Source organism: Bufo bufo, chromosome 4, assembly GCF_905171765.1.
Source record: "Bufo bufo chromosome 4, aBufBuf1.1, whole genome shotgun sequence".
Classification (NCBI taxonomy): domain Eukaryota; kingdom Metazoa; phylum Chordata; class Amphibia; order Anura; family Bufonidae; genus Bufo; species Bufo bufo.
The window spans coordinates 28,844,710-29,105,554 of NC_053392.1; the positions used below are offsets into that span (position 1 = coordinate 28,844,710).

The 260,845-nt window shown below is 46.0% G+C and overlaps 2 protein-coding genes and 1 pseudogene across 13 annotated transcripts; all 3 read right to left on the reverse strand.

Annotated features, from left to right (window-relative positions):
* Positions 1–19,304: 19,304 nt before the first annotated feature.
* DNMT3A (DNA methyltransferase 3 alpha) lies at positions 19,305–171,966 on the reverse strand. Of its 12 annotated transcripts, XR_005778073.1 has the most exons (25): positions 171,826–171,966; positions 145,927–146,190; positions 134,652–134,759; positions 107,202–107,535; positions 105,447–105,493; positions 104,813–104,959; positions 44,600–44,812; positions 44,360–44,518; positions 44,177–44,284; positions 41,134–41,290; positions 35,283–35,429; positions 33,023–33,067; positions 32,518–32,597; positions 31,677–31,789; positions 29,297–29,480; positions 29,133–29,217; positions 28,909–29,054; positions 27,384–27,474; positions 26,622–26,770; positions 26,321–26,406; positions 25,708–25,777; positions 23,050–23,168; positions 19,916–21,513; positions 19,727–19,861; positions 19,305–19,672 (listed from the first exon to the last, which is right to left on the reverse strand). XR_005778073.1 is itself a non-coding variant. In XM_040427017.1 (23 exons), exons 2-23 carry the CDS (start codon positions 145,999–146,001, stop codon positions 21,372–21,374), a joined length of 2,805 nt encoding a protein of 934 aa, XP_040282951.1. In that variant the 5' UTR covers positions 146,002–146,190; positions 171,826–171,966; the 3' UTR covers positions 19,872–21,371. The 12 variants fall into 12 exon arrangements, 1 of the variants encoding a protein (XP_040282951.1); XR_005778075.1 differs by having other exon boundaries at positions 19,305–19,861; positions 134,652–134,756; XR_005778076.1 differs by having other exon boundaries at positions 19,305–19,861; positions 27,393–27,474.
* Positions 171,967–194,333: 22,367 nt separating this feature from the next.
* LOC121000070 lies at positions 194,334–194,452 on the reverse strand (annotated as a pseudogene).
* A 55,616-nt stretch (positions 194,453–250,068) lies between these two features.
* On the reverse strand, positions 250,069–258,485 carry LOC120998927 (extensin-2-like). The gene is made up of 2 exons (XM_040429806.1): positions 258,465–258,485; positions 250,069–252,969 (listed from the first exon to the last, which is right to left on the reverse strand). The coding sequence occupies exons 1-2, from the start codon at positions 258,483–258,485 to the stop codon at positions 250,069–250,071; spliced, it is 2,922 nt and encodes a 973-aa protein (XP_040285740.1).
* Positions 258,486–260,845: the final 2,360 nt, after the last annotated feature.

Consider the following 260,845-nt stretch of genomic DNA (forward strand, 5'->3'; position numbering starts at 1 on the left):
GGTGATAACCCTTGAGCAAAGGTTTTTATAGAGGTCTTCTTCCCTCCTGATGGCAGGCTCTATCTTTGGAGTACCTCAGGTATAATTAACCTGGAGAACTGGGTGGGAATGATCCTCCACACCAGTAGTGCAGTTTCTGCACTCCTTAATGAATCCTGAATCTCTCAGAACTGACTCTAGAAACTTCCAACTAACTTCCCTAGGCTAGGCCCTAGCCTATTTATACTAAACTGGGGGCTCCCTCTGCTGGCTGGAATAAGAATTTCCTGCAACAGGCCTAACTTGTTTAAAGGGAGATACACCTTATAATCTAGCAGTGTCGGGTAACCTACCCGTATGCTGCACATGTCCTATTATTGTCCGCAAATCACGGTCCAAGTCCCCATTCAAGTCAATGGGGCGGCAAAAAAACCGGAACGCACACCGAACACATCCGTATGTCATCCGTATTTTGTGGATCCATACTGTAGAAATGCTATGCCCAGCCCATATTGCTCATGTGTTTGGTGATTAATAAGTTACTGTTTCCGTTTCCAATCCGCAAAAAACTGATCACATACGGAAACCATACCGATATGTTTTGTGGATTAACGGAACGGAAGAGGACTTAAACCAGAGAAAAAAACACCTCAGACACAGAACAATGGATCCGTGAAAAACGGACCACAAAACAACAACAGTCATGTGCATGAGCCCTTACCCAAAGACGTCACGGGATCGGCGGTCCCAAGTGCTATACGCACATCTCCACAGCGGTCACCATCCTTCTCCTGGACGTTAGGAACCTCCAGCCCTTGGTTCCTGGTCACACGATCACATACAGGCTCCTCAGTGCAGCCGGTGCCATGGGAAACACCTTGGCCTTGAATCCAGTCTTCCTTCTCAAGCCGACAGTCACACACTCTGCTGAAGACTTTTCCTCAGATTCTCCAACCGCACAATTTGAAGCACTTTCTCCGCTCCATAGCTGCCAAAAAAACAGAAAGTCTCTGCCCAGTATGAATTCCACCTCCAGGGTCTCTCATTTCAAGAGCTCCCACTGTACAGAGCCATAGTCCGTTATAAAGGTCAGAGACACAGTGGTATCTGTCTCTGGCCCCCTCTTCAGAAAGTCCAGAACGTCGGGCATGACCCAAGACACTTGTTGGCGGGAATCTAGAATGACCCCCAGCAGGATTCCCCTAGTCACCAACTCTCAGGATCTCTCACATGTTTTGTCAGATCTCCTGATCAAACGATCCTCCATTGCACAGTCCTCCAGCTGGCAACACTCCCAGCAATACTTTGTTGCACCTGATGGGCTCCACCAAGCCGCAGCAACTTCCACATAGGATTTCATAATGACCCCAAATTTTTTTTTTCTCCACAGGTCAGTCTCTTTCACTTGGGCTTCCGGCCCTTTAAATCACTGCAAGATTTCCTTGCAACACAGCAAAAGTTTCCAGATTTTCAACAGCAGCTTTATCCAGACTTTGGGCTTCCAGCATTTAAACTTCTCCAATACAACCTTCAGCAGCACATGCTCTTTTGTCATACCATCGCCCCTAGCGACACTTTACCTTTTAACTTTATGTTGCCCCTAGCAACAACATTGTGCCCCTTTAGCATGGACACATGCCCTTAGCAACCTGCTTTTGCCCGCATCCTCCACCAATTGTAAGGGATCGCTGTCTCTCAGGGGGTCGCAATCACAAACTTGTCCTGTGACAACGGGGTTCAAGTCCGAAAGGTGCTTTATTTTGGCACTTCAGCACCATCACACATAAACATTGAAAATAAACACCTGCCCGTCTGGGCTCTACCTAATACATGTGTTCTCTCTACCTATAGAGCGCCATTCACACACGGGATTAGATCTGGTTTCCTCAGCCATATACGGTTCAGCAGCCTCCAGGCTGTGACCACACCAGCACCCTTGGGGGGGAGATGGTCCAGAAGTCCTCCCGACTCTGACCGTGCGACCCTCTTTCCGTAGGCGTCGCTGAGCTCCCCAAACTTCAGGCTTTACAAAGCCTCGTGGCCCCTCAGCCCTCCTGGCTGAAACCACACGGAGCCTCTCAGGCTCCCCGCTCTCTCAGGCTTCCTCAGCCTTTCTTTCTCCAAGTCATACACAGAGGATTGGTTTATCGCTCCGCGATTACAGCAGCAGACCTCACCTGCGATTACCTCCAGCAAAAGACAATACATGTAGTGGAAGGGTGTGGACTGGCAGATCCCACTACCAAACCTATCCCCCAGTCCACATAAAATCCAGCCCAGAACAACATCTAGACAAAACTGTCTCAGCATACTACACTTTGCTGAAACCACTGCAGTTTTCTGGGTTTCAGTTATCTCACCCAGCTGAGGTATCTGGGTGGGATATACACGCCTCCCAGCACTTATACTGTACACATCACCACACCATCAATAACCTCATTAATAGCATGCCAAGGCGCATAAGTGCGTGTGTTTCTGTGCGTTGCACTCATACTCAATACTGAATAAATCGAGATGTTCTGAATATTTTGTTTCCATTTTTTATTATTTGCATAACATTACCATGTCTATCAATCCTGTGATTTCCATAATTCCATGACTTTTCCTTCTTGGTGTTTTAAGTTCCATGTTGAGGAGTGCATAACAGGCAGCTGAAGAAGGATCAGAACTAGAGATGAGCGAAGTTCATGTCATGAAATTCGTTCACGCTTCGTTTGGTGGTAAAAGCAGAATTGCGTTATTGATTCCGTTACCACGGACCAGAACGCAATTCTATGACCGAATGCATAACAGAATGCCTTTAGTGGCATTCCGTTATTCATTCCGTCAGAATAGAAGTCTATGGCCTGCATAACGGATCCGTCCCGTTTCCGTTATGCAGGAGAGGACTCCCTTGCCTCTAAAGGCATTCCGTTATGCATTCCGTCATAGAATTGTGTTATGGTCCTTGGTAACGGAATCCATGACGCAATTCTGCTTTTACCACCAAACGAAGCGCGAACGAATTAAAAAATATGAAATTCGTTCATCTCTAATCAGAACTTTCACCCTATTCTACCAATATATATTTTGAAAATTATTATGGCTGATTTCATGCAGAAAAAAAATCACGCCATATGCCATCAGACGTTGTATTAGAGAAGATCATTGATTCTAGGGGAGAATGTGTCTGTAATACTGGGTTGTATGGAAGCCCCATATGGGTGGCATGCAGAATGCCTATGGCCTACAGTACTGAACTGTGGGGACTCCATGTGTCTATGCTCAGGCTGTGTACACAGCAATGCTATGGAGCCAGCATAGCAGGCATGCATGGAGTGCTGCATGCACAAAGATCTTCTTTTTATCTCCATAGAGTAATGGGGATTCTCTCATCCAACCAACCATTTATCACCCAAAAACATCTACAGATGGGTCGCCGTTCCTATTTGAGGAGCTTCTGTTTTGGCTGACACGGGCTAATTTGCATTACATCCCCTCCTATGACTATTCCCGCCACCCATCTTTCTCACATGATAGTCCTGGTTGTGGACTTGTGATGACCGGGAGGCTGGAGGTTTGATCACACAAGTCTCCATTGCACCACCCTTCCAGTTTCCATGGTGATTGTGCAAGTCTCGGAAGCATGAAACATGTTCAGAATTAGGCCGATGGCTGAGATTATTTGCGTGACAGACGGTTTATATCTCTCGGCTGCTTCCAGATTACTCATCTCCATGGGGAGGGGGTAGGTTAATCCTGTCTACGTATCTGGGAGTAGATGTGAGGTGTCTGCAGTCTCCAGAGAGCCTTCATCAGTCCACCGTGTAACTCCGCGTCCTGAGCAGGATGGATACTACTTACATAGTAGGTGTCGCTGGCCTCCACTTCTCACGACATCTCAGGTTGTTTCATTCTGAGTGGCCTGAATTTGAAATATGGCCAAGAATATGAAAGTAAGCAGCCTTCATGAGCCACGGGTCCCATTGTCTACCAGTGCTCTATATTGTGTACTGGACTATGCTGGAGCGTGTAGTGCGGGCCTCAGGACATGAAATACTTGTGGGCTGTGCATCTGTACTGTTGTTGGACTGAATAAAAAAATACAGGCCCTCTTACATGTGTGATAACTGCCCCCGTGTAAATCTGCCACCAGTCACCCAGCTCACCAGCAAACATTCATTTATTCAGTGATTTAATCTTTTATGCGACACCAAAAAGCAGTTTGATTGCACTTTGTAAACTGGGATGTGCAACGGCCATATGCAAAGTGAAGTTAGTCCTTTTGTATCGGGCCCTCTAAACTTAAATGTTATCGATCGACCCATGTAACAGGACCCTAAACTTTTACCTGTAAAGTGTTATTGCCTACGGCACCAGCCTGTGACAGATCTCGACACTGTATATATTACTCAGAGGTGAGTATACCACAAATGTGTGTAACCTTAGAACTTTATTCTTGTAATCCAAAAGTCATTCGGGAGACATGTGAAGAACATTGTAGGAAAAGTAGAGACTATTACCTTGTGTGGATATACTGTACCGCATGGCCTGCTGAATACTAGTGCTGCCATCTAGTGGCCAAACACTCATTGCTCTTCTAACGTATACTTAGACTATGAATAGGATCCACTGTGTATATGAGCACCAGCTAATATCCAGTCACTTCTGTGTGCAGCACAGACAGACGCTATACAGGCTGGGAGTGATTAGCAAGATTGTCATTGGTATCTGGGGCCATGCTGACTGACGATCGAGGAGGCCTCACAGATGCTCCATTGGGTTCCACTCTGGGGAATTAGGGGCCGGGACAGTACTTGGAAGTCTTGGTCATGTTCTTTCAACCGATGTCAGACATTTCTAGCCATGTGACGTCCCATTGTGTTGCTGGAAAAATTCCCATCTGCCCCAGAGAAGCCAATCAGCATGTATTGGTGAACGTGATCTGTAAGGATGGAGTCACACCCAAATCAGCTGAGTCCATAACGTGGCCCCCACCAGCTTGCGTTCTTCCAGCAATGGTTGCAGGCTGCTTGTTCTCTGATCTTTCCTGCCTGACACACCAACGTCCATCCGTTCGATGAAGCAGAAAACGTGACTCATCGGAGAAGACAACCCTTAACCGATCAGCGGAGGTCCAATTCCGATACTGCCAAAAAGATTGCAGATGCAACTTCGCTAGCAGAGGGGCAGTGACCGTCCGTCTGCTTGAACTGTTGTTTTAGGTGTAGCCCCATGGCTCCACTGCATTTCGCTTCGCACTCATGCATCTTTGTAGCCACATTCAGCTCTCACATCAGTTTCAGAAATACTGCCACACTTGGTTGGAAAGCCAATAATCAGGGATATATGTGCAGACAGCCTACCACACACCTTATATACCCACCAAGCCGGCTCAGCACACCTTATATACCCACCGAGTCGGCTCAGAACTCCTTATATGCCCACCGAGCCGGCTCACCACACCTTATATACCCACCGAGCCAGCAGACATCGGAAGTAGGAAGTGGTCAGAATAATGGGACTCGACGGTGTATGTAGCAACCATATATGATCTGGTAGTTAAGCAAATACTTCCATATACTGTGATCCCCCCAGATCTCTGCTCATACCGGCGGCATACATTATACACAATAGGAACAATGTTGGAGTAAAACGGGTTTTTCTGGTAATAATTTTTTATGAAGTGCTCGCAGCCAGCCTCCTGAAGCAGAAGATTCATATTTGTTCTCTGCCGCTCCGGTGCACCATGCTGTCTCCACCTTCCTCGCCCCGCACTGTCCGGTGGTGTATGGGCTTCAGTGGTGACGTGCTCCTTGTGGCCACATCACCGCTGAAGCCAGTCATTGGCTGGAGAGGTGCATGTGACCATACACCGCTGGATGTAAACAATGGAAGATGATGGGGCAGCATGAAGGATCGGAGCGGTGGGGTTCGGGGAGCAGATAAGTATGAATCGTCTGTTTCAGGGGCAAGGCTACGTCTACTCGCTAAAAAAAATTAAAATAATCATTACCAGAAAAAAAGGATTTAAAGTCTGCACATTTCTAATATATGAATTCCAGTTTCTCACCATTTTCAAAACCTCTGCTTGTAATCAATGAATAGTACCATGGTCACTTAGGCTGAGTTCCCACAGCATGATTAGTGTTGAGAGAACAGGGTTTAGGTAGGTAGGCGAGTGTTAGGTCCCGAGCTACTTGAAAAACCTTGGCGCGGTGCTCGGGCTCAGACATGTCCTCCACAGTAGGATATGTTGGCTAATCTCTCAATTTTAACATCAGTTTGAAGGTTTAGTAAGACCGCAGAGTGCACCTGTCTTTGCTATTGTTATACTGTTAGAACAGGGTTTAGATTGCTGTATCCGAACCCTTCATTGAAAATATAGCCTCCACCCTACCGTAAAATGTATTGGCTCCGTGGAGGTCTTTGCGAACTTTTGGCAAATATCACGAGACTTGCTGCGTCTCGCGTCTATGACGTGACACTTTGTTTATTCGCATAAATTGCATTGTCAAAATCCTAAGCTGAAGTCAGCTTCCTGCCTCATTAACAAAGCCGAGCTCAGCTTCGCATTTCGGCACTGTACATGATGGAGCCGAAATCAACCTGTGACGTATAGTTATGTCGGAGGGCAAGAAGTCTTCCCAGGAATTTCATAGCGTATCACTAGAATATACCATAACCTCATAATCGGTGGGGGTCCTGCCGCTCGCCCCTCACTTATCCAAACAATGCAAGTGACAAGGCAAATTGAACTGCAACTCATGAATAGGAGCGGTATAGAGAAATGTCCCCGACATGGCCGACGCTCTTTACTAGCAGTGAGGCCCCTTCTTTGTCCTAGTGATCAATGGAGGTGTCAGGTTAAAAGCAGATTCAGAAGTTTAACTATGGGGGATGGGGCAGAGGTTAAGCCCGAAGTGTCATAGAAACATCTCATAGCATCCTCAAGCCATGGAGAAGCGTAGGGTTGTGAGGTTTAGGCTTCGGTACGTGACGTGTGAGAACTGCTCGGACTCGTTTAGTACTTTGAAACTTTGCCGCCAATGCTGAATACCACTAATGGATGATGGGCTCTTCACGTAGCAGCGACGTGGTTCTTGGGGCATAGAGTTTGTATGTTCTCCCCATACAGTCAGGTCCATGATTATTGGGACACCGACACAATTCTAACATTTTTGGCTCTATACACCACCACAATGGATTTGAAATGAAACAAACAAGATGTGCTTTAACTGCAGACTGTCAGCCTTAATTTGAGAGTATTTACATCAAAATCAGGTGAACGGTGTAGGAATTACAACAGTTTTCATATGGGCCTCCCACTCCAAAAGTAATGGGACAGAATAATAATCATAAATCAAACTTTCACTTTTTAATACTTGGTTGCAAATCCTTTGAAATCAATTACAGCCTGAAGTCTGGAACGCATAGACATCACCAGACTCTGCCAGGCCTCTACTGCAACTGTCTTCAGTTCCTGCTTGTTCTTGGGGCATTTTCCCTTCAGTTTTGTCTTCAGCAAGTGAAATGCATGCTCAATCGGATTCAGGTCAGGTGATTGACTTGGCCATTGCAGAACATTCCACTTCTTTCCCTTAAAAAACTCTTTGGTTGCTTTTGCAGTATGCTTTGGGTCATTGTCCATCTGCACTGTGAAGCGCCGTCCAATGAGTTCTGAAGCATTTGGCTGAATATGAGCAGATAATATTGCCCGAAACACTTCAGCATTCATCCCGCTGCTTTTGTCAGCAGTGACATCATCAGTAAATACAAGAGAACCAGTTCCATTGGCAGCCACACATGCCCAAGCCATGACACTACCACCACCATGCTTCACTGATGAGGTGGTATGCTTAGGATCATGAGCAGTTCCTTTCCTTCTCCATACTCTTCTCTTCCCATCACTTTGGTACAAGTTGATCTTGGTCTCATCTGTCCATAGGATGTTGTTCCAGAACTGTGAAGGCTTTTTAGATGTCGTTTGGCAAAATCTAATCTGGCCTTCCTGTTTTTGAGGCTCACCAATGGTTTACATCTTGTGGTGAACCCTCTGTATTCACTCTGGTGAAATCTTCTCTTGATTGTTGACTTTGACACACATACACCTACCTCCTGGAGAGTGTCCTTGATCTGGCCAACTGTTGTGAAGGGTGTTTTCTTCACCAGGGAAAGAATTCTTCGGTCATCCGCCACAGTTGTTTTGCGTGGTCTTTCGGGTCTTTTGGTTTTGCTGAGCTCACCGGTGCGTTCCTTCTTTATAAGAATGTTTTTTCAGCCTAATGATGGCTTGCTTCACTGATAGTGACAGCTCTTTGGATCTCATCTTGAGAGTTGACAGCAACAGATTCCAAATGCAAATAGCAGACTGGAAATGACCTCTGGACCTTTTATCTGCTCATTGTAATTGGGATAATGAGGGAATAGCACACACCTGGCCATGGAACAGCTGAGAAGCCAATTGTCCCATTACTTTTGGTCCCTTAACAAGTGGGAGGCACATATGCAAACTGTTGTAATTCCTGCACCGTTCACCTGATTTGGATGTAAATACCCTCAAATTAAAGCTGACAGTCTGCAGTTAAAGCACATCTTGTTTGTTTCATTTCAAATCCATTGTGGTGGTGTATAGAGCCAAAAATGTTAGAATTGTGTCGATGTCCCAATATTTATGGACCTGACTGTATATACTAATTAGTGAATAGCTCTCGTCTCTAACATAGGGATCACTGAGATAGATTTGTCAGAAGTGTTCTAAGAGGCATGAATTTGGGAATCAGAGCTAATTGTGCCAAATTAGGCCAAGTTCACACTTCAGTTATTTCCATCAGTTAGGGCTCATGCACACGAACGTATCTTCTTTCCGTGTCTGTACCATTTCTTTTGTGGATCGTATGCGGAACCATTCATTTCAATGGGTCCACAAAAAAAAAAGAAGTTCCTCTGTGTGCATTCCCTTTCCCTATGTCCATTCTGCAAAAAAAAAAAAGGAATGTCCTTTTGTTGTCCGCATTACGGACAAGGATAGAACTGTTCTGTTCCGCAAAGTACGAAATGCACATGGACGTCATCCGTATTTTTTGCGGATCCTTTTTTTGAGGACCACAAAATACATATGGTCGTGTGCATGAGCCCTTATTGTGAGCCAAAACTAGGTGCAGGTCAAAAACACAGAACAGGTGCAGATCTCTCCATTACACCTTATCTCTGTGGAGGCTTCACTACTGGTTTTGGCTCACAACAACTAATGGAAATAACTGACCAAATCTCGGCCTTAGGGCTCATGCACATGAACCTATTTAATTTCCGATTTTTGCGGCCCGTATGTGGAAGCATTCACTTCAATGGGTCCGCAAAAAAAAAAAAAAATGACTCTGTATGCATACCATTTCCATATGTCCGCATGTCCATTCCACAAAAAAGATAGAACATGTCCTATTCTTGCCCATTTTGCAGACAAGGATACTCATTCTTACAATGGATCCGCAAAAAAAAAAAAAGATGCATTACGGTCATCACACGGATGTCATCCATTTTTTTTTTTTGCAGATCCATGTTTTACGGACTGCAAAATACATACGGTCCTGTGCATGAGCCCTTAGTGATAGATGCAAAGTGTAAAAAACTTGATAAATTTGGCAGGTGTCATGTACTCATGTAATACCACTTCTGAACACATGGCGTTCTGTTTAGGAAGAAATTGATTATAAGCAAGACTGGGTACACTGCCTATTGGTAGAAATATTTACTAAATAAATATTTAAATAACAAAGAACTGCAGACAATGAACACGTTTTCCGATATTTTATTCTTCTGGGCACAAAAAAATAATAATGGAGGTGAGGATACAGACTGGACCATCTGCAGCAGGCAGAGAGCCCTCATAGTTCATATACAGCTATGACACAAGCTTCAATTACATAGAGATACAACAGAATGTCGATAGAAGAGGACTCGTTTCTCTAAAACATACCCCTAAGTAATAAAAAATAAAACCTAAAAAAAAACATCCCCTTTGACTTCCTTCAGGCTCTCCTCTCTCCACCTGCGCTTCTCCTTCCATCAACCATTTGGAGTAATGTACATTATTACTGTCAATAAATAGCAAATCTCGAAACAAAACAAAGGTCTCCTTATCGGAGGACCAGAGCAGTGACACGAGGGATATGACACAGGTTACTCATCTAGTATCCACTTGAGGGGAAAAAAAAACTGTATCATGGGTTGGACCTTAAATCTATGGTAGATGATTCAAGAATGCCGAATGCCAACATGACATAAAACCAAGATATTGGCTGTTTGCAATGTTCATTGGCAAGTCTACCAACAAAGGATATGCTAAAATAGAGCTCAAGAGAACTTCAACTCTATCAACTAAAATCGACATAAAAAGACAAAACAACATTACTGGAGGACGCTATATCTATGGCAGATGACCCAAGAATGCCAACATGGAATAAACCAAGTCGTGGACACTTTGCAATGTCTCCTGACAGGTCTACCAGTAAAGCAGATGTTAACATAGATGTAGACTATGGAGACTATTAGTTCCTCTTTATCTTAAGTAAGAACCCAACCAATATCCCTGGTAGGACCTTAAAAAAATCCAAGATCTTAGCAGACTATCAACCACATCTCTACAACAGAGAAGAGCCAACCCAGGCACAATTTCACATCTATGGAATGCTTACCTGGCTTACAGCATGACCAGGATGCCTTCTCCGAACTAGTCCACAAACAATGTTGTAGCTGGTAAGAAGGAATACAACTCTACTATCTGTGGAACATCTGGAAGTTAGGCACAAGAAGTTGGTTTTCCAGGTGAGGACATGCAAGGACATCTATGAAAACCACCACAGATAGCAAGTCTAGAGTTTTCGGACATTGTAGATGGACCTGTGCCAAATCCCAGCTTTCCTGCCGAATGCTTAGGCAAATGGCGCTGAGCTTTTATCAACAGTAGACCGGAGATGTATACAGTATATATATACGGATTCTGACCGTCAGCACACAGAAACGGACGTCAACATTCTAAGTTCACGAAAGATTATGAACAACCTGCTCAGCAACACACACAAGAAGACACAAGTGTTATCTCCGGCCTCGCTACTCACTTTTCTAAAAATTACATTTTTGGTGGCGCTGTTTGCCAAGCAGATGGTGGAGTAAGCTCGAAGACACACAGAACTCACAGTCATAATGGGGGGAATGCAGGGAGGAAATGACTTCTCACGGAGGTGAAGAAAAATCAAGACCGTAGCTTCTGGGGGGCAAGGAATGTGGGGGTAACGAAGAAAATAAAGAGAGAAAGAAGCTTCTAAGATGGAACAGCTGTGGTTATGTAACAGTAAAAGTTATCAAATCCTCTACATAGTTTCATCTTCAGAATACATCATTGTCACAAAGAGTTAAAGCACCAACTAGTTCAATGTCTAGGCTAAAACACGTAAAATCTGTTGCTTGCTTTTTACCGTATTTATTTCAAGTACAAAGTTAAAATGCCTTTTTATGTTTTCTGTTTCCGTAATAATATAAGAGTAAAATAACCGTGCCGTCCTATAGCACTACAAGAACCCCCCTGCCCCACCCCCAATAATAAAATGAAACAACAAAAAACATGAAAAGGTTATAAAGGAAAACCAAAACCAAAAACAGTCATTGACCGATAGCTTTAATTTAACAATATATATTTCTCATAAAATGTTTAGCACCTTTTTAAATCACCGTCCATCTACTGCTTATTTAAGGAATCCAGGCATTTGAAATTTTTTTATATATATATTTTTTATTTTCTAGTTTTTAATTTTTTTTTTGTAATTGTATTTTGCTCAGGGCTGTGCACAAATAAATGAAAAGAATAATGAATTATGGAAAAAAAATTACATTTTCTCATCACCTGTAGAGTTGTTTGCCGACCTCAATTAAAAAGCTGTGTAAAAGGGGGAAGTCTGCCATTACCGCCCCCAGAAATGAAGTCTGCCATTACCGCCCCCGGAAATGAAGTCTGCCATTACCGTCCCCGGAAATGAAGTCTGCCATTACCGTCCCCAGAAATGAAGTCTGCCATTACCGTCCCCAGAAATGAAGTCTGCCATTACCGTCCCCAGAAATGAAGTCTGCCATTACCGTCCCCTGAAATGAAGTCTGCCATTACCGTCCCCAGAAATGAAGTCTGCCATTACCGTCCCCAGAAATGAAGTCTGCCATTACCGTCCCCAGAAATGAAGTCTGCCATTACCGTCCCCAGAAATGAAGTCTGCCATTACCGTCCCCAGAAATGAAGTCTGCCATTACCGTCCCCAGAAATGAAGTCTGCCATTACCGTCCCCAGAAATGAAGTCTGCCATTACCGTCCCCAGAAATGAAGTCTGCCATTACCGTCCCCAGAAATGAAGTCTGCCATTACCGTCCCCAGAAATGAAGTCTGCCATTACCGTCCCCAGAAATGAAGTCTGCCATTACCGTCCCCAGAAATGAAGTCTGCCATTACCGTCCCCTGAAATGAAGTCTGCCATTACCGTCCCCAGAAATGAAGTCTGCCATTACCGTCCCCAAAAATGAAGTCTGCCATTACCGTCCCCAGAAATGAAGTCTGCCATTACCGTCCCCGGAAATGAAGTCTGCCATTACCGTCCCCGGAAATGAAGTCTGCCATTACCGTCCCCGGAAATGAAGTCTGCCATTACCGTCCCCTGAAATGAAGTCTGCCATTACCGTCCCCAGAAATGAAGTCTGCCATTACCGTCCCCGGAAATGAAGTCTGCCATTACTGTCCCCACAAGATCTGTGGAGGCCTGTAAGTTCGGAGTCCAGGGGCCTGTGTGCTCTGATTTCATAGAGGGTTTTGCTGTCAAATGAAAATGAAATCCGAATGAAACCAAAACTGATGTTCGATCGGACAGCGACGTTCCAAGGGCCCCATAATGCCTACAGAGGCTTCTTTCACACCGACGTTAGCGGTTCCGGCAGAGAACCTTCTAGAGCTCTCTGGATCTGACATTACCAGATTTTACCAGAATGCTCACCAGCCGCATGGACTGTAATAGGGTCGGGCGGCGATCCGCCTGCTGCCTGGAAAATATCCTGGCATTCGGTCAGACAAAAAACACTGCACGCTGTATGAAACTAGCTTTGCAAGATGCATATCACCGATATTTTGCTCTACTGTTTTTAATCTTTTATTTTTCCAATTTCATATATATTTTTTTTTATCAAGTCACGTCCAGAGCCCCATTTGGATGTGTCAGGCTTGGTGAACACACAGAGAAGATATATTAAGCCACAAACTTCTCCTTATGGCGGGGTCTAGGGGTGGATTTCTTATATAGAGTTGAATGGGAAAAGTCAACAAGATGCCTCATCACCAACAGTGTGTCTCATACATGTGACACTGCCCACCAGGTGAGAGATGGAACTATTAGGTGAAGTGACTACTGGTGCCAGCAGTGTGACCACAGATCTACAGTCAGGCCTTGGAGCAGCTTTCCTTGCAGCTGGTCTGCACAAGCAATTCTGGAATGTCCAGGACGAAAAGACTAAGTGCCGTCATAGACCACCATAGTAGCTGACATTTGAGGTGTATAGAGGGAAACGTAAAGAACCTGCATCCAGGTCATTAAAGGAGTTGTCCGGGTTCAGAGCTGAACCCGGACATACCCCCGTTTTCACCCATCCTACATTTCATGCTCTGATGCTCTCCTTTGCCTGGCACTGAATCGCATAGGACAAAGGCTTTCTCTAGAGATCCAGTGACGTACTGGGCTCTCCATGGGTAAGCTAGGCAGAGGCTTCTGCCTAGCAGTGAGCCCAGTGACGTCACTGATACTAATGGGTGGGCTTTAGCCCTGCCCTAGCCTATAAAACCCGCCGATTAGTGCCAGTGACGTCACCGGGAACACTGCTAGGAGGAAGCCTGTCAACCTTTAGTATGATGCCACTGACGATCCCCGGCGGTTGTGTGGTTTACAGCCTCTCCGCCGAAGCATGCTATCGGATCAGCTGTTTCACTGAAGCTGACTGCACTTCTTAATACCAACGGAGGAAAGAAGTAGAGGCTCTACCACCAGTGACACCTCTGATTGTGGGCATCACCAGACACTAGATTTAGCCATGACAATCATGCATGAACTACCCGTCCTCTGAGAGCAGGGGGCTGAGGGTGGCAAGCCATTGACGGTTTAAGCTCACCATGGTGACCTCATAATAGAGAAGCATCCAGATCTCTCTGCTATGGTGCTGCGAATTCTTCCTCACCAGAGAGTCATCCTCTCCAGGATGCAAAAAGTTAAGGGGTTGTCTGAGATCAGAGCTGAACCCAGGTGGCCCCCCTGATATGAGCATCGGAGCATTTTATACTCTGATGCTCTCCCTTGCCCTGTGCTGAATCGGGCAGGGCAATGGCCTTTTTTGGAGATTCAGTGACGTTTTGGGCTCTACAAGGGGACTGCTAGGCGGCGGCTTCCCCCTAGCAGTGATGTCACTGATGGGCGGGCTTTAGCGCTGTAAAAACGGCTAGGGCAGCCCTAAAGCCTACCTGTCAGTGACGTCACCGGCAACACTGCTGGGCGGAAGCCTCTGCCTAGCGGTGTAAAAATGTAGACAAAAAAGCTCCAATGCTCATCTCAGAGGGGTGAAAATGGGGATATGTCCGGGTTCAGCTCCGAACCCCGACAACCCTTAATGTTGGATGCAGTGCATCCCCAGAAATAAGTGGAAGTCCGATAGATTTTAGCAGGAAGCTGTCACGTGTTGCTTCTTTGGCGCCATCCAGGATTTTTATTATCAAGTGCTTTATCTCGCTCTATGGTATTTTACTAGAACAACCTGGAGAATGGCCAAACCAGCGTCAGGTTTCAGAAATAATGCATTGTGGGCATTATATTCCACTGTGTATTCACCAAGACCTGCCTACAGCATCGGGTGACAACCTGCAGTGGTCACACCGGTGCCAAGCCCTGGGATCTAAAGTTTTTTGCACACAGTAAGATTTTCCATGGAACCTGTTAGGACCAAAGGGGCACCTAAACTGCCCACAGTCCCTTACAGCTGACCATCTGGTTTCTAATGATGTTTGTCTAAGTCATGCCATGGGCATATTAGCTGTAAAACAACTTTTATTCCACCGCAGGCTGTATGCCAATGAGGATCTTGAAGTCAAGGGGGCAGCGGTTTTCACGTTTGAAGTCAGGCTTCCTGTGCCCCCTTCTCGCCCCTGCGCATTTGATTGATGGGCTCTCTCATTTCCTTCATGCGTGATTCATTCGAGATCGTGTGCATGAGCCATATGAGAATGATCTCTGGTGGAAATAAAAAAGCCCATCAAACGCTAAGCGGGCCCGGCAAGCTTGACTTCAAGTGCAAAATATCTGCACTTACACAAATAAATTATTTTGCAGCAATCATGCCCATTGCACGACTTAAAGGGGGTGTCCGAGTTCAGAGCTGAAGATGGACAGATACACATTTCCCCCCCATGCAGCCCCTCTGATATGAGCATCAGAGCATTTCATGTTCCGATACACTCCCTTGCCTTGCGCTGTATCTCATAGGATAAGGGCTGATCATTTCTATTTTTTACACTGCTAGGCAGAAGCTTCCGCCTAGCATTGTTCCCGTTGACATCACCGGCACTGATGGGCGGGCTTTACATTTTACAGGCTAGGTCAGTGCTAAAGCCTGCCCATTAGTGCTGTTGATGTCACCGGGCTCACTGCTAGGCAGAAGCCTCCACTTAACAGTCCCCATGGAGAGCCGGTACGTCACCGTATCTCCATAAAAAGCCTTTGCCCTGTGCAATTCAGCACAGGGCAAAGGAGAGCATCAGAGCATGAACTGCTCCGATGCTCGTATCAGAGGTGCTGCCTGGTTGGAAACCTGGACAACCCCTTTAAGACAAACACCTTATTAGAAACCAGATGACATCAGCTGCAGGCTACGGCAGGCAGTTTAGGGGCAATTCAGGTGCCGACTAAGTGACAGCTGCAGTCCGCAAGGCAGCCCTAAGTTGCCTGCAGTACAAGGTGTTCCTTAGGACAGCAGCTGGAAAATCTTGCTGCTAAAAGCCTGTGTGCAGCCTCAGCCTTAGGCTACATGCACACGACCGTATGTGTTTTGCAGTCCGCAAACAAAAACGGATAACATCCATATGCCATCCGTTTTTTTTTGCGGATCAATTGTACCAATGCCTAAAACGGACAAGAATGGGAAATGTTACTTTTTTTTGGCGGGGCTACGGAACGGAGATACTAATGCGGACAGCAGACGGGGCGCTGTCCGCATTTTTTGCGGACCCATTGAAATGAATGGGTCCGCCTCCTATCTGCAAAAAAAACACCTGAACGGACACGGAAACAAACAACGTTCGTGTGCATTGAGTGACATCTCAACCGTTAGCCGGGGTGCAGAGAAAATGCCGGTACCCCATTCTGTCTGCCCATAGGTTTATGTAATTTAGTGGCCTGTACCCTAGATCCTATCTGCAGACTACAGACTGTGGGAAGTACCCTACTGTCAGAGCCAGAAGAAACCGAAGTGGAGTTTGGGTATCCCTCCCACATCTTGGTGTATCTGGAAGATGCCTGCACAATTTCATGAATATCCACTTTATTGAGCAGTTTGCCAACATTTGCAGCACAGGAGCACAATATGGAGGAAAATCACTTTAATAGGGGAAAACAGAACCAAAGTTTACAAATATTTTTTTTTACCAAAAGCTGAGAACTACAAAATGGCAGCACTCCAGGATAACAAAAACAAGGCAGCACTCGAATACAATGTGCATCCCGTCCAACGCAAGAGGTCAATATGCAGCCAGGCTTACAGCTGGCCTCATGGTAGATTTACAGTAAGTTGGCGAAACCCGCCAATTTCGGCGAGGCCGGCCAACTATCTAATGCGTACGAGGACTTCCCAACTCTCCCATGATGGCAGAAGATGGGGGAGATCAAGATCAGACAAGCTGGATTTCAACTCCTCATTCTTTTGTTCTCGGGGAGTCTGGCCACGGCTTCCTCCTACTGAGAACACATGCTTACTTGGGAATGATAGAGGTCAGCCGAACGAGCATTCGTCCAACTACTATCTTGTGTGCATGGCTAGCCTAAGACTTGACTGCATCGGTGCAGTCGGCTAGAAGTCTGCAGGTCCGAGATGCGGCAAACAGCCACTCGCTGCTCGTTCATCAAAAGCAAAATAACACGGTGATAAAACATAAAATAACATGAGAACAGGAAACCAGAGTGTTACGGCACAGCCCTGCCTTCATCAAGTACTTGGACACAAAAAAATTATAAAAAATAAAAATGTTCACATCATATATAAAGGAGGAGAGGACTGAGGGTTGAAATCAACCCTAATAACATGAAGAGAATGTAGGCATGAGAACGTTCCGTCTGGTTATACATGTTATAAAATAGGAGAGGGGTGGTCGTGGACCCCACCACGGTACCACCATCCCCTGCACTCTAAAATCCTAGAATGCCAGAATCACTGATGTTCATATAACATAACAGCGATCATATAGCACCCCCTCTGAGATGGGAGTGGTGGTTTTTATTTTTACGAGAACATGTACGTCTTGAAGATCTCGTTTATAAACAGGAGTATAAAAAGCAGGTATTTTTATAGTCTGATGTTGGGGGATGACTAAAAACATCTTTCTTCCGCTGGAGGTGCATGAGGCTGGTCTTGCCTGAGATGCTCCGTTGGAAGCTCAGTATGATTTAGCACTCATTGGGGGAGACCCCTATGTATGTAAAAATCTACACAGCAAGCACCAGTGTTGGCCCTAAATTGGGAATTTGCACATTGTCTAAAAAAGTAGAACATATTGGAGTGGGCCTGGGGGGTTGTTGGTTTGGAAAGAAATGTAAAGCACCCCCTATTTCCAGATAGTAACGCTGTGATCTGGAACCTTTGACACAACTTAAGCTTCTGTTGCATAGCTCTGCGAGTATGAACAGGCCAGAGGAACCAGGCCTGGATGGTTGGCATCTGCATAGCCATGGTGTCTTGGTCAGCTCACCAGAAGTGTTTATCGCCTGACTTTGAGAGGAACATGTAAGTTGGTGCCGGTTTTTACGCAAGCATGTTGGCAATAAGGCACCGTTGACACCTGTCCACACATGGGAGAAAACAAGTGGTGCTTGTCACCTATAATTGCTGGGACTAGCTATGGACTGGTCAATGCTGCTTCAGCCTTTGTCACCAATGGGCAAATTAAGTGACTTTACTGAACAGCAAGCAAAGGATCTCTAACCTTCAACTCTAGTATATGTGGTCACCCAGTCAGTACTCTGTATATACATTACTGAAATCCAATGGTGAGGTCTTATGATGAGAAACACACCAGGCCAGAAGAGACGTTTGGCCATACAGTGGTATAAGGCACTCTTTGCGAGTGTGAATGGTATGGTAAATCAGGAGATTATAATTTGTTTTACCTAACGGGGTAACTGGATGAGCGGTGCCAGGGAACAGTGCTGGTACAGATGGCTTGGAGGAAAACAAGAAATTGTCCCGGTGAAGTCTCCTCTGTTGTGTCATGAGGTCAGTAAGATATTGGTACGTTAGGCACATTTCTAATATAGAAGCACCAGATCACATAGTCAGCACCGTGATCGTATATACGTGCAGGAAGCGCCAATTTTCCCCTACGGCTCGAGGATGACAAGTACTCATTAAGGCACCGTTGGAAGTCAATGTTTTTAATCATCCCCTTTATGGAAAGCACCAAGCATTGTATACAGTAGTAATAAGTAGTACCATGAACTCTATATAATCTCTACAAGTGTGTGCACGATGAAGGTAAATTACAGCAGAGCCGAGCAGTCACCGTCCACGCTTAATCACTGTCAGTTAACGTCCTTTTGGGGATAACACTTCTACTTAACCTCTGACAGTTACTGCTCCGGCTTTATAATTAAAAGCTACTGCCCCTGCTTAATCAATGCAAGTTATTCACATAAATGTAGCTGAAAACTTACCGCCCCTGCAGAATCATTAAAAGTTACCGCCCCTGCAGAAACAAAAGTTACCCCCCCCCCCCGCAGAATCACTAAACGTTACTGCCCCTGCAGAGGCATTAAAAGTTACCCCCCCGCAGAATCACTAAACGTTACTGCCTCTGCAGAAGCATTAAAAGTTACCGCCTCTGCAGAAGCATTAAAAGTTACCGCCCCTGCAGAATGACCAACAGTTACAGCCCCCGCAGAATCACTAAAAGTAACAGCTTCTGCTTTATCATTAAAAGCTTCTGCCCCTGCTTAATCAATGCAAGTTACACACATAAGCATAGCTGAACAATTACCACCCCTGCAGAATCACTGAAAGTTACCGCCTCTGTTTATGTAATGGCAGTTACCTCCCATGCTTAAGTACTGACAGTTACCTCCTCTGCTTATTTACTGACAGTTACCTCCGCTGCTGAAGTACTGACAGTTACCTCCCCTGCTGAAGTACTGACAGTTACCTCCCCTGCTGAAGTACTGCAAGTTACCTCCCCTGCTGAAGTACTGACAGTTACCTCCTCTGCTTATTTACTGACAGTTACCTCCCCTGCTGAAGTACTGACAGTTACCTCCTCTGCTTATTTACTGACAGTTACCTCCCCTGCTTATTTACTGACAGTTACCTCCGCTGCTGAAGTACTGACAGTTACCTCCCCTGCTGAAGTACTGACAGTTACCTCCCCTGCTGAAGTACTGACAGTTACCTCCCCTGCTGAAGTACTGACAGTTTACTCCCCTGCTTATTTACTGACAGTTACCTCCCCTGCTTATTTACTGACAGTTACCTCCGCTGCTGAAGTACTGACAGTTACCTCCCCTGCTGAAGTACTGACAGTTACCTCCCCTGCTTATTTACTGCAAGTTACCTCCCCTGCTGAAGTACTGACAGTTTCCTCCCCTGCTTATTTACTGACAGTTACCTCCCCTGCTGAAGTACCGACAGTTACCTCCCCTGCTGAAGTACTGACAGTCTCTGACAGATAGTCCCCGTTTTAATCACTGGCAGTTACCGCTCCTTTATAAATATGGACAGATATTGCCACTGCTTAATTGCCTCTAATTACTACCTCGCTTAATCACTCACTGACAGACAATGATACAAGATACCAGCACTAGCAACAATTTCTGCCCTACAGAAATACTGGTCAACAGATCCAATATGGACCGCTACAGCCAATCACAGAGACAACTAATGATATACAGTAATACCACTCTATAATATATATAGTAGCATTAGGTATACAGGATATAAATCTTACATCTATATATAGTATATAGTATATTTTGGGGCCTTTAATCTGCAGGTGACAAGCTCTGCCTATATGGCTGAGGAGACGATAGTGAAGCCCTGCGGCTGTCTCTGCCTTTCATACAGCTTACAGAGGTTGTGCACACACTTGTAGAGCCCCGGTTATTAGACATACAGTATGACAGCTGTAAACAGTGATAGAGGTCAGAACTGTGTGTCTGAGCTGCTGTTTTTTTTCCCGGCCTCTTGCTTGAGGCACCTGAAATACTGTAAATAAAAAAATTCTAAAATAGTTTTTTTTTTCAGCAACATTCTCCTAGTAACACGTAACATTGGAAATGCTGATAAATCTACATATCCTCGATATTCCCAGTCATTGTGAGTGAGATTTGGACATGTTAGGTACGCTGGGCACAGTCAACCCAGAAGGCGTTAACGGAACAGCACCGGTCAGCAGACGTGGGCTTCAGTGTGTGCTAAGAGAGGCGTGGAACATACGTGTGTACTCACACGCAGCCCCTCCCTTGTGCTGCTATGTCCATGATTTCCCCATCCATGACTGGCGGATCATGGACCCTTTGCATTGTGTGTTCATATTGACTTAACCGTTTATTCGCAGCCTAGAAACCAAAGCCCAGCTTACCCCACCCCCACCGGACCCAGAGGTGGGCGGCCGCTGAACACTTAAAAGACCCATAAAACTAAAACCAGAAAACCCGACTTTTAGCACCGGGATGGAGGGGGGAGGAAATCTACAATCTCTAGAATGGACTAAAATATAAAAACCTGAAAGCTGCTGCTCAATCTGGGACGAGGTCTTAAAAGATCTGCAGACAGTTATTGTACTAAAAACTCGAGAAGGATAAAAGGATCCCCCCCCTCCCCCTACAAAAACATCACGGTAAAAACTTAAAAAAAATAAAATGAGACATAAAGGAGAGTGTAACATGAAACAAGAAGTTACGTAGAAGTGTCTGCTCGATGTCAGACGCCCCCCGCTCGCTCCTCAGCGCTTCTCTTCACCAGCTTTTCTTTCTTCTATTGTCTAAAATCTCTCTATTCCGTTGGGAAGCTGAGAGAGGAGCGGAGAGGCTCTTTTTTGGGGGAGCTGGAAGGTTGGGCATCAGCCTCAGGTCCCTTTTTGCCTCAATGACTTAAACACAGGCAAAAAATTCCTTAAGGGGTGCAAAGAGGTGACGAATGACCGGGACGCTCCATGATCTTCCCAGAAGCCTTTGTCGGGCCAAGCGGCTCATGTTCGAGACATCCGTGTAGTGGACTGGGAAGCCGAAAACCCTAGAGAAGAAGACACAAGTCAGATAGTGTCTGGAGCAGTCATAAAGCTCGAGACACAAGAATAATAACATACATAAAATGATGAAAACTAGATAAAAGATATATAAAAAAAATCTTAAATATAATAAAAAAGATACAAAATCCTAACAATAAAGACACACATATACAGTCATGAGAAAAGACAGGTACACCCTCTGAATTCTATGGTTTCATACATTTAGGTAATTCTGACCTCAGATGATCCACAGGTCTTTATTTATTTAACAAAAACTAGACCAAATGTGGAAAAATTAAGCACATCCTTAGGGTACGGCCACATGGAGTTTTTTGTTTTGTTTTTTTAAGCAGATCTCCCTGCAAGATTTTTTGTCAAAGTCAGAACGATAAAGGAAGGATCTACACTTCTCCTTCTTAGTGGACCCACTTATGGCTTTTGCCGAAAATCCTGCAGGCAGATCTGCCTCCAAATCTCCTCCAAAAAAACCTCTGTGTGCCGGGACACTTACTGCTTCCATAGAGGCTAAGAAGGTAGGTAGCAGTCAGGTGTGACCACCTCCATAAGAGCAGACATTGTGGCAGTTTGCTGGTCCGGAGCATTCTGATATCACAATGCCAAGGAGGAAAGACACCGGCAATGATTGTTTCTGCCCATCAATCCGGGAAGGGTTACAAGGTCACTTCCAAACAATCATCCATCAGTCTACAGTGAAAAAGATTATTCCCAAGTGGAAAATATTCAAGACGGTTGATAATCTTCACCTTTTTCTTTTCCAAGGCCAAGGCAATGTGAACATAACCTGATACAACACACACAGATGTAGCAAACCTGTATTTGAACGTTTGTTAGAGGGGTTATAGGACTATCCTCTGGGTAGGTCATCAGTATCTGATCGGTGGCGGTCCGACACCTGAGAGCTGACCTGGGAGCACCGCTGCTTATCCTAGGCCACTGACATCACAACTAGTGATGGGCGAAGCAACCCTAGATCCGAGGTCGCTTTGCTCAAAACTTCGGATTAATGCTGTACGGAGATCCGCCTCCCTACAGCATTAAAATGTATGGGCTCCGATGAGTCTCATCACTAATCACAACCATTGGTCACATGACCCAGGCGCAGCTCATCCCTATTCAAGTGCTCAGTGACGTCACTGGCCTAGGGTAAGCAGCAAGAAGGCTGCGGCCTCATCAAACCCCCACAAATCAGAGAAGGGGTCATCCGTTACAAATGGTCAGATAAGCCCAGGACTGTAACACTGATGGACATGGAAATGAATGCAAGCTGCGCTGCAGTACCATTTATGGCCACTAAGCGGTGTATGGAGCAGTGCAGTTTCGGAGTGATCGGTAGGGGTGCCAGGAGTCAGACCTCCATGGATTTGATACGTAAATATTACAGTCTGGGAAACCCCCAAAATAAATGCAGAAATGGAAATATCTGAAAATAAAAGAGAGTTCTCCAATAATTTAAAAATTTTCTGAAATAATCCAGTGTCATGCATCATGTAAATCACAGGGGCCCTGTGACCTGCACCCACCGTTCCATCTCAGTGCACCACAGGATGTCCTCCTTCTCATTCATGAAGACCGGGAAATGCTGGTCCTTCCCCTGCTTGATGGAGTTGGACCTAGTGGTGATGGTTCGGACTTTGCCAAACTGCAGAAGACAAGACGATGAGGTGAATACGACAAAGGAAATGGCATCCATAAACTGCCAAGAGATCCCTGCCCCTTGTGGGGGGTCCTAGGGACACCTGCCGTAATGTTTTAGGACAACCATACACACAGCAAAACTGCAGACTACTGCTGTGTGTACAGGCAGAATCCACAGAATAATCAGCAGCCATTACAACCCAACAGTGACGCGTTTCAGACCCCCCTGTACACGTGTTCTGGCGGTAATCCTAACCACTGAAGAGGAGATACCTGGACTGCAAAGTCACTCACCTTCAGGTGGGCGGCCCGCTACTCGACCCCAGCATGAACCACCCCCTAACTGCTGGAGTTTGCCCACTGAATAGGGGCCAAGACCACTGTAGCAGTGCATTCCTGGGCTATGTCCGAGTGACAGTGGACAGCAACGCCATTCCTATGTGTGGACACGGGACCCTCCTCTCTCATGGTTAGAGGGGGTCCTGCTGGTCAGACCCAATGGATCTAACAGCGATCCAGTGGATAGGGGATAACGTGTTTATACTTTAAGCAGTATACAGTGTATATGTAGGACATAGTCTGAAACGCGTCTGTGATCTCACATAGGCCGCATTGCTGGACATACTATTTGTGCATTTTGGGGAATTGCATCAACAGCAATCTCCTAATATAAAAGATCAGAATAGCTCCCCTTATGATGTCATCACGGGTCTCCGCAGCTGCCTGCTCTGTATAATGTACATGATGACATCACGGGTCTCCGCAGCTGCCTGCTCTGTATAATGTACATGATGACATCACGGGTCTCCGCAGCTGCCTGCTCTGTATAATGTACATGATGACATCACGGGTCTCCGCAGCTGCCTGATCTGTATAATGTATATGATGGGTCTCCGCAGCTGCCTGCTCTGTATAATGTATATGATGACATCACGGGTCTCCGCAGCTGCCTGCTCTGTATAATGTATATGATGACATCATGGGTCTCCGCAGCTGCCTGATCTGTATAATGTACATGATGACATCATGGATCTCTGCAGCTGCCTGATCTGTATAATGTACATGATGACATCACGGGTCTCCGCAGCTGCCTGATCTGTATAATGTACATGATGACATCATGGATCTCTGCAGCTGCCTGATCTGTATAATGTACATGATGACATCACGGGTCTCCGCAGCTGCCTGCTCTGTATAATGTACATGATGTCATCACGGGTCTCCGCAGCTGCCTGCTCTGTATAATGTACATGATGACATCACGGATCTCCGCAGCTGCCTGATCTGTATAATGTATATGATGACATCACGGATCTCCGCAGCTGCCTGATCTGTATAATGTACATGATGACATCACGGATCTCCGCAGCTGCCTGATCTGTATAATGTATATGATGACATCACGGGTCTCCGCAGCTGCCTGCTCTGTATAATGTATATGATGACATCACGGGTCTCCGCAGCTGCCTGATCTGTATAATGTACATGATGACATGGATCTCCGCAGCTGCCTGCTCTGTATAATGTATATGATGACATCATGGATCTCCGCAGCTGCCTGCTCTGTATAATGTATATGATGACATCACCGGTCTCCGCAGCTGCCTGCTCTATATAATGTATATGATGACATCACGGATCTCCGCAGCTGCCTGCTCTGTATAATGTATATGATGACATCATGGGTCTCCGCAGCTGCCTGCTCTGTATAATGTACATGATGACATCATGGATCTCCGCAGCTGCCTGCTCTGTATAATGTATATGATGACATCATGGATCTCCGCAGCTGCCTGCTCTGTATAATGTATATGATGACATCACCGGTCTCCGCAGCTGCCTGCTCTATATAATGTATATGATGACATCACGGATCTCCGCAGCTGCCTGCTCTGTATAATGTATATGATGACATCACGGGTCTCCGCAGCTGCCTGCTCTGTATAATGTACATGATGACATCATGGATCTCCGCAGCTGCCTGCTCTGTATAATGTATATGATGACATCACGGGTCTCCGCAGCTGCCTGCTCTGTATAATGTATATGATGACATCATGGGTCTCCGCAGCTGCCTGATCTGTATAATGTATATGATGACATCATGGGTCTCCGCAGCTGCCTGCTCTGTATAATGTACATGATGACATCATGGATCTCCGCAGCTGCCTGCTCTGTAAAATGTACATGATGTCATCACGGGGCTTCGCAGCTGCCTGATCTGTATAATGTATATGATGACATCACGGATCTACGCAGCTGCCTGATCTGTATAATGTATATGATGACATCACGGGTCTCCGCAGCTGCCTGCTCTGTATAATGTACATGATGACATCACGGATCTCTGCAGCTGCCTGCTCTGTATAATGTATATGATGACATCACGGGTCTCCGCAGCTGCCTGCTCTGTATAATGTACATGATGACATCACGGATCTCCGCAGCTGCCTGATCTGTATAATGTATGATGGAATTGTAGTGTCTTCAGGTTCCGACCACAGGTGGGTACAGATGTGATATTCGCGTCCCCACGTCCTCACCTTTGCTATCCTGCCGTGCTCCAGACATTCTTGTAAGTCCAGCCGGTCATTGACTGTAGAGACCAGAGGCCTAGAGACACATGGGAAACATATGGTTAATACGAGGAAGAGATGATAACTCTGCGCTCACTGGACAGAACCACGCGCCGCGGCTTCATCTATTCCTGCCGCTGCCATGTGATGCCGCTCTGTAGTGTTCTAGGGCTACGATACGCAGAAGATTTGTACCAATGTACCAATGTACCTGCCACCGAGTGTAATAGATGGCGGCTGATCAGAGGAGAGCAGGCAGAGAGAGGGACGGACACCACTGCCCCAACACCCCCACGATGTCAGCATTGTGCCGTAGTAGCCTTCGGCTGGGAAAAGGTCAAACATGTGACACGTAGTGCACAGGGTACATGGGACCTGCACACGTTTTAGATGTTTTCACCGCTCATCACTATAAACCTATGAAACGCGCCAGCCCAGGGCACAATGTCTGCCGCATAAGTCGCCATCTAGCTCCAACCTTGCTCGGCACCAGTACTTTATGGACCAATTACTTCCCCCCATACACTAGCAGGGTGCCCACTCTCAGCTGGAAATGACGCGCTGCCCCCGTTGCACCAACCTGTTCATACCCGGGAGGTTACCCCAGAAGTATCGGGCCCTGTGTGCTGCAGACACCTCCCTGGCATCGATCATCACCGGGTTAGACTGAAAAAGAAAAAACGGAGAGAGACATCATGGCTGACAGTCCGACAGGAGAGATACTGAGGTGCTGCTCGCTGTATCCCACACATTGGATCATCATACTCCAGTCACACCCAGAGCTGCGGCCACAATTCTGCATCTCAGCTGTTAGGATGCCTGGGGAATTGTGAATGCAGCTCTGGATGTGACTGGAGCGCAGCTCCCGGCCTGCGTCTTACCTCTAGGAAACGTGATATGTCCCTTTTATCACTGACACCCATGGCCACCACGTTCTCAAACAGCCAGAAGAACGGCCGCTCGTCTCCTGCCTTCGGCCGAGCTTCATGAAGCAGACGGTAAAACTCGAAAAAGAGGCGTCCTGTGCCCTCTGCGGGGAGAGCAGGAGCGTCACCAGAGACGGAGGGGCCCGATATAAAAAGAACATATGAGCAACATATGGGGCGCTGAAATCCTGTGCGGCTGTACATGAGCTCTGTCTGTTCCTGGGAAAGCTGGGTGACAATACACATGGCCTCCATGACAAGCCGCCATGTGTGGTGGCAGCCAGATTGCTCTTCACCCAGCTTTCCTAGGATATGACGCTGCTCCTGAAGTCCCTCACACAATAAGTACAAGGAATGCATTTTGTAAATAAAGCTTCACAGTTACATCATTGCTGCAACCTGTCCCAAACTCTGCTTGCTGTCAGTGAATAGGAGCATTCTTGCTGCATCCAAAGACTGAAATCCTGGACAGGAGAGATTTTTTTTTGCTGCTGGTGTGTTTAGCTCACAGAGGATTGTCTGGACTGAAACACTGTAACAAACCTGCACAAGCCCCACAGATCATATAAAAAAGAGGGGCCATGCAGTTTCATACACAGGCCACTAGGTGTCAGCGTTGTTAAGCCTCGTTATACTAGTGGAGGGACACACTGTACACCCTAGCATCACTGCCTGGGGTGTGAACACCGCCCTACATATACACACAGAACCACATACCGAACAGACCTTTCCGTGCCGGGTTCACAATGGAAAGATCGTTACACGGACTCCCTCCGATCACCAGGTCAAATGGGCCCCATTCAGCAATCTGTGGAAAGAAGAAATAGGTTAGCGGTGGGGCCTCCGACTGTGCAGGACATAGCAGAGCCGACTACTGCGCAGGACACAACAGGGCCTCCGACTGTGCAGGACACAACAGGGCCTCCGACCGTGCAGGACACAACAGGGCCTCCGACCGTGCAGGACACAACAGGGCCTCCGACCGTGCAGGACATAGCAGAGCCGACTACTGTGCAGGACATAGCAGAGCCGACTACTGTGCAGGACATAGCAGAGCCGACTACTGCGCAGGACATAACAGGGCCGACCACTGTGCAGGACATAACAGGGCCGACCACTGTGCAGGACATAACAGGGCCGACCACTGTGCAGGACATAACAGGGCCGACCACTGCGCAGGACATAACAGGGCCGACCACTGTGCAGGACATAACAGGGCCGACCACTGTGCAGGTCACACAGCAGAGCCGACTACTGCGCAGGAAATAGCAGAGATGACCACTGTGCAGGTCAAATGGGCCCCATTTATCAATCTGTGGAAAGAAGAAGGTTACTGGTGGGGTGCGCAGGACACAGCAGGGCCGACCACTGCGCAGGACACAGCAGGGCCGACCACTGCGCAGGACACAGCAGGGCCGACCACTCTGCAGGACACAGCAGGGCCGACCACTGCGCAGGACATAGCAGGGCCGACCACTGCGCAGGTCACAGCAGGGCCGACCACTGCGCAGGTCACAGCAGGGCCGACCACTCTGCAGGACCCAGCAGGGCCGACCACTCTGCAGGACATAGCAGGGCCGACCACTCTGCAGGACATAGCAGGGCCGACCACTCTGCAGGACATAGCAGGGCCGACCACTCTGCAGGACACAGCAGGGCCGACCACTGCGCAGGTCACAGCAGGGCCGACCACTCTGCAGGACCCAGCAGGGCCGACCACTCTGCAGGACATAGCAGGGCCGACCACTCTGCAGGACACAGCAGGGCCGACCACTGTGCAGGACACAGCAGGGCCGACCACTCTGCAGGACATAGCAGGGCCGACCACTCTGCAGGACATAGCAGGGCCGACCACTCTGCAGGACATAGCAGGGCCGACCACTGTGCAGGTCACAGCAGGGCCGACCACTGTGCAGGTCACAGCAGGGCCGACCACTCTGCAGGACATAGCAGGGCCGACCACTGCGCAGGTCACAGCAGGGCCGACCACTGCGCAGGACATAGCAGGGCCGACCACTGTGCAGGTCACAGCAGGGCCGACCACTCTGCAGGACATAGCAGGGCCGACCACTCTGCAGGACATAGCAGGGCCGACCACTCTGCAGGACATAGCAGGGCCGACCACTGTGCAGGTCACAGCAGGGCCGACCACTGTGCAGGTCACAGCAGGGCCGACCACTCTGCAGGACAGCAGCTTGTTGATGGTTTCCAGCATCAGACTTTTCTGACACTTAGGACTCACATGTTTGCGGGTTATGTTCCTCACGTCTCCCACATACATGATCTTGCCCGTATGTCGCACCATTCCCACAGTGATGGAGTCTTCGCACACCTCTGAGGCAATGTATCGGTCTATCTGGATCCCGAGATCCTTTAGCACCAATAGACCTGGAGAGAGGAGATCCAGTGAGAGGAGATCCAGTAGTCACCCTCAGACCCACCCCCATAACACAACGAGAAGATCACCTGTAGCAATGCCGTCAAATAAAGACAGTACTCGGATAGGCTTCCGCTTGTCGGCTGGAATAGGCGGATAAAGCTTTGGTGGCTCCTTTAAGGCAAGTGAAGAACATTTAGTCACAGCATCGCCTCATGAGGTAGAAGAAATGGAGCCACGAGAAGATACTCACAAATTCTTGGTCATGATTATTAGCGAAGAAGAGCTGTAAACGAGTGGGCCAGTCATCTCGCCTTCGAAGCAACCCGTAAATGCCCTTGTGTCCACACATGTAGCAGTTCCAGGGGTCTTCTTTAATAGCTGCCTGAGCTGCACCTGGTCCCACCAACAAGTCCACACATTCTACACAAAAACACCTGGAGAAGAGAGATCCAAGTCAAACATTGAACAAACACTACCTGCTCACCAGGGCTAGCCACTAAACACGTTCTCACCAGGGCTAGCCACTAAACCGTTCTCACCAGGGCTAGCCACTAAACACGTTCTCACCAGGGCTAGCCACTAAACACGTTCTCACCAGGGCTAGCCACTAAACCGTTCTCACCAGGGCTAGCCACTAAACACCTTCTCACCAGGGCTAGCCACTAAACACCTTCTCACCAGGGCTAGCCACTAAACACCTTCTCACCAGGGCTAGCCACTAAACACCTTCTCACCAGGGCTAGCCACTAAACACCTTCTCACCAGGGCTAGCCACTAAACACCTTCTCACCAGGGCTAGCCACTAAACACCTTCTCACCAGGGCTAGCCACTAAACACCTTCTCACCAGGGCTAGCCACTAAACACCTTCTCACCAGGGCTAGCCACTAAACACCTTCTCACCAGGGCTAGCCACTAAACATCTTCTCACCAGGGCTAGCCACTAAACACGTTCTCACCAGGGCTAGCCACTAAACACATTCTCACCAGGGCTAGCCACTAAACACGTTCTCACCAGGGCTAGCCACTAAACACGTTCTCACCAGGGCTAGCCACTAAACACGTTCTCACCAGGGCTAGCCACTAAACACATTCTCACCAGGGCTAGCCACTAAACACGTTCTCACCAGGGCTAGCCACTAAACACGTTCTCACCAGGGCTAGCCACTAAACACGTTCTCACCAGGGCTAGCCACTAAACACGTTCTCACCAGGGCTAGCCACTAAACACGTTCTCACCAGGGCTAGCCACTAAACACGTTCTCACCAGGGCTAGCCACTAAACACGTTCTCACCAGGGCTAGCCACTAAACACGTTCTCACCAGGGCTAGCCACTAAACACGTTCTCACCAGGACTAGCCACTAAACACGTTCTCACCAGGGCTAGCCACTAATCACGTTCTCACCAGGGCTAGCCACTAAACACGTTCTCACCAGGGCTAGCCACTAAACACGTTCTCACCAGGGCTAGCCACTAATCACGTTCTCACCAGGGCTAGCCACTAAACACGTTCTCACCAGGGCTAGCCACTAAACACGTTCTCACCAGGGCTAGCCACTAATCACGTTCTCACCAGGGCTAGCCACTAATCACGTTCTCACCAGGGCTAGCCACTAAACACGTTCTCACCAGGGCTAGCCACTAAACACGTTCTCACCAGGACTAGCCACTAAACACGTTCTCACCAGGGCTAGCCACTAATCACGTTCTCACCAGGGCTAGCCACTAAACACGTTCTCACCAGGGCTAGCCACTAATCACGTTCTCACCAGGGCTAGCCACTAAACACGTTCTCACCAGGGCTAGCCACTAATCACGTTCTCACCAGGGCTAGCCACTAAACACGTTCTCACCAGGGCTAGCCACTAAACACGTTCTCACCAGGGCTAGCCACTAAACACGTTCTCACCAGGGCTAGCCACTAAACACGTTCTCACCAGGACTAGCCACTAAACACGTTCTCACCAGGGCTAGCCACTAATCACGTTCTCACCAGGGCTAGCCACTAAACACGTTCTCACCAGGGCTAGCCACTAAACACGTTCTCACCAGGGCTAGCCACTAATCACGTTCTCACCAGGGCTAGCCACTAAACACGTTCTCACCAGGGCTAGCCACTAAACACGTTCTCACCAGGGCTAGCCACTAATCACGTTCTCACCAGGGCTAGCCACTAATCACGTTCTCACCAGGGCTAGCCACTAAACACGTTCTCACCAGGGCTAGCCACTAAACACGTTCTCACCAGGACTAGCCACTAAACACGTTCTCACCAGGGCTAGCCACTAATCACGTTCTCACCAGGGCTAGCCACTAAACACGTTCTCACCAGGGCTAGCCACTAATCACGTTCTCACCAGGGCTAGCCACTAAACACGTTCTCACCAGGGCTAGCCACTAATCACGTTCTCACCAGGGCTAGCCACTAAACACGTTCTCACCAGGGCTAGCCACTAAACACGTTCTCACCAGGACTAGCCACTAAACACGTTCTCACCAGGGCTAGCCACTAATCACGTTCTCACCAGGACTGGAGCCTGTCTATCCTAGAATCAGTTTCCGAGTTCACCAGAGAACATATCACACATCATCAGAAAGGAGACTGAACCCCTGGAATTACTGATCTAACCTGCAGCAATTATTGTTGCCGCACATGAGCACCTCCCGTCCTCCGCAGCAGATGGTGCAGTACGACTGGTATCCGTCATCATCATACTGGTACGCGCACTCTAAAAAGCAGTTCTGGAAAAAAAATGCAAATGATCCCTAAGCTGATGGAGTAATGACCTGGAGCTACTCGCACATAAAGCGCCCCCTCTCTTCTCATACTGGTCTCTATACTTACTGATAGTTTCCTTCACCGATCATCCTCTCCCTGTATAATGACCCTGTCCTAGGTCCTCACTGACTGTTTCCTTACTGACATAATTCATTGTCCTCTCATTCTCCTGTCCAGTACACTAAGCTCAGGTCTTACTGACGAATAAGAGCGAATCCTTTCCAACACCCTGAACTCTGTCCTTACTGACAGTTTCCCTGCTACATCAGAGCCTCTCCTCTCTAGTACATCAGGCTCTTCCTTCCCACATCTCTAATATGCCGAGCTCTGTCCTTACTGACAGTTTCCCTGCTACATCAGAGCCTCTCCTCTCTAGTACATCAGGCTCTTCCTTCACACATCTCTAATATGCCGAGCTTTGTCCTTACTGACAGTTTCCCTGCTACATCAGAGCCTCTCCTCTCTAGTACATCAGGCTCTTCCTTCCCACATCTCTAATATGCCGAGCTTTGTCCTTACTGACAGTTTCCTTCCCACATCAGAGCTTCCCCTCTATAATGCATAGCGCTCTATTCTTAATGATAGCTTCCCGCATCCTTCCCACATGATAAGCTTTGTCCTTACTGACAGTTTCCTCTGCTCATCATCAAGTATCCTCTCTATGTTTCCCAATGGTCTTTTTGGACTTTACCTTGCAGTTTTGGCACATTCCCCCAATAAATAAGGGATGCTCCAGAGTAACATTCAAACTGCCACAAGAGATGCAGATATCTGGAAATAGAAACACGGAATTATCTCTGTCCAACCACAACGCAGAAGATAATATGTCTGTCCCAGGACACGCCCCCTGCAGCCCTTATAACCGGGGGCCACACTGTAACAGAATATTTATAACTGTGACAACCACTACAGAATAGAGCCCGGGGCTGACCGATGACGTCATCGAGGGGTGATCACATGACCCTTACATCAGCTCACACCCCCTGCCTGCCCTACAGTGTGCTCCCTGCAGGCACAGCCCCTATAATCGGAGGCCGGGGGCCACATTGTAACAGAATATTTATAACTGTGACAACCACTACAGAATAGAGCCCGGGGCTGACCGATGACGTCATCGAGGGGTGATCACATGACCCTTACATCAGCTCACACCCAATGCATGAAAACGTAAACAGACGATACTTCTCCGCACTCACCCTCGATGGAGCGACTCTTCTGACGCACCTCATAGACCAGCCTCTCTGCAAAATGCAAAAACATGGAGGAAGATTTATCACAAGAGGGGATCAATTCATCTCGCCAAATCCAGACCTGGGACCCCCCTCCCCCCCCATGGCCTGATCCTATAATTCACTGCGCCCCACTGTATTGCACGGTGGCAGATTTCGCAAGACTATTGTGTTTAGATGCACCACATCACCCACAGTGTATCGCAGCAGGGGCGACACAGGCCACTAGGTGGCAGCATTAAGTCAACGCGGTGGATCATTATATATACACACTATATATACACCGTATAGATATTTTTTTACTACACTGCTCAAAAAAAAAATAAAGGGAACACTTAAACAACACAATGTAACTCCAAGTCAATCACACTTCTGTGAAATCAAACTGTCCACTTAGGAAGCAACACTGAGTGACAATCAATTTCACATGCTGTTGTGCAAATGGGATAGACAACAGGTGGAAATTATAGGCAATTAGCAAGACACCCCCAATAAAGGAGTGGTTCTGCAGGTGGTGACCACAGACCACTTCTCAGTTCCTATGCTTCCTGGCTGATGTTTTGGTCACTTTTGAATGCTGGCGGTGCTTTCACTCTAGTGGTAGCATGAGACGGAGTCTACAACCCACACAAGTGGCTCAGGTAGTGCAGCTTATCCAGGATGGCACATCAATGCCAGCTGTGGCAAGAAGGTTTGCTGTGTCTGTCAGCGTAGTGTCCAGAGCATGGAGGCGCTACCAGGAGACAGGCCAGTACATCAGGAGACGTGGAGGAGGCCGTAGGAGGGCAACAACCCAGCAGCAGGACCGCTACCTCCGCCTTTGTGCAAGGAGGAACAGGAGGAGCACTGCCAGAGCCCTGCAAAATGACCTCCAGCAGGCCACAAATGTGCATGTGTCTGCTCAAACGGTCAGAAACAGACTCCATGAGGGTGATATGAGGGCCCGACGTCCACAGGTGGGGGTTGTGCTTACAGCCCAACACCGTGCAGGACGTTTGGCATTTGCCAGAGAACACCAAGATTGGCAAATTCGCCACTGGCGCCCTGTGCTCTTCACAGATGAAAGCAGGTTCACACTGAGCACATGTGACAGACGTGACAGAGTCTGGAGACGCCGTGGAGAACGTTCTGCTGCCTGCAACATCCTCCAGCATGACCGGTTTGGCATTGGGTCAGTAATGGTGTGGGGTGGCATTTCTTTGGAGGGCCGCACAGCCCTCCATGTGCTCGCCAGAGGTAGCCTGACTGCCATTAGGTACCGAGAGGAGATCCTCAGACCCCTTGTGAGACCATATGCTGGTGCGGTTGGCCCTGGGTTCCTCCTAATGCAAGACAATGCTAGACCTCATGTGGCTGGAGTGTGTCAGCAGTTCCTGCAAGACGAAGGCATTGATGCTATGGACTGGCCCGCCCGTTCCCCAGACCTGAATCCAATTGAGCACATCTGGGACATCATGTCTCGCTCTATTCACCAACATCACGTTGCACCACAGACTGTCCAGGAGTTGGCAGATGCTTTAGTCCAGGTCTGGGAGGAGATCCCTCAGGAGACCGTCCGCCACCTCATCAGGAGCATGCACAGGCGTTGTAGGGAGGTCATACAGGCACGTGGAGGCCACACACACTACTGAGCCTCATTTTGACTTGTTTTAAGGACATTACATCAAAGTTGGATCAGCCTGTAGTGTGCTTTTCCACTTTAATTTTGAGTGTGACTCCAAATCCAGACCTCCAGGGGTTGAAAAATTGGATTTCCATTATTTTTTTTTGTGTGATTTTGTTGTCAGCACATTCAACTATGTAAAGAACAAAGTATTTCAGAAGAATATTTAATTAATTCAGATCTAGGATGTGTTATTTTTGTGTTCCCATTATTTTTTTGAGCAGTGTATATCAGACTATAGTCCATGCCCTTCCTAAACTCTACATCTCCCATATTGCACCACAGCTCAGATTAGACCACTAGAGGTCAGCAAAGCGACTGCATTACAAACACTACATCTTCAGCCACGCACTACAGCACTGGACCAGTAGAGGGCAGCAAAGTGTGTGCATTCACCACCCTGCCGGCAGACGCTCCTCTGTCGCTGAGCTCTGCTGCATTGCATTGAGGGAGATGAGCTCTATCTCTGCTTGCTGCACAGTATAAGCGGTAGATCCCTCATAATGCACCACAACATACTCTGTGCACAGATCATTACACGGGGGCGTGGCCCCTCAGACGTACCTCGAGTTCGCTCATCGATAATTTCTTTGACCTTGGGCTTCTCTGTGCTTTTTCGTGGTTTCTTAGCGGGAGGGGGAGGGGCATAGGCGGCAGCTTCTGGTTCTACCCAAATCTCTGTGTAGACCTCTTTGTATGGGTTGCGTTCCTCTGGAAATGATAAAGAGAGGGAGGTAAAGGGCGAGTCCTGAACACACCAAAAGGTGGCCCCGTTAGCCCTAGCCACAGTCATACAAGGCCCCGGGCTCTAAATGGTTAACAGATTAAAGGCTATGCACACCTTTGGGGCAATTTTTGTTATGATGGCATTTTACTCATTCTGGACTAAAAAATCTTTTTTTTTTTTCAATTGGTCTTTATTAAAAATGTTTAGCCGTTTCTGAGGTGAAAGGGTTAAAAATCAGTCTGTTCTGAGGCTGTCACTTTCTGTTTTCTTTAAATCCACTCGTATATCTCAATAAGTGTTTATGAGGTGAGGAGATCAGAGCTAGACATGAGCCGTCAGATGATGGGATTCAAAGAAATTTTTAACCCATGTATCTTAGAAATGCCTGAACGTTTTTAATACAGACCAACTGAAAAAATTATTTTAACCCAAAATAAAGCCTCATTCACATCTCCGTGTCCGTGCTCAAATCCGTGAGCAGGTGGTCAGCGGTACATCCGTGAAGGATCCGTGTTGGGTCTGTTTTTTGCTTTCCGTGTTTTACTGACACTGGACAGCTGAAAAATAATTTTCAAAGCACCTCTTCTTAACCCCTTAGTGACCAGCCTGTATTGGGCCTTACTGACCAAGCGTTTTACTTCCGTTTTTCCTCGTCGTGTTCCAAGAGCTATAACTTTTTTATTTTTCCATCTATATAGCTGTATCAGGGCTTGTTTTTTGCGGGACAAGTTGTAGTTTTTAATGGCGCCATTTTGGGGTACACATAACTTTCTGATTAACTTTTATTAACTCTTTCTGGGAGGGAGATGGGAAAAACAGCGATACTGCCACTGCGTTTTTATGTTATAAATTTTACGGCGTTCATTTTTCGGTATAAATAACATAATGTCTTTAGTTTCTGGATCAGTAAGATTACAGTGATGCCAAATACATATAGTTTCTTTTTACATTTTACTACTTTTTTGCGGCGGCACGGCGAGAGGCAGCCGGACTAAAAGTACTGCATGCAGTAGTCCGGCTGCCTCTCGCCGTGTGGTTGCCGGAACTCCGCCCAAGCCCCTATTATAGTCTATGGGGACGGAGCGGCAGTCCGGGGGCACACGTGAACTAGCGGCAGGATGGATCCGACAGGCTGTTCACCGCCCGCGGTCCCCTGCCGCTAATGTGACACTAGCTTTACACTATGTAATACACGGATAGTCAATGCAGTACAATACAGATGTATTCTGCTGCATTGAAACAGGGATCAGACCCTGTAATGTTAAAGTCCCATAGTGGGACAATTTTTTTTTTATTAAAAGTGAAATAAAAGTGTTTTTTAACAATAAAAAATAAATAAAAGGTTCAATAAAATAAAAAAAAAACCCTTTTCCATAAAAAGAGACATATAAAATTGTTAAAAATAGACAGTAATACATATTAAGTATCACCGCGTGCGTAACAACCTGCTCTATAAAAATATCACATGATCCACCCCGTCTGGTCAACACCGTAAAAAAGAAAATTAATGAAAACTGTGCTAAAAAAAGAAATTTTTTTTCACCTTTCACCACAAAAAGTGTAATATCATATGATCAAAAAGTAGTACCGTATTTTTCGCCCCATAAGAGGCATTTTATTTCCCTCAAAAGTGGGGGGGGGGGGGGGGGGGGGGGAATGCCCCTATGTCTTATGGGGCAAATACTAATGAAGCGTTTCCATTTTGGTGAAGGCTCTGTACTCACCGCTTCCTGGTCCTCCGCTATCGGCTGTGCAATGGCTGCTCTGTGACCTCACGCTGTGCACGCCGGGTCACAGCACAGCAGACAGAGGAGGAGGAAGACCGAGCGCGCTGGAGGTGAGTAGCGTCGTCGTCCAGGAGCAGGAGAGGTAAGTGGGTTTCTTATTTTATTTACTCTGTGGCACTGGGGGAATATCTGAAATGGCACTGGGGGAATATCTGAAATGGCACTGGGGGAATATCTGAGGCATGGGGGTCTGATCTGAGGTCTTACTGGGGTCCTATTAACATTGGGGGTCTGATCTGAGGTCTGATTAAGGGGCTTATTAACATTGGGGCTGTCAGATGATGTCTGATTAACATTGGGAGTCTGATTGCTGGCCTGATCTGAGATCTAATGAAAAAAAAAAAAAATTCTTATTGTTCTCCTCTAAAACCTAGGTGCGTCTTATGGGTCGATGCATCTTATCGGGCGAAAAATACGGTATGTACCCTAAAATAGTACCAATCAAACCCCGCAAAAAATAAGCCCCTCGCTAAGACAATCGCCCAAAAAATAAAAAACTATGACTCTCAGACTATGGAGACACTAAAACATGATTTTTTTTTTGTTTCAAAAATGCTTCTATTGTGTTAAATGTAAAAAAAAAAATAGACATATTAGGTATCGCCGCGTCCGTAAAAACCTGCTCTATAAAAATACCACATGACCTAACCCCTCAGGTGAACACCGTAAAAAAATAAAAATAAATAGAACCCGTGTCAAAAAAGCCATTTTTTGTCACCTTACATCACAAAAAGTGTAATACCAAGTGATCAAGTCATATGCACCCCAAAATCGTACTAATCAAACAGTCATCTCATCCCGCAAAAAAATTAGAACCTACCTAAGACAATCGCCCAAAAAATAAAAAAAACTATGGCTCAGAATATGGAGACACTAAAACATCATTTTTTTTATTTTAAATTAGCTGTTATTGTGTAAAACTTACATAAATAAAAAAAAAGTATACATATTAGGTATCGCCGCGTCCGTATCGACCGGCTCTATAAAAATATCACATGACCTAACCCCTCAGATGAACACCGTAAAAAAATTTAAATAAAAACTGTGCTAAATAAACCATTTTTTGTCACCTTACATCACAAAAAGTGTAATAGCAAGCGATCAAAAAGTCACATGCACCCCAAAATAGTGCCAATAAAACCGTCATCTCATCCCGCAAAAATCATACCCTACCCAAGGTAATCAGACTATGGAGACACTAAAACATGATTTTTTTTGTTTAAAAAATGCTGTTATTGTGTAAAACTTTATTTAATAAATTTTAAAAAGTAGACATATTAGGTATCTCCGCGACTGTAAGAACCGGCTCTATAAAAATATTACATGACCTAACCCCTCAGATGAACACCATAAAATCAATATAAAAAGTGTCAAAAAAGCCATTTTTGTCAACTTGCATCACAAAAAGTGTAATATCAAGCGATCAAAAAGTCATATGCACCCTAAAATAGTACTAATCAAACAGTCATCTCATATCGAAAAAAATTAGCCCCTATATAAGTCGCCCAAAAAAATAATTTTTTTTTCAAAAATGCTTTATTATGTAAAGCTGAAACAAAAAAAAGTCATATTTGGTATTGCGCGTCTGTAACAACCTCCTCTATAAAAATACAACCTGATCTAACCGGTCAAACGAACATTCTAAAAAACAAAAAATAAAAACGGTGCCAAAACAGCTATTTTTTGTTACCTTGCCTCACTAAAAATATTAATCTAAAAAGTGTAATATAGAGCAACTAAAAATAATACGCACCCTAAAATAGTACAAACAAAACTGACTCCTTATCCTGTAGTTTGCAAAATGGGGTCATTTTATTGGAGTTTCTACTCTAGGGGTGCATCAGGAGGTCTTCAAATGTGACATGGCAACTTAAAATTATCCCAGTGAAATCTGCCTTCCAAAAACCATATGGCGTTCCTTTCCTTCTGCGCCCTGCCGTGTGCCCGTACAGCAGTTTATGACCATATGTGGGGTGTTTCTGTAAACTACAGAATCAGGGCAATAAATATTAAGTTTTGTTTGGCCGTTAACCCTTGCTTTGCTACTGGAAAAAATGGATTAAAATGTAAAATCAACAAAGTTTTTAAAATCAGTTTTGAATACCTTGAGGGGTGTAGTTTCTAAAATGGGGTCATTTATGGGTGGTCTCTATTATGTAAGCCTCACAAAGTGACTTCAGACCTGAACTGGTCCTTAAATAGTGGGTTTTGGAAATTTTCTGAAAAATTTCATGATTTGCTTCTAAACTTCTATGGCTAGTTTCACATTAGCGGCAGGGGACTTGCATGCAGCAGTTTTAGTCCAGCTGCCTCTCTCTCGCCGTGCGCTGCCGGAACTCGGCCCCCATTATAGTCAATGGGGACGGAGCGGCAGTCCGGGGGCACACGTGAACTAGCGGCAGGACGGATCCAACAGGCTGTTCACCAGCCGGAACAGCCTGCCCGAGGCCCCTGCCGCTAGTGTGAAAATAGCCTAAGGCCTCTTTCACACGGGCGAGTTTTCCGCGCGGGTGAAATGCGCGAGATGAACGCATTGCACCCGCACTGAATCCGGACCCATTCATTTCTATGGGGCTGTGCACATGAGCTGTGATTTTCACGCATCACTTGTGCGTTGCGTGAAAATCGCAGCAAGCTCTATATTGTTCGTTTTTCACGTAAAGCAGGCCCCATGGAAGTGAATGGGGCTGCGTGAAAATTGCAAACGACCGCAAGCAAGTGCGGATGCGGTGCGATTTTCACGCACGGTTGCTAGGAGACGATCGGGATGGGGATCCGATCTTTATTATTTTCCCTTATAACATGGTTATAAGGGAAAATAATAGCATTCCTAATACAGAATGCGAAGTAAATTAGAGATGGAGGGGTTAAAAAATTAAATAAAAATTAAACTCACCTTAATCCACTTGTTCGCGCATCCCGGCTCGCCTTCTTTCTTCTTCTTTGATGACCTGGGAGGAAAAGGACCTTTGGTGACGTCACTGCACTCATCACATGGTCCATCACCATGGTGATGGATCATGTGATGAGCGCAGTGAAGTCACCAAAGGTCCTTTTCTCCCAGGTCCTTAAAGAAGAAAAAAGAAGAGAAGCCGGGCTGCGCGAACAAGTGGATGAGGTGAGTTTAATTATTTTTTAACCCCTCCATCTCTAATTTACTTAGCATTCTGTATTCAGAATGCTATTATTTTCCCTTATAACCATGTTATAAGGGAAAATAATCTAATTTACACAACAACGATCCGAAACCCGAACTTCTGTGAAGAAGTCCGGGTTTGGGTCTGAGTACCAAACATGCCAATTTTTCTCAGGCGCGTGCAAAACGCATTAAAATGCTTTGCACTCGCGCAGAAAAATTGCGCATTTTCCCACGAAGCACCCGCATCCTATCCAGCCCTCACACGCTACGCCCGCCTAAGCCTTCTAATGTCCCAAAAAAAGAAAATGTCATTTACAAAATGATCCAAACATGAAGTAAACATATGGGAAATGTAAAGTAGTAACTATTTTAGGAGGTATCACTATCTGTTTTAAAAGCAGAGAAATAAAAATTTTGAAAATTGCTAATTTTTCCATATTTTTGGCAAATTTGGTATTTTTTGTATAAATAAAAATGAACTATTTTGACTCAAATTTACCAGTGTCATGAAGTACAATATGTGACAAGAAAACAATCTCAGAATGGCTTGGATAAGTAAAAGCGTTTTAAAGTTATCACCACATAAAGTGCTTGCCCCTCATGCAAAAAATGTCCTGAAGGGGTTAATAGGAGTGCAGTGTGTTGCAGTGCAGATCATTAGGTTGGACACTAGGGGGCAGCACTTTAATCACTACTCTTTCTGATATTTTAGGCTCATTTGCTCGCCCCTCATGCAGCCATCTCCCACAGACACCCCCTTACCTTCTGGGGGCTCCAGTCCTTTGGGTCCTGATGGTTGGAAGCCCCCCAACGCCCACTCTATCATCTGCTTGTTCTGCAGGTCTATAGCTTTGGAGGTGTCGCTCTCGTCATTCTCAGGGCATGATGGGAAAACCTTCCTGGCTCGGGTGCTGGCCACCTACAGGACGGATAAACAGGGTGGGTGTGATCCCGGCGAGTCCCCCCACTACTGACAATGTACTGATTTTATACTCCAGTCACATCCAGAGCTGCAGGCACAGTTCTGCGTCAGCGCTCCTGGGGGTCAGTGATATATGTACGTCAGTGATCTGCAGCCTGTGCCTCTTCAGCTGCTGAGAAACTACAAGTCCCAGCATGACATGATAACTCGCAGATTAGTAGGGGCTGCATGATGCTGATCAAATACTCAGCCTGGCGGGAGGGTTGTCTCAATGTGATTGGTTGCCAGGAAGAGCTTACGGAGTGTCAAGAGTGATGACATACAGACACAGCTTTGTAGGCTCTGCCTCTGCGCATGACCGGCTGATGGAAAGACTGGCCAGAAGATGGCAGTGCACTGAGACGGTATCATTTTATAGAGGGGAGGTGTCATTTTTGGCAGGGGGTATGAGGAACACAGGCAGGATCCCATTTTTTGGAGGTGGGGGGTCTCATTCTTGGCACTGGCAGGGTCTAATTTTTTGGAGACAGGTGGTCTGATTCTTGGTACGGGGTGCCAGGAGTACAGGCGGGGGTCAGATTTTTGCTAGGGGGTGTGAGGGGCACAGGCAGGGGGTCTAATTCTTGGTAGGGGGTGTGAGGGGCACAGGCAGGGTGTCCGATTCTTGGTAGGGGGTGTGAGGGGCACAGGCAAGGGGTCTGATTCTTGTTAGGGGGTGTGAGGGGCACAGGCAAGGGGTCTGATTCTTGGTAGGGGGTGTGAGGGGCACAGGCAAGAGGTCTGATTCTCGGTAAGGGGTGTGAGTGGCACAGGCAGGGGGTCTGATTCTTGGTAAGGGGTGTGAGTGACACAGGCAAGGGGTCTGATTCTCGGTAAGGGGTGTGAGTGGCACAGGCAGGGGGTCTGATTCTTGGTAAGGGGTGTGAGGGGCACAGGCAAGAGGTCTGATTCTCGGTAAGGGGTGTGAGTGTCACAGGCAGGGGGTCTGATTCTTGGCGGGGGTGTGAGAAGCACAGGCAGGGGGTCTGATTCTTGGTAGGGGGTGTGAGGGGCACAGGCAAGGGGTCTGATTCTTGGTAAAGGGTGTGAGGGGCGCAGGCGGGGGGACTGATTCTTGGTAGGGGGTGTGAGGGGAACAGGCAGGGGGTCTGATTCTTGGTAGGGGGTGTGAGGGGAACAGGCAGGGGGTCTGATTCTTGGCGGGGGTGTGAATGGTACAGGCAGGGGGACTGATTCTTGGTAGGGGGTGTGAGGGGAACAGGCAGTGGGTCTGATTCTTGGTAAGGGGTGTGAGTGGCACAGGCAGTGGGTCTGATTCTTGGTAAGGGGTGTGAGTGGCACAGGCAGGGGGTCTGATTCTTGGTAGGGGGTGTGAGTCCTACAGGCAGGGGGTCTGATTCTTGGCGGGGGTGTGAGTGGTACAGGCAGGGGGTCTGATTCTTGGTAGGGGGTGTGAGTCGTACAGGCAGGGGGTCTGATTCTTGGCGGCGGGGGGGGGGGGTGTGTGTGAGGGGCACAGACGGGGGCTGATTCTTGGTGGGGGTGTGAGGGGAACAGACAGGGGGGTCTTATTCTTGGTAGGGGGTGTGAGTGGCACAGGCAGGGGGTCTGATTCTTGGTAGGTGTGAATGGCACAAACAGGGGGTCTGATTCTTGGTGGGGGTGTGAGGGGCACCGGCAGGGGGTCTTATTGTTGGCGGGGGTGTGAGTGCTACAGGCAGGGGGTCTGATTCTTGGTAGGGGGTGTGAGTCGTACAGGCAGGGGGTCTGATTCTTGGCGGGGGGGGGTGAGGGGCACAGACGGGGGGCTGATTCTTGGTGGGGGTGTGAGGGGAACAGACAGGGGGGTTGATTCTTGGTAGGGGGTGTGAGTGGTACAGGCAGGGGGTCTGATTCTTGGTAGGAGGTGTGAATGGCACAGGCGGGGGGACTGATTCTTGGTGGGGGTGTGAGGGGCACAGGAAGGGGGTCTGATTCTTGGCAGGGGTGTGAGGGGCACAGGAAGGGGGTCTGATTCTTGGCAGGGGTGTGAGGGGCACAGGCAGGGGGACTGGATTCTTGGTAGGAGGTGTGAGGGGCACAGGCAGGGGGTCTGATTCTTGGCGGGGGTGTGAATGGCACCGGCAGGGGGTCTTATTGTTGGTGGGGGTGTGAGTGCTACAGGAAGGGGGTCTAATTCTTGGTAGGGGTGTGAGGGGCACAGGCAGGGGGACTGATTCTTGGTAGGAGGTGTGAGTGGTACAGGCAGGGGGTCTGATTCTTGGTAGGAGCTGTGAGTGGTACAGGCAGGGGGTCTGATTCTTGGCGGGGGGGGGGGGGGGTGAGGGGCACAGACGGGGGGCTGATTCTTGGTGGGGGTGTGAGGGGAACAGACAGGGGGGTTGATTCTTGGTAGGGGGTGTGAGTGGTACAGGCAGGGGGTCTGATTCTTGGTAGGAGGTGTGAATGGCACAGGCGGGGGGACTGATTCTTGGTGGGGGTGTGAGGGGCACAGGCAGGGGGTCTGATTCTTGGCAGGGGTGTGAGGGGCACAGGAAGGGGGTCTGATTCTTGGCAGGGGTGTGAGGGGCACAGACAGGGGGACTGGATTCTTGGTAGGAGGTGTGAGGGGCACAGGCAGGGGGTCTGATTCTTGGCGGGGGTGTGAATGGCACCGGCAGGGGGTCTTATTGTTGGTGGGGGTGTGAGTGCTACAGGAAGGGGGTCTAATTCTTGGTAGGGGTGTGAGGGGCACAGGCAGGGGGACTGATTCTTGGTAGGAGGTGTGAGTGGTACAGGCAGGGGGTCTGAGTGGTACAGGCAGGGGGTCTGATTCTTGGTAGGAGCTGTGAGTGGTACAGGCAGGGGGTCTGATTCAGGCAGGCTGCGGTGGGGTCTGCTCACCTGTAGGACCTCATAGATGGCCTTCCTGTACATTGGCTGCTTGCTGTATGTTGCCTGGTGGAAGGTGTTTGCGAAGGAACTGAGCGACATCAGCTTCTCCACACAGACCTGACCGGAGATTATAACGTTATCATCACCCACATCATGTCACATGGTCAGAGATGGCCTCATGAAGATACTCACCACTGAAAACTTGCCATCTCCAAACCACATGACCCAACGTGTCCCCTCAGCCGCCCGGCTCCGTCCAGTCATCCACCATGACACGATGCGTCCCGGCCACCAGGAGAAGCCTCGAAGCTTTCCCCAAACCAGCTCCCCGATGCCAAAGCCGCGCCCATCCTATGCAGGATACAAGAGTGGGCTCTAATCTCTGGTGATACGTGCAGGCAGTAAGTACTACAGCTCTCATCATCCCCTCACCTCGTACTCTGCCTCGTCATCTGCTAACTTAGAGGTGTTCTTGTCTACGGCATCGGCCACCACAGGCTCAGGAGTGGTGGCCACGGTGGGGGAGGCAGGGTCAGTGGGCTGCTGGGAGGCCGGCGGCGTGCTCTCCTCTTCTTTCTGTGGATTTCCGGACACCGTCTCCTCCATGGCGTTTATCACAGCGACCAGCTGCTGCTTCTTTTCAGCCTGTGGGGAAAACCAGAAACGGGTTCAGTAAAGGACGAAGACCGAAATACCCCCCAAATATATGCAGCTTATTGTGTTAGCTGGCATCTACCAGGCATGATGCTGCTCCACAGTACATTATACAGTATATAATCCTCACTATATAATAACCATCAGATGATATATTACATTATATACAGTATATAATCCTCACTATATAATACCCATCATATATATTACATTATACAGTATATAATCCTCACTATATAATATTACATTATACTGAATATAATCCTCACTATATAATACCCATCACATACAGTACAGACCAAAAGTTTGGACACACCTTCTCATTCAAAGAGTTTTCTTTATTTTCATGACTATGAAGGCATCAAAACTATGAATTAACACATGTGGAATTATATACATAACAAACAAGTGTGAAACAACTGAAAATATGTCATATTCTAGGTTCTTCAAAGTAGCCACCTTTTGCTTTGATTACTGCTTTGCACACTCTTGGCATTCTCTTGATGAGCTTCAAGAGGTAGTCCCCTGAAATGGTCTTCACTTCACAGGTGTGCCCTGTCAGGTTTAATAAGTGGGATTTCTTGCCTTATAAATGGGGTTGGGACCATCAGTTGCGTTGAGGAGAAGTCAGGTGGATACACAGCTGATAGTCCTACTGAATAGACTGTTAGAATTTGTATTATGGCAAGAAAAAAGCAGCTAAGTAAAGAAAAACGAGTGGCCATCATTACTTTAAGAAATGAAGGTCAGCCAGTCAGCCGAAAAATTGGGAAAACTTTGAAAGTAAGGGCTATTTGACCATGAAGGAGAGTGATGGGGTGCTGCGCCAGATGACCTGGCCTCCACAGTCACCGGACCTGAACCCAATCGAGATGGTTTGGGGTGAGCTGGACCGCAGAGTGAAGGCAAAAGGGCCAACAAGTGCTAAGCATCTCTGGGAACTCCTTCAAGACTGTTGGAAGGCCATTTCAGGGGACTACCTCTTGAAGCTCATCAAGAGAATGCCAAGAGTGTGCAAAGCAGTAATCAAAGCAAAAGGTGGCTACTTTGAAGAACCTAGAATATGACATATTTTCAGTTGTTTCACACTTGTTTGTTATGTATATAATTCCACATGTGTTAATTCATAGTTTTGATGCCTTCATAGTCATGAAAATAAAGAAAACTCTTTGAATGAGAAGGTGTGTCCAAACTTTTGGTCTGTACTGTATATTACATTATACAGTATATAATCCTCACTATATAATACCCATCATATATATTATACTGTATATAATCCTCACTATATAATACCCATCATATATATTACATTATACAGAATATAATCCTCACTATATATTACATTATACTGTATATAATCCTCACTGTATAATAACAACCATCAGATGATATATTACATTGTACAGTATATAATCCTCACTATATAATACCCATCATATATATTACATTATACAGTATATAATCCTCACTATATAATACTCATCATATATATTACATTATACAGTATAGAATCCTCACTATATAATATTACAGTGTCTATAACCAGTAATCAGCCTTCCCTGCTCTGACCGTGTATTGTACACCTGCCCCCTCTGGTGGCAGCATTGAGGTAGTGCACGGAGCACGCACATGTTGCTGCAGAGCAGCACTGTCTTAGACCCCTGCAATCAGTCTATGCAGGGGCCCTGTAATCTTCGTAAGGGGCCCCTGGAGTCCTGGACACCTGGTTGCAGACATCTAGGAGCCACACTTGTATGTAGACAAGTGCACTCCTGATATGTGCCCCTCCCCTGCAGCCCCACCCTGAGTGTGGAATGCCCAGGGGCTAGCAGCAGAGCCCAGAAGATGTATACTGCACCTGAGCTGTGCCCACTGCCCTCCTGTGCTTGCCCATGCTGTCAGTGCCAGCCAGGCGCCTGCTTCTGCTGCTGCTGGAAGGAGCCCGCACTAGTCCAGAGCTCCCCTCCCCCACCCTCCAGACCTGCAGGAAACTTCCAGCCAATCACAGGCCAGGACCCTCCAGCTCATCCAGCCCCTGACATGAGGCCTGGGGGACCCCAATCATCTGACAACTCTGCCTGAGAACAGCACAGCAAGGGATGCAGCAGGGCTGTGGATGCTGAGGGTTGTAGTTCCTCCAGGTGCTTTATGATAATACTCTCCTCTGCAGGGTCTAAGAAGACAAGGAGGCAGTTTCTGAACCTCTTACAAAGACTACACTGAGGTAGAAGTCCATAAATCTGGTAATGTCAGGAGAGAGACTGGTGACCCCAGGGATGGATAGCAGTGTAATCTCCAGGATACAGCTTCTGGTTTCCTCCACCTCCTCCTAGGTTCTCACCATCACTGGACTCACCGCAGCCCACCACAACCCATGATTCACTGCTGCAACCAAACGTCTCTCAGGAAACAGGGGCCAAGCAGGAAACCCTGTACGGAAGACGACGCCGTCTATGGGGGCCACTCACGGGGTCATTTTACCTATGGGGTCAATTCTCAAGAGCACTTCAATAAAGATGTTATCTATAGGGGGCACCACCACTCCAGGACATGTCATCTAAGGGTCACCTCTCCAGAACATTTAATCTAAGGGTCACTACCACTCCAGAACATGTAATCTATAGGGGGCACTGCTCCAGGCCATGTAATCTAAGAGTAACCACTACTCCAGAACATGTAATGTAATCTAAGGGTCACCACCGCTCCAGAACATGTAATGTAACCTAAGAGTCACCAGCGCTCCAGAACATGTAATCTTAGGGTCACCACCGCTCCAGAACATGTAATCTAAGGGTCACCACCACTCCAGAACATGTAATCTAAGGGTCACCACATCTCCAGAACATGTAATCTAAGGGTCACCACATCTCCAGAACATGTAATCTAAGGGTCACCACCACTCCAGAACATGTAATCTAAGAGTCACCACTACTCCAAAATATGTAATCTAAGGGTCACCACCACTCCAGAACATGTAATCTAAGGGTCACCACCACTCCTGAACATGTAATCTAAGGGTCACCACCACTCCAGAACATGTAATCTAAGGGTCACCACCACTCCAGAACATGTAAACTAAGGGTCACCACAACTCCAGGACATGTCATCTAAGGGTCACCACAACTCCAGGACATGTCATCTAAGGGTCACCACAACTCCAGGACATGTCATCTAAGGGTCACCACCACTCCTGAACATGTATTCTAGGGGGTCACCACCACTACAGAACATGCAATCTATAGGGGGCACTGCTCCAGGACATGTAATCAAAGGGTCACCACCACTACAAAACAAATAATCTTAGAGTCACCACCACTCCAGAACATGTAATCTATAGGGGGCACTGCTCGAAGACATGTAATCTAAGGGTCACCACCACTCTAAAACATGTAATCTAAGGGTCACCACCACTCCTGAACATGTAATCTAAGGGTCACCATCACTCCAGAACATGTAATCTAAGGGTCACCACCACTCCAGAACATGTAATCTAAGGGTCACCATCACTCCAGAACATGTAATCTAAGGGTCACCACCACTCCAGAACATGTAATCTAAGGGTCACCACCACTTCAGAACATGTGATCTAAGAGTCACCACAACTCCAGAACATGTATTCTAGGGGGTCCCCACCACTACAGAACATGTAATCTAAGGGTCACCATAACTCCACTCCAGAACATGTAATCTATAGGGGGCACTGCTACAGGACATGTAATCTAAGGGTCACCACCACTCCAAAACATGTAATCTATAGATGGCACTGCTCGAAGAGACGTAATCTAAGGGTCACCACCACTCCAGGACATGTAATCTAAGGGTCACCACCACTCCAGAACATTTAATCTAAGGGTCACCACCAATCCAGAACATTTAATCTAAGTGTCACCACCACTCCAGAACATGCAATCTAAGGGTCACCACCACTTTAGAACATGTAATCTAAGGGTCATCACAACTCCAGAACATGTAATCTAAGGGTCACCACCACTCCAGGACATGTAATCTAATGGTCACCACCACTTGAGAACATGTAATCTATAGGGGGCACTGCTCCAGGACATATAATATAAGGGTCACCACCACTCCAGAACATGTAATCTAAGGGTCACCACCACTCCAGGACATGTAATCTAAGGGTCACCACCACTCCAGAACATTTAATCTAAGGGTCACCACCAATCCAGAACATTTAATCTAAGGGTCACCACCACTCCAGAACATGCAATCTAAGGGTCATCACCACTTTAGAACATGTAATCTAAGAGTCATCACAACTCCAGAACATGTAATCTAAGGGTCACCACCACTCCAGGACATGTAATCTAATGGTCACCACCACTTGAGAACATGTAATCTATAGGGGGCACTGCTCCAGGACATATAATATAAGGGTCACCACCACTCCAGAACATGTAATCTAAGAGTCAACACTACTCCAAAATATGTAATCTAAGGGTCACCACCACTCCATAACATGTAATCTAAGGGTCACCACCACTCCAGAACATGTAATCTAAGGGTCACCACCACTCCTGAACATGTAATCTATAGGGGGCACTGCTCGAAGACATGTAAACTAAGGGTCACCACCACTCTAAAACAAGTAATCTAAGGGTCACCACCACTCCTGAACATGTATGCTAGGGAGTCACCACCACTACAGAACATGTAATCTAAGGGTCACCACCACTCCAGAACATGTAATCTAAGGGTCACCATCACTCCAGAACATGTAATCTAAGGGTCACCACCACTCCAGAACATGTAATCTAAGGGTCACCATAACTCCACTCCAGAACATGTAATCTATAGGGGGCACTGCTCCAGGACATGTAATCTAAGGGTCACCACCACTCCAAAACATGTAATCTATAGATGGCACTGCTCGAAGAGACGTAATCTAAGGGTCACCACCACTCCAGGACATGTAATCTAAGGGTCACCACCACTCCAGAACATTTAATCTAAGGGTCACCACCACTCCAGTACATGTAATCTAAGGGTCACCACCACTTCAGAACATGTATTCTAGGGGGTCACCACCACTTCAAAACATGTAATCTAATAGTCACCACCACTCCAAAACATGTAATGTAAGGATCACCACCACTCCAGGACATGTAATCTAATGGTCACCACCACTCCTGAACATGTATTCTATGGGGTCACCACCACTACAGAACATGTAATTTAAGGGTCACTGTAACGGCATACAAGGGAATGCTCCAAACTCCGAACGGAACCTCATTAATAGCTGCTAGCAGACGAATAGGTAACGCACCCAAGCGGCTTACACTCCTAGCAATCAGTCTCTAACAGCATACAGTGAATCCCCCCAAAAACGAGACGAGGCTCCGTGTTGAGGGTCAAGCAGTGGTCACCCAGAGCTGTGCGTTTATTGATCTTATATAACATTGTTACACATTAGTACCACCCACAGGGTTTTGTAAAAACAACCAATAAACACGTACAATATAGTAAAACACTCCCACACAAAATCCTCCCCTCTGCCTGTGACACAATGGGTTGATGTAATTATCACAGGCAGGAGAATACACAATGTCTTCTGTCCTGGAGACAACCGAGGAGTAATTCAATTATCTCTCAGGACAAAAGGAAATCGCCAATACACACGTGGGGACAATAGGACAGACATCACTATTTAAATATACAATGTCCCAACCATTACAGTAACATAGACATTTAACATATCCCCAGATGGCTTGGATCTCAGCGCTCAAAATATCCAAACAGCGTTTAGATGCCACAAACACAGTCAAATCACCATGGGGTTTTAGTTTAGCATGGGCTGATGAGAGGGCCCATAATCCTGGGGCAAGAGGCTGGCAACCAGGCCCCTCCAAAACCCAGTGGCGAGGTTAGTTTTGCCACAGTCACCACCACTCGAGAACATGTAATCTATAGGGGGCACTGCTCCAGGACATGTAATCTAAGGGTCACCACCACTCCAGAACATGTAATCTAAGGGTCACCACCACTCCAGGACATGTAATCTAAGGGTCACCAGTCCTGAATCCTGAACATGTATTCTAAGGGGTCACCACCACTACAGAACATGTAATCTAAGGGTCACTACCACTCCAGAACAGGTAATCTAAGGGTCACCACCACTCCAGAACATGTAATCTAAGAGTCAACACCACTCCAAAATATGTAATCTAAGGGGCACCACCACTGCAAAACATGTAATCTAATGGTCACCACCACTCCTGAACATGTATTCTAGGAGGTCACCACCACTACAGAACATGTGATCTAAAGGTAACCACCACTCCATAACATGTAATCTATAGGGGGCACTGCTCCAGGACATGTAATCTAAGGGTCACCACCACTCCAGAACATGTAATCTAAAGGTCACCACCATTCCAGAACATGTAATCTAAAGGTCACCACCACTCCAGGACATGTAATCTAAGGGTCACCACCACTCCAGAACATGTAATCTAAGGTTCACACCACTCCAGAACATGTAATCTAAGGGTCACCACCACTCCAGAACATGTAATCTAAGGGTCACCACCACTCCAGAACATGTAATCTAAGGGTCACCACCACTCCAGAACATGTAATCTAAGGGTCACCACCACTCCAGAACATGTAATCTGAGGGTCACCACCACTCCAGAACATGTAATCTAAGGGTCACCACCACTCCAGAACATGTAATCTAAGGGTCACCACCACTCCAGAACATGTAATCTAAGGGTCACCACCACTCTAGAACATGTAATCTAAGGGTCACTACCACTCCAGAACATGTAATCTACACTCACCTAAAGAATTATTAGGAACACCATACTAATACGGTGTTGGACCCCCTTTTGCCTTCAGAACTGCCTTAATTCTACGTAGCATTGATTCAACAAGGTGCTGATAGCATTCTTTAGAAATGTTGGCCCATATTGATAGGATAGCATCTTGCAGTTGATGGAGATTTAAAGATGCACATCCAGGGCACGAAGCTCCCATTCCACCACATCCCAAAGATGCTCTATTGGGTTGAGATCTAATGACTGTGGGGACCATTTTAGTACAGTGAACTCATTGTCATGTTCAAGAAACCAATTTGAAATGATTCGAGCTTTGTGACATGGTGCATTATCCTGCTGGAAGTAGCCATCAGAGGATGGATACATGTTCTCATTCTGTTTACGCCAAATTTGGACTCTACCATTTGAATGTCTCAACAGAAATCGAAACTCATCAGACCAGGCAACATTTTTCCAGTCTTCAACAGTCCAATTTTGGTGAGCTCGTGCAAATTGTAGCCTCTTTTTCCTATTTGTAGTGGAGATGAGCGGTATCCGGTGGGGTCTTCTGCTGTTGTAGCCCATCCGCCTCAAGGTTGTGCGTGTTGTGGCTTCACAAATGCTTTGCTGCATACCTCGGTTGTAACGAGTGGTTATTTCAGTCAACGTTGCTCTTCTATCAGCTTGAATCAGTCGGCCCATTCTCCTCTGACCTCTAGCATCCACAAGGCATTTTTGCCCACAGGACTGCCGCATCCTGGATGTTTTTCCCTTTTCACACCATTCTTTGTAACCCCTAGAAATGGTTGTGCGTGAAAATCCCAGTAACTGAGCAGATTGTGAAATACTCAGACCGGCCCGTCTGGCACCAACAACCATGCCACGCTCAAAATTGCTTAAATCACCTTTCTTTCCCATTCTGACATTCAGTTTGGAGTTCAGGAGATTGTCTTGACCAGGACCACACCCCTAAATGCATTGAAGCAACTGCCATGTGATTGGTTGACTAGATAATTGCATTAATGAGAAATAGAACAGGTGTTCCTAATAATTCTTTAGGTGAGTGTATAGGGGGCACTGATCCAGGTCATGTAATCTAAGGGTCACCACCACTCCAGAACATGTAATCTAAGGGTCACCATCACTCCAGAACATGTAATCTAAGGGTCACCACCACTCCAGAACATGTAATCTAAGGGTCACCATCACTCCAGAACATGTAATCTAAGGGTCACCACCACTCCAGAACATGTAATCTAAGGGTCACCACCACTTCAGAACATGTGATCTAAGAGTCACCACAACTCCAGAACATGTATTCTAGGGGGTCCCCACCACTACAGAACATGTAATCTAAGGGTCACCATAACTCCACTCCAGAACATGTAATCTAAGGGTCCCCACCACTCCAGAACATGTAATCTAAGGGTCACCATAACTCCACTCCAGAACATGTAATCTAAGGGTCACCACCACTCCAGAACATGTAATCTAAGGGTCACCATCACTCCAGAACATGTAATCTAAGGGTCACCATCACTCCAGAACATGTAATCTAAGGGTCACCACCACTCCAGAACATGTAATCTAAGGGTCACCACCACTTCAGAACATGTGATCTAAGAGTCACCACAACTCCAGAACATGTATTCTAGGGGGTCCCCACCTCTCCAGAACATGTAATCTAAGGGTCACCATAACTCCACTCCAGAACATGTAATCTATAGGGGGCACTGCTCCAGGACATGTAATCTAAGGGTCACCACCACTCCAGAACATGTAATCTAAGAGTCAACACTACTCCAAAATATGTAATCTAAGGGTCACCACCACTCCATAACATGTAATGTAAGGGTCACCACCACTCCAGAACATGTAATCTAAGGGTCACCACCACTCCAGAACATGTAATCTAAGGGTCACCACCACTCCAGAACATGTAATCTAAGGGTCACCACAACTCCAGGACATGTCATCTAAGGGTCACCACAACTCCAGGACATGTCATCTAAGGGTCACCACAACTCCAGGACATGTCATCTAAGGGTCACCACAACTCCAGGACATGTCATCTAAGGGTCACCACCACTCCTGAACATGTATTCTAGGGGGTCACCACCACTACAGAACATGTAATCTAAGGGTCACCACCACTCCAGAACATGTAATCTATAGGGGGCACTGCTCGAAGACATGTAAACTAAGGGTCACCACCACTCTAAAACATGTAATCTAAGGGTCACCATAACTCCACTCCAGAACATGTAATCTAAGGGTCACCATAACTCCACTCCAGAACATGTAATCTATAGGGGGCACTGCTCCAGGACATGTAATCTAAGGGTCACCACCACTCCAAAACATGTAATCTATAGATGGCACTGCTCGAAGAGACGTAATCTAAGGGTTACCACCACTCCAGGACATGTAATCTAAGGGTCACCACCACTTGAGAACATGTAATCTATAGGGGGCACTGCTCCAGGACATGTAATATAAGGGTCACCACCACTCCAGAACATGTAATCTAAGGGTCACCACCACTCCAGGACATGTAAACTAAGGGTCACTACTGCTCCAGAACATGTAATCTAAGGGTCACCACCACTCCAGAACATGTAATCTATAGATGGCACTGCTCGAAGAGACGTAATCTAAGGGTCACCACCACTCCAGGACATGTAATCTAAGGGTCACCACCACTCCAGAACATTTAATCTAAGGGTCACCACCACTCCAGTACATGTAATCTAAGGGTCACCACCACTTCAGAACATGTATTCTAGGGGTCACCACCACTTCAAAACATGTAATCTAATGGTCACCACCACTCCAAAACATGTAATGTAAGGATCACCACCACTCCAGGACATGTAATCTAATGGTCACCACCACTCCTGAACATGTATTCTAGGGGGTCACCACCACTACAGAACATGTAATTTAAGGGTCACTGTAACGGCATACAAGGGAATGCTCCAAACTCCGAACGGAACCTCATGAATAGCTGCTAGCAGACGAATAGGAAACGCACCCAAGCGGCTTACACTCCTAGCAATCAGTCTCTAACAGCATACAGTGAATCCCCCCAAAAACGAGACGAGGCTCCGTGTTGAGGGTCAAGCAGTGGTCACCCAGAGCTGTGCGTTTATTGATCTTATATAACATTGTTACACATTAGTACCACCCACAGGGTTTTGTAAAAACAACCAATAAACACGTACAATATAGTAAAACACTCCCACACAAAATCCTCCCCTCTGCCTGTGACACAATGGGTTGATGTAATTATCACAGGCAGGAGAATACACAATGTCTTCTGTCCTGGAGACAACCGAGGAGTAATTCAATTATCTCTCAGGACAAAAGGAAATCGCCAATACACACGTGGGGACAATAGGACAGACATCACTATTTAAATATACAATGTCCCAACCATTACAGTAACATAGACATTTAACATATCCCCAGATGGCTTGGATCTCAGCGCTCAAAATATCCAAACAGCGTTTAGATGCCACAAACACAGTCAAATCACCATGGGGTTTTAGTTTAGCATGGGCTGATGAGAGGGCCCATAATCCTGGGGCAAGAGGCTGGCAACCAGGCCCCTCCAAAACCCAGTGGCGAGGTTAGTTTTGCCACAGTCACCACCACTCGAGAACATGTAATCTATAGGGGGCACTGCTCCAGGACATGTAATCTAAGGGTCACCACCACTCCAGAACATGTAATCTAAGGGTCACCACCACTCCAGAACATGTAATCTAAGGGTCACCACCTCTCCAGAACATGTAATCTAAGGGTCACCACCACTCCAGAACATGTAATTTAAGGGTCACCACCACTCCAGAACATGTAATCTAAAGGTCACCACCACTCCAGAACATGTAATCTAAAGGTCACCACCACTCCAGGACATGTAATCTAAGGGTCACCACCACTCCAGAACATGTAATCTAAGGGTCACCACCACTCCAGAACATGTAATCTAAGGGTCACCACCACTCCAGAACATGTAATCTAAGGGTCACCACCACTCCAGGACATGTAATCTAAGGGTCACCACCACTCCAGAACATGTAATCTAAGGGTCACCACCACTCCAGAACATGTAATCTAAGGGTCACCACCACTCCAGAACATGTAATTTAAGGGTCACCACCACTCCAGAACATGTAATCTAAGGGTCACCACCACTCCAGAACATGTAATCTAAGGGTCACCACCACTCCAGAACATGTAATCTAAGGGTCACCACCACTCTAGAACATGTAATCTAAGGGTCACTACCACTCCAGAACATGTAATCTACACTCACCTAAAGAATTATTAGGAACACCATACTAATACGGTGTTGGACCCCCTTTTGCCTTCAGAACTGCCTTAATTCTACGTGGCATTGATTCAACAAGGTGCTGATAGCATTCTTTAGAAATGTTGGCCCATATTGATAGGATAGCATCTTGCAGTTGATGGAGATTTAAAGATGCACATCCAGGGCACGAAGCTCCCATTCCACCACATCCCAAAGATGCTCTATTGGGTTGAGATCTAATGACTGTGGGGGCCATTTTAGTACAGTGAACTCATTGTCATGTTCAAGAAACCAATTTGAAATGATTCGAGCTTTGTGACATGGTGCATTATCCTGCTGGAAGTACCCATCAGAGGATGGATACATGTTCTCATTCTGTTTACGCCAAATTTGGACTCTACCATTTGAATGTCTCAACAGAAATCGAAACTCATCAGACCAGGCAACATTTTTCCAGTCTTCAACAGTCCAATTTTGGTGAGCTCGTGCAAATTGTAGCCTCTTTTTCCTATTTGTAGTGGAGATGAGCGGTATCCGGTGGGGTCTTCTGCTGTTGTAGCCCATCCGCCTCAAGGTTGTGCGTGTTGTGGCTTCACAAATGCTTTGCTGCATACCTCGGTTGTAACGAGTGGTTATTTCAGTCAACGTTGCTCTTCTATCAGCTTGAATCAGTCGGCCCATTCTCCTCTGACCTCTAGCATCCACAAGGCATTTTTGCCCACAGGACTGCCGCATCCTGGATGTTTTTCCCTTTTCACACCATTCTTTGTAACCCCTAGAAATGGTTGTGCGTGAAAATCCCAGTAACTGAGCAGATTGTGAAATACTCAGACCGGCCCGTCTGGCACCAACAACCATGCCACGCTCAAAATTGCTTAAATCACCTTTCTTTCCCATTCTGACATTCAGTTTGGAGTTCAGGAGATTGTCTTGACCAGGACCACACCCCTAAATGCATTGAAGCAACTGCCATGTGATTGGTTGACTAGATAATTGCATTAATGAGAAATAGAACAGGTGTTCCTAATAATTCTTTAGGTGAGTGTATAGGGGGCACTGATCCAGGTCATGTAATCTAAGGGTCACCACCACTCCAGAACATGTAATCTAAGAGTCACTACCGCTCCAGAACATGTAATCTAAGGGTCACCACCACTCCAGGACATGTAATCTAAGGGTCACCACCACTTCAAAACATGTAATCTAAGGGTCACCACCACTCCAGGACATGTAATCTAATGGCCACCACCACTCCAGGACATGTAATCTAAGGGTCACCACCACTCCAGAACATGTAATCTAAGGGTCACCACCACTCCAGAACATGTAATCTAAGGGTCACCATCACTCCAGAACATGTAATCTAAGGGTCACCATCACTCCAGAACATGTAATCTAAGGGTCACCACCGCTTTAGAACATGTAATCTAAGAGTCACCACCGCTCCAGAACATGTAATCTAAGGGTCACCGCCACTCCAGAACATGTAATCTAAGGGTCACCGCCACTCCAGAACATGTAATCTAAATGTCACCAGCACTCCAGAACATGTAATCTAAGAGTCACCAGCACTCCAGAACATGTAATCTAGGGGGCACCACTCGTGAACATGTAATCTAGGGGGCACCACCACTACAGAACATGTAGTCTAGTGGATACCGCTCCAGAACATGTAATCTAGGGGTCATCACTCCAATACATTTAATCTAGGGGCACCACCAATCCAGAGCATGTTATCTACTGTTCATCAATCCAAAACATGTAATCTATAGGGGGCACCACCACTACAGAACATGTAGTCTAGTGGATACCGCTCCAGAACATTGTAACTTTTTTTCTTTTGTTTTTCTCAGATTTAACTTTTATTTTTAAAGCAAAATCACATCTTACAATAGTCATGGGTCAAAGTATTTAAATCAACAGAAGTGGTCTCCAACATGTGGCTCTCCAAATGTTGAGCAACTACAACTTCCAACATAACTTGAAAGTCTACAGCTGCTAGTACATGCTGGGTGTGGTAATTCTGCAACAGCTGGAAAGCGAAAGTTTGGACAAAACAAATCCATAGGCTCTGCATTTTTTGACACAGAGACCACATATGGGGGACCCCTTTACCGGGGTGTGATACCCCTTAAATTTCACTGACTTAAACACTGATTGCCCATCATGAAGGAGCCAACAGGAATTAACCTCATCACTGCTGGAAATCAAGGATTTCCCCAAGACTTATTGGTGCCTGCCGGAAGCTGGAGGCGACGGGCGAGGAGGGTAATCTGTGTTGTGAGGCAGAAGGACGATGTCTGAAAGGTTCTTTGATGTGAAGGTGACAATGTTTTGGCGAGACATGGAAGACACTGAGCGATACTGACATGTACCGGGGGTCTGCCCTCAACAGTCATGGCATGAATGCAATTATTAGGTGTCCCTTCACTTTCCATCCCATCACTGAGGGCAATGACTGGTCAGGAGCTCCTTGTCCTCATACCTGCCCCCTCTATGATGTCCCTCTACTACAAGCCCACAGCCCTATGTGCCCACAGACACAGGGAGCGGGCAGAACGGCCCTTCTGTTGACCCATCAGCTTCCACCATCAGCACAGATATCATCTGAAGGACACAGCCAACAATACATGGACGAATTATAACCGAGAGTCCGGGACAATGCCAGGAGGCTGCTGCTAAAGCCAATGCTAAAACAGGCAGAATCAAAAACAACAGAAGTACCCAAGAAGGGAAGGGGGCACAGATATGATTCTGCACCCCACACACTGGAAACCATTTATGGGTGAAAGCTGCTGGGAATCACAAATACACTGCAATCATACTGGGGTACTGTGCAGTGTCCTTATATACAGGACAGGAGAAGTGGTACTGTGGAGTGTATATACAGAACAAGAGCAGATACTGAGGATTACACCCGGTATACAGGACAGGAGAAGTGGTACTGTGCAGTGTCCATATATACAGAATAAGAGCAGATACTGAGGATTACACCCAGTATACAGGACAGGAGAAGTGGTACTGTGCAGTGTCCATATATACAGAATAAGAGCAGATACTGAGGATTACACCCGGTATACAGGACAGGAGAAGTGGTACTGTGCAGTGTCCATATATACAGAATAAGAGCAGATACTGAGGATTACACCCGGTATACAGGACAGGAGAAGTGGTACTGTGCAGTGTCCATATATACAGAATAAGAGCAGATACTGAGGATTACACCCGGTATACAGGACAGGAGAAGTGGTACTGTGCAGTGTCCATATATACAGAATAAGAGAAGATACTGAGGATTACACCCGGTATACAGGACAGGAGAAGTGGTACTGTGCAGTGTCCATATATACAGAATAAGAGCAGATACAGAGGATTACACCCAGTATACAGGACAGGAGAAGTGGTACTGTGCAGTGTCCATATATACAGAATAAGAGCAGATACAGAGGATTACACCCAGTATACAGGACAGGAGAAGTGGTACTGTGCAGTGTCCATATATACAGAATAAGAGCAGATACAGAGGATTACACCCGGTATACAGGACAGGAGAAGTGGTACTGTGCAGTGTCCATATATACAGAATAAGAGCAGATACTGAGGATTACACTCAGTATACAGGACAGGAGAAGTGGTACTGTGCAGTCTCCATATATATACAGAATAAGAGCAGATACTGAGGATTACACCCGGTATACAGGACAGGAGAAGTGGTACTGTGCAGTGTCCATATATACAGAATAAGAGCAGATACAGAGGATTACACCCGGTATACAGGACAGGAGAAGTGGTACTGTGCAGTGTCCATATATACAGAATAAGAGCAGATACAGAGGATTACACCCAGTATACAGGAAAGGAGACGTGGTACTGTACAGTGCCCATATATACAGAATAAGAGCAGATACAGAGGATTACACCCGGTATACAGGACAGGAGAAGTGGTACTGTGCTACATACAATGTACACAGTACAGTCTATGTACTTTGTGCACATACAACCTCTGCAGGATATGCACGGTACAAACCATCTTCTATGTGGAGTATACATCCGTCTTTATGCACGGCACAATCCACTGCTTCCTATGACCACGTCGTTCCCAGACGGCGCAGTACCATTTCTCTTTCTTCAGATGAAATTACAGAGTACAAAAGGTGGCCAAAGGTTTTGAGACTGACACAAATTTTGCTTTTCACACGGCTTGCTGCTTCGGTTTTCACGGTGGCGATTTGCACAAACTCTAGATTGTTAGTAAATTGTTAGTAAAACCCCCATTTCCACCGCATTTCAGCCCTGCCACAAAATGACCTCCTCACTCATTTCAGTGATCTTCTCGTTAGCTCAGGAGAAAGTGTTAACAAGTGCGGGGCAGCTGATATCACTCTGTCTAGCTGACTGAGAGGAGCAGACTGGTCGCTTTAAACGGGGTGGTCCTTGTTTCCCTCCTTAGCTGCCTGTGAAAGATCCTCAATTATGAAGAGGCTCAGGTCAGCTCGTCATAAATTAGGCCGGCCGCCCGCAGTCTGTGTGCCTGGTGTAAAAACTAGACCCTGACTTTAGTAGCTTTCACTCTGCTTTCAGCCTGTTTCCAGGTGTAAAGGTTAGCAAATTTGTTGGGTCCGATGCCCTGACCCACCACCATATTCTTAAATAACCTCTGTTGTCTTCTTCTGTTAACCATGGTGACCTTCAATTAAACACGTGCAGTCATCATTGTTTTACATCAAAAGGGTGTCATAGGCAAAGACATTGCTGCTTGTAAGATCACACCTAAATCAACCATTTATCAGATCATCAAAAACTTCAAGGAGAGAGGTCCAATTGCTGTGAAAGAGTCTTCAGGGTTCCCAAAAAGTCTAGCAGGTGCCATAAGACAGGGCTCGACAAATCCCAGGCGCCAGGTCGCCATGGCGATTAGGAATTTGGTCCTGGCGCTTGGGTATTTGTCAGCCCGTTTTCAAAGGTGCACAGGCGATGGGTGCGGAGCGCCGGAGGGGGGGCCCGTTCTGTCCGGAGGCAGCAGGAGTAGAGATGAGCGCCTCCATTGTGGAAGCGCTCATCTCCATATTCATCTGAATCGCCGTCCTCAGGACAGCCATACAGATGAATGGTGCGGAGGAGCACGGGAGAGGCGTCTCCCTTGCCCGTTCCTCTGATAGGCTACAGGCCTAGTGCCTGTAGCCTATCAGAGGCCGGTGCAGGCGGCTCTATGACGTCATCGCGCCACCTGAGCCGTACAGTGCAGGACACAGGCCGGAAGAGGCTGCATCGCATCACTGACAGCAGCATAAGGTAAGTACATGAGTTTATTGTATTTATTACTTATAGTATACTGTGGCAAGAAGGGGGGTGGGGGCCCTATATACTGGCACATTATGGGGGGCACTATGGAGAAGAGGGGAAGCAATAAAGGGGCCCTATATACTGGCACAATAAGGGGGCACTATGGGGGTCTATATACTGGCACAATATGGGGGGGGTGAGCACTATGGGGCCCTATATACTGGCACAATATGGGGGGGCACTATGAAGAGGGGAAGCACTATGGGGCCCTATATACTGGCACAATATGGGGGGGCACTATGAAGAGGGGAAGCAATAAAGGGGCCCTATATACTGGCACAATATGGGGGGGCACTATGAGGAGGGGAAGCAATAAAGGGGCCCTATATACTGGCACAATATGGAGGGGCACTATGGAGAAGAGGGGAAGCACTATGGGGACCTATATACTGGCACAATATGGGGGGGCCACTATGAAGAGGGGAAGCAATAAAGGGGCCCTATATACTGGCACAATATGTGGGCACTATGGAGAAGAGGGGAAGCACTATGGTGGCCCTATATACTGGCACATTATGGGGGGCAATATGGGGGCCCTATATACTGGCACATTATGGGGGGCACTATGGAGAAGAGGGGAAGGAGCACTATGGGGGCATCTACTGGGGGCCCTATGTACTGGCATGCATTATTGGGGGGCTCTATGGAGAAGTGGGGGGGGGAGCACTATGGGGGCATCTACTGGGGGCTTTATGATGCGGCTCCGCCTGGCTCCTAACTTTTTTAGCTGGCTCCTAGATTCCAAGGAAATTTGTCAAGCCCTGCCATAAGAGTCTCCTAAAGAGGATTCAGCTGAGGGGATCAGGTCACCACCTGCTCAGGAGTGACGGTCTGCAAGCACAGTGAGGCAAAGGCTTTTGTAGGAGGCCTGGTTTTCTAGGTTCTGATTTTGAGGACCTATCCTCAGGGTGGCTCATCATTATCGGAATATGGTCAATCCTTGTAAGAAGGGCAGCTTCTTTACAAGAAAACATCAAGGACAAGGACTGAGATTCTGCATAAAGTACATGGATTCAACTGGGGTAAAGTTATTTTTTTTTTATGAAGAACCCTTTGATGAAGAACCCATCTGGAAAAATGATTGTCTGGAGAAGAAAAAGGGAGTGCTACCATGAGTCCTTTGTCATGCCAACAGGAAAGCCTCCTGAGACCATCCATGTGTGGGGTTCCTTTTCATCCAGGGTAGTGGGCTCACTCACAATTTACCTAAGAACACTGCCATGAATGAAGAATGGAATTAAAGCAACCTCCAAGAGAAACGTCTCCCAACCATCCAGGGACAATTTGGTGATGGACAATGCTTTTTCCAACATGATGGACACCATGTCACGGCAAAAGTGATCACTAAGTGCCTCAGTGAACTAAACATTGAAATTTTGGGTCCATGGACAGAGAACTCCCTAAATCTCCTTCCCATTGAGAACCTGTGGTCAATCCTCAAAAGGCAAAAGGACAAACAAAAGCACAGAACTTGTGATAAACCCCAAGCAAAGAATGGGTTGTTATCAGTCAGGGTTTGTCCCAGCAGCTGAAGAAAAAGAAGGGTCAACCCCAGAAATATTCAGTCTTTCCATAATCTTCAAGGATTTGTCAAGAAAACTTATAAAACCATAGATACATCTGACTAAGATCCAGAAACACTGAAGCAGTATCAGTCTCAAAACCTTTGGCCAGGATTGTAGACCTTCTCATGTTGCTCCAGATGGATGGGATTCCCAGTTTAGGTCATTTATAAACACAGCAGTTTCTCCTGTTCTCCAGGAATGGGGCGACACTTCCCATGCCCAGGACGACTTCTGGCATCCTACACACTCCAAGCACTCCACCCGGACACACTCAGGACTCTACAGCACAGTACTACGGCCTACCGTGATAAAACCCTAAATAAACACTTTCCATACCAGTAACATAAGCACCAAGGTTCATACAGTGACCCACACAATGAAACAGCGAACAATAACCCCCATTATCTCCATGTCATCTGTTTCCTGACATAAGCCACAAGCGGACAATAATTTACAATGTAACAACCCCAATGAAGAACCAGAGCCAAGTATCAGAGAAAACCACATCCTCTACTTATCCATCCAGAGCAGTATTATAGTAGTTATATTCTTCTACATAGGAGCAGTATTATAGTAGTTATATTCTTGTACATAGGAGGCAGTATTATAGTAGTTATATTCTTGTACATAGGAGCAGTATTATAGTAGTTATATTCTTGTACATAGGGGGCAGTATTATAGTAGTTATATTCTTGTACATAGGAGCAGTATTATAGCAGTTATATTCTTGTACATAGGTGCAGTATTATAGTAGTTATATTCTTGTACATAGGAGGCAGTATTATAGTAGTTATATTCTTGTACATAGGAGCAGTATTATAGTAGTTATATTCTTGTACATAGGGGGCAGTATTATAGTAGTTATATTCTTGTACATAGGAGCAGTATTATAGTAGTTATATTCTTGTACATAGGAGGCAGTATTATAGTAGTTATATTCTTGTACATAGGAGCAGTATTATAGTAGTTATATTCTTGTACATAGGAGCAGTATTATAGTAGTTATATTCTTGTACATAGGAGCAGTATTATAGTAGTTATATTCTTGTACATAGGAGCAGTATTATAGTAGTTATATTCTAGTATATAGGAGGCAGTATTATAGTAGTTATATTCTTGTACATAGGAGGCAGTATTATAGTAGTTATATTCCTGTACATAGGAGGCAGTATTATAGTAGTTATATTCCTAACCATATTTCTTTTTATTGAGGTAAGAAAACAAGGCCACATGCCTACACAAGACAACTGTTTCATAACATTAAGAGTCACAATAGTTATCCAGCATACAAGTCATGTGTAAGCAATACCAGCTATTATCATCTTCATCAAAAACATACATCAAAAGAAACTAAAAGAAGGAAGGAAAAGGGAAGGAGAAGTGAGGGGATCCTGCTCTATCATGTGAAATTCCTGTGTGATTTCCACGGGGACCATAGCTTTAGGAAACAATGGCGAGAGTTTGTTTCCCAATGTGCCAGTTCCTCAAAGCGGTAGATTTGATCTACTTTGTCCGTCCACATATCTAGATTTGGAGGGGAATCGGTTTTCCACAAAAAGGGAACTAGTAATCTAGCTGCTGTAATCAGCATTGTAGGGAGATTATTCTTAGCAGGGGTTATCGTGCTATTAGGGCACCATAGTAAGATAAGTTTAGCATCTAGTACGACTTTGGTTTTGCAAACACTATTAATCATTGATTCTACCAATTTCCAAAACGGTTGAATCTTATGGCAGAGCCACCAGATATGTGATAGTGAACCGGTTTCTATGCCACATCTCCAGCACACCTCGGGTACTTCAGGGTTAAGTTTGTGCAAGAATTCAGGAGTTTTGTACCATCTACTTAGTAGCTTAAAAGAATTCTCCTGAACTCTCACACAACGACCAAAGCCATGAGAATGAGCCAAAACAAAGGCTCTCTCTGGTTCCGTCAGGGTCATAGAAAGCTCTCGCTCCCATGAAGTCAAATACCCAAGTTCTGGTGGTAAGAAGGAAAGCATTTCTTTATACATCTGGGATAATGGCCTAAGAGGAGGCTTAGGAGCCAGGACTTTCTTCTCAAGCCAAGAGGGGGAGCTATTACTAGCAAAGGTTCCAACGCATAATTTGGTATCTCTCTTGAAATCTGCCAAGTGGAAAAAGGGAGCTGTCTTGATTTCGGGGCGATCCAATATTAAATCCCACTGCAAACTACCATCTGGGAGAAGGACATCCCGCAGGAACAAGCCAGCGAGCCTAGACCAAATCCCAGAGGGGCTTGACACAGAAGGATGAATATAGCTCTGTAACAGTTTAAGAGGCATACAGGGGTTAGGGAAGCTAAACTGCTGGGATTTGACCATTTTGGACCATTCTACTAGCATTCCCTTCCAAACTGGGGATGAGGCGTAATGATTAGCTGAAAAGGGCCTAACACCCCATAGAGTGAGCTGATCCTGGTTGGTGAGTAGTACAGATTCGAGCCGTGAGCAAAGGGAGCTAGATTTACATGTTAGGGTAGATACACATCTACATAACTGAACAGCAGTGTAATATGACTTTACATCAGGCATCCCAAAGCCTCCAAACTTCTTATCTCTTGTGAGAACAGAATATGCAATGCGTGGCGACTTGCCATTCCAGAGAAAGCGCGTGAACACTCGGCGGACCTCTGAAAAGTATGAGTTTGGCAGCCATATAGGGATGGCTTGTAGCAAATAAAGAAATTTGGGGAGAATGAAAGTTTTCAAATAGTTTTTCCTCCCTATCCATGAAACAAAAGGGAGTTTCAGATTCAGTAAGTGGGTGCGAACCTCTTGTAGGAGTGGAGCATAGTTAAGGGAGGCTAGGTCTAGAATATTGGCCGAAACATGTGTTCCTAAAAACGTAATGTCTCTGGAGGCCCAGGTAAATGGAGTGGAACGTTTTAGGCTGTTGACTACAGATTGGGGGCAAGAAATATTAAGTGCCATGGATTTCCCATAATTTATTTTGAAGTTGGATACAAATCCGAAGTCCTCAAAAGTATTCAGCAACTTGGGCAAGGCTTCCGCAGGGTTGGAGGTCATGACTAAAAGGTCATCCGCGAATGCTGCAGTAACATGGGTTTGTGGGCCAATCTGGAGGCCTCTAATAACAGGGTCTGATCTAATTTTACACAGAAGGGTTTCCATGACCAGTACAAATAGTGCCGGGGAGAGGGGGCACCCCTGTCTTGTCCCGTTGGCGATGCGAAATGGTGGGGATAATGCTCCATTGACTTTGACCATGGCAGAGGGGGCCGAGTAAAGGGTGTTGACAGCACTGATAAACTGGTCCGGGAGGCCAAACTTCGACAGGGTCCGCGACATAAAGAGCCAGCTGACCCTGTCGAAGGCTTTTTCCGCATCCGTACTCACCAGGACTAAAGGCTTAGAGGATCTCTTAGCCCAATTCACTAGATGTAGAAGCCGCACTGTATTCTCCGACCCCTGTCTGCCATGGACAAAACCTACTTGTTCTTCATGCACAATGTCAGGGAGAACATCCTGAAGCCTGGTAGCCAGAATTTTCGCCCACCACTTCACATCATTATTAAGTAAAGATATTGGCCTATAGTTACTGCAGCATGTTGGATCTTTGTTTTCCTTATGGAGAACAGTAATGTGCGCCAATAAGGAATGAGGAGCAAGAGACCCCCCTGTCAGAAGGTAGTTGCACAAGTTCCTGAAACGTGGGATTAACACATCCTGAAAGGATTTATAGTATGCAATGGAAAATCCATCAGGGCCGGGGCTTTTACCCGATGGGATAGACATAAGGACCTTGCGAACCTCGGAGTCAAAAATAGGCTTAGTCAGGAGGGAAGTTTTTGATGGGGATACAGAGGGAAGGTCTAGAGACTGCAAGAATTTATCAGTGGCCTCAGATAAATCTCCAGGGGTAGTCCCATTAGGGGAGGGCAAATTATATAAGGCCTCATAGAAGGTACAAAACGCCTTAGCGACATCTGGGGTAGACTTATGTATTTTGCCCTTGGAGTCTTTAATAGAGGAAACAAAGGAGTCAGAGAACTGCTTCTTGGCAATTGCCGACATCAGTCTGTTTCCTCTATCCCCATGTGCATAGGCCTTAAATCGGGAACGAAGTGCCAACTTTGCTGAGGTGACATTCAATAAATTTTTTAGTTTTGTTCTGGCTTCAGTTAGTTCTGCTAGGGTGCTTATAGCCCGAGATTCCTTGTGGGAAGATTCTAGACGAGATATGGTCGCCAATAAGGCGTCCAGGGCTAGTGTCCTTTGTTTTTTCACAAAGGCTCCCAAAGCTATGAGTTCCCCCCTTAGGACCACCTTATGGGATTCCCATAGAATAGAAGGAGAAGGAGGTGAATCTGGGGTGTCATTAAGTGTGAAAAATTCAGATATTGAGGCCTTAAGCTTGTCTGCATATCTAGGGTCTAGAATTAGGGTATCGTTGAGACGCCATAAGCGCTCCTTTCTCTGCGGGCTAGACAGGGAAAAATTTACAATGACAGGGGCATGGTCGGATAATGTTATATTACCTATCCGGGCTCCAGAGACATTACGTACATATGAACTAGACAGGAAAATGTAATCCAATCTGTGGAAAGATAGTTTGGCATGTGAGTAAAAGGTATAATCTCGGCCATTGGGGTTTAGGGCCCGCCAAACATCCAATACTTTAAGTTTTTTCAGGGAAATTTTCAATCTTTTCAGGAGCCTATAAGATACAGAAGGTCTGCCCGCCGAGGTGTCCACCGCTGGCTCCAGAGCCACATTGAAGTCGCCCCCCAGTACTAATAAGCCCTCTGAGAAGGAGGATAACGCAGCAAGGGTCTGAACGAGCCATGGTACTTGGCCTTTATTGGGAGCGTACACGTTGGCAAAGGTCACTGGAGATTCGCCCAATAAACCCTTTACAAAAATGTATCTGCCCTCTGGGTCTGCTGAGATAGCCGAGTGTTTAAAGGGGAGACATTTATGAATAGCTATACTAACCCCTCTACTGGCGGAGTCATGAGTACTGTGAAACCACTGGACAAATTTCTTAGGGGGAAGCTTAGGAATCTTGCCCGTTCTGAAATGGGTCTCTTGCAAAAAGGCCACAGAGACCTTATCTTTCAGAAGGAGAGATAGAGTTTGAGACCTTTTACATGGCTCGTTCAGCCCGTTCGCGTTTAGTGAGGCGACCACTATAGAAGACATTTCTGAATACATTCAGGTGAGTAAATGCATAATACAACCATGGAAGTATGAAAGAGCACACATATGATATGAGCAGGAGAAGGGAAGGAAGGTAAGGGAAGTACAAAAGAATAAAAAATGAACAAGGGAACATTAAACATGTCAAGTTGACCAGTGAGTAATTCAGACATGACACCCGTCTGAGGAGGGGTTAGTACTCTACCTATCACCAGCCAAGACAGGGTTGGACTGGCGAGGGGGCAAGTAGAGCACCTGTGGTCTGAACAAAAGAGACCAAAACAAAAAAATGTGTCCAGCATCTTAAACCGCCCGGACATCGCCCTGCAATGAGGAGCAGAATGCGTTATCCTAGAGGTATCGTCCCGTAGCAGCAATAATACGGTACAGAACCGTTAAAACATAACATTAAGCCCAACTAAGAGATAGGCCATAAAAATAAAAACTCTAAGAATGCAGAAAACCTTTAAAGTGTAGAGAGGCCAAGTCCGCCTTTAGTAACCTGTGTAACAGAGGTGAGTAACAGTCATCCCCTATTCTGGGGAGGTAAAAATATCAGCAAGGTATGCTTACAAGCATCTCTAATCAGGTGGGATCTCTATCCATCCTACCGCGTCGCAAACGATCCGGTTTGCCTGCGGACGCCGTCTGCCATGCGGTCACACGAGGTGGTGCGGGAAGGGCGCCATCTTGGTCAGCTGGTAACCATGAGGGGATCTCCATCGGAGGAACATCCAGGGACCGCCAAACAGAATCCAGGTCAGCAGGTGAACGCACGGTGAGTAGCTTACCATTCCTGGAAATCGCCAACCCAAAGGGGTATAACCAGCGGAATGGGGTCGAGGTTTTCCTCAGGATATCCAGGAGAGGCCTGAGAAGGCGCCGCTTGGCCAGGGTGGATGGTGCGATGTCCTGGAACATCTGGATCGGGGTATTTTCGTACTCCAGTACCTCCATTTCTCTTTGGCTTTTAAGGATGGCGGCAGTATCAACGTAGCTCAATAAGCCACAGATTACATCACGTGGCGGTTCTTGCGGTTTAGGCCTAGGGCGCAGCGCCCTGTGTATGCGCTCCACCACGATTCCCGCCGCTCTGTCAGGATCCAGCAGCTTAGAAAACAATTCACGTGCTACAGTCGGTAAGGCCTCCGCTGCAAACGACTCAGGTAGGCCGCGGATGCGGATATTGCGCCGGCGGCTGCGGTTTTCTTGGTCTTCCAATTTCAGGAAGGCATCGTTTAGCAAGGCCTTGTGAGACGCCAGCACCTCCGACGCTTTACTCTCATACGTCATGATGGCCTCCTGAGTGGCTTCTAACGCCACCACTCTCTGCCCCAGATGCTTCATATCGTCCTTAATATCAGACAGGTCTTGTTTTAAGGGCGAGAGGGCCGATTCAAGGACCCGGCGCAGGGTTCGCTCTGAGAGAGGTGGGTCTCTGGGCCTCTTATCCGAGACATCGGAGCCGCTGCCTGCGTCTGACAATTCCCCGGCGTCAGAGTCTTGTGCAGCAGACGTGGCCATATTGGGGCCTTTCTGCGCCGTGAACCTCGACGTTTTCCGGAGAAACTTCTCCATCTCTGGCTGTTTGGAGCGCAGTGGGGTGGACTCTGAGCTTCCTCTGTTCTTTTCTCTGCCAGGTTTCCCCATAATCAAGCAAATTATGAGCTTTTATAGGGCAAATGAGCCGGAATGCTGGAGGAGCTCAAGCTCGTGCGGCCATTCAGCAGCGTGGCTAGGCTCCGCCCCCTATAGTAGTTATATTCCTGTACATATGAGCAGTATTATAGTAGTTATATTCTTGTACATAGGAGCAGTATTATAGTAGTTATATTCCTGTACATATGAGCAGTATTATAGTAGTTATATTATTGTACATAGGAGGCAGTATTATAGTAGTTATATTCTTGTACATAGGAGCAGTATTATAGTAGTTATATTCTTGTACATAGGAGCAGTATTATAGTAGTTATATTCTTGTACATAGGAGCAGTATTATAGTAGTTATATTCTTGTACATAGGAGCAGTATTATAGTAGTTATATTCTTGTACATAGGAGGCAGTATTATAGTAGTTATATTCTTGTACATAGGAGCAGTATTATAGTAGTTATATTCTTGTACATAGGAGCAGTATTATAGTAGTTATATTCTTGTACATAGGAGCAGTATTATAGTAGTTATATTCCTGTACATAGGAGCAGTATTATAGTAGTTATATTCTTGTACATAGGAGGCAGTATTATAGTAGTTATATTCTTGTACATAGGAGGCAGTATTATAGTAGTTATATTCTTGTACATAGGAGCAGTATTATAGTAGTTATATTCTTGTACATAGGAGCAGTATTATAGTAGTTATATTCTTGTACATAGGAGCAGTATTATAGTAGTTATATTCTTGTACATAGGAGGCAGTATTATAGTAGTTATATTCTTGTACATAGGAGCAGTATTATAGTAGTTATATCCTTGTACAGAAGAGCAGTACACAGTATTATAGTAGTTATATTCTTGTACATAGGAGCAGTATTATAGTAGTTATATTCTTGTACATAGGAGGCAGTATTATAGTAGTTATATTCTTGTACATAGGAGGCAGTATTATAGTAGTTATATTCTTGTACATAGGAGGCAGCATTATAGCAGTTATATTCTTGTACATAGGAGGCAGTATTATAGTAGTTATATTCTTGTACATAGGAGCAGTATTATAGTAGTTATATTCCTGTACATAGGAGCAGTATTATAGTAGTTATATTCTTGTACATAGGAGCAGTATTATAGTAGTTATATTCCTGTACATAGGAGCAGTATTATAGTAGTTATATTCCTGTACATAGGAGCAGTATTATAGTAGTTATATTCTTGTACATAGGAGGCAGTATTATAGTAGTTATATTCTTGTACATAGGAGGCAGTATTATAGTAGTTATATTCTTGTACATAGGAGCAGTATTATAGTAGTTATATTCTTGTACATAGGAGGCAGTATTATAGTAGTTATATTCTTGTACATAGGAGGCAGTATTACAGTAGTTATATTCTTGTACATAGGAGCAGTATTATAGTAGTTATATTCTTAACCATATTTCTTTTTATTGAAAGAAAAAAGCAAAGAAAAAGGCAAAGGCCACAGGCCTAGATATGACAGCAATATGATGACAATGTATTACACGGTGCTTAACATGTAAACCTATCATATACAAAAACCTGATATAATCACGTTAGTCAAATCAGAGTCTAATAGCAAATAAGGAGAGGAAGGGATCGAACATAAAAAGAAGGAAAAAGGGGGGAAAAGGGAGAATAGGGAAATAAAGAACCTCTGCTCTTTCTACGTAAAATTCCTATATGCTTTCCATGGAGACCAAATTTTTAGGAAGCGTGGGCGTGAATTTGTTTCCCAATGCGCCAACTCCTCAAAACGGTAGATCTGATCCACCTTGTCAGTCCACATGGGAAGATTTGGAGGAGAGTCATTTTTCCAAAGAAAAGGAATAAGCAGTTTGGCTGCGGTAAGCAACAACATTGGAAGATCGTTTTTGGCAGGCTTAAAGGAAGCGTTGGGGCACCATAATAATATAAGTTTAGCATCCAAGGTGATCTTGGTATCACATAATTGATTAATTAATGTCTCAATTGACTTCCAAAACGGTTGGATTTTCTGGCAGAGCCACCAAATGTGTGATAAAGAACCAGTTTCTATACCGCATCTCCAACACACCTCCGGCACCTCTGGGTTCAATCTATGCAGGAACTCAGGAGTTTTATACCACCTGCTAAGGAGCTTAAAGGAGTCCTCCTGAATTCTCACGCATCGGTTAAAGCCATGTGAATGTGCCAGAATGAAGGCTCTTTCCGGCTCCGTGAGGCTCAGAGATAGCTCTTGTTCCCAGGAGGTCACAAATCGAAGCTCCGGGGGTAAGGAGGAGAGTAGTTCCTTATACATCAAAGATAGCGGTCTAAAAGGGGGCTTGTTTGCCAAAACCTTCCTCTCAAGCCAAGAGGGTGAGCTTCTGCCAGAAAAGGATCCAGCACATAATTTAATGTCTCTCCTAAAATTCGCCACATGAAAAAGTGGCGCAACCTTAACCTCAGGTGAGTTCAATATTAAGTCCCAATTCAAACTACCGTCCGGGAGAAGGACATCTCGCAAAGTTATGTCAGCGAGCCTAGACCAAATCCCGGAGGGGGCTAGAATGGAAGGATGAATATGACTCTGTAATAATTTAAGAGGCATACAAGGATTGGGGAAACTAAATGTTTGGGACTGAACCATTTTGGACCACTCTACTAACATACCCTTCCAAACAGGAGAAGAAGAGCAGTGATTGGCTGAAAATGGTTTAACCCCCCATAAAGTAAGACGCTCAAGGTTAGTGAGTAGTACAGTCTCAAGGTGCGAGCAAAGGGAACTAGATTGGTAGGATAGGACATTTACACATCTACAAAGTTGAACAGCTGAGTAATATAATTTCACATCTGGCAACCCAAAACCCCCAAACCTCCTATCTCTTTTGAGGACTGAGTAAGCAATGCGAGGTGATTTACCATTCCATAGGAAGTGTGTGAAAACTCTGCGACCTTCTGCAAAATATGAGTTTGGTAACCATATAGGGAGGGATTGCAACAGATAAAGGAATTTTGGAAGTATAAAGGTCTTGAGATAGTTTTTCCTCCCGACCCATGAGATAAAAGGGAGTTTCAGATTTTGTAGGTGGGCGCGGACTGATTGAAGGAGTGGAGTATAGTTAAGGGAAGCAAGGTCTTGAATATTAGCCGATATGTGCGTCCCCAGAAAAGTTATGTCTCGGGTGGCCCAAGCAAACGGAGTGCTTTGTTTGAGAGCACTAATCAAAGATGGGGAGCAGGAGATGTTAAGTGCCATAGATTTCCCATAATTGATCTTAAAGTTGGAGACGAATCCAAAGTCTTCGAATATATTCAGCAACTTAGGCAAAGCCTCTCTGGGGTTAGATGTCATGACCAAAAGGTCATCCGCAAATGCTGCAGTAACATGAGTGCCAGAACCCACTTGAAGGCCTTTAATATCCGGGTCTGCCCTGATTTTACATAAAAGAGTCTCCATCACTAGAATAAATAGTGCAGGAGACAGGGGGCATCCCTGCCTTGTCCCATTGGTGATGTGAAATGGCGGAGACAATGCACCATTAACTTTGACCATGGCAGAGGGGGCCGAATATAAAGTGTGTATAGCAGTAATAAACTGGTCAGGTAAGCCAAACCTCGACAGGGCCAGAGACATATACTGCCAGCTGACCCTGTCGAAGGCCTTTTCCGCATCAGTACTCACCAAAACCAGGGGCTTCGAGGATTTCTTGGCCCAATTTATAAGGTGGAGTAACCGCACTGTGTTCTCAGACCCCTGTCTGCCATGGACAAAGCCTACTTGTTCTCCATGAATAATGTCAGGGAGAACCTCTTGAAGCCTGGTGGCCAAGATTTTCGCCCACCACTTCACATCATTATTAAGCAAGGAGATCGGCCTATAATTACTGCAGCATGTTGGATCTTTGTTTTCCTTATGGAGGACAGTAATGTGCGCTAATAAGGAGTGTGGCGCAAGGGAGCCTCCAGTGAGGAGATAATTGCACAAATTCCTAAAACGTGGGATCAATACATCCTTAAAGGATTTATAGTAAGTGATGGAGAAACCATCTGGGCCCGGGCTTTTACCTGAGGGGATGGACATGAGCACTTTATGGATCTCAGAGTCAGTGATGGGCCTAGTCAGGTTAGATGCCTTGGTTGAGGATATGGAGGGAAGGTCCAGGGTCTGCAGAAATTTATCCGTGGCTTCTGAGAGATCACTAGGAGTAGCCCCATTAGGGGAGGGTAAATTATACAAGGCCTCATAGAAGCCACAAAAAGCTTTGGCAATGTCTGGGGTGGATTTATGTATATTTCCTTTGGGATCCTTAATAGAGGCAACAAAGGAGTCAGCGAACTGCTTCTTAGCTATGGCCGACATCAGTCTGTTTCCTCTATTCCCATGAGCGTAGGCCCTAAACCGTGAGCGTAACACCAGCTTCGCTGAAGTGACATTTAGCATATTTCTTAGATGTGTTCTGGCTTCTGTGAGATCTGCTAGAGTGCGGAGGGCTTGCGATTCTTTGTGAGAGGATTCTAGGCGAGCAATTTTTGTCAATAGGGCATCCAGAGCCTGTGTCCTCTGCTTTTTCACAAATGCCCCCAAGGCGATGAGTTCTCCCCTCAGCACTACCTTATGAGATTCCCATAAAATGGATGGGGAGGGGGGTGATTCCTGTGTATCATTGAGCGTGAAGAATTCAGAAATGGAAGCTTTTATTTTAGTAGCGTGAATGGGGTCTAGTATCAAGGTATCATTTAGACGCCATATACGTTCCTTTTTCGACTGGTCAGATAAGGAAAAATTAATGATGACGGGAGCGTGATCAGATAGTGTAATGCTACCTATTTGCGCCTTGGAGACATTACGTATATATGACTCAGATAAGAACAAGTAATCTAACCTGTGAAAGGAAGATTTGGCATGGGAATAATAAGAATAATCTCGACCATTGGGATTTAAGGAGCGCCAGATATCTAAAACCTTTAGTTTCTTCAGAGAAGTTTTTAACTTCCTCAGAAGCCTATAGGAAACAGACGGTCTGCCTGTGGAGGTGTCAATAGCAGGATCCAGGGCAACATTAAAATCACCCCCCAGAATCAGCAAGCCTTCAGTAAATGTAGACAGGAGACTTAAGGTCTGAACGAGCCATGGGACTTGGCCCCTATTAGGAGCATACAAATTGGCAAATGTCACAAGAGAATCGCCCAGAACACCCTTAACGAAGATGTACCTGCCCTCTGGATCCACAGTAGTGGCGGAGTGCTTGAAGGGAAGGCTTTTATGCAGAGCCACACTAACCCCTCTACTGGCAGTGCTATAGGTACTGTGGAACCATTGGGCAAACCTCTTAGACGGAAGGTTGGGGACTTTACCCGATTTAAAATGGGTCTCCTGTAGAAAAGCTACTGAGACTTTGTCTCTCAGAAGGAGAGAGAGGGTTTGAGACCTTTTGCATGGCTCGTTCAGCCCATGTACATTTAGTGAAGCAACTACAACCGACGTCATTTCAGCAGTAAAACACAGGGTTGCCAGCGTAGATTATCCATGGATAAGCATAGTAACATATATAAGACTAGAGCAGAAGGAGAGATGAGGAAAAAAGGGGACAAATAAATTAAAATAAGGTAATAGACCATAAACATAATGAACTGGTGAATAGCCAGCTCAGAAAACATTAGGTCAGATGAAAACTGAATGCTTCACTTATCGTCAGCTCAAGACAGGATTAAGCTAACGAGGGGGCAAGTAAAGCACCTTGCGGTCACTAACAATGGACCAACAAAAATATGTCCAGCACGGGTAGTTCGCCGGTCTTTACCCTTCATGTGGGGCCCATATCTATAACAATAGGAATATCGTCCAGCAAAAACATAGGAGTATTTCCATAACAGCGTGTTACACTAAGCAAAACTCCCGCATGAAATACTAAGGGAGAGAGTTCCCCATGTTAACTACAAAACATGAAAATTGAAGGCAGACACCTCCAGGCCTGGAGAAAGTAGGCAACGACCTCATAGGCCAACATACGTGGACGGAGAAAATAGAGTTCAGGTGGGGGCCTTATCCATCCTTCCCCTTCCTGAGCGATCTGGTTTCCCGGATGAAATCTTCTCCCAAGCAGTGACACGAGGGGGAACAGGTAGAGGGCCATCTTGGTCAGCTGGGAGCCATGAAGGGATGTCGACAGGAGGGACATCCAGCGATTTCCAGACGGAGGCAAGATCTTGAGGAGAGCGTACTGTAAGTAATTTACCATTCTTGGAAATCGCCAAACCGAAAGGGTATAACCATCGGAATGGAGTCGAAGACTTCTTCAGGATGTCCAGAAGGGGCCTCAATAGGCGCCGTTTGGCCAGTGTAGATGGAGCAAGATCCTGAAACATTTGAATCGGGGTATTCTCATATTCCAGAACTTCTGACTCACGTTGTTTCTTCAGGAGAGCTGCCGTGTCGACATAGCTTAATAAGCCACATATCACGTCCCGTGGAGGTTCTTGTGGCTTTGGCCTGGGGCGTAGTGCTCTGTGTATTCGCTCGATCACGATGCCAGCCGCCCTCTCCGGGCCCAAAAGCTTTGAGAATATTTCGCGCGCAACTGACGGCAAGGCCTCAACCGCAAATGACTCTGGTAGGCCCCGCATACGAATATTCCGCCTTCGGCTGCGGTTCTCTTGGTCTTCTAATTTTAGGAATGCTTCATTTAGTAAATCCTTGTGAGCCGCTAATACCTCTGAGGCCTTGTTTTCGTATGCCATAATGGTTTCTTGAGCAGATTCCAGTGAAACGACTCTTTGGCCTAGATGTTTCAAGTCGTCTTTTATGTCCGACAAATCTTGCTTAAGAGGCGAGAGGGCTGATTCAAGGACTCTCCTAAGGGTCCGTTCTGAGATTGGCGGATCTCTGGGTCGCCTTTCTGAGGCATCGGAGCCACTTCCCGCGTCGGAGAGGTCTCCTATATCAGAATCGTGGGTAATAGATGCCGCCATGTTAGGGCCTCTCTGTGCAGCAAGCCTCGGTGTTTTCCTAAGGAACTTTTCCATCTCTGGTTGTTTGGAGTGCAGTGGGGTGGTCTCTGAACTTCCTCTGTTCTTATCCTTGCCAGTCTTCCCCATAATAAGGCAAATTATAAGCTTAATTAGGGCAAATGAGCCGGAATGCTGGAGGAGCTCAAGCAGTATTATAGCAGTTATATTCTTGTACATAGGAGGCAGTATTATAGCAGTTATATTCTTGTACATAGGAGCAGTATTATAGTAGTTATATTCTTGTACATAGGAGGCAGTATTATAATAGTTATATTCTTGTACATAGGAGCAGTATTATAGTAGTTATATTCTTGTACATAGGAGCAGTATTATAGTAGTTATAGTCTTGTACATAGGAGCAGTATTATAGCAGTTATATTCTTGTACATAGGAGCAGTATTATAGTAGTTATATTCTTGTACATAGGAGCAGTATTATAGTAGTTATATTCTTGTACATAGGAGGCAGTATTGTAGTAGTTATATTCTTGTACATAGGGAGCAGTATTATAGTAGTTATATTCTTGTACATAGGAGCAGTATTATAGTAGTTATATTCCTGTACATAGGAGGCAGTATTATAGTAGTTATATTCTTGTACATAGGAGCAGTATTATAGTAGTTATATTCTTGTACATAGGAGGCAGTATTATATTAGGTATATTCTTGTACATAGGAGCAGTATTATAGTAGTTATATTCTTGTACATAGGAGCAGTATTATAGTAGTTATATTCTTGTACATAGGAGCAGTATTATAGTAGTTATATTCTTGTACATAGGAGCAGTATTATAGTAGTTATATTCTTGTACATAAGAGCAGTATTATAGTAGTTATATCCTTGTACATAGGAGCAGTATTATAGTAGTTATAGTCTTGTACATAGGAGCAGTATTATAGTAGTTATATTCTTGTACATAGGAGGCAGTATTATAGTAGTTATATTCTTGTACATAGGAGGCAGTATTATAGTAGTTATATTCTTGTACATAGTAGCAGTATTATAGTAGTTATATTCTTGTACATAGGAGCAGTATTATAGTAGTTATATTCTTGTACACAGGAGCAGTATTATAGTAGTTATATTCTTGTACATAGGAGCAGTATTATAGTAGTTATATTCTTGTACATAGGAGCAGTATTATAGTAGTTATATTCTTGTACATAGGAGCAGTATTATAGTAGTTATATTCTTGTACATAGGAGCAGTATTATAGTAGTTATATTCTTGTACATAGGAGGCAGTATTATAGTAGTTATATTCTTGTACATAGGAGGCAGTATTATAGTAGTTATATTCTTGTACATAGGAGGCAGTATTATAGTAGTTATATTCTTGTACATAGGGGCAGTATTATAGTAGTTATATTCTTGTACATAGGAGGCAGTATTATAGTAGTTATATTCTTGCACATAGGAGCAGTATTATAGTAGTTATATCCCTGTACATAGGAGACAGTATTATAGTAGTTATATCCCTGTACATAGGAGCAGTATTATAGTAGTTATATTCTTGTACATAGGAGCAGTATTATAGTAGTTATATTCTTGTACATAGGAGCAGTATTATAGTAGTTATATTCTTGTACATAGGAGCAGTATTATAGTAGTTATATTCTTGTACATAGGAGGCAGTATTATAGTAGTTATATTCTTGTACATAGGAGGCAGTATTATAGTAGTTATATTCTTGTACATAGCAGGCAGTATTATAGTAGTTATATTCTTGTACATAGGAGCAGTATTATAGTAGTTATATTCTTGTACATAGGAGGCAGTATTATAGTAGTTATATTCTTGTACATAGGAGGCAGTATTATAGTAGTTATATTCTTGTACATAGGAGCAGTATTATAGTAGTTATATTCTTGTACATAGGAGGCATTGGAGTCTATAAGCATTTTAGCATTTTACATCTTCTTTGGAGCCCTGCCACAAGCAGGTCAGGATTGACCATGGCAGCTGAAGTGTTCAATGTCCGCGATCAGCATTACCACCAGTTGGGTACATTAGCCGCAGTTGCCTGTTGTATTAAACAGCAGGCACTTCGTGGCTATGGCACCCGCTCTGCTTAGGGGCGGGCGCCATCTTTAAACCCCCGACCGCCAAACGGTTATTTACGTCGGGGTTAAAAATGCCGTAGTTTCCGAGATACATGGGTTCAAAAATCTGTATGTTTGCAAGCTGTCACTTCCTGTTGTCTTTGAATCCCATCATCTGACAGTTCATGTGTAACTCTTATCTCTGATCTCCTGACCACTTGAACACTCATTATAGCTCAATCCTTATCAAACTGATAAGAATAAGTGTTTAGGAGGTGAGGGGATCAGAGATAAGAGCTACACCAGCCGTCAAGAAAGTGACAGCATGCAAACGGAATGATTTTTAACCCCTGTATCTCAGAAACGGCTGAACGATTGAAAAAATTAGTTGTAGCCCGAAATAAGTAAAATTAAAATCATAATTTTTTTTTTGCCCCGAAGGCGTCCACAGTCTTTAATAAAAAGCAGAGAAGAATTTCCAGTCTGTAACAAATTCTGGAGGATCTTGAAGTAGCAGAGGAAACGGGGGCTGCCTTCTACTGGTCGCCGTCATATTGTACGTTCTAATGATAGGGCCTATCCGAAGGTGGGGGCTTAGACTTTCTGGTCTTCCCTGCAAAGCCTAAGCTCCATAACTTTTCCCAAATATTTTAAGTCCAATGCAATTAAAGAAGGAAGCAATGAAGGGCTTCAGAAAAGACGTACCTCTCGGGCCAGCTGACAGTATTCCTTTAAGGACTGCTATAGGGGCACATTGAATTTGGGTGAAAGAGGCCTAAAAGGGAGAATATGCAAAACTATGGAGAGTACGGTCACAGGCATCAGCAAATCACTAAGGAAGAATCTGAGCCACAATCCCCATAAAGCAGCCCCCGCCAACTCTGCTTCTGGAAAAGGGGGGGAGGGGTTCACAAACTTGTTCAAGGTCAATAGAGGCAGCCACTGAGATGCTAAGCCGCTCACAATCGGCCCCCTTAACCTCCGCAGCAGCCCCTTCATTCCCAAAGATGAACCCATTGTTCTGCTAAGTTCTCGGGGGCCCCCAGTGACAGAAAGTTTACTGCCCTCAGGGGTCAATGAGGTCACGTCGTTATGCAGACAATAAGGGCATAAAGCAGAGCTGGCATGTGTATTATACCCGCTGCACCGCGCGGACACAAAAAGAGAGAAGAACTCTCAGCAGAATCTAAGTTTCCACTCAATATAATAGCGAGGTGTAATGGGGGACGTCACCTCTGCGATTGACAGGACCGCCAGCCACAGTCATTACTGCTAATCATCACTTCTGGCGGCAAAATAAAAATGTATTCTACAAGATATTTCTATGGGACGAGGTCACATACATCAGGGGGTCTCACACAGCTTTTCTATTGCCCTGAATGGGAATTCTGCTTAGATATACAGAAATTCGGAAATGGAAGATACACCACAGTGTTTTTCAGGATTGCAGGAAAGGTGAGCAACACGGCTGTAAAACGGATGAAGACCTGGTAAAGGGAGTGGGAAAGGACAAGTCATAGACTGCTATTTACTTGGGACTGTAATAGGCGAGGTGGTCTTGTGACTGTAACAGTCCAGTGAGAATTGTCACCAGGACTGGACGTCTCCATGACATCACACACAGTAAAGTACAATGGACGTCTCCATGACATCACACACAGTAAAGTACAATGGACGTCTCCATGACATCACACACGGTAAAGTACAATGGACGTCTCCATGACGTCACACACGGTAAAGTACAATGGACGTCTCCATGACATCACACACGGTAAAGTACAATGGACGTCTCCATGACATCACACACGGTAAAGTACAATGGACGTCTCCATGACATCACACACGGTAAAGTACAATGGACGTCTCCATGACATCACACACGGTAAAGTACAATGGACGTCTCCATGACGTCACACACGGTAAAGTACAATGGACGTCTCCATGACATCACACACGGTAAAGTACAATGGACGTCTCCATGACGTCACACACGGTAAAGTACAATGGACGTCTCCATGACGTCACACACGGTAAAGTACAATGGACGTCTCCATGACGTCACACACGGTAAAGTACAATGGACGTCTCCATGACGTCACACACGGTAAAGTACAATGGACGTCTCCATGACATCACACACGGTAAGTACAATGGACGTCTCTATGACATCACACACGGTAAAGTACAATGGACGTCTCCATGACATCACACACGGTAAAGTACAATGGACGTCTCCATGACGTCACACACGGTAAAGTACAATGGACGTCTCCATGACGTCACACACGGTAAAGTACAATGGACGTCTCCATGACATCACACACGGTAAAGTACAATGGACGTCTCCATGACGTCACACACGGTAAAGTACAATGGACGTCTCTATGACGTCACACACTGTAAACTTCTGTAAGGATGTTGTCATGGTGAAGGAGCCAACATCACAACAGTCCGGACACAGTGAAACTCACAGCCGGTTCTGACAACAGCCGGGACATCAGCTCGCTAGACAGAGGGAGTCACACAACCGTCACTCATAGTCCCATGTGGCCTTACACTCACAACTGGACTGTTACACAGTCACATTCACACCTTCAGTTCTTACAGTCATGTTCACACCTGTAGCTTTTACAGTACCATACCCTTCTACACTGCTACACTCAAACCCAGGCTGTTACAGTCACATAGAGACTGTCGCACCCACACATCTGTACTTCTACAGTCACATTCACACCTGTAGTTGTAAACGGCAGACAGTTGACACTCACAGATGGATGGTTAGGTACATTCATACCTGTAGTTTTTACAGTACCATACCGTTCTAGACTGCTACACTCTCACACCTGGACTGAGAGAGTCACGTATAGAGTTTGCCACACCCTCACATCTGAACTTCTCCAGTCGCATTCACACCTGTAGCTTTTACTTTATCATACAGTTCTAGACTGTTACACTCTCAAATCTAGAATGTTGCCATCACACACAGTCCTAGTTTGTTACACCCGCACACCTGGACTGCTGCAGACATATTCACACCTGTTACAGCCCTAGTTTGTTACGCTTTCATATCCGGACTGCTATAGCCACTTTTACACCTGAAGCTGTTACAATCACATACTGTTAAACATTCACAATTGGACCCTTACAGTCGCATTCACACCTGTAGCTTTTACGGTATCGCACAGTTCTAGACGGCTACATTCTTACACCTGGACTGTTACAGTTGCATTCACACCTGTAGCTTTTACAGTATCACACAGTTCTAGACTGTGACATTCTTACACCTGGACTGTTACAGTCACATTCACACCTGTAGCTTTTACAGTAGTATACAGTTCTAGACTGTGACATTCTTACACCTGGACTGTTACAGTCACATTCACACCTGTAGCTTTTACAGTATCACACAGTTCTAGACTGTGACATTCTTACACCTGGACTGTTACAGTTACATTCACACATGTAGCTTTTACAGTATCACACAGTTCTAGACTGCGACATTCTTACACCTGGACTGTTACAGTCACATTCACACCTGTAGCTTTTACAGTATCACACAGTTCTAGACTGTGACATTCTTACACCTGGACTGTTACAGTCACATTCACACATGTAGCTTTTACAGTATCACACAGTTCTAGACTGCGACATTCTTACACCTGGACTGTTACAGTCGCATTCACACCTGTAGCTTTTACAGTATCACACAGTTCTAGACTGTGACATTCTTACACCTGGACTGTTAGTCACATTCAAACCTGTAGCTTTTACAGTATCACACAGTTCTAGGCTGTGACATTCTTACACCTGGACTGTTACAGTCACATTCACACCTGTAGCTTTTACAGTATCACACAGTTCTAGGCTGTGACATTCTCACACCTGGACTGTTACAGTCACATTCACACCTGTAGCTTTTACAGTATCACACAGTTCTAGACTGTGACATTCTTACATCTGGACTGTTACAGTCACATTCACACATGTAGCTTTTACAGTATCACACAGTTCTAGGCTGTGACATTCTTACACCTGGACTGTTAGTCACATTCACACCTGTAGCTTTTACAGTATCACACAGTTCTAGACTGTGACACTCTCACGTCTGGACTGTTACAGTCACATTCACACCTGTAGCTTTTACAGTATCACACAGTTCTAGACGGTGACATTCTTACACCTGGACTGTTACAGTCACATTCACACATGTAGCTTTTACAGTATCACACAGTTCTAGACTGCGACATTCTTACACCTGGACTGTTACAGTTACATTCACACCTGTAGCTTTTACAGTATCACACAGTTCTAGGCTGTGACATTCTTACACCTGGACTGTTACAGTCGCATTCACACCTGTAGCTTTTACAGTATCACACAGTTCTAGACTGTGACATTCTTACATCTGGACTGTTAGTTACATTCACACCTGTAGCTTTTACAGTATCACACAGTTCTAGACTGTGACATTCTTACACCTGGACTGTTACAGTCGCATTCACACCTGTAGCTTTTACAGTATCACACAGTTCTAGACTGTGACATTCTTACACCTGGACTGTTACAGTCACATTCACACCTGTAGCTTTTACAGTATCACACAGTTCTAGGCTGTGACATTCTCACACCTGGACTGATACAGTTGCATTCAAACCTGTAGCTTTTACAGTAGTATACAGTTCTAGACTGTGACATTCTTACACCTGGACTGATACAGTCACTTTCACACCTGTAGCTTTTACAGTAGTATACAGTTCTAGACTGTGACATTCTTACACCTGGACTGTTACAGTCGCATTCACACCTGTAGCTTTTACAGTATCACACAGTTCTAGACTGTGACATTCTTACACCTGGACTGTTAGTCGCATTCAAACCTGTAGCTTTTACAGTATCACACAGTTCTAGGCTGTGACATTCTCACACCTGGACTGATACAGTTGCATTCAAACCTGTACCTTTTACAGTAGTATACAGTTCTAGACTGTGACATTCTTACACCTGGACTGTTACAGTCACATTCACACCTGTAGCTTTTACAGTATCACACAGTTCTAGACAGACATTCTTATACCTGGACTGTTACAGTCACATTCACACCTGTAGCTTTTACAGTAGTATACAGTTCTAGGCTGTGACATTCTTACACCTGGACTGTTACAGTCACATTCACACATGTAGCTTTTACAGTATCACACAGTTCTAGACTGTGACATTCTTACACCTGGACTGTTACAGTCGCATTCACACCTGTAGCTTTTACAGTATCACACAGTTCTAGACTGTGACATTCTTACACCTGGACTGTTACAGTTCTATTCACACCTGTAGCTTTTACAGTATCACACAGTTCTAGACTGACATTCTTACACCTGGACTGTTACAGTCACATTCACACCTGTAGCTTTTACAGTATCACACAGTTCTAGACTGTGACATTCTTACACCTGGACTGTTACAGTTACATTCACACCTGTAGATTTTACAGTATCACACAGTTCTAGACTGTGACATTCTTACACCTGGACTGTTACAGTCGCATTCACACCTGTAGCTTTTACAGTAGTATACAGTTCTAGGCTGTGACATTCTTACACCTGGACTGTTACAGTCGCATTCACACCTGTAGCTTTTACAGTATCACACAGTTCTAGACTGTGACATTCTTACATCTGGACTGTTAGTTACATTCACACCTGTAGCTTTTACAGTATCACACAGTTCTAGACTGTGACATTCTTACACCTGGACTGTTACAGTCGCATTCACACCTGTAGCTTTTACAGTATCACACAGTTCTAGACTGTGACATTCTTACACCTGGACTGTTACAGTCACATTCACACCTGTAGCTTTTACAGTATCACACAGTTCTAGACTGTGACATTCTTACACCTGGACGGTTACAGTTACATTCACACCTGTAGCTTTTACAGTATCACACAGTTCTAGACTGTGACATTCTTATACCTGGACTGTTACAGTCACATTCACACCTGTAGCTTTTACAGTATCACACAGTTCTAGACTGTGACATTCTTACACCTGGACGGTTACAGTTACATTCACACCTGTAGCTTTTACAGTATCACACAGTTCTAGACAGACATTCTTATACCTGGACTGTTACAGTCACATTCACACCTGTAGCTTTTACAGTATCACACAGTTCTAGACTGTGACATTCTTATACCTGGACTGTTACAGTCACATTCACACCTGTAGCTTTTACAGTATCACACAGTTCTAGACTGTGACATTCTTACACCTGGACGGTTACAGTCACATTCACACCTGTAGCTTTTACAGTAGTATACAGTTCTAGACTGCGACATTCTTACACCTGGACTGTTACAGTCACATTCACACCTGTAGCTTTTACAGTATCACACAGTTCTAGACTGCGACACTCTCACACCTGGACTGTTACAGTCACTTTCACACCTGTAGCTTTTACAGTATCACACAGTTCTAGACTGTGACATTCTTACACCTGGACTGTTACAGTTACATTCACACCTGTAGCTTTTACAGTATCACACAGTTCTAGACTGCGACACTCTCACACCTGGACTGTTACAGTCACATTCACACCTGTATCTTTTACAGTATCACACAGTTCTAGACTGCGACACTCTCACACCTGGACTGTTACAGTCACATTCACACCTGTAGCTTTTACAGTATCACACAGTTCTAGACTGCGACACTCTCACACCTGGACTGTTACAGTCACTTTCACACCTGTAGCTGCTCTAATCAGATTTACAACTGGACTTCACGTGGTCATAGTCACACCTGGACCGTCTGGATTGTTACAGTCACATCCAAACGTACGGTGCGAATCTATCTGGCTGAATCTTGGTGAAATGCTACTTATTACATCAACAGTCAGATTTTTCAGGGTGCAGGTTTGGGTAAAGTCAGTCCCCTCTCCGTCATAATCAAGCCCACACGTCTACTCCAGCAGAGTCTGGAGAACACCCGGCGACTCCTCCGTTCCTGCACAATATTTGCTGCTGTTTACAAACAGACAATGTGACGCTGCGGAGGAGGATCCCGGCGCTATATATACGTGCGGCCATATACAGGGGATCCCGGCGCTGTCTATACATGCAGCCACATACAGGGGATCCCGGTACGCTGTAATCACACACGGCTGACAACACCGGAGCACCATCCACAACACGCGCCCATAAATAAACAAGAGAAGCCGGTAGAAAGCCTGCCAGCGCCGCGGGGCCCGATGCAGCACCACTGTCACACGGAATCCCCTCTCCTGGCACAGACCCGAGAGACGGAGCCCACAGCAGCTTATCCTGGAGGAGGGCGCAAGCTCCATCCGTCTGCCTGAATCCCAGGGAAAAGATCTTACTCAGCAATGTGTGTCCTCATTGGCTCCGGTGTCCCTGCCGCTGTCTCACACTCTCCTCACTTCCCCTCTACATCCCAGCCAAAATCCCAGGAAAAAGGTTAAGGGACATACCCATAAACCCCGGTGCTGCACGGCACTGAGGATGCAGTCAGGTGTTCTTTCCTCACGCCCCCCAACGGCCCCCCACTCCTCCCTCTACCCCCCACCCTCTTTCTGATATTGCAGTTTGATTGGAAGGAGGGGGGCTGGTTAGGTTGGGGGCCAAAGGGGGGAAAGAAATGAGAATTTTCTTTGTCTAAAACAGAACCTCACGTGTTCCTGGTGGCGTTTTGTGGTTGGCTGAGGAGGGGCAGAGGAGAGCAAGCGATAGAGGAGGGGGAGCACACACTGGAACTGAGCCAGCACCGAGCGAGAGAGGAAGGGGGAAGAGCCAGCACCGAGCAAGGGGGGGGGGGGGGGAGCCTGGAACGGAGCCAGCACCGAGCGAGCGAGAGAGGAGGGGGAAAGAGCCAGCACAGAGCGAGAGAGGAGGAGGAGGGGAGCCAGCAGCGAGCCAGAGAGGAGGGGGGGAGCCAGCACCGAGCCAGAGAGGAGGGGGGGAGCCAGCACCGAGCCAGAGAGGAGGGGGGGAGCCAGCACCGAGCCAGAGAGGAGGGGGGGAGCCAGCACCGAGCCAGAGAGGAGGGGGGGAGCCAGCACCAAGCCAGAGAGGAGGGGGGAGCCAGCACCGAGAGAGAGAGGAGGGGGGAGCCAGCACCGAGACAGAGAGGAGGGGGGCAAGCCAGCACCGGGCCAGAGAGGAGGGGGGAGCCAGCACCGAGCCAGAGAGGAGGGGGGGAGCCAGCACCGAGCCAGAGAGGAGGGGGGGAGCCAGCACCGAGCCAGAGAGGAGGGGGGGAGCCAGCACCGAGCCAGAGAGGAGGGGGGGAGCCAGCACCGAGAGAGAGAGGAGGGGGGAGCCAGCACCGAGCCAGAGAGGAGGGGGGCAAGCCAGCACCGAGCCAGAGAGGAGGGGGGCAAGCCAGCACCGAGCCAGAGAGGAGGGGGGCAAGCCAGCACCGAGCCAGAGAGGAGGGGGGCAAGCCAGCACCGAGCCAGAGAGGAGGGGGGAGCCAGCACCGAGCCAGAGAGGAGGGGGGCAAGCGAGCACCGAGCCAGAGAGGAGGGGGGAGCCAGCACCGAGCCAGAGAGGAGGGGGGGAGCCAGCACCGAGCCAGAGAGGAGGGGGGGAGCCAGCACCAAGCCAGAGAGGAGGGGGGGAGCCAGCACCGAGCCAGAGAGGAGGGGGGGGAGCCAGCACCGAGCCAGAGAGGAGGGGGGAGCCAGCACCGAGCTAGCGAGAAAGTGGGAACTGAGCAAACCCACAATCTGCCGGGAAAGACACACAGACAGACAAGCTGGGGTATCCCCTCACGTACAAAGGAGAACCCCCAACTATACAAGTACACTACTAACCTACACAGGGGTACCCTAATTACACAAGGGCACTCCTCACCTACACAGGGGCACCCCTAAATATACAGGGGTTCTCACCTACACAGGAGAACCCCCAACTATACAAGTGCACTACTAACCTACACAGGGGTACCCCAACTATACAAGTGCGCTACTAACCTACACAGGGGCACCCCAATTATACAAGGGTATTTTCATTCATTGACAGCAAGTGGAGATCTTGAAAACTGGAAGGGATGGAAACAAAGTCTATTATAAAGTTCTAAAACCTCTACTTTATACTGAGATTTAAAACAAAAAGGAGAAAACCTCCTTAAAGGGGAAGTGCACCTAAAATGCTTCTGACATGCAATGTGGGCAAGTCCTCAGCTGGGACCTTCAACCATTCCCAAATAAGAAGGAGCTCTACAGAAGGGGGGTCGGCCAAGCATCCCAGGGGTCAGCCCAAACCCTCACTGAAACCCAACCAGTTATGATCATTGCCCGCCAGCTCTTTAGGTCGACTTCCCCTTTAAACTGCACAAACAACCAACTGTCCAATCAGAATAAGGTTGACGGACGGCGAAACCATGAAGTGTCCGGGGCCAAACGGCTGATAACAGGGAAGCATGGTCTGCGTTCAGCCTGCACAGATTGTATAGGTACTGTCCCTTTAAGTTTTTCTTTTAGGGCACATTCACACTGTAGAATCACAAGGTGATAAAAATCTGACGTGCATTTTTGCTGTGGAACTTGTGGCCGAAGCTCGTCCCTTTTGATTTCTGCCGCAGAATCAGCCCCCGATCAAATGCGGCAAATCTGAGCGGGAGCCGCGGGAAGCACTGACACCTCGATTCTCGCGCACAGGTTAACACCATTGGCGCGGTTTCACATGCAAAAAACTGAAAGCAGTTTTTGATGTGGATTAAAGCGCAGAAAACGTGCCCAAATCTGCACCACAAGAGCATGCCAATGTGTACATCACTGCAGAACAGGCTGGCGCTACGTAAATGGTGGGCGAGAAGTAAGAGAAGGTCACTCAAAGCTGCAGAAGGGAGCAGCGACCTCCGATCCTGTGGAACCACAAGTCCCAAGCATATCAAGCTGAACGGGAGCGGGTCATTACAGCTGTGCGAGCACAGACCAAAGTGGGTGCAGCCGCCATTTCATCCCCCCCTCTCCTCCTCCGGGGGGAGCTGTATGTCCACACAGTCAGCGCAGGGTTAATGCCGGCACTGAGAGAGGAGGGGGGAAAAACGTGTTTCATTTGCTCTCCTTGTCTCTGCGTGTTTTCCCTCCACGTTCTCCTTCCTTCACCAATCACAGGCTGTTGCCAGGCAGAACGTGACGTGCGGGGAGGAAGCCGGCAAGGGGACACTGCGCAGCATTATCACATCATATTCGTATAGTAGTCAATATAATGGACACCATGCCATAATAATGTCCTGTATATCACCGGCACACACACTCTGCATGCTACATGATGTGCAGGAGGTGCCGTCAGTGTCCCCCGCCATCATGAGCCATTAATGTCTTATATAGCACCAGAACACACACATAACATGCAGGAGGTGCCGTCAGTGTCCCCCGCCATCACAAGCCCTTAATGTCTTATATAGCACCAGCACACACACATAACATGCAGGAGGTGCTGTCAGTGTCCCCGCCATCACAAGCTCTTAATGTCTCATATAGCACCAGAACACAGACAACATGCAGGAGGTGCTGTCAGTGTCCCCCGCCATCACAAGCTCTTAATGTCTCATATAGCACCAGAACACAGACAACATGCAGGAGGTGCTGTCAGTGTCCCCCGCCATCACAAGCTCTTAATGTCTTATAAAGCACCAGCACACACACATAACATGCAGGAGGTGTCGTCAGTGTCCCCCGCCATCACAAGCTCTTAATGTCTTATATATCACCAGCACACACACATAACATGCAGGAGGTGTCGTCAGTGTCCCCCGCCATCACAAGCTCTTAATGTCTTATATAGCACCAGAACACACACATAACATGCAGGAGGTGTCGTCAGTGTCTCCCGCCAACACAAGCTCTTAATGTCTTATATAGCACCGGCACACACACTCTGCATGCTACATGATGTGCAGGAGGTGCTGTCAGTGTCCCCCGCCATCACGAGCCCTTAATGTCTTATATAGCACCAGCACACACACAGACAACATGCAGGAGGTGCTGTCAGTGTCCCCCGCCATCACAAGCTCTTAATGTCTTATACACTGCTCAAAAAAATAAAGGGAACACTTAAACAACACAATGTAACTCCAAGTCAATCACACTTCTGTGAAATCAAACTGTCCACTTAGGAAGCAACACTGAGTGACAACCAATTTCACATGCTGTTGTGCAAATGGGATAGACAACAGGTGGAAATTATAGGCAATTAGCAAGACACCCCCAATAAAGAAGTGGTTCTGCAGGTGGTGATCACAGACCACTTCTCAGTTCTTATGCTTCCTGGCTGATGTTTTGGTCACTTTTGAATGCTGGCGGTGCTTTCACTCTAGTGGTAGCATGAGACGTAGTCTACAACCCACACAAGTGGCTCAGGTAGTGCAGCTTATCCAGGATGGCACATCAATGGGAGCTGTGGCAAGAAGGTTTGCTGTGTCTGTCAGCGTAGTGTCCAGAGCATGGAGGCGCTACCAGAAGATAGGCCAGTACATCAGGAGACGTGGAGGAGGCCGTAGGAGGGCAACAACCCAGCAGCAGGACTGCTACCTCTGCCTTTGTGCAAGGAGGAACAGGAGGAGCTCTGCCAGAGCCCTGCAAAATGACCTCCAGCAGGCAACAAATGTGCATGTGTCTGCTCAAACGGTCAGTAACAGACTCCATGAGGGTGATATGAGGGCCCGACGTCCACAGGTGGGGGTTGTGCTTACAGCCCAACACCGTGCAGGACGTTTGGCATTTGCCAGAAAACACCAAGATTGGCAAATTCGCCACTGGCGCCCTGTGCTCTTCACAGATGAAAGCAGGTTCACACTGAGCACATGTGACAGACGTAACAGAGTCTGGAGACGCCGTGGAGAACGTTCTGCTGCCAGCAAAATTCTCCAGCATGACCGGTTTGGCATTGGGTCAGTATTGGTGTGGGGTGGCATTTCTTTGGAAGGCCACACAGCCCTCCATGTGCTCGCCAGAGGTAGCCTGACTGCCATTAGGTACCGAGATGAGATCCTCAGACCCCTTGTGAGACCATATGCTGGTGCGGTTGGCCCTGGGTTCCTCCTAATGCAAGACAATGCTAGACCTCATGTGGCTGAAGTGTGTCAGCAGTTCCTGCAAGATGAAGGCATTGATGCTATGGACTGGCCCGCCCGTTCCCCAGACCTGAATCCAATTGAGCACATCTGGGACATCATGTCTCGCTCTATCCACCAACGTCACGTTGCACCACAGACTGTCCAGGAGTTGGCAGATGCTTTAGTCCAGGTCTGGGTGGAGATCCCTCAGGAGACTGTCCGCCACCTCATCAGGAGCATGCACAGGCGTTGTAGGGAGGTCATACAGGCAAGTGGAGGCCACACACACTACTGAGCCTCATTTTGACTTGTTTTAAGGACATTACATCAAAGTTGGATCAGCCTGTAGTGTGTTTTTCCACTTTAATTTTGAGTGTGACTCCAAATCCAGACCTCCATGGGTTAAAAAATTTGATTTCCATTTTTAATTTTTGTGTGATTTTGTGGTCAGCACATTTAACTATGTAAAGAACAAAGTATTTCAGAATAATATTTAATTAATTCAGATCTAGGATGTGTTATTTTTGTGTTCCCTTTATTTTTTTGAGCAGTGTATATCACCAGCACACACACATAACATGCAGGAGGTGCTGTCAGTGTCCCCCGCCAACACAAGCTCTTAATGTCTTATATAGCACCGGCACACACACATAACATGCAGGAGGTGCTGTCAGTGTGCCCGCCATCACAAGCCCTTAATGTCTTATATAGCACCAGCACACACACATAACATGCAGGAGGTGCTGTCAGTGTCCCCCGCCATCACAAGCTCTTAATGTCTTATATAGCACCAGCACACACACATAACATGCAGGAGGTGCTGTCAGTGTCCCCCGCCAACACAAGCTCTTAATGTCTAATATAGCACCAGAACACACACATAACATGCAGGAGGGTGCCGTCAGTGTCCCCCGCCATCACAAGCTCTTAATGTCTTATATAGCACCAGCACACACACATAACATGCAGGAGGTGCCGTCAGTGTCCCCCGCCATCACAAGCTCTTAATGTCTTATATATCACCAGCACACACACATAACATGCAGGAGGTGCCGTCAGTGTCCCCCGCCATCACAAGCTCTTAATGTCTTATATATCACCAGCACACACACATAACATGCAGGAGGTGCTGTCAGTGTCCCCCGCCATCACAAGCTCTTAATGTCTAATATAGCACCAGCACACACACATAACATGCAGGAGGTGCTGTCAGTGTCCCCCGCTATCACAAGCTCTTAATGTCTTATATAGCACCAGCACACACACACAACATGCAGGAGGTGCTGTCAGTGTCCCCCGCCATCACAAGCTCTTAATGTCTTATAAAGCACCAGCACACACACATAACATGCAGGAGGTGCTGTCAGTGTCCCCCGCCATCACGAGCTCTTAATGTCTTATATATCACCAGAACACACACATAACATGCAGGAGGTGCTGTCAGTGTCCCCCGCCATCACGAGCTCTTAATGTCTTATATAGCACCAGCACACACACATAACATGCAGGAGGTGCTGTCAGTGTCTCCCGCCATCACAAGCTCTTAATGTCTTATATAGCACCAGCACACACACTCTGCATGCTACATGATGTGCAGGAGATGCTGTCAGTGTCCCCCGCCATCACGAGCCCTTAATGTCTTATATAGCACCGGCACACACATAACATGCAGGAGATGCTGTCAGTGTCCCCGCCATCACGAGCCCTTAATGTCTTCTATAGCACCAGCACACACACTCTGCATGCTACATGATGTGCAGGAGATGCTGTCAGTGTCCCCCGCCATCACGAGCCCTTAATGTCTTATATAGCACCGGCACACACATAACATGCAGGAGGTGCTGTCAGTGTCCCCCGCCATCAGGAGCCCTTGATGTCTTATATAGCACCGGCACACACACATAACATGCAGCAGATGCTGTCAGTGTCCCCCGCCATCACAAGCTCTTAATGTCTTATATAGCACCAGCACACACACATAACATGCAGGAGGTGCTGTCAGTGTCCCCCGCCATCACGAGTCCTTACTGACGTCTCTAAGGTGACCCCATCTTTCCATCTTGATGCTGCGAGGGAGAGGCGGTGTACTGTACATGAGTAGGTACATGCACTGGGATGATGGTCATTGCCCAAATCACATGATAGGGACACTTGCATCATGCCAGGTTTGCACTCGGGGTGACGGATTATTATCTAATTGAACTTTTCTAAATCCATTAATAATATAGATAACCCCCATTAGTTTGAGGGAGGCCAGTGAGAGTTGTCGGCTGTCTGGGGCCTCTCACGTGAATGGCGGAGCAGCTGAGCCTCGTCCCTTTCCCATCCCGGATCCCGAGGACGCCCTGCACTGATTCCCCTGCTGCAATGTGAGATGAGCTCTTTAATTAGAGTGGGGGGTCAGCCCCCCCCAACTTACTATTAACAAGCCACAAGGGAAGGGATTCAGTTAAATGGTGGAAATACAATTAATAAGCCCCCCGAGTGCGTTCCAGGCTGGAGAACCATATTGACTCCCTCTGCCCAGAGGGCTCAGAGCACTCATCGGCGGACCAGCCCCCAGTCACTGGTTATAAATGGCTGCTCTGTGGACAGTGGGGACAGACATGGCGCCATATAGTGACCAATCTGCACAAACAACGCTGCCCTCCTCTATGACTGAACAGGGCAGACTGAGCGTTCGGGGCACTCGGAGCACCTCTGCCCCTGCTCACAGCTCTGACCTGTACATGAGGCCTCATGCTGATCTTCCATCTAGTCTCCAGTCACATCCAGAGCTGCATTTACAGTTAGGATAGCAAAAGGCAGTGTGAACGACTTATAAAGGTGGCCTTAGATTCCTCCCCACCACTCTATACACATGCACTCTTAGATCGGCTGAGCATGCATGTCTTTCCAACATAGAGAGGGGAATCAGACTCCTCTTATCTCCTGTTGAAATCCAACATGGCTGACCTTTCTTACTCTCGACATCTGCTGTTGGGGGTCAGTAAGGTGACCCCCATAAATGCTAGATAATAGCCACTTGTGCCAACTTACAGACCCCACTGACTTACAGCGTAGTCCGCCGAGCACTGCTGGACTGTGGATTTTGCTACAACGGGCAAGTCTGTGCGACACAGAGAGGCAGTCTGCTACAGAGCTGGAGGAAACCTCAGCACATGCATTCATGCAGGACACACCCAGCTTTGCAGGACTTAGTGGGAGTGACCCTTCACTGCCCTAGACCACTAGGGATCCTGACATTTTCCCCTCTCACTGTCCTTAGACAGAACACAAGGTCTACTGAACCATAGACTGCCCTAGACTACCAGGAATACTGACAGTAACCCTTCACTGCCATAAGTCACCAGAAAGCAAATGGAACAGAGGGGGATCAGGACTGGTGTGGACATAGCCCCCTTACCAGAGCAAGAGATGATACCTCTAGGTCACTTCTAGGTCCGAATCACTCTGCAATTGCTCAAATCTTTTAAAGGAGTCGTCTCATCTCACACACTGATGGACTATCACTAGGTCAGGCCACCAATATTAGATAGGTGCAGGTGCCACCTCTGGGACCCACACCTATCTCTACAATGAGAATACTGCAAGCGCGGCATGCTGTCCACTCACCTCTATAGAAAAGACTATTTTTAGCACTCCCATGGAGGTAGATGGTAGATTCAGTTTGGGGGTCCCATTCTAGAGATAGGTGCGGATCTCAGAGGTGGGACCATCCTATCGATATGCCACCAATGTGAGAGATGAACTTGTACCCCACTTCCCCCCGTACCAACCTCAAGGGCCAAGAGCGGCGAGGAGGTACAGAGAGCGGCGAGGAGATACAGAGAGCGGCGAGGAGATACAGAGAGCGGCGAGGAGCTACAGAGAGCGGTGAGGAGATACAGAGAGCGGTGAGGAGATACAGAGAGCGGCGAGGAGCTACAGAGAGCGGCGAGGAGATACAGAGAGCGGCGAGGAGCTACAGAGAGCGGCGAGGAGCTACAGAGAGCGGGGAGGAGATACAGAGAGCGGCGAGGAGATACAGAGAGCGGGGAGGAGCTACAGAGAGCGGCGAGGAGCTACAGAGAGCGGCGAGGAGCTACAGAGAGCGGTGAGGAGCTACAGAGAGCGGTGAGGAGGTACAGAGAGCGGCGAAGAGCTTACAGAGAGCGGTGAGGAGCTACAGAGAGCGGTGAGGAGCTACAGAGAGCGGTGAGGAGATACAGAGAGCGGTGAGGAGATACAGAGAGCGGTGAGGAGATACAGAGAGCGGCGAGGAGCTACAGAGGCCGGTGAGGAGCTACAGAGAGCGGTGAGGAGCTACAGAGAGCGGTGAGGAGCTACAGAGAGCGGTGAGGAGCTACAGAGAGCGGTGAGGAGCTACAGAGAGCGGTGAGGAGCTACAGAGAGCGGTGAGGAGCTACAGAGAGTGGCGAGGAGCTACAGAGAGCGGCGAGGAGCTACAGAGAGCGGCGAGGAGCTACAGAGAGCGGCGAGGAGCTACAGAGAGCGGTGAGGAGCTACAGAGAGCGGTGAGGAGATACAGAGAGCGGAGAGGAGCTACAGAGAGCGGTGAGGAGATACAGAGAGCGGCGAGGAGCTACAGAGAGCGGTGAGGAGCTACAGAGAGCGGTGAGGAGCTTACAGAGGCCGGTGAGGAGCTACAGAGAGCGGTGAGGAGGTACAGAGGCCGGTGAGGAGGTACACATAGCTCCCATTCATTTCTACAGGGTAATTAGCACATGGGTTTTCCATGGTAGACAGTCCTGGAGACCAGTGGAAGTAATGGTCCCAGCAGTCGTCCGGTCCGTGTCCCGCACATATGGTCCCCATGAAGGTGTAAACACGCTCTTACTATACAGGCAGGCGAGGGTTAAGCGTACCCTCCGCGGCTGCACAGAGCGGGGCCCCTGAGCGCAGGAAACGATTGGAGCAAAATGTTCTATAAAAAGACACCTTGATTCCGGCGGTGTCGCTGCGCAGCGCTGGTTACCATGGAGACGCCAGAGATGTGTCTGTAGTACAAGTCATTGTGCACTGGAGATTCCCGACTGGGCCCCGGCCTCTGAAGGAGACAGCTACAGAGAGCGCCCCGACAGTCACATAGAGACAGCACCCCCGACAGTCACATAGAGACATCCACAAAGAGCGCCCCAACAGTCACACAGAGACAGCGCCCCCGACAGTCACACAGAGACATCCACAAAGAGCGCCCCAACAGTCACACAGAGACAGCGCCCCCGACAGTCACACAGAGACAGCGCCCCCGACAGTCACACAGAGACAGCGCCCCTGACAGTCACACAGAGACAGCGCCCCTGACAGTCACACAGAGACAGCGCCCCTGACAGTCACACAGAGACAGCGCCCCCGACAGTCACACAGAGACAGCGCCCCCGACAGTCACACAGACAGCCACAAAGGACGACCCCCGACAGTCACACAGAGACAGCCACAAAGTACGACCCCCGACAGTCACACAGAGACAGTCAGGTCTGCAAAAGAGACAGAACTGCCTATAAAAGTGAGAACAGGCTGCAAAAACCATGGCTGCTTAAGAGACACCACACACTGACTACTAAAGAGACAGCACCAACTGCTTGAGACAACAACCTGCAAAAGAGACTGTCTCAACTGCTAAAGAGACTGCACTGATTTCTACAGAGAGAACAAACTGCAAAAGAGACAGACCCAACTGCTAAAGAGACTTCATTGATAGCTAAAAAGACAGCCTCAACTGCTAAAGAGAGAACAGAATGCACAAGAGACAGCACTGACTACATTAGAGACAGCACTGACTACATTAGAGACAGCACTGACTACATTAGAGACAGCACTGACTACATTAGAGACAGCACTGACTACATTAGAGACAGCACTGACTGCTAATGTGAGATCAGGCTGCTAAAGAAACAGCACTGTGCTAAACAGAGAACAGACTGCTACAGAGAGAACAGGCTACAAAAGAGACTGCAATGATTGCTAAAGAGAGAACAAACTATAAGACAGCACTTACTAATAAACAGATAAGACAGATCTCAAAAGTGAGAGCAGGCTGTAAAAGAGACTGCACTGTCTGATAAAGAGCACTGACTACTGTAGAGACAGCACTGACTGCTAAAGAAAGCACAGACTACTAAAGAGAGCACAGACTACTAAAGAGACAGCACTGACTGCTAAAGAGAGCACAGACTACTAAAGAGAGCACTGACTACTGTAGAGACAGCACAGACTACTAAAGAGAGCACTGACTACTAAAGAGAGCACTGACTACTAAAGAGACAGCACTGACTGCTAAAGAAAGCACAGACTACTAAAGAGACAGCACTGACTGCTAAAGAAAGCACAGACTACTAAAGAGAGCACAGACTACTAAAGAGACAGCACTGACTGCTAAAGAAAGCACAGACTACTAAAGAGACAGCACTGACTGCTAAAGAAAGCACAGACTACTAAAGAGAGCACAGACTACTAAAGAGACAGCACTGACTGCTAAAGAAAGCACAGACTACTAAAGAGAGCACAGACTACTAAAGAGACAGCACTGACTGCTAAAGAAAGCACAGACTACTAAAGAGACAGCACAGACTACTAGAGAGAGCACAGACTGCTAAAGAGAGCACAGACTGCTAAAGAGACAACACTGACTACTAAAGAGAGCACAGACTACTAAAGAGACAGCACTGACAACTAAAGAGACAGCACTGACTACTAAAGAGACAGCACTGACTACTAAAGAGACAGCACTGACTACTAAAGAGACAGCACTGACTACTAAAGAGAGCACAGACTACTAAAGAGAGCACAGACTACTAAAGAGACAACACTGACTGCTAAAGAAAGCACAGACTGCTAAAGAAAGCACAGACTGCTAAAGAGAGCACAGACTGCTAAAGAGAGCACAGACTGCTAAAGAGAGCACAGACTGCTAAAGAGAGCACAGACTACTAAAGAGAGCACAGACTGCTAGAGAGAGCACAGACTGCTAAAGAGAGCACAGACTGCTAAAGAGAGCACAGACTGCTAAAGAGAGCACAGACTGCTAAAGAGAGCACAGACTGCTAAAGAGAGCACAGACTACTAAAGAGACAGCACTGACAACTAAAGAGACAGCACTGACTACTAAAGAGACAGCACTGACTACTAAAGAGACAGCACTGACTACTAAAGAGACAGCACTGACTACTAAAGAGACAGCACTGACTACTAAAGAGAGCACAGACTACTAAAGAGAGCACAGACTACTAAAGAGAGCACAGACTACTAAAGAGACAACACTGACTGCTAAAGAAAGCACAGACTGCTAAAGAGAGCACAGACTGCTAAAGAGAGCACAGACTGCTAAAGAGAGCACAGACTGCTAAAGAGAGCACAGACTGCTAAAGAGAGCACAGACTGCTAAAGAGAGCACAGACTGCTAAAGAGAGCACAGACTGCTAAAGAGAGCACAGACTGCTAAAGAGACAACACTGACTGCTAAAGAGAGCACAGACTACTAAAGAGAGCACAGACTACTAAAGAGACAACACTGACTGCTAAAGAAAGCACAGACTGCTAAAGAGAGCAGACTGCTAAAGAGAGCACAGACTGCTAAAGAGAGCACTGACTACTAAAGAGAGCACAGACTGCTAAAGAGAGCACAGACTGCTAAAGAGAGCACAGACTGCTAAAGAGAGCACAGACTACTAAAGAGAGCACAGACTGCTAAAGAGAGCACAGACTGCTAAAGAGAGCACAGACTACTAAAGAGAGCACAGACTACTAAAGAGACAACACTGACTGCTAAAGAGACAGCACTGACTACTAAAGAGAGCACAGACTGCTAAAGAGACAACACAGACTACTAAAGAAAGCACAGACTGCTAAAGAGACAGCACTGACTGCTAAAGAGAGCACAGACTGCTAAAGAGAGCACAGACTGCTAAAGAGAGCACAGACTGCTAAAGAGAGCACAGACTGCTAAAGAGACAGCACTGACTGCTAAAGAGAGCACAGACTGCTAAAGAGACAGCACAGACTGCTAAAGAAAGCACAGACTACTAAAGAGAGCACAGACTGCTAAAGAGAGCACAGACTGCTAAAGAGAGCACAGACTACTAAAGAGACAACACTGACTGCTAAAGAGACAACACTGACTACTAAAGAGAGCACAGACTGCTAAAGAGAGCACAGACTACTAAAGAGAGCACAGACTGCTAAAGAGACAACACTGACTGCTAAAGAGACAGCACAGACTGCTAAAGAGAGCACAGACTACTAAAGAAAGCACAGACTACTAAAGAGAGCACAGACTACTAAAGAGAGCACAGACTGCTAAAGAGAGCACAGACTACTAAAGAGACAACACTGACTGCTAAAGAGACAACACTGACTACTAAAGAGACAGCACTGACTACTAAAGAGAGCACAGACTGCTAAAGAGACAACACTGACTACTAAAGAGAGCACAGACTGCTAAAGAGAGCACAGACTGCTAAAGAGAGCACAGACTGCTAAAGAGAGCACAGACTGCTAAAGAGACAACACAGACTACTAAAGAGACAGCACTGACTGCTAAAGAGACAGCACTGACTGCTAAAGAGAGCACAAACTGCTAAAGAGACAACACTGACTACTAAAGAGAGCACAGACTGCTAAAGAGACAACACTGACTGCTAAAGAAAGCACAGACTGCTAAAGAGACAACACTGACTACTAAGGAGAGCACAGACTGCTAAAGAGAGCACAGACTGCTAAAGAGACAACACTGACTGCTAAAGAGAGAACAGACTGCTAAAGAGACAACACTGACTACTAAGGAGAGCACAGACTGCTAAAGAGAGCACAGACTGCTAAAGAGACAGCACTGACTGCTAAAGAGACAGCACTGACTGCTAAAGAGACAGCACTGACTGCTAAAGAGACAGCACTGACTGCTAAAGAGACAGCACTGACTGCTAAAGAGAGCACAGACTGCTAAAGAGACAGCACTGACTGCTAAAGAGAGCACAGACTGCTAAAGAGACAGCACTGACTGCTAAAGAGAGCACAGACTGCTAAAGAGACAGCACAGACTGCTAAAGAGAGCACAGACTGCTAAAGAGAGCACAGACTACTAAAGAGAGCACAGACTACTAAAGAGAGCACAGACTGCTAAAGAGACAACACTGACTGCTAAAGAGACAACACTGACACTAAAGAGACAGCACAGACTACTAAAGAGACAACACTGACTGCTAAAGAGACAACACTGACACTAAAGAGACAGCACTGACTACTAAAGAGAGCACAGACTGCTAAAGAGAGCACAGACTGCTAAAGAGAGCACAGACTGCTAAAGAGAGCACAGACTGCTAAAGAGACAACACAGACTACTAAAGAGAGCACAGACTGCTAAAGAGACAACACTGACTACTAAGGAGAGCACAGACTGCTAAAGAGACAACACAGACTACTAAAGAGACAGCACTGACTGCTAAAGAGACAGCACTGACTGCTAAAGAGACAGCACTGACTGCTAAAGAGACAACACTGACTACTAAAGAGAGCACAGACTACTAAAGAGAGCACAGACTGCTAAAGAGAGCACAGACTGCTAAAGAGAGCACAGACTGCTAAAGAGACAACACTGACTACTAAAGAGAGCACAGACTGCTAAAGAGAGCACAGACTGCTAAAGAGAGCACAGACTGCTAAAGAGACAACACTGACTACTAAAGAGAGCACAGACTGCTAAAGAGAGCACAGACTGCTAAAGAGAGCACAGACTGCTAAAGAGAGCACAGACTACTAAAGAGAGCACAGACTGCTAAAGAGAGCACAGACTACTAAAGAGAGCACAGACTACTAAAGAGAGCACAGACTGCTAAAGAGAGCACAGACTGCTAAAGAGAGCACAGACTGCTAAAGAGACAACACAGACTGCTAAAGAGAGCACAGACTGCTAAAGAGAGCACAGACTTCTAAAGAGAGCACAGACTTCTAAAGAGAGCACAGACTGCTAAAGAGAGCACAGACTGCTAAAGAGACAACACTGACTACTAAGGAGAGCACAGACTGCTAAAGAGACAGCACTGACTGCTAAAGAGAGCACAGACTGCTAAAGAGAGCACAGACTACTAAAGAGAGCACAGACTGCTAAAGAGAGCACAGACTGCTAAAGAGAGCACAGACTGCTAAAGAGAGCACAGACTACTAAAGAGAGCACAGACTGCTAAAGAGAGCACAGACTGCTAAAGAGACAACACAGACTACTAAAGAGACAACACAGACTGCTAAAGAGACAACACAGACTACTAAAGAGACAATACAGACTACTAAAGAGACAACACAGACTACTAAAGAAAGCACAGACTACTAAAGAGAGCACAGACTGCTAAAGAGAGCACAGACTGCTAAAGAGAGCACAGACTGCTAACGAGAGCACAGACTGCTAAAGAGAGCACAGACTGCTAAAGAGAGCACAGACTACTAAAGAGAGCACAGACTGCTAAAGAGAGCACAGACTGCTAAAGAGAGCACAGACTGCTAAAGAGAGCACAGACTGCTAAAGAGAGCACAGACTGCTAAAGAGAGCACAGACTGCTAAAGAGAGCACAGACTGCTAAAGAGAGCACAGACTGCTAAAGAGAGCACAGACTACTAAAGAGAGCACAGACTGCTAAAGAGAGCACAGACTGCTAAAGAGAGCACAGACTGCTAAAGAGAGCACAGACTGCTAACGAGAGCACAGACTGCTAACGAGAGCACAGACTGCTAAAGAGAGCACAGACTGCTAAAGAGAGCACAGACTGCTAAAGAGAGCACAGACTACTAAAGAGAGCACAGACTGCTAAAGAGAGCACAGACTGCTAAAGAGAGCACAGACTGCTAAAGAGAGCACAGACTGCTAAAGAGAGCACAGACTACTAAAGAGAGCACAGACTGCTAAAGAGAGCACAGACTGCTAAAGAGAGCACAGACTGCTAAAGAGAGCACAGACTGCTAAAGAGAGCACAGACTACTAAAGAGAGCACAGACTGCTAAAGAGAGCACAGACTACTAAAGAGAGCACTGACTGCTAAAGAGAGCACAGACTGCTAAAGAGATCACAGACTGCTAAAGAGATCACAGACTGCTAAAGAGAGCACAGACTGCTAAAGAGAGCACAGACTGCTAAAGAGAGCACAGACTGCTAAAGAGAGCACAGACTGCTAGAGACAACACTGACTACTAAAGAGAGCACAGACTGCTAGAGACAACACTGACTACTAAAGAGAGCACAGACTGCTAAAGAGAGCACAGACTACTAAAGAGAGCACAGACTACTAAAGAGAGCACAGACTACTAAAGAGAGCACAGACTACTAAAGAGAGCACAGACTGCTAAAGAGAGCACAGACTGCTAAAGAGAGCACAGACTACTAAAGAGACAACACTGACTGCTAAAGAGAGCACAGACTACTAAAGAGAGCACAGACTACTAAAGAGAGCACAGACTGCTAAAGAGAGCACAGACTGCTAAAGAGAGCACAGACTGCTAAAGAGACAACACTGACTGCTAAAGAGAGCACAGACTGCTAAAGAGAGCACAGACTGCTAAAGAGAGCACAGACTGCTAAAGAGAGCACAGACTGCTAAAGAGAGCACAGACTGCTAAAGAGAGCACAGACTGCTAAAGAGAGCACAGACTGCTAGAGACAACACTGACTACTAAAGAGAGCACAGACTGCTAAAGAGACAACACTGACTGCTAAAGAGAGCACAGACTACTAAAGAGAGCACAGACTACTAAAGAGAGCACAGACTGCTAAAGAGAGCACAGACTGCTAAAGAGAGCACAGACTGCTAAAGAGAGCACAGACTGCTAGAGACAACACTGACTACTAAAGAGAGCACAGACTGCTAAAGAGAGCACAGACTGCTAAAGAGAGCACAGACTGCTAAAGAGAGCACAGACTGCTAAAGAGAGCACAGACTGCTAGAGACAACACTGACTACTAAAGAGAGCACAGACTGCTAAAGAGAGCACAGACTGCTAAAGAGACAACACTGACTACTAAAGAGAGCACAGACTGCTAAAGAGAGCACAGACTGCTAAAGAGAGCACAGACTGCTAAAGAGAGCACAGACTGCTAAAGAGACAACACTGACTACTAAAGAGAGCACAGACTGCTAAAGAGAGCACAGACTGCTAAAGAGAGCACAGACTGCTAAAGAGACAACACAGACTACTAAAGAGACAACACAGACTGCTAAAGAGACAACACAGACTACTAAAGAGACAACACTGACTACTAAAGAGAGCACAGACTACTAAAGAGAGCACAGACTGCGAAAGAGAGCACAGACTGCTAAAGAGAGCACAGACTGCTAAAGAGAGCACAGACTGCTAACGAGAGCACAGACTGCTAAAGAGAGCACAGACTGCTAAAGAGAGCACAGACTACTAAAGAGAGCACAGACTGCTAAAGAGAGCACAGACTGCTAAAGAGAGCACAGACTACTAAAGAGAGCACAGACTGCTAGAGACAGCACTGACTACTAAAGAGACAACACTGACTGCTAGAGAGAGCACAGACTACTAAAGAAAGCACAGACTACTAAAGAGAGCACTGACTGCTAAAGAGACAGCACTGACTGCTAAAGAGAGCACAGACTGCTAGAGACAACACTGACTACTAAAGAGAGTACAGACTGCTAAAGAGACAACACTGACTGCTAAAGAGAGCACAGACTACTAAAGAGAGCACTGACTGCTAAAGAGAGCACATACTACTAAAGAGACAACACTGACTGCTAAAGAGAGCACAGACTGCTAGAGACAACACTGACTGCTAAAGAGAGCACAGACTACTAAAGAGACAACACTGACTACTAAAGAGAGCACAGACTGCTAAAGAGAGCACATACTGCTAAAGAGAGCACAGACTGCTAAAGAGAGCACAGACTGCTAAAGAGAGCACAGACTGCTAAAGAGAGCACAGACTGCTAAAGAGAGCACAGACTGCTAAAGAGAGCACAGACTGCTAAAGAGAGCACAGACTGCTAGAGACAACACTGACTACTAAAGAGAGCACAGACTGCTAAAGAGACAACACTGACTGCTAAAGAGAGCACAGACTACTAAAGAGAGCACAGACTACTAAAGAGAGCACAGACTGCTAAAGAGAACACAGACTGCTAAAGAGACAACACTGACTGCTAAAGAGAGAAAATTGAATGCAAAATAAACACCAGTGACTGCTAAAGAGACAGCACAGACTGCTAAAGAGATGACAAAGAGAACAGAAAGGAGACAGTAGCAAGTGCTAAGGAGAGAACAGAGACAACACTGACTGCAAAAACGGTAATACTGACTGCAAAAGAGAGAACATCAACTGCCAAAGAGACAGCACTGACGGCTAAAGAGACACCACTAACTGCTAAAGAGACTCCACTGACTGCTAAAAAGAGAGGACCGATCCAAAAGAGCTGGAAGTGACTGCAAAAGAGAGAACATTGACTGCAAAATAGACCTAGATAATGACACTAGAAGTCTCAGTCAGCAGGGGGCGCTGTGGGGCAGTAATCATCAACACTGCAGGGAAGATGGATGCCACCCAGCTTTCCCGGAGCACTGAGGGACACACCTTCGTCCTGCCCTCCATCTACAGCAGCCACATGGACTGAAGACACAGAGGACTGGAGGGGACTCCTTGACTTCTATGGGCGTGCTCTGTGACCTCTGCATTGTGCAGGGAGGGGGAGGAGGTGAGCTGTGACACCAACTATTGTCAATGGTGAATCCTGTGTTTATCTCCCACAGTAATCCTGCCCGTGATGAAGAGGAGAGGACTGCTGAGTGATGGGGGCGAATACCGGTCCCAGCATCACGTGACCTAAACCTCCCAGGAGCCCATACGTTTCAGGCTTTACCCACTAAGCCGGACCATGAAATGGGCGTGGCTACCGCAAGCCCTGCCCCAAAGTTACGGGGGCGTTCCCTGGTGGCCCCACTCAGTTTACTTGTTGACTGTGGTGAAGCAGATACAGGGATGGTGACAGTGGTGCCTGAGCAGAGCCCCCCCCGCAGGGATGAAGGGGTGCCTGCAATGTGCCCCTACCTCTTTCTTCCATCGGGCCAGCCACTCATCTCTCTTCCTCTTGCTGACGTAATAGGGGTCCCCCGCCTGGAATGGCAGCCTTGGCATAGGCCTCTGACGCAGACCAGACTCCCAGCCCAGCCCTCCACGCAGGCGGCGGCGGTAACCCTGCGCAAAAAAAAAAAAGACCACCTCAATAAATCGGGACCACCGACTGTGCAGCCACCACCCCACCTGCCTGAGCGCCTCCCCCCCAATCCCGTTTAAATAAAATATTAAAGGAAAATTCCCGGGTGAAATCAGATGTCTGTTTGCGCTCCATCCCACACAGCGCCCCCTGCTGTCACAGTCTGATACCCACACAGGAGCAAATAGCTGTCACCATGACAACAGGATGTGTCACGCCCCCTTATGTTAGTCCCCTTTCCATACACAGGCAACAGCTGTCAGACATCAGCTAAGCTCCGCCCACAGACATGATGCATCATGGGGGTAATGAATGGACAGTCCCTTTAAATCGCCTCTGATTGGCTGACATGTAGGCCGCCTTTTTACTTTGTTACATACTGCCAGTGCCTACAGAGGCGTCTTCAATAAGCTTTATTTACAGTGACACCGAGAGCGCTGGACACTACAGAACTCATCCGGGCCTCACCTCTGATTTGGGGGAGTCCGAGTCCTCATCTTCTTTTTCTTCTTTATCTGAAAGGAAGAGAATAGAGTGCAGATCAGAAGAGGACACACTGTGACGACACCTACGCTCTCTGCTGCCTGACAACACTATACAAGCCCAATATAGAAGATGATTGATAGGTCAGAGGCCCCCGGGGACCCCACCATTCCTGTCTCAATCACTGATTGTTTTTTTGCTTTTTAGCATTGTCTCTTGGAGTCTGAGGTAGTCCGATACATCATCAGTCTCATCAGGTGCCCCGCCACCATGCTTTACACAGCAGCACTGCTCCAGCTATGATCAGTGACTCCAGCTCAGCTGCGCTGTCTATTAGACTCTGAGGTAGTCTGATATACCTCATGTCTCATCAGAGGTTCAGAGAGCCACTTTGTCCCTCCACCATGCTTTACACAGCCGCTCTGCTCCATTTTAGCATATCTATGATCGGAATCTCCAGCTTAGATACACTGCCTGTTGGAGTCTGAGGTAGGTGATATACCTCCTGCCTCATCAGAGGTTTAGACCCCCACCTCGTCCCTCCACCATGCTTTACACAGCCACTCTGCTCCATTTTAGCATATCTATGATCGGAATCTCCAGCTTAGATACACTGCCTGTTGGAGTCTGAGGTAGGTGATATACCTCCTGCTTCATCAGAGGTTTAGACCCCCACCTCGTCCCTCCACCATGCTTTACACAGCCGCTCTGCTCCATTTTAGAATATCTATGATCGGAATCTCCATCTTAGATACACTGCCTGTTGGAGTCTGAGGTAGGTGATATACCTCCTGCCTCATCAGAGGTTTAGACCCCCACCTCATCCCTCCACCATGCTTTACACAGCCGCTCTGCTCCATTTTAGCATATCTATGATCGGAATCTCCAGCTTAGATACACTGCCTGTTGGAGTCTGAGGTAGGTGATATACCTCCTGCCTCATCAGAGGTTTAGACCCCCACCTCGTCCCTCCACCATGCTTTACACAGCCGCTCTGCTCCATTTAAGCATATCTATGATCGGTATCTCCAGCTTAGATACACTGCCTGTTGGAGTCTGAGGTAGGTGATATACCTCCTGCCTCATCAGAGGTTTAGACCCCCACCTCGTCCCTCCACCATGCTTTACACAGCCGCTCTGCTCCATTTTAGCATATCTATGATCGGAATCTCCAGCTTAGATACACTGCCTGTTGGAGTCTGAGGTAGGTGATATACCTCCTGCCTTATCAGAGGTTTAGACCCCCACCTCGTCCCTCCACCATGCTTTACACAGCCGCTCTGCTCCATTTAAGCATATCTATGATCGGTATCTCCAGCTTAGATACACTGCCTGTTGGAGTCTGAGGTAGGTGATATACCTCCTGCCTCATCAGAGGTTTAGACCCCCACCTCGTCCCTCCACCACGCTACTTACCATTGACATGAATGGGTGGCTGCTTGGAGTTGTTTTTGGATCTGATTCTGACATGGAAAACGGGCCAAAATCTGATCCAAAAAACTCCATGTGACTGGGCTCCTAGACTGCTGCTTTGATCCTCTCCCCCATGCTTTACACTGCATATACAAGCAACTGGGCCTGCAGGTGACTGGCGCAAATAGGTCAAGGGGAGGAGCAATTCTAAGGGGGAGGAGCCTGGATAGCAACTCAGTCATTGTATAATGAAAAACTCTGCATTGTTACGATCTCTGCTTCTGTCAGTGACTGGAAACATTCTAGAGCTGGGGGTTTGTTACTCACTTTTCTCGTAGCTGTCTTCCCGGCTCCTCTGCGCTCTCCTCTTACTGGTTGAGTACTGCTCCATGTCCTGGGAGTCGTCACTCAGGGTGCAGCGCCCATTCTCCAGCATGGACTCCGCGTCCACCCCCTCCTCCTCCTCCTCCTCCTCCTCGTAGTTCATGGTCTTGTCTCTAGGGGTGGGCTCCGGGCTGCCTCGCTCTGGAGGGGGCGTCTCGGGCTTCAGCTGGACACGGGGAGCCTCCACCTCTCCATTAGGCACAGGGTCGCTGGTTTTCGGGGACATGTGGCACTTAGGGACTGAGGCAATGTCTTTGGATGCACTGACGCTCTCCATCTGCAGAAAGAGAGAGAGCGGGTGAGTAATGGAGGCAGGGGGTGACTAACAGGAACGCCCCCTCAAACCAGGACACCCCAGGAGCCAAGAAACTCCTTGGGGCGATCACCCAGCTTTCCTAAAGTACAGAACGGCACTATGGTCGGGTGATGGAAATTACCGCCCTGTACCGCAGCGTGTCCGGAGCAGCCGCCAGCAAAGTGTGGCTCCACTCACATCCAGAGCTGCACTCCGTATTCTGCCACTACATCATCAGATATACTGTGGTCACATCCAGAGCTGCATCAACTAGTCTACTGTTACGTCATCACATATACTGTGGTCACATCCAGAGCTGCTTCAACTAGTCTACTGTTACGTCATCACTTATATTCCAGTCATATCCAGAGCTGCACTCAGTATTCTACTGTTATGTCATCACTTATTTCCTGGTCACATCCAGAGCTGCACTCAGTATTCTACTGTTATGTCATCACTTATATCCTGGTCACATCCAGAGCTGTACTCAATATTCTGCTGTTACATCACTTAGACTTCGGTAACAGCCAAAGCATCATCAACTAGTCTACTGTTACATCATCATTTATACTCCGGTCACATCCAGAGCAGCATTAACTAGTCTGCTATTACATCATCACTTATACTCCGGTCACATCCAGAGCAGCATTAACTAGTCTACTGTTACATCATCACCTACGTTAATATCCAGAGCAGCATCAACTAGTCTATCGTCTTTTATACTCCAGTCACATCCAGAGCTCCATTAATAGTCTGCTATTACATTGTCCCTAATACTCAGGTCACATCCAAAGTTGCACTCAGTATTCTGCTTACATCATATCTTATGTTCCGGTCACATTCAGAGCTGCACTTACTAATCTGCCATTACACCATACCTTACGCTCCAGTCCCCTCCAGAGCAGCACTCAGAATTCCATTGGTAAAACATATCTTATACCCCACTCACATCCAGAGCTGCATTCATCATTGTGTTTCTAAACCGCCTATGATACTCCAGTCTCACTCAGAGCTGCACTCACTATTCTGCTCTTCAGTTTCATCCTATACTCCAGTCACATCCAGAGCTGCATCTTGGTTGGCCTCCTGCTCTCTTCTCTCAGGCTGCAGGACATCACATCTAACGGCTGCCCTCTGCAGGTGACATGCTGTGTGCACAGTGGGGGTTGTAGTGTACACGCGGCAGTAACGTAGTCTGACACTAAGGATAAATACCTCTACCAGAGAGCCGAATTATGAGCGCAGCTGTGGAGGTAACTAGAGTATTACATATATAATACCTTGTAGTGTCACCCAGCAGATGCACACATGTTAATGAATCCATGTGGAATAAGGTTGCAGCTCTAGATGTGATTGGAGTATACAATCTAATAACTTATAAGGATGTACACAGACAAGCTGCACAGATAGTATAAAGGCCACTCTAGTCAAGTCCGAAGCTGCAAAGCTTGTGTGAGCAAGACAATAATACAGGACAATGTTGACCAATCAAATCATCACCCGACACATTACTGCACATAGGAGGCAGTATTATAGTAGTTATATTCTTGTACATAGGAGGCAGTATTATAGTAGTTATATTCCTGTACATAAGAGCAGTATTATAGTAGTTATATTCTTGTACATAGGAGGCAGTATTATAGTAGTTATATTCTTGTACATAGGAGCAGTATTATAGTAGTTATATTCTTGTACATAGGAGCAGTATTATAGTAGTTATAGTCTTGTACATAGGAGCAGTATTATAGTAGTTATATTCTTGTACATAGGAGCAGTATTATAGTAGTTATATTCTTGTACATAGGAGCAGTATTATAGTAGTTATATTCTTGTACATAGGAGGCAGTATTATAGTAGTTATAGTCTTGTACATAGGAGCAGTATTATAGTAGTTATATTCTTGTACATAGGAGGCAGTATTATAGTAGTTATATTCTTATACATAGGAGCAGTATTATAGTAGTTATATTCCTGTACATAGGAGCAGTATTATAGTAGTTATATTCTTGTACATAGGAGCAGTATTATAGTAGTTATATTCTTGTACATAGGAGGCAGTATTATAGTAGTTATATTCTTGTACATAGGAGGCAGTATTATAGTAGTTATATTCTTGTACATAGCAGTATTATAGTAGTTATATTACTGTACATAGGAGCAGTATTATAGTAGTTATATTCTTGTACATAGGAGCAGTATTATAGTAGTTATATTCTTGTACATAGGAGCAGTATTATAGTAGTTATATTCTTGTACATAGGAGCAGTATTATAGTAGTTATATTCTTGTACATAGGGACAGTATTATAGTAGTTATATTACTGTACATAGGAGCAGTATTATAGTAGTTATATTCTTGTACATAGGAGCAGTATTATAGTAGTTATATTCTTGTACATAGGAGGCAGTATTATAGTAGTTATATTCTTGTACATAGGAGGCAGTATTATAGTAGTTATATTCTTGTACATAGGAGCAGTATTATAGTAGTTATATTCTTGTACATAGGAGGCAGTATTATAGTAGTTATATTCTTGTACATAGGAGCAGTATTATAGTAGTTATATTCTTGTACATAGGAGCAGTATTATCGTAGTTATATTCTTGTATATAGGAGCAGTATTATAGTAGTTATATTCTTGTACATAGGAGCAGTATTATAGTAGTTATATTCTTGTACATAGGAGCAGTATTATAGTAGTTATATTCTTGTACATAGGGCAGTATTATAGTACTTATATTCTTGTACATAGGAGCAGTATTATAGTAGTTATATTCTTGTACATAGGAGCAGTATTATAGTAGTTATATTCCTGTACATAGGAGGCAGTATTATAGTAGTTATATTCCTGTACATAGGAGGCAGTATTATAGTAGTTATATTCCTGTACATAGGAGCAGTATTATAGTAGTTATATTCTTGTACATAGGAGCAGTATTATAGTAGTTATATTCTTGTACATAGGAGCAGTATTATAGCAGTTATATTCTTGTACATAGGAGACAGTATTATAGTAGTTATATTCTTGTACATAGGAGGCAGTATTATAGTAGTTATATTCTTGTACATAGGAGGCAGTATTATAGTAGTTATATTCTTGTACATAGGAGGCAGTATTATAGTAGTTATATTCTTGTACGTAGGAGGCAGTATTATAGTAGTTATATTCTTGTACATAGGAGCAGTATTATAATAGTTATATTCTTGTACATAGGAGGCAGTATTATAGTAGTTATATTCTTGTACATAGGAGCAGTATTATAGTAGTTATATTCTTGTACATAGGAGCAGTATTATAATAGTTATATTCTTGTACATAGGAGGCAGTATTATAGTAGTTATATTCTTGTACATAGGAGCAGTATTATAGTAGTTATATTCTTGTACATAGGAGCAGTATTATAGTAGTTATATTCTTGTACATAGGAGCAGTATTATAATAGTTATATTCTTGTACATAGGAGCAGTATTATAGTAGTTATATTCTTGTACATAGGTGCAGTATTATAGTAGTTATATTCCTGTACATAGGAGGCAGTATTATAGTAGTTATATTCTTGTACATAGGAGCAGTATTATAGTAGTTATATTCTTGTACATAGGAGCAGTATTATAGTAGTTATATTCTTGCACATAGGAGCAGTATTATAGCAGTTATATTCTTGTACATAGGAGCAGTATTATAGTAGTTATATTCTTGTACATAGGAGGCAGTATTATAGAAGTTATATTCTTGTACATAGGAGGCAGTATTATAGTAGTTATATTCTTGTACATAGGAGCAGTATTATAGTAGTTATATTCTTGTACATAGGAGCAGTATTATAGTAGTTATATTCTTGTACATAGGAGCAGTATTATAGTAGTTATACTCCTGTACATAGGAGGCAGTATTATAGTAGTTATATTCTTGTACATAGGAGCAGTATTATAGTAGTTATATTCTTGTACATAGGAGCAGTATTATAGTAGTTATATTCTTGTACATAGGAGGCAGTATTATAGTAGTTATATTCTTGTACATAGGAGCAGTATTATAGTAGTTATATTCTTGTACATAGGAGCAGTATTATAGTAGTTATATTCTTGTACATAGGAGCAGTATTATAGTAGTTATATTCTTGTACATAGGAGGCAGTATTATAGTAGATACTGCTGGTGTAGTACATGTCTAGTAAATTCCCACTTAATTACAAGGTAGTTTTATATGGTACAGGTACAGGATCGTCTCCTCCCATATATTTATATAGTGTCACTTATTATCACAACACTTTACAATGATCAGGTATGATACTCCATCACCTGAGCACAGCACAGTGCCTGCGGCTGATGGGGGAGGTTAACAGATGGAAGACAATCATTAGGAATGACACCTGTAATATTAACGTGGAGGAAAGATTTATAGGGTGCGCTATTGAGGATTAGTCTGGAAGGACCTTCCAGAAAACATCTCGTCTTGTGCTGAACTCAAGCTCCCAGTTTTAACTCCATCTTAGCCTATTGGTTTTTCTGGATTCCTGTGCCACGGTGAACTTGTCCACCAAAATGTAAAGATGGAGTAAGGAGTCTCACTTATGGGAGCGGGCAGAAGACCTGACGGAGCAGATGTCCTGATGGTCAGGTCTGACCCCTCTGACAACCACTCAGGTCTACTCCAATAAGACAATCTTAAATTAAAGTTATGGAATATTTTAATATGGGGATCGGGAAGTATGAAGAGGCACCAGACTTCCCCCGACCACAGAGGGCCTATGGGGCTGGCAGACGTCTGATCTTCAGTCTGGACGGGACAATTTGGATTTTTGGCCCAGTCATAAGAGATGTTTAATTAAAGGGGTCCTCTCACTTCAGCAAATATTATTTATCATGTAGATGAAGTTAATACAAGCCACTTACTAATGTATTGTTATTGTCCATATTGCTTCCTTTTCTGGCTGGATTCATTTTGACCATTCTGACCGTTTCCATGGTTATGACCACCCTGCAATCCAGCAGCGGTGGTCGTGCTTGCACACTATGGCAAAAAACATGTTTACGTGTGCTACTAAGAGAGTGTACAAGCACGACCACCGCTGCTGGATTGCAGGGTGGTCATAACCATGGAAACGGTCAGTGTATAATGTGATGGAAAAATGAATCCAGCCAGAAAAGGAAGCAATATGGAGAATCACAATACATTAGTAAGTGCCTTGTAATAACTTCCTCTACATGATAAATGCCATCTGCTGAGGTGAGAGGACCCCTTTAAGGCTCATCTCCCTCTAAACCACTGAATTCTATGGCAGGAGTGATTTGCGGTCAGGTGTGTTACTCATCCTTCGCTCTCGGGCTATGCACATTTCTCCATGTCATTCACATACCTGATCAGTCCTCTCCCCCTCCCCTCGCTGCAGGCTACACTTTGATGTGAAATCTGGAAGGCAGGATTATTACATTAGGCCTGTCAGCACGGGGTAACGTCAGGACAAGTGTTACAGATCCCAGGGTGAAAGACACTGAACCCCCGAGGACTGGGTGGGGATGAGAGACCGGAGGGAACAATACAGCAAAGCAAGATCCCGCCATTTACAGAAGAACTGTATCCAGAGGAAAGGCGTGGACAGCTTCAGTTGTGGGGGATCCCTGGCCAAAATGACTAGAAGGACAGGATGAGGAGATCCGGTCACGGCTGTCATGGTCTGGAAGTAGTGGACTGTGACACTTTTGCCGTGCATGCTTGTTGCTGGTAGCAACGTGTTGTTAGCATGATTTTTTTCCTGACCCGGCAATGGGGGGCATAGCTTCACGGTGGCGGGGGGGAGTGGCATCACAGAGGTGGTCGTGACCGGTGAGGTCCGGCTTTCTGGGGTGAAGCCAGTGGCCACCCTAATGTCATTTGGTGTTCCATGTCTGGTCTATTTGGTGTTTGTAGTCCAGCATGACATTTCCCCATCTGTCTGTGCCTGTGGAAGTGGGGTCCATGGTTTCCCGGAGGGGTGAATCACAAGTCAGCAAGCTGTAGTTGTTCCACCCAGTCGTTGTGGCAGGTAAGTGGTGGTTGTTCCAGTGCGTGTCGTTTTTGCTAGGCTCTTACCTGCCGTTATGTGTTTTTGCTTGCTCTCTGCTCCTTCATTGTTGCTAGGCCTGTGGGAGACTCTGGTTCTTCCTTGTCTTGGAGGAACCGGTTGTCTCTTTCTCCTTACTATACCATCAGGGATCACCAGGGAGAATTAGGGTCCAAGGTTCCGGGTATGAGCCCTCCCACCATCAGGGTTGGCTCATACAGTCAGGAGGTTAGGGATTGTATTTAGGGATGTACAGGAGGTGACCTGCTCTTACCCTGGCTTCCAGGCCTAGTGGCATGGTCTAAATAGACCCACCGTGATAGATCCAACGCAAATAAGTAAGGAGGACAACAGTAAGAAGATTGATGGAGGAATCATCAACACATCACAAAAAGGTCTGAAGACCTAAACAGAAGACAGGAGGAACTTCGACTAACAGTGTCTGTCCTCCTCTCATCACCAGCATCACTTCATATATAGACTGTATCTATACAAAGTGGAATCAATGTGTACATACATGATATAACATATAAAGTTATATCCTGTATTATACTCCAGAGCTGCACTCACTATTCTGCTGGTGGAGTCACTGTGTACATACATTACTTATCCTGTACTGATCCTGAGTTACATCCTGTATTATACTCCAGAGCTGCAGTCACTATTCTGCTGGTGCAGTCACTGTGTACATACATTACATTACTTATCCTGTACTGATCCTGAGTTATATCCTGTATTATACTCCAGAGCTGCACTCACTATTCTGCTGGTGCAGTCACTGTGTACATACATTACATTACTTATCCTGTACTGATCCTGAGTTACATCCTGTATTATACTCCAGAGCTGCACTCACTATTCTGCTGGTGCAGTCACTGTGTACGTACATTACATTACTTATCCTGTACTGATCCTGAGTTACATCCTGTATTATACTCCAGAGCTGCACTCACTATTCTGCTGGTGCAGTCACTGTGTACATACATTACTTATCCTGTACTGATCCTGAGTTACATCCTGTATTATACTCCACAGCTGCACTCACTATTCTGCTGGTGCAGTCACTGTGTACATACATTACTTATCCTGTACTGATCCTGAGTTACATCCTGTATTATACTCCACAGCTGCACTCACTATTCTGCTGGTGCAGTCACTGTGTACATACATTACTTATCCTGTACTGATCCTGAGTTACATCCTGTATTATACTCCACAGCTGCACTCACTATTCTGCTGGTGCAGTCACTGTGTACATACATTACTTATCCTGTACTGATCCTGAGTTACATCCTGCATTATACTCCAGAGCTGCACTCACTATTCTGCTGGTGCAGTCACTGTGTACATACATTACTTATCCTGTACTGATCCTGAGTTACATCCTGTATTATACTCCAGAGCTGCACTCACTATTCTGCTGGGGAAGTCACTATGTACATACGGGAGGTGGGTTAGGCTTTACTTATTGAATACCCTATGGATAACATTAACATCGTGCCCCACAAATTATGCCAGCTGGGGTACACTAAAGTGTCATCATCAATAATACCTGTCACAGTGCCAGAAGGAGCGCCCTATGAACAGTGTCTGAGAGGTCGCCTTAAAAATGGTGTATTAGTCCGTGGTCAGCAGTGCTTCCTTGCAGTATTGAGGTCCTGAGTTCAAACCCGGCCAAGGGCAACATCTAGATAGAGAGTATATGTTGTGGGTTTCCTCCTGCACTCCAAAGACACACTGATGGGGAACTTAGATTGTGACCCCCACCGGGGGCAGCAAAAATACATAAATAACAGCTCCCCGTGAGTAATAGCTGCCATAGTGCTCTACTAGTAATACCTGACATAGTGCCCTACTAGTAATACCTGACATAGTGCCCTACTAGTAATACCTGACATAGTGCCCTACTAGTAATACCTGACATAGTGCTCTACTAGTAATAGCTGCCATAGTGCTCTACTAGTAATACCTGACATAGTGCCCTACTAGTAATACCTGACATACTGCCCTACTAGTAATACCTGACATAGTGCTCTACTAGTAATACCTGACATAGTGCCCTACTAGTAATACCTGACATAGTCCTCTACTAGTAATACCTGACATAGTGCCCTACTACTAATACCTGACATAGTGCTCTACTAGTAATAACTGACATAGTGCCCTACTAGTAATACCTGACATAGTGCTCTACTAGTAATAGCTGCCATAGTGCTCTACTAGTAATACCTGACATAGTGCCCTACTAGTAATACCTGACATAGTGCCCTACTAGTAATACCTGACATAGTGCTCTACTAGTAATACCTGACATAGTGCTCTACTAGTAATACCTGACATAGTGCCCTACTAGTAATACCTGACATAGTGCTCTACTAGTAATACCTGACATAGTGCCCTACTAGTAATACCTGACATAGTGCTCTACTAGTAATAACTGACATAGTGCCCTACTAGTAATACCTGACATAGTGCTCTACTAGTAATAACTGACATAGTGCCCTACTAGTAATACCTGACATAGTGCTCTACTAGTAATAGCTGCCATAGTGCTCTACTAGTAATACCTGACATAGTGCCCTACTAGTAATACCTGACATAGTGCCCTACTAGTAATACCTGACATAGTGCTCTACTAGTAATACCTGACATAGTGCCCTACTAGTAATACCTGACATAGTGCTCTACTAGTAATAGCTGCCATAGTGCTCTACTAGTAATACCTGACATAGTGCCCTACTAGTAATACCTGACATAGTGCTCTACTAGTAATACCTGACATAGTGCTCTACTAGTAATACCTGACATAGTGCCCTACTAGTAATAGTTGCCATAGTGCCCTACTAGTAATACCTGACATAGTGCCCTACTAGTAATACCTGACATAGTGCTCTACTAGTAATACCTGACATAGTGCTCTACTAGTAATAGTTGCCATAGTGCCCTACTAGTAATAGTTGCCATAGTGCCCTACTAGTAATAGTTGCCATAGTGCCCTACTAGTAATACCTGAAATTGGGGCTGAAACAATTACTCGATTGAATCGAGTAATTCGACACAAATAAATCATCAATACAAATGTTTTGCATCGAGGATTCGTTTGTGTCATGTGACCACGGAGCCGGAGTGAAGCGCTTGCTATTACTTACCGCTCCGTCGTCACCTGACGGCCGGTACCGCCCTGCACTGGATCCTAACACATCGTCAGTTCATCGTGCACAAAAGCGCGCACTATGACCTGCCGCTGTGTGACGTCAGGATCCAGTGCAGCGCGCACTGCATGGAGGAGCTGTGGAGCCGCTACAGGAAAGGTAAGTATTTTATTTCACTGGTGCTGAGGACATGGCACTGAAGGGGGACCGCCGGCAATGGATGGCATGGAGGGGCAGATGGGAGTGGGGGACATGGAGGGGCAGATGGGAGTGGGGGACATGGAGGAGCAGATGGGAGTGGGGGACATGGAGGGGCAGATGGCAGTGGGGGACATGGAGGGGCTGATGGGAGTGGGGGACATGGAGGAGCAGATGGGAGTGGGAGACATGGAAGGGCTGATCTGATGGCACTGGGGGACATGGAGGGGATGATCTGATGGCACTGGGGGACATGGAGGGGCTGATCTGATGGCACTGGGGGACATGGAGGGGCTGATCTGATGGCACTGGGGGACATGGAGGGGCTGATCTGATGGCACTGGGGGACATGGAGGGCTGATCTGATGGCACTGGGGGACATGGAGGGGCTGATCTGATGGCACTGGGGGACATGGAGGGGCTGATCTGATGGCACTGGGGGACATGGAGGGGCTGATCTGATGGCACTGGGGGACATGGAGGGGCTGATCTGATGGCACTGGGGGACATGGAGGGGCTGATCTGATGGCACTGGGGGACATGGAGGGGCTGATCTGATGGCACTGGGGGACATGGAGGGGATGATCTGATGGCACTGGGGGACATGGAGGGGCTGATCTGATGGCACTGGGGGACATGGAAGGGCTGATCTGATGGCACTGGGGGACATGGAAGGGCTGATCTGATGGCACTGGGGGACATGGAGGGCTGATCTGATGGCAGTGGGGGACATGGAGGGGCTGATCTGATGGCACTGGGGGACATGGAGGGGCTGATCTGATGGCACTGGGGGACATGGAGGGGCTGATCTGATGGCACTGGGGGACATGGAGGGGCTGATCTGATGGCACTGGGGGACATGGAGGGGCTGATCTGATGGCACTGGGGGGCATGGAGGGGCTGATCTGATGGCACTGGGGGGCATGGAGGGGCTGATCTGATGGCACTGGGGGACATGGAGGGGCTGATCTGATGGCACTGGGGGACATGGAGGGGCTGATCTGATGGCACTGGGGGACATGGAGGGGCTGATCTGATGGCACTGGGGGACATGGAGGGGCTGATCTGATGGCACTGGGGGACGTGGAGGGGCTGATCTGATGGCACTGGGGGACAGGGAGGGGCTGATCTGATGGCACTGGGGGACATGGAGGGGCTGATCTGATGGCACTGGGGGACATGGAGGGGCTGATCTGATGGCACTGGGGGACATGGAGGGGCTGATCTGATGGCACTGGGGGACATGGAGGGGCTGATCTGATGGCACTGGGGGACATGGAGGGGCTGATCTGATGGCACTGGGGGACATGGAGGGGCTGATCTGATGGCACTGGGGGACATGGAGGGGCTGATCTGATGGCACTGGGGGACATGGAGGGGCTGATCTGATGGCACTGGGGGACATGGAGGGGCTGATCTGATGGCACTGGGGGGCATGGAGGGGCTGATCTGATGGCAGTGGGGGGCATGGAGGGGCTGATCTGATGGCAGTGGGGGGCATGGAGGGGCTGATCTGATGGCACTGGGGGACATGGAGGGGCTGATCTGATGGCACTGGGGGACATGGAGGGGCTGATCTGATGGCAGTGGGGGACATGGAGGGGCTGATCTGATGGCACTGAGGGACATGGAGGGGCTGATCTGATGGCACTGGGGGACATGGAGGGGCTGATCTGATGGCACTGGGGGACATGGAAGGGCTGATCTGATGGCACTGGGGGACATGGAAGGGCTGATCTGATGGCACTGGGGGACATGGAGGGCTGATCTGATGGCAGTGGGGGACATGGAGGGGCTGATCTGATGGCACTGGGGGACATGGAGGGGCTGATCTGATGGCACTGGGGGACATGGAGGGGCTGATCTGATGGCACTGGGGGACATGGAGGGGCTGATCTGATGGCACTGGGGGGCATGGAGGGGCTGATCTGATGGCACTGGGGGGCATGGAGGGGCTGATCTGATGGCACTGGGGGACATGGAGGGGCTGATCTGATGGCACTGGGGGACATGGAGGGGCTGATCTGATGGCACTGGGGGACATGGAGGGGCTGATCTGATGGCACTGGGGGACATGGAGGGGCTGATCTGATGGCACTGGGGGACATGGAGGGGCTGATCTGATGGCACTGGGGGACATGGAGGGGCTGATCTGATGGCACTGGGGGACATGGAGGGGCTGATCTGATGGCACTGGGGGACATGGAGGGGCTGATCTGATGGCACTGGGGGACATGGAGGGGCTGATCTGATGGCACTGGGGGACATGGAGGGGCTGATCTGATGGCACTGGGGGGCATGGAGGGGCTGATCTGATGGCAGTGGGGGGCATGGAGGGGCTGATCTGATGGCACTGGGGGACATGGAGGGGCTGATCTGATGGCACTGGGGGACATGGAGGGGCTGATCTGATGGCAGTGGGGGACATGGAGGGGCTGATCTGATGGCACTGGGGGACATGGAGGGGCTGATCTGATGGCACTGGGGGGCATGGAGGGGCTGATCTGATGGCAGTGGGGGACATGGAGGGGCTGATCTGATGGCACTGGGGGACATTGAGGGGGCTGATCTGATGGCACTGAGGGACATGGAGGGGCTGATCTGATGGCAGTGGGGGATAGTGGAGCTGATGGCACTGGGGGATAGTAGAGCTGATCTGATGGCAGTGGGGGACATGGAGGGGCTGATCTGATGGCAGTGGGGACATGGAGGGGCTGATCTGATGGCAGTGGGGACATGGAGGGGCTGAAGGCACTGGGGGATAGTAGAGCTGATGGCTCTGGGGGAACTGATGCACTTGGGCTGATCGCACAGGGGGGACAAAGGGTGTTGGGGACTGATGGCAGGCGGTCTGATGAGATTTTATAAAGAAAAACAGCCTGTTAATTAATTTTTTCTTATCAGAGTACTCGATTAATCGTAAAAAATAATTGGTAGAATACTCGATTACTAAAATAATCATTTACTGCAGCCCTACCTGCCATAGTGCCCTATAAACAGTATTAACCAGAAGGTCCCATGAATCACGCCAGTCAGATACCACATGAATAGACTGCGAGCCAAAGGGTCCTATGGAGAATATAAGCAGCTGTTAAAGCAAGAGTGACCGATAGACATCAACTATAATGGCCCCATGAATAATACTTAGCAGAGTGCCCCCATAAATAACGGTAAGCAGAGTGCCCCCATAAATAACGGTAAGCAGAGTGCCCCCATAAATAACGGTAAGCAGAGTGCCCCCATAGACAATGGAAGATGGCATAACCCCATTAATAATGGTAAGCAGAGTGCCCCCATAAATAACGGTAATGTCACGACTGTGACTGATCCAGACAGGTCTGGGAGGAGAAGGTCGCAGCGACTTGCTACTCGCGATAGCTTGTGAGTTTGCTCCGTGGTTCAGGGTATGTCATCGGGGTTTTGCCTTGTGAACCTTTTTGTCCTGACTGGGAGTTTGTAGGCATCCTTCTCAGGTGAGTCCTGTCTGCCACTCCCAGCTACTATATTAGTTTCACTTTCACTTGCAGTCATTGCCAGATATAGTCCTTACTTCCAGTGCTACTCTGACCTTGGAAGGAGATCGTTTGACGGTGTTGCTGTGGAGCTCTTGTCCGGCGTGGACTGTCGTGTTTGGGATCACCTTCTCTGCTCGTGACTGTATAAGTCTATCTCTGATATAGATTGTTTGTTTGTTGCTGTCTTCCCCTATTGTTCTCCTAGACGTGAGTGATGGTGACTAGCGCTCCCATCGGCCTTTCCCCACTCTAGGCTTTAGGGTGACTGAGGGTTTAGGCATCCTGCTCGCCACACGGGTTCACACCCCGTCTAGGGTATCAGGGCAGACAGGTGCCAGCTTAGGGGTAGTCAAGGGTGGCCATTCTATTTCCCGTCCGTAGATAAGGGTCCCCCTTCCCCTCCGTCTGGTGCGACACGACTGCTGCTGGGATAGCGGTCGTGACAGGTAAGCAGAGTGCCCCCATAAATAACGGTAAGCAGAGTGCCCCCATAAATAACGGTAAGCAGAGTGCCCCCATAAATAACGGTAAGCAGAGTGCCCCCATAGACAATGGAAGATGGCATAACACCATATATAATGGTAAGTAGAGCGCCCCCATAAGCAATGCAAGTTAGAGTGACCACATAAATAATGCTAACCAGAGTACCCCCATGATGCAGCATAAATGCTCAGCAAGGAGTGAATGAGTGTATATGAATCTCATCAGCAAAATCAGCATAAAACTAGTGATGCCCACCTGCTGTCTCTGTCAGACTACATACTGGGGGACCGGTAGGTCTCACTGCTTCATCTAAAATAACACATGAATATATCCCGCATGTCACACACATAAACAACACATGCAACAAAAGATAACCATTCTCACCAGGGTTCTGGATGGCATCGCATTGGCAAATACAGGGCACGAGGTGGCAACGTCCTCTCCTGCTCAACAACTCCTCTGCCTCTTACTTTCTGTTTCTAGTAACATATAAAAAACTTTCACTACTTTACTCATTCACCACATATTGTGCTTCCCGTTCGATAAAACCGTCATCTATCGTTCCAGGTCTATCGCTGTAACTTCCTCTACTACAAACCGCAACCTGCGCCTGTGTGTCACATCTGTCACCTGTGTGTCCGCCGATATACTCAGGAACTGCACCCGACTACTATAATACTGCTCCTATGTACAAGAATATAACTACTATAATACTGCTCCTATGTACAAGAATATAACTACTATAATACTGCTCCTATGTACAGGAATATAACTACTATAATACTGCTCCTATGTACAAGAATATAACTACTATAATACTGCTCCTATGTACAAGAATATAACTACTATAATACTGCCTCCTATGTACAAGAATATAACTACTATAATACTGCTCCTATGTACAAGAATATAACTACTATAATACTGCCTCCTATGTACAAGAATATAACTACTATAATACTGCTCCTATGTACAGGAATATAACTACTATAATACTGCCTCCTATGTACAAGAATATAACTACTATAATACTGCCTCCTATGTACAAGAATATAACTACTATAATACTGCTCCTATGTACAAGAATATAACTACTATAATACTGCTCCTATGTACAAGAATATAACTACTATAATACTGCTCCTATGTACAAGAATATAACTACTATAATACTGCTCCTATGTACAAGAATATAACTACTATAATACTGCCTCCTATGTACAGGAATATAACTACTATAATACTGTCCCTATGTACAAGAATATAACTACTATAATACTGCCTCCTATGTACAAGAATATAACTACTATAATACTGCTCCTATGCACAAGAATATAACTACTATAATACTGCTCCTATGTACAAGAATATAACTACTATAATACTGCCTCCTATGTACAAGAATATAACTACTATAATACTGCTCCTATGTACAAGAATATAACTACTATAATACTGCCTCCTATGTACAAGAATATAACTACTATAATACTGCTCCTATGTACTGGAGTATAACTACTATAATACTGCTCCTATGTACAAGAATATAACTACTATAATACTGCTCCTATGTACAAGAATATAACTACTATAATACTGCCTCCTATGTACAAGAATATAACTACTATAATACTGCCTCCTATGTACAAGAATATAACTGCTATAATACTGCCTCCTATGTACAAGAATATAACTACTATAATACTGCTCCTATGTACAAGAATATAACTACTATAATACTGCTCCTATGTACAAGAATATAACTACTATAATACTGCTCCTATGTACAAGAATATAACTACTATAATACTGCTCCTGTGTAGAAGAATATAACTACTATAATACTGCTCCTATGTACAAGAATATAACTACTATAATACTGCCTCCTATGTACAAGAATATAACTACTATAATACTGCTCCTATGTACAAGAATATAACTACTATAATACTGCTCCTATGTACAAGAATATAACTACTATAATACTGCTCCTATGTACAAGAATATAACTACTATAATACTGCCTCCTATGTACAAGAATATAACTACTATAATACTGCTCTTATGTACAAGAATATAACTACTATAATACTGCCTCCTATGTACAAGAATATAACTACTATAATACTGCTCCTATGTACAAGAATATAACTACTATAATACTGCCTCCTATGTACAAGAATATAACTACTATAATACTGCTCCTATGTATAAGAATATAACTACTATAATACTGCCTCCTATGTACAAGAATATAACTACTATAATACTGCTCCTATGTACAGGAATATAACTACTATAATACTGCTCCTATGTACAAGAATATAACTACTATAATACTGCCTCCTATGTACAAGAATATAACTACTATAATACTGCCTCCTATGTACAAGAATATAACTACTATAATACTGCTCTTATGTACAAGAATATAACTACTATAATACTGCTCCTATGTACAGGAATATAACTACTATAATACTGCTCCTATGTACAAGAATATAACTACTATAATACTGCTCCTATGTACAAGAATATAACTACTATAATACTGCCTCCTATGTACAAGAATATAACTACTATAATACTGCTCCTATGTATAAGAATATAACTACTATAATACTGCTCCTATGTACAGGAATATAACTACTATAATACTGCTCCTATGTACAAGGATATAACTACTATAATACTGCCTCCTATGTACAGGAATATATCTACTATAATACTGCTCCTATGTACAGTAATATAACTACTATAATACTGCTCCTATGTACAAGAATATAACTACTATAATACTGCCTCCTATGTACAAGAATATAACTACTATAATACTGCTCCTATGTACAGGAATATAACTACTATAATACTGCTCCTATGTACAAGAATATAACTACTATAATACTGCTCCTATGTACAAGAATATAACTACTATAATACTGCTCCTATGTACAAGAATATAACTACCATAATACTGCCTCCTATGTACAAGAATATAACTACCATAATACTGCTCCTATGTACAAGAATATAACTACTATAATACTGCCTCCTATGTACAAGAATATAACTACTATAATACTGCTCCTATGTACAGGAATATAACTACTATAATACTGCTCCTATGTACAAGAATATAACTACTATAATACTGCTCCTATGTACAAGAATATAACTACTATAATACTGCTCCTATGTACAAGAATATAACTACTATAATACTGCCTCCTATGTACAAGAATATAACTACTATAATACTGCCTCCTATGTACAAGAATATAACTACTATAATACTGCTCCTATGTACAAGAATATAACTACTATAATTCTGCTCCTATGTACAAGAATATAACTACTATAATACTGCTCCTATGTACAAGAATATAACTACTATAATACTGCTCCTATGTACAGGAGTATAACTACTATAATACTGCTCCTATGTACAGGAGTATAACTACAGGTCGTAGTTTTATTCCGTCCGCCTCTCAGCATGTTTGCCATGCTGCGGCCCTACCTCTGGCCTGCCACCATTATAGTGAATAGCAATACCCTGGATCTGGCAGGCTGTTCCCCCAAGGGAAGGCTGCTGCTAGTGTGAAAGTAGCCTTAAATTACTTATCCTGTACTGATCCTGAGTTACATCCTGTATTATACTCCAGAGCTGCACTCACTATTCTGCTGGTGCAGTCACTGTGTACATACATTACATTACTTATCCTGTACTGATCCTGACTTACATGCTGTATTATACTCCAGAGCTGCACTCACTATTCTGCTGGTGCAGTCACTGTGTACATACATTACTTATCCTGTACTGATCCTGAGTATAATGCAGTTATATAACGGTCATGTTGAGGGTTGTAGTATGTTTACAGTATAATAGGTCTGTGTAATGGTCATGCTGGGAGCTGTAGTACGCACCGATCCCCGGATCACCCTCGTGCACAGTGTGAATGGCGGTCTTGCAGGCAGAGGCTGCACCAGATTGACTACAGACAGGAAGGAGGCAGACAGAATGGAGGAAATCAGATTAAGAGCGATTTCCGTTCTCACTGATATTTTTAGCAGTGTCCTCAGGTGACTGAGCTCAGGGGCCACGGGGCCGGTCCGGTGACTCCTGGTGAGACGGCTGAGATCACAGGGCTCCGCTGTCACCTCCTCTGTCAGTTTTATGACCCACATTATGGTTTTAGTTCTCTCTTTGTGGTGTTGAAGTATCAGATCTGTTCCAGCTACTGCGCCATCCATCTCTTTACCAGCCTACTGCGCCATCCATCTCTTTACCAGCTACTGCGCCATCCATCTCTTTACCAGCCTACTGCGCCATCCATCTCTTTACCAGCTACTGCGCCATCCATCTCTTTACCAGCTACTGCGCCATCCATCTCTTTACCAGCTACTGCGCCATCCATCTCTTTACCAGCCTACTGCGCCATCCATCTCTTTACCAGCTACTGCGTCATCCATCTCTTTACCAGCTACTGCGCCATCCATCTCTTTACCAGCTACTGCGCCATCCATCTCTTTACCAGCTACTGCGCCATCCATCTCTATACCAGCTACTGCGCCATCCATCTCTATACCAGCTACTGCGCCATCCATCTCTTTACCAGCTACTGCGCCATCGATCTCTTTACCAGCTACTGCGCCATCCATCTCTTTACCAGCTACTGCGCCATCCATCTCTTTACCAGCTACTGCGCCATCCATCTCTTTACCAGCCTACTGCGCCATCCATCTCTTTACCAGCTACTGCGCCATCCATCTCTTTACCAGCTACTGCGCCATCCATCTCTTTACCAGCTACTGCGCCATCCATCTCTTTACCAGCTACTGCGCCATCCATCTCTTTACCAGCTACTGCGCCATCCATCTCTTTACCAGCTACTGCGCCATCCATCTCTTTACCAGCCTACTGCGCCATCCATCTCTTTACCAGCTACTGCGCCATCCATCTCTTTACCAGCTACTGCGCCATCCATCTCTTTACCAGCTACTGCGCCATCCATCTCTTTACCAGCTACTGCGCCATCCATCTCTTTACCAGCTACTGCGCCATCCATCTCTTTACCAGCTACTGCGCCATCCATCTCTTTACCAGCTACTGCGCCATCCATCTCTTTACCAGCTACTGCGCCATCCATCTCTTTACCAGCTACTGCGCCATCCATCTCTTTACCAGCTACTGCGCCATCCATCTCTTTACCAGCTACTGCGCCATCCATCTCTTTACCAGCTACTGCGCCATCCATCTCTTTACCAGCTACTGCGCCATCCATCTCTTTACCAGCTACTGCGCCATCCATCTCTTTACCAGCTACTGCGCCATCCATCTCTTTACCAGCTACTGCGCCATCCATCTCTTTACCAGCTACTGCGCCATCCATCTCTTTACCAGCTACTGCGCCATCCATCTCTTTACCAGCTACTGCGCCATCCATCTCTATACCAGCTACTGCGCCATCCATCTCTTTACCAGCCTACTGCGCCATCCATCTCTTTACCAGCCTACTGCGCCATCCATCTCTATACCAGCTTGATACTAAGTCACGTATGGCGAAGCAGCACACGCAAGTAACACAGAAACCGGTCATGTATGCTCATGTCACATCAGGTACTACAGGTACCAATGGAGGACACGGCAATATCAAGTAACAGAACGCAAGCGATCCAAACAATACCAAGGGGCACAGGTAATGCTACATAATACAGCACAGGTATACAGGTAACACCAAGGGGCACAGGTAATGCTACATAATAAGGCACAGGTATACAGGTAACACCGAGGGGCACAGGTAATGCTACATAATAAGGCACAGGTATACAGGTAACACCAAGGGGCACAGGTAATGTTACATAATACACCACAGGTATACAGGTAACACCGAGGGGCACAGGTAATGCTACATAATACGGCACAGGTATACAGGTAACACCAAGGGGCACAGGTAATTCTACATAATACAGCACAGGTATACAGGTAACACCGAGGGGCACAGGTAATGCTACATAATAAGGCACAGGTATACAGGTAACACCGAGGGGCACAGGTAATGCTACATAATAAGGCACAGGTATACAGGTAACACCAAGGGGCACAGGTAATGCTACATAATACAGCACAGGTATACAGGTAACACCGAGGGGCACAGGTAATGCTACATAATAAGGCACAGGTATACAGGTAACACCGAGGGGCACAGGTAATGCTACATAATACAGCACAGGTATACAGGTAACACCAAGGGGCACAGGTAATGCTACATAATACAGCACAGGTATACAGGTAATACCAAGGGGCACAGGTAATGCTACATAATAAGGCACAGGTATACAGGTAACACCGAGGGGCACAGGTAATGCTACATAATAAGGCACAGGTATACAGGTAACACCAAGGGGCACAGGTAATGCTACATAATACAGCACAGGTATACAGGTAATACCAAGGGGCACAGGTAATGCTACATAATAAGGCACAGGTATACAGGTAACACCGAGGGGCACAGGTAATGCTACATAATACAGCACAGGTATACAGGTAATACCAAGGGGCACAGGTAATGTTACATAATACACCCTAGGTATACAGGTAACACCGAGGGGCACAGGTAATGCTACATAATACGGCACAGGTATACAGGTAACACCAAGGGGCACAGGTAATGCTACATAATACAGCACAGGTATACAGGTAACACCGAGGGGCACAGGTAATGCTACATAATACAGCACAGGTATACAGGTAACACCAAGGGGCACAGGTAATGCTACATAATACAGCACAGGTATACAGGTAACACCAAGGGGCACAGGTAATGTTACATAATACAGCACAGGTATACAGGTAACACCAAGGGGCACAGGTAATGCTACATAATACAGCACAGGTATACAGGTAACACCAAGGGGCACAGGTAATGTTACATAATACAGCACAGGTATACAGGTAACACCAAGGGGCACAGGTAATGCTACATAATACAGCACAGGTATACAGGTAACACCAAGGGGCACAGGTAATGCTACATAATACAGCACAGGTATACAGGTAACACCAAGGGGCACAGGTAATGCTACATTATACAGCACAGGTATACAGGTAACACCAAGGGGCACAGGTAATGCTACATAATACAGCACAGGTATACAGGTAACACCGAGGGGCACAGGTAATGCTACATAATAAGGCACAGGTATACAGGTAACACCGAGGGGCACAGGTAATGCTACATAATAAGGCACAGGTATACAGGTAACACCAAGGGGCACAGGTAATGCTACATAATACAGCACAGGTATACAGGTAACACCAAGGGGCACAGGTAATGCTACATAATAAGGCACAGGTATACAGGTAACACCGAGGGGCACAGGTAATGCTACATAATAAGGCACAGGTATACAGGTAATACCGAGGGGCACAGGTAATGTTACATAATACACCCTAGGTATACAGGTAACACCGAGGGGCACAGGTAATGCTACATAATACGGCACAGGTATACAGGTAACACCAAGGGGCACAGGTAATGCTACATAATACAGCACAGGTATACAGGTAACACCGAGGGGCACAGGTAATGCTACATAATACGGCACAGGTATACAGGTAACACCAAGGGGCACAGGTAATTCTACATAATACAGCACAGGTAATTCTACATAATACAGCACAGGTATACAGGTAACACCGAGGGGCACAGGTAATGCTACATAATACAGCACAGGTATACAGGTAACACCGAGGGGCACAGGTAATGTTACATAATACAGCACAGGTATACAGGTAACACCAAGGGGCACAGGTAATGCTACATAATACAGCACAGGTATACAGGTAACACCAAGGGGCACAGGTAATGCTACATAATACAGCACAGGTATACAGGTAAAACCAAGGGGCACAGGTAATGCTACATAATACAGCACAGGTATACAGGTAACACCAAGGGGCACAGGTAATGCTACATAATACAGCACAGGTATACAGGTAACACCAAGGGGCACAGGTAATGTTACATAATACAGCACAGGTATACAGGTAACACCAAGGGGCACAGGTAATGCTACATAATACAGCACAGGTATACAGGTAACACCAAGGGGCACAGGTAATGTTACATAATACAGCACAGGTATACAGGTAACACCAAGGGGCACAGGTAATGTTACATAATACAGCACAGGTATACAGGTAACACCAAGGGGCACAGGTAATCCCAGATAAAATAGTATCAGTATACAGGAAAGACCAGGCATGCAAGTAACAGAGACAATACGGCCTCTTTCACACGAGCGAGTTTTCCGCGCGGGCGCAATGCGTGACGTGAACGCATAGCACCCGCACTGAATACTGACCCATTCATTTAAATAGGTTTCAGTACATAAGCGGGTTTTTTTCACGCATCAGTTCTGCGTTGCGTGAGAATCGCAGCATGTTCTATATTCCGCATTTTTCACGCAGCCCTGGCCCCATAGAAGTGAATGGGGCTTCAGTGAAAAACGCATTGCATCCGCAAGCAGGTGCGAATGCGATGCGTTTTTTCACTGATGGTTGCTAGGAGATGTAGTTTGTAAACCCTCCCTTTTTTAATCATGCGCGTGAAAAACGCATGAAAACACATTGCGCCCGCGCGGAAAAACTGAACAACTGAACGCAATCGCAGACAAAACTGACTGAACTTGCCTGCAAAAACAAGTTTTACTGAACGCATCCGGACCTAATCCGCCACACTCATGTGAAAGAGGCCTAAGAGGCTAAATGGCTCCGTTGTTAAGGTAATAAATGTAATACAGTTAGCATAGCACAGGTGTGCCGGTAACAGAGGTAATACCAGGTAGTATAGCACAGGTGTGCCGGTAACAGAGGTAATACCAGGTAGTATAGCACAGGTGTGCAGGTACCAGAGGTAATACCAGGTAGTATAGCACAGGCGTGCAGGTACCAGAGGTAATACCAGGTAGTATAGCACAGGTGTGCAGGTACCAGAGGTAATACCAGGTAGTATAGCACAGGCGTGCCGGTAACAGAGGTAATACCAGGTAGTATAGCACAGGTGTGCCGATAACAGAGGTAATACCAGGTAGTATAGCACAGGTGTGCAGATAACAGAGGTAATACCAGGTAGTATAGCACAGGTGTGCAGATAACAGAGGTAATACCAGGTAGTATAGCACAGGTGTGCAGGTACCAGAGGTAATACCAGGTAGTATAGCACAGGTGTGCAGATAACAGAGGTAATACCAGGTAGTATAGCACAGGTGTGCAGATAACAGAGGTAATACCAGGTGGTATAGCACAGGTGTGCAGATAACAGAGGTAATACCAGGTAGTATAGCACAGGTGTGCAGATAACAGAGGTAATACCAGGTAGTATAGCACAGGTGTGCAGATAACAGAGGTAATATCAGGTAGTATAGCACAGGTGTGCAGGTAACAGAGGTAATACCAGGTAGTATAGCACAGGTGTGCCGGTAACAGAGGTAATACCAGGTAGTATAGCACAGGTGTGCAGGTACCAGAGGTAATACCAGGTAGTATAGCACAGGCGTGCAGGTACCAGAGGTAATACCAGGTAGTATAGCACAGGCGTGCAGGTACCAGAGGTAATACCAGGTGGTATAGCACAGGTGTGCAGATAACAGAGGTAATACCAGGTAGTATAGCACAGGTGTGCAGGTACCAGAGGTAATACCAGGTAGTATAGCACAGGTGTGCAGATAACAGAGGTAATACCAGGTAGTATAGCACAGGTGTGCAGGTACCAGAGGTAATACCAGGTAGTATAGCACAGGTGTGCAGGTACCAGAGGTAATACCAGGTAGTATAGCACAGGTGTGCAGATAACAAAAGTAATACCAGGTAGTATAGCACAGGTGTGCAGATAACAGAGGTAATACCAGGTAGTATAGCACAGGTGTGCAGGTACCAGAGGTAATACCAGGTAGTATAGCACAGGTGTGCAGATAACAGAGGTAATACCAGGTAGTATAGCACAGGTGTGCAGGTACCAGAGTTAATACCAGGTAGTATAGCACAGGCGTGCAGGTACCAGAGGTAATACCAGGTAGTCTAGCACAGGTACCAGAGGTAATACCAGGTAGTATAGCACAGGTGTGCAGGTACCAGAGGTAATACCAGGTAGTATAGCACAGGTGTGCAGGTACCAGAGGTAATACCAGGTAGTATAGCACAGGTGTGCAGGTACCAGAGGTAATACCAGGTAGTATAGCACAGGTGTGCAGGTACCAGAGTTAATACCAGGTAGTATAGCACAGGCGTGCAGGTACCAGAGGTAATACCAGGTAGTCTAGCACAGGTACCAGAGGTAATACCAGGTAGTATAGCACAGGCGTGCAGGTACCAGAGGTAATACCAGGTAGTCTAGCACAGGTACCAGAGGTAATACCAGGTAGTATAGCACAGGTGTGCAGGTACCAGAGGTAATACCAGGTAGTATAGCACAGGTGTGCAGGTACCAGAGGTAATACCAGGTAGTATAGCACAGGCGTGCCGGTAACAGAGGTAATACCAGGTAGTATAGCACAGGTGTGCCGATAACAGAGGTAATACCAGGTAGTATAGCACAGGTGTGCAGATAACAGAGGTAATACCAGGTAGTATAGCACAGGTGTGCAGATAACAGAGGTAATACCAGGTAGTATAGCACAGGTGTGCAGGTACCAGAGGTAATACCAGGTAGTATAGCACAGGTGTGCAGATAACAGAGGTAATACCAGGTAGTATAGCACAGGTGTGCAGATAACAGAGGTAATACCAGGTAGTATAGCACAGGTGTGCAGATAACAGAGGTAATACCAGGTAGTATAGCACAGGTGTGCAGATAACAGAGGTAATATCAGGTAGTATAGCACAGGTGTGCAGGTAACAGAGGTAATACCAGGTAGTATAGCACAGGTGTGCCGGTAACAGAGGTAATACCAGGTAGTATAGCACAGGTGTGCAGGTACCAGAGGTAATACCAGGTAGTATAGCACAGGTGTGCAGGTACCAGAGGTAATACCAGGTAGTATAGCACAGGCGTGCAGGTACCAGAGGTAATACCAGGTGGTATAGCACAGGTGTGCAGATAACAGAGGTAATACCAGGTAGTATAGCACAGGTGTGCAGATAACAGAGGTAATACCAGGTAGTATAGCACAGGTGTGCAGATAACAGAGGTAATATCAGGTAGTATAGCACAGGTGTGCAGGTAACAGAGGTAATACCAGGTAGTATAGCACAGGTGTGCCGGTAACAGAGGTAATACCAGGTAGTATAGCACAGGTGTGCAGATAACAGAGGTAATACCAGGTAGTATAGCACAGGTGTGCAGATAACAGAGGTAATACCAGGTAGTATAGCACAGGTGTGCAGGTACCAGAGGTAATACCAGGTAGTATAGCACAGGTGTGCAGGTACCAGAGGTAATACCAGGTAGTATAGCACAGGTGTGCAGATAACAGAGGTAATACCAGGTAGTATAGCACAGGTGTGCAGATAACAGAGGTAATACCAGGTAGTATAGCACAGGTGTGCAGGTACCAGAGGTAATACCAGGTAGTATAGCACAGGTGTGCAGATAACAGAGGTAATACCAGGTAGTATAGCACAGGTGTGCAGGTACCAGAGTTAATACCAGGTAGTATAGCACAGGCGTGCAGGTACCAGAGGTAATACCAGGTAGTCTAGCACAGGTACCAGAGGTAATACCAGGTAGTATAGCACAGGCGTGCAGGTACCAGAGGTAATACCAGGTAGTATAGCACAGGCGTGCAGGTACCAGAGGTAATACCAGGTAGTCTAGCACAGGTACCAGAGGTAATACCAGGTAGTATAGCACAGGTGTGCAGGTACCAGAGGTAATACCAGGTAGTATAGCACAGGTGTGCAGGTACCAGAGGTAATACCAGGTAGTATAGCACAGGTGTGCAGGTACCAGAGTTAATACCAGGTAGTATAGCACAGGCGTGCAGGTACCAGAGGTAATACCAGGTAGTCTAGCACAGGTACCAGAGGTAATACCAGGTAGTATAGCACAGGCGTGCAGGTACCAGAGGTAATACCAGGTAGTCTAGCACAGGTACCAGAGGTAATACCAGGTAGTATAGCACAGGTGTGCAGGTACCAGAGGTAATACCAGGTAGTATAGCACAGGTGTGCAGGTACCAGAGGTAATACCAGGTAGTATAGCACAGGTGTGCAGGTACCAGAGGTAATACCAGGTAGTATAGCACAGGTGTGCAGGTACCAGAGGTAATACCAGGTAGTATAGCACAGGTGTGCAGGTACCAGAGGTAATACCAGGTAGTATAGCACAGGCGTGCAGGTACCAGAGGTAATACCAGGTAGTATAGCACAGGTGTGCAGGTACCAGAGGTAATACCAGGTAGTATAGCACAGGCGTGCAGGTACCAGAGGTAATACCAGGTAGTATAGCACAGGCGTGCAGGTACCAGAGGTAATACCAGGTAGTATAGCACAGGTGTGCAGGTACCAGAGGTAATACCAGGTAGTATAGCACAGGCGTGCAGGTACCAGAGGTAATACCAGGTAGTAGAGCACAGGTGTGCAGGTACCAGAGGTAATACCAGGTAGTATAGCACAGGTGTGCAGGTACCAGAGGTAATACCAGGTAGTATAGCACAGGTGTGCCGGTACCAGAGGTAATACCAGGTAGTATAGCACAGGTGTGCAGGTACCAGAGGTAATACCAGGTAGTATAGCACAGGTGTGCAGGTACCAGAGGTAATACCAGGTAGTATAGCACAGGTGTGCAGGTACCAGAGGTAATACCAGGTAACCAAGCAGACGAGAAGTGGATAGAATGGCGGCTGCACTGCATAAATGATGAGAACGCGCTGGGGCAGAGTTCATAACCTCTTCCACTTGGAACATAAACTATGTCAGCGCAGCCGCTGCGCCGGGCATGACTCAGCTATAACTGACAACGTAATCAATGTAATTACTGCACAGACTGTATTATTATTACCCAGTCATGCTCAGTATATTATAGGAGCCGGACAATACCTGTGCAGCTCAGGCTCTCTGAGTATTTTATATCTAGGTGGAGCGGACAGGACTGTGGGACCGCCCCGGGGAGCGGACACGACAACCACACTGACACAGACAAAAAGAAGAGAGCGACTCAAAGACGTAAAGAAGAACCCAGGCAGGGCTCCCGTCCCCCTCCTTATATCCATTACATGGTTGTCAGGGCCCCTCCCCCAGTCTCCATCAGAACTGGCTATATGGTCCTTTAACGATAATGACATCAGGTCTTCAAGGTCAAAGATACGGGGAAGATGGAAAGTGAGGACACCTAAAGCGTCCAAGTCATCCCTGGTTTATGGATCCCCAGACTGGGCTGCAGAGATACAGACTATTGCGGCGAAAACAACTGGCCAACTCCAGCCATCACTGGACTACAACTCCAGCCATCACTGGACTACAACTCCAGCCATCACTGGACTACAACTCCAGCCATCACTGGACTACAACTCCAGCCATGTTCAGTCACAGGTTTTGATTTAGCCCAAGGACCAATACCACCAGCTGGATAAACACCCAGGCACCAGCCATCAATCCTCATAAGCCTGGCATCTGCCCAAAGCCTCCCAGAACAAGGAGCCGAGCAGAATGGCCGCCGCTTGTACAGTGGAGGATTCACACTGGGAGGATAACTGGACGCGGTACTCACCATTTCCTGTTTGCGCTTTCTGCCTGGACGCCCAACTTTCTTCACGGACCCGACAACATCCGGCCTGTCCTCCTTACTTTTCTCCTCCTTGGCATCATCTTCACCCTGCTGGTAAAAGAACATAAAAGAACGGTCAGTGGTGGGAAATTATTATCAAACCGGAGATATAATATACAGTCCATTATTAACCGGTGATATATTATACAGTCCATTATTAACCGGTGATATATAATATACAGCCCATTATTAACCGGTGATATATAATATATAGTCCATTATTAACTGGTGATATATAATATACAGTCCATTATTAACTGGTGATATATAATATACAGTCCATTATTAACCGGTGATATATAATATACAGTCCATTATTAACCAGTGATATATAATATACAGTCCATTATTAACCGGTCATATATTATACAGTCTATTACTAACCGGTCATATAATATACAGCCCATTATTAACTGGTGATATATAATATACAGCCCATTATTAACCGGTCATATAATATACAGTCCATTATTAACTGGTGATATATAATATACAGTCCATTATTAACTGGTGATATATAATATACAGTCCATTATTAACTGGTGATATATAATATACAGTCCATTATTAACCGGTGATATATAATATACAGTTCATTATTAACTGGTGATATATAATATACAGTCCATTATTAACCGGTGATATATAATATACAGTTCATTATTAACTGGTGATATATAATATACAGTCCATTATTAACCGGTGATATATAATATACAGTTCATTATTAACTGGTGATATATAATATACAGTCCATTATTAACAGGTGATATATTATACAGTCCATTATTAACCGGTGATATATAATATACAGTTCATTATTAACTGGTGATATATAATATACAGTCCATTATTAACTGGTCATATAATATACAGTCCATTATTAACAGGTGATATATTATACAGTCCATTATTAACCAGTGATATAATATACAGTCTATTACTAACCGGTCATATAATATAGAGGCCATTATTAACCGGTCACATATTACCCAGTCTCAGGACATGATATCACCTGGTCACATATTACACAGAGAGCCTGGCACGATCCTCAGTATCTCCCGGGGACGTCAGATCTAGGTCACTGCCCAGCGGGCACTAACACTAAGTCCACACACTGGGACAGGTTAATCCTCGGCAGCTGTCCTGACATACGTGATCGGGGGATGAACATGTGAGGAGATCCAGCATGTCACATATTATCAGGAACATAACTAGGTGAAGATCATGCAGTCGGTGTCTTCTGGGATTCCTGTTATGCCGTCAGTGTATGTCAGTATTCTGCAGCCTGAATAATACTGCCGCCATGCTGCAGTGGGCAGGCGCTGGTGATGCCAGGACCACCTCACCAGAACCTTCAGAAATGACTCCCGCCGGAGGTCAGGTCTATTTTTTTTTACATTTATTAAATTCCATATATTTAGAAAAAATGTGGCTAATGATGCTGCCATTCAGATCTCTGCTGATCACCAAGTGGTGGAATATGGTAGAGATCTGCCATGGGTTGGAACAGCGGGAATAGCCCTTTAAGAGAAGATACTGCAACCTTTTAACGATGGGAGATGTCTGAGCCCGTCCTTCGAAGTGCGTCAGCACAAGACCTTATATAGTATATTAGAGGGTCCCCGGGGAGCACATACAACTCATCATCTTCATCTACAGAGTCTGGCACTGGCGGCCAAGGCTTTCTACACGCATTTCCATCTCACTAAGGTCCGAACGTCCTCGTCTGTGGAGGAGAACATGCTGAGTTGCATTTCCTTCGACACTCAGCAACAGTCAATGCCATTTACTAAATCGAGAGGAACATGGCATGAAAAGAGCAACAGCGGTACGTCTGCGTGAGGAGAGCGGGAGTCCTCGTCAGCTCCCCCTTATAAGCGCTGGTCAAATGCGGAAATCCTCTGCTTCACTGCTTGTATACTTATCCGGAGTTACATTATGCCTCCACTAATGTCCAGAGCTGCATTCATAATTCTGCTGCTTGTCTCCAGTGGAGACCTCACAAGGTATCCTAGTGCACATCAGCTCCTCATTCCTTTCATACCTAGCACTACTTTACTCAGATTTACCTTTCTCAGGAGCCTCTGCCTCTCTACACTTACAACTCAGGTGGTACTCATCTCTTACAAACTTCTGGCTGAAATGCATCAGCAAGTAGGACCTCCTGCCCTCTGTGTGTCTGGGCACTTCAGCTGGATTTTACCTTCAATCAATAAAGTTTTAACCAACAGGTGGCTGGATTAATTTTCCTTCTGGCATTCCAGCATGTTGTCCAGCACTCTCCATGTCCTGGGATCATTGATGAAAGCTGGCCGGCTGCTCCTCACTCACTTCCTACACCCATCTCTCGGCCATTCCTCATTCACTTTCTGTACTCACTTATTACTTCATTTTGGTTGCCTCTGTTCTTCACTCACTTCCTCGACTCATCTCCTACGCACTTCTGGATGTTCTTCAATCACTTCCACTACTCATGTCTTACACATTTCTGGATGTTCCTCACTCACTTCCTTGACTCATCTCTAACACATTTCTGGGTGTTCCTCACTCACTTCCACTACTTATCTCCTACACACTTCCGGCTGTTCTTCACTCACTTCCTCGACTCGCACTTCTGAATGTTTTTCAATAACTTCCACTATTCATCTTCTACACACTTCTTGATGGTCTTCACTCACTTTCACTATTCATCTCCTACACACTTCTGGATGTTCTTCACTCACGTCTCTACTCATCTCCTACACACTTCTGGCTGTTCTTCACTCACGTCTCTACTCATCTCCTACACACTTCTGGCTGTTCTTCACTCACTTCTCTACTCATCTCCTACACACTTCTGGCTGTTCTTCACTCACGTCTCTACTCATCTCCTACACACTTCTGGATGCTCTTCACTCACTTCTCTACTCATCTCTTACACACTTCTGGCTGTTCTTCACTCACGTCTCTACTCATCTCCTACACACTTCTGGATGTTCTTCACTCACGTCTCTACTCATCTCCTACACACTTCTGGCTGTTCTTCACTCACTTCTCTACTCATCTCCTACACACTTCTGGCTGTTCTTCACTCACTTCTCTACTCATCTCCTACACACTTCTGGCTGTTCTTCACTCACTTCTCTACTCATCTCCTACACACTTCTGGATGTTCTTCACTCACGTCTCTACTCATCTCCTACACACTTCTGGCTGTTCTTCACTCACTTCTCTACTCATCTCCTACACACTTCTGGCTGTTCTTCACTCACTTCTCTACTCATCTCCTACACACTTCTGGCTGTTCTTCACTCACGTCTCTACTCATCTCCTACACACTTCTGGATGCTCTTCACTCACTTCTCTACTCATCTCTTACACACTTCTGGCTGTTCTTCACTCACCTCTCTACTCATCTCTTACAGACTTATGGATGTTCTTCACTTGTTTTCATACACTGGAGGTGAGCAGGTTGCTTTGCACGAGTGCACACTTCCACATATCATCCAGGCCTGGTCTCCCCCCCACTCACACACAATTCTTATCTCCAGGGAGGCCTCTATCTTCTCTCACATTCAGCTTTATACTTTTGGCTCTTCACCAACTAAATCTTTACTGCAATGCGGAGTCAAATCAGGTAACAGAGTCCCAGAGAGGCCAAAGGAAACCCCACCTCCAGAGTGCAGCTCATATAACATCTGACTCCAAGAGCAGCGCTCATGTATCAGGATAAGAAGCGCCAGCTGTAAACTAAACTGTGCGGGGATAAAAATAAAGATGACAGAAAAGTATGCTGGAGATAAGCGGCAGAGAGGAGAGCGCCAGGAGAACAGAGTGGACAGAAGCAGGAACTGGACTGCAGAAAGGATGGATGGAGAGGCAAAAGATGACCAGACACAGAAGCACACAGGGAATAATAACCGAGAGGCCTGGGCAGAAACAAAGAAAGAAGGACAGAAAAAAGAGCACAGAGAAGTCACAAGCTGAAGCACAGAGGGGAGAAAAGAGACATAGGTGCAGAGACCATATAGAGTGAGGACTAGAAAGGGGTCAGGAGCACAGAAGGAATGATAGCTGAGGGGCCTGGGACAGAGACACATAGAGGAGAGACATAGGAGGATATAGAAAGAGGACAATCAGAGACAGAAACACAGACAGAACAACTGAGAGGCCAGAGACAGAGCCCATAAGTGATAGAAGAGGGATAGGTGCAGAGAGTATACAGAGAGAGGCCAATCGACAAACAGAGACAGAAGCACAGAGAGAATAACAACTGGATAGAGACAGGCCATAAACGACAGAAGAGAGATAAGTGAAGAATACAGAGAAAGATCAGAGAAACAGAAAGAAGCACAAAAAGAACTCAAGAGGACACAAATGACACCCTACAAAAAGGGCATATATAGTGAGAAGAGCTGAAAGGTACACAGAGGGGGAAAACTAATGAGGGCGCAGAGACAAAAGTTCAGTAGAGACCAGGGAAGAGGAGCAGAAGGGACACAGCCCAGAGGGGGCAGACAAACAGCTGGGATAAAGAAATAATGGCAAGCGGGAACCACTGAGGAGCCAGAAGAAGACAAAAAGGAACAAGGACAGGACAGAGCAACTGGGAGAGGACAAAGTAGACAGTGACAGAAGCACAGAAACTGGAAGAGAACAGAACGGACAGAGACAGAAGTACACAGAAAGCGGGAGAGGACAAAATGATCAAATACCAAATTACAGAGAAACTGGGAGACAGGGATGGACTGGCCATAGACCCTACAGGGAATCTTCCCAGTGGGCCTATGCCCATAGGACCACCCGGGCCCTCCTCACTGCTGCCGACACGGTTCATAATACTGGGAACTATTGTGGTAATTATTAGAGGAAGTCCAGGCATCATAGTGACGGTAGGGCTGGCTTGGTGTTGTGGCCCTTATCTCCCCTCCTAAGACCCCTTCTCCACATCCATATTGGAGTAAGAACCTGGCAGCCGTTGATGGCCACCACAGAGGGACAGCTTGTGGGGAGGTATTTTGTGATGCACAGTGGTATTTGGTTCTGAGGGATGGTATTCTGTTCTGCACTATGGTATTTACTGACCCTGACAACTTGTATTGGCCCCATCTACTTGTGTTTTACCACCATCTGTCAATTTGGATCCACCTACAACATTGGGGCCATTTTTATTTTTTCCAGGGCCACTTTAAGTTCCGAGTCCACTCCTGCCGGGAGAGGACAGAAGGGACAAATACAGAACCACAGATAAACAAAAGAAGGGGCAGAGACAGAACCACTGAGAAACTGAGTATGGACAGAAAAGACAGAAACAGAACCCAGAGAAACTCAGAAAAGACTAAAGAGACAGGGACATACTCGGAGAGACACCATGAGAGGACAAGAGGCAGAGTCATAATTAGAAAGAAACCCAAGGGAGGACAGAAGGAACAGAGAAAAAAAAGCACCAAAATACTGGGAAAAGACGAAAGGGACAGAGACAGAACCACAGAGAAACCAAGACAGGACAGAAGAGACAGAACCGAAGCAAAACCAGGAGATGATGTAAGGGACAGAGACAGAACCAAAGCAAAACCAGGAGATGATGTAAGGGACAGAGACAGAACCGAAGCAAAACCAGGAGATGGTGTAAGGGACAGAGACAGAACCGAAGCAAAACCAGGAGATGATGTAAGGGACAGAGACTGAACCGAAGCAAAACCAGGAGAGGATGTAAGGGACAGAGACAGAACCGAAGCAAAACCAGGAGATGATGTAAGGGACAGAACCAAAACGAAAAGAATATGCCATAGGGGACAGAGAAAGAGACTCAGAGAAGAATGCACAGAGCAGACCAGGACGTAGACTGTACTGAGAGGTGCTCAGACAAGTATAATTGCAGCCATTTAGGGCACCCCTGACATTGAGGGGAGATTTGGACGCTGAGAGTCCGTATGAAGGGGGATATGTGGACTTAAGTGACCTGCTCTGTGCACAAGCCGCCTTTATTCTCCCAGCACAAAGCGCCATTGGCAGGTGACGTGTAAATATCTGGATAATGGGAAACACATGTGCCGTTTACTGGAGAGGGTTTACGGCACTGGTGAGCCCTGCGGTGAATCTGGCAGCAGTGTCAAACATCTGGCCATCTCCTCCACCCAGCACCTCCAAGACTTGTCTTTACATTTTCCTTTACTGCAACCTCTTGACTGCCAGGAGAAAGCCTATTGCCACCACTACTAAGACGGTGTAGAATATCTCCAGTGCTCAAGATGCAGCAAAGCTGAGTTTATTTGGAAAAACTCATGGTCATGTAATCATGTGTGGTGTTAACTAGACTGCAGATAAACCTAGTACACTTTTGTTAATGTTTCTATCACAACATGCAAACAATAAAGCCCCAAACTATAACTGACACATTCAGCGCTTCTACATCATCAGGTCTTTACAGCAGAGATTGGTTGGTTTGCCTGTATATTTTACTAGCAAAGATACATCACCATACATGACCAAATGCTTCAACAACCCAAGCTTATTATAACCCCCATCACATCACCGGACATCTCCATAATCTCAAACCATCACCAGACATGACTAGAAACCCATAACCATCACCAGATATCTCCTTAACCTCATAATCATCAACAGACACCTCCTTAACCTCATAATCATCACCAGACACCTCCTTAACCTCATACTATAATACCATGACCTCATAACCATCACCATACATGACCATGGCCTCACAGCCCCTCATCACCAGATATCATCATGACCTCAGAAATCAGCAACATAAACGACTATGACCTTATAGCCATTATCAGAAAACAATATAACCTCATAACCATGACCAGACATGACCATGACCTCATAGACATCACCAGACATGACCTTATAACCATCACCAGACATGACCTCATAACCATCATCAGACATGACCATGACCTCATTACCATCACCAGACATGACCATGACCTCATTACCATCACTAGACATGACTATGACCTCATTACCATCACCAGACATGACCATGACCTCATTACCATCACCAGACATGACCATGACCTCATTACCATCACCAGACATGACCATGACCTCATAAAACATCACCAGACAAGACCTCATAAAACATCACCAGACATGACCTCATAACCATCATCAGACATGACCATGAACTCATAACCATGACCAGACATGACCTCATAACTATAAACAGATATCACCATGATCTCAAATCAACAACAGAAATGACAATCTCATTATCATTAACCATTATCAGAAATCAACATAATTACCTCATAATTATCGTCAAACATGACCATAACAACTGCATCACGATTGCTATAACATCATCACATAACCATCAGCCCACATCAGTCATCAGACATGACTACATGCATCACATGGGTTTTCTCTGATGGACCTCATGGGCTCTGTTATAGAATAGATCTTCTGGCTCTCTATCTAGAGATGGGTTTATCAATGCTATTAAGCCAAGTACCCCAGCTGAAAAAATATAATAATATAACAGAAAGAACCCCCAAAACTATGATAATACACTGTGCTAACCCTACAAAAAACATATCAGGAGCACAATGTGAGTAACCTGGAAACACACCATGTATACCTCCTGGGTTAAGTCTAGGTTTTAGTTCAGTTCTGTGGTCCCCCAATGGATCAATACACCGTTAATGAGCCATTCAAATCATCTAGTTGTCTGCTGGGCCAATGCAACCCAAAGGTCCTGGTTTGGGACATTATGAACCACAGATCCTTGTCTGGGACAGTCTAATACACAAGTCCTCCCCTGGGACAGTCTAAAACCATAGATCTTCCTCTGGGATAGAATGCTCCACAGGTTCTCGTCTGGGACAATCAGAACCAAAGGTCCTCCTATGGGACTGAAAGATGCACGGGATATCCTCTGGTAAAGTCTGAACCACAGGACCTCCTCTGGGACAGCAGACAAAGATTCTAATTTGGCATAGTCTATCTAAGCCATAAGAACTCCTCTGAGAAAGTAGAAACCACAGGTTCTCCTCTGGGAAAAAATAAACCGCAAGCTCTCCTCTGGGACAGTATGAACCTAAGTATGACAGAAAGATCCACAGGTCTTCCTCTGGGTCAACATGAACCACAGATTCTCCTCTGGTACAGAACAATCCACCGGTTCTATTCTCCGTGGTTCTTATTATGATGATATGAACCACAGGTTCTCCCTGGGATAGTCTGAACCACAGGTTCCCCACTTGCACAAAATAATCCATAGGTTCTCATTAGGGATAGTATGGACCACATGTCATCCTCTGGGACAGTCTGACCACTATAAACCACAGAACAATATAAACCACAGGTTCTCCTTCAGTAAAGTCTGAACCACAGTTCCTCCTCTGGGACATGGCAATCCATATAGTTATGCCTCTCGGACAGTCTGAACCACAGATTCCTATATGGAATTATCCGAACCACAGGGTCTCCTCTGGGTAAGTCTGAACTACAGGTTCTCCTTTGGGACAGTCTGAAGCACAAGTTCTTCTCTGGGAAACTCTGAATCATAGGTCTTCATCTGGGACAGAATAGTCCACAGGTTGTTCTACAGGACAATCTGAACCACAGGTTCTCCACTGGAATTGTATGAACCACAGGTTCTCCTCTGAGTCAATCTGAACCACAGATTCTCCTCTGGGACAGAACTATCCACAGGTTCTACTCTGGGATCGAATGAGCCACAGGTTCTTTTCTTAAACATTCTGAACCACAGCTTCTCCTTTGGGAAAACCTAAACAACAGTTCATGCTCTGGGACAGAACAATCCACAGGTATGCCTCTGGGACAGTCTGAAGCAAAGGTTCCCTTTGGGATAGTCTGAAACACAGTTCCTCGACGGAGACAACAGTCCACACAGGTATGCCTCTGGAACAGTCTAAAGCAAATATTTTCACGTGGAACTGTCTAAAACACAGGTTCTCCTCTGGGTCAGTCTGAACCACAGGTTTTCTTTTAGGAAAATCTGAACCACAGGTTCTCCTCTGGAAAACTCTAAACCAAAGGTTCTCATCTGGGACAGAACCGTGCACAGGTTCTCCTCTAGGACAGTAAACCAAACTTCCTCCTCTGGGACAGTTTGAACCATAAGTTATCTTCTAGGATAGTCTGAACCACAGGTCCTCCACTGGGACAGAAAGATCCACAGGTTCTCCACTGAAGCAGTCTGATCCTCTGGTGGGTCATTCCTCCAATCTTATGGGACTCTAACCGCATGGCCATGGCGTTACAGTATGTGGTATGGCCTCTATAATTTACACCCGGCGTCATAGGTTTGATTTTCTGGCGCAGAACAGGCAGAAATGTGCAAATTGTATCTTGCTCCAGCGCGATTGTGGTTAAAGGCCTGCGTATTAAATGCTGGCCTTAGTGTAGTACCCCTGTTGTCTGTTAGAAAGTCTATTTCTGTTGTCTAATAGCGCTGAGATGATATTTACGTATATATATATAAAACACAGGATCCACCACTTGCAAAAGGTGATGTCATAGTGCACCCCCTCCCTGCGCAATGACCCCTGCACAGGTCACAGAGCACAACACTCTGCCACAGTTCTCAGTGGGACCAGAGAATAAAAAATAAAAAGGATCAGAAAATAAAATTGCCTATACGTGTATCTATCTATATGTCCTGTGATCGTTGCGTGATGCAGCTTACTTTACTACGGCTTTGATATGACTGAGCTGCACTGATTTCACTACCCATAGTGGCGGCCACGTTGTTCAGCACTCGGCTTTACCAGATAGATCTGAATGGCGGTTTTAATGAAGTGTAAGGCCAGCTTGTAGAATACATACGAGTATACACCTGGCCTCTAGTGATAAATCATACCTTGTGCAAGCACCACCCGTTCTGACTGGAATCCTTAACTTCTTTATACCCTCAAGGCTTTAAAATGAGCTTGGGAGTTTCCCTGTAAGTCAAGAGGCTGAGAATAACAAGCTGCCTACATAGCAGGTGCATAGCCCGAAGAGCGGCCAGGCGTTCAGGAGACCCACCACTTCTAGTTCATCTATTGGGACCTGCACAATCCCATTTATGTTACCTACCAAATGAGGTTTCCAGATCTCTGAGGACATAGTACGACCAGAGCTCCTGAAGCTTCTGTCACTTTCATTTCCGAGCTCCTTGCAGAAGGACCATTAAGCTACATTCACAGACACATTGTCCGTTTTTCATGGCCATTTTTCTGTCCGACGGTGTATTTTTAATGACCTTTTTGTATCCCTTTTTAACGGTCATTAAAAAACGCTATTAAAAACAGAACAATTTCCCCCCTGCTGAAGAACGCAGCTAGCTGCGAGAAAGTTGTGTGAATTGCAGGACACATTGATCATCGACACTTCGAACATAGTGCCACAAGAATAAATAATGCACCCCTTTTTGCCGCATTAGTTATAATGACCCCCAAGTTGTGCCCTCATTATAGATAATGGCCCCCTTAGGCCTCTTTCACACGAACGTATTCGTTCTGTGGCCGTATTACGGTTCCACAATACACAGGTCACCAGCCGTGTGCAGTCCGCATCACGGATGCGGAGCCATTCACTTGAATCCGGAGATGCATTGCGGAACGGAAGCACTCCTTAGTGCTTCCATGGGGCTCCGTTCCGCAAAAATATAGAACTTGTTATATCTTTTTGCGGAATGGACGGATCGCAGACCCATTCGTGTCCGCGATCCGCATGCGGCTGCCCCACGGTCAGGCCCGGCCAGCACACGGCCGTGTGAAAGAGGCCTTGTTGTCTCCCTGTAGTCATAATAGCCCCCAGTTGTGCCCCCCATACGTATATTAAGGATCCACTTGTACTCGCTCTGCACTGGAGGCACCATGACATGGACTCTTGCAGCGCCGTATTGTCACATGTGACGTCAGAGCGCTGGGCACGTGCCCCCAGTGCAGAGAATGTGTCCGATCGAGGTGAGTATTTTATTAACAGTATTAGACGGGTGAACTCGGGTCTTAATTGCCGTTGAAAATGGGCCCACTGATTTCACTGGCAGATGAAAATGGACAAAAACTTGACATGTCCTACTTTTTGCCGGCGGCTATTCATTGGTCATTCAAAAAGCCCTTACAAAAATCGCCACCACGCGGGCATTTTTCCCGCTCGTGTGAATGTAGCCAAACCCTGAAGGAGGTCACAGAGGCCGGCTTCTCCCAGGATAAAGAGAAGACACGAGGAGCAGGCATACTGAATGAAGGGGCCTCACCTTGTGTGAGCGGAGAGCGTCCGTGTCCGCGTCGGAGTTGCTGGTGTTGAGAATAGTACCATTGGACAGCATCATTGAGAAGGGTTTCCTGTAGATCCACGGTCCTGGGAGGGTGACACAGAGGAGTCCTCACGAGAAATCTGTACAAATCCACAATTAAAATCCTAAAGACGGAGATTCGCTTTGTATCCGTAGAAAAAATAAAAGCACCAGGGAGAAGCGGTGGGTCTGTGGGCGACGTTCTGCAGATCTTCCTCCTTTGTCCTAAATAACGGCAGAATAAACATAGTGTCAGAAGTTATCGTCACCTGAACCAACACAGATCGCTCACATCCTATAATACCGCTCCTGCGGATCGGGTTACAATGAATACCGCGCTCCGGGCGAAAATTACTAAAGTGTTTGGCTGAACGCCACAAAGTCATGAATGAGGACAACATGTCACCCAGGTTTACCGATTCCCAAAAAACTGTACCCAGTGTATGCCCCAGGAGTAACGGCCAAACCTTGTATACTATACAAGTAACACCTGGTGACTAGTATACAATACAGGAGTAATAACTGGGGGCTAGTATACAATACAGGAGTAATAATTGGTGACTAGTATACAATACAGGAGTAATAACTGGTGGCTAGTATACAATACAGGAGTAATAACTGGTGACTAGTATACAATACAGGAGTAATACCTGGTGACTAGTATACAATACAGGAGTAATACCTGGTGACTAGTATACAATACAGGAGTAATAACTGGTGACTAGTATACAATACAGGAGTAATAACTGGTGGCTAGTATACAATACAGGAGTAATAACTGGTGGCTAGTATACAATACAGGAGTAATACCTGGTGACTAGTATACAATACAGGAGTAATAACTGGTGGCTAGTATACAATACAGGAGTAATACCTGGTGACTAGTATACAATACAGGAGTAATAACTGGTGGCTAGTATACAATACAGGAGTAATAACTGGTGACTAGTATACAATACAGGAGTAATAACTGGTGGCTAGTATACAATACAGGAGTAATACCTGGTGACTAGTATACAATACAGGAGTAACACCTGGTGACTAGTATACAATACAGGAGTAATAATTGGTGACTAGTATACAATACAGGAGTAATAACTGGTGACTAGTATACAATACAGGAGTAATAACTGGTGACTAGTATACAATACAGGAGTAATAACTGGTGACTAGTATACAATACAGGAGTAATAACTGGTGACTAGTATACAATACTTATATAGGAAAGGGTCGGCACTGCTGGAATAGACGCGGTGCACGAGTCAGTGGGGAGACGTCCTAATACTTGCAATAAAGAAGGAAGGACCGGCACTCGCGATGATGATGAATGTTGCGTTTATTCAGTCACATATTAAGGACATATAGTGACGCGTTTCAGCACAACACGTGCTTTCTTCAGACTATACAATAAACTCCTATCACATCTCTTTTATACACAGAGAGAGGGAGGAGTAACAAAATAAAAGGGAAATGACATCATACTATGTAGCTCCACCCACCTCAGGGCTGACACAGGTGAAGTAATGAAAGATGCAATAAACCAAAAAAATCTATGTGAATACATTGATGAAACAATGGAACAGTTGATAACAATTCAGGAATCAAGTTCGCATCTTTTGGTTTATTGCATCTTTCATTACTTCACCTGTGTCAGCCCTGAGGTGGGTGGAGCTACATAGTATGATGTCATTTCCCTTTTATTTTGTTACTCCTCCCTCTCTCTGTGTATAAAAGAGATGTGATAGGAGTTTATTGTATAGTCTGAAGAAAGCACGTGTTGTGCTGAAACGCGTCACTATATGTCCTTAATATGTGACTGAATAAACGCAACATTCATCATCATCGTGAGTGCCGGTCTTTAGTATACAATACAGGAGTAACACCTGGTGACTAGTTTACAATACAGGAGTAACACCTGGTGACTAGTATACAATACATGAGTAATGTCTGGTGACTAGTATACAATACAGGAGTAATGTCTGGTGACTGGTATACAATACAGGAGTAATGTCTGGTGACTGGTATACAATACAGGAGTAATGTCTGGTGACTATAATAGATTATGATGGGACAGTCTGAGACGCGGTCACACAGGTATACAACACAGGAGTAATACCTAATGACTAGCATACAATACAGGAGTAATGTCTGGTGACTAGTATACAATACAAGGATAAAGTCTGATGACTAGTATACAATACCGGAGTAACACCTGGTGACTAGTATACAATACAGGAGTAACGTCTGGTGACTAGTATACAATACAGGAGTAACGTCTGGTGACTATAATAGATCATGATGGGACAGTCTGAGACGCGGTCACACAGGTATACAACACAGGAGTAATACCTAATGACTAGCATACAATACAGGAGTAACACCTGGTGACTAGTATACAATACAGGAGTAACATCTGGTGACTAGTATACAATACAGGAGTAACATCTGGTGACTAGTATACAATACAGGAGTAACGTCTGGTGACTAGTATACAATACAGGAGTAACATCTGGTGACTATAATAGATTATGATGGGACAGTCTGAGACGCGGTCACACAAGTATACAATACAGGAGTAACACCTGGTGACTAGTATACAATACAGGAGTAACGCCTGATGACTAGTATACAATACAGGAGTAACGCCTGATGACTAGTATACAATACAAGGATAAAGTCTGATGACTAGTATACAATACAGGAGTAATGTCAGGTGACTAGTATACAATACAGGAGTAATGTCTGGTGACTGGTATACAATACAGGAGTAATGTCTGGTGACTGGTATACAATACAGGAGTAATGTCTGGTGACTATAATAGATTATGATGGGACAGTCTGAGACGCGGTCACACAGGTATACAATACAGGAGTAATGTCTGGTGACTAGTATACAATACAGGAGTAATGTCTGGTGACTAGTATACAATACAAGGATAAAGTCTGATGACTAGTATACAATACCGGAGTAACACCTGGTGACTAGTATACAATACAGGAGTAACATCTGGTGACTATAATAGATTATGATGGGACAGTCTGAGACGCGGTCACACAGGTATACAACACAGGAGTAATACCTAATGACTAGCATACAATACAGGAGTAACACCTGGTGACTAGTATACAATACAGGAGTAACATCTGGTGACTAGTATACAATACAGGAGTAACATCTGGTGACTAGTATACAATACAGGAGTAACGTCTGGTGACTAGTATACAATACAGGAGTAACATCTGGTGACTATAATAGATTATGATGGGACAGTCTGAGACGCGGTCACACAAGTATACAATACAGGAGTAACATCTGGTGACTAGTATACAATACCGGAGTAACACCTGGTGACTAGTATACAATACAGGAGTAACATCTGGTGACTATAATAGATTATGATGGTACAGTCTGAGACGCGGTCACACAGGTATACAATACAGGAGTAACACCTGGTGACTAGTATACAATACAGGAGTAACGTCTGGTGACTAGTATACAATACAGGAGTAACGTCTGGTGACTAGTATACAATACAGGAGTAATGTCTGGTGACTAGTATACAATACAGGAGTAACATCTGGTGACTATAATAGATTATGATGGGACAGTCTGAGACGCGGTCACACAGGTATACAACACAGGAGTAACGTCTGGTGACTAGTATACAATACAGGAGTAACATCTGGTGACTATAATAGATTATGATGGGACAGTCTGAGACGCGGTCACACAGGTATACAACACAGGAGTAACGTCTGGTGACTAGCATACAATACAGGAGTAACATCTGGTGACTAGTATACAATACAGGAGTAACATCTGGTGACTAGTATACAATACAGGAGTAACGTCTGGTGACTAGTATACAATACAGGAGTAACATCTGGTGACTATAATAGATTATGATGGGACAGTCTGAGACGCGGTCACACAGGTATACAACACAGGAGTAATACCTAATGACTAGCATACAATACAGGAGTAACACCTGGGTACTAGTATACAATACAGGAGTAACACCTGGTGACTAGTATACAATACAGGAGTAACATCTGGTGACTAGTATACAATACAGGAGTAACATCTGGTGACTAGTATACAATACAGGAGTAACGTCTGGTGACTAGTATACAATACAGGAGTAACATCTGGTGACTATAATAGATTATGATGGGACAGTCTGAGACGCGGTCACACAGGTATACAATACAGGAGTAACATCTGGTGACTAGTATACAATACAGGAGTAACATCTGGTGACTAGTATACAATACAGGAGTAATGTCTGGTGACTATAATAGATTATGATGGGACAGTCTGAGACGCGGTCACACAGGTATACAATACAGGAGTAACACCTGGTGACTAGTATACAATACAGGAGTAACGTCTGGTGACTAGTATACAATACAGGAGTAACACCTGGTGACTAGTATACAATACAGGAGTAATGTCTGGTGACTAGTATACAATACAGGAGTAACACCTGGTGACTAGTATACAATACAGGAGTAACGTCTGGTGACTAGTATACAATACAGGAGTAACGTCTGGTGACTAGTATACAATACAGGAGTAACACCTGGTGACTAGTATACAATACAGGAGTAATGTCTGGTGACTAGTATACAATACAGGAGTAACGTCTGGTGACTAGTATACAATACAGGAGTAACACCTGGTGACTGGTATACAATACAGGAGTAACATCTGGTGACTATAATAGATTATGATGGGACAGTCTGAGACGCGGTCACACAGGTATACAATACAGGAGTAACATCTGGTGACTAGTATACAATACAGGAGTAACGTCTGGTGACTAGTATACAATACAGGAGTAACGTCTGGTGACTAGTATACAATACAGGAGTAACGTCTGGTGACTAGTATACAATACAGGAGTAACGCCTGGTGACTAGTATACAATACAGGAGTAACACCTGGTGACTAGTATACAATACAGGAGTAACGTCTGGTGACTAGTATACAATACAGGAGTAACGTCTGGTGACTAGTATACAATACAGGAGTAACGTCTGGTGACTAGTATACAATACAGGAGTAACACCTGGTGACTAGTATACAATACAGGAGTAACACCTGGTGACTAGTATACAATACAGGAGTAACGTCTGGTGACTAGTATACAATACAGGAGTAACGTCTGGTGACTAGTATACAATACAGGAGTAACGTCTGGTGACTAGTATACAATACAGGAGTAACGTCTGGTGACTAGTATACAATACAGGAGTAACGTCTGGTGACTAGTATACAATACAGGAGTAACGTCTGGTGACTAGTATACAATACAGGAGTAACGTCTGGTGACTAGTATACAATACAGGAGTAACGTCTGGTGACTAGTATACAATACAGGAGTAACGTCTGGTGACTAGTATACAATACAGGAGTAATGTCTGGTGACTATAATAGATTATGATGGGACAGTCTGAGACGCGGTCACACAGGTATACAACACAGGAGTAACGTCTGGTGACTAGTATACAATACAGGAGTAACATCTGGTGACTATAATAGATTATGATGGGACAGTCTGAGACGCGGTCACACAGGTATACAACACAGGAGTAACGTCTGGTGACTAGCATACAATACAGGAGTAACATCTGGTGACTAGTATACAATACAGGAGTAACATCTGGTGACTAGTATACAATACAGGAGTAACGTCTGGTGACTAGTATACAATACAGGAGTAACATCTGGTGACTATAATAGATTATGATGGGACAGTCTGAGACGCGGTCACACAGGTATACAACACAGGAGTAATACCTAATGACTAGCATACAATACAGGAGTAACACCTGGGTACTAGTATACAATACAGGAGTAACACCTGGTGACTAGTATACAATACAGGAGTAACATCTGGTGACTAGTATACAATACAGGAGTAACATCTGGTGACTAGTATACAATACAGGAGTAACATCTGGTGACTAGTATACAATACAGGAGTAACGTCTGGTGACTAGTATACAATACAGGAGTAACATCTGGTGACTATAATAGATTATGATGGGACAGTCTGAGACGCGGTCACACAGGTATACAATACAGGAGTAACATCTGGTGACTAGTATACAATACAGGAGTAACATCTGGTGACTAGTATACAATACAGGAGTAATGTCTGGTGACTATAATAGATTATGATGGGACAGTCTGAGACGCGGTCACACAGGTATACAATACAGGAGTAACACCTGGTGACTAGTATACAATACAGGAGTAACGTCTGGTGACTAGTATACAATACAGGAGTAACACCTGGTGACTAGTATACAATACAGGAGTAATGTCTGGTGACTAGTATACAATACAGGAGTAACACCTGGTGACTAGTATACAATACAGGAGTAACGTCTGGTGACTAGTATACAATACAGGAGTAACGTCTGGTGACTAGTATACAATACAGGAGTAACGTCTGGTGACTAGTATACAATACAGGAGTAACACCTGGTGACTAGTATACAATACAGGAGTAATGTCTGGTGACTAGTATACAATACAGGAGTAACGTCTGGTGACTAGTATACAATACAGGAGTAACACCTGGTGACTGGTATACAATACAGGAGTAACATCTGGTGACTATAATAGATTATGATGGGACAGTCTGAGATGCGGTCACACAGGTATACAATACAGGAGTAACATCTGGTGACTAGTATACAATACAGGAGTAACGTCTGGTGACTAGTATACAATACAGGAGTAACGTCTGGTGACTAGTATACAATACAGGAGTAACGTCTGGTGACTAGTATACAATACAGGAGTAACACCTGGTGACTAGTATACAATACAGGAGTAACACCTGGTGACTAGTATACAATACAGGAGTAACGTCTGGTGACTAGTATACAATACAGGAGTAACGTCTGGTGACTAGTATACAATACAGGAGTAACGTCTGGTGACTAGTATACAATACAGGAGTAACGTCTGGTGACTAGTATACAATACAGGAGTAACGCCTGGTGACTAGTATACAATACAGGAGTAACACCTGGTGACTAGTATACAATACAGGAGTAACACCTGGTGACTAGTATACAACACAGGAGTAACGTCTGGTGACTAGTATACAACACAGGAGTAACGTCTGGTGACTAGTATACAACACAGGAGTAACGTCTGGTGACTAGTATACAACACAGGAGTAACGTCTGGTGACTAGTATACAACACAGGAGTAACACCTGGTGACTAGTATACAATACAGGAGTAACGTCTGGTGACTAGTATACAACACAGGAGTAACACCTGGTGACTAGAATACAATACAGGAGTAACACCTGGTGACTAGTATACAATACAGGAGTAACACCTGGTGACTAGTATACAATACAGGAGTAACGTCTGGTGACTAGTATACAACACAGGAGTAACGTCTGGTGACTAGTATACAACACAGGAGTAACACCTGGTGACTAGTATACAATACAGGAGTAACGTCTGGTGACTAGTATACAATACAGGAGTAACATCTGGTGACTAGTATACAATACAGGAGTAACGTCTGGTGACTAGTATACAATACAGGAGTAATGTCTGGTGACTATAATAGATTATGATGGGACAGTCTGAGACGCGGTCACACAGGTATACAATACAGGAGTAACACCTGGTGACTAGTATACAATACAGGAGTAACGTCTGGTGACTAGTATACAATACAGGAGTAACATCTGGTGACTAGTATACAATACAGGAGTAACATCTGGTGACTAGTATACAATACAGGAGTAACGTCTGGTGACTAGTATACAATACAGGAGTAACATCTGGTGACTATAATAGATTATGATGGGACAGTCTGAGACGCGGTCACACAGGTATACAACACAGGAGTAACGTCTGGTGACTAGTATACAATACAGGAGTAACATCTGGTGACTATAATAGATTATGATGGGACAGTCTGAGACGCGGTCACACAGGTATACAACACAGGAGTAACGTCTGGTGACTAGCATACAATACAGGAGTAACATCTGGTGACTAGTATACAATACAGGAGTAACATCTGGTGACTAGTATACAATACAGGAGTAACGTCTGGTGACTAGTATACAATACAGGAGTAACATCTGGTGACTATAATAGATTATGATGGGACAGTCTGAGACGCGGTCACACAGGTATACAACACAGGAGTAATACCTAATGACTAGCATACAATACAGGAGTAACACCTGGGTACTAGTATACAATACAGGAGTAACACCTAGTGACTAGTATACAATACAGGAGTAACATCTGGTGACTAGTATACAATACAGGAGTAACGTCTGGTGACTAGTATACAATACAGGAGTAACATCTGGTGACTAGTATACAATACAGGAGTAACATCTGGTGACTATAATAGATTATGATGGGACAGTCTGAGACGCGGTCACACAGGTATACAATACAGGAGTAACATCTGGTGACTAGTATACAATACAGGAGTAACATCTGGTGACTAGTATACAATACAGGAGTAATGTCTGGTGACTATAATAGATTATGATGGGACAGTCTGAGACGCGGTCACACAGGTATACAACACAGGAGTAATACCTAATGACTAGCATACAATACAGGAGTAACATCTGGTGACTAGTATACAATACAGGAGTAACGTCTGGTGACTAGTATACAATACAGGAGTAACATCTGGTGACTAGTATACAATACAGGAGTAACATCTGGTGACTATAATAGATTATGATGGGACAGTCTGAGACGCGGTCACACAGGTATACAATACAGGAGTAACATCTGGTGACTAGTATACAATACAGGAGTAACATCTGGTGACTAGTATACAATACAGGAGTAATGTCTGGTGACTATAATAGATTATGATGGGACAGTCTGAGACGCGGTCACACAGGTATACAATACAGGAGTAACACCTGGTGACTAGTATACAATACAGGAGTAACGTCTGGTGACTAGTATACAATACAGGAGTAACACCTGGTGACTAGTATACAATACAGGAGTAATGTCTGGTGACTAGTATACAATACAGGAGTAACACCTGGTGACTAGTATACAATACAGGAGTAACACCTGGTGACTAGTATACAATACAGGAGTAACGTCTGGTGACTAGTATACAATACAGGAGTAACGTCTGGTGACTAGTATACAATACAGGAGTAACACCTGGTGACTAGTATACAATACAGGAGTAACGTCTGGTGACTATAATAGATTATGATGGGACAGTCTGAGACGCGGTCACACAGGTATACAATACAGGAGTAACACCTGGTGACTAGTATACAATACAGGAGTAACGTCTGGTGACTAGTATACAATACAGGAGTAACACCTGGTGACTAGTATACAATACAGGAGTAACGTCTGGTGACTAGTATACAATACAGGAGTAACGTCTGGTGACTAGTATACAATACAGGAGTAACGTCTGGTGACTAGTATACAATACAGGAGTAACGTCTGGTGACTAGTATACAATACAGGAGTAACGCCTGGTGACTAGTATACAATACAGGAGTAACACCTGGTGACTAGTATACAATACAGGAGTAACACCTGGTGACTAGTATACAATACAGGAGTAACGTCTGGTGAATAGTATACAATACAGGAGTAACGTCTGGTGACTAGTATACAATACAGGAGTAACGTCTGGTGACTAGTATACAATACAGGAGTAACGTCTGGTGACTAGTATACAATACAGGAGTAACGCCTGGTGACTAGTATACAATACAGGAGTAACACCTGGTGACTAGTATACAATACAGGAGTAACACCTGGTGACTAGTATACAACACAGGAGTAACGTCTGGTGACTAGTATACAACACAGGAGTAACGTCTGGTGACTAGTATACAACACAGGAGTAACGTCTGGTGACTAGTATACAACACAGGAGTAACACCTGGTGACTAGTATACAATACAGGAGTAACGTCTGGTGACTAGTATACAATACAGGAGTAACGTCTGGTGACTAGTATACAACACAGGAGTAACACCTGGTGACTAGAATACAATACAGGAGTAACACCTGGTGACTAGTATACAATACAGGAGTAACACCTGGTGACTAGTATACAATACAGGAGTAACACCTGGTGACTAGTATACAATACAGGAGTAACGTCTGGTGACTAGTATACAACACAGGAGTAACGTCTGGTGACTAGTATACAACACAGGAGTAACACCTGGTGACTAGTATACAATACAGGAGTAACGTCTGGTGACTAGTATACAATACAGGAGTAACATCTGGTGACTAGTATACAATACAGGAGTAACGTCTGGTGACTAGTATACAATACAGGAGTAATGTCTGGTGACTATAATAGATTATGATGGGACAGTCTGAGACGCGGTCACACAGGTATACAATACAGGAGTAACACCTGGTGACTAGTATACAATACAGGAGTAACGTCTGGTGACTAGTATACAATACAGGAGTAACATCTGGTGACTAGTATACAATACAGGAGTAACATCTGGTGACTAGTATACAATACAGGAGTAACGTCTGGTGACTAGTATACAATACAGGAGTAACATCTGGTGACTATAATAGATTATGATGGGACAGTCTGAGACGCGGTCACACAGGTATACAACACAGGAGTAACGTCTGGTGACTAGTATACAATACAGGAGTAACATCTGGTGACTATAATAGATTATGATGGGACAGTCTGAGACGCGGTCACACAGGTATACAACACAGGAGTAACGTCTGGTGACTAGCATACAATACAGGAGTAACATCTGGTGACTAGTATACAATACAGGAGTAACATCTGGTGACTAGTATACAATACAGGAGTAACGTCTGGTGACTAGTATACAATACAGGAGTAACGTCTGGTGACTAGTATACAACACAGGAGTAATACCTAATGACTAGCATACAATACAGGAGTAACACCTGGGTACTAGTATACAATACAGGAGTAACACCTAGTGACTAGTATACAATACAGGAGTAACATCTGGTGACTAGTATACAATACAGGAGTAACGTCTGGTGACTAGTATACAATACAGGAGTAACATCTGGTGACTAGTATACAATACAGGAGTAACATCTGGTGACTATAATAGATTATGATGGGACAGTCTGAGACGCGGTCACACAGGTATACAATACAGGAGTAACATCTGGTGACTAGTATACAATACAGGAGTAACATCTGGTGACTAGTATACAATACAGGAGTAATGTCTGGTGACTATAATAGATTATGATGGGACAGTCTGAGACGCGGTCACACAGGTATACAACACAGGAGTAATACCTAATGACTAGCATACAATACAGGAGTAACATCTGGTGACTAGTATACAATACAGGAGTAACGTCTGGTGACTAGTATACAATACAGGAGTAATGTCTGGTGACTAGTATACAATACAGGAGTAACACCTGGTGACTAGTATACAATACAGGAGTAACACCTGGTGACTAGTATACAATACAGGAGTAACGTCTGGTGACTAGTATACAATACAGGAGTAACGTCTGGTGACTAGTATACAATACAGGAGTAACGTCTGGTGACTAGTATACAATACAGGAGTAACACCTGGTGACTAGTATACAATACAGGAGTAACGTCTGGTGACTATAATAGATTATGATGGGACAGTCTGAGACGCGGTCACACAGGTATACAATACAGGAGTAACACCTGGTGACTAGTATACAATACAGGAGTAACGTCTGGTGACTAGTATACAATACAGGAGTAACACCTGGTGACTAGTATACAATACAGGAGTAACGTCTGGTGACTAGTATACAATACAGGAGTAACGTCTGGTGACTAGTATACAATACAGGAGTAACGTCTGGTGACTAGTATACAATACAGGAGTAACGTCTGGTGACTAGTATACAATACAGGAGTAACACCTGGTGACTAGTATACAATACAGGAGTAACGTCTGGTGACTAGTATACAATACAGGAGTAACGTCTGGTGACTAGTATACAATACAGGAGTAACGTCTGGTGACTAGTATACAATACAGGAGTAACGTCTGGTGACTAGTATACAATACAGGAGTAACGTCTGGTGACTAGTATACAATACAGGAGTAACGTCTGGTGACTAGTATACAACACAGGAGTAACGTCTGGTGACTAGTATACAACACAGGAGTAACGTCTGGTGACTAGTATACAATACAGGAGTAACATCTGGTGACTAGTATACAATACAGGAGTAACGTCTGGTGACTAGTATACAATACAGGAGTAACGTCTGGTGACTAGTATACAATACAGGAGTAACGTCTGGTGACTAGTATACAACACAGGAGTAACGTCTGGTGACTAGTATACAATACAGGAGTAACGTCTGGTGACTAGTATACAATACAGGAGTAACATCTGGTGACTAGTATACAATACAGGAGTAACGTCTGGTGACTAGTATACAATACAGGAGTAACGTCTGGTGACTAGTATACAACACAGGAGTAACGTCTGGTGACTAGTATACAACACAGGAGTAACATCTGGTGACTAGTATACAATACAGGAGTAACGTCTGGTGACTAGTATACAATACAGGAGTAACGTCTGGTGACTAGTATACAATACAGGAGTAACGTCTGGTGACTAGTATACAACACAGGACTGCAGAGATATTTACCAATACAACCAGGAGGCACAGACAATCTGCAGAACACGACCGGGGCCCAGCTCACTCTCCGGGGCCCATATCATGAGTCAGTGGCCTCACTATTACCCGTGGACACATATACAAGGCTGAGGGAGAGTTCTGCTCTGGTTGTTCCCATGCTCTACAGCTGTAAATACCGGGGCCCCGCGGGGCCTGATGTTACAGAACAGAGGAGCAGAGAGCATCAGGCAGGACACATTAACTCCATATTCTCTGACTGAAAGTGAAGAGCGGTCCCACTGATCTGCCCAGCGCAACATCTAAAACTGTGTGCCCGAGCAGGGAGGGCACTAGAGAGGAAGCCAAGAAAGGCACCGAGGACAACTCTGGAGTTCTGCGGCCCAGACAGGATACTCAGGGGCTTCACCGGACTAAGGTTACCACAAGGCAAGTCAGGAGAAGCTGATGACAGATCTGCTCTGCCAGGAGTCCCTAAATTTGCCGCGTGGAGGCTCCTCTGGTGCAGACCCCGGAAGACTTGTGACACAGAACAATATACTGGGGTACAAGATATAGCATTCTACACGGCAGTATACGGGGGCACAGTACACGGCGCTATACGGGGGCACAGTACACGGCGCTATACGGGGGCACAGTACACGGCGCTATACGGGGGCACAGTACACGGCGCTATACGGGGGCACAGTACACGGCGCTATACGGGGGCACAGTACACGGCGCTATACGGGGGCACAGTACACGGCGCTATACGGGGGCACAGTACACGGCGCTATACGGGGGCACAGTACACGGCGCTATACGGGGGCACAGTACACGGCGCTATACGGGGGCACAGTACACGGCGCTATACGGGGGCACAGTACACGGCGCTATACGGGGGCACAGTACACGGCGCTATACGGGGGCACAGTACACGGCGCTATACGGGGGCACAGTACACGGCGCTATACGGGGGCACAGTACACGGCGCTATACGGGGGCACAGTACACGGCGCTATACGGGGGCACAGTACACGGCGCTATACGGGGGCACAGTACACGGTGTGACGACATGGTCATCAGCTTAAATGTAAATGTGTATTGGTGTTGGATATGTGTAATTCTGTTATACTGTGTAACTTGCTATCAGAAGACTGTCAGCACCCCTCTTCCCTCCCCCACCCCCTCTGTCAGCACCCCTCTTCCCTCCCCCACCCCCCGTCAGCACCCCTCTTCCCTCCCCCACCCCCTCTGTCAGCACCCCTCTTCCCTCCCCCACCCCCTCTGTCAGCACCCCTCTTCCCTCCCCCACCCCCTCTGTCAGCACCCCTCTTCCCTCCCCCACCCCCTCTGTCAGCACCCCTCTTCCCTCCCCCACCCCCTCTGTCAGCACCCCTCTTCCCTCCCCCTCCCCCCGTCAGCACCCCTCTTCCCTCCCCCTCCCCCCGTCAGCACCCCTCTTCCCTCCCCCTCCCCCCCTGTCAGCGTTTCGGCCAGGCTCCTGCTAGGGCTGTCTGGAGCTATTTTAGCAGGTGGACCCCTGTGGTGTGGTACAGACAAAGGATTACAGTTTCCTCCGATCACTTTCTGTATATACATTTGTGCAGTTGCTGAATAAAGCAGACTTTATCTCACCCACACTGAGTCTCGACCAGTGACTGGGGAAACTGGGAGCTAAAGACCAGCGGTTTGTAATATCACCTGAGTAAGGAAAAATACAGAGGCGGACATACTCTTCCTGAGTACTGGGGGTCCGTCACACACGGCACGATACGGGGGCACAGCAGACGGCGGTATACGCGGGGCACAGCAGACGGCGGTATACGCGGGGCACAGCAGACGGCTGTATACGCCGGGCACAGTACACAGCGGTAAAGTATACAGAGGTACAGTACGCGGCAGTATACAGGGGTACAGCACGCGGCGGTATACAGGGGAACAGTACGCGGCGGTATACAGGGGAACAGTACGCGGCGGTATACAGGGGAACAGCACGCGGCGGTATACAGGGGTACAGCACGCGGCGGTATACAGGGGAACAGCACGCGGCGGTATACAGGGGTACAGCACGCGGCGGTATACAGGGGAACAGCACGCGGCGGTATACAGGGGAACAGCACGCGGCGGTATACAGGGGTACAGTACGCGGCGGTATACAGGGGTACAGTACGCGTCCGTATACAGGGGTACAGTACGCGGCGGTATACAGGGGTACAGTACGCGGCGGTATACAGGGGTACAGTACAGTGATTCTGGCCTCACCTTGCCGGCTCTGCCTGCTCCAAAATGGTTCCCTGCACCCCCAGCACCCTATAAAAGGCTCCCCCCCCCCTCATATCCCAGAACAGTGGGACGCCCTCCTACTCTCCCTCACGATGCAGACCGGCAGACACCATCAGGGAAACAGGGGAGGCGTAATGAGGCATCGCCAGCTCATCGCCTCCTCCTACCTCTACCATGCTACTGTGATGTGTTCCTTCACTGCTCAGTCCTCTGCCTGCAGTCCTATGTAACACCACAGATAACACAGTGATAACTCTCTGAGCACAGATAATGTAGTAGATGTCACCTGCAGTCCTATGTAACAGCACAGATAACACAGTGATAACTCTCTCAGTACAGATATTGTAGTAGATGTCACCAGCAGTCCTATGTAACAGCACAGATAACACAGTGATAACTCTCTGAGTACAGATAATGTAGTAGATGTCACCTGCAGTCCTATGTAACAGCACAGATAACACAGTGATAACTCTCTGAGTACAGAAATGTAGTAGATGTCACCTGCAGTCCTATGTAACAGCACAGATAACACAGTGATAACTCTCTGAGTACAGATAATGTAGTAGAGGTCACCCGCAGTCCTATGTAACAGCACAGATAACATAGTGATAACTCTCTGAGTACAGATAATGTAGTAGATGTCACCCGCAGTCCTATGTAACACCACAGATAACACAGTGATAACTCTCTGAGTACAGATAATGTAGTAGATGTCACCTGCAGTCCTATGTAACACCACAGATAACACAGGGATAGCTCTCTGAGTATAGATAATGTAGTAGATATCACCTGCAGTCCTATGTAACACCACAGATACCAGTGATAGCTCTGTGAGTACAGATGATGTAGTAAATGTCACCTGCAGTCCTATGTAACACCACAGATACCAGTGATAGCTCTCTGAGTACAGATAATGTAGTAGATGTCACCCGCAGTCCTATGTAACACCACAGATAACACAGGGATAACTCTCTGAGTACAGATAATGTAGTAGATGTCTCCTGCAGTCCTATGTAACACCACAGATAACACAGTGATAGCTCTGAGTACAGATAATGTAGTAGATGTCACCTGCAGTCCTATGTAACACCACAGATAACAGTGATATCTCTCTGAGTACAGATAATGTAGTAGATGTCACCTGCAGTCCTATGTAACACCACAGATACCAGTGATAGCTCTGTGAGTACAGATGATGTAGTAGATGTCACCTGCAGTCCTATGTAACACCACAGATACCAGTGATAGCTCTGTGAGTACAGATGATGTAGTAAATGTCACCTGCAGTCCTATGTAACACCACAGAGTACAGTCTCTGCTGTCTGCACAGCCCCCTGGTGGTTATCTCGCAGTGACACTGGGATAGCTATCAGCGACCCCCGCCATCGGCTCAGGCGCCGTACTCCTGCGGTCAGTCCCTATTAGATGACATCTTTGTAGCAGTCAGGGTCCTGATTTCCTGATACAGTGCTCCAAAACTACTGCACAGACAGTGTCATGAAGAAAGTCTGCCTGCAGCGACCACCAGGGGGAGCTCTACAACTTACCGTATACTGGTAGCACTGTACTCTACGATACAGGTGTCTGCTCCTTATCTCCCCTTGCTGGAGGAATGACCACAGTTGTCAGCACTATATGCAGGCATTGTGGAGTTGTCAGATATATTGTCTGAGCCCGGTAACTGCCCTCACACCGCACACGTGTGAAGAGCGCGCAGCGAGCAGGGGGCGGAGTCTGATAACCTGTGTGCACACAGGCTGCAGATGGCAGCGAGGACCCAGGGCTGCAACATTAACCCCTCAGCCTCCAGCAGAGCAGCACCTGCGGCTGTACTGACCTAACCTTATCAGGTGATACTGCCTGCAGAGCTACGTATCCAATCCTGTCATGTGTGATACTGCCTGCTGATCCGTGTATCTAATCCTATCCTGTGTGATACTGTCCGCTGAGCTGTGTATCTAATCCTATCCTGTGTGATACTGTCTGCTGATCCGTGTATCTAATCCTATCCTGTGTGATACTGTCTGCTGAGCTGTGTATCTAATCCTATCCTGTGTGATACTGCCTGCTGAGCTGTGTATCTAATCCTATCCTGTGTGATACTGTCTGCTGATCCGTGTATCTAATTCTATCCTGTGTGATACTGCCTGCTGAGCTGTGTATCTAATCCTATCCTGTGTGATACTGTCTGCTGATCCGTGTATCTAATCCTATCCTGTGTGATACTGTCTGCTGATCTGTGTATCTAATCCTATCCTGTGTGATACTGTCTGCTGATCTGTGTATCTAATCCTATCCTGTGTGATACTGTCTGCTGATCTGTGTATCTAATCCTATCCTGTGTGATACTGTCTACTGTGCTGTGTATCCAATCCTGTCATGTGTGATACTGCCTGCTGAGCTGTGTATCCAATCCTGTCATGTGTGATACTGCCTGCTGAGCTGTGTATCCAATCCTATCATGTGTGATACTGCCTGCTGAGCTGTGTATCTAATCCTATCCTGTGATACTGTCTGCTGAGCTGTGTATCTAATCCTATCCTGTGATACTGTCTGCTGAGCTGTGTATCTAATCCTATCCTGTGTGATACTGCCTGCTGAGCTGTGTATCTAATCCTATCCTGTGTGATACTGCCTGCTGAGCTGTGTATCTAATCCTATCCTGTGTGATACTGTCTGCTGAGCTGTGTATCTAATCCTATCCTGTGTGATACTGCCTGCTGAGCTGTGTATCTAATCCTATCCTGTGTGATACTATCTGCTGAGCTCTGTATCTAATCCTATCCTGTGTGATACTGCCTGCTGAGCTGTGTATCCAATCCTGTCATGTGTGATACTGCCTGCTGAGCTGTGTATCCAATCCTATCATGTGTGATACTGCCTGCTGAGCTGTGTATCCAATCCTGTCATGTGTGATACTGCCTGCTGAGCTGTGTATCCGATCCTGCCATGTGTGATACTGTCTGCTGATCCATGTATCCAATCCTGTCATGTGTGATACTGCCTGCTGAGCTGTGTATCCGATCCTGTCATGTGTGATACTGTCTGCTGATCCATGTATCCAATCCTGTCATGTGCGATACTGTCTGCTGAGCTGTGTATCTAATCCCATCCTGTGCGATACTGTCTGCTGAGCTGTGTATCTAATCCCATCCTGTGTGATACTGTCTGCTGAGCTGTGTATCTAATCCCATAATGTGTGATACCGTCTGCTGAGCTGTGTATCTAATCCCACCCTGTGCAGTACTGTCTGCTGAGCTGTGTATCTAATCCTGTGTGATACAGAATGCTGCGCCCTGTATCTCAGCCTATCGTGTGTGATACAGAATGCTGCGCCCTGTATCTCAGCCTATCATGTGTGATACCTCCCCATCACCCAGCCATCCCTGTAGGTGATGTTGTTTTGTCGCCCTCCATATTTGCGCCCTGTCGGGGGCCGGAGTGTCGCCCATTAATGGATAACCCGCCGGCTTAGGTCACAAGGTTTTCGGGCGGCCCAGGTGACGCCCGTTAATCGCAGCCCAAGCTAGGCAATGCAGCTGTCACTCACCTCAGTGTAATCCTTGCAGGCAGTGAGGGGTTAATAGCTACATCGGGCCCAAGAGCTGACACACAAACACGGCCGGCCATGCACACACACCCATTCACGAGGGAGATAACGGAGGAATGTTCCTGACCATGTGACTATAACGTAATACAATATAATGCACAGCCTCCTGTGCGGCACCGTATTCAGACCAGACCAGCCGCCCGCCTATAGGAAGAGATGACAACGCTTCCCAGAGAACGGATAATCGTCAGGAATGTCTGAAGAAAATGACATACTGTACCTTTAAGAGTACATGGTTCAGCATGGCGAGAGAGTCACTTCCTGTAAGATCCAGGAAGTAACGAGGAGGACGCCACTGACGGGACACGAGGGGTTAAGGCCAACGCAATGTAATTCCACAATTCCCCGTATATCAGTGTGTGCGCGCCCCCGCCCGAACCGTGATGGGCGTCACTCTGAACCCCGCACCCACCCTCCATAGTGTGACCCCAAAAAGAAGGTAACTCTACTTAAAGGGGAGCTGCGGCCAGAACACACCCCACAAATCATGACATCTTTCTAATGTCCTGCACGAGCCGAGCTAGGGGGCGCCATCGAATCCACTACATGGCCCCTGTACACCAAAAACAAAGGCTCAGACGCCGGCCCCCTCACAATCATGGCTCTTCTGGCTCCTGAGGAGTCAGGGCTGCAAGTACATACGTCATGTGACTCTTCTTGCCTCGGCTGATTGGCTGAAAGGATTCTTCCTGTTGCCTAGGTATCAAAGCTGCAGGCAAATGTGTCACATGACCCTTCTCACCTCAGCTGATTGGCTGAGAGGATTCTTCGCGTTGCCCTAGACCTCAAGACGTCAGGTAACTATGTCACATGACCCTTCTCACCTCAGCTGATTGGCTGGGAGTTCTGCCCCTCCCCTGGAATGGAGGCACCTAAGAGTCAGAGCTGCAATTAAATGTGTCATGTGACTCCTCTCATCTCTGCTGATTGGCTGGGAAACCTCATTCTGTCCCCCAGGAATCAGAGTGTAGGTCAATGTGCGGTGTGATTGGCTGTGAGGGACTTCTGATAGGTGGGACCGGGGGGGGTGATATACTGTGTATATGGTGACATCATACACTGTAACAGAGTAATATAGGGCGATACTAGTATCTTGTATGTGGTAATGTGGTGTACATATAAGGTAACCGGTCGGGCACACCGCGCAGTCAGGGCCCTCACACCGCCGCCTGCAGTGGAGGGGTACAACTGCTCCCTGCCAGTGCAGTGAGCTCCCCCTGCAGGCCGTGCCCGGCAGCGCAGTCCTCTGCTCACCCTGCATTGTATTACTTTTACAGGTGAAACCCAAAAAATGTTAATATTGTGCAAAAGTTCATTTATTTCAGTAATGCCACGTAAAAGGTGAAACTAATATATGAGACTCTTCAGCATTGTTCGCTCTCATCGTTCTCTTGGCAATGCCCCGTAGATTCTCTATGGGGTTCAGGTCGGGCCGGTTTGCTGGCCGATCAAGCACAGTAATCCCACGGCCATTGAAGCAGGTTTTGGTACTTCTGGCAGTGTGGGCCGGTGCCAAGTCCTGCTGGAAAATGAAGTCAGCATCCCCATAAAGCTCGTCTGTGGAAGGAAGCATGACGTCTTGGTAGATGGCTGCGTTGACTCTGGACCTAATGAAGGACAGTGGACCAACACCAGCAGATGACATGGATCCCCAAATCTACACAGACTGTGGACTTGAAGCATCTTACATGGTGCGCCTCTCCGTTCTTCCTCCAGACTCTGGCTCCTTGGTTTCCAAATGAGATGCAAAAGTTGCTCTCATCAGAAAGGAGGACTTTGGACACTGACCAACAGACCAGTTCTTTTTCTCGAGACGCTTCTGACGTTATTTGTTGTTCAGGAGAGGCTTGACAAGAGGAATACAACCTTTGAAGCCCATGTCCAGGATCCGTCTGTGTGTGGTGGCCTCAGTCCACTCCTTGGGTAATGGCCTTTACCTGACCATCCTCTCCAGGCTGCGGTCATCCCTGCTGCTTGGGCACCTTTGTCTTCCACACGTGTCCCTTCCACATAACTTTCTATTAATGTGCTCTGATACAGCACTTCGGGAACATCCAACTTCTTTTGCAATTACCTTTTGAGGCTTTCGTCAATGATGGTTTTCTGCCCGACCGCCCGGTCAGCGGTCTGCCCCATGACTGGACCAGACTGAGACCATGTAAAGGCTCAGGAACCCTGTGCAGGTGTTAGGCACAATACTCACATTTTTCGCGTTTCACCTGTATTTATAAAGCCCATCAGGATGTCAGCGGCGACACGCGCCCAGAGACTGGCGTGCCAAGGGCAGCGGGCGCCGGCTCCACGACACAGGGCTAATGACCTCCATTTTATTTTTGGCGGTAGTCCTGGAGGACCATCTGATAATCCAGAACATCTGACAGTCCGGAGGAGAGACCTGTCTGGATCCGACCCACAGCAGACCGACAACCTATATAAGTGCCCTATCTACAAGCCAACAACTATGTCTGCATCCTGTCACGCCCCAGCTGTTGGGAGAGGACAACTCCCAGCCATGCGGGGTCAGAGCATGCTGTGAGTTGTAGTTACTGCTAAACGCGGACCTTCCTACAGAGTAACAGCCCCCTATAGGCAGCTGACTACCATGTATATACGTAGATGTGCAGCCATGTACAGGCCGACAACTAGATTACCGCCCTGTGGCCCCAGTAGTCTGCGCCCTGTGGCCCCCTAGTCAGCCCCAGCTATTGTGAGAATCCAACTCTCAGCCACAGGCTGTGAAGGGATGCTGAGGGTTGTAGTTCCACAGCTGGAGAGCTGTCTCCACATGTATATCCTGTGCAGGCCTCCGCGGCCGCAGGCAGTGACAGGAGGGGGGGTCCTGCTCCTGCCATACAGTGACTGGGCCCAGACCCCACATACAGAGGCACAGGAGACGTATAACCCTCCACCTACCGCAGGACATCCAAGGGTTAAACCCTCCCCCTCCCAGAGCAGGAATACAAAGCTGTTTCTGATTACGGCAAACTGAGGGGGTAAATGAGGACGAGGAGAAGACGGATGAGATTATCTGCAGATTACAGAGAGATGTCCCCCACAAGGAGGCCACAGCCTGCCCCCCACTACCACCGAGCCCCCCTACTCACCACCACTACCACCCAGCCCCCCCTACTCACCATCACTGAGCCCCCCTACTTACTACCACCCACTGAGCCCCCCATAATCACCATGGACCCCCCGCTAACCACCACCACCGAACCCTCCTACTCACCACTGAGCCTCCCTATTCACCACTATCACCAAGCCCCCCTACTCACCGACACCGAATTCCCCCTTATCACCACCACTATCACCAAGCCCCCCCTACTCATTGCCACCACCACCGAGCCCCCCTACTCACCACCACTGAGTCCCCCTACTCAACACTTTTACCACCGAGCCCCCCCTATTTACCGTTACCACCACCGAGCCCCCCCTATTTACCGTTACCACCGAGCCCCCCCCCCACTCAACACCACTACCACGGTGCCCACTTCTCCTACACCAGTGGCCACGTATCATGATGTTACTGTAGAGGAGCAGATCTACGTCACACATGTATCAGACATGTTCCTGTAACTGCAGCCGTACAAAAAATGTCTAAAAAGAAGTGTATGTGCGCAGTGGACCCGTGTGGAACATACGTGCACCCGCTGACATATATGAGACATGTATACGCCCTGAGAGATGAGCATCTGTGTCGTCAGGTATGTCAGACATGTATGAGCGCACATGTGTAACGTATGTGCACCAAAAGCCGTGTATCAGTCTGTACAGTTGTGGATATATACAAAACGTGAGCATTAAACACGTATGACCCGTCCTGTAGATGCATCACTACACATGTATGAGACACTTGTAATACTTGTATATGCAGCTGCAGACGTGTCTAACAGTAGATATGTATAAGGCATGTAAGCAGTAAACCGGTATGTGGAGCAGTATAAGACATGTATGACAGTGTAATCATGTAAAACGTGTGTATGTGCAGTAGTATGAGACGTCTGTGCAGAAGTAATCATGTATGAGGCATGCATGTGTAGCAGTAGTCATGTATGGCACATGTATGTGCAGCAGTAGGCATGTATGAGACATATTTGCAGCCATAGACATGTATGTGCAGCAGTAGTAATATATGAGACCTATATGTGCAGTAGTAGACATGTATGAGACATGTACATGCAGCAGTCATGTATGTACATCAGCATTCAAGTAGGAGGATTGTACATGCACCAGTAGTCATGTATGAGGAATGTATATGCAGCAGTAGTAGACATGTATGAGACCTGTATGTGCCACAATAGACATGTATGGGCAACATTGGACATGTATGTGCAGCAGTAGTCATGTATGAGACATGGATGCACAGTAGTAGTCATGTATGAGACATGGATGTGCAGTACAAGACATGCATGTTCAGCAGTAGACATGTATGTAACATGTATGTGCAGCAGACATGTATAAGACTAGTATTTGCAGTAGTAGACATGCATGTGCAGCAGTTGACATATATGTGCAGCAATAGACATGTATGTGCAGCAGGAGCCATGTATGAGACACGTGTGTGCAGCAGTAGACCTGTAGGTGCCATGTATGTGCGGCGGTAGTCCTGCATGTTCCATGTATGTGCGGTGGTAGACCTGGATGTGTGGCGGTAGACCTGTATGTGCGGTGGTAGACCTGTATGTGCCATGTATGTGCGGCAGTAGACCTGCATGTTCCATGTATGTGCGGCGGTAGACCTGTATGTGCGGCGGTAGACCTGCATGTGCCCTGTATGTGCGGCGGTAGACCTGTATGTGCGGCGGTAGACCTGCATGTGCCATGTATGTGCGGCGGTAGACCTGTATGTGCGGCAGTAGACCTATATGTGCGGCAGTAGACCTGTATGTGCCATGTATGTGCGGCGATAGACCTGTATGTGCCATGTATGTGCGGCGGTAGACCTGTATGTGCGGCGGTAGACCTGCATGTGCCATGTATGTGCGGCGGTAGACCTGTATGTGCCATGTATGTGCGGCGGTAGACCTGTATGTGCCATGTATGTGCGGTGGTAGACCTGTATGTGCCATGTATGTGCGGCGGTAGACCTGTATGTGCGGCAGTAGACCTGTATGTGCCATGTATGTGCGGCGATAGACCTGTATGTGCCATGTATGTGCGGCGGTAGACCTGTATGTGCGGCGGTAGACCTGCATGTGCCATGTATGTGCGGCGGTAGACCTGTATGTGCGGCGGTAGACCTGTATGTACGGCAGTAGACCTGTATGTGCCATGTATGTGCGGCGGTAGACCTGTATGTGCGGCAGTAGACCTGTATGTGCGGCGGTAGACCTGTATGTGCCATGTATGTGCGGCGGTAGACCTGTATGTGCCCTGTATGTGCGGCGGTAGACCTGTATGTGCCATGTATGTGTGGCGGTAGACCTGTATGTGTGGCGGTAGACCTGTATGTGTGGCGGTAGACCTGTATGTGTGGCGGTAGACCTGTATGTGCGGCAGTAGACCTGTATGTGCCATGTATGTGCGGCGGTAGACCTGTATGTGCGGCGGTAGACCTGTATGTGCGGCGGTAGACCTGTATGTGCCATGTATGTGCGGCGGTAGACCTGTATGTGCCCTGTATGTGCGGCGGTAGACCTGTATGTGCCATGTATGTGTGGCGGTAGACCTGTATGTGTGGCGGTAGACCTGTATGTGCGGCGGTAGACCTGTATGTGCGGCGGTAGACCTGTATGTGTGGCGGTAGACCTGTATGTGTGGCGGTAGACCTGTATGTGCGGCGGTAGACCTGTATGTGCAGCAGTAGACCTGTATGTGCCATGTATGTGCGGCGATAGACCTGTATGTGCCATGTATGTGCGGCGGTAGACCTGTATGTGCGGCGGTAGACCTGCATGTGCCATGTATGTGCGGCGGTAGACCTGTATGTGCCATGTATGTGCGGCGGTAGACCTGTATGTGCCATGTATGTGCGGTGGTAGACCTGTATGTGCCATGTATGTGCGGCGGTAGACCTGTATGTGCGGCAGTAGACCTGTATGTGCCATGTATGTGCGGCGATAGACCTGTATGTGCCATGTATGTGCGGCGGTAGACCTGTATGTGCGGCGGTAGACCTGCATGTGCCATGTATGTGCGGCGGTAGACCTGTATGTGCGGCGGTAGACCTGTATGTACGGCAGTAGACCTGTATGTGCCATGTATGTGCGGCGGTAGACCTGTATGTGCGGCAGTAGACCTGTATGTGCGGCGGTAGACCTGTATGTGCCATGTATGTGCGGCGGTAGACCTGTATGTGCGGCGGTAGACCTGTATGTACGGCAGTAGACCTGTATGTGCCATGTATGTGCGGCGGTAGACCTGTATGTGCGGCAGTAGACCTGTATGTGCGGCGGTAGACCTGTATGTGCCATGTATGTGCGGCGGTAGACCTGTATGTGCCCTGTATGTGCGGCGGTAGACCTGTATGTGCCATGTATGTGTGGCGGTAGACCTGTATGTGTGGCGGTAGACCTGTATGTGTGGCGGTAGACCTGTATGTGCGGCAGTAGACCTGTATGTGCCATGTATGTGCGGCGGTAGACCTGTATGTGCGGCGGTAGACCTGTATGTGCGGCGGTAGACCTGTATGTGCCATGTATGTGCGGCGGTAGACCTGTATGTGCCCTGTATGTGTGGCGGTAGACCTGTATGTGCCATGTATGTGTGGCGGTAGACCTGTATGTGTGGCGGTAGACCTGTATGTGCGGCGGTAGACCTGTATGTGCGGCGGTAGACCTGTATGTGTGGCGGTAGACCTGTATGTGTGGCGGTAGACCTGTATGTGCGGCGGTAGACCTGTATGTGCAGCAGTAGACCTGTATGTGCGGCGGTAGACCTGTATGTGCCATGTATGTGCGGCGGTAGACCTGTATGTGCCACACATGTGCGCTGTGCCCGGTGGAGCTCCTGGCACCGCCTCCCATAACATGTGTGCTCCTCAGACATGACGGCTCGCCCTCCATTACAGACGGCTCCCGGAATCCGCAGCCTCCAGGGTTGGGCGCCGTTCACATCCATGAGACTAAACATGAGCCCCGGGGGCAGCGCTGCCCGTGTAACCCCGGCTACAGGTGTGTGCGACCAGCACGGGGGAGCATGGCACCAGTGCCCAGCACACACCGCCCTCTGCCACCTACACCAGCCCCTGCCAGGCCTGCGCCAGCTTCAAGGGCAGAGGATGGCAGCGGGCAGCCTGGCACTGAGGACTGCCCGGCACACAGCAGGTAGATGCGGGCACTCCCCTCGCGGCCCCTGTACTCACCCCGGGCAGGTCGGTGTCCGCGGATGGGGGGTCCTGTCCCTCCTTCTTCTGCCTGTGTCCCCCACACTCCTCGTCTGTGTCCCCCCCGGGCTCCTCAGGCTGCTGCCGCCTCCTCCTCCTCCCCGATCAGTGCGGCAGCCGGGCGGACGGCGCCGGGTCCTAGAGGCCTCCGCTCTGGAGACTGAGCCTGGGACTCTGTATACTTCATCACACAGCGCAGGAGGTACTACACCCAGTGTTACCTCCTCATACACCGAGTGTTACCTCCTCATACACACAGTATACACCCAGTGTTACCTCATCATACACCTAGTATACACTACACCGAGTGTTACCTCATCATACACCTAGTATACACCGAGTGTTACCTCATCATACACCTAGTATACATCCAGTGTTACCTCCTCATACACACAGTATACACCGAGTGTTACCTCCTCATACACCCAGTGTTACCTCCTCATACACCGAGTGTTACCTCCTCATACACACAGTATACACCCAGTGTTACCTCCTCATACACCTAGTATACACCGAGTGTTACCTCCTCATACACACAGTATACACCCAGTGTTACCTCATCATACACCTAGTATACACTACACCGAGTGTTACCTCATCATACACCTAGTATACACCGAGTGTTACCTCATCATACACCTAGTATACATCCAGTGTTACCTCCTCATACACACAGTATACACCGAGTGTTACCTCCTCATACACACAGTATACACCGAGTGTTACCTCCTCATACACCTAGTATACACCGAGTGTTACCTCCTCATACACCGAGTGTTACCTCCTCATACACACAGTATACACCGAGTGTTACCTCCTCATACACCTAGTATACACCGAGTGTTACCTCCTCATACACCGAGTGTTACCTCCTCATACACACAGTATACACCCAGTGTTACCTCCTCATACACCTAGTATACACCGAGTGTTACCTCATCATACACCTAGTATACACCGAGTGTTACCTCCTCATACACCTAGTATACATCCAGTGTTACCTCCTCATACACACAGTATACACCGAGTGTTACCTCCTCATACACCTAGTATACATCCAGTGTTACCTCCTCATACACACAGTATACACCGAGTGTTACCTCCTCATACACCTAGTATACACCGAGTGTTACCTCCTCATACACCGAGTGTTACCTCCTCATACACCTAGTATACACCCAGTGTTACCTCCTCATACACCTAGTATACACCCAGTGTTATCTCCTCATACACCTAGTACACACCGAGTGTTACCTCCTCATACACCCAGTGTTACCTCCTCATACACCTAGTATACACCGAGTGTTACCTCCTCATACACATAGTATACACCGAGTGTTACCTCCTCATACACATAGTATACACCGAGTGTTACCTCCTCATACACCGAGTGTTACCTCCTCATACACCGAGTGTTACCTCCTCATACACCGAGTGTTACCTCCTCATACACCGAGTGTTACCTCCTCATACACCGAGTGTTACCTCCTCATACACACAGTATACACCCAGTGTTACCTCCTCATACACCTAGTATACACCGAGTGTTACCTCCTCATACACATAGTATACACCGAGTGTTACCTCCTCATACACATAGTATACACCGAGTGTTACCTCCTCATACACCGAGTGTTACCTCCTCATACACACAGTATACACCCAGTGTTACCTCCTCATACACCTAGTATACACCGAGTGTTACCTCCTCATACACCTAGTATACACCGAGTGTTACCTCCTCATACACCTAGTATACACCGAGTGTTACCTTATCATACACATAGTATACACCGAGTGTTACCTCCTCATACACCGAGTGTTACCTCCTCATACACACAGTATACACCCAGTGTTACCTCATCATACACCTAGTATACACCCAGTGTTATCTCCTCATACACACAGTATACACCGAGTGTTACCTCCTCATACACACAGTATACACCCAGTGTTACCTCCTCATACACCTAGTATACACCGAGTGTTACCTCCTCATACACCTAGTATACACCGAGTGTTACCTCCTCATACACCTAGTATACACCGAGTGTTACCTTATTATACACATAGTATACACCGAGTGTTACCTCCTCATACACCGAGTGTTACCTCCTCATACACACAGTATACACCCAGTGTTACCTCATCATACACCTAGTATACACCCAGTGTTATCTCCTCATACACACAGTATACACCGAGTGTTACCTCCTCATACACCGAGTGTTACCTCCTCATACACCTAGTATACACCCAGTGTTACCTCCTCATACACACAGTATACACCGAGTGTTACCTCCTCATACACACAGTATACACCGAGTGTTACCTCATCATACACCTAGTATACACCCAGTGTTACCTCCTCATACACACAGTATACACCGAGTGTTACCTCCTCATACACCTAGTATACACCCAGTGTTACCTCCTCATACACACAGTATACACCGAGTGTTACCTCATCATACACCTAGTATACATCCAGTGTTACCTCCTCATACACACAGTATACACCGAGTGTTACCTCCTCATACACACAGTATACACCGAGTGTTACCTCCTCATACACCTAGTATACACCGAGTGTTACCTCCTCATACACCGAGTGTTACCTCCTCATACACACAGTATACACCGAGTGTTACCTCCTCATACACCTAGTATACACCGAGTGTTACCTCCTCATACACCGAGTGTTACCTCCTCATACACACAGTATACACCCAGTGTTACCTCCTCATACACCTAGTATACACCGAGTGTTACCTCATCATACACCTAGTATACACCGAGTGTTACCTCCTCATACACCTAGTATACATCCAGTGTTACCTCCTCATACACACAGTATACACCGAGTGTTACCTCCTCATACACCTAGTATACATCCAGTGTTACCTCCTCATACACACAGTATACACCGAGTGTTACCTCCTCATACACCTAGTATACACCGAGTGTTACCTCCTCATACACCGAGTGTTACCTCCTCATACACACAGTATACACCCAGTGTTACCTCCTCATACACCTAGTATACACCCAGTGTTATCTCCTCATACACCTAGTACACACCGAGTGTTACCTCCTCATACACCCAGTGTTACCTCCTCATACACCTAGTATACACCGAGTGTTACCTCCTCATACACATAGTATACACCGAGTGTTACCTCCTCATACACATAGTATACACCGAGTGTTACCTCCTCATACACCGAGTGTTACCTCCTCATACACCGAGTGTTACCTCCTCATACACCGAGTGTTACCTCCTCATACACCGAGTGTTACCTCCTCATACACCGAGTGTTACCTCCTCATACACCGAGTGTTACCTCCTCATACACACAGTATACACCCAGTGTTACCTCCTCATACACCTAGTATACACCGAGTGTTACCTCCTCATACACATAGTATACACCGAGTGTTACCTCCTCATACACATAGTATACACCGAGTGTTACCTCCTCATACACCGAGTGTTACCTCCTCATACACACAGTATACACCCAGTGTTACCTCCTCATACACCTAGTATACACCGAGTGTTACCTCCTCATACACCTAGTATACACCGAGTGTTACCTCCTCATACACCTAGTATACACCGAGTGTTACCTTATCATACACATAGTATACACCGAGTGTTACCTCCTCATACACCGAGTGTTACCTCCTCATACACACAGTATACACCCAGTGTTACCTCATCATACACCTAGTATACACCCAGTGTTATCTCCTCATACACACAGTATACACCGAGTGTTACCTCCTCATACACACAGTATACACCCAGTGTTACCTCCTCATACACCTAGTATACACCGAGTGTTACCTCCTCATACACCTAGTATACACCGAGTGTTACCTCCTCATACACCTAGTATACACCGAGTGTTACCTTATCATACACATAGTATACACCGAGTGTTACCTCCTCATACACCGAGTGTTACCTCCTCATACACACAGTATACACCCAGTGTTACCTCATCATACACCTAGTATACACCCAGTGTTATCTCCTCATACACACAGTATACACCGAGTGTTACCTCCTCATACACCGAGTGTTACCTCCTCATACACCTAGTATACACCCAGTGTTACCTCCTCATACACACAGTATACACCGAGTGTTACCTCCTCATACACACAGTATACACCGAGTGTTACCTCATCATACACCTAGTATACACCCAGTGTTACCTCCTCATACACACAGTATACACCGAGTGTTACCTCCTCATACACCGAGTGTTACCTCCTCATACACCTAGTATACACCGAGTGTTACCTCCTCATACACCGAGTGTTACCTCCTCATACACCGAGTGTTACCTCCTCATACACCGTGTTACCTCCTCATACACACAGTATACACCGAGTGTTACCTCCTCATACACCGAGTGTTACCTCCTCATACACCGAGTGTTACCTCCTCATACACCGAGTGTTACCTCCTCATACACCGAGTGTTACCTCCTCATACACCGAGTGTTACCTCCTCATACACCGAGTGTTACCTCCTCATACACCTAGTATACACCGAGTGTTACCTCCTCATACACCCAGTGTTACCTCCTCATACACCTAGTATACACCGAGTGTTACCTCCTCATACACCTAGTATACACCCAGTGTTACCTCCTCATACACCTAGTATACACCGAGTCTTACCTCCTCATACACCTAGTACACACCGAGTGTTACCTCCTCATACACCCAGTGTTACCTCCTCATACACCTAGTATACACCGAGTGTTACCTCCTCATACACCTAGTGTTACCTCATCATACACCTAGTACACACCGAGTGTTACCTCCTCATACACCTGGTGTTACCTCATCATACACCTAGTATACACCCAGTGTTACCTCCTCATACACCTAGTATACACCGAGTGTTACCTCCTCATACACCTAGTATACACCCAGTGTTACCTCCTCATACACCTAGTATACACCCAGTGTTACCTCCTCATACACCTAGTACACACCGAGTGTTACCTCCTCATACACCTAGTACACACCAAGTGTTACCTCCTCATACACCTAGTACACACCGAGTGTTACCTCCTCATACACCTAGTATACACCCAGTGTTACCTCCTCATACACCTAGTATACACACAGTGTTACCTCCTCATACACCTAGTACACACCGAGTGTTACCTCCTCATACACCTAGTACACACCCAGTGTTACCTCCTCATATACCTAGTATACACCCAGTGTTACCTCATCATACACCTAGTATACACCGAGTGTTACCTCCTCATACACCTAGTATACACCGAGTGTTACCTCCTCATACACCTAGTACACACCGAGTGTTACCTCCTCATACACCTGGTATACACCCAGTGTTACCTCCTCATACACCTAGTATACACCCAGTGTTACCTCCTCATACACCTAGTACACACCGAGTGTTACCTCCTCATACACACAGTATACACCGAGTGTTACCTCCTCATACACCTAGTATACACCGAGTGTTACCTCCTCATACACCGAGTGTTACCTCCTCATACACACAGTATACACCCAGTGTTACCTCCTCATACACCTAGTATACACCCAGTGTTATCTCCTCATACACCTAGTACACACCGAGTGTTACCTCCTCATACACCCAGTGTTACCTCCTCATACACCTAGTATACACCGAGTGTTACCTCCTCATACACATAGTATACACCGAGTGTTACCTCCTCATACACATAGTATACACCGAGTGTTACCTCCTCATACACCGAGTGTTACCTCCTCATACACCGAGTGTTACCTCCTCATACACCGAGTGTTACCTCCTCATACACCGAGTGTTACCTCCTCATACACCGAGTGTTACCTCCTCATACACCGAGTGTTACCTCCTCATACACACAGTATACACCCAGTGTTACCTCCTCATACACCTAGTATACACCGAGTGTTACCTCCTCATACACATAGTATACACCGAGTGTTACCTCCTCATACACATAGTATACACCGAGTGTTACCTCCTCATACACCGAGTGTTACCTCCTCATACACACAGTATACACCCAGTGTTACCTCCTCATACACCTAGTATACACCGAGTGTTACCTCCTCATACACCTAGTATACACCGAGTGTTACCTCCTCATACACCTAGTATACACCGAGTGTTACCTCCTCATACACACAGTATACACCCAGTGTTACCTCCTCATACACCTAGTATACACCGAGTGTTACCTCCTCATACACATAGTATACACCGAGTGTTACCTCCTCATACACATAGTATACACCGAGTGTTACCTCCTCATACACCGAGTGTTACCTCCTCATACACACAGTATACACCCAGTGTTACCTCCTCATACACCTAGTATACACCGAGTGTTACCTCCTCATACACCTAGTATACACCGAGTGTTACCTCCTCATACACCTAGTATACACCGAGTGTTACCTTATCATACACATAGTATACACCGAGTGTTACCTCCTCATACACCGAGTGTTACCTCCTCATACACACAGTATACACCCAGTGTTACCTCATCATACACCTAGTATACACCCAGTGTTATCTCCTCATACACACAGTATACACCGAGTGTTACCTCCTCATACACACAGTATACACCCAGTGTTACCTCCTCATACACCTAGTATACACCGAGTGTTACCTCCTCATACACCTAGTATACACCGAGTGTTACCTCCTCATACACCTAGTATACACCGAGTGTTACCTTATCATACACATAGTATACACCGAGTGTTACCTCCTCATACACCGAGTGTTACCTCCTCATACACACAGTATACACCCAGTGTTACCTCATCATACACCTAGTATACACCCAGTGTTATCTCCTCATACACACAGTATACACCGAGTGTTACCTCCTCATACACCGAGTGTTACCTCCTCATACACCTAGTATACACCCAGTGTTACCTCCTCATACACACAGTATACACCGAGTGTTACCTCCTCATACACACAGTATACACCGAGTGTTACCTCATCATACACCTAGTATACACCCAGTGTTACCTCCTCATACACACAGTATACACCGAGTGTTACCTCCTCATACACCGAGTGTTACCTCCTCATACACCTAGTATACATCGAGTGTTACCTCCTCATACACCGAGTGTTACCTCCTCATACACCGTGTTACCTCCTCATACACACAGTATACACCGAGTGTTACCTCCTCATACACCGAGTGTTACCTCCTCATACCCCGAGTGTTACCTCCTCATACCCCGAGTGTTACCTCCTCATACACCGAGTGTTACCTCCTCATACACCTAGTATACACCGAGTGTTACCTCCTCATACACCCAGTGTTACCTCCTCATACACCTAGTACACACCGAGTGTTACCTCCTCATACACCTAGTGTTACCTAATCATACACATAGTATACACCCAGTGTTACCTCCTCATACACCTAGTATACACCGAGTGTTACCTCCTCATACACCTAGTATACACCCAGTGTTACCTCCTCATACACCTAGTATACACCGAGTCTTACCTCCTCATACACCTAGTACACACCGAGTGTTACCTCCTCATACACCCAGTGTTACCTCCTCATACACCTAGTATACACCGAGTGTTACCTCCTCATACACCTAGTGTTACCTCATCATACACCTAGTACACACCGAGTGTTACCTCCTCATACACCTGGTGTTACCTCATCATACACCTAGTATACACCCAGTGTTACCTCCTCATACACCTAGTATACACCGAGTGTTACCTCCTCATACACCTAGTATACACCCAGTGTTACCTCCTCATACACCTAGTACACACCGAGTGTTACCTCCTCATACACCTAGTACACACCCAGTGTTACCTCCTCATACACCTAGTATACACCCAGTGTTACCTCATCATACACCTAGTATACACCGAGTGTTACCTCCTCATACACCTAGTATACACCGAGTGTTACCTCCTCATACACCTAGTACACACCGAGTGTTACCTCCTCATACACCTGGTATACACCCAGTGTTACCTCCTCATACACCTAGTATACACCCAGTGTTACCTCCTCATACACCTAGTACACACCGAGTGTTACCTCCTCATACACACAGTACACACCGAGTGTTACCTCCTCATACACCTAGTACACACCCAGTGTTACCTCCTCATACACACAGTACACACCGAGTGTTACCTCCTCATACACCTAGTACACACCGAGTGTTACCTCCTCATACACCTAGTACACACCCAGTGTTACCTCATCATACACCTAGTATACACCCAGTGTTACCTCCTCATACACCTGGTATACACCCAGTGTTACCTCCTCATACACATAGTATACACCCAGTGTTACCTCCTCATACACCTAGTACACACCGAGTGTTACCTCCTCATACACACAGTACACACCGAGTGTTACCTCCTCATACACCTAGTACACACCCAGTGTTACCTCCTCATACACACAGTACACACCGAGTGTTACCTCCTCATACACCTAGTACACACCGAGTGTTACCTCCTCATACACCTAGTACACACCCAGTGTTACCTCATCATACACCTAGTACACACCCAGTGTTACCTCATCATACACCTAGTATACACCCAGTGTTACCTCCTCATACACACAGTATACACTGAGTGTTACCTCCTCATACACCGAGTGTTACCTCCTCATACACCTAGTATACACCGAATGTTACCTCATCATACACATAGTACACACCGAGTGTTACCTCATCATACACATAATATACACAGAGTATTACAGCAATCATACACATTATATACACCAAGAATTACCTCATCATGTATATAATATACAAAAAGTATTACCTCAGCATACACATCATATACACCGAGTATTACAGCAATCATGTACATAATATACACCAAGTATTACAGGAATCATACACATAATTGAGTATTACCTCTTCATACACAGTATACACCGAGTATTACAGCAAACATACACATAATATACACTGAGTATTACCTCATCACACACATAGTATACACCGAGTATTACCTCTTCATACACATAGTATACACCGTGTATGAGTCTATGTATTATATACAGTATACGCGGTGTATGAGTCTATGTATTATTATATACAGTATAGGAGTCTATGTATTATTATATACAGTATACGCGGTGTATGAGTCTATGTATTATCATATACAGTATACGCGGTGTATGAGTCTATGTATTATTATATACAGTATACGCGGTGTATGAGTCTATGTATTATTATATACAGTATACACGGTGTATGAGTTTATGTATTATTATATACAGTATACGCGGTGTATGAGTATATGTATTATTATATACAGTATACGCGGTGTATGAGTCTATGTATTATCATATACAGTATACGCTGTGTATGAGTCTATGTATTATCATATACAGTATACGCGGTGTATGAGTCTATGTATTATATACAGTATAGGAGTCTATGTATTATTATATACAGTATACACAGTGTATGAGTCTATGTATTATTATATACAGTATACGCGGTGTATGAGTCTATGTATTATTATATACAGTATACGCAGAAGATTGGAAATTAGCAAATGTTGTGCCCATTCATAAGAAAGGTAGTAGGGAGGAATCGGGCAACTATAGGCCAGTAAGCCTGACATCAATAGTGGGGAAATTAATGGAAACCATACTTAAGGAGAGGATTGTGGAACATCTAAAATCCCATGGATTGAAAGATGAAAAACAGCATGGGTTTACTTCAGGGAGATCATGTCAAACTAATCTTATTGATTTTTTCGATTGGGTGACTAAAATAATAGATGGAGGAGGTGCAGTAAACATCGCTTATCTAGACTTTAGTAAGGCTTTTGATACTGTCCCACATAGAAAGCTTATCAATAAAGTGCAGTCTTTGGGCTTGGACTCCCATATTGTTGAATGGATTAGGCAGTGGCTGAGGGACAGACAGCAGAGGGTTGTAGTCAATGGAGTATATTCAGACCAAGGTCTTGTTACCAGTGGGGTACCTCAGGGATCTGTTCTGGGACCCATATTGTTTAATATCTTTATCAGCGAAATTGCAGAAGGCCTCGATGGTAAGGTGTGTCTTTTTGCTGATGACACAAAGATTTGTAACAGGGTTGATGTTCCTGGAGGGATACACCAAATGGAAAAGGACTTAGGAAAACTAGAGGAATGGTCAAAAATATGGCAACTAAAATTTAATGTTGATAAGTGCAAGATAATGCACCTGGGCCGTAAAAACCCAAGAGCAGAATATAAAATCAGTGATACAGTCCTAACCTCAGTATCTGAGGAAAGGGATTTAGGGGTCATTATTTCAGAAGACTTAAAGGCAGGCAGACAATGTCATAGAGCAGCAGGAAATGCTAGCAGAATGCTTGGGTGTATAGCAAGAGGAATTACCAGTAGAAAGAGGGAGGTGCTCATGCCGCTCTACAGAGCACTAGTGAGACCTCATTTGGAGTATTGTGCTCAGTACTGGAGACCATATCTCCAGAAGGATATTGATACTTTGGAGAGAGTTCAGAGAAGAGCTACTAAACTAGTACATGGATTGCAGGATAAAACTTACCAGGAAAGATTAAAGGACCTTAACATGTATAGCTCGGAAGAAAGACGAGACAGAGGGGATATGATAGAAACTTTTAAATACATAAAGGGAATCGACAAGGTAAAAGAGGAGAGAATATTTAAAAGAAGAAAAACTGCTACAAGAGGACATAGTTTTAAATTAGAGGGCAAAGGTTTAAAAGTAATATCAGGAAGTATTACTTTACTGAGAGAGTAGTGGATGCATGGAATAGCCTTCCTGCAGAAGTGGTAGCTGCAAATACAGTGGAGGAGTTTAAGCATGCATGGGATAGGCATAAGGCCATCCTTCATATAAGATAGGGCCGGGGGCTATCCATAGTATTCAGTATATTGGGCAGACTGGATGGGCCAAATGGTTCTTATCTGCCGACACATTCTATGTTTCTATGTTTCTATGTTTCTATGTATACTGTATATAATAATAGACTCATACACCGTGTATACTGTACATAATAATACATAGACTCATACACCACGTATACTGTATATAATAATACATAGACTCATACACCATGTATACTGTACATAATACATAGACTCATACACTGTGTATACTGTATATAATAATATATAGACTCATACACCACGTATACTGTATATAATACATAGACTCATACACCGTGTATACTGTATATAATAATACATAGACTCATACACCACGTATACTGTATATAATACATAGACTCATACACCGTGTATACTGTATATAATAATACATAGACTCATACACCGCGTATACTGTATATAATAATACATAGACTCCTATACTGTATATAATAATACATAGACTCATACACCGCGTATACTGTATATGATAATACATAGACTCATACAGAGCGTATACTGTATATAATAATACATAGACTCATACACCGCGTATACTGTATATAATAATACATAGACTCATACACTGTGTATACTGTATATAATAATACATAGACTCATACACCGCGTATACTGTATATAATAATACATAGACTCATACACTGCGTATACTGTATATAATAATAGACTCATACACCGCGTATACTGTATATAATACATAGACTCATACACAGCGTATACTGTATATGATAATACATAGACTCATACACCGTGTATACTGTATATAATAATACATAGACTCATACACAGCGTATACTGAATATGATAATACATAGACTCATACACCGCGTATACTGTATATAATAATACATAGACTCATACACCACGTATACTGTATATAATAATACATAGACTCATACACCGCGTATACTGTATATAATAATACATAGATTCATACACCGCGTATACTGTATATAATAATACATAGACTCCTATACTGTATATAATAATACATAGACTCATACACAGCGTATACTGTATATAATAATACATAGACTCATATACCATGTATACTGTACATAATACATAGACTCATACACTGCGTATACTGTATATAATAATAGACTCATACACCGCGTATACTGTATATGATAATACATAGACTCATACACCATGTATACTGTACATAATACATAGACTCATACACTGCGTATACTGTATATAATAATAAATAGACTCATACACCGCGTATACTGTATATAATAATACATAGACTCATACACCGCGTATGCTGTATATAATACATAGACTCATACACAGCGTATACTGTATATAATAATACATAGACTCATACACCGCGTATACTGTATATAATACATAGACTCATACACCGTGTATACTGTATATAATAATACATAGTCTCATACACAGCGTATACTGAATATGATAATACATAGACTCATACACCGCGTATACTGTATATAATAATACATAGACTCATACACCACGTATACTGTATATAATAATACATAGACTCATACACCGTGTATACTGTATATAATAATACATAGACTCATACACCGCGTATACTGTATATAATAATACATAGACTCCTATACTGTATATAATAATACATAGACTCATACACCGCGTATACTGTATATAATAATACATAGACTCCTATACTGTATATGATAATACATAGACTCATACACCGCGTATACTGTATATAATAATACATAGACTCATACACAGCGTATACTGTATATAATAATACATAGACTCATACACTGCGTATACTGTATATAATAATACATAGACTCATACACCGCGTATACTGTATATAATAATACATAGACTCATACACCGCGTATACTGTATATAATAATACATAGACTCATACACCGCGTATACTGTATATATTAATACATATACTCATACACCGTGTATACTGTATATAATAATACATAGACTCATACACTGCGTATACTGTATATAATAATACATAGACTCATACACCGCGTATACTGTATATAATAATACATAGATTCATACACCGCGTATACTGTATATAATAATACATAGACTCCTATACTGTATATAATAATACATAGACTCATACACAGCGTATACTGTATATAATAATACATAGACTCATATACCATGTATACTGTACATAATACATAGACTCATACACTGCGTATACTGTATATAATAATAGACTCATACACCGCGTATACTGTATATGATAATACATAGACTCATACACCATGTATACTGTACATAATACATAGACTCATACACTGCGTATACTGTATATAATAATAAATAGACTCATACACCGCGTATACTGTATATAATAATACATAGACTCATACACCGCGTATGCTGTATATAATACATAGACTCATACACAGCGTATACTGTATATAATAATACATAGACTCATACACCGCGTATACTGTATATAATACATAGACTCATACACAGCGTATACTGTATATGATAATACATAGACTCATACACCGTGTATACTGTATATAATAATACATAGTCTCATACACAGCGTATACTGAATATGATAATACATAGACTCATACACCGCGTATACTGTATATAATAATACATAGACTCATACACCACGTATACTGTATATAATAATACATAGACTCATACACCGTGTATACTGTATATAATAATACATAGACTCATACACCGCGTATACTGTATATAATAATACATAGACTCCTATACTGTATATAATAATACATAGACTCATACACCGCGTATACTGTATATAATAATACATAGACTCCTATACTGTATATGATAATACATAGACTCATACACCGCGTATACTGTATATAATAATACATAGACTCATACACAGCGTATACTGTATATAATAATACATAGACTCATACACCGCGTATACTGTATATAATAATACATAGACTCATACACTGCGTATACTGTATATAATAATACATAGACTCATACACCGCGTATACTGTATATAATAATACATAGACTCATACACCGCGTATACTGTATTTAATAATACATAGACTCATACACCGCGTATACTGTATATATTAATACATATACTCATACACCGTGTATACTGTATATAATAATACATAGACTCATACACTGCGTATACTGTATATAATAATACATAGACTCATACACCGCGTATACTGTATATAATACATAGACTCATACACAGCGTATACTGTATATGATAATACATAGACTCATACACCGTGTATACTGTATATAATAATACATAGTCTCATATACAGCGTATACTGAATATGATAATACATAGACTCATACACCGCGTATACTGTATATAATAATACATAGACTCATACACTGCGTATACTGTATATAATAATACATAGACTCATACACTGCGTATACTGTATATAATAATACATAGACTCATACCCTGTGTATACTGGATATAATAATACATAGACTCATACACAGAGTATACTGTATATGATAATAGACTCATACACCGCGTATACTGTATATAATAATACATAGACTCATACACAGCGTATACTGTATATGATAATAGACTCATACACCGCGTATACTGTATATAATAATACATAGACTCATACACCGCGTATACTGTATATAATACATAAACTCATACACAGAGTATACTGTATATGATAATAGACTCAGACACCGCGTATACTGTATATAATAATACATAGACTCATACACAGCGTATACTGTATATGATAATAGACTCATACACCGCGTATACTGTATATAATAATACATAGACTCATACACAGAGTATACTGTATATGATAATAGACTCATACACCGCGTATACTGTATATAATAATACATAGACTCATACACCGCGTATACTGTATATAATAATACATAGACTCATACACAGAGTATACTGTATATGATAATAGACTCATACACCGCGTATACTGTATATAATAATACATAGACTCATACACTGCGTATACTGTATATAATAATACATACTCATACACCGCGTATACTGTATATAATAATACATAGACTCATACACAGCGTATACTGTATATGATAATACATAGACTCATACACAGCGTATACTGTATATGATAATAGACTCATACACCGCGTATACTGTCTATAATAATACATAGACTCATACACCGCGTATACTGTATATAATAGACTCATACACTGCGTATACTGTATATAATAATACATAGACTCATACACTGCGTATACTGTATATAATAATACATAGACTCATACACCGCGTATACTGTATATAATACATAGACTCATACACCGCGTATACTGTATATAATACATAGACTCATACACCGTGTATACTGTCTATAATAATACATAGACTCATACACTGTGTATACTGTATATAATAATACATAGACTCATACACAGAGTATACTGTATATGATAATAGACTCATACACCGCGTATACTGTATATAATAATACATAGACTCATACACAGAGTATACTGTATATGATAATAGACTCATACACAGAGTATACTGTATATAATAATACATAGACTCATCCACCGAGTATACTGTCTTTATGGACTCTGCTAAGACAGTGATGGTAAACCTTTGGGTCCTTCAGAAGTACATATAGTAATGCTGGTCTCTCGATCCCACCACTACACCGTTCCTGTTCAGTATTATTCACCCGCTATCTACCTGTCTTCTCTTGCCATCCTCCCCAGGGCTTGGTCATCTCTTCTTCCTGTCAGTGTGTCACCTCCACTTTCAGGTCCTTTCATCCACTGGTCACCTTGTTGGTCTTCCTTTTGGTTCATGGATGATGTTGTAAACATCTAGTTGTGCTGTTCAACCCTACTGTAAGACCCTGTGGTATCTGAGTACCATGAGGCACAGTGAGGTTATGGGAAAGGTACTGCTGTAGGCAGGGCCGGTTTTAGACCAAATGTGGCCCTGGGCGAAATTAAAAGCGGGGCCTCAAATTCTGAAGTTCTGTATGAACAGTCACATTTATTCACAACGCAAGCGGAGAAGTCCCCACCGTGGCCCATGATTGGTTGCAGGCAGCATCAAAATGGATGATGACATCCAGGGACCTGAGCAGAGGTCGGAGAGCACCGGAGCCGAGAGCCAGTGTCAGGGAGCAGGTCAGGCCCAGTTCACACTTCAGTTGTTTGGTCAGTTTTTTCCATCAGTTATTGTCAGCCCAAACCAGTAGTGAAGGCGACTCACAGATAAGATATACACTAAGGCAAAGATTTCTCCTGTTCTATGTTTTTGACCCGGACCTGGTTTTGGCTGACAATGGAAATAACTGGAGTGTGAACTCAGTCTAAGGGCTCGTGCAGACGGCCGTTGCTTGTCTGCAATATGTGGGAATGCAAATTATACACCAGGGATCAGTAACCTTATGCACTCCAGCTGTTGTGAAACTACAACTCCCAGCATGCTCCTTCCACTTCTGTGAGAGTTTAGAGAACAGCCAAGCAAGTGTGCACCTGGAGTGCTGGAGGTTGCTGACCCCTGTGGTACACCCTGGAGCTAAGCAATCTATAGACTGCCAGCAGGCCAACTGGTAGAGAAGGAGAGCGGGCCCTGCCCGCGAGGGCTTACAATCTACATGGTATAGGAGGACACAGTAGGTGCGGGTGAAGCTGGTCGTGGCGGTATAGAGGCAGCAGGGTCACGGGTTGTAGGCTTGTATGAAGAGGTGGGTTTTCAGGTTTCTTTTGAAGGATTACACTGTAGGTACAAGTCTGATATGTTGGGGCAGCGAGTTCCAGAGTATGGGGGATGCACGGGAGAAATCTTGGAGGCGATTGTGGGAAGAGGCGATAAGAGGAGAGGAGAGAAGGAGGTCTTGTGAGGATCGGAGAGTGCGTGTGGGGATGTATCGGGAAAGTAGCTCAGAGATGTAGGGAGGGGACAGGTTATGGACGGCCTTGTAGGTATTTGTTAGTATTTTGAAGTGAATTCGCTGGGCAATGGGGAGCCAGTGACGGGATTGGCAGAGGGGAGAGGCAGAGAAGAAACAGGGTGAGAGCAGGGTCGGTGCAAGGATTTTTGCCGCCCTAGGCAAGATAAAAATTGCCGCCCCCCCTTATCAGATGATCTGCCCATATCATGACATCACATATGTTCCACCCCATTCTCAGCATTTAAATTAAAAGAACTGCTATGTTTCCCTTAGGGTTTATCCAGCTTCTTGTAGCCGTCTCTCTCACAGCCGCTAGAGGCGCTTCCGCAATTCTCGCTGTCAAAATTACAGTGGGAAGACGCGGAACATAGTTTTGAATGTGTGCGCATGCGCAGCTGAGAGGAGGATCGGGGAGAAGAGTTCCCAGTGCCGGCGCTGGAGAAAGGTAAGTGGCTGAAGGGGTTTTAACCCCTTCAGCCCAGTGGGAGGGGGACACGAGGGTGCCCCACTCCTAACAACTATATAGTGCCTGGCACTGTAGTGCTCCTTTACCACCAGTACTGCCCAGTGTCTGTTCTCTGCAGGAACAGGCCATAGACACCAGTACCACTACATTAACTGTACTGGTTCTAGGACTTTAGTGTCCTTTACCACCAGTGCTGCCCAGTGTCTGTTCTCTGCAGGAACAGGCCATAGACACCAGTACCACTACATTAACTGTACTGGTTCTGGGACTATAGTGTCCTTTACCACCAGTGCTGCACAGTGTCTGTTCTCTGCAGGAACAGGCTATAGACACCAGTACCACTACATTAACTGTACTGGTTCTGGGACTATAGTGTCCTTTACCACCAGTGCTGCACAGTGTCTGTTCTCTGCAGGAACAGGCTATAGACACCAGTACCACTACATTAACTGTACTGGTTCTGGGACTATAGTGTCCTTTACCACCAGTGCTGCACAGTGTCTGTTCTCTGCAGGAACAGGCTATAGACACCAGTACCACTACATTAACTGTACTGGTTCTGGGACTATAGTGTCCTTTACCACCAGTGCTGCACAGTGTCTGTTCTCTGCAGGAACAGGCTATAGACACCAGTACCACTACATTAACTGTACTGGTTCTGGGACTATAGTGCTCCTTTACCACCAGTGCTGCCCAGTGTCTGTTCTCTGCAGGAACAGGCTATAGACACCAGTACCACTACATTAACTGTACTGGTTCTGGGACTATAGTGTCCTTTACCACCAGTGCTGCCCAGTGTCTGTTCTCTGCAGGAACAGGCTATAGACACCAGTACCACTACATTAACTGTACTGGTTCTGGGACTATAGTGTCCTTTACCACCAGTGCTGCCCAGTGTCTGTTCTCTGCAGGAGCAGGCTATAGACACCAGTACCACTACATTAACTGTACTGGTTCTGGGACTATAGTGTCCTTTACCACCAGTGCTGCACAGTGTCTGTTCTCTGCAGGAACAGGCTATAGACACCAGTACCACTACATTAACTGTACTGGTTCTGGGACTATAGTGTCCTTTACCACCAGTGCTGCACAGTGTCTGTTCTCTGCAGGAACAGGCTATAGACACCAGTACCACTACATTAACTGTACTGGTTCTGGGACTATAGTGTCCTTTTAAGGTGAGGTAAATTAGTTTCCAATGTAGTAGTAATAACTAAACAATTACATAATAAACATATTGCATTGTCTACTTACCAGACTTCGTGGCCGTCTGCCTCCTTGGGTGCTGTGGATAGGGTCCCCACCCGTAATAATAGTATGCAAAAATCACAGCAAAAGAGAATTTGCACCCGGCCATAGTCTATCCATCTGTAATTTCCTCACATACTAATTTCTATGCTTCTCACTATTCCCACAGGTATCCTAGATAGATCCCTTAGGACCATGCCGCAGGAGGTATCCTTTTTCACAATTTCGCTTTTCTCCTATAGATCATAGCATTACTGTATTGGTTTCTGTCCAGTGCGCTTCACCGGCATCATTTGCGGTCTTTGCAGCGCACATATTCTGCGCTTCCTGTCATTTGGAGCGCACCATGCGTCCCACCGCCCTCTTCCGCTAATATGGAACGCACGCCGGCCGCACTTCCTCCTTCAGAGACGGCCGTCCCTCTGGTCCCACCAGCATGATAAAGAGCGGGACTGGAGCATTGGATTCACAGAGACAGATGTACTGCGTGGCGGCCGGAGCGCTCCATTTCCTCATCACCTCTGGCGGCATAGGTAAGAGAACATCATAGAATACAATAGTCATCACAGATATCAGTGATTATTTCTGGCTATTCTTAAGATTGTAATGTAATACAATATAAGAACGCTTAAGCTGACAACAACATACTTTGGTATCATATGAGTTGTTGATAGGTAATCAGAGAAAGTTAAAAAGACTTATGGTGGATTTTTTCCTTATAACCTGTTCAAACAGATATGAATGTCAGACTATAATTATCAGTGGACACTTTTTTCTATCAAAGAGACAGCGAATTTTTTATAACGGATGTACTTTGTTTGAAATGTATAACATGTAAGCTGACAACTATGTACATATAGATTGATTTATGCCAATATTACTTTTCCAGTGCCTGACGAAGGCCTGATAAGGCCGAAAACGTTTGTGCATATACATTGTCGCTTTTTCCTAAGAAATAAAATTAATTCATGGAACAAAGAAAAACAACTCTTTTGCTGTGATTTTTGCATACTATTGTCTACTTACCACCAGGACAATAAGATGATCTGGTCTCTGGCTCTTGGTCTGGCTCTGGGGACTCCCTTGTCACTCTCTTCTCCCCCCCCCCCCCCCCCTCCCTTGTCACTCTCTTCTCCCCCCCCCCCTCCCTTGTCACTCTCTTCTCCCCCCCCCCTCCCTTGTCACTCTCATTCCCCCCTCCCTCCCTTGTCACTCTCATTCCCCCCTCCCTCCCTTGTCACTCTCATTCCCCCCTCCCTCCCTTGTCACTCTCATCCCCCCTCCCTTGTCACTCTCATTCCCCCCCCCACTCCCTTGTCACTCTCATTCCCCCCCCCCACTCCCTTGTCACTCTCATTCCCCCCCCACTCCCTTGTCACTCTCATTCCACCCCTCCCTTGTCACTCTCATTTCCTCCTCCCCCCCTTGTCACTCTCATTCCCCCCCTCCCTTGTCACTCTCATTCCCCCCCTCCCTTGTCACTCTCATTCCCCCCCTCCCTTGTCACTCTCATTCCCCCCCTCCCTTGTCACTCTCATTCCCCCCCTCCCTTGTCACTCTCATTCCCCCCCCTCCCTTGTCACTCTCATTCCCCCCCTCCCTTGTCACTCTCTTTCTCACCCCGCCCCTTGTCACTCTCTCCCCCTCCCTTGTCACTCTCATTCCCCCCTCCCTTGTCACTCTCATTCCCCCCTCCCTTGTCACTCTCATTCCCCCCTCCCTTGTCACTCTCATTTCCCCCCCCCCCCACTGCCTTGTCACTCTTATTCCCCCCCCCCTCCCTTGTCACTCTCATTCCCCCCCTCCCTTGTCACTCTCATTCCCCCCCTCCCTTGTCACTCTCTTTCCCACCCCGCCCCTTGTCACTCTCTCCCCCTCCCTTGTCACTCTCATTCCCCCCTCCCTTGTCACTCTCATTCCCCCCTCCCTTGTCACTCTCATTCCCCCCTCCCTTGTCACTCTCATTCCCCCCTCCCTTGTCACTCTCATTCCCCCCTCCCTTGTCACTCTCATTTCCTCCCCCCCCCCACTGCCTTGTCACTCTTATCCCCCCCCCCTCCCTTGTTACTCTCATTCCCCCCCTCCCTTGTCACTCTCTTTCCCACCCCGCCCCTTGTCACTCTCTCCCCCTCCCTTGTCACTCTCTCCCCCTCCCTTGTCACTCTCATTCCCCCCTCCCTTGTCACTCTCATTCCCCCCTCCCTTGTCACTCTCATTTCCTCCCCCCCCCCCACTGCCTTGTCACTCTTATTCCCCCCCCCCCACTCCCTTGTCACTCTCATCCCCCCCCCCCACACTCCCTTGTCACTCTCATTCCCCCCACCTGTAATGTAGCGTGGCCGAGCTCTGTTCGGTCCGCGGTACAGGAGTATTTGTTTCCTGTACCCGGCCGGACTCAAAAGAAGTGCACACTAAGTGAGCACTTCCTGTCAGTCCGGCCGGGTACAGGAAACAAAAGCTCCTGTACCGCAGACCGAACAGAGCTCGGCCACGCTACATTACAGGTGCTTCCCTCCTGTCAGTCCCTCTCTTCAGGCTGCGCCCGGGCGGTGCACAATCATAGACGCGCCAGCCCGGGCAGTGCGGCAGTCGCCCGGTGCGGGGGAGGGCCCGCCGCCGTACTTTAAAAAAAAACTTGCGGCAGGATCGGCCCGGCCGCCACTTAACCAACGCTTTTTTTAAAAACCGCACGGCTGCCTAGGTCACCTTACAGGTGGCACCGGCCCTGGGTGAGAGTTGGATTAGTCGGGCAGCAGAGTTGAGGATAGATTGGAGGGGTGCGAGAGTGCTAGATGGAAGGTGTCACGTACCGGGGACCTTCAGGCCGATTAACCTCACGCCCTCACACGCTGTTACGCCCTGCACCAGGCCGTAACTCGAGAATAAATCGCTACCTGAAGCCTGCAAGCACACCCACGCAATAACACAAAACTTTTGCCACCACCACCTGCCCGTTATAAGGTCGACAGGACACCCCTGAGTGTTCCACCCGCAAGCAGACACACACACGATAGTAAGCCTCACGGAAAAACGACATACAGCCTCAGACTGCACACACACTCTTCATGGAGCTAACAGGTTCTTAAGGTTACAAGACAAACCATCAAACTTTTAAGTTTAATGTATGAAAAATGGACAGCACTTGGTTACAAAAAATGATTACCAAGAGACATACATAAATGGCAAACAATTGTCAAATAAAAAGGAGAAAACATAGAAAGTTCTGATACTTGGCAGTTGCGTGGTAAAAGTCCTTTCCTCCCAGGAGATTTGGGCAAGGTAATTTTTCTTTTTTTTTTTTTTTTCGAAAGCCCAAAGTACGTGCAACAAAATCGTGCAGTACGTGCAAGAAAATCGAAGCCGAGGGTATGCCCGTCTGTGCTCCCAAGGCGTCAGCCAGGAGCTTTAACAAGGTCTGGACTCTCCCAGGAGGGAGAGCCCAAGGGGTTTGGCATGGTGGTGAGGAACCAATATGGCCACACACACTCCCCTAGACCTCAGGGGGTTGCCCATAAGAGCGCCGCAACCCTAAAAATCCTAGTAAACACACAAATGTGAACACATAAAAAATAAATAAAATGTGTGCCATTACGGCCTGGACATTTGACCGGAATTATAAAAATTCCTCATCTTGTCAAGGCCGAAGCCGAGCAAAGAGAGGTGTGTGCGCTAAAAATGTGAGAAAGAAAGTGCTGTGCCAACGTGCCGTCTCTCAGTGGGATCCCACCCCCAGTGAGTTCAGGCACCCCAGGGTCACCACTCCTGGGGCACTTGCACTTTGGGCTTTCAACACAACTCTGCCTCATGGCTTCGATCCAGCAGCCCGGGTCACCTCGCACAGGACATCTCTGCCCTGATGATGTACACCCTTTGTGGGCCACTGTGTGTTTCTCTCCTCACATCCTTCCTCCATGGGCAGAGTTCAGTCCGGGAGCAAGCTCGACCGGAACTGATAAGAACAGATACTACACTTGATCTTAGCCAAAAGGCCGAGAAGCGATTTGGGCAGAGTAATTGTGCACAAGCCAATACGATTGGATCTCCTACTTTGTGACACCAAATATCCCAGGGATTACATTTTTATGTCTTTCCTCCAGGGGCAGGCCTGAGGGGGATTTTCCCTCACACCTCTGACTCAGCCCCTCTGGGCTAGGCTTTATTACACATGCAGCCTGCCCCCTGGCCATCTAGGGAACTGGTATGAAAAGATCCAACAGATATTTTCCCAGTTGCCCTGGTGAAGATACAGGCCCCAGTCCTTCTTCATAATTCATATCTCACCGTTCCAAGTCCTAGCATATCAAACGCGACACGTCCAGGATGCTCAGAAGGTGAGATCCTTCTTTTAAGGCCTCATGCACACTAACGTTGTTTTGGTCCGCATCCGAGCCGCTGTTTGGATGCGGACCCATTCACTTCAATGGGGCCGCAAAAGATGCGGACAGCAATCCGTTGCTCTGTTTCGTGGTCCGCAAAGAAAAATATAACCTGTCCTATTCTTGTCCGTTTTGCAGACAAGAATAGGCAGTTATATTGATGGCTGTCCATGCCGTTCGGCAAATTGCGGAACGCACACGGACACCATCCGTGTTTTGCGGATCCGCAATTTGCGGGCCACAAAACACACAACGGTCGCATGCATGTAGCCTAAGAAGATGAAGTCGAGTTGATACGCCATGCGATGCCCCCATCATACCAGAGGTGATGAGCTGGACTTTGGGGACAGGCGGTAGGCGGTCACAGGATAAGTATGTAACTGTTGGCCAGTACAGGCCCCAAAAATGAGGCATTCACCTGACATAAAAAGGCCTTTTATGCCGCTGTATATACATAAGGCCAAAACCATTCTTTGTTCTGGGTGGTGGCAGATATTTGTGGGTTGTCATGAGGAAATTCAATTAATCTTGGTTGACTCGTCACATGTGTTGAATTCCTCCGAGATCCATGCCTCATTCATTTTTAGAAATGTGAGGTAGTCCACACTGTCGTGAGCAAGGCGAGTGCGTTTATCGGTCACGACCCCCCCTGCTGCGCTGAACGTCCTTTCAGACAGGACACTCGACGAGGGGCAAGCCAAGAGTTCCATGGCAAATTGTGCAAGCTCTGGCCACAGGTCAAGCCTGCACAACTAGTAGTTAAGGGGTTCCTCGCTTCTCAGAGCGTCCACATCGGCCGTTAACCCAATGTAGTCGGACACCTGTCAGTCTAGGCGTTCCCTGAGGCTTGATCCGGAGGGCGGCTGTTGATGGGTTGGCTGCAAGAATGGTCTCCTATCCGAAGTGACCAACACATCTTCAAACTGCCCTCTTCTTGCAGGTGCAGTAGGATTGGTACCTGCACCTGTTTCGCTGTGGGTGGAAATTCCTCTGCCAGTGCCCGCAACAGCAGAATGCAGCATCTCTGTTACCGCCAGACATCTGTGAAGCTCTGACAGACGTTCTTTAGAACCTCCTGCTTGAGGTTCTTTTGTTTTGCTTTCGTTTTGTCATCTCGTTTCCCTCTCTCAGCTGTTATCTAGTTGCACTGATTGAATCCCTTTAAATCCCCTCCCATACTGCATCACTTTGCGGTTTATACAACTTCCTGGAGTGTCTGCATGCTGGATGCTACAACTGATGCTGCTACAGATAAGTCTGTTCATTTATCTTTCTTTTCCTGTTTGCTTGATCCGAGGTGACCCTGACTCCCTCCGTATTAAGTGTAGGGAGCCGGTGGTCGTGTCCCCTCACTATTATTGGGTGTTCAGGTGTCATACAGTCAAGGAACGAGGGTATGCAAATTTCTACCATGGAGATTTTTGCATAGGCTGAGCAGCTAAGGGAGAGAGCTAGGGCTTACAGGGCTTACCCGTTGGTTCCTTAGTTTTGGATCAAGTCAGTCGGATCTTCATTTGTGTCTTCTAGTTTTCTGTTACACCATCCGTGACAATCTCTCGCAGCAAGGCCTGGAAATGCTGCATTCTGACAGCCCTCTGTGATGCTGGTAACATGTCCGCCATTTTGTGTTTGTACCGGGGTTCTAAGTACGTTGCCAACCAGTACAGGTCCTTGACCTTTATGCTTTTTATACCCTCTTCAAACACTGGAGCATGAAGGCCCCCATTTGCACTAAATTGGATGGGGTGGAGCGGCCTGGCTCCTGCTCATCGCCCAGGAGAATGTCGTCCTCGGTCTCCTCCCCTCAGCCACGGACAACACCAGGGATCCCCGAAAAGTTTAAAGCCTGCTCTTCTTGCTCCTCCTCCTCCCCCCAGCCACCATCTTCTTCTGACTCCTCTTCAGACTCCTGTAGTAGCGCCCTGGGAATTCATTCAGCATTGCGACTTCCTCATCTTCCAGCTCCTGCTCCTTGACGGCTTGATCAATGACACGACGCAATGCACGCTCCAGAAAGAAGGCGTAAGGTACGATGTCACTGATGGCGCCCTGGCTGCGACTGACCAGTTTGGTGATCTCATCAAATGGCCGCAGAAGTCTGCATGCATGGCGCATGAGCAGCCACTGGCGCGGTGAAAAGAAACCAAGCTCCCCAGAACCTGTCCTACCGCAGAGTTCGTATAGGTAGTCGTTAACGGCACGTTTCTGCTGGAGCAGCCTATCAAGCATATACAAGGTGGAGTTCCAGCGCGTCGGGCAGTCACAAATCAGACGTCTGACGGGCAGGTGGTGTCGCCGCTGAACGTCAGCAAGGCGAGCCATGGCCGTGTAAGGTCTTCTAAAATGGCCAGAGATTTTCCTGGCCTGCTGCAAGACGTCCTGAACCCAGGGGTATTTGGCAACGAATCGCTGTACGACTAAGTTCAGAACGTGTGCCATGCACGGCACGTATGTCATTTTGCCCTGTTTCAGCACGCTCATCAGATAGGCACCGTTGTTGCACACCACTTTACCAACTGTCAAATTGAGCGGGGTTAGCCACTGATCGGCCTGTAACCGCAGAGCTGAAAGCAGAGCAGAACCGGTGTGGCTCTTGGCTTCCAGGCACAACACCCGCAGCACAACATGGCAACGTCTCACCTGACACGTCAGGTTCTGGGGATCTTGGGGGGTGCAGCGGTAGCAGTGGAAAAGGAGCAGTCAGCCGAGGAGGAGACGGAGGATGGAGTAGGAGGAGAAGAAGAGGCCGGCCTGCATGCAATCCGTGGCGGTAAAACCAAATCCACACGGGTGCCATGAGTTACATGCTTGATGGCCCTCAGAAGGTTCACCCAGTGGGCAGTAAAAGTTATGTACCTTCCCTGCCCGTGTTTGCTACACCACGTGTCTGTGGCCAGATGTATCTTGGTACTGACACTGTGTGCCTGAGATATATTAACGTGGCCATATAGTTCAGTGAAACCCTTCTGGGAGAAATATTTCCTTCTGGGGACCTTCCATTGCGGTCTGCCAATGCCCACAAATTTTCTAAAGGCCTCCGAGTCCACCAATTTATATGGCAGTAGTTGGCGGGCTAGCAGTACCGACAAGCCAGTGGTCAGCCATTGGGCAAGAGGATTATCCGGCGTCATCATTTTTTTACGCTCGAACATTTGGGCCACGGAAGCCTGCCTTGTGCCAGGTGAACGTGACGACGGCATGATGGAAGGTGGAGTGAAGGACAAATGGGAGGACAGAGGAGAAGTGGCTTTGTGGGTTCTGACAGTGTTGCTCCCACTGGGCTTGGCGGTCGTCCCTAGGTAAGTGTTGGGCTTACTGTGACTTATGCGTTGACAGCACAAGCTGCAGATGGCAACACTATTGTCAGCAGCTGACACATTAAAAAAGCCCACACTGCGGAGCCATGTGCCGGCGTCCTGGGAGCACCAGATGTGACCGTGCATGGTGGATGGTTCGCTCAAGATACATTTGCAGTCTGCTTTTTGCCTCCTGTGCACTGTGAGTTCTGCCTGCTTCTCCTCCTTTTCCTCCCTATCTGCTGCTCCGTCTCTCCCTCTGAACTCCCCCCCTCTTCCTCTCTTGTGGGCACCCATGTGACGTCCATCGACACGTCATCATCGTCACCTACACCTCCACTGACATTAGAGATCTCGGAGTAGGCAGCAACTCCGGCTGATCTGGGTACTGTCGTCATACCGCTGGGTGGCGGCCGTTGCTACCTCCTCTTCCTCATCCGATGCCAAGAATGGCTGCGCATCGGTAAGGTCTGGGAATGGATCGGAAAATAATTCCTCCGACTCGAGTGGAGGGGCTATGGTGGTGGTGGTGTCTTTGGGGGTGCACACAGCAGAGAGTGAGGAGGGTGCAGATAAAGAGGATTAGGGGCGGCCACTCAACCATCTCTGGTGCGTCCCTTGACATAATCGCACACACTTTCTCCCACTTTCAACTTAGGCTCCGGCCTGGTGCACCTGCCCGACCCCTACCACCCCTGCGGAACGGCCTTCCTCTTCCTCTGCCTGTCATTTTCAAAATGACCCTGTGACAAACTCCCTAGAGAAGAGCAGTATTTGTGGAAGCTGATATATGGCAGGCCTCAATCAGTTGTTAGTTGAAGCTGGTATACAGGGAGTGCAGAATTATTAGGCAAGTTGTATTTTTGAGGATTAATTTTATTATTGAACAACAACCATGTTCTCAATGAACCCAAAAAACTCATTAATATCAAAGCTGAATATTTTTGGAAGCAGTTTTTAGTTTGTTTTTAGTTTTAGCTATTTTAGGGGATATCTGTGTGTGCAGGTGACTATTACTGTGCATAATTATTAGGCAACTTAACAAAAAACAAATATATACCCATTTCAATTATTTATTTTTGCCAGTGAAACCAATATAACATCTCAACATTCACAAATATACATTTCTGACATTCAAAAACAAAACAAAAACAAATCAGTGACCAATATAGCCACCTTTCTTTGCAAGGACACTCAAAAGCCTGCCATCCATGGATTCTGTCAGTGTTTTGATCTGTTCACCATCAACATTGCGTGCAGCAGCAACCACAGCCTCCCAGACACTGTTCAGAGAGGTGTACTGTTTTCCCTCCTTGTAAATCTCACATTTGATGATGGACCACAGGTTCTCAATGGGGTTCAGATCAGGTGAACAAGGAGGCCATGTCATTAGATTTTCTTCTTTTATACCCTTTCTTGCCAGCCACGCTGTGGAGTACTTGGACGCGTGTGATGGAGCATTGTCCTGCATGAAAATCATGTTTTTCTTGAAGGATGCAGACTTCTTCCTGTACCACTGCTTGAAGAAGGTGTCTTCCAGAAACTGGCAGTAGGACTGGGAGTTGAGCTTGACTCCATCCTCAACCCGAAAAGGCCCCACAAGCTCATCTTTGATGATACCAGCCCAAACCAGTACTCCACCTCCACCTTGCTGGCGTCTGAGTCGGACTGGAGCTCTCTGCTCTTTACCAATCCAGCCACGGGCCCATCCATCTGGCCCATCAAGACTCACTCTCATTTCATCAGTCCATAAAACCTTAGAAAAATCAGTCTTGAGATATTTCTTGGCCCAGTCTTGACGTTTCAGCTTGTGTGTCTTGTTCAGTGGTGGTCGTCTTTCAGCCTTTCTTACCTTGGCCATGTCTCTGAGTATTGCACACCTTGTGCTTTTGGGCACTCCAGTGATGTTGCAGCTCTGAAATATGGCCAAACTGGTGGCAAGTGGCATCTTGGCAGCTGCACGCTTGACTTTTCTCAGTTCATGGGCAGTTATTTTGCGCCTTGGTTTTTCCACACGCTTCTTGCGACCCTGTTGACTATTTTGAATGAAACGCTTGATTGTTCGATGATCACGCTTCAGAAGCTTTGCAATTGTAAGAGTGCTGCATCCCTCTGCAAGATATCTCACTATTTTTTACTTTTCTGAGCCTGTCAAGTCCTTCTTTTGACCCATTTTGCCAAAGGAAAGGAAGTTGCCTAATAATTATGCACACCTAATATAGGGTGTTGATGTCATTAGACCACACCCCTTCTCATTACAGAGATGCACATCACCTAATATGCTTAATTGGTAGTAGGCTTTCGAGCCTATACAGCTTGGAGTAAGACAACATGCATAAAGAGGATGATGTGGTCAAAATACTCATTTGCCTAATAATTCTGCACGCAGTGTATCAGCCTCAAGCAGTAATTTTGTGGACGCAGGTATATGGAAAACCTCTATCACTATATTGTGGAAGCTGATATATGGCAGGCTGTAGCTGGCCAGCTAAGACCTGTCCTAGGTTGCTAATATAGCTTATATGTTTACACAGCTAAACCTGCCAATAACCTTAATACAGTTCCTATGTTTGTGTGTTAAAGACAAAAGCAGACTTATTTACAGTGACTTCATGTTTTGGATGTCAGAAAACTGTTATATATTGTGTTTACAGAAGCAGAAAAGATAATATGCCTTTAAGATTCATTATATAATGTAAGGTAGGCTCAATGACACAGCAGAAACAACAGAAAGCATAGAGTTAAAATGTTACTGGGCAGGAGTTTTGACCAATCAGAGCCAGCCTCACACACAGCCTGTGTGGGAAATTCCCCTAGCAGGAGCTGCTAGAATCATTACACCAGAGGAGAGAAGCTGAACAGACATTCACTCCACTAAAAGCTGTGTTTTATGGAAGCAGAGAGGCCAAAATAGTTCCACCAATTGCAAACAAATTCCAAATACCACACAATTGCAAACTACAAAGTTCACAATCCAAATACAAATTCCATATTGCAATCCAAAATGCATACAACCAGTGCTTGAAGTGGGCCGGAACGCGGCGGTACTCAGTACCGCCACTTCCAAAAATTGCCCTGGAGAGTACCAGCACCTCTCCGTGCGCCCAGTACGTGGGTTTCCGGTACCGGAGCGCAGGGCCGGCCTTTGGGGTGTGCGGGCTGTGCGGCCGCACAGGGCGCCATAGTAACAGGGGCGCTGGGCGGCCGACAGCTCGCAATGTAATATACGGCAGGCGAGGCTGAACTTGTGTTCTCCCTCGGGGCGCCCCCTCCATCTCCCCCTCCCCTGTGTCTGACCTGCCTGCTGCCCCCGCCGCTGCCAATAAGAAGAGAGACGGGAGGAGGAGGGGAGGGGCTGTGGCCACTGCGCCACCAATGAAGATAACTGACCTGAATACAAATACAGGAGGCGGGTGCTGGAATCAAATAGCCGACAGCCAACCTCTGTGACAGGGAGCTGCGATCAGCTGCAGTTGAGTTAACCCTTCAGGTGCGGTACTGGAGGGGTTAATTGTAGCTGATCGCAGCTCCCTGTCACAGAGGTCGGGTGCCGGCTATTTGATTCCAGCACCCGCCTCCTGTTTTTGTATAAGAAACGTTTGTGGCACAGTGCGCCCCCCCCCCCCCCAACACCCCAGTATAAGAAACGTTGGTAGGCAGTGCGCCCCCCCCCCCCCCCTCAGTATAAGAAACGTTTGTGGCACAGTGCGCCCCCCCCCCCAACACCCCAGTATAAGAAACGTTGGTAGGCAGTGCGCTTTCCCCCCCAAACACCCCAGTATAAGAAACATTGGTGGCTCAGTGGGAAGTGCCAGTGAGGGTTAAAAAATAATAAAAAAATTTTAACTCACCTCCTCCAGATGATCGCGTAGCTGCCGTTCTCCTGTTTTCTTCAAGACCTGTGGTGACGTCACTGAGCTCATCACATGACCCATTACCATGGTGATGGATCATGTGATGCTAACAGTGATGTCACCACAGGTCCTTTGACAGGTCATGAAGAAAGAACAGAAGACGATCAATTGGAGGAGGTGAGTTAATTATTATTTTTATTTTTTAACCCTCATTGGCACTGCCCACTGCGCCACCAATGATTATTATATTGAGGGGGGGCCCACTGCGCCACCAATGATTATTATATTGAGGGGGGGCGCACTGCGCCACCAATGTTTATTATATTGAGGGGGGGCCCACTGCGCCACCAATGTTTATTATATTGAGGGGGGGCGCACTGCGCCACCAATGTTTATTATACTGGGGTGATGGGGGGGCGCACTGCGCCACCAATGTTTATTATACTGGAGTGTTGGGAGGGGCGCACTGCGCCACCAATGTTTATTATATTGGGGGGGCGCACTGCGCACAATGACGGGTTAGGGAAATTTCACAGCAGAGTGCGCATGCGCTGGGAGCCTCGCCGGCGGTTAGGGTAGGGAAAAATTATGGGCCAGTGCACAGGTGCGGTGATCGGATGGATGTTCTCAGCAGGACACCGGCTGACACTGCGCATGCGCTGGGAGCCTCACCAGCGGTTAGGGTAGGGAAAAAGCACTGACCCGTACATAATTTTTCCCTTCCCTAACCGCTGGTGAGGCTCCCGGTGCATGCGCAGTGTCGGCCGGTGTCCAGCTGAGAACATCCATCCGATCACTGCGCCTGCGCACTGGCCCATAGTTTTTCCCTACCCTAACCGCCGGCGAGACTCCTGGCGCATGCGCACTCTGCTGTGAAACTTCCCTAACCTGTCATTGTGCGCCTGCGCGGCGCTGCACACCTCCTCACGTCATGTCCGGTGCGACCGGAAGTGACGAAGGTAGGGAAATCTCACGAAGTAGGGAAGTATAACATTACACCGGCCTTTGGGGTGTGCGGGCTGGTAACTACTTGGTTGGATAGTCAGCCAGCCTATGCCATGATGCCAGCAACAAGCAGTGTTTTTTTGTTTTTTTTTTGGGGGGGGGGGGCGCCACAAGGTTAGCTCGCACAGGGCGCCTGGACACCTAAGGCCGGCCCTGCCGGAGCGCAGCGGAGAGCTGGCAGTATCTCCTCCCTAATGTCGTTGGCTGGGCAGCTAGTGGAGGGGGGCGGGTCGTTGCAGAGTACGGCTCAGGCTGGCGCAGGCAGGGAGTTGACCTCACGTTAGGTGACGTCAACTCCTTCCCGCGCGCCTGTGACTGAGGAGCGATCAGTGCGGCGACCAGTGACTGGTCCTCCTTGGAGTCAGGAGTCGGACGGTGCAGCAAAGAACATCGACTTTGCTTTGGAATCCAACTTCTGAAGAGTACTGGTGAGTGACAGGCACCCCCCCTCCCCCCACACACATTAGTTCCTCTCTGTACCAGTACCCCCCCCCCCCCTGGCAGGGGGGTACTGGTACAGAGAGGAATTAATGTGTGTGATGAGGGGGGGGGGGGGGTCTGATGTGCAGGGGGGTACTGGTACAGAGAGGAACGAATGTGCGGTGGTGGGGGGGGGGGGGTACTGGTACATAGAGGAACTAATATATATGTGTCTGATGGGTGGGTCTGATGTGTAGGGGGCCCCTGCACATCAGACCCCCCCATCACACACATATATATATTAGTTCCTCTATGTACCAGGACCCCCCCCCCCCACCACCGCACATTCGTTCCTCTCTGTACCAGTACCCCCCTGCACATCAGACCCCCCCCCCCTCATCACACACATTAGTTCCTCTCTTTACCAGTACCCCCCCCCCCCCCCCACCACCACACATTAGTGCCTCTCTGTACCAGTACCCCTCTGCACATCAGACCCCCCATCACACACATATATATTAGTTCCTCTATGTACCAGTACCCCCCCCCCCCCACCACCGCACATTCGTTCCTCTCTGAACCAGTACCCCCCTGCACATCAGACCCCCCCCTCATCACACACACACACACATTAATTCCTCTCTGTACCAGTACCCCCCTGGCAGGGGGGTACTGGTACAGAGAGGAATTAATGTGTGTGTGTGTGATGAGTGGGGGGGGTCTGATGTGCAGGGGGGTACTGGTACAGAGAGGAACGAATGTGCGGTGGTGGGGGGGGGGGGGTACTGGTACATAGAGGAACTAATATATATGTGTGTGATGGGGGGGTCTGATGTGCAGGGGGGGGGAGCACCGGCGCCTAATAGAGTACCGGCACCTCTTTTGGCCCACTTAAAGCACTGCATACAACCATACCAGATCATACTCAACCAATCTGCAAATAGTTACTGCTAACTGCATACTGCAAATTGCGACCAAATTCAGCAAGTAGAAATATTAGTTAGACCTCAGATATACCTCTCCGAAAGATCATAAAGTGCTTAAATAACTTAAAGTGAGAGTACAGATACTGAAAAGAGAAACATATCCACCATTTTATGTTGAATGACAAGATTGAACAGTTGAGCCACCATCTTATGCATACCGCCATTTTGTGATATCTTTTCAACACGTGTTTTGTACATGGACTATCTGCTGCGGCAGTGTTATATATGAAGAAAAGTTGAAGTTAATAAAGAAGTTATTTCAAGCATTTGGTGTGCTCTTTAAACCTACTGTTTCCATAGAACAGCGCTAGAGGAATTACAGAGTAATAGACAGTCTGGTTATACTAAAAGTCAGAGATACCAAAATTCTTCTAATGCCACAGCGCAAAAGGCACTTCATAGTGCTGCGCCTGCCACAGTGGAACTATTCCCCTCAGAGGGCGAAGTGATAGCGCTCCTCAACTTGCACAGTAAAGGGCGCATTAGAGCAGCAGAGCGCCAGCATATACTGCCGTGCAGCAACCGTTCCCTGAGTGAGCAAGCAAAGACACCTCTGCGGAGCTACCATAGAGGCCATAGAACATGTGAGTTAGTCAAACTGCAGCCGACTCTTAAAGTGGCAGAACGGCAAAGGCAAAATAGACAGATAAAGAGCGCCATCCCTCCTGCGATCCCTAGAGAGAGAAAGAGACGCATGGTGGGAGGCCAGAGCTAGAGTGCCTGCACCGCTATCCACGAAGAGGCCACGTACTGCAGCCAGCTAGTTTCCCACCACTAAGCCCAAAGCCTGCAGCAGCGTTTCCAAGCCAGAGCATCGCAAATCTGCACAGAGCATCGCAAGTCTGCACAGAGCATCGCAAGTCAGCGCAGAGCATCGCATCATATCAAGAAAAGACACGTCTAAAATATCACCGTCATTACGTTCTTCCCCTTGCATTTCCCCGTTTACTCCCATTTTTTATGTCCCATACTTGACAATACAGGGTTTTCAAGATGATCTAGGTCTTTGGAAGGCGTTGGGCTTTGAGGCAATGGGTGATGTCTTGAAACAACGGTCTGTCCCTCCTATTCAAAATTTGAAAGTAAGTTTCCCTCATATCCCTTGGTCACCTATACACTATTCACAGTTTTCGAGAGTATGCAACCAATACTTAGCAAGTACTCTTGTAAACTTGACCCCACCTGGTATGACATGTTTTTATTACAACAGGCATGCAAAAAAGGGTCCGTTTCTAGGTTATACAACAAATTGTTAGACGAGGTAGGCCCCAACAGACCCTGGTTCATATCCCAATGGGAAAAGGAGATGAATATCACCTTTGATGATAACACAGTAGAAAAGATCTTATGTCACTCCCATGGATACTCCAGATGTATTAGGATACAGGAGAATGCCTATAAACTGGTAACTAGGTGGTACAACACGCCTGTCAAACTTCATGCCATGGACCCCTCATACTCGGATCAATGTTGGAGATGTAAGGACTCTACAGGTACTTTATTACACATCTGGTGGTCTTGCCCCATGATTTCCCCATTCTGGGACATGATTTCCAAACATATTCTAGATATTATCCCCTCCTCGTCACCTTTTACCCCCCTGGTGGTCATACTAAACTAGCCCGGTGTAAAATCCATCCTTACCAGACACTCCTTGTTGTCCTCTTTGGTAGCTGAAGCAAAATTGCTGATTGCAATATTCTGGCTTAACACAAAAATACCGGGGTTGGCGGATTGGATCAACAAGGTACAGGAGATCCGCTTGATGGAAGAGATGTCTAGCTGGGAGTCCTTGTCCCACGACAGATATTTATTGGTGTGGTCTCCATGGCTGAGGTGGCAGGCTAAGCGCCAAGTCGACCTGCTGTCGCCGATATCACCCATTCCTGGTAGTGACGATTAGCTGTTGGCATTTTTTCAAGTAATAAGTTGGAAACGTGAGGGACTGAGGTACCGTAAATGCATAAGAGGTTGTTTCTTGGGTAACAAATTAATATGTGTAAATCGCCTTATGAGTTTTTCTATGTTCCTTCCACTCCTAGCTGCAACCGTGAACAGTATTAGTAATTGTAATTTATCTATAATTGTAACCCTCTAGCCGTCGTAACTTGCTTATGTTTTTTATTGCTAATTTATGCAAATGTAATTCTTACGAACCAGATTTTGTATCATGAGCAATATGTACCACATTAAGGATGTACTCCTATGTTATTACATTTTTGTTTACTATGTATTTGATTATTGTCTTTTCAAGTGCTGAAAATCTTAAATTAAGATTTGTTATAAAAAAAAAAAAAAGACACGTCTCCTTTAAGACTGACATTTGTTCCTGCTCTTCAGAATAAGGTCAGAGCTTTCCTTTTATTACTTATCATTGCACATAGGTTTTGGCATAAAGAGACATTTTCATGTTCAGGAATAAAAGACTAAAGTAAAACAAAGGACAGTTTGTAGTATATGGACTCTAAAGTATTTAAAGTGAAAGTCATTTATTGCCTGCATCTATTGCATTTAAAGTGAAAGTCATTTATTTCTGCATTTTGTCAGTATTGCATTTAAAGTGAAAGGCATCTTATTATTTGTATTGATTGTGATAGCATTGAAAGTAAAATGTCTGAGCCTAGTATTACCATGCAACTGTTAGAGGATGCAAAGACAGATAGAGTAGAAGTTGAAGAGCAAGGGAACATGTCTCAGGTAGAAGAGTCTGATGCAGCATTAGTCTTGCCTCAAACAAATATAGCCCAAGCAGATGAACTAAGACGTTCATCACGTGCCAGAAAACCGACCCTAAAGCTGGAAAATTTGGAGCAAGAAGCAGCACTGAAAGGGAAAAAGTTTGCCACAATGTATGACAAGTGGAAATTATACATTAAAGACATTCGTAAAAATCTAAAGCAAGAAAGTATAAAAGGGAACTTGAGTGATATTGATAGAGAAGTGGACTACATTCTTTGATTCAGCTAAGAAAGCTCCCACATACTTTACCTCTCAGACAACACCTTATCTTCTCCAGAGCACAAAGGTTCTATCCTACCAAGAGAACACGCCTCCTTGCTACGTCATATATGTTTTTTCTCCTGTTACAGAACTCCATTACAAGATGGTGCCTATAGCTAGATATTTACATAGTTCACAAACTGCTGTACTTTCCTGTAATAAATGAGAATTTGCTTTGACCCCAGTGTGTGTGTCATAGTTACTTTCTTCCCTGCTCAGAAAGACAAAGAGAGGCCTAGTCCAGTGTTAGGAAAAAGGTGTGTGGATTTACCCTCTATCTCTACCGGAAAAGAAGTAGAAAGGGACTCACCTAATTCAGAACTAAGTGAGAAAATAGAACCGGGTGATCATTTTCCTACATGCCACGGCAATGCTCATGAGAATGTTACAACCATTATCCCAGCAAGACCACAGAGAACAGTCCTAACTAGACTTCCCATTCCGGAACCTACTGTATTTTCGGGAGACGTACTGAAGTTCATAGAGTGGAAGGCAAGTTTTGAAATGATCATTGAGCATCATTGCTTCAGTCCAGTCGACAAGCTATTCTACCTTCAGAGATATGTTGGTGGGGAAGCAAAGAAAGTTCTTGAAGGTAACTTCTATGGAAAAGACGAAGAAGTCTACAAGCAAGCTTGGGAAAAATTAAATGCAAGATATGGTCATCCTTTCTTAGTACAAAGAGCTTTTAGAGAGAAATTGAATAACTGGCCTAAAGAACACTTCAGACTCCAAGAGTATGGTGACTTCCTGCAAGCATGCAGCAATGCCATCCCACATGTTCAAGGACTGGAAGTACTGAACGACTATCTAGAAAACCACAGGATGCTAACTAAGCTACCTGAAGAAGTGGCTTCTAGATGGAATCGCTATGTGACTGAACAGTTAGATCTAAGCAAGAACTTCCCAAGTTTTAAAGAGTTCTCTGAGTTCGTCAATAAGGAAGCACGGATAGCATGTAATCCAGTAACATCATCCTTAGAAGAAAGGTCTGCAAGAGAGATAAGACGTGCAAGAGCAACTAGTTTTGCAACCAACGCTAAAGGTCCAGATACCTACGAGAGCAAGTTCAAAGTCACTACTGGGATAAGTAGAGAGACAGAACCGACACATCTTCAGACTACCTTCAAGTGTATGTTCTGTGGAGAGAACCACTCTATACACAAGTGCCAACAATTGAAGTAGAAGTCCCCAGATGAAAAGAAAAGGTTTGTACTTGAGAACTAACTGTGTTTCGGTTGTCTAAGAAAAGGCCATGTTACTAAGGAGTGTAAGAAAAAGGCCACATGCAGCATTTGCAAAGGACGCCATCCTACACCACTACATGAAGAACGTCCAAAGAAAAATAAATCCTCAATACCTAAAGATACTGAAGAATGAATGAAAGAAAGTATCGGTATTCTATTGCAGAGTGAGGGAAGGAGAAAGCAACGGCACATCAATGGTTGTACTAGTTTGCATTTCAAATCCTAAAAGGAGGAACAAGAAGGTATACGCCTATGCGCTACTGGATTCCCAGAGTGACGTCATCTTCATTGATCAAGAAATCTGCAAGAAATTACAAGTAGCTACAGAACCAGTGAAGCTCAATGGAATGTAGAGAATGACAAGTTCTTCTTTGAAGTATCTATTGAAGAGAAAGTTGCAACTAGACGTACCATTTTTTTCGCAGTGGCTTCTATATATGATCCATTGGGATTCTTGGCCCCAGTAATCCTTAGAGCAAAATAAATACTACAAGAATTATGCAGACAGAAGTTGGGATGGGACGAGCCCATACCTGAAAATTTGAGGTCAAGGTGGGAGAGTTGGATAAGAGACTTGCAAAACCTGAGAGAAGTTCGGATGCCCAGATGTTTTGTACCTCATGATTTTGGAAAGTACAAGAAAATAGAACTTCATGCCAGTAGTTATGGTTATGGTCAGTGCTCCTACATCAGAGTAATAGGAGAAGAAAAGATACACTGTGCCCTGGTTATGGGGAAGGCCAGAGTTGCAGCCAACCAGTATTCAGACAATACCAAGACTTGAACTGACAGCAGCTGTTGTTTCAGCATCACTAAGCAAGTTTCTGAGAGAAGAATTGGAATTGAAAATAGAGGAAGAATATTTTTGGACAGACTCACAAGTTGTCCTAGGATACATAAACAACGAAGCGCGAAGATTCCATATCTTTGTCGCCAACAGAGTTGAGAAAATTTGGGAAATAACAAATCCAGAACATTGGCATGACATTGACACAAAGTATAACCCAGCAGATCATGCTTTAAGAGGCCTGGATGTAACAGAATTAAAAAATTCTAATTGGTTCACAGGCCCAGAGTTCCTTTGGCAAAAGGAAATCACGCCCAGTAAAGTTTACACAGAATTGTCTATGGGTGATCCAGAAGTAAAAGTTGTACAAACATTGAACACTGCTGCCAAGTGTCAAGATGACATACTTCAAAAGGAAAACCGGTAAAAACCGTATTTTGACTGCTCTTTCCGGCACTTGCTTGGAAGGATTCAGACCCAAGTAATCGGACAGATAAGGGGTTAACTTTTATTTGCAGGGTAGTCAACGCGTTTCGAGGTCTGGATTGCCCTCTTCTTCAGGACTGTATACACTTATGATACCTTGATGTCTCCTGTATTTTTTCACTGCTCCTTTACAGACAATTCTTCCAAGCAAGCGCCGGAAAGAGCGGTCAAAATACGGTTTTTACCATTTTCATTTTGATACTTCCACTGTGTACACCTCATCTACTGGGGCACCACAGAGTGACCGCGGCTGCAGCCTGGAACAAGCCGGTGTGCTGGTCGGCAAACTATAATTACCAGCAAGGCTCTCTACAGTGGTTGTGACTTCTCACAACCGTAGATCAGTGGTTGTGACTTATCAAACCACTCTCTACAAAATGACACCGCACATGTGGCGCTGCCTCCCTCTTTTCTTGTTTTACAAGATGACATACTTGAGAGACTAGCCAGATGTTTAAAATGGAATAAGTAATAAACGTAGTAGCTCGAATTCAACATTTGGCAAAGGGAATCAGAAAGAAGGAATTGTTGAATGTAGAAGAAAGAATGAAAGCTGAATAAACAGTCATAAGACTCATTCAACAAAGATTCTACAGTGAAGAGTTGAAGAGACTTAGTCAAGAACCTAAAAGGCTTCCAAACAAACACACATTGTACAAGCTTAGTCTTGTTCTGCAGGATGGTATACTGAAGGTGGGGGGACTGGAATATGCATCATTACCTAGCAGAGTGACCCATCCAGCAATTCTACCCAAAAACTCCTACCTTCACAAGATTGATTATTGATCATTACCACAACACATCCTTGCATCAAGGAAGAAGCTTTACCCAAAGCTGTTTGAGAGAAGGTGGTTACTGGATTGTGAAAGGAAGCAAAGTTATAGCAAAGTATATAAGTAAATGTGTAGTCTGCAGAAAGGCACATAGACGTAAACCCATCACCACCATTTCTTTATAGCGGAGTGGATTGTTTTGGCCCATTCATCACCAAACAGAACCGCAAGGAGTACAAGAGATATGGACTAATATTTACATATCTGAGCTCCAGAGCAATTCACCTGGAAATGTTAGAAGATATGTCTACTGACGCATTCATCAACGCCTTGAGATGTTTCATAGCCATTAGAGGTACCGTCAGAGAGCTTAGATCTGACCAAGGATCCAATTTTGTCGGAGCAAAGAATGAATTGAAGAAAGCTCTAAAAGAGATCGATAAAGAAAAAGTAACTGAGTATTTGTTAGAGAAACAGTGTGATTTTCATATGAATGCTCCACATGAAAGCCATACAGGAGCAGTTTGGGAAAGACAAATCAGAACTGTAAGAAATGTGTTAAGTTCTGTGTTGGAAAAGAACGCCAGAAGAATAGATGATGCTTCACTTAGGACCTTATTCTATGAAGTAATGTCTATTGTTAACAGTCGTCTACTAACAGTTGATAACATCAATGATCCAACAAGTTTGGACCCTTTAACTCCCAACCATCTACTTCACCTTAAGTCAGATTACATACAGCCGCCACCTGGCAAGTTTACCAAAGAGGATATATATGCTAAAAGGAGATGGCGAAGAGTTCAATATCTATCAGAACAGTTTTGGAATAGATGGAGATAAGAGTGCTTAGCCAATCTTATGCTAAAAAGTAAATGGCAAACACCCAGAAGAAATGTCCAAGTTGGTGACATAGTGTTAGTGAAAGAAGAAGATTTATCTAGAAGTCAATGGAAATTGGCCAAAGTTCTAGAAATTCAAAAGGATGAAGACAAACTAGTAAGAAGAGTGTTGTTACAAATAGGAGACTCAAAACTTGACAAAAAAGGAAAACGTCTCACTACTCCACTGAAGTTGGAACGTCCTATACAGAAGTTAGTTGTTCTACTTGAGAGTGGTAAAAGACACTTGGAAGTTGAGAACCTGATGGAAAATTTCTCAAATTCATGTTCAAGTCCTACCACTAAGAACTTAGAATTATAGGTAAATTTGGTAGGAGTGTAGCTGGCCAGCTAAGACCTGTCCTAGGTTGCTAGTATAGCTTATATGTGTATACAGCTAGACCTGCCAATAACCTTAATACAGTTGCTATGTTTGTGTGTTAAAGACAAAAGCTATTTACTGTGACATCATGTTTGGATGTCATAAAACTGTTATATATTGTGATCACAGAAGCAGAAAATATAAAATGCCTTTAAGATTCATTATATAATGTGAGGTAAGCTCAATGACACAGCAGACACAACAGAAAGCATAGAGTTAAACTGTTGTTGCTGGGCAGGAGTTTTTTTTTACTCATGAAGTTTTTATTGAAGTTTTCAGATACATTTGAACATAAAGGAACGACATGTTCCAAGACAAAGGATTGAGAAACAACGATTACATTTATTTTTTTAATCAATAAAGTTTTTATTGAAAGATGATTTTGCAAGTTTAGCAATTATGCAATTATAAACAAATAAAGAAAGGTTCCGTGCAAAGTACACGTTGCTGTGACATATTGAAGATTTTTGCAGTGATCGTGTGCAATATACAGTAGTCATGTGCAATATACAGTAGTCATGTGCAGTATACAGTAATCCTGTGTGGTATACAGTTACGGACAATTAATTTCCACATATTTACCTATTATAGGAAATAATAAGGAAGTGGCTCAGCCTACGAGCTAGACAGCCATAATAGCCAAGTGTTGTGCATTGCTATCCTATGTTTCAGTGAGTAGGCGAAAATGAACTCACATTGCATATGGTAATTTACCAACTTGAGGACTTCACCGATTGAGGGGGACTTTTTTCCCTTCCACTGGCGCGCGATCACCTTTTTTGAAACAACGATGACATTATGTAACAATGGGTACAATCTGATTAATATGTTGCAAAATTGATAAGATTGGCAACAGGAAGACAATAAACAAGTGATTCTTCGATCTCTGCTTAATTGTAACATACTTATTAGCATAATAACTCAGTGAGCCTCTAGTGATGGCAACGGGAACCGTTTTAGCCAGGCGTTCCAGGATTCCTGGAAAGAGTTCAGGGCATTTCTCTTTTGTGCTATCAACTTCTCGTATATGCTGTGGTTGGAGATTAAGTCTGTGACATTCGTTAGCGTTTGGGTTTGTGTCGATTTTCCAATGTCTAGCAATCATGAGTTTGGCTGTCAATAAAATGTGACCGAATAATTTCCTATAAGAGTAGGTAACCTGCTTTATGCCTAAGGAAAGGAGTGCTAAACCTGGGTTTAACCTAAGGTTTATAGGTATAGTGTTCTGGAGGAGTTTTTCGATATCTGACCAATAGGGTCTGAGGGGCAGGGCATTTCCAGAAGATGTGGAGTATATTTCCAGGGGACTTCTGACACCGCCAGCATTTGTTTTTTACATTAGGGAAAAATTGGCTGAGTCTGGCAGGGGTATAATACCATCTAGTCATTAGTTTATGGTATTATATATACTGCTCAAAAAAATAAAGGGAACACAAAAATAACACATCCTCGATCTGAATTAATTAAATATTTTTCTGAAATACTTTGTTCTTTACATAGTTGAATGTGCTGACAACAAAATCACACAAAAATTAAAAAATGGAAATCAAATTTTTTAACCCATGGAGGTCTGGATTTGGAGTCACACTCAAAATTAAAGTGGAAAAACACACTACAGGCTGATCCAACTTTTGATGTAATGTCCTTAAAACAAGTCAAAATGAGGCTCAGTAGTGTGTGTGGCCTCCACTTGCCTGTATGACCTCCCTACAATGCCTGTGCATGCTCGTGATGAGGTGGCGGACGGTCTCCTGAGGGATCTCCTCCCAGACCTGGACTAAAGCATCTGCCAACTCCTGGACAGTCTGTGGTGCAACGTGACGTTGGTGGATAGAGCGAGACATGATGTTCCAGATGTGCTCAATTGGATTCCGGTCTGGGGAATGGGCGGGCCAGTCCATAGCATCAATGCCTTCGTCTTGCAGGAACTGCTGACACACTCCAGCCACATGAGGTCTAGCATTGTCTTGCATTAGGAGGAACCCAGGGCCAACCGCACCAGCATATGGTCTCACAAGGGGTCTGAGGATCTCATCTCGGTACCTAATGGCAGTCAGGCTACCTCTGGCGAGCACATGGAGGGCTGTGCGGTCCTCCAAAGAAATGCCACCCCACACCATTACTGACCCAATGCCAAACCGGTCATGCTGGAGGATGTTGCAGGCAGCAGAACGTTCTCCACGGCGTCTCCAGACTCTGTCACATCTGTCACATGTGCTCAGTGTGAACCTGCTTTCATCTGTGAAGAGCACAGGGCGCCAGTGGCGAATTTGCCAATCTTGGGGTTCTCTGGCAAATGCCAAACGTCCTGCACGGTGTAAGCACAACCCCCACCTGTGGATGTCGGGCCCTCATATCACCCTCATGGAGTCTGTTTCTGACCGTTTGAGCAGACACATGCACATTTGTGGCCTGCTGGAAGTCATTTTGCAGGGCTCTGGCAGTGCTCCTCCTATTCCTCCTTGCACAAAGGCGTAGGTAGCGGTCCTGCTGCTGGGTTGTTGCCCTCCTACGGCCTCCTCCACTTCTCCTGATGTACTGGCCTGTCTCCTGGTAGCACCTCCATGCTCTGGACACTTTGCTGACAGACACAGCAAACCTTCTAGCCACAGCTCGCATTGATGTGCCATCCTGGATAAGCTGCACTACCTGAGCCACTTGTGTGGGTTGTAGACTCCGTCTCATGCTACCACTAGAGTGAAAGCACCGCCAGCATTCAAAAGTGACCAAAACATCAGCCAGAAAGCATAGGAACTGAGAAGTGGTCTGTGGTTACCACCTACAGAACCACTCCTTTATTGGGGGTGTCTTGCTAATTGCCTATAATTTCCACCTGTTGTCTATCCCATTTGCACAACAGCATGTGAAATTGATTGTCACTCAGTGTTGCTTCCTAAGTGGACAGTTTGATTTCACAGAAGTGTGATTGACTTGGAGTTACATTGTGTTGTTTAAGTGTTCCCTTTATTTTTTTGAGCAGTGTATTATATATGGTGAGTATTGGAGATCACTGTTTGCCATTCATCGTCAGTATAGGATTTTTGAAGATCTCCTTCCCAGTTTAGCATATGCGCTCTTTTTTTAAAAAGAGAAATCCCCGAGAAGATTCTATAGAGTAGCCTGGTGGGAGTCTGAGTGTCTCCTTTTTGAAGAAAGAGGTAGTTGTACAAGGATAGCGGGAGCGAGATTGTTGTATGAGGGAAATTCCCCAATAGGTGACTTATTATCATATAGTCATATTGTTTAGACTCAGAGTGAGGAATTGCAAATAAGGCCTGTACAGAAGAGAAGGATCTCGGTGATTTGTCATCATATAGGTCCTTTTAAAAAGTAGATTCCTCTACTCTTCCACAACGACAAGGGAAGGTCTGGTAGAAAGAACCCCAGTACATGTATAGGAAGGGTAATATCTTTCCAAGGGCTGTCTAGGTGTGTGTTTTTAAGAATGGATTTCCATGTTTGGATTCAATCTTTTAATGTCAGTGTTGAGGGGAGAAGAAAATTTGGGTCCATACCATTGACCAAGAGCAGGGTGTTGAGCGATCTTCCCATGTTAAGCTCAGCTTCTATTAACGGCCAACCTATTATATGATCTTGCCTGCTCCAGAATCTTAGTTGTTTATACAGGGAGTGCAGAATTATTAGGCAAGTTGTATTTTTGAGGATTAATTTTATTATTGAACAATAACCATGTTCTCAATGAACCCAAAAAACTCATTAATATCAAAGCGGAATATTTTTGGAAGTAGTTTTTAGTTTGTTTTTAGTTTTAGCTATTTTAGGGGGATATCTGTGTGTGCAGGTGACTATTACTGTGCATAATTATTAGGCAACTTAACAAAAAACAAATATATACCCATTTCAATTATTTATTTTTACCAGTGAAACCAATATAACATCTCAACATTCACAAATATACATTTCTGACATTCAAAAACAAAACAAAAACAAATCAGTGACCAATATAGCCACCTTTCTTTGCAAGGACACTCAAAAGCCTGCCATCCATGGATTCTGTCAGTGTTTTGATCTGTTCACCATCAACATTGCGTGCAGTAGCAACCACAGCCTCCCAGACACTGTTCAGAGAGGTGTACTGTTTTCCCTCCTTGTAAATCTCACATTTGATGATGGACCACAGGTTCCTAATGGGGTTCAGATCAGGTGAACAAGGAGGCCATGTCATTAGATTTTCTTCTTTTATACCCTTTCTTGCCAGCCACGCTGTGGAGTACTTGGACGCGTGTGATGGAGCATTGTCCTGCATGAAAATCATGTTTTTCTTGAAGGATGCAGACTTCTTCCTGTACCACTGCTTGAAGAAGGTGTCTTCCAGAAACTGGCAGTAGGACTAGGAGTTGAGCTTGACTCCATCCTCAACCCGAAAAGGCCCCACAAGCTCATCTTTGATGATACCAGCCCAAAACAGTACTCCACCTCCACCTTGCTGGCGTCTGAGTCGGACTGGAGCTCTCTGCCCTTTACCAATCCAGCCACGGGCCCATCCATCTGGCCCATCAAGACTCACTCTCATTTCATCAGTCCATAAAACCTTAGAAAAATCAGTCTTGAGATATTTCTTGGCCCAGTCTTGACGTTTCAGCTTGTGTGTCTTGTTCAGTGGTGGTCATCTTTCAGCCTTTCTTACCTTGGCCATGTCTCTGAGTATTGCACACCTTGTGCTTTTGGGCACTCCAGTGATGTTGCAGCTCGGAAATATGGCCAAACTGGTGGCAAGTGGCATCTTGGCAGCTGCACGCTTGACTTTTCTCAGTTCATGGGCAGTTATTTTGCGCCTTGGTTTTTCCACACGCTTCTTGCGACCCTGTTGACTATTTTGAATGAAACGCTTGATTGTTCGATGATCACGCTTCAGAAGCTTTGCAATTTTAAGAGTGCTGCATCCCTCTGCAAGATATCTCACTATTTTTGACTTTTCTGAGCCTGTCAAGTCCTTCTTTTGACCCATTTTGCCAAAGGAAAGGAAGTTGCCTAATAATTATGCACACCTGATATAGGGTGTTGATGTCATTAGACCACACCCCTTCTCATTACAGAGATGCACATCACCTAATATGCTTAATTGGTAGTAGGCTTTCGAGCCTATACAGCTTGGAGTAAGACAACATGCATAAAGAGGATGATGTGGTCAAAATACTCATTTGCCTAAAAATTCTGCACGCAGTGTATATGATTGTGTTGTAGTAGTGTTGTAGGTATGGAACTCCCATTCCTCCATGTCTCTTATGGGAGTATAAAATGGATGCTGCAACTCTATGGTTGCTTTACCCCAAATGTAAGAGAGCATTTCTCTTTGGAATTTATGTAATATTTTACATGGCAGCGAGACCGCTAAAGTGCGAAAATAATAAAGTATTTTTGGTAGTACCATCATTTTTACACCTTAATATACAGGGGATAATTTTAGAAAGGGGGAAGCACAACTGAACTCCCAGATATGGAGGATGTTGCCCATTGAAATGGGAATTCTCTCTCTATCACCCCCCGTAGGGGCGCTGGGACTTTAATGGCTAATATTTGAGATTTAGTCTCTTTGATCTTGTAATAAGAGACTTCACCAAACGTTTGAATAACTTTCAGTGCTGTCCGTAGAGAGGGCAAAGGGTCTGCTAAAGTCAGAATTACATCACCAGCAAAAAGTCTCAGCTTGTGTTGTCTATTCCCTGCTGGAATGCCCCTTATTCCTTCTGACATTCTGATTTTTTCAGCAAAAGGTTCCATCACCATTAGGAAAAGGAACGGAGAGAGAGGACATCCCTGGCGTGTACCATTGGTGATATGGAAAGGTTGAGAGAATGTGCCATTCACCAAGATACGGGCTGACTGGGCAGGAGTTTTGACCAATCACAGCCAGCCTCACACAAAGCCTGTGTGTAAAATTCCCCTAGCAGGAGCTGCTAGAATCATTACACCAGAGGAGAGAAGCTGAACAGACATTCACTCCACTAAAAGCTGTGTTTTATGGAAGCAGAGAGGCCAAAATAGTTCCACCAATTGCAAACAAATTCCAAATACCATACAATTGCAAACTACAAAGTTCGCAATTCAAATTCCATACTGCAATCCAAATTGCATACAACTATACCAGATCATACTCAACCAATCTGCAAATAGTTACTGCTAACTGCATGCTGCAAATTGCGACCAAATGCAGCAAATAGAACTATTAGTTAGACCTCAGATATACCTCTCCAAAAGATCATAAAGTGAGAGTACAGATAATTTAAAGTGAGAGTACAGATACTGAAGAGAGAAATATATCCACCATTTTATGTTGAATGACAAGATTGAACAGTTGACCCACCATCTTATGCATACCGCCATTTTTTGTGATATCTTTTCAACACGTGTTATGTACATGGACTATCTGCTGCGGAGGCGGCAGTGTTATATGTGAAGAAAAGTTGAAGTTAATAAAGAAGTTATTTCAAGCATTTGGTGTGCTCTTTAAACCTACTGTTTCCATAGAACGGCGCTAGAGGAATTATAGAGTAATAGACAGTCTGGTTAGACTAAAAGTCAGAGATACCAAAATTCTTCTAATGCCACAGTGCAAAATGCACTTCATAGTGCTGCGCCTGCCACACAGGCCTCAATCAGTTGTTAGTTGAAGCTGGTATATCACCCTCAAACAGTAATTTTGTGGATGCAGGTATATGGAAAACCTCAATCACTATTATGGGGAAGCTGATAGATCGCAGCTCTAAATCAGTATTTTCTGGAAGCATACAAATGCACTATAATATACTTTCTATGTTAGAAAGTATATTATAAGTATATCACACCCCTTTGTGTATCACACCTATCGATAGCACAACGTTACCAGTCCTTAAAAGGACTTTTGTGGCCCTATTAGCTAGCGTTTGGTGTCCCTAGGTTCCTAACAGTCCATGCTCCAAAATGCAACCTCTCCCTATCAGGTTCTGTTATAGGGTTAGGGATGTGTCAATGTGCTGAAACATCTCAATTGGCTGTCCTGTCCCACCTGATGGATGTGTCATGGGTCAAAGTTCAGCGCAATGCAAAAGAATATGGCGCACGCGACATCGCCATATGTTGGCATGTTCGGCCGATCGACTGCCGGGTGAACCCCAAGGCCATCACTATATGGAAGAAGTGATATGGGGCGATAACTGAACAAAGAAGACGGTTTAAGTGAAGGCTTTTTGAGGATGGGTGTAATGGTAGCATGTTTAAAACCAGAGGGGAAGGCGCTGGAGGTTAGTGATAGGTTGAAGAGATGAGTTAGGGCTGGGATAAACACTGTGGTGAGGTTAGGGATGAGGTGGGATGGGATTGGGTCAAGTGCACAGGTGGCGAGATGTGATCTGGAGAGTTTTCTGTAATGGTGGATAAGCGGGTTTTGGGAGAAGAGGACTGAGCAGTTGTGTAGAGGGTCTGTGGGGAATGTGCACTGAAGCTTTCTCTGATATTGACTATCTTTTGTTTGAAGTATGTGGCAAAGTCCTCAGCTTAGAAGAGAGGAGAGGGTGGGGGCGCTGGGGGACGGAGAAGGGAGGTAAAAGTGTTAAAAAGTTGTTTAGGGCTGTGGGCCAGGGAAGAGATGAGAAGTAGGCCTGTTTTGCATCAGCGAGTGAGGATTTAAATATGAGGAAGGATTGCTTGTATGCAGTGAATTGATCTTTAGAATGGGATTTCTTCCATCGCCGCTCAGCAGCCCTGGAAGCTTGTCTGAGTTTTTTGGTCAGGTTGGTGTGCCAGGGTTGTCTGTTGATTTTTTGGGTTTTATTGTGTGTGAGGTGGGCCACTGAATCCAAAGCTGTACTTATTCTGGTGTTGTACAGGGTGGTGGCAGCATCTGGGTCTTGGAGGGAAAAAATAGTAGAGAGCGACAGAAGAGAGTCAGAAAGCAAGCGAAAGTCGATATGTTTAAGGTTCCTGTGGGGGCATGCTAGTGTGTAGACCGGGGGAGCAGCAGAAGAGACCAGTGAAGAGAAGGTGAGTAGGTTGTGGTCGGATAGGGGGAGAGGCGAATTAGAAAGGTTAGATAGGGAGCAGAGGCAGGTAAAGATAAGATCCAGAGTGTGACCATCTCTGTGGGTGGGAGCGGAAGACCACTGTGAGAGGCCCAAGGAGGAAGAGAGTGATAGGAGCTTAGAGGCGGCTGAGTGGCAGGTGTCAATAGGGATGTTGAAGTCACCCATGATGATAGTGGGGATGTTGGAAGAAAGAAAGTGTAGGAGCCAGGTGTTAAAGTGGTCAAGAAAGATGGTGGCTGGGCCTGGAGGGCGGTAAATGACAGCTACTTGGAAGTTGGAGGGAGAGTAGATGCGAACAGAGTGTACTTCAAATGAAGTGAGCGTAATGGAGGGTGGCAGTGGAGTTGGGCTGTAGGAGCAGGTGTCTGATAGGAGAAGACCAACTCCTCCACCATGTTTGCTGCCGGGGCGGAGGGTGTGAGTGAAATGAAATCCGCTATAAGAGAGTGCAGCTGGGGAGGCGGTGTCAGAGGGTGTCAGCCATGTTTCTATGAGACCCAGAAAGGAAAGTTTTTGAGAGATGAAAAGATCATGAATGTAGGACAGTTTGTTACAGAGCGAGCATTCCATAATGCTCCTGCAAGAGGGACCAGAGGAGCAGGGGTCAGAGGAATGGTTATTAGGTTCAAGGGGTTGCAGAAATTTGTAGAAGGAGATCGATAGTGGGAGGTAGAGGTGATAGTGGGGATTTACTGAGGGGGCCTGGATTTGGAGAGATATCACCAGCAACAAGAAGCAGAAAAAGTGTTAGCAGGTGAGAATAAGAGAGGGCAGGAGGTATCTGTGTGTGTTTGGGAAGGAAGTGTTTTACGTTAGTTAGATAGATAGATAGATAGATATTAGATATCCCAAAAAATAAAAAAACAAGCGACACAGCAGGAACAATGTGAATGATGCTGTGCCAGCTGCTGTGGAGGTGATCCAGCATCCGAGTAACTAGAAAAGAAAATTCCACGCTGCTCCCAAAAGTTGTTCAAAGGTCGTGTTCTTTAATCACCAATGCGACGTTTCCGTCCTCTTAACCAGGACTTTTCTCACACAGTATTTTTATAATGTCCTGGTAAGAGGACTGAAACGTCGCATTGGTGATTAAAGAACACGACCTTTGAACAACTTTTGAGAGCAGTGTGGAATTTTCTTTTCTAGATAGATAGATAGATAGATAACGAGATAGATAGATAGATATGAGATACATTACATTATATTTAGGGATGAGCCAAACCAGGAAATGTTTTTTACAGTATAAATCAATTTCTGAAGTTATTATGCGAAGTCTCGCGAGCCTTCGCGAAGTAATAACTTCGGCTCATCGGAGCCAATACATTCTAATACTGTACGGAGCGCTCGCCTTTAGATGTTTCATCCGAAGTCGATTCGCTCATCCGTAATTATATTTAGACAATTATGTTCCAGGCTGCAAATAGTAAAAAAAAAAAAAAACAGCTACAGTGAGGGGAGGGGGGTGGGGGGGTTTGCAGAGGACACAGGTCCTGTATATTCTCTGCCGGCTGCCTTCCCTCCTTTACCTATCAGGTTATGTCTGCAGCCCTTGTCATTTATGGCAGCACAGAGAGGAGAGAGGGGCCGGCAGCACATATGTCAGGTCATTAGAGGGTGACATTCTGAACTCACCAGTAAACCAGGGGAGCAGAGGAGGCCATTACCTTCACAGTGCAGGGCCCCCGGAGGTCTGCCTGACGGCTGTGGAGCCGGTGCTATAGATGCAGCACCCAGCATTTCACTACAGCATAAGGACCCTGCAGGCCACAGTGGGTGGGAGACCAGGGACCAGCGCTCCTTGCTGTGCTGTCGGTGCTCTTCTCAGGTGCGGCCACCAGTTCTCTTCCACTTCTGTCTGGGCATCTCAGCAGGGGGCCCCATTTAGGCATGGGGGCCCTGAGCAATTGCCCTGTCCCCCCCCCTACCCTTTAACGCCGACCTTGGCTGTAGGTGAAGTCCAGTTCTGCGGTGTCCTTACGCTGACAAGCAAGGCAGAAAGCTATTTCTATAGGCCCGACCGGCAGAGAGCAGAGGATCACTGTGCAGAGACCTGGCTGAGCATGTGTGTCCACCAGCACGCCGCAGCTCAGGTGTGCATGCTGCTATACACTTTGAACACCAGGTGGCAGAATACTAAATAAGTAAATGTCATAACTCTTCACTGGATTGTGTAAACAGCAAACAGTGTTCATTTGTTATTATTGATACAATGAATTTTATAGTTAATGATGAGACAGCTGATTTAATTACTGGACACCAGGGACTGAGGCAGTAAACTAATGGACACCAGGGACTGAGGCAGTAAACTAATGGACACCAGGGACTGAGGCAGTAAACTAATGGACACCAGGGACTGAGGCAGTAAACTATTGGAGCCAAGGGACCGAGGCAGCAAACCACTGAACACCAGGAACTGAGGCAGCAAACCACTGGACACCAGGGACTGAGGAACCATAGAAATGGACACAAAGGACTAAGGCAGTAGACCACTGAAAACAAGAGACAGAAGCAGCAAACCACCGGATACTAGGAACCAAGGCAGCAAACTAATGGACCCATTAGACCAAGGCAGCAAACCACTGAATACAAGAGACTAAAGCAGCAAACCACTGGACATCAAGGACTGAGGCAGCAAACCACTGAACACAGGAGATGGAAGCAGCAGATCAATAGACCCCAGGGATGAAGGCAGCAAACCACTAAACACGAAGGACTGAGGCAGCAAACCACTGAACACAAGAGATGGAAGCAGCAAACCAATGGACCCCAGGGATCAAGGCTACTAACCACTGAACACCAGGGACTGAGGCTGCAAACCACTGGACACCAGGGACTGAGGAACCAAAGAAATGGACACAAAGGATTGAGGCAGCAAACTATTGGAACCAAGGGACTGAGGTAGCAAACCACTGAACACCAGGGACTGAGACAGCGAACTACTGAACACCAGGGACTGAGGCAGCTAACCACTGAACACCAGGGACTGAGGCAGCTAACCACTGAACACAATGAACTTAGGCTACAAACTGGACACCAGAGATTTCCTTCCTATCACTTGGTACATCCTCTATCTTTGAGTTTTGCTCTACTGTCAGTGACCTCTCATTGGACTCGGGAATCTCACTCGATGTCACCGCACTCCTTTGTGTTTTCCTATATTAAAGGGGTTCTCCGGGAATTAAGAAAATGAAAATACTTAAATATATTCCCAAATACCTTTCATTAGTTATAATGGCTCGTTTTGAGCAATCATTAGGAGAAGTAAAATGGCCGCCGTTCTATTAGTGCACACAAAACCTGTCCTAATCACATAGGAGGACAAGTTACTTCACATCACTGAGATAAAGAGCTGCCTCATCCTCCTCTCTGCTCTCCTGGTCAGGGATTGTGATCCTGAACACAGATGATAAGAACTTCTCTGTAGGAATGGAGTTCATGAGCAGATGTGGCTAATGAGCAGCAGCACTTGTATGCAATCTCCATTACCACAGTCTGTCCTGTCCCTCCTCTCTGTACTTCATGTCTCCTTATGAACTCCACGCCTACAGAGATTCAGCTGAAGATCTTATCAGCTGTATTCAGGATCATAATCCCTGACAAGCAGAGCAGAGAGGAGGATGAGGCAGCTCTTCAGCTCAGTGTTGTACAGTAACTTGACCTCCTGTGTGATTAGGACAGGTTTTGTGTGTACTGATAAGACAGTGGCCATTTTGCTTCTCCTAATGATTGCTCCCCAGACAAAACGAGCCATTATGACTAATGAAAGGTATTTGGGAATAAATTTATAACGAAGTAATATTTAAGTATTTTCATTTTCTTAATTCCCGGAGAACCCCTTTAAGGGAAGCGTCTCATTACGAGGCGTCTCGTATGCAGCACTACACAACTCCTCTGCATTGGGTGATAATTTGCCAAACCAAAACACGCAGAGGAGCGAGAGCAGCGCTGAGACACTTGTGCTTTTTGAACTGTTGCTGTGAATTAGGGATGAGGAAAGAGGGGGCCCTCCGAACAGCCAGGAAACTGACACAGCTTCCCTGGCATGCTGAAAGGCCAGTCCGTCCACTTCTGCAAAAGTCCCCCCCTCCTAACCCTGTCACCATTGCTCCACATCTGAGCAAGAAGAGCCAGGTGACCCCCAGTCAGATCTGTCCTCACAACTCCGAGTATTCATCTATTACTGCTGACAACTGGCCTCTATATCATGTCTGAGACGTTGTCACAGCCCCGCCCTGCTACTGACGTATTCCGCAGCACTGTACAGACATCATCACCCGCTGTCCCCAGGAGCTCGCAATCTAAGTTCCCTCTCAGTATTTCTTTGGAGTGTGGGGTGAAACACACACGAACAAAAGGGAGAACATACAAACTCCATGCAGTTATCCTTGGTTGGATTTGAACCCAGGACCTGTGCTAACCACGGAGCCACCATTGTGACCAGACATGTATGAGATCCATAAGCCTTAAAGGGGTTCTTCCCCAAAAATATTCTACAGAAGAAAACTTTTGTAATTGCATAGAATTAAAAATGTATTATAGCTACTGAGCTATTCAATGATATCTATCTGTATAGCACCACCTGCTGTTTGCTCTTTTTGTAATTTCTCCGTCCTGCTCACTGAGGCGGAAGCACGTGCTCAGTTCCATCCTTTAACTGCCATCAGCTGCAGCAGACAGGACACACCCGCTGAGAAATGACACGCCCCCTTTGAAAGGACACACCCTCTAAGCGGCCAGCTTGAAATAAATCTAATAGAACACTTTGAGCAATGAATGGGGAGATCTCTGGATCCATGTGAGACACAGGTCTGGGTCTAGATTGGTTAGAAAGAGATCGTCATGTACTGTATGATGTCTGATTTTCATATATTTTTTTTTTTTACATTCTTCATGGGATAACCCCTTCAAGGCAGCCATACACGTAAAAGGGCTCATGCACACGGCCATATGTATTTTACGGTCCGCAAAACACAGACTTGCAGAGAAAACGGATGACGTCCCTGTTACAGAAGTTTTTTTTGCAGATCCATTGTAATAATACCTATACTGGTCCGCCAAACGGCCAAGAATAGGACATGTTCTTTTTTTTTTTTTGCGGAACGGACATGCGGACATATGGCCACGGAAAGAGTACATTTCCAGTTTTTTTGCAGCCTCATTGAAATTAATGGTTACGCATACGGGCTCCAGAACGGACAGCCCCCTCCGCTGGATGCCGTAAAGGTAGAAGGAGATTATCTCTGTACTTATGGGACCTCATGAGGCCTATTTGGCCACACACAGGTCATGTAGACCTTCTCTTTCCTCTTCTCCTCCATTTGACCCAGACCGCCATGGCAAATTCTTTCAGCCGCATCTCGTCTCTACAGAGTTTTAAATACAGACATGCTAGATTTCTAAATTTTTCCATCAACCTCCCCATCCTGGTGTCTCCACAGTGTCATCCTGCTGCCACCCCCAATACTGTGCCCGTTGTGCCCCCCAATGCCCCAGGTACTATACTGCTGAAAAAATAGTGACCCTAATAGACATAATGTAGTCATTTATCAAACTGGTGTAAAGTAGAACTGGATTTCCAAAAGAGCTGTCAAATATGAAAGGTGGAATCTGATTGGCTGCTATGGGCAACTAAGCCAGTTCTACTTTACACCAGTTTGATAAATGACCCCAAATGTCCCTATAGTGTCCACAGCAGCTATAATGTCCCCTAGAGTGCCCCCAGTAATTGCCCCTACAGTGCCTCCCCAATAGCAACCCCCCAATATAGTAATTTGCCCCCACATAATAGTCCCTCCCATAATAATTTGGCCCCACACAGCCCCCACATAGTAATCCTTTCATAATAATTTCCCCCCACATAGTAATTTGCCCCCATACAGAAGCCCCAATATAGTAATTTCCCCCGATGTACTCGATGTCTCTTCACTAATATGTCCTCCCATGTGTCCCTACCCCACATGTCCTCCAAAGTAGGCACGCCTGTGCCGGGATTTTACTACCGCATAGGCCTCAGGCCTACTAGGCCTGAAGCCTATGGTGGTGATCGGCGGCGGGGCAGGGAACAATGCGCTCCCGTGCATCCTCACAGTATGTGGGCGTTTGGGTCGGTGCTGGGCCCGGGGATGCCGACCCGAATGCCCCTATTGTAATCCCCCACTGTTGACATCAACGTTATGATTTCAAAATCGAAACGTTTAAGAGGCATTCCGTTTTGATCCGTCATAATAGAAGTCTATGGGCACAAATAACGGATCCGTCCTGGTTTCCGTTATGCAGGGCAGAAAAGAAAGTCCTGTCCACAAGACTATTTTTTCCGTCATTGTCCCCATAGATGTGTATTAGGACGGAGCAAAACAGAATGCTTCCTAAAGAGTTCCATTTTGCATTCCGTCCTAAAATTCCATTATAACGGAATTCCATAACGCAAATGCGAACCCGCCCTTTTCAAAGACTGGCTTTTTACGGCGGTCCTTGTTTCCCCTTTTGCGCTGGGTTTATGCGAAGGCGTGTGTCTCGTCATTAATTAGGTGTACCTTCAACAGTCCGTGTGCCTGGCGGAAAAACTAAACCAGTCCCTGGCTGGAGTCGTTATTTACCTTTTTCCAAGCATAAATGTTGGTAAAATTTTCGGGGCCGAAGAATCGTGGCCCCTGCAACACCCTCACCACTCCTAAGTTTCAAACGTGGAGCAAAAGCGCCAAAATATTGTGGCATGGGTGTTCAAAAACTTGCAGAAAGGGAGCTGCGTGATATTATTACACCAACAATTCACCATAAATGACCCCCAGTCTCCATAGTAGAGAGGGTTAATAGAAGACCTTCAGGTCTCCCCCCCATCTACAGTTCCCATGCTCAGCAGACACCTTGGCCAGCAGATCATTAACCCAACTGCTCTTGACTTTTGGCCAAGACTCCTGGAAGGAGGGGGAGGGTGTCTGTTTCCTGTGAGAAGTTTATTTTCAGGCAGAGTGGATTAGCCGTCCATTATAATCACCTGAACAGCGGGCGAGATATCGCAGTGTCCTACTGACGCCGCGTCTCAACCGCCTGGGACAGTTCGCCGAATGATCGAGAATTGTTCTCTGGGAAAGTTTTGGGATTTTGTAGGTGAAATGGCTGCAGCGTCAAGAATTTCTGCAAGCTCTGCAAAATCAGAGGTGGCTTTTTAAGAAAATCCGCCACCGAAATCTTCACGTTTATGGGCGAGATTTTAAAACCGATTTCAAATTTGAAGCATCAATGTTGACGTTGTTTTTGAAAATCCCTCTCCTGCAGGTTGTAGTACCTTTCCGTGACCAGAAAAACTCTACCCATCCTCCTCCAGACGCTATTTTCCACATGGAGTGGGACTGACACTAGCATGTCCAAAAGTTTGGACACACCTTCTCATTCAAAGAGTTTTCTTTATTTTCATGACTATGAAGGCATCAAAACTATGAATTAACACATGTGGAATATTATACATAACAAACAAGTGTGAAACAACTGAAAATATGTCATATTCTAGGTTCTTCAAAGTAGCCACCTTTTGCTTTGATTACTGCTTTGCACACTCTTGGCATTCTCTTGATGAGCTTCAAGAGGTAGTCCCCGGAAATGGTCTTCCAACAGTCTTGAAGGAGTTCCCAGAGATGCTTAGCACTTGTTGTTCCTTTTGCCTTCACTCTGCGGTCCAGCTCACCCCAAACCATCTCGATTGGGTTCAGGTCCGGTGACTGTGGAGGCCAGGTCATCTGGCGCAGCACCCCATCACACTCCTTCATGGTCAAATAGCCCTTACTTTCAAAGTTTTCCCAATTTTTCGGCTGACTGACTGACCTTAATTTCTTAAAGTAATGATGGCCACTCGTTTTTCTTTACTAAGCTGCTTTTTTCTTGCCATTATACAAATTCTAACAGTCTATTCAGTAGGACTATCAGCTGTGTATCCACCTGACTTCTCCTCAACGCAACTGATGGTCCCAACCCCATTTATAAGGCAAGAAATCCCACTTATTAAACCTGACAGGGCACACCTGTGAAGTGAAAACCATTTCAGGGGACTACCTCTTGAAGCTCATCAAGAGAATGCCAAGAGTGTGCAAAGCAGTAATCAAAGCAAAAGGTGGCTACTTTGAAGAACCTAGAATATGACATATTTTCAGTTGTTTCACACTTGTTTGTTATGTATATAATTCCACATGTGTTAATTCATAGTTTTGATGCCTTCATAGTCATGAAAATAAAGAAAACTCTTTGAATGAGAAGGTGTGTCCAAACTTTTGGTCTGTACTGTATATATATATATATATATTTTTTACTTTTTTTAAAATTTAACTAATTTTATTTAACTCGTGTCCTTTCCGTTTTATGTTTTGTTTTGTATTTTGCGGCCCGTATGCGGAACCATTCACTTCAATGGGGCCACAAAAAAAGGAAACGACTGTATGTGCTCCCTCTTTTCTGAGCTTTGGCCTCTTTTGTAATTATTGTGTAAGGCCTTATTCACACGTCAGCGATACACGGACGCGTGCGGTCCATGTTCTGCACGCACAGGACACATACCTCTTCATCTTAATCTGTGTATTCGCACATCCGTTTTTTAGCACAAAAGCGTCTTCACAGATCCCTCCCACCCATTATAGTCTATGGTTCTGTGAAGAAAGACGGACACAACACAGATGGCATCCATGTTTCACGGCTCGTTGTAAGGAGATGCCCTTGAAATTACTTTTCAGCAGAGCGTTGTCCGTGGAATATGGATGACACACAGAGGGCAGAAAATGGACACATGGACATCTTCATGGATGAACCACTGACCAACTTGTCACTGATGTCATCACGGACGTGTGAATAAGGCCTAATTATTGGTGAGTATGGTAAAGAGGGCCATCTAAACTTCTCCTCTTCCAGGTTTTAGGTACCTGGACACCGTTACTCCTCTCTTCACCTCCAATTCTTGGTTGTAAAAGTTACCATCTCTAGGATTGTGAGGAGCATGTTCCACGTGACGTTGAGGTATTTGGTGTCCATTTATGCTCAGTCTGACCCATGACATGTGGTTGTAGGTAGCAGAAGGCTTTCAATCTGGTGAGGGACCATTGATGGTCAACAGTAGCAGCCATTCAGGAGGACATCATTACAAGAAGAGCTTTTCTGTGGTCTTGATCGCGTGGCTGGTGGCAATGACACTTTTGTCATGACTAGTCGTAGTAGTAGGGGCTCTGAGATTTTACCGACACTGAAATTTGGCATCTAGTATTGCAAGACCAGGTGAATGCCATGCATCCTAGAGGTCCTCCGAGTACCATGCATCCAGTCTGCATCCTTCGTCATGGTATCAGATGAGGTGTTTTGTGCTAATGGTGGCACCATACAAGTAAGGGTGGGTTCACATCTGCGTTGTGGGTTCACATGTTATAACGGAAAGCCATAACGGAATCCATAAGACTGAAGGACGGATCCGTTATGCTGCCCATAGACTTCTATTATGACGGAATGCAAAATGGAAGCCGTTATCGCAGAGATTTTAGAGATAATATGGTACGGAGCAGTTTCGGGGATCCCATCACTCTCTGTAGTATGCAGCGGCGGAGGATGTGGAATGTGCAGAGTTACTGCCGGCTGTCAGGCTGTTATTGTTAGTGGCCACATATTGTGTATGTTATGTGTTACATGTGATGTTCTGCAGCTGCTGGCGGTGGGATCCCGGTGCATGCCAGGGGGAGGGGTGGACTGCTTCCTTCAGAAAGAAAATCTCCTTTACACTTGGGGTAACAAGGGCTTAAATTACTCTGGCGACATATAGTGTTCCCAGTAAGTATAATGCCCCTTATAGTGCCCCAGTATTTATAATGGCCCCTGTAGTGTCCCCAGTACTTATATTTCCTCGGTAGTGCCCCCAGTATTTTTAGCACCTCCCTCTTCCCCCACATAGCCCCCCAGTGCTATCTTCCAAAGTGACAAGTGAAAAAGAAACTGACTCTCGGCTTCCAGCCACCGTCTGTGATGCAATTTCCATCTTCTTGGCTCAGGTGGTAGTGATGAAGTCATCACGTCGCCCGAGACTCGGTGCAGGTGGTCGTCATGATGTCATCACTTCATGACCGTCATTGCTTCCACTGTCTCATAGGCTTCAGGTCTGGTGGCCTGTGGCTTATTAGAGTGAAAGGCCGGGCAGGGACCTATTAGGCCTCGTGTCTCACCGCAGTAATTTAACTGTAGTTGTATGGTTTGAAGGCACTACGTTTTAGCCAATGGGTAAAACATCCAGGGACCAAGCCCCAGATGTTTTCACCTAGTGATGCCACTGGACATGGCAGGAGATAACAGCCCACCCTGACACTGGTCACAGAGGTGACCCACTTCAAACAGGGATTGGCTGAGCCGGCACTTCCCGCGCGTCTAGTTGGTACCAGGACCGGCAGGGACCTGGTCAGTGGAGTAGCATATTTCATCCTAAGGACCTACAGGTCACTGGCCTGAAAATGGATCCTAAGTGCACCCACCAAATATCACCCTCAACCACCAATTCAGGAGGCTACAGCTTAAAGGGCTTTTCCAGTAATTAGATTTTGATGACCTATCCTTAGGATAGGTCATAGCTATTAAAATGGAGGGAGTCTGACACCTGGCATCCCCACCGATCAGATGTTTTGGGCAGCTACCAGCACCAGAAACTCTATACACTGAGCCAGAAATTATGTAGTGGCCACGTAGGGGGACTAAAGCTCAGCTCCCATTCATAACTCTGTGCTGGAAGTAAATCCGACCGGCCTCACAACTGCAGACCACGTGTAACCACACCACCAGTAACCACACCAGTTCCTCACAGAACAAGACAGAAGAGATGCCGGCTGCGCGAACAAGTGGATTAAGGCGAGTTAAATTATTTATTTTTTAACCCATCCAGCCCATCTGTATTCAGAATGCTATTATTTTCCCTTATAACCATGTTATAAGGGGAAATAATTACATCTACACTACAACTAACCCAAACCTGAACTTCTGTGAAGAAGTTCGGGTCTGGGTACCACAGTCAGTTTTTTATCACGCGCGTGCAAAACACATTGCACCCGCGCGATAAAAACTGAACATCGGAATGCAATCGCATTTAAAACTGACGTTCCTACTCGCGCGGGTTTGCCGCAATGCACCGGGACGCATCCGGACCTAATCCGGACACGCTCGTCTGCAAGGGGCCTAAGGCAAAACTGTGCACATTTCAGAGTGGTCTTTTATTGGGGGCAGTCTAAGGCACACCTGTGCAATATTCATGCTGTCTAATCAGCACCTTGATATAACACACCTGCGAGGTGGGATGGATTATCTTGGCAAAGGAAAAGTGCTCACTAACACAGATTTAGACAGATTTGTGGACAATATTTGAGAGTAATGGGTCTTTTGTGTAAGTAGAAAATGTTTCAGATCTTTGAGTTCAGCTCATGCAAAATGGGAGCAAAACCAAAAGTGTTGATTCCATTATATCTGAACCTCAAGATGATCACTGGACCTGTGTGACTCATAGTGGTTGGCAGGGTGGGGGTCATTGAAATAAGGAAAAAGAGGAAACTCATAGTTATAGAAGTCTCTGAAAATGGTCAAAGGGTCTGGGCTGTCCTACTGATTGCCACGGCATCTACCCTGTAGGACTATGGAAGTCACAAAAAATGGACCTCTAGTGATCATGTCTTCTACAAATTCTCTTCAAGGGTGGCTATACACATTAGATACCAGTAGGTTAATAGGTTGATGGTTGAACAGCTATTGTTATTGATCATTACATCAATCTTGGAACATTCTTTCATGGAAGCTCGTTAGTTCGTGGACTACTGACTGTCGGACAAAAATTTTAACCTTTTCTGGTCTTTTTCTAGATGATTGAGTTGTGTCACAGGTCAACAAAAATGAGCAGTCGTTGTTATATTTCTACCAAAAATATCATTTTGGTTGAAATCTCCTGTTTAGATGAACTTTAGACTACCAAGAACATGTTCCTCTGGAGAATTCTTTCCATGCATGGAGAGACACAATGAGGGATCATGAGAGGGATCACATTACCACATGGCTTTGTCTTAAGTCTTTAGAGAAGAAAAGATCCGGAGTTTGTGGAAGTTGACATTCCAGGCCCACGCCCCGCACTCCAGACAATGGGGCCTGTCAACAAAGTCCCCGTTCTCCTGGAATATAGACACTGACAATCAGTAATTCTGGATAAATACAGGTATGTGCCGGAATCCCCTCTCATATTAACTCATTGTTGGCCAGGTGCCCCTCAGCCCTGAGACGTGCCCTGTTCATCTCCAGGCTTGTCTGGAGCATCACTGGAGGTCTGGTGAAGATGACATGACATGTTTGTAAAGATGGATATATGGGAAGGGGGGGGGGGGGTTACTTGAGAAATACTGAGAGTTTACATACATTACACAAACACAGGAAGCTCATCCGCAGGAGAAAGGTAAAGCGTCAGGAACGAGATATCACGGCACAGCACATACAGTTGAAACCAGAAGTTTTTCTCAATATCTGACATGAAATTAGAGACAGACCCGTGGGTGTATTTAAATGCACACCTGAAACACACTGCTTCCTTGTGTAGCATCATGGGAAAGTCTAAAGAAATCATCCAAGATATCAGTAAGAGAATTGTGGACTTGCACAAGTCTGGCTCAACCTTGGGTGCAATTTCAAGATATCTGAAGGCGCCTCGTTCATCTGTACAAACAATTATACGCAAGTACAAACAAGATGGGAATGTCCAGCCATCATACCGCTCAGGAAGGAGACGGGTTCTGTGTCCCAGAGATGAACGTGCTTTGGTCCGACATGTGCATATCAACCCAAGAACAAAAGCAAAAGACCTTTGTGAAGATGATGGTGGAAGCTTGCAAGATTGTGTCCATATCCACAGTGAAACGAGTACTGGATCAACATGGGCGGAAAGACCACTCTGCCTGGAAGAAGCCATTACTCCAAAAGAAACATAAAATAGCCAGATTCATGTTTGCAAATGCACACAGGAACAAAGACCTACATTTTTGTAGACATGTCCTGTGGTCTGACGAAACTAAAATTGAACTTTTTGGCCATAATGTCCATCATTACGTTTGGAGGAAAAAAGGGAGAAGCTCCGAAGCCTAAGAACACCATCCTAGCTGTGAAACACGGGGGCGGCAGCGTCATGTTGTGGGGTGGTTTTGCTGCAGGAGGAACTGGTGGGCTTCACATAGAAGATGGCATCATGATAAAAGAAGATTATGTGGAAACACTGAAGCAACATCTCAAGACATCAGCCAGGAAGTTAAAGCTTGGGCGGAAATGGGTCTCCCAAATGGACAATGACCCGAAGCATACTGCCAAACTGGTTACAAAGTGGCTTAAGGATAACAAAGTCAATGTTTTGGAGTGGCCATCACAAAGCCCTGATCTCAATCCTATTGAAAGTGTATGGGCAAAGCTAAAAAGGAAGGTGCGAGCAAGGCGACCAACAAACATAGCTCAGTTACACCAGTTTTGTCAGGAGGAATGGGCCCAAATTCCGACCAACTATTGTGAGAAGCTTGTGGAAGGATATCCAAAACGTTTGACCCAAGTCATACAGTTTAAGGGCAATGGTACCAAATATTAATGAAATGTATGTAAACTTTTGACTTTGCATAAAGTAATAAAAATGCCTTAAAACATTCTCTGCCTTAATTGACCAAAAACAGGAAAGGTTTATTCTGATTTCATGTCAGATATTGAGAAAAACATGCAGATGTGTCTTTTTATATACTGTATAGAAACTTCTGGTTTCAACTGTATAGTCCTATAGATGATGAATAGGATCCAGGTAACATGAAATGTCCCCGTCACTCATCATACAGATTTACAATGTAATTGTTTCATTGTTTGTGTACGAATAGTGGTTTTAAGAGATTTTGCAATATACTTTATTAATTTTGCAATGGTTTATTAGTTTTAGAGGCAGAGGGAGGGATATAAGCAGGCTGGGAGAGATGGGGCAGGCTGAGAAGCCTGCCTCTGTATGGTGCAGGCTGAGAAGCCTTCCTCTGTATGGTGCAGGCTGAGAAGCCTGCCTCTGTATGGTGCAGGCTGAGAAGCCTGCCTCTGTATGGTGCAGGCTGAGAAGCCTGCCTCTGTATGGTGCAGGCTGGGAGAGCTGGGGCAGGCTGAGAAGCCTTCCTCTGTATGGTGCAGGCTGAGAAGCCTGCCTCTGTATGGTGCAGGCTGAGAAGCCTGCCTCTGTATGGTGCAGGCTGAGAAGCCTGCCTCTGTATGGTGCAGGCTGAGAAGCCTGCCTCTGTATGGTGCAGGCTGAGAAGCCTGCCTCTGTATGGTGCAGGCTGAGAAGCCTGCCTCTGTATGGTGCTGGTGCTCATATTCAGCGCACAGAACACACTGAAGACAGATTGTTCTTAGCAATGCTCAGCTCTTTATAAAAGCGCCTAATAAGGTACCGTATGTCGCTGATATAGAAATATTAATAGTTGTAATCTGCTCTCCAATGTCTTTATGTAAGGAAAGGTAAAAATCTCAACCTCAGTACACAATATATTAAATACACATCCTAATAAAATTTCCACAACAGTCGCCAAACCACTTAAAACCACAGACCTCACACACTGGAAGAAAAAAGGACAATTACAAATTTTAAAATGCATTATTTTCTCTAAATTTACAGCAGATGACGGAAAACACAGGGCGCCCTGCATCTACACGCCGAAGAAATAATAAAGGGACATTCAAAAGGGTTGTGCAGGGGGTTTATATTAATAACCTGTCCCCGGGATACTGTAGGTCATGTCAGATCAGCGGAAGTCAGGCTCCTGTACATAGGAGCAGTATTATAGTAGTAATATTCTTGTACATAGGAGCAGTATTATAGTAGTTATATTCTTGTATATGGGAGCAGTATTATAGTAGTTATATTCTTGTACATAGGAGCAGTATTATAGCAGTTATATTCTTGTACATAGGAGCAGTATTATAGCAGTTATATTCTTGTACATAGGAGCAGTATTATAGCAGTTATATTCTTGTACATAGGAGCAGTATTATAGTAGTTATATTCTTGTACATAGGAGCAGTATTATAGTAGTTATATTCTTGTACATAGGAGGCAGTATTATAGTAGTTATATTCTTGTACATAGGAGGCAGTATTATAGTAGTTATATTCTTGTACATAGGAGCAGTATTATAGTAGATATATTCTTGTACATAGGAGCAGTATTATAGTAGTTATATTCTTGTACATAGGAGCAGTATTATAGTAGTTATATTCTTGTACATAGGAGGCAGTATTATAGTAGTTATATTCTTGTACATAGGAGCAGTATTATAGTAGTTATATTCTTGTACATAGGAGGCAGTATTATAGTAGTTATATTCTTGTACATAGGAGCAGTATTATAGTAGTTATATTCTTGTACATAGGGGGCAGTATTATAGTAGTTATATTCTTGTATATAGGAGCAGTATTATAGTAGTTATATTCTTGTACATAGGAGGCAGTAATATAGTAGTTATATTCTTGTACATAGGAGGCAGTATTATAGTAGTTATATTCTTGTACATAGGAGCAGTATTATAGTAGTTATATTCTTGTACATAGGAGGCAGTATTATAGTAGTTATATTCTTGTACATAGGAGGCAGTATTATAGTAGTTATATTCTTGTACATAGGAGCAGTATTATAGTAGTTATATTCTTGTACATAGGAGGCAGTATTATAGTAGTTATATTCTTGTACATAGGAGCAGTATTATAGTAGTTATATTCTTGTACATAGGAGGCAGTATTATAGTAGTTATATTCTTGTACATAGGAGGCAGTATTATAGTAGTTATATTCTTGTACATAGGAGCAGTATTATAGTAGGTATATTCTTGTACATAGGAGGCAGTATTATAGTAGTTATATTATTGTACATAGGAGCAAAATTATAGTAGTTATATTCTTGTACATAGGAGCAGTATTATAGTAGTTATATTCTTGTACATAGGAGCAGTATTATAGTAGTTATATTCTTGTACATAGGAGCAGTATTATAGTAGTTATATTCTTGTACATAGGAGCAGTATTATAGTAGTTATAGTCTTGTACATAGGAGCAGTATTATAGTAGTTATATTCTTGTACATAGGAGCAGTATTATAGTAGTTATATTCTTGTACATAGGAGGCAGTATTATAGTAGTTATATTCTTGTACATAGCAGTATTATAGTAGGTATATTCTTGTACATAGGAGGCAGTATTATAGTAGTTATATTATTGTACATAGGAGCAGTATTATAGTAGTTATATTCTTGTACATAGGAGCAGTATTATAGTAGTTATATTCTTGTACATAGGAGCAGTATTATAGTAGTTATATTCTTGTACATAGGAGCAGTATTATAGTAGTTATATTCTTGTACATAGGAGCAGTATTATAGTAGTTATATTCTTGTACATAGGAGGCAGTATTATAGTAGTTATATTCTTGTACATAGGAGGCAGTATTATAGTAGTTATATTCTTGTACATAGGAGCAGTATTATAGTAGTTATATTCTTGTACATAGGAGCAGTATTATAGTAGTTATATTCTTGTACATAGGAGGCAGTATTATAGTAGTTATATTCTTGTACATAGGAGCAGTATTATAGTAGTTATATTCTTGTACATAGGAGCAGTATTATAGTAGTTATATTCTTGTACATAGGAGCAGTATTATAGTAGATATATTCTTGTACATAGGAGCAGTAATATAGTAGTTATATTCTTGTACATAGGAGCAGTATTATAGTAGTTATATTCTTGTACATAGGAGCAATATTATAGTAGTTATAGTCTTGTACATAGGAGGCAGTATTATAGTAGTTATATTCTTGTACATAGGAGCAGTATTATAGTAGTTATATTCTTGTACATAGGAGCAGTATTATAGTAGTTATAGTCTTGTACATAGGAGCAGTATTATAGTAGTTATATTCTTGTACATAGGAGCAGTATTATAGTAGTTATATTCTTGTACATAGGAGCAGTATTATAGTAGATATATTCTTGTACATAGGAGCAGTAATATAGTAGTTATATTCTTGTACATAGGAGCAGTATTATAGTAGTTATATTCTTGTACATAGGAGCAATATTATAGTAGTTATAGTCTTGTACATAGGAGGCAGTATTATAGTAGTTATATTCTTGTACATAGGAGCAGTATTATAGTAGTTATATTCTTGTACATAGGAGCAGTATTATAGTAGTTATAGTCTTGTACATAGGAGCAGTATTATAGTAGTTATATTCTTGTACATAGGAGCAGTATTATAGTAGTTATATTCTTGTACATAGGAGCAGTATTATAGTAGTTATATTCTTGTACATAGGAGCAGTATCTTTATTCTTTTTATTGGTGGTAATTTTCTTTATTCTAATTTATCGATTAGATTGGGGAATACTTTTTGCCTTATAGTAAAGGGGTTCCTTGGGCTTTTTAGGATATCTGGCCTTTCTTCTGTCCTGTGTAAGATTTATAGTTTAGTTAGTGCTTATCTCTCTGTCGCTGTAATGATGCCTCCATCTCCCCTGCAAAAAATAGAAAATGTGGCAAGGTCCTCATACACCGCAGCTCCACCGACCGCCTATTAAACGTACAATTTCACACGTGTATTCCACAGGCCAAAATAGATGAAATTGTTCCTTTATTCATAAATCCATTTGATATTCCATAAAAAGATCAAATTCAGCAATACGTTATACATTACTTTCTGCTGCGTTCAGACTGCCGCGTCTCTGTGCATTACAATCCATGCGCGCTCAGTCGGGTTTTCATAGAGCAACATCCACGAGAGCCGGAGCAGCAATTTTGCACACAGCTGAAGAGCAACTTTTCGGGGGACACGCCCGTTTTGTCAAGCATGTCCCCTGTAACGTTGCTGCTCCAGCGATTGTGGACGTTGCTATATGAAAACGCCAACTGAGCGCGCATGGATTGTGATGAGACGCAGCAGTCTGAACACGGCAGAAGGAATATGTAACGTATTACTGAATTGTATCCATCTCCGCTGCATTCACACAGGCCGTGGGCTCTCCCGCTCGGTCCCATTCGGATGTGTTCCCTTCTCTTCGTGTTCAGCTGCATTACAGTAAATGTAGCTGAACATGCATTTTTTTAATTTCTTTTCAGGACCTATAGCTCTGCTATCCTGCCAGTTCTGGATGATAAATAGAATGCTATACAACAGTGAAGACTGACACAAATTTGAAGAAAGGTGAAAATAGAGTTATAGATTTAATTCCGGGTGGAAAGCTGGGTACCTTCCCTATGGGAATCATTAGTAGTTACCCCCCCTAGTATTCTACCTTGCAGAAGACAAGGTCTATTTAAATCATTAATTATAGATATGTATTATCTGTACTGTATCGGGCGGCCATCGCCATGTGATATAAGTGGGTATTACGGCTGTCGCCATGATCTTCAGTCTTCTCTGCTCTGATTTCTCATGTAGGAAAATCCATAATGCTCTCAGCAGCTATTAAAATGCATTTCCTCCTGGAACTCAGCGCGGCGCAGAACAATGGCTATTAAGTTCTCGGTTTCCTGCCCGTTGCCTGGTGTAACCTCCAGCGCGCTCCGCCTCCGCAGTCGTCATCCCAGTCTATTACTGAAGAGCATGAAGCCGGGCACACAGCCGCAGCGCTGGAGACGGTTCCACCGCTGTGGGGCCTTCATTAGACGGCCGTTCATGCCGGTATAATGGCCGAGAGAACGTTCCTGCGACTGGTCCCAATCGCTGCCATTTAAATGCAGCAATGATCTGAGTAGTAGGGGGATGAATGATCGTTACTACAATCTCAAGACGTAAATCCAGGATCTATATATCAGCGTGTGTACATGTATGGGTGGAGTACACGGGGAAGATGAGAACATATCATATCCTTTACATCCCTCATAAGGGCCGATGATCAGGAATGAGGTCTTCAGGTAAAGTGTCACGGCTGTGTCTCGGTCTCTGTGTTGTTTGCCGTGACGCGTTTTTCCGTGCATGCTGGTTGCCTCGGGCAACGTGTAGTTTATGCAGCATGTGTGTGTACACTTCTCCTTTAAGGTTTGTTTCCGTTCCCTGTCTGGTGCTTGTGGGGTTAACTCCGTGGCTGCATGTGGTCACTAGGTGCTTATATTGTCTGTGGCTGGTAGCCTGGAGTTAGTTGTACTCCAGCTTCTGTTGGTGCTGGAGCTATGCTCCTGTCCTGGGTATTCCATCTGCCCAGTCCTTGAGGGCCACCTAGTGAGACATACTGTCACAGTGGGGAGTGGGGGGAAACACAGAAGGTAAACGGGAATAGAAACTAGACCAGGACACCCGGAAAAGGGAGCAAGTAACCTCCTAAAGCATCCCTAAACCTCGCCCTGACTCCTATCCGTATGAGCGGACCCAGATGGTAGGAGGGCTCATACACAGGAACCTCAGGCCCTACTCACTCTAAAGATACCCTGGAATAGTGACAGGACTTCTTCCAAGACACGGATGTACAGGTGTCTCCCACCAGCCTAGAGGCAATGAAAGGGGAAGACAAAACAAACTGTCATGTTCCAGAACCTAACCCCTAGAACATTCCACAATGAAAGGAATCCCTAGGCAAGGGAGAAGCCTACACACATGCTGCATAAACTAAACGTTGGCCCAGGCAACCAGCATGCACGGCAAACGTGTCACGGCAAACAACACAGAGACCGAGACACAACCGTGACATAAAGGCCCAAGAACCTCAGAGACCAGACATGTTTCAGCCCTTGGCCGTCCAGTTCCAGCCATTCAGTAGGTGTTGGTTCAATTATAATTTTTTACTCAAATTAAGTATCATTCAGGGTGTTTCTGAACACTTCTTACCGACCTTATGATGACTCTTCCATCCAGTTGACACCCAAGGAGCCTGAACTCCAGTTTTCTAGACTCCATGTTTTGTCTCATCATGGTTGCACATCACATGATGTCATCGGTGGTTAGGGGCGGGGCTAAGTAAGGCTTCGCATTTTCATGTTTCTTTTAAAAGTATATGTTCAACCTTGTGTTGCCTTCTGTCTCACTGTGTGATTATTCTGACCTGCCTTACCAGATCATGGGCTGTGCATTGCCCAGATACTGGCAGGAGCATGCCCACTACACTCCATGGTCATGCCTCCAGGCCTCATCACATGACTGCACATTTACATATAGTGGGAGGAGATCAGTTTTATACGTCATTGTTCTAAATAATTGGATACATTTCAATAACTGTTTCTCATGTCCTCTTCTAATTAGCCGGTGTCATCTGTGGTATCTTCTGCTGATCCACCATCTAAGGGACGGCTGATGAAGGTCGTGTCCCACCTGCATCCTCTTAGTCCAGCTCTGTATATACTATGTGACAGGCCGGCTTAGTGAGAATTATGCAGCCATGTTCCCCTCCAATAATCAGGAGCCCCCCCCCCCCCCCCCCATGAAGACATAATATGAAGCTGACTAATGGAGTCTTTGACCCCCGACCTATTTGCACCTCCCTGGGATGACAGCGGCCATGCTCTGCACTGATTGATGGGACAGACTCCCTTTTGTATATGGTGTACTTGGCGATGCACTCAGCCATGTGACAGCCATGTGTACGGCTACAGACCTGAGGTTGAAGGATGGCTTCACGTGTTTAGTCTTTTTTTCGGACAAGCGCAACCTCCTGTACCAACGCCAAATGCAGAATTTCACTCAACCAGTCATCAATGCTGGAGTGCAAAAGTTGAGAGTGATGTCATATATATTGCCATATACGATACAAAAATATCATGGCGTGTAGGATCCTATAAGTGGCCCCTGAGCATACGGACCTGAGTGCGATTGTACCCTTCGCATGCTTTATTGCTACCTGATTTTATGGGTGAGTATATAAATCGTTGTGACAGAGGGTGAAAATGAGAGGCTGTGATTAAGGGCTGTCGCGGCCAGGATTGCCGAGTAGCGGTGATCCCATAGAAATAAATAGGATTACCGCCACAGTCGCAAGAAATCCAGCCGTGTTGGGTTTCTTGCGACTGCCACGGCGATCCCATTCAATACTGTGCGATCAACGCTACTCAGCGATCCGTGTCGCGCGACCAGTGCCCTTGCCTAAAAGTAGAGCTCTGAGTGTCTGCATATAAAAGGTTCACCATGATACAGGGCCTCATCTGAGACAGTGGTCTTGACTAGCCTGAGGAGTGGGGGTTGCACGGGAGGAGGGGTTGTGAAGAAGTTGCTGCGGAGGGGGGGGGGGCATTCAGAAATATGCTGTGAAAGTCCTTTCTAGTTATGCCACTATGTTCCAGGGCTATATTTACTTTATAAATGGATATGAATCACTTAGCAAATCTATTATGTATTTTGATCAAAATAATTTATGCCCATCTACCACAGCAAGGTGACCTCTTTTAGATGGGACCCTACTCTATATGATACCACTCCTATTGCTTCAAATGAGTTCAGGGAAAGCAGGCTCCTCAGTGACATGCACCTGCGTATTTATTTCATTTTGCAGGTTGTGCTGACAACCTTGCGTTTTGTTTTTGCAGTTTGAATTTGATGGTTTGGCTGCCTTCCTCTTGGTTGTGTACTCCTATCCACCCATCTTTCCTACAGGCTGTTTATATCCAGTGCCGTATATAGCTGTCTCCTGCTCTCACTGAATTCATTTGAGGTCTGCTGGTACAAGAAGAAGTATCGTACAGAGTAGGGTCCCATCTGAAAGCGGTCACCTTGCCGTGGTGGATGGGCACAAATGATTTTGATCAAAATATATTTAAGTACCTCTTTTTCATTTTATATAGTGAATATAGCATTAGTTCATATATTCAATATCTGCAGAGTGCTGTTGTAGTGTATTTGTCTTTGTATTTTCAGCTATTGTGGGCGCGGTCAGGGTGGTCGGGGGCTTTTCTCACATTTTCCACACAGATATTGCGCCTCTTATTTCTCCAAAGGTTTAGTGGAACTTTTTTTTTTTTTACTGGAATCCGGCACCCATAAAATGTACAAGGGTCAGAAGAGGGTCCTTGTTGGTGTGACCTACACATATTCGGCAGGGGTTTACTTAGATTGAGGCAATGAGCATGCAGTTACAGTCTCTCAGGGGGACACATACTTGGCGGTTGCACGTCCAGAATTGTGAGGCATCGGACTCGGCAGTTATCAGCAGAACAGTCTCTATATGTAGTATGCTTAATAACTCCACAGGCGGTTGCAGGGTGGTCTCTGTACTCCACAGGCGGTTGCAGGGCGGTCTGTGTACTCCACGGGCAGTCTCTGTACTCCACGGTCGTTTGCCGGGTGGTCTCTGTACTCCACGGGCTGTTGCAGGGAGGTCTCTGTACTCCATGGGCAGTTGCAGGGCATTCGCTGTACTCCACGGGCGGTTGCAGGGTGGTCTCTGTACTCCACGGGCGGTTGCAGGGCGGTCTGTGTACTCCACGGGCAGTCTCTGTACTCCACGGTCGTTTGCCGGGTGGTCTCTGTACTCCACGGGCTGTTGCAGGGAGGTCTCTGTACTCCATGGGTAGTTGCAGGGCCTTCTCTGTACGCCACGGGCGGTTGCAGGGTGGTCTCTGTACTCCACGGGCGGTTGCAGGGCGGTCTCTGCTCTCCACGGGCGGTTGCAGGGCGGTCTCTGTACTCCACGGGCGGTTGCAGGGTGGTCTCTGTACTCCACGGGCAGTTGCAGGGATGTCTCTGTGCTCCACGGGGAGTTGCAGGATGGTCTCTGTACTTCACAGGCAGTTGCAGGGCGGTCTCTGTACTTTACAGGCAGTTGCAGGGCGGTCACACGATGTAGCGAGCTGGCACGGTCACAACCTCTGGGCTACTTCTCCCTCCAGAGAAGCAGCTTGGGGCCACCACATTACAAAGTGAACTAGAGACATGGTAGAAGCTTACTGGGGTAATCATCCTCAAAGTGCCGGCGTGTCACCAAGATGCCACCACCATCACCAAAGTGTGACACGGCTGGTAGATTCATGTGGCTACGGGATGGCCAACCCGCGGTTGTAAAACTACAATTCCCACCAGGCCCTGCTGTAGGCTGATAGCTGTAGGCAGTCTTTGCATGCTGGGAGTTGTAGTTTTGCAACAGCTGGCGAGGTTGGCCATCCCTGCTTCTCCCCACAGAATCCTGACACCTGGTGGTGGAAACTGTCATTACAGGAAACAAACTCCTAAAGATCCCCCCTTATATCTACAAAGAGGAAATGAGGACAAAAGACCAAATCTGGGATAAATAACTGGAGAATTATAATTCATTGAAATGAGCTGATGATTACCAAAAAATTTCATTGATGCCACAGGAACTAAATCAGTACATGACTGGTTTAGATACACAGCTCTGCAGGCAGTATCACACATGATCGTATTAGATACACAGCTCAGCAGACAGTATCACACAGGATAGGATTAGATACACAGCTCAGCAGACAGTATCACACAGGAGAGGATTAGATACACAGCACAGCAGACAGTATCACACATGATAGGATTAGATACACAGCTCAGTAGACAGTATCACACATGATAGGATTAGATACACAGCTCAGCAGACAGTATCACACATGATAGGATTAGATACACAGCTCAGCAGACAGTATCGCACATGACAGGATTAGATACACAGCACAGCAGACAGTATCACACATGATAGGATTAGATACACAGCTCAGCAGACAGTATCACACAGGAGAGGATTAGATACACAGGATAGGATTAGATAAACAGCTCAGCAGACAGTATTACACATGATAGGATTAGATACGCAGCTCAACAGACAGTATCACACAGGATAGGATTAGATACACAGCTCAGCAGACAGTATCACACAGGATAGTATTAGATACATGACTCAGCAGCCAGTATCACAGGTGGTATAATTAGATACACAGCTCAGTAGACAGTATCACACAGGATAGGATTAGATACACAGCTCAGCAGACAGTATCACACAGGATAGGATTAGATACACAGCTCAGCAGACAGTATCACACAGGATAGGATTAGATACACAGCTCAGCAGACAGTATCACACAGGATAGTATTAGATACATGACTCAGCAGCCAGTATCACAGGTGGTATAATTAGATACACAGCTCAGTAGACAGTATCACACAGGACAGGATTAGATACACAGCTCAGCAGACAGTATCACACATGATAGGATTAGATACACAGCACAGCAGACAGTATCACACATGATAGGATTAGATACACAGCTCAGCAGACAGTATTACACATGATAGGATTAGATACGCAGCTCAGCAGACAGTATCACACAGGATAGGATTAGATAGACAGCTCAGCAGACAGTATCACACATGACAGGATTAGATACACAGCACAGCAGACAGTATCACACATGATAGGATTAGATACACAGCTCAGCAGACAGTATTACACATGATAGGATTAGATACGCAGCTCAGCAGACAGTATCACACAGGATAGGATTAGATACACAGCACAGCAGACAGTATCGCACATGACAGGATTAGATACACAGCACAGCAGACAGTATCACACAGGATAGGATTAGATACACAGCACAGCAGACAGTATCACACATGATAGGATTAGATACACAGCTCAGCAGACAGTATCACACAGGATAGGATTAGATACACAGCTCAGCAGACAGTATCACACAGGATAGGATTAGATACACAGCTGAGCAGATAGTATCACACATGACAGGATTAGATACACAGCACAGCAGACAGTATCACACAGGATAGGATTAGATACACAGCTCAGCAGACAGTATCACACATGATAGGATTAGATACACACAGCTCAGCAGACAGTATCACACATGATAGGATTAGATACACAGCTTAGCAGACAGTATCACACAGAATAGGATTAGATACACAGCTCAGCAGACAGTATCACACAGGATAGGATTAGATACACAGCTCAGCAGACAGTATCACACATGATAGGATTAGATACACAGCTCAGCAGACATTATCACACAGAATAGGATTAGATACACAGCTCAGCAGACAGTATCACACAGGATGGGATTAGATACACAGCTCAGCAGACAGTATCACACATGATAGGATTAGATACACACAGCTCAGCAGACAGTATCACACATGATAGGATTAGATACACAGCTTAGCAGACAGTATCACACAGAATAGGATTAGATACACAGCTCAGCAGACAGTATCACACAGGATAGGATTAGATACACAGCTCAGCAGACAGTATCACACATGATAGGATTAGATACACAGCTCAGCAGACATTATCACACAGAATAGGATTAGATACACAGCTCAGCAGACAGTATCACACAGGATAGGATTAGATACACAGCTCAGCAGACAGTATCACACAGGAGAGGATTAGATACACAGCTCAGCAGACAGTATCACACAGGAGAGGATTAGATACACAGCACAGCAGACAGTATCACACATGATAGGATTAGATACACAGCTCAGCAGACAGTATCACACAGGATAGGATTAGATACACAGCTCAGCAGACAGTATCACACATGATAGGATTAGATACACAGCTTAGCAGACAGTATCACACAGAATAGGATTAGATACACAGCTCAGCAGACAGTATCACACAGGATAGGATTAGATACACAGCTCAGCAGACAGTATCACACATGATAGGATTAGATACACAGCTCAGCAGACATTATCACACAGAATAGGATTAGATACACAGCTCAGCAGACAGTATCACACAGGATGGGATTAGATACACAGCTCAGCAGACAGTATCACACATGATAGGATTAGATACACACAGCTCAGCAGACAGTATCACACATGATAGGATTAGATACACAGCTTAGCAGACAGTATCACACAGAATAGGATTAGATACACAGCTCAGCAGACAGTATCACACAGGATAGGATTAGATACACAGCTCAGCAGACAGTATCACACATGATAGGATTAGATACACAGCTCAGCAGACATTATCACACAGAATAGGATTAGATACACAGCTCAGCAGACAGTATCACACAGGATAGGATTAGATACACAGCTCAGCAGACAGTATCACACAGGAGAGGATTAGATACACAGCTCAGCAGACAGTATCACACAGGAGAGGATTAGATACACAGCACAGCAGACAGTATCACACATGATAGGATTAGATACACAGCTCAGCAGACAGTATCACACAGGATAGGATTAGATACACAGCTCAGCAGACAGTATCACACAGGATAGGATTAGATACACAGCTGAGCAGACAGTATCACACATGATAGGATTAGATACACAGCTTAGCAGACAGTATCACACAGAATAGGATTAGATACACAGCTCAGCAGACAGTATCACACAGGATAGGATTAGATACACAGCTCAGCAGACAGTATCACACATGATAGGATTAGATACACAGCTCAGCAGACATTATCACACAGAATAGGATTAGATACACAGCTCAGCAGACAGTATCACACAGAATAGGATTAGATACACAGCTCAGCAGACAGTATCACACAGGATAGGATTAGATACACAGCTCAGCAGACAGTATCACACAGGATAGGATTAGATACACAGCTCAGCAGGCAGTATCACACAGAATATGATTAGATACACAGCTCAGCAGACAGTATCACACAGAATAGGATTAGAAACACAGCTCAGCAGACAGTATCACACAGGAGAGGATTAGATACACAGCTCAGCAGACAGTATCACACAGGAGAGGATTAGATACACAGCTCAGCAGACAGTATCACACAGAATAGGATTAGATACACAGCTCAGCAGACAGTATCACACAGGATAGGATTAGATACACAGCTCAGCAGACAGTATCACACAGGAGAGGATTAGATACACAGCTCAGCAGACAGTATCACACAGGAGAGGATTAGATACACAGCTCAGCAGACGTATCACACAGGATAGGATTAGATACACAGCTCAGCAGACAGTATCACACAGGATAGGATTAGATACACAGCTCAGCAGGCAGTATCACACAGAATATGATTAGATACACAGCTCAGCAGACAGTATCACACAGGAGAGGATTAGATACACAGCTCAGCAGACAGTATCACACAGGAGAGGATTAGATACACAGCTCAGCAGACAGTATCACACAGAATAGGATTAGATACACAGCTCAGCAGACAGTATCACACAGGATAGGATTAGATACACAGCTCAGCAGACAGTATCACACAGGAGAGGATTAGATACACAGCTCAGCAGACAGTATCACACAGGAGAGGATTAGATACACAGCTCAGCAGACAGTATCACACAGAATAGGATTAGATACACAGCTCAGCAGACAGTATCACACAGGATAGGATTAGATACACAGCTCAGCAGACAGTATCACACAGGAGAGGATTAGATACACAGCTCAGCAGACAGTATCACACAGGAGAGGATTAGATACACAGCTCAGCAGACGTATCACACAGGATAGGATTAGATACACAGCTCAGCAGACAGTATCACACAGGATAGGATTAGATACACAGCTCAGCAGGCAGTATCACACAGAATATGATTAGATACACAGCTCAGCAGACAGTATCACACAGAATAGGATTAGAAACACAGCTCAGCAGACAGTATCACACAGGAGAGGATTAGATACACAGCTCAGCAGACAGTATCACACAGGAGAGGATTAGATACACAGCTCAGCAGACAGTATCACACAGAATAGGATTAGATACACAGCTCAGCAGACAGTATCACACAGGATAGGATTAGATACACAGCTCAGCAGACAGTATCACACAGGAGAGGATTAGATACACAGCTCAGCAGACAGTATCACACAGGAGAGGATTAGATACACAGCTCAGCAGACGTATCACACATGACAGGACCAGTCAGTATCTGCCATTATCCTTTCCTGGACTGATGTCTGATGTTCAGTCTCCTTATCTCCAGGATCTGATCTCAGGGGATCTCCTGTGAGCAGGGTCCAGCATTGTGATCGGTTCTGATCCGGTCTTTGTTAGGACTGCTCCACAGTCCACTTACTGCTGAAGGATGGGCCCCCTGGATTAATGGGGCCCGGGGGAGGCCGCTGCATGGAGAGAATGAAGATAAATGGGAGTCTCTGTGCTCGGAGGTCGCTCATCTGGGAAATGACATGAAAGGGAAACCACTTAACTTACTGCGGTGACCCCATTAATTAGTGGGGTCACCGCAGGCCCATCATGGCCGAGGCCTCATTCACTTTGCTGAGCAGTGGGCCAAGGAGCTGAGGCCTGGAGGATAAGCGGTATGCAGAGCGCGGAATCCAGGTCTGTAATAACCACTGACAGCGCTCGGCAGTGTGTTACTCGACTGCACAAAAACCTACTCCAGTCACATCCAGAGCTGCATAAAAACCATGTTACATCCTACTCCAATCACATCCAGAGCCGCCTTCAAGGACTGCACTAAAACTGTGTTACATCCTACTCCAGTCACATCCAGAGCCACCTTCCAGGACTGCACGAAAACCATGTTACATCCTACTCCAGTCACATCCAGAGCCGCCTTCCAGGACTGCACGAAAACCATGTTACATCCTACTCCAATCACATCCAGAGCCGCCTTCAAGGACTGCACTAAAACTGTGTTACATCCTACTCCAGTCACATCCAGAGCCGCCTTCCAGGACTGCACGAAAACCATGTTACATCCTACTCCAATCACATCCAGAGCCGCCTTCAAGGACTGCACTAAAACTGTGTTACATCCTACTCCAATCACATCCAGAGCTGCCTTCCAGGACTGCACGAAAACCATGTTACATCCTACTCCAGTCACATCCAGAGCCGCCTTCAAGGACTGTACAAAAACTGCTACATCCTACTCCAATCAAATCCAGAGCCGCCTTCCAGGACTGAACTAAAACTGTGTTACATCCTACTCCAGTCACATCCAGAGCCGCCTTCAAGGACTGCACTAAAACTGTGTTACATCCTACTCCAGTCACATCCAGAGCCGCCTTCAAGGACTGCACGAAAACCGTGTTACATCCTACTCCAATCACATCCAGAGCCACCTTTAAAGGACTGTAAGAAAACTGTTACATCCTACTCCAGTTACACCCATAGCTGCATTCTGCTATTTTGCTGTTACAGAATGCATTATATTCCACTCACGTTCAGAGCTGCATTTTGCAAGTTTGCTGCTACATCATTAATTATATTCCAGTCACATCCAGAGCTGCATTCTACAATTTTGCTGCTACATCATTAATTATATTCCAGTCACATCCAGAGCTGCATTCTACAATTTTGCTGTTACATCATGCATCATACTCCAGTCACATCCAGAGCTGCAGTCTACAATTTTGCTGCTACATCATACATTATGCTCTGATCACATCCAGAGCTGTGTTAACAATCTGCTTGTTCAAAATCTGAACTTGCAGAAACCCATGTGCACACCGCAGAAATAACTCCATGCACTTGTATGCAGATGATTCTAAGCTACATAGATGCCTGCTATAAATCTGCTGCATGTTCATACTACCATCTACTCCAGTCACATCCAGAGCTGCGTTCACAATTCTGTTGTTGTATCACATCTTATACCCCAGTCACATCCAGAGCTGCGTTCACAATTCTACTGTTACATCATGTTTTATACCACAATCACATCCAGAGCTGCGTTCACAATTCTACTGTCACATCATGTCTTTATACCCCAATCACAGCCAGAGCCGCGTTCACAATTCTACTGTTACATCATGTCTTTATACTCCAGTGACATTCAAAGCTGCATTAACCATTCCGTTGTCACATCCAAAAAAAATAATCACTGTGACCGCCCCACTTATCTGACTGCATACATTTCTGCAACAAATCTGCCGTAAACATACCCATATGCTCCAGTCACATCCAGAGCTGCATATTTGTGAGCCATTGAAGCCCCGCTCTACGCACTGCATAGCAGCACATTCTTTCTGCAGACACTGAACCAGCAGGGGGCGGCAGAAAGGTGTGAAGTCCTACAACCTGAGAGCTCACAGGAAGTCAGCTCAGAATGAATCTAATGCAAGCCCAGTGCACACTGCAGTGGTGACCATGTGCCGTACCCCCATATGAAAGCTATTCGACTACGGTTTATATGTAGGGATAGGAAAGAATGTGCCCCCCCGCACCACAGAGCTTGTGCAAGGCACCACTGTCACTATTACTGCTGGTATTGATTAGCACGGGTAATGGGTTGCTCCTAAGCACTGCTGGAGGGGGTCGGTTGCTCCTAAGCACTGCTGGAGGGGGTCGGTTGCTCCTAAGCACTGCTGGAGGGGGTAGGTTGCTCCTAAGCACTGCTGGAGGGGGTAGGTTGCTCCTAAGCACTGCTGGAGGGGGTAGGTTGCTCCTAAGCACTGCTGGAGGGGGTAGGTTGCTGCTAAGCACTGCTGGAGGGGGTAGGTTGCTCCTAAGCACTGCTGGAGGGGGTCGGTTGCTCCTAAGCACTGCTGGAGGGGGTCGGTTGCTCCTAAGCACTGCTGGAGGGGGTAGGTTGCTCCTAAGCACTGCTGGAGGGGGTAGGTTGCTCCTAAGCACTGCTGGAGGGGGTAGGTTGCTCCTAAGCACTGCTGGAGGGGGTAGGTTGCTGCTAAGCACTGCTGGAGGGGGTAGGTTGCTCCTAAGCACTGCTGGAGGGGGTCGGTTGCCCCTAAGCACTGCTGGAGGGGGTCGGTTGCTCCTAAGCACTGCTGGAGGGGGTCGGTTGCTCCTAAGCACTGCTGGAGGGGGTCGGTTGCTCCTAAGCACTGCTGGAGGGGGTCGGTTGCTGCTAAGCACTGCTGGAGGGGGTCGGTTGCTCCTAAGCACTGCTGGAGGGGGTCGGTTGCTCCTAAGCACTGCTGGAAGGGGTAGGTTCCTCCTAAGCACTGCTGGAGGGGGTCGGTTGCTGCTAAGCACTGCTGGAGGGGGTAGGTTGCTCCTAAGCACTGCTGGAGGGGGTCGGTTGCTCCTAAGCACTGCTGGAGGGGGTCGGTTGCTGCTAAGCACTGCTGGAGGGGGTCGGTTGCTGCTAAGCACTGCTGGAGGGGGTCGGTTGCTCCTAAGCACTGCTGGAGGGGGTCGGTTGCTCCTAAGCACTGCTGGAGGGGGTAGGTTGCTCCTAAGCACTGCTGGAGGGGGTAGGTTGCTCCTAAGCACTGCTGGAGGGGGTAGGTTGCTGCTAAGCACTGCTGGAGGGGGTCGGTTGCTCCTAAGCACTGCTGGAGGGGGTCGGTTGCTCCTAAGCACTGCTGGAGGGGGTAGGTTCCTCCTAAGCACTGCTGGAGGGGGTCGGTTGCTGCTAAGCACTGCTGGAGGGGGTAGGTTGCTCCTAAGCACTGCTGGAGGGGGTAGGTTGCTGCTAAGCACTGCTGGAGGGGGTAGGTTACTCCTAAGCACTGCTGGAGGGGGTCGGTTGCTCCTAAGCACTGCTGGAGGGGGTCGGTTGCTCCTAAGCACTGCTGGAGGGGGTCGGTTGCTCCTAAGCACTGCTGGAGGGGGTCGGTTGCTCCTAAGCACTGCTGGAGGGGGTAGGTTGCTCCTAAGCACTGCTGGAGGGGGTCGGTTGCTCCTAAGCACTGCTGGAGGGGGTCGGTTGCTGCTAAGCACTGCTGGAGGGGGTCGGTTGCTCCTAAGCACTGCTGGAGGGCGTCGGTTGCTCCTAAGCACTGCTGGAGGGGGTCGGTTGCTCCTAAGCACTGCTGGAGGGGGTCGGTTGCTCCTAAGCACTGCTGGAGGGGGTCGGTTGCTCCTAATCACTGCTGGAGGGGGTCGGTTGCTCCTAAGCACTGCTGGAGGGGGTCGGTTGCTCCTAAGCACTGCTGGAGGGGGTCGGTTGCTGCTAAGCACTGCTGGAGGGGGTCGGTTGCTGCTAAGCACTGCTGGAGGGGGTCGGTTGCTGCTAAGCACTGCTGGAGGGGGCCGGTTGCTCCTAAGCACTGCTGGAGGGGGTCGGTTGCTGCTAAGCACTGCTGGAGGGGGTCGGTTGCTCCTAAGCACTGCTGGAGGGGGTCGGTTGCTCCTAAGCACTGCTGGAGGGGGTAGGTTGCTCCTAAGCACTGCTGGAGGGGGTAGGTTGCTCCTAAGCACTGCTGGAGGGGGTAGGTTGCTGCTAAGCACTGCTGGAGAGGGTCGGTTGCTCCTAAGCACTGCTGGAGGGGGTCGGTTGCTCCTAAGCACTGCTGGAGGGGGTAGGTTCCTCCTAAGCACTGCTGGAGGGGGTCGGTTGCTGCTAAGCACTGCTGGAGGGGGTAGGTTGCTCCTAAGCACTGCTGGAGGGGGTAGGTTGCTGCTAAGCACTGCTGGAGGGGGTAGGTTACTCCTAAGCACTGCTGGAGGGGGTCGGTTGCTCCTAAGCACTGCTGGAGGGGGTCGGTTGCTCCTAAGCACTGCTGGAGGGGGTCGGTTGCTCCTAAGCACTGCTGGAGGGGGTCGGTTGCTCCTAAGCACTGCTGGAGGGGGTCGGTTGCTCCTAAGCACTGCTGGAGGGGGTCGGTTGCTCCTAAGCACTGCTGGAGGGGGTCGGTTGCTGCTAAGCACTGCTGGAGGGGGTCGGTTGCTCCTAAGCACTGCTGGAGGGCGTCGGTTGCTCCTAAGCACTGCTGGAGGGGGTCGGTTGCTCCTAAGCACTGCTGGAGGGGGTCGGTTGCTCCTAAGCACTGCTGGAGGGGGTCGGTTGCTCCTAATCACTGCTGGAGGGGGTCGGTTGCTCCTAAGCACTGCTGGAGGGGGTCGGTTGCTCCTAAGCACTGCTGGAGGGGGTCGGTTGCTGCTAAGCACTGCTGGAGGGGGTCGGTTGCTGCTAAGCACTGCTGGAGGGGGTCGGTTGCTGCTAAGCACTGCTGGAGGGGGCCGGTTGCTCCTAAGCACTGCTGGAGGGGGCCGGTTGCTCCTAAGCACTGCTGGAGGGGGTCGGTTGCTGCTAAGCACTGCTGGAGGGGGCCGGTTGCTCCTAAGCACTGCTGGAGGGAGTCCGTTAAGAACTGCTGGGGGGGCAGCAGTTGCTGCTAAGCACTGTGTGAGGGAGAGACACACATAGCCGGGCTGTGGAGGTTTGTCGCTGACTAACAAGCTGTCACATCCTCGCTGCCGCCGGGGACCTATTTATAGGCAGCTTCTGTGGGGGATGTTCTGTAAGACATGAACTCCAGAAAACTGGGTCAGAACTTGTATAAATCCTCCACCTCATCTTCCCAGTGAATGCATGGCCTCCAACAGCCACCAGGTGGCATCCTTATTGACAAATGTCACCAATGACATCATCACGGCCATTGACAGCTTAGCACATCACAGTCTGATGACATCATCATTTGCCTTGACCATGGTTTCTCCTGGAGTATCATGACTTTCCTTTATTGGAACTAAGGGGACAACCCCTGAAGAACCCCCTCCCCCACCGGACTGTACAGCTGGCACAATGCAGTCAGGCAGGTGACGTTCTCCTGGCTTTCACCAGACGCCAGATAGAGAAGTGTGATCCATCACTCCACAGAAGACGTGTCCACTGCTCCACAGTCCAGTGGTGACGGCTTTATACCGCTCCATCTGATGCCTGGCATTGTGCTTGGTGATGGAAGGCTGGCATGCATCTGCTCGGCCATGGAGACCCCTGTCATGAAGCTCTGGGCACAGAGGAGGTCTGGACTCTGCAGTCAGGGAGTCGCTCTGTAACTTTCCGTGGTCTCCACATGTACATGATGCATACATGACCCAGACACGTAGTACATACAGTGCCCAGACAGCGCCATACATGATCTCAGGGCCGGACTGCCCATTCGGCACTTCTGGCAAATGTCAGTTGGGCCGATACCTGGGTGGGCTGCCGCAGATACAGGTGAATAGTGCAATGGACCATGGAAGCCAATGGTTCTCAGCCCTGCTGATAGGGCCAGTAGGCTTGTACTATGAGGAAGTGCAGGAGGTCGCAAAGTGATGACATCACCGCAACCACATGCACTGGGTCTCAGGCGGTCAAGTGGACGTCATTGCACCAGAGCATAGGCGGCTCAATGTCTTCATCGCAGCCCCCTGCGCCGGTAAGTTGGAACTCTATCTGCTTCGCAGAGAGATGCAAAGTGCTGGGCTCTGGTGAGGATTATTTTCCCCATCACTTCTGAACTATAGAGGGGCCTATATCAACTACTATGGTCACTATAGAGGGACCCATCATTACTACTGGGGGCACTATAGAGGGGCCTATAATAACTACTGGGGGAACAATAGAGGGGCCTATAATAACTACTGGGGGAACTATAGAGGGACCCATAATAACTACTTGGGGCCCTATAGAGGGGCCTATATCAACTACTATGGTCACTATAGAGGGAACAATAATTACTACTGGAGACACTATAGAGGGGCCTATATCAACTACTATGGTCACTATAGAGGGACCCATCATTACTACTGGCGGCACTATAGAGTGGCCTATAATAACTACTGGGGGAACAATAGAGGGGCCTATAATAACTACTGGGGGAACTATAGAGGGACCCATAATAACTACTGGGGGCCCTATAGAGGGGCCTATATCAACTACTATGGTCACTATAGAGGGAACAAGATTAATTACTACTGGAGACACTATAGAGGGGCCTATAATAACTACTGGGGGCACTATAGAGGGGCCTATAATAACTACTGGGGGCACTATATAGGGGCCTCTATCAACTACTATGGTCACTATAGAGGGGCCTATAATAACTACTGGGAGGTCTATAGAGGGGCCTATAATAACTACTGGGGGCACTATAGAGGGGCCTATAATAAATACTGGGGGCACTATAGAGGGGCCTATAATTACTACTGTGGGCACTATCGAGAGGCCTATAATAACTACTGGGGGCACTATAGAGGGACCTATAATAACCACTGGGGGCACTATAGAGGGACCTATAATAACTACTGGGGGCACTATAAAGGGACCTATGATAACTGCTGGGGGCACTATAGAGGGACCTATAATAACTACTGGGGGCACTATAGAGGGGCTTATAATAACTACTGGGAGCACTATAGAGGGACCTATAATAACTACTGGGGGCACTATAGAGGGACCTATAATAACTACTGGGGGCACTATAAAGGGACCTATGATAACTGCTGGGGGCACTATAGAGGGACCTATAATAACTACTGGGGGCACTATAGAGGGGCTTATAATAACTACTGGGAGCACTATAGAGGGACCTATAATAACTACTGGGGGCACTATAAAGGGACCTATAATAACTACTGGGAGCACTATAGAGAGGCCTCTAATAACTACTGGGGGCACTATAGAGGGACCTATAATAACTACTGGGGGCACTATAGAGGGGTCTATAATAACTAGGGATAAGCGAATCGACTTTGGATGAAACATCCAAAGTTTATTTGCATAAAACTTTGTTTCAATACTGTACGGAGCGAGCCCTCTGTACAGTATTATAATGTATTGGCTCTGATGAGCTGAAGTTATTACTTTGCGAAATCTCGCGAGACTTCGGGTAATAACTTCATAAATGGATTTCTACTGTAAAAAAACATTTCCCGAACTCTGGTTCGGTTCCAAGTGGTACCTTGGAACCGAGCCCGAGTTCGGGAAACGGTTGAAACTAATTTTTATGCGAATTGACTTTGTATATTTCATCCGGTCGATTCGCTCATCCCTAATAATAACTACTTGGAGCACTATAGAGGGGCCTCCTTATTACTACTGGGGGAACTATAGGGGGCACTCTGGGAGAGAATTATAATTGGTGGGACTTTGAAGAGCACTATTACTATGGAGGCGTCTATCTGTATGGTACTGTTATTTCTGAAGTATAGAATTCTGAGGCATTGGTTAGTACAGGGGGCACCAGGAGGAAGATGGAAAAGTGAGAAACCGAAGATGTCTGAAAGATGTCATCATAGTGGTCTGCTCCCAATGGAGAAGATGAGGACAGAGAACATCTACATCAGAGGAGGCGTCACCGGCAGTAATCGGCATGTGATGCTGTATGTAGTGGGGAATGTAATGTCAATCCACATGTACCGTGAGCACTGGGGAGGGGAAAGGGGTGCAAACATATTCACCACACAAGTGGGCCTGTCCGTTTTAAAATGCCAGGGCTGAAGGTCAGTCCCAGTCCGGCCGGGATGCATGGGGCGCCTGCAGCGTACACTTTACGGTCTTGGATGACATTTGCGCGGTGAATTCTCCACACTTCCTGTTACTTCTCTGCATTTTACGACTCAGGAAACCGAATCCAGCAAGATCTCAGCATAACATCTGCGTGGAGCCGACTCCGAGGGTGGAACGTGACATGTCAGACATGAGGCCCGAGGAGGCCGCTGAGAATGTGCAGACCCCACAGCTGTCCCACAGACCACCGATGACAGACGTGGAGCTGCTTCCCAGGAAGGGCCGAGGCTATAAGACCCAAACTTACTGGGGGATTCAAGATTCCACAGCCTGTGGTGGTCGTGAAGGATCTGTCTGTCCTCACAGGCCCACAATGATGAGGGTAGTGATCCCTGACTCAGAGGGACCAATAATTACTACTTGAGACACTATAGAGGGGCCTATAATAACTACTGGGGGCACTATAGAGGGGCTCCCTGAGAACAGGGCAGGCTCTATCAGCGAGCAAGGAAGCAGTGACATCATGGCTGCATGATTATCACTTTTAAGCCTATACTGTGTACACTGGGGCAGGGTCAGCAGTCATCTCATTATCATCACAGACAGGAGTTCAATGACAGGTAACTATTATAAAGCTGGAGTCTGATAATAGGTGATGATTACAGCTCACCTCTCCTCCCCCTCCAGCCTTCATAGAAACAACATACCCAGAACACTCTCCAGCAGAAGTCAACGGGTTGTGGGAACAGCTCCTCTCACCCTCCATCAGAGCATGCTCACTACACTGCTATACAGTCCTGATCAAAAGTTTAAGACCACTCGAAAAATGGCAAAAAATCATATTTAGCATGGCTGGATCTTAACAAGGTTCCAAGTAGAGCTTCAACATGCAACAAGAAGAAATGGGAGTGAGACAAAACATTTTTTGAGCATTCAATTAATTGAAAACAACGAAAAAACTGAAACAGGCTGTTTTCCGGCTGATCCAAAGTTTAGGACCACATGCCTTTAAAAGGCCAAATCTGTGCAAAGATGTGGATTCATTGTCATTTTCTGTCAGGTAGTCACACGTTGTGATGGCAAAGGCAAGAAAACTCTCCCTTTTTGAACGTGGTCGGGTTGTTGAACTGCATAAGCAGGGTCTCCCACAGCGCGCCATCGCTGCTGAGGTGGGACGCAGTAAGACAGTCATTTGGAATTTCTTAAATGATCCTGAGGGTTATGGAACAAAAAAGTCAAGTGGAAGACCCAAAAACATTTCACCAGCACTGAGCCGGAGGATCCGATTGGCTGTCCGTCAAGACACTGGACGATCCTCGACCCAAATTAAGGCCCTTGCTGGTGCTGACTGCAGCCCCATAACCATCAGGCGGCATCTGAGACTCAAGGGCTTCAAAAACAAAAAACGTCTTCAAAGACCTCGTCTCCTTGAACGCCACAGAACTGCTCGTTTGGACTTTGCAAGAGAGAGCACCAAACATGGGACATTCAAAGGTGGAAGAAAGTTTTATTCTCTGATGAGAATTCTTTTTACCTTGATAGTCCTGATGGTTTCCAACGTTACTGGCATGACAAGCAGATCCCACCTGAGAAGTTTTCTACGCGCTACAGTGGAGGAGGCGCCATAATGGTCTGGGGGGCTTTTTCCTTCAGTGGAACAATGGATCTTCAGGAAGTGCAGGGGCGTCAAACGGCCGCTGGCTATGTCCAGATGTTGCAGAGAGCATTCCTCATGACTGACGGCCCTCGTCTGTGTGGTGACGACTGGGTTTTTCAACAGGACAACGCTACAGTACACAATGCCCGCAGGACAAGGGACTTCTTCCAGGAGAATAACATCACTCTTTTGGCCCATCCTGCGTGTTCCCCTGATCTAAATCCAATTGAGAACCTTTGGGGATGGATGGCAAGGGAAGTTTACAAAAATGGACAACAGTTCCAGACAGTAGATGGCCTTCGTGCGGCCGTCTTCACCACTTGGAGAAATGTTCCCACTTACCTCATGGAAACGCTTGCATCAAGCATGCCGAAACAATAACAGCGGAGCTACTCATTACTGAGTTCATGTTTGGAGGTTGGATTTCTGTTTTGGGGGGGGGGGGTTTAGTTTTTTTTTGGAGGTGTGGTCCTCAACTTTTGATCAGCTGAAAAACAGCCTGTTTCAGTTTATTCGTTGCTCAAAAAATGTTTTGTCTCACTCCCATTTCTTCTTGTTGCATGTTGAAGCTCTACTTGGAACCTTGTTAAGATCCAGCCATGCTACATAGGATTTTTTGCCATTTTTCAAGTGGTCTTAAACTTTTGATCAGGACTGTATTAGCATGGAATAGGGCAGCTAACCTCACCCTCCATCCTGAGCATGCTCACTACACTGCCATACTAGTTAATAAGGGCAGCTCACCTCTTCTTCCTCACTGCACATGCTGACCACGGCAATATCAGTTCATATGTGATGGGAGCCGCTCATCTCGACCTCCTTGCACAGAGCATGTCCATTACATTCTGCCATAATAGTCAGTAGGTGATGGGGCAGCTCATCTATTCCTCCTCACTGCAGTGACCTCTGACCAGGCCACAGAGCATGCCCAATAGATTCTGTCATATTATTCAGTAGGTGATGGGGGTAGCACACCTCTTCCTCTTCCCTGCACAGGTCACAGCATGCCCACTACACTCTGCCATATAGGTAATAGGTGAAGAGGACAGCTCATAATTTCCACCTCCTACACAATGACCATTGAAGTCCTTTGTTTTGACACACCCCAAGCTAAAAGCTGTAAAGAATCTAGCAGAGCAATTGGAGCAGTGAAGATCTCTGGGTCCATGTGAGGTACAGGCCTGGTTCTCGCTCTGTTAGAAAGGAATTGTCATGTTCTATATGAGGTCTGATTTTAATTTTTTACATCAATCATGGAATAACCCCTTTAAGCTTTGACCTTGACTTTTCTCACGGACCACCTGTACTCTTCCATGTTCAGGTCTTTATATCACGTTCCTTGGAGAACAGTCCATATATAGGTCCCTGGTGAGGACCAGACGCTCGTTAGACTCGACGCAGGAGGAACCTGTGCCCCTTATGAAGGTGGACTGTACGTCCCAGTACAGAGAAGGTCTCGACCTACTGGTCTAGGATACTCACCCAGGGTCAAGCCTAGAACTGTGCTCGCCTATACTCTCTACAGGGCATGGGCCATGAGGGAGAGACATGAAATGGTCATAACCTCTAATGCCCCCCTATACAGCGATAAGCAGAGAAGAACCCATGATGCCCTCTCAGGCTGGGATTTTGGTTGCGGGTAAGACGTCTCCATTCATCCATCAGCCATGACGAATTCTCATCTCCTATAACGGCATCATGATCTTCGATGGTCTGGAGCCAGGAACGAGTCAGTGGCACAACGGAGGTTAATATGCCCAGAAGAAGACACAGGTCTATTACCCACGTGGAGTAGCAGTAAAGGATCGGTGGGGCGTGCAGTTGGATGGGACAAGATCACAATATATTTCTTCTTCGTCATCACTCATCCTGGAGAGTTGACTGGAGACTTTCGAGGTTACACACGGTTCTGCTCCCTGGTGGGATAAGTCTCCTGCTCCCCTCTCACAGCATGCACTCTCAGAAAGAGAGAAGCTGCAGCCGCATCCCCCTCCCGCGTCTTCTCGCTGTTTTACATTAGATGGATCCTGGGGGACTGACAAGGTTCTAGAACATTTACAGAGAAGCTGCAGCTGCATCCCCCTACTACGTCTTCTCGCTGGACTGACAAGGTTCTAGAACATTTACAGAGAAGCTGCAGCCGCATCCCCCTCCTACGTCTTCTCGCTGGACTGACAAGGTTCTAGACCATTTACAGGAGATGCTGCAGGCAGGGGGAGGACGACGGGCGAGTACAAAAAGACAAGAACATTTCCTCGTTTGGTCACATGATGACACTTTATTTGGCAGATGACATGGCTTCCAGGTTAAAGGTTAGCTTCCTGTATAAATATACATCCAACACACACAACAGGGCTGGACACGGCCCCGGCGCCAGAATAACTATATATTAGGGTGGGGTGACCCCATAACTCCTCTGAGAGGAGACGCCCCCTGCCCATACCTGACGGTAACACAACTGGTGCAAGACCCAATAACTTCAACCATGAAGGTTTTGCTCTTGTTCCTCCTCGTGCGCTCAATTCTGCCCCCTGCTGTTGAGTGCACTTTATATGAGCGACAATTGGTCGGGACACATTTCTGCTTCACAGAAGTGGTTGTCAGTGTTCACGCACACAAAGAACATCTTTAATGTACAGACTGGAGATGCCCTTTAAAGGATGATGAATTCACATTTATCAGGTGTATGCTCGGTAGATGAAATGATGGTGGTGGTTGTCCTGTCAGGGAGGGGATCACAAACAGCTTCCCTGACTAATGGGGGGGTCACCCTTCCATCCGCACCCCTGGTCTTATAGCACAGTCTCATTTTATTATAGTGACAACCAGCCTCTATTTCATTAATGTAGATGAGAGGTTGTCACAGCCCCGCCCCTTGAATAGTAAAACATATCAACCAGTTTTGTAGCTTCGCTTTACTTGGGTTGAGATGTGTCTTATACTCCAGTCACTTCCAAAGCTGCATTCCTGCTAGCGGTCAGTCTGCAGGACCTCTCAACTCCTGGCTGTTCTAGCATCTATTCAGAGATTCTTCTGCTTGCTGTCAATGACTGGAAACATTCTTGTTCACATCCAATGGCTGGAAATCTGTACTGATCTAGTCCCGCTCACACAGCTGAAGGGTT

What these genes read in the sequence shown, in the direction of transcription:
- LOC120998927 (XM_040429806.1), bottom strand. Translation starts at nt 258,485, where the DNA reads ATGTGCAGTGAGGAAGAAGAG. An exon ending in TGTGCAGTGAGGAAGAAGAG is followed by an intron (nt 252,970 to 258,464) that starts GTGAGCTGCCCT and finishes TCCCTCACACAG; the next exon opens with TGCTTAGCAGCAACTGCTGC.
- DNMT3A (XM_040427017.1), bottom strand. Translation starts at nt 146,001, where the DNA reads ATGATGCTGTCCAATGGTACTATTCTCAACACCAGCAACTCCGACGCG. An exon ending in GGAAGACAGCTACGAGAAAA is followed by an intron (nt 105,494 to 107,201) that starts GTGAGTAACAAA and finishes TCTTCCTTTCAG; the next exon opens with ATAAAGAAGAAAAAGAAGAT. An exon ending in CGGACTCCCCCAAATCAGAG is followed by an intron (nt 104,960 to 105,446) that starts GTGAGGCCCGGA and finishes TTTTTTGCGCAG; the next exon opens with GGTTACCGCCGCCGCCTGCG.